This window comes from Sciurus vulgaris, assembly GCF_902686455.1.
Source record: "Sciurus vulgaris genome assembly, chromosome: 2".
NCBI lineage: Eukaryota > Metazoa > Chordata > Mammalia > Rodentia > Sciuridae > Sciurus > Sciurus vulgaris.
The window spans coordinates 196,604,194-196,892,551 of NC_136462.1; the positions used below are offsets into that span (position 1 = coordinate 196,604,194).

Consider the following 288,358-nt stretch of genomic DNA (forward strand, 5'->3'; position numbering starts at 1 on the left):
GAAAAATCTTGATTCCTAAGAGCCAAGATATCTGTTTGCTTTAATTTTCCGGTTTTTTTTGAGGTGTGTGATTGACAAATAAAAACTGCTTATATTAGATTGTACGGCCTGGTGGTTGACATACATATATACTGTGAAATGATTACTGCCAACAGGCTGATTAACACATCCGTCACCTCATAGTGATACTGTTACTGTGTGTGTGGTGAGAACACAGGAGGTCTCCTCTTAGCAAATTTCAGGTCTGTATGACATCACTATTAGCTACAGTCACCATGCAGTGTGATAGGCCCCACGGCTTGTGCTTCAATTTTAATCCTATGTGTGCATATGATTAATCATGTTTGTGTATATGTGTGTCAGGATAACAATACCATTATTACCATTCCCATATATGATTAATCATGTAAATATATAGGTGTGTGCAAAAAGCAATAGCAATATTATTATTGAAAGAATTTTGCTTTTATAATGTGTCTCGGTCAAGATATACAGTCAAATCACTGTGTTTTAAAATCACTTCAATTTCTTTCTGTGTGGGTAAGCCACCAATCAATACCCATTAGGTTGATTTGTTTTATTGAACTTTCATTTTACAGATTGCTTGCTTTTTTTTTTTTTTTTTTTTTTCAGAATTTGTTCAATTAAGAGCATGAAAAGAGAGCCTACAGAATGGGAGAAAATTGTGGCCAGCTATTCCCCTGACAGGAGATTAATATACAGAATATATAAAGAACTGAAAAGTTTAACACCAAATAAATAAACAAATAAACCAGTTAGTTAAAAGGCAAAAGAACTAAACAGATATTTCTCAAAAGAAGAAAAACTCAAATGGCCAACGAATATATGAAAAAGTATTCAACATCTTTAGCAATCAGGAAAATGGAAATCAAAACTACACTAAGAGTTCATCTCACTGCAGTCAGAATGGCAAAGATCAAGACTGCAAATAATAATAAATGCTGACAAGGATGGGGGGAAACGTACACTCGTACCTTGTTGGTTGGACTGCAAATTAGTAAAAGCTTATGAAAGCAGTATGGACATTCCTCAAAATACGAGGAATGTTCTCATCACATGACCCAGTTATCCCACTCCTCAGCCTTTATACTATAGTGACAGAGTCACACCAATGTTTATAGCAGCACAATTCACAGTAGCCAAGTTATGGAACCAACCCAGATGCCTTTTAAGTGATGGGTAGATAAAGAAAATGCAGTATATATACACAATGGAGTTTTAGTAGACCATAAAGAAGAATGAAATCATGGCATTTTCCAGTTAATGGATGGAAATGGAGAACATCATGCTAAGGAAAATAAACTAAACTCAGAAAATTAAGGGTTGATTGTTTTCTCTCAGCTGCAGAAGCTAGAGAAAAATAAGGGAAAAAAGGCAGGGAGACAGGATATCATGAAGATGTAGTGAAGGTCAGTGGAGTGGAAGAAGGAGATGCAGAGGGAGGAGGGACAGGACAGGAAAGAATGGGGGAGGGGAGCACGGAAGGGGGCCCAGGAGTAAATCAAACTGCATGTATGTATAATTTGTTAAAATGAACCCAACTATTATACATATCTATAATGTACAGTAATAAAATAAAAACAAAATTTGTTTTATTACTGTGAGACCGTGATCCAATATTCAGGGAAGTTCCTGCTCTTGACCTATTTCCTCCTCTGCCTGATGGGTAGGCTTTTATTTTTGATGCTCTGCTTTGTCTTCCCACTGATTATTTCTGAAATTATAAAATTAGCATAAAGGTATTCCCCTTTGTTTAAGAGTTGCACAGAACTTCCTGAGTACCTGCCATGGCTTATTAAATCCATTGTCCTCCATGGTGCTGGGTGCTTCCTGTGAAATCCCAATGGGATTTCCAGTCTTCTGCTATTTCAAATAGGGCTGAAATTAGTAGTCTTATACATAAGTCTTTTTAAAATTTTGGCCAGTGTCTTTAGGATAGTGAGCGGGATCAGAGGGTACATGCATAGGTATCTGTGTTCTACATTGCTAAATTTCACATGGCATTGTGACTTCCAACTAGCCAGGTATAGACATACTTCTCTCCTGGCAGCCATGCCCAGAGATTATTTTTGCTAACTATGTGAGCAATAGTATCTACTTTACCACAAGATGTCAGGTCTTCAGTGGGATTCTAGACTATGCTAACTGGTTCAAAATCAAACCAACTAGCAACAAAGACACATCATGCTTCTCTGGAGGGACGCTGACCATCAGATGCAGTTTCCAAAACCTAATCCTCCATCTCACACTGGAACATGCTCTGGTGTCAGACTGAGGAAAATACTAAGTCAGCTCAGAGGTGTCTTAGATTTTATACTCTGTTAGCGGCACAGAGCAAGAACAATGCCCCTTGGTTTCCACCTTGCAGCTAGTTCTGCTCCATACATTCTTGGATTCCAGGGTTGCGGATGAAAAGCAATCCAGACCAACCAGGTATGTCCTAGTAAAAGTACCAGAATGCTCTGTTTTAAAGAAGGTCCATTAGAGGGGAGCCTCCACAGGGAGAGGGAGACCGTTACACATCTGCTATTTACTTCCTGCATCTTTTTTACCAGTCGAAGTTGAACACCTTATCCAATGTTTAAAGTTTATTTGCTTTTTTCCTGTGAGCCATCTCTTTATCTCCTTCACTTATTTTTCTCATAAGATTGTTGAACCTTTTCTTTTGAAGTCTCCTTATGTCCTAAGGGTATTAATCCATTGTTCTAATTTGCATATATTTTTTCCTGTTTTGTTATTTATATTTTTACTTTTCTTGGTCATACAAGTGTTCATATTTAAGTTGTCAAATTTATTGGTCTTTTCCTTTTTGCATCTGAATTTTGAGGTATAATTAGGAAAACTCTGCATATTCAGCTTATAGAGAGATTCTTCAATGTTTTCTTCTAATATTTGTATTGTTTTGCTTTTGGACCATTTGGGAGCATCACTGTGTACAGTACAAGGATTATATGTAATTTCATTTTTTGCATGTAGCAATGCAGTTATTTCAAATCGCTTATTAAAATTTCTGTCTTTACCCAATGGAGTTAAATTTTGCTGAACTTTTTGCACACACATTTGCCTATACATTTGGATCTGTTTTTGGATCTCTCTTCTAGTCCATTTTTCTTTATTGCCACATATCTCACACCATTTTACTTTATGGGCTTTACATATGTTTTAATATCTAGTTTCTCTCCATTTCATTCTCCTTTTTCAGGATTTTCCTAACTACTTTTGCTGTTTTCTGTCTTTCAAATGAAATTCATGATAAACTTGTCCAGCTCTAGAAAGTACAAATGCTTTTACATATTTACTGGGATGAAGTTTAATTTTTAGATCAGTATGGAGAATGGGCATTTTTACAATGCTGTCTTTCCGCCACGGTGGGCCTTTGCTTTGTTCAAGTGGATTGTCACGTCCCTTGGGAGTACCTTACAGTTTTCTTCACAGCTCCTAAACATGTCTTATTAAGTTTATGCCTAGATATTTTATTCATTCATTCGTTTTTATTTTCCTTCTCTGCCACTGAGTCTTCCACAGTTTATCACCCTCTGTGCTGTGTATTTAAGAGTCATTGGTTTTCATATGCTGATTTTACACCTGCTACTTTATTAGGTGACCTAACTATTTGTAGAAATGTTTCACTGCTTTGTTTTCCAGGCATAGAAAATTGGCCTAGTTTTGCCTCTTTCAAAAGAAATTCTTATGCCTTAATTGTTCTCTTATTGTGCCAGTTTCTTAAACTGTAAGATTAAAACAGTGATTTTATCTATTCCATGATTTTGTTTTGTGTATTAAATGATATAAAATATGTGAGGTGCTCAGGGTACCTGAACACAGCCATCCAGATCTATATGAACACAGTTATTTGAAGATATGCTGTGTGCGCGTGTCTATATGGCTTCCTGTGTTGAATAAAATAAATATTCTAGGACTAAGGAATTCTTTCTAATATCAACATTTGCACAGCTTCAATTTAGAATTATGTGTGCATACAAAATCCCTCTCTGGACTGGGGAAGTAGCTCAGAGGCAGCGGACTTGCCTGGCACGTACAAGGCCCTAGATCCCAGGATACCATACCCAGCACCAAGAAAAAGAAAAATCACTTTTTTTTTAAAACTTCAGTCTTCTGTCATCTTCACAATTTTTGCCATATGTGTGTATCATACCATTTCTATTCTTATTTATTTAAAACTTGGCTTGGAATGGAAAATCATCTTATTTTTCTTTAAGTATGCAGTACACACTTGAATGTATTATATAGTAAAATGCATTTGATATGTCACTAGATTCAATATAGAAACGTTTTTCAGATAGATATTAAAAATATTGACTATTAAATTTTACAATTTTTTTCACCTCCGGTCAGGTGTGACAGCGGCCTCTGGTCCCCCTACAGGTTCTCCTACTCTGCAGGTGCGGGAGTTCAGGGCCAGGTGGGGAAGCACAGGGACACAAAACAAAGTCATTTTATATCCAGAGTTTTGCATTTGGGGAACATCGGCGGATTTACACTCAGGCAGGAACCAACCTTTCGTAGTCAGAAGCAGGCAGGCGTATTTGTAAAAATCTTGGAAACACTACCAAGACAGGCCTTTGTCGTACTCATTGCTCTGTAGATATTTGTGGAATGAATGAATTAGACCCACTATCTGTTCTTTTCACTTGCTTCATGCCCAACTTTGTGGGTGAAATGGAATTGTGGTAGCAGGTGCCACATTCTGGTCTATGGCTAGTGGGATCCCATGGTCCTTGGAGGCAATGGCAGAGCTGTGGAAACTGGGTCACTTCTAGAAAATTGGCAAAGAAAAAGAGAAAGGCGGTGAGCAGGACAATGGCACCCATGTATTCCAGGAGGCAGCTGGAGCTGAGCGTAGATGGTGCCTGCAGAGTGACCCCTGCAGAGGTCGCAGGGCCGAGGAAAGTGCTTTGTCCTGAGTGTCGCCCATCCTCTGTGGGGTGCTAGCTAATCTTTTAACTTGTGCTGTGGTTTACTTGTTGAGTGTGAAGGGGTGAGGCTTCTGACAACTCCAAGAGACTTTCTACTTGGATCCTAGAGCTCACCTCACACGCGTGATGAAGTTGGAGCGAGGCCCATGAACCGCTTCCTGGTACGTTGAGTGTGAAGTGTCTGCCCTCATTCACGTAGCACGTGGAAAATGGACGGTGCATCTGTCTCCGAAAGCAGTATGGAAGAAATTGGATATTTGAGTCCTTTTTATCAGTTCATTTAATGTAACAGGATCAAATTCAACTTATTGAAAATCAACTGCTGAAGCAAAAGGTGGACACAGGGCAATGAACTTGGAGGGTGGGTTCCACAGGACTTTCTATGCACATCCGTATCATTGATGGGAAGGTTCTGGGGATGGCTTTTACAAAGAGAGAAAATATGTCTGTGGCGATGCTAATCTTTACTGGCTGCGTAACTTTACATGATCATTTTAAAATCTGAGTCTAAGTTCCTCATCGAGGAAGTGGAATTATTACCTTACTAGATATTTTTTAGTCAAATGAAAACATTTGTGAAATGGAAAGGAGTAAATCTATCCATGACTCTTAAAGAGAAAGAAAGAAAGAAAAAGAAAGAAAGAAAAGAAAGAAAGAAAAGAAAGAAAGAAAAAAGAAAAGAAAGAAAAAAAAAAAGAAAGAAAGAAAGAAAGAAAGAAAGAAAGAAAGAAAGAAAGAAAGAAAGAAAGAAAGAAAGAAAGAAAGAAAGAAAGAAAGGAAGGGAGAATTCCATTGGTCACCTGTGCTCTGAAGAGTTTGTTCCTGGGGACGTTTACTTTTTCGCTGGGCCATGACCTCCTTCACGTTTCTCTCTCACACTTTTGGAAATTTCTCATACGTCAATTTGAGTCATGAGGTCTTACATCTTTGCAAAGTGTAGTGCTGATGCCATTACAATATAATCAGAAATTTAGAAACGTGGGTTATGATCCAGTGAGGGCATATTTCGCTTTAGATAGATCTGCAGCTTACATGACCAACAATAACTCCATCCCAAATGCTAAACATTGTGTATGATCAGAAAGTCCCCCTTTTATAATTGATGACACAATCATTGTAACTGGTGTCTAATGGGGTTACTTTGGGTATTCTTTCAATTGGGAATGTGTAGGCAGCCAGTTTATGTCTTTCAAAATAAGATTCACAAGAAACTGTGCCTTTAAGAAAAGAAGGTCAATTCCTAAAGCACGCTTCTCTTATGTTCTACTTTGTTAAATGACATAGTTTGTAAGTTTTCAAAGAGCCATCTGCATTCTATAATTAGAGTCGTATATTTTTCTTCCAAACATTTGACAAATTAAGGATCCCAAGGTCTCAAACATAGCAGTTCACAGCATTTGCATAAGGCTAGAAGCCTCTGTGTGTATCAATTGAAGATGAGGAGCTAGGCTGCCAGTAGGAAAAGGCAAGATTAAAAGAAAAAAGAAAAGAAAGAACTCGTCTCAGGGCTCCGTGCACCTTGATGTCCCGCCCCAGCCATTTGCTGGCTTGGAGAACCCTCTGGACTCTGCGGGGCCTGCCTCCTACCTGAAGGGGAAGGTGAGAAGGGTCTAGCAGGGGGAGCTGTTCCTTCAGCTCAGCAGAAGTTTCCTGAGCACCTCTCATGGGTCGATTTTTCTTCCAGTGTGGGTGTGACAGGGAAAAGGAGGAGTCCCTGCCTTTAGGAAGTATACCATCCATTCTGCAAGAAATAGAAACAGAGGGGATTAAGTGATCCCACAGAGGGAGAGGGGCTGTGTGTGACATAAACATGGGAGAGAGACGAAAGTAAGGTGGTGGTCATTTCTTCATTGGATGACCCAGCAGAGATCAGCTGGCACTTCAGGTGGACAGAGCCTGGAGGCACTGGGGTTCTCCACGGGACAAGATTCACAGTGTCTGCTGTCACGGATGCACGCCATCTCACGCTGCATGAGGTGGGCTTGATGACAAGGAAGAATAAAGTGGGACAGAAAAGAGAAGAGGTGGGGGTGGAGAAGGCTCTGTGATAGGATGAGGCGTGAGCCTAGGCTGGCAGGAGGTGACGAGTGAGCCGTGGGACGCGTGTCTCAGGCGGTGGAGACGAGGACCCAGGAGCCGGAGGTGGACGGACCACGCGGGAGAACAGCAGGGTGAGAATGAGCGGGCTCCTCAGCTGGCGGTGAGGCGCTCAGCCTCCGCTCTGTGCCGAAAGGGCCGTTGGGGTGTTCCAGAGTGACTTGATTCAACTTCTGTACTGAAAAAAGGTCATTCTGGCTACTGTGTGCGCTCTACAGAGGTGTGCGAGGGCAGTGGGCAAGGTGGCCAGGAGACCAAAGACACCTGGGGACATGAGCCAGCAGGCTCGGGGAGGCCCCATGGCCATAGGCTGGACTAGCAGCAGCCGCTTCTCACAAAGCTGCCAGTCCTTCCCCACAGATGGACCACTCCATCCCTCACAACACTGTCCCCAGCCACCAACTAGACCAGCACCTGTCCTCTCCATGTGCTCTGCTTCACACCAGTTTCCAGGGGGAGGGGTTCGCAGGCTAAGTTTGCTTTGTCTCCTTCTGCGACTACCATTCTGTTCTACATCAAATTTTTTTCACTACTGTGATCCAAAGACCTGACAAAAACAAAGGTGGGAAAGTTTATTGGGCTCATGGTTTCAGAGGTTCAGTCTGTAAACGGCCAACTCCATAGCTCTGTACCTGAATCATGACAGAAGGGTGTGGCGGAGGAAAGCAGCTCAGGACATGGCAATCAGGACGAAGTGAGAGAGCTCTGCTCACCAGGGACAAAATACAGCCCAAGGACATGCCCCCAGCCTTACCCTACTTGCCAAGACTTACCACCCAGTGAATCCCTATCAGCGGGTTAGACCACCAATGGGTTAAGGACCTCAAAACCCAGTCTTTTCACCTCTGAAGCCTCTTGCATTGTCTCACACAGGAGCTTTGGGGAACACCTCACATCTAAACCTAGCACTATCCAGGGAATTTGCGTATGTGCAGGAAAGCGTTTGCTACCGGTATCATTAGATGCTCTGTTTCCAGGGAGAGTGAGAGTCACTGTTCCTCGAGGTAAGGCTTACCTGGACCCGTGGGCCAGGTCTGCTTTCATCATTCCTTTGACGTGGTGAGGTTCTGGGAAACAGAGAGGGACACTTCAGGACATGGCGTGCCACGGTCCCCTCCTTTTCCAAGGATGACACATAGGGTGAGGTGACTGGGCAGAGCACATGCTGTGACTCCCAACAGAAAGGGCCTTCCACATTGGGATGTGGTTCAGTGGTCAGGGAGAGGCAGTGGGAAACTACAGGGACACTGAGTTACCCTGCTGGCCCATGGAAACTGACCCGAAGGGACAGAAAAAGCAGATGTTAAGGAGGTGCTCTGAGAAAATGGGTGGGGGAAGGAACTCCTGGTTGCCAAGTAATTGGTTTCCAAGGCACAAGGTTTTGGCGGGGGGGGGGGGGGGGGGGAGGGTTTGGAGAAGGAAGTGGAGAAACAGAGCAGTATGTGCACAGCAAGGGATTATGGGTGGGTGGCCAGTCAAGGGACTTACTTCTGTTTTAGTCAGCTTTTTTTCTTATTGTGACCAAAAGATCTGACAAGAAGAATTAGAGGAGGAAAAGTTTATTTGGAGCTCACAGTTTCAGTGGTTTCAGTTTCCAGATGACAGACTCCCTTCTTGGGTGCTTCAGGTGAGGCTGAACCTCACGGCAGAAGAATATGGTAGAGGGAAGCAGTTGGGGACACGACAATCAGAAAGCAGAGCTCTGCTCAACAAGAATGAAATATATACCCCAGAGGCACACGCCCTAGGACTCACCTCCTCCAGCCACCCCTATCGGCCAACAGTGACCACCCGGTAAATACATTCAAGTGGATTAATGCACAGACTAGATTGGAGCTTTCACAACCCAATCACGTCACTCTAAACCTTCTTGCATTGTCTCACACATGAGCTTTTGGAGGACACCTCACATCTAAACCATAATAGCTTCCTTTCTCGGTGGTGACCATGCAGAGCCAGGATAAACAGCTCACAGTCATAAATCAAGAGTCGAGTTCCCAAAGCAGTCACAGCAGGTTTTCATGTGACCCTAACAGAGAATCTGTGGCATCAACCTCTTAGCAAATGCTAATGAGAAACTATTCATTTAAAATTTTTCCTTCTATACAGAAATCCTTCAATGTGACCATCTGGCTTTAAGAAGTTTATCATCTGAAGTAATTAAGGTTGTGTGCAAAGCTTTAACTTCAGATATGTATAATGCAGCATCATTAATAACAACATCATTTTTTAGAGTCAAAGAGTTTAGCCACTGGTTTAGTCAGCTTTTTCGCTGCTGTGACTAAAAGCCCTGACAAGAACAATTTTAGAGGAGGAAAATTTTATTTGGGGGCTCATGGTTTCAAAGGTCTCAGTCCATAGATAGCAGTTTCCATTCCTTGGGGCTTGAGGTGAGGCTGAACATCATGGAGAAAGAGTGTGGTGGAGGAAAGCAGCTCACATGATGAGCAGAAAGGAGAGAGAGGGAGACTCCACTTACCAGATACAAAATATATGCTCCAAAGGGACACCCCCAGTGACCCACCTCCTCCAGTCACACCCTACCCACCTTCAGTTACCACATAGTTAATCCCACCAGGGGACTAATTCACTGATCAGGTTAAGACTCTCATAATCCAATCGTTTCACCTATAAACCTTGCATTGCATGAGTTTTGGGGGAGCTCACATCCAAACCATAATCGCCACATAAATGGTACAGTATAGTACATTCACACAATAGAACGATATGTATAAATACATAACCCCTTTTGTACAATGATATTTAATAATATGGAAAATATTCATGATGCATTATTAACTGAGCAAAACATGTGAAAAACAAGTTTCATATCATCCATTTACATATTCTAGTCTTCTTATCTCATATCTGAGATCTCTTTTTCTGAAGCCTCTGATTTAAGAGAAAGTCAAAGTCATTATAATATTAAAAGCATTGGTTAATTAACTACTTTAAAAGTTATCCTGGCTCAGCACAAGTGACTGTCGGGACTGTGTTCCAGTTGATGCAGAATTGATTCTTGGATGCTGTAAATATCAGAAGATGACCACGAAGGGAACAGCCATAAAGAAGAATAAACTTATGGCATTTGCTGGTAAATGGATGAAGTTGGAAAATATCATGCTAAGTGAAATAGGCCAAGCCCAAAAAACCAAAGGCTGAATGTTTTCTCTGATAAGTGCAGGGCAATATATAGTGAGGGGTGGGGTGGCGGGGAGAAGAGAAGAATGCAGGAACTTTGGATGGTATAGAGGAAAATGGGGTGGGCGGGGGTGGGGGACAGAAAGAGAATAGAATGAAACAGACAGTATTACCCTATGTATATGTATGATTATATGAGTGGTGTGAATCTACATTGTGTACAACCATAGAAATGAAAAGTTGTACCCCATTTGTGAACAAGGATCAAAATGCAGTCTGTAAAAATAAAAAAAAAAGATTTTAATAAAAAAAACCGAAAATAGAATACAAACAAACAAAATACTGACTAGACTTCACATTGGAGTTACTTCAATAAATTAAATTTTAATTAAAAAAAAGAATTGGCAATGTTGCACAATTTTGAGCTTCAAACTAAATAAATGAAAAATAAACCCATATGTCTAACCTACAGATTTCTCCTGGCTTCTCTTACTCTTTACAATATGATATACTTACTGAAATAAATCATAGAAATTTTTTCTGTGATTGGTGCTAATATGTTTTCATGGCAAAAATATTTTCCTTATTCTTATAATCAACTAATTAATAAGATTGTGTTAATAGTCATGAACTATCTGCCAAGAACTGCAATAAAATTCATGAGAAATGCAATGATACTTTCAGAATCTTATGAACCATAAGACATTATAATCCAGTCTTATAAACCGTAAGACGCTCTAATACAGTAGTTTCGTTGTATTACTCTGTTAGCATCCAGGGCCTGAATATTGCAGAAAAGTTATAAAGATCTAACTGCATTTTCTCTGAGATATCAAAGTAGCATATTATCTGCTCTTAGTACTAAGAACCAGGTCTTAAATATGCTTTTTCCAGGGCATGATATTTTTAAAAGTCCTTCTTCCACCAAAAAAGAAAAAGCTATTTTCAAATGGAAAGAAGTACATTTTAGATGATTGTTCTGAAACTAGTCATTTTCAATGGACTATATTACTATACATAGTGAATGTCATTTTGAACCAAAAAAATGTCTGTTAACAGTACATATTTTCTTTTAAAAATGTTCTTATCCACAAGTCAACAGCATAAGTTTATTTTTCTATATGCTTTATGGGCATTTCTGAACCTAATACAGTTCTCTTTAATTCTTATGATTGTCTTAGCTTCCACCAAGGACCTGAGGTCTTGGGGACATAGAAACCAAAGGAAATGTATGTGATTAAAATAACTCCATCTCAAGGAAATTCTGCTAAATTCTTAGGGGTTGTCTTTAAAGCTGAAATACGTCTCTGAATACTGTTTGTAGTTTGAACATTGCCAAAAAGTTATTATATTGTTCACAAACCACAGGATTTCCACAAACATTGATTTGGAAAAGATCTGGTGGTTATTTTGTATCACAGTCTTGCTTCAGGAGGTTAATGACTATATGCCTTTGCTTCTTTAATGTCCTGATGATACAAGTGTAGCATTCATTCATTTGTTCATTCAGTGATATAGCTAGATTTCAGGCACTCTTCTTAGTTACAAAATTATAGCAATTTTAAAAACAGAGCTCATATTCCTAATGAAAGTAGAAAAGCAAAAATAAAAAATTCCTACATAAACAAAGAAATAAATTAGGGTAATCACACACACACACACACACACACACACACACACACAGGAATAAAAGAGTAGACTGATTGGTAGGGACAAATGTTGACAGAGTGATACCAAAAATCCTTCCACGGGAGCAGATCTGAATACAGATCTGGCTTATGAACAGTAGTGAGCCATGTGAAGATCCACAGAGACAGCATTCCACCTAGTAGTAGTAGCAGGTGCAAATGCCCTGCAATAGGAATGAGCTTGAACTGTTCAAAAAACACAGTGAAACATGGAGAGATTTATGGATTGAGCTAGACAGGTGCATAGGTGTGAGGACTGGTAGAGTCTTATAGCCTACAAGAAGGTGGAGTTACGTGGTTCTATCCTAGAGCGGGGATTATGGGCAGGAAGACATGATCTGATTCCTAAAATGTTACTTTGATCACTGTGTTGAAAGTTATGTTGATTTTGTAACCTGCTACTTTGCTACTTTGCCAAATTTATTTGTTAGCACTAGGAATCTTTTGCTGGAGGTTTTTTTTTTTTTTTTTTTTTTTTGGTATAGAATCATATCATCTGCAAACAGAGTAAAAATTTGATTTCTTCTTTTCCTGTGTTTATCACTTTTATTTCCTCTCTTGCTTAATTGCTTTGGCTAGAATTTCTAGCACTATTTTAAATAGAAGTGGAAAGAGTGAAAATTCTTATCTTCTCCCAGATTTTAAGGGAAGTGCCTTCTGTTATTTCCCATTTACTGTGAGGTTGGCTTTGGGTTTATTATACATAGCCTTTACAATGTTGAGCTAAATTCCTTTTAACCCCAGTTTCTTCAGTGATTTTATTATGAATGGGTGCTGGATTTTATTGAAAGACTTCTCTGTATCTATTGAGATTATTAAGTGATTTTGTCCTCAATTTTGTTTATGTGATGGATTGCATTTACTGATTTGCATATATTAAACCATTCTTGCCTTTCTGGAATAAAATCAACATGGATGTATACAATCTTAATATGTTGTTGGATATGATTTGCTGATATTAAGTATTTTTTAATCTAAGTTCATGAGGGATATTAGTCGGTAGTTTTCTTTCTTTGATGTGTCCTTATCTACTTTTGGTATGTGTATGATACTGGCTTGATGGAATGAATTTGGAAGTGTTCAATCTCTTTCTATTTCATGGAATAATTTGAGGAGTATTGGCATTTGTTCTTCTATAAAGGTTGGTAGAATTTAGCTGAGAATCCATCTGATCCTGAAATTTTCTTTGTTGGAAGGCTTTTTATTACTGCTTCTATCTCATTACAAGTTATAGGTCTGTTTATGTTTTATTTATTCTTTTGATTCAGTTTTGGTTGATCGTATTTTTCTAGAAATATATCCATTTTTCTGGGTGTTTCAATTTATTGCAGTATAAGTTTTCTAAATAGTCCCAAAGGAGATCTGCTTGATTTCTGAGATATCTGTGGTGATTTTTCCTTTTTCATCCCTAATTTTACTAATTTCTATTTTCTGTGTTTTCTTTTGGTTAGATTGGCTAAGGGCTTATCCATCTTCTTTATGCAAGGAACTAACTCTTCTTTCATCAATTCTTTTTTATTTTCAAGTTCATTGATTTCAACTCTTGTCAACTTCCTTCTAGTGATTTTGCAATTGGTTTGTTCTTTTTCAAGGGCCTTGAGATACATCATTATGTTCTTTACTTGGTGTTATGATTTGGACATGAGGTGTTCCCCAAAAGCTCATGTGTGAGACAATGAAAGAAGGTTTGGAGGCGGAAGGATTGGGTTATGATAGCCATAACCTAATCAGTGAATGATCTCTGATGGGTTTAATAGGTAACTTGAAGCAGGTGGGTGTGGCTGGAGGAAATGGTTCATTGGGGGTGTGGCTTTGGGGTATTTATTTTTATCCGGAGAGTGGAGACTCTCTCTGTTTTCTGATAATCATATGAACTGCTTCCCTTCACTGCACTCTTCCACCATGATAATCTGCCTCACCTCAAGGACTGAGGAATGGAACCTGCTGTATATATACTAAGACCTCTGAATCTGTGAGTCCCCCAATAAACATCCTCCTCTATAATTGTTCTGGTTTGGTCTGTTAGGCACAGCAGGGAAAAAGCTGACTAAAACACTTGGGATATTTCTGATTTTCTTATGTAGGCACTCATAGCTGTAAACTTTCCTCTCAGAACCACCTTCATATTTTCCCAGATTCTGGCATGTTGTATCATTTTTCTCATTTAAGTCTAAGAACTTTGAAATTTCTTCCTTAACTTCTTTCACCCATTCATCATTCAAAAAAGTATTGTTGAACCTCTATATTTATATAGTTTCCCTAGGGTTTTGTCATGTTGATTTCTAATTTATTCCATTATGATATTATAAGATGCAAGGAATTTTATCAATTTTATTTGTATTTGCTAAGAATTGCTTTGTAATCCAAAATATGGTCTATTTTGGAGGAGGGTCAATGAGCCATTGAGAAGAAAGTGCTATTGGATGAAATATTCAATAGATGTCTGATAGGTCCATTTGGTTTATAATATTTTTCAGGTTGAAAGAGTCTTTTCTGAGTTTATGTCTGAATGACCTACCTATTGTGAGAGAGGTTGTTGAACTCACCCAGTATTATTGTACTAGAGTCTGTCTGAGGCTTTACTTTGAGTAGTGTCTCTTTTATGTAATTAGCTGTACTAACATTTGGGGCATAAATATTTATTACCATTACATCTTCTTGTTGAATTGTTCCCTTTACCAATATGAAGTGACCTTCTTTGTCTCTTCTGATTAATCTTGGTATGAAATCTGCTTTTTCAGATTTGAGAGTAGCTACTTCTGCTTGTTTTCATGCTCCTTTTGCATGGCCTATCAATTTCCATCCTTTCACTTTCAGCCTGTGGCTGTCCTTGCTTGTAAGGTGCATTTCTTGAAAACAACATGTAGTTGGGTCTTGTTTTTTTAATGAATTCTGCCAGCATATTTCTTTTAAGTGGAGAGTTGACAACATTTACATTCAATGTTCCTATAGAGATGTTTATTAATTCCTGCCATCTTGGTTTAGTTATCATAGTTAATTTGGTACTGTTTTTCATTTGTTCAGCTACTCTTAAAATATGATTTTTTTTCTCTTGTGAGGTTTTGTGTGCAATATTTCTTTAAGAAAGTTCTATAGTGCCAGTGTAGAAGACATGATTTTTGCTTTTTTTTTAGTTTGTGCTTCTCTTGTAAGCTTTTTATTTCATATTTGATTTTGAATGATAGGTTTGTTGGATATAGCAGTCTTGGTTGACAGTTATTTGCTTTCAAGACTTGGAAGTTATTTGCTGTCAAGATTTGGAACACATGGTTCCAAGCCATTGTGGCTTATAGAGTTCGTGCTAAGACAAAATTCTGATTGGTTTGCCTGAAATGTGACAGGATGCTTTTCTCTTGAGGCTTTTAAAATTCTATCCTTGTTCTGTATGGTGAGATATTTTATTTATACTGTGTTGTGGAGAACTTATTTTATGATTTTGTCTATTTTAAGTTATAAGTGCCTCCTGTATCTCGATGTCCATCTCAGTTTGAAGGTTTGGAAATTTTTCTGTTATGATTTTCCTGAAGAATTTATTCATTTCATTAGCCTGCACCTTACAGCCCTCCTTAATTCCAATGATTCTTAAATTTGGTCTCTTCATGTTCTCACAGAGTTCTTGGATATTCAATCAAGGTTACTTTTTTTTTTTTTTTTCCATTTTCCTTTAATGCTGTGTGAATGTTTAAAGCTTACCACTTTGTCTTCCAGCCCCGAGATTCTGCCTTCAGAATGGTCTACTCTATTAGAAAGACTTTCAAGTGAGCATTTTATTTGATTTATTGTGTCTTTCATTTCCAAGGTTTCTGTTTCTGTTTTTACTTTTTTTTGGGGGGGGGGGAGTGGTTACAGGTATTGAACTTGGAGGCACTTGACCACTGAGTCACATCCCCAGCCTTATTTTGTATTTTATTTAGAGACAGAGTCTCACTGAGTTGTTTAGCATCTTGCTTTTACTGAAGCTGGCTTCGAACTCCTGATCCTCCTGCCTCAGACTTCTGAGCCACTGGGCTCTGTTTGGCTTTTCAAAAAATATTTCTCTCTCTTTATTTAATTTCTTATTCTCATTCTGCACTGACTTTTGTAATGCAGTTAGTTATTTTTCTGTGTTCTCTTGGAATTCATTGATCATTTTTATGATTTTTTAAAATTAATTATCTGATATCTCATCCACTTTAGTGTTTTTGATATCATTTGCTGTTAAATTATGACCTTTAGGACATATTGTGTTAGCCTGCTTTTTCATATTTCTTGTCTTAATATATTGAGGTTTTATGCATCTGTTGGAAAGGATTGCTCTTTCACTCTTATGTGTGGGCCTCTTTAAGGCAGTCTTCACTTGTCAGAGTATACTAGAGATTGATTTAGATTGAGATCCCACCATAGATGTGCTGTCCAAAGACTCTGTGTTATTTTTCTCTGTTTTTGCTATAGCAAAAGGTGTCCATAGGCAGGACTCAGGATTCTGCCCCTAGCCATTTCTACCTGGGCCTGGTCATTAATTTGGATTTTTGTCTCATATTTTTTGTATTAAATTGTGACTAAATATTGAGTGTCATTCATTTGTGTGTAGAGCAAGGTGAACTATCTTTTGGTTGAGTTGAGGTTAACAGCAGAGTTTCTACCCTTTGAACTTATAGTGTACCTGTAGGTTCCCAACATCTCACAGAATATGGGGAAAATAGCAGGAACCAATACAAACAATACACACCATTAAACACAATATCTGGCTCCTACTATAACATCTACATGTTAATTGCCACAAAAACCCCCAGAAGTGGTGGGTTCAGCAATTGCCAACAGGAAAACAAACAAACAAACAAACAAACAAACAAAAAAACCAAAAACAAAAACAAAAACAAAAAACAATAAATAAGCACAAACTAGACCTGGCATTAAAGCAAACAACAGGTGTAAACTGTGTCATCCACAGTAATAATTACAACAGCATTAATGGTAGAAGCAGTTGTTACATAAATCACTTAGTGCTACAAGATAGTAAGAATATAGTTAATTAAGAGAAAAATGTGGACTAGGGAGATAGTTCAGTTTGTAGAGTGCCTGCCTGTGAAGCAGAAGGCCCTCGGTTCAATCCCCAGCAGCACAAAAAAAAAAAAAAAAAAAAAAAAAGGGAATAATAGAGAAGAGTTTGCATTTCAAAAAGTGAACAGAGAGAATGCAGAAGAAATATAGCATGTGATGGTTGTAAGGAAGGAGGGGAAAATAGAAGTAACAAAGTAAAGGGAGAGAGAGAGAAAAAAAATAGTATTTTGCTGTTAGTAGGAGAAGAAAAGAGAGAAACAGATCAATGAAAACAATGCAACACAAAACCAAAATGTACTAACTAAAAACTCTAACCCTCAAGAAACAAGGCAAGGAAAATTAACTGCATTTTTCAAAGAATGCTAAAAATGAGGGGAGGAAAGAAATATGCATATGTTCATGAACCAATCAGCGCAACAAAAACTCACACAGAAACAAAAAGCAAAAAGAAAGAATGAAAGAAAGAAGAGTCTTAATGGAAAATAAAGAACTTGTCCAGATTGAGGTTGTAAAAAGGGTCAATGAGAATAGATGCTCCCTCTCTGTGGCCCACTGTCTTCCTGTTTCTTCCTGAGCTCTATACTGAGGGCTGGGGTCGCTAACCACTTGCTCTTTTGGTGTTGCTCAGAGCTGCCAGTTGGACTGTTCTAAGACTGAAGCTGGTTCAAATAATTCTCAGCTTCTCTTCTCACCAGGGTGAGGTAGGATGCAGTGGGAAGTACTGTCAGTTGAAGTTCTGTCCACACAGACCAGATGGGTACACTCCCAGGATGCAGCTGCAGAGTTCTATGAGTGGAGATCCAGTGGCCAGGCTTGGTCTAATCAAGCCTCAGGGGCGTTACTGGGTGGTGTCTGCTCTGGGGAGATTACATCAACACTCCTAGATCCTGGCAGTTGCCAATCTATGTCATGGGTCTGAATCTCCGGAGCCTCCCAAGAATTCTACCCATGGAGCAGGGCAGCCAGTCCTCCACGCACCCTGCTGCCTGGGAACACAGTTTTCCCAGGTTTAGTCCCGACAGTATTCACACCCACCTGTTCAGATTCCTGATCCGCTTCAGCTTGTCATGTGAGCCTTCAGGCTCAAAGGAGAAGTGAGTTGGGCCCCCTTCCCTGTTCTAACATGAATCCCTCTGGGTAGGACATTCTCTGCTCGTTTCACTCTTGTTCTGCTAGGTACACGGTAGGCCACACGGTAGGCACTTGCCGGACTGTAGAGCCACGTTTGCTCCGATCTCCCCACTTCCCCAGCAGCAGCTGCAGTGTGGCCACCTCAGGATAGCTCCTGCCGGGCCTCTTCATGGCCAGGTGGAAAATGGGGCCCTTTTCAAGCACCCGTGCACAGTGCAGCTTCTGGATCAGCTAAGGGCGGCAGTTTTTCCTGTACTGAATCTGTCGTGTTTCTCTCTCTACATTCTCTCTCCCTCTGCTGAGCCATTGCCGCCAGTGCTGCTGTTACAACCGGCTTGGTTCCAAGGTAGCCTTTCTTCTTTGTTTAATGTATCCAGATTTCGGAGTCTCTAAGATACTCTGATTGTCCGATATTGAGTTTTAGTGAAATCCCTCTTTCACTCACACACAGAGAAACAGTATTCTGCTATTTGAATCCCAAGCCACAGAGCAAGTCGGAAGGCAATCTTCCTCTGCCCACCATCTTGAATCTCTGATCTCTGTCATGGTCTTCTTGCTGTCCCCTCACTTGGTGGAAGGAGTAAGGGATTCTCTGGGACCTCTTTTATAGGGGTGCTAATCCCTATATGTGAGACTGACCCTTGTGACCTCATCACCTCCCAAAGCCCCACCTCCTACTGTCATTAAGTTGGTGATTAGGCTTCATTGTAAGAATATATGAACCAACCTTCATACCACACCACTTTGAGGAGGGAACAAGGATGTTTGCTTTTGCATTGGGCCACCTATCCCCAGTCCCTCTCTGGCATTTAGATGAGGGCACTATACAAGAAGGGTCAACCGGGTGACCAGAATCACTAAGCAAGTGGTGATTTTGGAGGTCATCACCCAGGAGTGAGAGTGAAGGAGCCTGTCTTTGACACAAGGCTGATTTGGCAATGGAAACCAAGTCTGCCAATTCATTTGGCAAAAAGCTACTCTTCAGTGAGCTTCGAATGAAGAGCCCTGTAGAGGACAAAAGGGGATGATTTTGCAATCAGACTCAAACTTCGCCTGTCCTGAGTCACTGAGCAGATCAGGAAGCTGAGCTTGCCTCTGCTGCCAAGGGGCCACAGCAGAAGTTCGTGGATGGAGAGAAAGCCGTTTGTGGGTCTGTACCTGTCACAAAAATCCCAGCAGGCACAGCGCTGGCTGCCATTCTCTGTGGGCAACAGCCCAGCCTGTCTGGCTGCGGCTTTAGTCAGCGTTATTTCCCTCCTTTTAACAATATTCACCATATTGACAGTGATTTGCGGGTTTTAAAGTTCTGCATATGTTCCTACTGAAATGATCATTTCGTGCTTCTCTGAGACCTTGCTGGAGAAACCACCTGAGCTAAGCAAAAGATAAATAATAAGCGAGAGGAAATTTATACGTTAATCAGAAAACGCCTTTGGTAATTTCCCCAGGCGTTTGCATATAAAATGTTGCCCCAATTGAAATGACAACAGCAACATTAAGGAATTTATTGTTATACATCAGAGTCATAATCATAGGATATTTTTCATGGAGAGTTACTTTACACGATTAGGTCTGTAACTATATTTTTTTAAAGGCTTAAAAAAATTTTTTTTAACTTGCCCAACATAGCACATTTATCACACAAAGAGTCTATTATTGTAATTTATTGGAGATTCTAAGTGTACCTGTAACTATGAATGTGTTTTTATAGGGATAGCAGTGTGTGGGGGGGAGAGTGTGCATATAGGAAATCTTACAGGGACATTAAGGATACATGCATTTGGGCCAGTGGCTTAAATTTCTCTGAGCCTCAGTTTCCTCATCTATTGGCTGAGTTGATAATAGTAAAAATGATAGTAATAATAATAGCAGCAATAATAGCGGCAATTCTTGCTTACAGTTACCAAAAACACTGCTCCAAGTGCTTCTCATATTTCTGCCCATTTGTCATTTTTGACTTTCCTGGTATAATTATTTTGATTTGATGTTTTGATATATACGTACTTTGTGAAGTGATTACCACACTTGAACTAAGTCACACGTCTCTTACTTCTTTCTCTTTTCTTTCTTCCTTCTTTTTTTCTTCCTCCCACCCCACACTGCCTTTGGGGGGGAGCACTGACAAATCTACCCTTTCTGCAAACTTCAAGGATACAATCTGGTTTTGTTAACTGTGGTCACCATGCTATCTATACCTTAGATCCCCAGAACTTAGCTTTGTGCCCCTGGACTCTCTCCCATTCCCTCTGGCCCCTCCCCGACCCTCTTGGCCGCCACCAATCTACTCTCTGCTTCTAGGCATTTGACTTTGGAAAATTCCACATGTAAGTGAGATCGTGGGTCTTTGTCTTTCTGCGCCTGGTTTATTTCACTTAGCATAATGTCCTCTGGGTTCATTCATGTTTTGCAAATGGTAGGATTTCTTTCTTTTTAAAATTCACTCATTTAATACTATAGATAGTAACAATTATAGAGGCATGTGAGCATAAGATGTGCCTAACACAGGACTTCATACATTGGAGATATTTAAACACACATGTTAGCCAAACTAATTTTTACTGAATGAATGATTAAGGCAAGCAAGTCGAAATGGATAGACCACTCACACACCTAGATCCAACCCAAGAGCTCCAAGTCCTGTTGGTTATTTAATTTTAGAAGTGATGCCAAACCCCTTTGGGCAAAGAATTTTTAAAACATGTCTCACCCTGCCAGAACTTATAGAAGACTTTAATAGCAAAAGATCTCTGGTCTGGATTCTTTTAAACCAGACCCCAAAAGACTTCCAGCTCTAAATGTACAGCTGGCTATTTCTAGCTAGGACCTCAAGAGTTTAATTAAGTATTTGCACAACAGATTTGTTTAAAGAACACTTTGGGAGGAGAGTTACAGCACCTGCTGTGATCCCAGATCGGCTCTTCACCCAGTTGGCGTTTTCCCGATCTGTGTCTGGCACACGGGACACTGAGCAGCCCTGTTTGAGGATGCACAGCCAGCCCTGCCCACAGGAAAGGGTCATGTGGGCTTCCCATTAGCCTGGTTTCAGCTGAGCCCTTCCCTGTGGACTTTTTAATAATGGGCACAGAAGCTGGCTGCTGCCGTTCATTCATTCTTTCTTTCATTCATTCATTTCTCTATTCCCCAAGATCACACAGACACCTTTGAAGAAAGTCAATCAGATCCCATTTCTTAAATGTTGAAAGCTTCAGCATGTGGTCATGTGGCCTGCAGGATCCCTACGCCCTGGGCTCTGCTCTTTCTCTCTTTTTTTTTTTTTGCTCTCTCTCTCTCTCTCTCTTTCTCTCTCAACCGGACCTGATTTACTTCCTCTCACTGAAACACTCAAACTCGCAGAGCCCTCAGACCTCTACCTCCCCCAGCATGCTCTTCTCTACCTTTTTCTGTAAATTATCAGGTATTAAATATTTTAGGTTTTGTGGTCTATAACACCTGACTCCACACATCAGCACAGGTAAAAAGACTATATAATAGATAATGCAAGACTGGAGCCAGCTTAACTCTACTGGGTCTTAACTCAGATCAACTTTGCAACTCCTCGACTCTGTCCCTGTGGCTCAAAAACAGCCACAGACTTTACATCAACAGCAGGCATGGTTCTGTTCCCAAAAAACTTTGTGTACAAAAGAAAGCAACAGGCTAGAAGGAACCCACTATCATTTGCCATCCCCCCCCCCCCCCCCCCATGGAGGGTAAGCAATGTGCCTGCAATTTAAAAGCTAAGCGGCAGCTAGAACTTGCCTGCCAATTGTCCTGTTCCCTGAATCCTAGATTTTCAACACTATACTTCAGTTCTGCCTCTCCTCCTGCAGCCCAGCCAGTAGGTAATGGCACTACAGTTTTTAATAATTGCAATAAATCATTTTTGAGTGCTTTTTACATATCACCATCTAAGGGATCTGCCTGTTGCCTATCTTCATCATCATTATCATTTGTATTCAGTGGTTAAGTCTTAACCTCGTGGATAGAGGATGATGCCATTCAGGGTCTGAAACAAAACTGAGTTCATTGTTTGCTAAGCATGGAGACCTGTCCAGCCAAAGCTCGGCAGAGAGAAAGCAGATCTCTCCAGGGCTTGGGAACATGATGTATTGAAGAACTGGCAGGTTTCCAGAAGCAGAGTTGAGCCATCCCAGCTCTGAGGCTGCCATGGTGCTCTCAGAAGAGTGGGTCTGGGCAAGTGTCATGGACAGTCAGGGATGAAATATGACTGGGTACTGTGTTTTGTATCTATAATCCCAATAACTCAGGAGGCTGAGACAGGAGGATCACAAGTTCAAGGCCAGACTCAGCAACTTACTGAGGCCCTAAACGATTTAGTGAGATCCTTCTCAAAATAAAAAATAAAAATGGCTGAGAATGTGTGGCTCAGTGGTAAAGCACACCTGGGTTCAATCCCCTTTACAAAAAAAAAAAAAAAAAAATTATTTCTGGAGATTACCTGGTGGAGGTTACTGAAGTTGTCCAGGTTCTTTGGGGAGGTGAGCGCTACATCAAGGATGTGAAAACTGAAGTCCAGCTCCAAGCTCCATTTTCCTGGCTTGACCCTCTCCTGCCTCTCTGTCACAGGCTGTAACTGATGAATATCCCAAGCTGATCAGTTACCAGCATTTAAGTCAATCCCTAGTTTGCATCTGTACATTTTATCCACTTTAGCTCATCATTTGTTCTCATCTCTGTTCCCTCTTTCAGGTAACAAATGACCACTTAGAAAAGAGCATCCACAAGGCGGAACTCCTGATGTGAAATGCAGTGCCATTTAAGGTAACTGTTCCTAATATTTTAGCTTCTAACCAAAAAGTCAAGCTTGCTTTTGCTGAAAGGTTAATAAGCAGAAATCTTGACTTCACAGTACATCAGGACAGATAAATGATGATATGAAAGATAATGCAAAATTACAGCCTGAATTAACCCTACTGGCTTTGTTCTCCACTCTGTAATCAACCTTACAAAAGATTAAATGGGAAATTAAAGGAAAAGATAAGCTTTTGTCTCTGCAAATTTATATTCCATGTTCTACAATTTTTAGGACTGAACCGTCATGACCAACATTTATGGCCTAATGAAGGGGATTATAACCACAGAGTTATAATTGTCCCTTTCTCATCTACAGACTGACTCAGAGGACTGGAGGCTTGGACTCAGGTCTATTTTTCCTAATTACAAGGTATACAATCCTGGGAAATGGGTTGAAACTACCTGCTTTATTAGTTTTCTAAGGCTGCCATAATGACATATAGTCACACACTGTATAGCAACAGGACAGCCCTGAAAGACGGTGAGGGTGGTTGGGTGGTTGGCAGTACCACCTGGATTTGGGCAAGTGCACTCTGTGAGGTTCACACGGGACAAACGCCTGCAGATACATTTCTCAGAGTGCGTCCCAGTCATTCAGAGACGCACAACTCTACTACAAACCAAATGGTAAAAAGAAATATAAACTTATTTTCTCGCAGTCCCAGAGGCCAGAAATCTAAGCTCAGGGTGTCAATCAAGTCACATTCCTACGGAAGCCCTCAGGGGAGCACCCTTCCTGATCTCTTCTAGCTTCTGGTGTTTGCCAGTGAGCCTCAGTGCTCCTTGGCCCACGGGTGAGTCACCCCAGTCTCTGCCTCTCTGTGTGTCTCTGCCCTGTCTCTTTCCTTTTTAATACAGCCACTGTTCATGTTGAACTGAAGATGCTCCTCAGCTCCTGTGGTCTCACCTTAACTAGTTACATCTTCAGTGACGTTGTCTCACTTCTGGAGACTCTGGGGGTTAGGATGCTGACATGTCTTTGGGGCACAATTCAATCAATAGCCCAAGAATTCCATATTCTCATTTGTTTAGGCTGATAAAATCACCCTCTTTATAGGAGGCTGGGGAGGATAATGAAAGGCAAATCCTTTGAGGAAAAAGTACGGTATAATTACTAAACCGATCACTCTAGGTTCATCCCAAAGACGAGACACACTCATAGGAGAGCCTTTGCAATGCCTCACCCTTAGTTACAGATCGCACATTCTTCCCTTCTATGGGAGCTGAGCTCCCTAACATGCATTTTTTGCTAGAATATTAAATAATTCCAAACCAAGTGAGATACACAAAAACAGATGATACTTTCTGACTCAGATGTGATGCTGCAGCAAGTTCTAGAAATGACTGCCTTTACTTATACACTACATACTTACGGGAAGACCAGCTTCTCCCCAGAGCTACAACTCCAGGTTTCCTGTTTGTTCTGGAAGAAAGGAAGGTTTGGTCAACACAGGTCATATTTGACTTTTTTTAATTGAACTTCTAGGAAAGAATGTCAATTCAGACAGAATCTTAGGGAAATGTAGAAAGTACCTCAGGCCCCCCAAGGAGTAAAATTTGCATGAATCTGAACAACAGCTCTCATAATCTTGTATTGGCTTTGTTGTTCAAATCCAAAGCACACTAAATGTCAGCAGGGACACTGGGGATAGACACTGGGGATGCAAAGACAGATAAGAGATGGTCGGTGCCTCCAGGAGCCCACAGCTGAGTGGAGAAAGCAAGGGAAGAAAAACCAGGGTGTGTTCAGTTCCACTGCATAAGTATTTCCACAGTACTGGGGCTGCAGCTCATGCCCCTGGAAGAAACTATGGACAGTTTCCTTGAGGTAGAAAGAAAAGCAAGGTGCCAGGTGCACCTGTAAAGCCAGTAGGTCTGGAGGCTGAGGCAGGAGGATTGCAAGTTCAACGTCAGTCTCAGCAACTCAGTGAGGGCCTAAGCAATTGAGCAAGACCTTACCTCAAAATAAAAAAGTAAGAAGGGCTGGGAATGTGGCTGAGTGGCTAAGTACCCTCATTTCAATCACAGGTACCAAAAAGAAAGAAAAAAAGAAAAGGCAAATAAAGTGACCGTGCAAAGCCCAGAAGATGGATTCCATATTATTTCTCCGTGACTGTGACCGCGGTGTCATTTGGAAGGTGTGTAAGGCAGAGAGGTAGGCTGTGCTAAGGAATTCTACAATTATCATTGATAATTCTATAATTATCATTCTACAATTATTGTAGAATGATAATATTTGTCATTTTTTAGTTTTAAATTAATCTGAGCTTGCCATATAGAATTTTAAAGTACAGAAAAATATAAATATGAAAACTGAAATCAATTTAATCTCAGAGATAAAATTGAACACCCAGAGAGCAAGTCTTTGGTTTAATGGATAGTCTTCAGCCTTCTTCATAATTAAATATTTTTATAATGTATTTATTTTAACATTTTTGCTTATTAAAATGTCGATAGCTTGCCGGGTGCAGTGGCACACACCTGTAATCCCAGTGGCTGGGGAGGGTGAGGCAGGAGGATTGCAGGTTCAAAGCCAGCCTCAGCAACATAGCAAGGCCTAAGCAACTTGGTGAGACCCTGTCTTAAAATAAAATAATAAAAGGTCTGGGATATGGCTCAGTGGTTATGCCCCCCTGGACTCAATCCCTGGTACCCCAAAAAATAAATAAAAATAAATAAAATGTTAATGGCTCAATCTTCTGAGAAATTTTTTCCTCTATTTTACAACTTAACATTATACAGTAAACCGTGTCTCAGAGAAATTGTTTAAAGGCTTTTTGACATACTTACATTTTAAAAAGATGATTAAGTTTGGCAGCAAGGAGAGGTTCCAGAATCCTGGAAAACATCAAGGTAGCTTGTGCCAAATTTTGGTCAACTGCCTCCACAGGTATCTGTAGTATTGATTTGGTCTCAACGTATCTTAACTTGTCATGTGACTCACAGAAATAAAATACAGAGTTCCTTTTTTATGAAGGGGAATTTTAAGCAATAAATGAGAAAGAAAATGTCTTGAGAAGATGAGGAGAAATAGCACTTGAAGCAATGCATCTTTTCTAAAAATAAACACCCCCTCCTTTAAACTTACAGTCTGTGCATGCAGAGTATGTGACTCTTGGGGCCTCAGAAAGCTATAAACTGCATCATTACAGGACACTGAAGCTTTGTGGACGATATTACAGCCATCTCAAACAGTCTGTCTGAAGAACAAATCTTAGACCAAAATAGCATCTTATTACACATCGGAATTTTTATTTATCCTTGAAATTCAAGATAATAATACTAATAATGCCACTAGAATAGATCAAAATACGCCTGATGAGCATGAAGTAAAATAATTATGCATAAGAATGTGGGCTTGTTCAATGTCTCTCAGGCACTGTCTAACTTTAAGGTGGTTCAATTTTTTTTTTTTAACTGTAAAAGTCAATAGTTTGCTGCATTTTTAAAAATATTTAATAAAATTTATAAATTCCAGTAAACCAGAGAGTTCAAAAACAATAAGGTAAACAGAATGATTTTTTTTTCTTTGTCTTAGAGGCTGGCTGGTATATTTTTCAGTTCACCATATGACCAAAAACTAATAACATGTATCTCTGATGACATTTCATATCTTCAAGGATAAAGAAAAACAATTAAATGTCGAGAGGGGAAAACCAAATGATAGATAAGGAGACAGTAAGCAGGCTAACTCCAATCTTCCCTTGAGGAAACAGGTGCTTATACAGCTCTGACCATCGTTGGAAGATAATTTTCAGTAAGAGATAAAATTCTGACTCCAAGGTAGATAGCAAAATGAAGATATGCTAAATATTTTATTAAATATTATCATTTAGTAAATGATATGGAGATGGATTGCAAAGAAGGCAATTTAAACCTCTGTAGAGTAAGACACCCTTTGTGTGTCTATCTGTTACCTACAATTTGCTGAATTGCAACACAGCTCACAGTCAAAGAACGAAGGCAGATTCTGACAACCAAGAAGGAAGTGTGAGAGACAGTGTGGAACTCACCCACTGAAGCAAAGCTTTTTATACCGTGCCCCCCCACCCCGTACCTCATGGTGCTAGTCTCCTGCAATATTCAACTCCAGAATTAAACAGAAATGAGGACTATAGATTTAGGAGGAAAGAAAAAAAGAAAGATCCTACAGCAAATATCTGGGCTCAAACATGTCACTATTACTCTTCAAGGATGATGGATAGATAATTTCCCACTGCACAAAGTTCTGTGAACTCAGGGACTTCTGCTGTTTGGGTCACTATTGGAGATAGATCCTGGTTCTGCATGGAGCTTTTACAATGATCAGAGCCCTCTTTAAAAAAGAAAAGGCATTCAAAATAAAGAATATAGAATTAAGTACAGAGCAAATGTTTTGTTAAGAATGAGGAAATAGGGGCTGAGGTTGTGACTCTGTGGTAGAGCACTTGCCTCACACATAGGAGGCACTGGGTTAGATTCTCAGCACAGCATATAAAGAAAGGAATAAGATAAAAGTTCATCAACAACTTAAAAAATATTTTTAAAAAAGGAATGAGGAAATAAGTCTAAAATCATAAAAGTCATGAATTTTGAAATTGGTCCTCACGATTCCCACTGAAAGAGGGATGAGATGTGTGGTGCATCTATTGTCACTTATGCTATGTTACCAAGAAGATTGGTGCTGATAGTCAATGTTGGGCACAGGGGTGCTGTGCTTGTTTTTGGTGTTGGGGTTGGCTGTAGCTAGTGTCCAGCTCTGCACACTCCAGCCTTGCTTCCCTTCCACAGCCCACATATGCGCAGGGTCAGGATCACGTCTCTTTTGAAACCAGTTCTGTCCTCTCATCTTTGGGTCATGGTGCCAGGAAAGTCACCCCAGGAGGCACTGAGAACCTCTCAGGGAGCAACTCCTACACCACAATGGTGAGCAAAATCTTCAGTGGACATGTCAGCAATCATGATCCATAAGTATATCCCACAAAAACCAAATCCACGTGTCCTGCATTCATGTTTCCCTCAGCCAGTCCCAGGAATTCTCCATCACCACCTAGAAAAGCAAAAAAGAAACAAACAGGTAGTTGGAGGGAAGGGAGGCAATCACCTTAACTAACTGTGGTTAAAATGTACAGAGACACAAACGTGTCCACGTAACCATATTGCTAGTAACCCACCTTTTTTCTCACTATGTCCCAAGCTTCTTGCCCCTTGCATAGACAGTGGAAGGCACTTAATAAGTCTGTTTAATAGTTAAATAACTGCTTCATGGAGCAGGATGAAAGGAGGGTTCATTTATGTGAGGTTTCATGGTGTCCTCAAGAATGGATAGATAGGACATAAGAAAAAAATTATTCAGGAAGCTTTAAAATGATCGTTTAGTAATAATTCATGCTAATTTATTACCAATGAACCAAATAATAAGTCAATAAATTAAATAATAATAAATAATGAATTCAATGATTAATTGATTAAACTACATGGTGATTTTTAATTTATTAAGTTAATAAATTATCACTTGACTTACTAAAGTTACAAATGTAAAACTAACTTTTAAAGTGTAGTTCACAAATTTATCATTCTATTTGAAAATCCAGAAAATATTAGCAATCACTTTTAAGGATGTTTGACAAATATTTGGTTCCTTTTATAATACTTCAAACATTTTCAACAGTTTTTATAAGTTTAATGTATTTACTAGAGTATCCCAAAGGCGTGAATTAGTAAAAGCAGGCTTCCTGAATATTTACCAAGTCTTTTCATTTACTAGTATTTAAACTTGTAACAGTATGAGAATTTTTCATTTTCTTAAAATGTTTCAAGTGCCTAAAATATGCATGAATTTATCACTCATAAAGAAATATTAATACTATGATTTTGTTATTCAACATTTTTCCATTTCATCTTAAAGTATCAGAGATGTGTTTCCACAGAAGGACTGCAGCTCCCTTTCCAGTTAACTGGTGTGTCCATGATCAGAGGTTTGGTCCAGAACGCTGCTGGGCTTTTACTGGTTACCCTGCTGGGACGGAGGGAACAGGTTTCCTTGTCACGTGGCCACAACTCCAGGATGTGGTCCACTGGCCTATTTCCCCAAATTCCAGTTACACCCATTCACTAATGCTTGGGTCTTCTCTCAGACTCCACACTCCTCATCCAGGTTGCTTACTTGGTTTGACTTTGCTTTCCCTCGAAACCCAGGATATAGGTCCTGGCTAACGTGGGGAAGTTCAGAGTTGTCTTCAGGTTCAGGAACTGAGTCTACTGAAAGAAAATGCCAAAGGAGAGCTCATCAAAGAAAAGCCAGGACATGCCGATCGACTCACCTAAGCACAGGAGCCATCGCGATGTGACAGAAGGAAGAGTCACTGATGCCCTCTTCATGGGAGAGGACAGTGAGGGCTGTATGCTGCTGGCGCTTCTAGAGGAGTCACAGATAATTTTTAGAGGACAAGGATGGACCAGAAGAACTTGGAACAGTTTCTCTGGGCTTTACGTGTCGTATTTGACTTCGGTGTCTTCCTCTATGATGCCTGTGATCTTCCTTGGTTAGTGAAATGTCAGCAGGAAGACTGAAGACGTTTGTGCTCCTCTTGGGGCATTTGGTGTTTAGGCACATAAGGGCTCTGGGAGGCCCCTTCCTGTGCCTGGAAGACCGGAGGAAGGAGTTCACAGGGACCTGCAGGCAGCTGCTGAACTTCAGATTCCAAGAGCCACTCTCCGGGGGTCATTTCCCCAGACCCATCAGTCACTCGGATTTGTGATTCTGATGGGATTTTAAAGACAAATATCATTTCTGCCTAAGGACAAAGGTTGTCAGTTTGATGAGCCCATTTTTAAGATATTCTCGAATTCATAGCACTGGTAGAGAGCTTTAGAGTGATGTCCAGTTGAACTGTGAGATCTCACGTGGCCTTCGTCTGATTTGAATTTAAGCTTATGAGGTCATTCTACTGGTAAGAAAATGTGGGCACATTTCCTGAGGATAAAATCAAAGACACTCTCTGGCTATTCACAAGAATGCATCAAGGGATTCCAGAGAAGGAAAATCATAGCATAAAAAAAATCTGTGATCAAGAGAGACATAATTTAATAGTAGAACTTAGTTATAATCGATTATAGGGTACATGGGTTAAAAAAATAATTTTTGAATGAGAAAGTACAAGAAAAAATGAACAATAAATCTATAGATCAAAAATCTTAGACTATATGAATCATTACAGAGGTAGAATGGGGGTTGATATAAAGGATGCTCTTTTCCATGGTGGATGTTTATATTCTTATAAACCCTAATGCAAATGTCAAAAATAACTAATGAGAAAGCAAGTGTGATGTAAAATCATTATCATCTTCATCATTGTGATTCCATATCTTATATAAGCAAAACCCAGAAAAGAGGTAGGCTCAAGGGGAGATAGAAACTGCTTAATTTTTCATCTTCAACAAAGAATTAGACTAAGGTTTTTTGACATAAGCATGAAAAATAAATTTAAATATATTCATAAAATTATAAAATCAGCTGTCTGGGGTGTAAAATTAAGAATAATATGGGTGAAGAAATAAAGCCTTTTCCTTGACATTTATGTTCAGTCACCAGTCTATGAATTAAACTAACGAGGCAGAAAAACAGAAGGGAAAAGTCCAATATTTGTGTGTGTAAGGCACACACCTGCAGGCACACTCTGTGGTAAATAACTTAAAGGGGGGCTAGAATTTCAGACTCCTACACCATCCTAATAGGTGAAGGAAAGGGAAGAAAGGCCATTAAGGGGAAACAAATAACTTTTTGGAAAGATAAGTGGGTTTTCAGGAGAACAATTGGGAGGGAGGACAATCTGTGACACTGGTTGTCTACACAGGTCCCAGAAGAACATCCATGTTCTTTTGGACTGTGAAACTTCCCCAGAGAAATCATCTCCCTCATTCAGTTTCTCCCTCAAGGAAACAGATCTACTATAAAGAAGAATTCAGGGTAGCCTTGTTTCTCAGAAGGCTGGGTTGATTGCTTCATTTTCCCTGAATCTGTTCAATCTCAAATGTGTTTAGCTGAAAATAATCATCATGCCGACTCAGGTTCTGAGTGGGTCTCCATGAGAGAGTTGCCAGCTGACTCCTGAAGAGATCACCAAGTAGCCTGTAGGTCAAACAAAACCGGTTTGCTATGTGTGCAGTAAGTAGGGACAGAGTCACAGTAACATCCCCAATGGGAAAGTCACACATGGGCCACACCTACAGTGACAGTACTAGGTCTGTGGTCTGGTATAAGGGGGGTCAATGCAAACACCTGACTGGGATTTGGCAGTTAGTATGATAAGAGTTGAGAATTGATGGACGGGGAGAGATGAAACATTTGAGGTTCATCTTCAAAGAATAAACAACAATTTGGTGAATGCACTTGAAGAAACTGGCATTTCATAGAGAGAAAGAAAGACCACTGTTCCTGATTCTGAAGAGAACACCACTGCTCAGCTAAAGAGATTTCCAGGAAGTTCCTGAAACAAACACAGAAGTTATTTGTAACTTCATTTTGAAGCAAAAACTTGCTGCCCAGAAGTATAATGTATATCATAAAGTTATGTTAATATGATTAAGTGATGTGAATGGAGATAGTATTAGTTGTCCATACTGTTTTTTTTAAACATAAGCATTATTAACAGTTAGAAAGAAAACATAGTTTTTATATGAAAAAGGAGAAAGATGATAAGCAAAAATGAGCTTAAAATCAGAAAACAGAAATTAGAGTAGGAGGAAGACCAAATATACCAATGAATGTTAAAAACGAAAATGGATTAAACTATGTAGTGAAAGAATACACATAACAATATTCTAATGGAAGGCAAACATACTTTAAAATGACACCTGAAGACTAAAAATAAAGGATGGGGCATGATATGTCAGATTATCACCACAACATTAAGAGGGGAAGCTATATTAATATTAAAAATTCAAATTCAAACCCCAAATTATTAATATTGTAAAAGAAGTTCTTGTTAGTTTTATGATATACCAATCAGTGAAAAAAATAGCAATGTATCATTATGCACAAAATAAAAGGGTTTTAAAATATATAAATCGAAAAGTGTTGGGGAGAGCAGATATGAGAAGAAGAGGAATTAAGGATGATTTGGGGGTAAGGGGACCAAGAGATGCCAGTTATCGAGTGAATGAGTGGGGGTGAGGTATGGATATGGGCCATGTAGGTGTTAGGGCTCAGAACAAAATAACCCAGAATATGACACTTTGGCATGCTGAAAGGCATTGGCATCCTGAAGGACTCTAAAGAAGGCCTCTCTGACCTTCTCTTGCCTGGGATTTCCCCCACGAAGGGCCTAGACACCAGAACCTCTCCTCAAAGCCAATTCTAACACCTTGAAAGGTCACTCTCTCCTTTCTGTCCCTCCCTTGAAGACCCTCATTCCAGAGTGTCCTGCTTATTCCCAGGAGGATTCAGAAAGGATTCAGCTACACGGACAGGCCAAACTACGGCGCAGACGGGCTTGCTGGGTCCCCCCAGTCTATGACCGTTAGGTAATGTCCATTATGTGTTTCATCGCCGTATGGCTGCCCATGCTTCATCAAACTAAGCATGAGAACAGTTTGCACTGGGTCTTTGGGTCTGTACCCGTGCCGCGAGGAGCTTCGATGACATTAGCTGGTCATGCTTTTCTCCTGCTAAGCAGACTTTTATTATGGCCCTGTGAGCAACGGCAACACACCTTTCTGCTGCCATGCAGGTTTGCAGAGAGAAGGAAAAGGTAGTTTGAGGACGGGTTGCAGCAGTGTCAGGAAAGGCCTTCCAGATCAAATGTGGGACAGCAGTCAAAAGGGGTGCCATTCTGAACCTCAGTAAGGGTCGTGTGGTCCAAGAAGAGGAAGTAGGTGCGAGAATTCAGGGTTCCTGACAAATCCTGACAGAAAGCATTTCTAGATCTCACAGAAAGAGGAGAAAGAGCAGTGTCTCCCTCACCCATGGCAGGCTTCATGGCTGACACCCAAGAGCAAATGACAAATGAACAGAAGCACAAATTCATGCAGTTTTATGTGGCTTAGGAGCCTTTAGAAGTGATGATCCAAAGAAACAGGAAAGGGTGTATTTTTAAAGGTTCTGATCGAGAGTGAACAGTTACAGAAATAAAACAGGGCAAAAGCGGGTAGGAGCTCATGGGGATAACTGGGGGAAGTCAGCAAGGCCTCTCTGTTCAGGTTCTTCTTGGCCTCTCTGTGTAACATAGGGGAGAGAAAACTTGCCCTCCACCCTCTGAGCGTTCTGTAATCAAGTCCATGAAATAAACTGACAGTGGGTGAAGTAAGAGGAGAAAAACTATTGTAGTTACATACATATGAGTGGAAACCCTGTAACATAGGAGGCTCGAAGAAGGGCCAGATGGTTGAAGCTTATGTATCATCCTGAGATAGAGAAAGGAATAGGGGCCTGGGGCTCCTGGGTGGTGGTGACAAGGACATAAGTCACTCTAGAGCAGGGGAGTGAATGCATGGTGAACCGAGGCTGGGCTGCTGTGCAGGAGAAAGTCTCTCAGTTCAGAGACCTTGTTCCATGGGGGCCTCTTCCCCATAATACTTCCCTAACATCACTTTCCTTTAGAGACATACGTTGCTTTTACAAAAGGGCAGCTGTTCAGAGGTCCTCCTGTGTCTGCAGTTTCTCCAAATATTCAGCTCAACATATGCCAAAGAAATGTATTCTGGTGGCACATTCTCGGTTCCTCCAGTCATATTTAGGGGTCATGTGTCCTGACCTTCTCTGGACAAAGTTCTAAGTGAGATGATGATATGGACATGATCTTGGTTCCACTATCTATTCAGCATCTCAGGACCTGTGGCCCGGTGTGTAGTTCTTTAGTTTTCTCCCTCCCTCCCTCCCTCCCTCCCTCCCTCCCTCCCTCCCTCCCTCCCTCCCTCCTTCCTTCAGCTGTAATCTGCATTGTCCTAAGCAATGAGACTCAGGTGGACCTGTCAGAAATGTCCCTTCCCTATTCATGCTTGGTCTAAAGGGGACAGAAAACAAATAGGAGAAGGTTAGCACATCACTAATCAAGCCCATTTCAGTTTGTAGTAAGTGTTCTGAAAAATATGAAGCACCATTCCATGAGACTAACTTGTTGGAAAAGGAAAAGGAGGATGAGAGCAGCACCAAGTAAGCTCTTCAAAATGGAGTTGGGGCGTGAAGGAAGCAAGACTCAGGCACATCTCAAGCTGCTGCTGGGTCTGAGAGCTTTGGTCTCCTCCACCCTGACTGTAGACATCTAGAATGACCAGATCATTGCACTTTTCCCAGAAACTCAAGATGCCTTAAAGGAGGTTAGGCGCTCTTGTTTTATGGACATTTTTGCTTAATACATGCGTTCTTTTCTAGATTCTGTGATCTCTTAGCCCTTGCATTCTGTTTTGGTGTCAACAGGAATTTCTCTTTAAACAATTCTAATTGCTTTGTAATAATTTAAGAGCCTTTCCTGCATATAAGCTCCTGCTTTCCCTGCCTCTTTCAGAAGACCAACTTAGAGCTACCTGAACCCGCGTCTCCTAAATTGCAATTTCTAAGACCCAAAATAAAATTCTCCTTTTACATTTTCTGAATTTGAAGTGGTCAGCAGAGAGTGTCCTAATTGGGACTCAGAGGTCAGGGGCGGCTTCTCACAGGAAGTGACACAAGCTGAGATCTAATGACATGGATCAGTTGTGGGAGGCTCTGTGAAAGAGGAGAGGCTGGGGTGGGGGTGCGTGGGTGTGTTTCAGAAATGGAAAGAAGGCTTTGGTGATGGGGTAATGGTGAATGAAAGGCTGTGACATCGGGGAAAGGATCCCAGGTCTATCTGTCCTCACAGGCCATAGGAGGCAGGGGATTTTTTTTCTGTGCATCAGTGAAACATGCCTTGTTGAGGCTACTTCAAAAGGAAGATCGAATGTTATCTTCCAGTAAGCTAACATACTAATGTGATGCTCTGAATATCTTTGCTTCTATCATTCAGAGTTACACGTTTACAGTTATTTAAATAGACTGATGTAAGAGGTAAAGTGTGAAGCTTGCCGAGGGAATTAAAGAAATATTTAAACTATATTAAGTTTAGTTTAGATTCTCTCCACAGAGATTCTGCAAAACAGACTTTTTTATTGCTCTAGTTCCTTAGAAAGTCTTCTGAGTATTCGATTTCATTTTTTAAAAAGCCCAGGAGCACCTATAAGCTTTAAGAATTCTGATAATGAATATCAATGATTGTCAGTGGTTTTAGATAGTTTTTAGAAAGGTGTTATTGAAGTGATGATCTTATTGCATTTTCAGGCATAACAATTTATGGTCTACTGCTTGTAACAGGGACAAAATGGAGACAATTTAAATGTCCATCAATGAGGAAAGATGCAATAGAATGTGTTATTGTCATATGAGAGACTATGACATAAATTAGATATGTGCGGACAACCTGTCCAGTTCCACCAAATGAGGAGAGGGAAATGGAAGTTTGTAGTAAAATAGGTCTAGAAGCATGTTTTTAAATGCATGAAGAATGAATCATATATATTTTTATTTGTTTATTGCATTGGAAAGTAGACATGAAGTCATTGTTATGGTTTCTGCTTGGGAAACCGAAATATTCTAGGGAAGAATAAAGGGAGTTTTCAACTTTATTGGAAACTTTCTTCTGTTAAAAATGATCTCATAGGCTTGGGGCGTAACTCAGTGGTAGAGTACTTGCCTAACATGGGTGAGATCTGGGTTCCACCCCCGGTACAGAAAAAAATCTGAAATAAATATGAAAGAAAATTAAAATGTGTTATTTATAAGTTTTTCTTAATCTGGGTGCTTTTTATAGCTTTCACTATACTAGCTTAAATTTTTTGCATTTTCCAAGCTTTATGAGTGAGGACAGCATCATCCAGCAACCATTGGGTCATGCCTGGTAAAGGATTCTCCAGGTCAAAACATGGTCTGTGTTCATGAAGAGACCGTCGTTTAGGGATCTCTGAGAAACACATAAAAGTTTGCTCTGTGTCCTCAAAGATACAAAAATTAAAATCTGAATGAAGTGTGTTTTACCGCTATAAGAAGGGCTGACACTTTAAGAGTTGGGCCCATGCAGAGGTCTTTAAGGCTCTGGGGACACACCCTTGAGGGAATTGGGGGACCCCAACCTCACCTCCCTCTCTGGTTGTGGGATGAGTAGCTAGTTCCACCACTCCGTCTGCCATTATGCATTACTTCACCAAAGGTCAAAGCAATGAGGTCAACTTATCATGGACTGGAGGTGCCAAAACTGAGCCAAAGCAAGCCTTTTCTCTTTATCAGTTACTTATCTCAGGTATTTGTTACAATGACAAAAAGCTGATTAACCCAGAAACACCACACAACAATAAAAAGGAATCTGATATTGAAATAATGGATGACTTTCAAAAGCATGTTTTTTTTTAAATTGTTGGTAGACCTTTTATTTTATTCATTTATTTATATGTGGTGCTGAGAATTGAACCCAGTGCCTCACACACGCCAGGCAAGTGCTCTACCACTGAGCCACAACCCCAGCCCCAAAAGCATGCTTTTTTTAAAAAAAAAAAAAGTCAAAAAAAGGAATAACTTGTTGATTTAATTTAGATTGATTTCAGTACTACAAAGTTTCAAAATATACATCAATCCATAGCTGTAGTAATTAAAATAGTGATTGTTCTCAGGACAAGAGGGCAGGATGAACCTCTCTGGCCAACAGAAATGCTCTATAGAAGGGCTGAGGTTTTGGCTACATGGGTAGATGTATGTTGAAACTTGTCCGTGGCATATGCAACTTCTTTGTATATTATTGTATATAAATTTTGTTTAAAAATTTTTGTCAGAAACAAGGAGAAGAATCTTGTGGCAAGAAGAAAAATCTTAATGTGGAGTATTATCTTGCCTTTTTACTCCAAAATTTCATCTCTTGAATTTATTCTAAGATAAAAATAGTCTCCAGAACAAAGTCACTGACTGACCAAGTACTTCCTGAACGCCATATGTGCCAGGCACCCAGGGTTTAGCGACATCGTAGTGAGGCAAAAACACAACGAAAACCAATAAACAGACAAATAATCATGGAGTGGAGTACAAAGAGGAAGAAAGCCACTCAGCAGGAAGTTACTAACTCAGCATAGATGGCACCTGTCTTGAGGGAGTGTCATGAGAGAAGACCTGGGGACACCACAGTGTTGAGCTGAAATGTTGATCCCCTCACATCAGTTTCTATGAAAAAAGGCCCCTGGACTATGGTGGGAAAGGCAAATCAGGGCTGTGACGTAAGTACAGAAGAGTTTTGCACACATAGGGAGAAGCATTTACAAATGCTCTGGCACTGCTGTGGGTCTTCTGAGAAGCAGAGGCTAAGACAAGGGTAAACATCTGAGGGACCTATTGGGAAAAACACCTGCGAAGTGAAGGAATGTATTAGGGTTCTCCAGGAAAAAAAAAAAGAGAACAAATAGGATATTTATACTTGCTCAAATTTATATTTATTGTGAAGAATTGGCCGCATGATTACAGAGACCAACAAGCACCAAACCATCCAGTTGTCAAGCTGGGAACTCAGGAGAACTGTTGGTGTAGCTCCAGCAGAAGTTCCCCCTAACTTTGTCCTCCTGTACTATGCAGCTTTCAACTCAAGGGATAAAGTCCATCCATATTAGGAAGGTCAAGCTGCTTTAGTCACACTGTGGATCCAAATGTTATCTCAGAGGTTGTACCTCAGTGGCAACTGGTATAGCATGTGCAGGGTCCTGAGTTCAACCCCAGTAAAACACACACACACACACATACACACACACACACAGATGCACAGACACACATGCCTCTGTTCAAACGCTATCCGGAAACACCCTCACAGACACATCTAGAATAGTGTTTAACCAAATGTCTAAGCACCTCAAGGCCTACTGAAGTTGGCATTTGAAAGTAACCATCCCAGGAAGCAGGTAGGAATAGACTGGGATCAGCCTCAGATCTGATTTCTGGGAAGAGGCAGAGAGGAAAAAGGATGGACTGGGTAAGGAGAGCCTCAGACCTCAGCAGAAGCTGAGAACCCTTCAGCTGGAGGGGATCCCTATCAAAGTTGCCCCGTAGAACAGTCCTGAGTCTGGCAGAAACGGAAGCCTTAGCAATCCTGCCTCGCCATCTTTGGCAGGAGGCGGCCTAAGGGAAGTGTGAGGGGTGTGAACAGCACCAGTAAAGATGAGGCAGATGGAGGCTGTCACCAAAGATTGTCCTGAAGGCAGCCGAGTCGTCACCACAGGCTCCCCGAGGTGCAGGGACTGGTGACTGAGGGAAGGCCAGTGGGGCTGGAGTTAGGAAGCCCAAAGCTGAGAGGAGGAAGATGCCCTCCAACAGCCAGGGAGAAGCCTGTGCTCCGAGCAGGGAGTCCAGGTCCAAGGCTCTGGGTTTAAACAGCATGGGGAGGTGTTAGACGCCGTGTTGGAAAGATGGCTGGGAGCTGCAAGGAGAATAGCCTGGGCGCCTTGGATTAGTAAGGAGGGCTTTATTTGTCCAGGGGAGGGATGTGGTGTTGGTCAGGGGTAAAGCAAATGAAAACGCAGGGAAGCGCAAGTGTCTAAGGAGTTTTTGAACAGCAGTTGGTGACATTTACTTGTGGCAATGGAAGGAGAGGCAGGTACGGAGGATGGTTCCTAGGTTATCTGGGTCTAACAAATGGACAGATGTGGTGGCGGTCCCTGATTTGGAAGAGACTGGCACTGTCAGCAGGCCCTCCGAAACCCTTCCCAGTATTCCTTTTCTCTTTATAGAGGCCAAGCACAGATGGTCATGCCCTGACCCTCCTTTCCTAGGAGGCTGTGAAAGGAGGGACAGGCCTTGGACCAGTGTGAGACATATTTATTTCCAGCTAAAGGAGAGAGGTGGACACTGAAATAACAAGATCGATATTTATTGCTCATAAGCCATCAAAGGAAATAAAAAGAAATCATAAAAAATATTAAAGTAATAAAAAAGGCAAGAAAAGGGATAGAGGGGAAGAATAGCTAGAATAAAGGGGAAAAATGGCAAGAGGGACAGACTTAAAGCTGTCAAGAGTGACATTAAATTACAATGTCTAAGCATCTCAACTAAATGGAAGAATTGTCAGATAGTATGACGAGTATGCACTGCCTATAAAAAGTCAAAAATCCACTTTCAATAAAAGGACACAAATAGATTAAAATAAAGATGTATGAAGGCTAACCTTCATAAAGATGTATGAAAGTTGAAAAAAAACTGAGGTGACTATATTAATGTTCATCAAAGTAGATTCTGGAGATTCGGGGCAGGGATAGAAATAAAGGGGCTAGTTCATCAAGAGAACCTACAATCCTAAGTGCAATGTACCTAATGAGAACATTTCAAAATATGTGAAACAAAAAGAGCTGAGAGCATACAGATGATTATAGCCAGCAACTTCATTCCTCTTTCAATATTTGACAGAGAAAGAAGACAGAAAACCACTAACCATGTGGTCAAATATATGGACCATACTCTCTGGGCCATAAAACAACTCTCAATAAACATAAAGGGACTCAAATATACATCTTATCTTCTTTGACAATGATGGGGTTAAATGAGAAGGAAAATCCTGAAACCAAATAACGTATTTTAAGTCACTCAAGGGTCAAAGAAGAAATCAAAATAGAAAATATTTTGAACTTAAAATGTGAACATATGACATATTAAAATTTGCTGTCTACCCATAAAGCAGCAATTGTAGAAAAATTCATAGCGCTACACATCAATATCAGAGAAGAAGAAATGGAGGCAATCAGATCAGCTTCCATGCTAAGAAGCTACAAAAGACACAGAGAGTAAACAGAAGAAAGGAAATGAAGAGGAGTGGAAATTAATAAAATAGAAAAGAAAAACAACTGGATAAATCAATGAAATGAAAAACTGGGGTTGTTTTTTTGAGGGGGGAAATAAATAAAATTGGTAAACCTCTTGCCAGTTTGCTTCAGAAAAGAGACAACCAAATTTTCAGTATCAGGAATTATAGAGCTGAAGTTTCTACAGTCATCAAAAAGATAATAAGAAAACATTAGGAATCAATTTAATAAATTGAACAACTTTGATGAAATGAACAAATTCCTTGTAAAACACAAACTACCGTGTGATCCAGTCATTGTACAGGTAGGTATTCGTCTGTGGGAGGAGAAAGCATGAATCTGACCAAGGGTTAGAATCTGAATGCTCATAGCAGTTTAATCTGTAATAACCAAACTGTAAGCAACCCTCAAGTTCATCAGTGGGTAGGAGGATGAACAAGTTAAGGTACAGACACACACGGATTACCAACTCTGCAATGAAAAATAAATGAATTACTGATACATTCCATGACCTAGATGTATCTCGAAATAATTGTGCTGATTGAAAAAAGTCAAACCAAACAGAATATATATGTAGGATTCTATTTATAGACAAACCAAGAAACTGCATAGGTAATTTATAATGATAGAAAGCACATCTGTGGTTGCTTGGGGCCTAGAAGTTAGTGAGTTGGTTGAAGGATTAAGAGGAGGATGGAATTTTTGGAGAGGGACGGGTCTGTTCACTAACTTTCTATGGTGATGATTTCAAAGCTATACTTAGGTCAAAACTTAGACAAAGTTACCCTTTATGTATGTGCAGATCATTGAATTCTATTATATCTCAATAAAGCTATTTTTTTAAAAGTGTCACTGCTCATTAACATGAAAAGTTCAGTTGGTAGTTTTCTGTTCCTTAGTGCATAAATGGGGGTGCATGTTAAAATTCATAAATTGCACCCTTGAAAGTGTTGGCTCTTATTCTGGTGTCTGAGATTCATGATATTTCAGCTAAAAATCTACCAGTGGTCTGATGGGAAATATTAGAAGGAGATAATGGCAGGCAGCCTGAATTTGCTTCTAGACATGTTAAGGTTAGGCTGCATGGCCTCGGTGGCTTCCTACCTGTTCAGTGCAGGGTCCTGGGTTCTCGATCCATCCCACACACAGCAGCCTTCTCCCTTCCGGCCAGACCTCCACTGTACTGCAGATGGCCCGCATTTTGCAGTCCCTTGAAGACAAGGTATTTTCAAAGTGAACTTGGAAAGCTGCTTCTGGGGTGCTGCACCCTGATACCTGTGCAAGGGATTCATTCTCCTGCTGCCCCTGATTCCATCTCAGTCTTTGGACAGGTCATGGAAGAGGTGGGTTTCAGGGGCCTTGGCTGTGGAAGGTGGAGAACGTCACCAGGTTTGGGGAACCCTAAGGCTTAACTAACCTGGCGGACCGCTTTGAACGTGGGCACATTTTATCCAAGGACCTCAAGAGACTGCACCAGGAGGGCTGGTCCCATTTATCTTGGTTTTCCAGAAGAGGTTACAAGGCAGGGAGAAATTTTACAGCTTGCTCCAAGTCACTGGTGAGCCTGGAACTGCCCCTGTAGTCTCTGTGATGCTGACTTCTAAACGCACAGCAACGCCACTTGCTGTGTTTTGAGAAAGGGCTTGTCGGGATGCCTTTGTGACCCAGTGAGTTTCCCATCTTTCCTGGTGTTGGCCTAGATTTCCTTGAGTTAGCTTTGCAGTGACCCACAGGGAAGAGGGCTCTTCTCACTAGAAAGAAACTCGGGGAGAGTCTGGGGTATCACAATCGAGTTCACTAGAGGCCTGTGTGTGCTTTTGTGTCCTTAGATTTATATAAAACTTAAGATGCGAGATTCACCCATGCAGAAAGAAGCAGTCATTCTGACTTTTTTAAAGTGGCCTTGGTATTTATTTAAAAAAAAAAAAAAAATCACACAGGATAAAAAGAAAATCTCCACTACTCTTGACAACAAATCATTAGCATTGCTAATATTTTAGTGAAGATACAACCTGTTCTCTACACTAGAGGCACATTATTTTAAAAAGGGACTGTCCTAGACAATCAATAACATACTGGTAAAGATGTATAAGAAACTCCTATTCTCTCTGACCTCATCTACCACCACCCTGTTTCTGGTCTCCCGATTCCACAAGCCAGCCTTCCTTGTGACCTCCCACTGGGGGCCAACCCCAAGAAGACAGAAAGTCTACTCTCTGCCTAGCTGCTCTCTCTGCTCCCCTTTCTAGCGTGTCTGGCTCGAGTTGGAGCTCAGAGAGCATTTACTGGTATCTTTTCATGTGTTTTAACGGTTGTGATTTGGATTCTTAACAGAATGGCAAAGGTGACTTCCTGTTGACTTTGCCTTAGCAAAAGCCTCAAGGGCCTGGGGTGGAAATATTTAGCGAACATTCTAAAGCACGGTGCTAGACCATCTCTGCAAAATTGCCCGAACAACAACAAAAAAGTTTACCAACATTTCGTCTCCCACAATACAACCTGGTGGTTCAAGAGATCAAAGAAGGAATATTTCTTGGCCAAGAGCTGGTGGTCTGCACCTGAAGGGTGGCCAGGGGAGCTCAGCTTTGCCTTTCAGCAAGGGATTAGTTTTTAAGCAGACTGAAGGACAGTGCCTAAAGGTGAGACCCAGGGGGGGCTAGGTGCCCAGCTGTGGCAGAGCTCAGGACTGCAGCTGCCCTGGGAACAAGCTGTCATGGGGGCTTTTTCTCTGGCCAGTTCTACACACAGGGAAACAGCAGGCTGTCAGAGTGGATGGCCCGGAGAAGATGCCTGGAAGGGCGATGGAACCCAACATAGTCCGGGGACTCTGGGGTCCTGGGGTTGGCAGGGGAAAGCATAGTCAGACTGCAAGGGAACCTATGAGAGAGGAGTAGCAAAGTTTCACACACTTGCTGCCTTAGGGCATCAGCCCTAAGGCAAAACAGGAGTACAGAAGACTTCCTGTGGGTTCTCCAGGAGCAAGGCTGTGGTGCAGGGCTCCTAACTGGATGGATGCGTCTTGGGATGCACTCAGAGATCGCGAATGGCTGAGGACGAAGGTGAGCACTTGTCAGAGGCTCTGCTTTCCATAGCCATTCCCGCTCTGCTCAGAGCGGTTCTTCCAGCTGCCCTGAACCCACAATCTCATGAGCAGTTTTGTTTCTCTTTTTCTAAAGGTTTTTGGGTCATCTCAGAAGTTGATTTTTAAATGATCACCCATTTCTTTTCCAGCTTCCTTTAATTCATTTTTAAAACATTCATCAGACAGGACAATATTTAAAACATATAAATCAGAGGCCCCTTCATGCTTTCCTCCTTCTCAATATGACACAATTTCCTTGCTGTGGCCCTCAAGGTCAGAGGCTGGGCTATTCCTTTCTACCTCTAGATCTCTGTTTCGCCTGCTCCCTCCTCTCTGGGCGTGGACCTACTGCCCTGCCCCAGCTCCTTGGCCTTGCCTGCGCCCTTCCCTGCGTCCCGCCTCACACAACACTGTTTGCAGCTGGACCGCACTTCCCTGACATTTCCTTCTCATGTATCCTATCGCAGCTTAAAGGTCATCTCCTTGGAAAAAGTTTCCCTGCCCCCTCCTCTATTATCTCCTGCCAAAAATTAGACTTAAAATACTCAGCATAAGCATGAAGAATAAGTCATCCTTGCTGGGCACAGTGGCGCACGCCTGTAATCCCAGTGGCTTAGGAGGCTGAGACTGGAGGATCGCAAGTTCAAAGCCAGGCTCAGCAACTTGGTGAAGCCCTAAGTAACTCAGTAAGAACTTGCCTCTAAGGAAAATATTTTAAAAAGGGTTGGACTGTGGCTTAGTGAAAAAAAAAAAAAAAAAAAAAAAAAGAATAAATTTTCCTTATTGCTGCTCTCTGTACAGCACACCTCTGATTGCCTGTCCATCACCGCCTGTAGCTATTCAAGTTGTTTATTTACTTCTTTATTTTTGTTGCTTCCACTGGGATATAAGCTCTATGGGAACCGCAACCTTATTTATCTGTGTGTGTGTGTGTGTGTATAAGTATATTGTGTGCAATCCCTGCCCATAGCATGTACTCAATAAATTCACGCTGAGTGTAGGACAGGAGAAACTGGGTCAGGGAAGCACACCTGATCCAGGTTTCCCTTGGTGTCACGCTCCAGTCCTTCTCCTTTATTTGGATGAGGGCTGGAGGAGGCAAGTCCCTGCATGGAGTGACACCCCCTCTTTGGTGACAGTCAAACTGTTTTCATGAGTGCAGCCGCAACTCGCTAGAGGAAAGGTTGCATATGGTTCTGTGACCCTCCTGCTGGCAGCAGCAGGCGGTGGGGCCAACGCTGAAGTTATTTTTGGTAAGGAACTGGACAAGTGCTGTGCCAGCCTCAGCCTAAGTGCTTTGTGGCACTTGGTGAAAATACAGACTCCTTTGGCAAAGTGTGAGAGACTGAGAGCCTGTCACCTGCTCCAGGAAAGCGCAGAAGCCTCTGGACTTCTGGGTATAATTTTTTGCCCAGAGCTGCTCAATGCTATTTATAATAGTAATAACAAGAATAATAAGAGTGGGTCGAGGGGAATAAAGAGGGCAGGGCAGGAGTGGTTTACACGTTTGGACTAGACTTCTGCTCTGAAGGTGGTGGGCAGAGTGAGCCTTGCACTGGCTTCTGGCTCGCAGCGCTACGCCGAGAGGGTTCTGACTTGGTATAGGATACCATTTTGTGTCAGATCAACAAGATGTCCACACAGAAGAGCATGGCTCTCTGTATTTTCTTTTGAACACACATTCATTTCTGTTTAATATTTTCATAACAGGGTGGTATCAGGGCCAGCACTCGCATGAGGTAAGTGAAGAACCCAGAATGTGAGATTTCAGGTACTGTGCACTCTCAAGGTCCCATGCGTGGAAGCTCAGCTCACCCACCCACCCGTTTGCAACTCATTTTGTTCTTGTCATTCTAGAACCCTGCCAAATGGAGGCAACACTCTCCAGTCTCCCTTGGATGGAGATGTGGCCATGTGGTAAAATAGTGGTCCGTGGGATATGAGAGAAAGACATGTTTGCAACATCTAAATCACATTCATTGGGAGGTTATTTTCCCTGCCCGCTCTCTTGCCCCTTCTTGGGACATTATTAGCTGGAGGGTGGAAATCACATCCTAAGAAGCAGGCTGACCTATAAGCCTGGTCCCTGGACCTTATGGAGCAAGCGTCCTCCCTGTCCGGCCTGGACTGTTACATGAGAAACTAGTCAACTCTTAGTGCAACTGAAGGCACTGTATTTGGGGTCTAGTTGTTATGCCAGCTTTGTGTCTACTTCAACAACATAAGATGTTCCTGGGCTTCTAATGGTGTCACCAGGGCTTGGTTTGCTTCTCTTTAGTTCTTCATTCTGTTTCTTCTGTGAGCTCCTGCTCCTGGATAAGTCCTCCCCTACCGTCTCGTGATGGAGCCAGTAGCTCCTGGGCTGCTCCCACCCCAGCTGCATTCTAACCAATGGAGGGAGTCTGTGTCCCAGGACTCAGCTACAGTAACCCAATTAACTGTCAGTCGTTAACCTGAGCCATGCCACATGTCCATGTCTGAACCAACCACCAAGTGTCATAAGGAAGGCAATGCTCAAAATCAAAATGGCTACCATTATTAGATGGAGGGAATCCAGATGCTGAGGATGCAAACAGAAATGCAGTCATTGGATGAACGCAGGGGTTGAAATGGCAATATTTTTGTGTTAGACTTATCTCTAGTGAAACTGAATTTTGTGTGCCTATATGTCTGTGTGCAGTTGTGCAAGTGTGCATGATACAACTCAACTCGATGAGCACTCCTATATGGTGCATCTCTGTGATCCTTTTCCTTTGTATCACCGTGGCATGTAGCATAATTTGAAGAAATCTAAGGCACTGTCCTGTGACTGGCATATGACAGTCTATATTTTTCATGTATTATCAGTTTGATTTTACCAAACAAATGCATATGCTGGACTCAATCTTGAAATTAAAAAATGTTGTTTCCTCATATCTAGTTTCTTACTAGTTTGATTCTAATTTCTTCATTTCTAGTTTAATTATTTATGGATGGTTATTATACTCAACATCAACTATCAAGGGATGGATTCCTTGACCTGTTTTTCTCAGTTATTTTTTCCATTATTGTGAGCTATTCAGTTCAAGCTCCTTATGTCTTAATTTCTTCATCCTTTGTTTCTATGATACTGTAGATTTGGTCTACGGATGATGTGATTGACATATTCCTTCCACGAACACCTCTATCTCATGGCTACCATGGATAGTATTTTTTTTTTTTTTTTTTAAGTTCTAACCCTTCAAAAACAGCTCTTCAAGTGACTTCACCATTTTCTCTTCTTTTGGTGAGAGATTTAAAGAATCATTTTTCCATAGAAGGGCAAGTGAAGACAGAGCAGATGGTTTGCTATTCTGTGAAAACGAAGTTCTCCCTGTCAGATTATTTGCCTTTTGATTGTCCCAGTTTAGCCTCAGTTCTCCTGTGATGCATTGGGCAAGTCTCTTCTTTGACACTCACCAAACCAGGTGTCTAAAAGCCTGCATTTCTGATGAGAAGGGGAAGCTCCTATAATCTTGGTGTTGAAAGCATTTTATGTCATCAGTCCAAATAATCCACTAGAGGGATGGATCATTTTCTCAGTAGCTTTGACCACAGGTCACTCAGCCTTGGTTTGGTCACCTCCACTGAACAAAAATGGTCTAACTGTCAAGATCTCCTTTGCCTCTGGGCGCAGCACAAATGAGAAAGGTCTTCCCTGGAGACCAAATAGTAGTAACTCCCTCCCCCAGGACACCTGCTCTTCAAGAGGCACAGGACAGTGTGTGGGAGCAGAGCTGGGGGCCACACCACTCCTGGCTCTGAGTGCCCAGTGTGGGACGCAGGAGAAGTCCCAGGGCCTACACTGCTGAGCATCAGTTTGTGTGAAACATGGATGCTAGCCTCGAATTCATTCTTCCCTTGACAAATTGAGCACAATATCCAGCAGACTGGTGTTCAGTAAATGTTGGCGGAGATCAACACATGTCCCCAGGAATGTATCTCAGCCTGGAGCTGGTGAGCAGAAAATCTCATTTGTTTTACAGGTATATTTACAGTATGGCTAATGTTAGGAGGGTGCGCTCTGCTGATGGAGATCACATGGGCCTGGCATTTAGATCAGGGAGTGCCTACCTCAAAGGATGCCGGGCAGTTTAAGTTCAAATGAGTTAATCCTTGCAAAGGGCTTGGAACAGTGCCTGGAACCGACGTGGCCATTTGATGACCACTAAAAATCTACTGAGCACCTACTCTAGGGCCAGGCTTTGGGGACAGTAATGAGGCCCAAGTCTTGGTCCCTGGAAAACTTACAGTCCTGCGAGAAAGGCAGGATCAAAGGAGACAAACGTGACAAATCATACCACGAAAGCCTGGATCTTAGACGTCAAGGAAACCGCAGGATGCTCTCCATTTAAGCCATGACGAACAGCCAAGGTCAAGGCGAACCAGGGCTACCCTGCCTCCCCCGACAAATGCACCCAGTGTCAGCTCTTCTGGGGAAGGGAGAGGGGGGGATGGCGGCGTCTGGAAAAGGGTGAAATTTCCTCTTAAAATAAGTCACCCTAGCAACAGGAGGGGGCGCGTCGCCTGGGCAGGCAGTGGGCAAGGTGCGAGGGCCGCTGGGGCGCGCTCGGGCGGGGCGGGGCGGGGCGGGGCGGGGCGGGGGAGGGGGCGAGCGCGCGCCTGAGCTTCCGCTCGCGGGTGGCCGCGGCCGGCGCCGGGACCCGCAGGGCTCCTGCTCTTCGCCCCCCTCCCCCTCGCTCACCTCTCCATCCTCTTCCTCCTCCTCCTCCTCCTCCTCCTCGGCCGCGAGAGGCCGCTGGATCCCTCGGCAGCGCGCTCCTCCCCCTGGCCGGCCGGGGTGGAGTCAGCTGACGCCGGCGCTCCAGCCTCGCCTCCCCGCGCCGCGCTCCCCAAAGTGGCTGCGAGCCGGCCGCCCACTTTCAGGGTTGGGGGACTCGGAAAGTGATGCGCGCCTCCTGACGCCTGGCCGAGCCGCAGCCGAGCAGCTTCGCCTCTGCAACTTTCTGCCCCCGCTCTTCCTCTTGCCCCTGCCCGAAGCCCTCCCGGAGCCCCTTGGGGTGCGCGCTCTGGGCCACGGGGGTCACCGGCTGGCTGTCTGGGATGGCTTCCAATTTTAACGACATCGTGAAGCAAGGGTACGTGAGGATCCGGAGCAGGCGCCTAGGGGTAAGTATCGACCCTCTGCTGCTCTGCTCGCCGGTTCGATTGTCTCTGTCCTTCGCCCGCATCCCCGAGGTGGCCGGAGCCGGCCGGTGGGTCGCGCTGGGGCTTCCGCAGCCGGCGTCCACATCTGCCCGGGCTGCCGCGGGGAGGCCGGCGTCTAGGTATGCGGTGGTCTATCTTTATCCCGCGGGTGACTGGGCTTTCTGCTGGTGGCCACGGTGGCCACTGGAGCCCATCTGCTCGACATAAATATTTCTCCGTAGCCATGGGAGTTAGAGGCGAGAAGCCGGCGGGGTGCCCAGCCCGCCGGATGCCCCCGGTGCCCCTCGTCCCACTCGCCGCCAACTTCACTTTTTCCGGGGACGATGTGAGCGAGGGCAGTGACCCTCTGACCCCGGGGGGCGGCTTCTGCCAAGCAGAAGGTCTTCTTGGACCCGGCGCTGGACAGTGACTCACCCAGGTGTCGGCGGGCGGAGTGGGCTGGCCTCTGAACGGGGCCAGCTCGGGGTAGATACCCAGATCCGAGTTCTGCCTGGTCCTGACCTGGGCGGCGGATTTCCGTTGCGGGAATGCCGTGGAGACCCAGCGGAACGTGATACCTGGCATTGAGCAAGCGCTTCCTAGCACGAGCCGACAGGAAGAATGAATGAGGCCGAGGGCACCTGGGGACAGATGTTGACACAGGATGGCTCCTTTCCTGAACTCCCTCTCTGCTCATTTGGGGAGACTTCAGAAGTCTGCCTCTCTTTGGGCTTGAGTGATAGTGAAGAAATTCTCGAGGGAGGAAAGGATACTGGATTTTTTTTTTTTTTTTTTTTTTTTTAGATATCAAACTACCTCATTTCTCTTTACTTTGTGTCTGGTATTGTGGCTGTTTTGGTGGATGGTTTGCACTTGGGTGAGCCTGTGGCCAGGCAGTGGGGGATGAAGAGGAAAGTTCAATAAAGGCTAAAATACCAAATGTCCTGATGAAATGGCCTGGCCCTACTCAGGGTGATAAGTTGAATCGCTCACTCTACAAACATGTCATTTGGCGTCTTTCTTTTATTCAGTCTTTGGACTTTTTTTTTTTTTTTAATGTACCAGATGATTTTACTGAAAATCAAAAAGAAATTTCACAGTAGTAAGCTGAGCTAGGGAAGAATGCCTGGTTGGGGAAAAACATCCCTATTTATCAGAAAACCTTACCAATTTGTTTGGCCTTTTTCTTTCTCTCCCCTCCTCCCCCCACTGGTTACCTTGTTTTAGCAATTACACCCTGTGTTTTTGTGAATGCCTAAATATATAATTAGGGAGAAATGTAACAGAACTACCCAATCTCTATGAGCTTTGCCAAAGTTTCTGTTCTGCAACTACTCTTATCAGCAAGAGCAAGTGCTGGGGTATCTAAAGGAGTGAGTCCCATGTAAAGGGCAAGAAGAAACAGGAACTTCATATGTTTCATAAATCTATGGACCAGCCAAGTGTTACAATTTTAAAGGGAGCAATAATAAAAAACATCATTCTAATTTTACATTACTCCATCCTGTCAACTGAGGGAATTGGTGATAGACACTCATTCTGCTAGGGAGCATTCCAACAGAAATAGGACATGCATTATTAATGCACAAAGTGTGAATTATTCATAAGGATCAGAGTTTATGCCAAGTTGTGACACATGGTGACTTATTTGAAAAACTGGTTACCATCCCTTTTGAGTTAGTGGCAATTGAGGTTATTTTTTCTGTCCTATTATAACTGACAAATACAGTCCTATGTGTGCCAACATTTATGGACAGATATTTGAAGCAGAAGGGAAGGTAATATAGTTTAGTCTGCATTTGTTTCATATTTTAGAGCATTTTGAATACCAGTGAGCAGTGCACTCTACCAAGATTTTTTTCATTTTATCTGTGTTGATACTCAAAAAGATATGAGGATATTCACTGAATTATAGTTATTGCTCATGGAGAGAAAAGGTCAAAAATATGATTCAAATAAATCTGATCCGATCTCATTTGTTAACATTGATTTTAGTAATAGTTCATTTTTAAAAGTGTTCTTTTGATACACTTCACAGAGAAAGTGGATTTCATAGTTGCCAGAAGATGGTGCAAACTAAAGTTTTGTTGGAGGCTGCCAGTAATGGTGAAGGATGCTGTGGGGAAATGTCAAGGGACCCTCTGTTCAAAGTCAGGGATATAAGTGGTGCTAACCTAGGCTGCTTATAGCCCAGAAGAGCTTGCAGAATGTACATTCTGGGCCCTGGAATGAGTCTAGAGAGAGGGTGTTAGGCCTGGCCCAGAGTGGCATGCAAAAGTGCTTGTGGCTGGGGGCAGTGTGGGACCTGATGCATGCATGACCTTGCACTTCATAACCCTCCTTGGAGCTAACATGACAGAGGCTTTACTAATGGAATCCAGACAAGCGTCTGTGGATTATAACCATGTTTGAGAGGGCTTATAATTAAACAAGAAAACAGCATTTCATGGTAAGCAGCTGTTGTATCAAGGAATGTTCCCTCAGGTTTGGAAAATGAGGAGATTGGAACGAGATCTGCTTGTAGTACTCTTGGCCCTGTGACCCTTGACTTTCCAGTTTTCTAGTTTATACGGTTTACACTCTTTACTGATGTTCTTGGGAGCATTCAATAAGATAATATCTCTGAACCCCAATGACTGCTTAGAGCTTGATTCTGATTGTATTATTGTCTTTTCAAAGAGTTACGGTTGGTGAAGGTTATAGGGATTATTGATTTCCTTATTTATCTGTGTAGAAGGGTCCAAAGGCATAATTTCTTATTATTTAAATTTATTTTAACTGATGTATGAGAACATAAAAATTGTACATATTTATGGAGTATCATGTGGTGTTTGGTACATGTATACATTGTGTAATACTTAAATCAGGGTAAACATGTGTAGCTCCTCAGACATTTATCACTTCCTAATGGTAAAAAAAATTAAAAAAAAAAGGCATACATGTTTATGCAGTTCTATTCTAGAATTTTTCATTGGATGAAGCTTTTACAAAAGACACGCACATGCACACATATATGATGCATTTATGTAATCAAGTGGTTTTTCAGTGGAACAATAAATATTCGAAGAACACCTTCATTTAAGTATGTCAAAGATAAATGCGCACCTTTCACTGAGATCCTAAACTTTGTAAGTGATAAACAAATTATGCACGTATAAACTTACTGTTTTCTCTAAACACCAGAAAGCTTAATGAAATTCAGCTCATTTAATTTGAAAGTCTCAATGTGTGCACATCTGAATTCCCCAGCTTCTTCTGCATTGGTTTGTGGGGGTCTCACGTGGTGCCCTGGGCACAGCATTTGTTCAGGGATGTCGATGCTAATGTCCGGGGAGTGGAGTGGGGAGGGGAAGCCGATGTCTATAATTATCTGACTAATTCTCGGAAGACACTGAACATTTCTTCTTAGATGAGTGGTCAAACAGGCGGTTTACACACCATCCTGCAGAGGGCTTAGGTGGGTGGGTGGTATTCATGGTCTTCACTTGGTATCTTTCCTTGCAGTGGAGAAAAATTTCCAGTCAATAATTGTGCTGGCTTATCCATAATGCAAGTCTCAGAACTTAAACATGGACCTGTTTTCTTCATTTCTAGTCACTCCCTCGGCTACTTGCCTTTCTTTGCTCTTGCCTACCATAAACTTCTCATCTTGGACTACTTGAATTCTACTCAGTCAAATTCTCCTTTCTACCCTCTGCTTTCACTTGGACATCCAACAGAGGTCTCAAACTTCATGCAGGCAAACATGGTTCTTTCGTCCATACCTTCTGCTGGGGTGGGCTCCAGCTCAGTCATTAGCGGTCTCAGCATTATGGCCACCCAAGTAGAAGCCAGTCATCCATTCATCCATCTAGCGAGCCAGCCCAGAAGCCTTGCTGTCTTGCTGTGTCACTGCAACCAGTCGCTGAAGAAAGCTGGCGGGCTGTCTCTGAAGTGTGTCTAGAATACAGCTCCCACCATCCTCTGCTGCTACCCTGGGCCAAACCCCTGTCCTCTCTCCATATAATGTGGCAGTAACTGCCAGTCTCCCTGCCTGCACCCTCACTCCCTCCAGTCTGTCCCCAACACAGCAAAGTGCTGCTTGGAAACTAAGGCAGATCATGTCACTGAGCTGCTGAGACCCTAAAGGCCAGGATGACTCATCACTTTGTCTCTGTCTGCGCCCTGTGCTTGGAACGCCTCCTCTCCTCCAATGCCACCTTCTCAGCGAGGCCTCCCAGACCACCTTATTTTGATATCCCCTTCTCTGATATCCCTAGGTTTACCACTGCCTCACGTGTTAGTTTGTGTATTTTACGTGTTTATTACCTGTGTATCCCTTAGAGCATAGAATCTCCCCAAGGGCTGGGATTTCTCTTTCCTTTAATCCTAGCAGTGTTTCCAGGGCCTGGCAGAGTGGGCCCTTGACCAAGCTCCGTTGAGTGAACTGGTGGATGGAGGACCTGCCACTGTGCAGTGTTGAGCCGCAGAGGCTCTGACAGAAGACTGCTTCCAAACCCTAGCTCAGTGACTGGGGGTATGGCTTCTAGTGAGCTTTTAGATGTGCGTAAAGCCTCAGTCTTCTGAAAACAGGAGACTCTTAATACCCACCTAATGCATGCTTGTTGTAAAGGGCTTAACACAATGCTTGACACAATAAAAACCCAATTAGTGTTTATTACTGCTCTCCCTCCTGCTACCAGTGCTGTTCGAGACAGTGCTACTTAGATGATTTTATTAGTAGTAGCTTCTATGGCAGGAGCTCCTATTCTCAAAGAAATTGCTGCTTAGCAAGGGAAACAAACTTAATAACCATGAAATAATTAATGTACAAACATAACTCTTGCTTGCCACTGAAGCTGAGTATAGGTGTGTTGGCCTTTGTAAGAATTTTTTTTTTGAGTATGTGTGGTGCTGGGGATTGAACCCAGGGATGCTCTACCACTAAGCCACATTCCCAGCCCCTTTTAATTTTTTATTTTGAGACAGTGTCTAAGTTGCTGAGGCTGACCTGGAACTCGGGATCCTCCTGCCTCAGCCTCCTGAATGCTGGGATTACAGGTATGTGCCCCAGGGCCTGGGAGGCCTTTTTGGTCTTCAGGTAAGTCGCGATGTGCCTCGTAAGGAGGTGCCCGTCTCAATGAAGCTTTGGTTTGAGTGAACTCAGCAGCTTAGGAGGTGTTGCTCTTAATTTGGAGTCTTCCGTGTGGATGGATTGGTGGTCAGTTGATGGCCAACTGTCTAGGAAGAAAGATGTTCTGATCCCTCCTTTTCCCTGTTTCCCCTGACCTAATGTGCTGGACAGGAAGTTTTCAGATTTTCACGTTTGGGGATCAGTGTGTGTTTTGTGACACCATGACAAAGTCCTAACAATATGAACATTGCAGCTGCAGAAGAGAGTCATCTTGTGCCCTCGTCATGTTGTTTTGTTTTGGTGTGCACACACATACAGATACACACACCGCTAGTAAGACACACGGAGTGCTGCTGATCTTCCTCCGGGACAAGAGGCTTTGGGCACACTGTTCCAGTCCAGACACGAATGGCCAGATAGGGTGTGCAGGCCCAAGCTCCTCAGTGTCCCCTCATTTGGATGGGTTTCCCTGCTGTGGGATATACACCGTCAAAAAGGCCTCTCCGCCATGTCTTAGGCATCTTTGCTTGGATGGCCACGTGGGCGATGGGAGTCATCATGCATAGATTCAGCCTTCCTCATCTTCACCAACTCTGATTTAAGCAATGAATGGCCAATTGTGTGGCTTTGTGTGTTGACATAAGCCCAATTATGGATAGGATAATATCCCCACGTCTGCCAGGGTACTTTTAAGATCATGTTCGCTAGAACAGTAGAAATAGTTCTATTTCAGGCAGCTTTGTAGTTTTCAGGAGGAATTATTTATCTTTGGTAGTTGAAGAATTTAGTTTTTATTTGGGATTAGTTGCTGTCTTTTTTTTTTTTTTATCATTCATCAAATATTTATTGAGATCCTACGAGTGTGCAGACCTTGAATGAGACAGACACGGTTGCTGCCCTCAGGAAGCTGGCAGCCTCATATTGGGCTTGTGGTTTTTCACCAGAGGTTAATACGTGCACAGTACGCCAGGGTGGGCCGGAATCTGAGTAATGGGACCAGTACTGAAGAGAAGAGGTATCAGCAGGTTCCTCCCTGAACCATTTTTGAAGAATAAGGAAGGACCCATTTGACTTTCTCTTGCTCTAGGAATTTGGTGCTAGTCAGGTGGAAAGGAAACCTTTGGAGATTTTAGCTCAGGAAGAGCTTATGGTGCCTTCCTCCTGCAACCCCCATTCCTGTGAAATTCAAAATAAAGTTGTGAGTTTCAAAATGCCACAAGATATATGTGAATGCTGGAGTTAAAATAGCTCCTTCCCAGACTGCAGACAGCTTGCATCTTGGATAAGGACTTGGAAGCTGATCTTGGTGGAGCAGTCGGGGGCTGTCCCTGTCTTACTAGTTTTTTGAGCCTCCGCAAGTGTCCCACATCCCAGAGGACATAAAGGCTCCCATGTGTATTGTGCTCTAGAGTGGAGTAGAGCCAGGCTCCAGGGCAAGGACCTGTGTGATTTCCCTGGGGCAGTAAGTGCATCCTGGCCTGCATCAGATTCCCACAGAGGTCTGGAATCCTGTCCAGGTCCTCCCTGGCTCCCTTCAGGAGCTAAGAATCCCTGTCTTATTATAAAAAATTGAACTTTTTCTTTTTAGAGAATTACAGGTTCAAATGCATTGTAACAGTCCCTGAGAGATAGCCAGGACCTTTACCTGGCTGCCCTAGGGATGACTTGGTTCAACTTTGTAATACAGCGTCAAGACCAGGACACTGATGTTGGTCAAAACACAGAACGCTTCCCTCACCCCAGGATCCTTCCTTAGCCCCCCTGCTGCTCCCCTGTCCTGCATAATCCCAAACGCCTGACAGCCACTAGTCTGTTTTCCAGTTTAATAATTTTGTCATTTCGAGAATGTTACGTAAATGGAACCAGACATTATGTAACCATTTGGGATTGCTTTTTCTCTCACAGTAGTTCTCTGGAAAGCCAATCAGATTGTGGATTTCAGAGTTTGCTCTTTACTGCCGAGCAGTGTTCCCTGGTGTGACTGTGATGTGGTTGGTCCAGCCAGTCACCTGTTGAAGAACGCCTGGCTGTTGTGAAGAAGGCTGATTTAAACATTGGTGCAGTTTCTGTGAGAATGTTTTCCTCCTAGATGAGTGCCCAGGAGTTCCCTTGCTAGGCTGCGTGGCAGTTGCAGGTTTTGTTGTTTTAGGACACTGTTGAACCCTTGTGCCATTTGCATTTTGTTTGCATCCTGGTCACCAGTTTTGGGTGCTGCGGAGTGTGTGGTGATACCTCACGGTGGCGTTACTTTGCATCTCCCTGCTGGGTGGTCAGGTTGAGCATCTTCTTGTGTTCTCCCTTGCCGTCTGTACGTATGGTTCCATAAGGTGTCAGAGGTTGTCTTTCAACTATTGAGTTTTGAGAGTTTTTATATATTCTAGACACTTATCTCTTTTCTGATTATGATTTGCAAATGACTTTCTCTATCAGGAGCTTTCCCTTTCTATTTTCTTAGCATGGTCTTTCATGGACCAAAAGTTTAAAAAAAATTTTTTTTTCAATACTGAGTATTGAGCTCAAGGACTCATGCATGCTAAACAAGTAGTCTACCCCTGATTTATATCTCCAACCCAGAAGTTTTGAATTTTGAGGAAGCCCAGTTTATTAATTTTTTTTCCTTTTGTGGATCATACTTTTGGTGCTCTTTGTCTGCTCAAGATTCCAAAGATTTTTTTTTTTTTCCTAAAAATTTTATAGTCTTTTCTTTTACCTTCAAGCCCATCATTCATGTGAGCTCATGTACAAGGTGTATTTTAAGTCGAGGTTCATTTTTGGCCTGCGGGTGATGGGTTGTTCCAGAATCATCATTGAGAAGGTTGGCTTTTCTCTTGAGTGGGTTTGTGCATGTCCCCTCCTGAGGCCTCTGTTCTGTTCCCCTGTCGTGTACCCCTGCCTGTGCATAGCAATGTATCCTGTGTCTGTCTGCAGACACAGACAAATCAAGGTAAACTAATTCCTCCCAGTTTCTTCTGTTTTCAAAATTATTTAGCTATTGTCATTCATTCCTTTGCCTTCAGTGGAAATTTCAGAATAATATTGTCTGTAACTACTAGAAATCTTGCTAGGAGTACTGTCTCATTTTTTTTTTTTTTTTTAGCATATTTATAACTGAATGAATGCATTAGATTTTCCATGGTGGAAACAGCATAAGTTTGGGACTCACACTACTTTGAACCTCAACTTGGCCACACACTCATTGGCTCTGTAGAAAATTGCTTACTTTATCCTGATCTTCAATTTCCTCAGATATAAAAATGAGGATAATTACATACATTTTGCAAAAAATAAGTGTGTCTAGTTCTTCATCTTATGCCTGACTCATAGTAAAAACTCAATAAATGGTCATAATATTGATTTTATTTTTACTGGCAAAACATTGAGGCGTATCTGTTGTGTGTTATCTGTAAGAGCCATGAACCAGTGTAAATAATCCACTCATATCCCACCAGAAAAGCTGTCTTTCCTAATGACCTGTACCATCCCTTCTTCCTATTGCTGTTGACTTCAGTGATACATTATTTTTTAACACTGGATTTATTTAGGAACCCAGTGTTATAAAATAACGTAGTGTTTCAAATAATGAAACACCATCTTTGAAAATCAAGGGTTGAATATATTAGCCAAAATAGCAGACCTTTGGTAAAATACTGGCCACAATGTTTATACTTATTAACCCTAGCAGTGTTGTTCAGATGTGAGAATTTCAGGTCTGGACAGAGAGAGTTTTAGGGCAATAACACAACACTGAATCATAAAATGAGAGAGTTATTATTCACTGCAGCTCCAAGAGTTCATGGCTAGTGAGCCTTTTAAGAGAATAACCATCCTTAGGTACAAAGTTGTCAGATTAACAATATTTTATTACATTCATTAACTTTTTATTATGCTAAATTTTACATTTACCTTCAAGCGATTCTGTTAGTGTTTAAGATAAGAATTTATTGCTTTCTTTTAAAATAAGCTTATTTATTTTAAAAGGTGAGGTGATTTAGAAGATAATTGACTTATAGTGCAGGTGTAACCAAGCAGGGGCAAAAATCAAGGTGTGTGGCTTTGGCAGATACAGTGCAAATCCAGTTGGTGGCCTAGGCATGAATGAAGTTTGGGAAGCTCAGCACTGTTGTATTTAACCTTTTTAAAATCAGATTTTCCAAAAATTTCTTCACTTGAAGCTGCCATAGGGCTTTATTTTACACAAAATATCTTAAAAACTGGCCTCTAAGGGAAAAAAAAGTCCCATTTGTCCACCCCTCACAGAAGTTCCCTGTGTCACAGCAGGTGTGTCACCCTAGGCCTGTGCACACTTAGCTGGAGAATGCCCAAGCCCCTTGGCTGTCCCGTTCAGCTGTACCATGCTTGCGACAGTGGCTAGTGGAAAGAGAAACTCGAATGTCTTATGAATGGACTGACTCAAATTAAAACACTAGCACCGAGTTCCAAGCTTTACTTAATCACAGGTTCATTGTTTAGCTGAGGAATTAGACTCTTCACGGGTGTTTTATCATCTTAACATCATGTTTATTAATAAAAATAAATTATTTATTTCAGAACCTACAGGAACGCCTACCTCTCTGACTCCCCTGGTAGGCTGACTCTCATGGGAACAGTTTCTTGGTTTCTAGAATTCCTTGTCCCAGGATGCAGATGTTCTGGAGAATTGGCAAAAGAACCACTTTTTGAGTCTAGGTTGGTTTCCGTCAGCTGTGTCCCCAGGTCCCGAGGTTATCTAGAAACTAAAGTAGTCTTCATCATCCTTGATTCGGATGGGTGGGTATCTAAAAGGTTGAGGTTTGGCTCAAATCACAAAATGTGGTGAGGAGTGCGAGACATTCCTGAGGAGTTTGTCCTTTGGAAGACTTGGTGGGCTTGATCTTTCTCCTCTTTCTCACTGACTCTCATATCCAGATCCTGGCTTCAGACCAACCTGCTCTGACCCCCACACTGTGCCATGTGCCCCCCGTCCCTTTTTAGTCTATGCATAGGATTTAAATTAATGTTCTTATTTTTGTGCCACATGTATTGGTTAATTTCTTCCACTAGGATACAATCTGTGAGACCAGTTTACTGTTATGTCTCCAGATCTTAGCCCAGAGAAAATGCTCAAAGTTGATTGATTGAATGAATGAAAAGTTTTACTTCAGGTTAGAATAATAGAATGGAATGTTCAGATGCAAGAAGCAAATACGAAACTGGCTTTATCCTTCCTAATTGTGTTGTAGATTCTCCTCTGAGATGTAGAATGTTTAGAATTTTTCATGGTTTCTGTTTAAGATATTATCAACAAATTCAGTATCAGAGAATCAAACAATTAATGATAAAGGTCTGGACTGACACTATTAAGATTAAATTTTATTTAACTTTTATATAGATAATGTGTGTTCTTATACAAATCTGAAGATGCAAAGATTAACCACTGGACAGTAAGTTTTCCTCTTATTTCTGTACTCAAGTACCATCTAACTGTTTTCCCCCAAATGCCAATGTGAATAGTCTCTTCCAGAATAGTCTACATATCTACAGTTTCATGAGTATGAGCACATGTGTGTGTGTGTGTGTGTGTGTGTACAATCATGTGTGTGCCACGGATTCTGCAGAATCACATTTTTCTTATTTGGCGTTATATCGTGCTTTTTGTTAATTGGTTAGGATCCAGTGTATAGCCCTATCTTATACATTATTTGCTCACTTTTTCATTCTGTTTTCTTTCTTCTTCTATCTTCTTTATTCATTCTTTCCTTCTTTTAAAACGTATTATGAAGTATGTGTGTGGAATAGGTGTTCCATTTTAAAGATCACAAAACTGAGTGACTAAGAGGTCGAGGTTTGTTTCAAGTCACAAAATGCTCTATGTGGCAGGGTCTAGATTTGAATCCACGTGGCATCTCTTTTGGGAGCATTGGGGTAATTCCATTTTGTTTTCTCTGTTACAAACAGTACTGCAGACCACCCCCTCCCCAGTGGGAGCCCACAGGTGAGCAAATCCTTAGAAATGGGACTTACCATCCAGGGGTTTTGCGTGTATGAAGATGGCTGGCTGTGGAGGTGTCCATGACTCTCATGGACAGTGCATGAGCCAGCCGTGTCCTGCCCTGGCCACTGGGTGCTTGGAGAGCTTTGCAATTCTTTCCTCTCTGCTAGCTGAGAAATGGACCCCTCTGTTATAGATTATCTGAAGATTGAGACTAAATTTTTGTCTATTTTATAATTAGAGTCTTTTCAGCTTTGCGGTCTTTTTTTTTTTTAAGAAATGATGTTTAGCCAAGTTAAAAAGTAGGTATTAAGTAAACATTTGGAAACATATAATTCATTATTACTTTATTAAAATAAAAAATACCTTCTTGGAAAAAGACTTGTGAAATCATTCATGAAGAAAATGAGATAAATTGTATGTTAATTGTGACTATGTCTATTTTTTTCTAAAAATTGAATATAAACTTTGAAATGTTGATCGGTATTTCTTGGGTGAAAAGGTTTATCCTTTCATTGGATCAGATCAATGCCTGTTGACTAATGTCACCAGCCTGCCTTTTCATTGACCTGATTGATCTTGTAAAAGGCTTCAGGTGAGCCAGGCTGGGCGGCAGGGTGGAGGGATTGTGGGAGGTGACACAAATCCCTTAATTGGTAGCTAGACACAACCTCTGACTATTGCCTTTGCTGTCCCTAGGCATCAAGGAGCACAGGCCTCGCTGAGTCTGGAGTCTCTTCCGTCCCTGAGCTCCCATATTAAATGATAAACAGACAAGAAACCCCAGCATAGAACATAGATTCGTAAATCCCAGGACGCTCCAAGGGTTTTGTGGAGTTCAGTCCTCTGACGTGTTGGTAGGCCTTCGGTAGCATGCACCGAAGGGCAGTCCAGACATGTGCAGGAGGGGAACCTGGATAGAATAAGGAGGAACTGATTTTCAGCCCTGTGATGCCTCTGGTCATCAGCTGTGACCAGAGCATGTCACTCAACTGCTCTCACCCAGCTTCCATGGCAGCTAGACGCAGGTATAAAGGCCTGACCTCTCTCCCTCTCCTGCCCCCTCCTCTGTGACTGTGGATGCCGAGTGCACAACTGAGTACATGGAATGTTCTGTGTAGCCCTAGGGTGGCTCCCCAGTGTCCCCTCGGCTTCCTGAGTTCAAGACAGCAGAGAAACCTTGGATTGCTCTCCTGAACTAATGAGTGTCAGACAAAACAAGAACTGAAAACCTTTATGTGTTTTAGATTCCAAAAGTTACCTTGTTTGAGAAAAGGGGAGAATTTAATTCCTAGAATGAGAGAGAGAGAGAGAGGCAGAGAGAGAGAGAGACAGAGAGAGAGAAGGGATGGAGAGAGTCAGAGGGGAAGGGCATATTCTATCTACAACAACAGATGACATAAACACACTCATGCACATGTTTATGTGTTTATATATGCACATCCATCTATAGACAGCTACAATATTTAACACTTATATATATAATTTTAATTAATATTTTACATCATATATACATACTAAGAAATAGAACATTCTATTGCACAAAAGGATCAATGAAGAAAAAATTTTCCTTCCCGCCACAGATTGGTTTCACTTCTCCAGGATTACCATTCTTAGCAGATTCTTGTACATCTGCAGAGATTTTTTGCACAGACATATGTAAATGCGCACGTGATTCTGTGGGCACCTATGTAATTTGTTCTACACCTTTGGGTTCACATTATGTATTCTCTGCCCCTTTTATTTTAGGTTGGAACACTTTCCAAAAATTTTAATGGATGCTCAACATTTGTTTATTGTTTATGCCATGATTTATTTAATTAGTGCACGAATAGCAGGCATTTTAAGGTAATTTTCTGTTTTTGCTGTTTAAACAATGAAGTAGGGGCATGCTCGGGCATGTGCTTATGTCTAAAGATGAATCCTAAAACGCAAGTTGCTCTTGCAAAGTTATGCGTTGACAGTGTTCATAAATGGAACCAGAGTTCCTCTAGGAGGCTGTACCAGTACAATGGGGCCAGGAGACTCATGGGTATTTGTTGTACCTGGTTCTAGCTCAGAGTGTGTTTAAGTGTGTGCACGCGCATGTGCATGTGCACATGCGCACAGCATTCCCTGGCTCAGTCCCTCACTTGCAAATCTGTGCTGCGTGTGGCAGATTGATCACTTAAAAAATTCAGCCTGATCCTGTCTGCCCCTGCTTGAACTCTCCGGGGCTTCCTCTCATTTCTGCTCAAGACACTGCCCCGTGGACCCCGCTGGCCTGGCCCACCGTGTCACACCGGTCCCCAGCATCAGCAGGAGTAGACCATCCCCTTTGATCCTCTCGTGGCTCAGCTCTTTCCTTTCTCTCCTGAACATGTCTGTCTTTCTATTCACTGGAAATTTCTTCCCCTCCTCTTTGCTTCTCTGATTCCTTCTCATCCTGAAAATCATCTGGGAGGTCATTGATGTGCTGCTGCTTTTCCTGACACCAGCCCCCGTCTACATGGTGGAGGGCATGTTACCCATAGGTGGACATGGCATTTAAGTAAACTGAAACGACTAAATAATTCTCAAGTCTTTGGTGTCCCATCCACATTGTAAGTGTAGCCGCATAAGCGGTCACCAGCGGCTACCATGTTGGACGATACCGACGTAAAATGTTTCTGCCACCATAGAGGATTCCACCGAGTGGTGCTGCCTTGTCCCTTTAAAGTGATGTTTTGTTGGTTTTAGCCTCGCTGGCTTGTGAGCCCCCTGGGGCACAGCTTGCTTTTCTCCTCCTTCTTGCTCTTTCTCCCCTTGAAGAGTGAGTGGTGAGTGAGAGCACTCCCCCGGCTCCCGGCTCCATTGTGCCTTCGGGAAGGGACCGACACTCCCTCCTCTACCCAGTCCTCTTCACCGCGCCCTTCCATGGCGATCCCACTCCTCACCTCATCGCCTCTTCCTTTAGGCTGACACGCCAGAATCCGGGGCCCGACTGGGAATCTTGACAGTGACCGGCGTGACCTGGGTGGTGGGCATCAGAGTGTGTCGCCTGGACCCCACCACCCCACCTTCAGGCTGAAGCAGCATCCCCCCCAACAGGAGTGCTGTTTGAGCCCACCCCGCCCCAAGCCCTGCAGAGCGCTGCTGGGCCCAAAGCCAAGCCCCTTTCCTGTGGCCTTGCCCACAGTCAACGACTGCTCCAGCTGGGGACAGCTCTGCCAGCACGCAGGTTCCTGGGAGGCTCTTGTTGAGAGCACCTTACCACTGACCTGCGCCCTTCACTCCTCCAACATGTGACCCCAAGAGCTCTGCTCAGTAAATGTCCTGTGTGCGAATCTCCTTCCCAGGATCTGCTTCCTGGGAAACTCAAAGCAGCAACCCCATGATGTGTAAATGAGCATCTGCAGCTTTAGCCCAACTTTCCTAAGACTCGTCCAGAATTTTTACAAGCACCTGGCTTGATTTAGTGGCCCATAGTTGCTCCCTGTTTTGATCCAGTGTTCTAAAAGCTATAGTGGTTCTTTAATTTTCATAAAATGGAAATTTGTTATTTATTTAACTTATTTAACTTAATAACTTATTTAACTTATTATATTGTTAAAACATTCTGATCTCTTCAATAGATTCATCTATTGAATGAAGATACTTTAGTACATTGAATTCGGATGGGGTAAATTATCAGTATCAACCATTATTTTATTTTTTTTCTGGAGGAAGAAGCTCCAGTAAACAGTAGGTGAGGTTTATATGCATATTATTTGAGCTCCGTTTTTGTTTTTTTGCATGAAAGGTCTGATTATAGCTCTCCGTCCTGAGAACCTGTTTATACCATCATAAAAAGGTATTCTGGCCGGCTTGTTGCAACCCAGAGGAAAGGAACGCTTTTGTCAAGGGATTTGATTCCACTTTATCCTGGACAGGGCATTTGACCATGAAATAGCCCAGTCACCAAAGAAGAGCAGGTTGATTCTTTCCTCATAGCTGGGTCCATGGGCGACTATGATTTTCTGGGGACTGTTTGTATAATCAGTGGAGACATGGAGCTTACAGAGGTGTGCGGACCAGCAGGTGTTTTGAGATTGATTAAGATTTCAGAAGGGAAGTACCTTTCCCGGGCTTCTGGGCTACTTGTTAAGGGGGAATGGACCAGTTTTACACACAGGACTGGAAGAGTTCTGTATTATTTCAGAACTTCAGAATTTCTGATAGTTACAATCATTGGGGGGGGGACGCGGTAGGGGGGTACCTGGGCAGTGTCTTTATTGACCTTTAATTTTGAAACTAAATTTTCAGAGATATTCGAGGTTGAATTTTCCAAAAATGAAAAAAACCCTTTTATTGAGGACTGATGGCTCTACTGTTCACTTTAAGAATGAGCCAACTTTCTGCTAGTTAAGGTTATGTATTCCAGGGATTTTGTAATCTTGGTTTAGGTAGTTATTAAGCATCCAGAGTTAGAATTAGCAGTTTTCCATTTCATCTTCCAAAGTTTCAGACTGAGAAAAGCATTGGTGTGTTCATTGGAGAAAAGACCATCAGAAAGTATATGTTCTTTTCAAGTTTCTCAGTATTCTTTGCTCTAACAAGGCATGCAATGAAGACTAAGTTAAATTTAAGGGATACCATGTTTAAAAATAATATCATATATTCCAGTCAGAGAAAAGAAGAAGTAGACCTTCATAGTGCAAAGAGAATTGATATTAATTGGTTTGATTGCTGTATTTTATTGATGGGGAAACGGAGGGTGAGGGAGATTTCGTGACTTCTGAAGGCTCTGGCTTCCCCGGAACTGTACTTTTAAGCTGTAGAGTCTGTAACCTTGAACTGAGAGCACAAATGGCTGTGAGAGGTTGGGGACAGATCTTTCTGTGTCACTGCTTCACTCTGCTTTTGGGCATGTTGCTTAACCTCTCCTGATCTCAGTGTCCTCAGCTAAATGGTGTCATTTATGAGATAGTTCCTATCTCATGGGGATGTCGTGGACACTAATTGGAGGAGTTAATATACAGCATTTCTTAGCCTGTAGGTTGCTTTGCAAAGCAGGTTCCAAAGCTGGAGACCCTGGTTGGCTGTTCACTTGGATTCTTGAGCCAACCACACCACCAGGAGTTTAGAAGGCCCTTAATGAACCAGTGGATGAATATCATGAACCAAAATGGGAAGGAACTGCTTCATGTACTACTTAGGATGGAATTGTTGTCAACTTAAAATGTCTTAAACAGTCTTGCATTTGAAGTTTATATAGGTACTTCACTCTTTAAACAGCTGTTTCTAAACTCTTATAATTAAGGTATCTAAAATGTCTAAGGTATTAAACATTAATTTAAGGTATTAAAATGTTGGTAAGGTTTTACTTTGTCTGTTGGCGCTGCTCTAAACAAAAATACTACAGACTGGGTAATTCATACAGGATAAAAATTCATTTCTCACAATTCTAGAGGCTGGAAGTCCAGGGTCAAGGTTGTTAACAGGCCTGGTGTCTAATGGGGGCCCAGTCTCTGCTTCCAAGATGGCGCCTTGCTGCAACCCTGGAGTGGAGGAATGCCATATCCTCACATGGCAGAAAAACAAAGAAGAGCCAAAAGTAAATAAATAAAAAAATTTAAAAAGCCTATTTGGTTTCCTCTAGAGTTCTTCTTTTTTTTCCCCAAGTACTGAGGATTGAACCCAGTGTTACTCTACTACTGAGCTGCACTCTTGGTCCTTTTCACTTGTTATTTTGAGATAATCTCACTAAGTTGCTGAAGCTGACCTTGAACTTGCAATCCTCCTGCCTCAGCCTCCTGAGTCTCTGGATTACATCCCTCTAATTCTTATAGAGCATTAACCCACCCATGAGGGCAGAACCCTCGCAGATCAGTCACTTCTTGAAGGCCACATCTGTTTACGTTGTTGTACTGGGGGAGTGTGCTTCACATGGGCTTTTGGAGGGGACACAAAGCACAGCAGGCGTCTCTTAGAAGAACTGAGTGGAAGTTGGAAGGTGTACCTGTAAGGTGAAAAGTCACTGTCGGATGAATTTGAAGTCTTTCTGAATGAATGGATAATATTTGTAGGGTGGCTTCTCCTTCCCTCTTTTGCTGTATCTTGTAGAAAACTATCGCAGTATATTGTAACTGTGTCAGAAAAAAAGAACCGTTTTGGCACTACCTGTGCGCATCTCTGTTAGTATAAGGCTGAAGAAAATGAATTCTAAGGCATGGTTTCTAAGTAGTAGTTGGGTTTTTCCCCTAAGAAGTGACAATGGTTTTAAGTAAGGTGAGTTGGGGTGGTCATTAGCTTTTTTTTTTTTTTTTTTTTTTTTTAAAATGCTTTAAAAAATCTACTTATGTATTGTATTCATTTAGCTATCTGTGTGGTTGCTTTAACAATGCACATTTATACCTTTGCAGCATGATAAAAACAATATATGGCTCCTATTGGCCAGAGATAAGGACCTGCCACTGGGAAATGAGAGTTTTTAAATGAGCCCACTTTATTTAAAATATATTGGAAATCTGTTCTCTGCGTGATAAGGGCATATATTCATATATTGTGTTGTCCTGGAAAACATCATCTAATAATGTCCCTGACCTTTTCTGGTATTTATCTGGTGACACCTTGGAGACTGACAGATCGTGCTCATCCATATGTAAATGTACCCATTTGTCACTTTCACTGTATATTTTCCTTCTCAGGAGAGGCAGCTAGGCACCTTAGCATAATTATTGTGGCTTTGTCCCAACCATTATACAACATCTTGACAACTAGAATGAAATTTATTTTCCTTTAGTGACCATTATTAATGTTGTTTTAATTAAGGGCATTGATAGCATGGGGTTTCAGCAACATCTCTCTCCATGTCATAAATTAGAAGATTGCATTGTCTCCTTAGATATTATATTAAGTTTGTCAAGGGAACAATAGCAACTTGGGTTGTCAAAAGAGAAAGATGGGGTTTGGATTCATGCCCTGTATGTTTAATATTGCCACTTTGGACGTTAAGACTCTGTGGTCAGATTGAGCAAATGGGAAAAGGAAGTTGAGTCAATTTTTCAGAGTAAATCAAGCTGATTTTCAGTTGCAATGTATCTTGATGATTTGTTCACTTCTAGATTTCTCTATCATTTTGCAAATGTTAGTGTTTGTGGTATGTAGAAGAATTGCATCAAATATTTAAGAACCAGGATCCTGGTGAACTTTGTAAATTGTATAACCAATGGCTTTTGTTTAAGGCAGTAGTAGAAAGTGGGGAAGGAGAGGATTATGTCCCTTCAAGCTTATTTTATAAAGGTTCATTTCCCAAAATTTAATATTTTTGTAAGTTTTGACTCTTAAACCAAGTAAGTGTTTTTCTGTGGAAGAATGAAGTCATCTGACTACCCCATCGTTGTGGTCTGTTATCCTGCAGATGTTGAAATATAGCAGTAATGACAGAAGTTATGAGCTCTGTGAATTAGTATTCTGAGGTTGAACTTCATCATGGGAAGCTTAGCAGTAGCTGGTGTGATTAGCAAAGGTTCTATCTCTAGGCATGTGGAGGAGAGTTAGTTACTGCTGGTGATTCCCATTTTATGGGTGAAGAAATTGAAGGTCCAGAGCAATAAGACTTGTCCAAAGTCACATGGTCCACAACATGAACCTTGAAGTTGGGCGTGGGTGTATTTAATTAACTTAGATTAACTCTTGGGGCAACGCTTAATTGTGGGTGTTACTCTCTTCGGAGAGAGGATGAGGATTCTAGCCTGCCGTTCTGAGTTTCCTGTGTTCGACATCTCTGCCTTCTCTCTTCCCTGATTCTTGAAGTTCCTGTGTTTGAGCACCTCTTAAAGCTTCAGGAAATGCAAGTGCAAAGAGGTGTGCAGTATTCCTGAGTCACAGAAATGGCCCAGAATTGAAGAGAGTTTGGATTTATGGCCATGGTGCTGGTGTCTGCTGGATCTGCTCCCTTACCTACCCTGGTAGAAATACACCCAGAAGTGCCTGGGATGTTCTGTGGGTGAGGAAGTGTGGGTGAATCAGGCATCAGCCACCGACTGCAAGGGGGCGTGTTCTGCCACCAGGCAGCTGGAACATCCCACTTGAGCCCTCGAGAGGAGCGGTTACTAAGTGTAAGGTGTGCTGCTTCGCGTGCGTTCTCTCTGGACAATTTAAAAAGACCGCTGTGTACACGAGTAGGATTAAGACACAGGCTGATTGACCGAGGTTATGCAAACAAGACCCCCTCAGTTTTTATGGCTGACCACATGACTTGCCTAGGTGGTTGGAGTGCCAGATGACAGCACACTGGTCATCTTAATGTCAGAAAACAGGACTAGCTGAAGACCTTGAATTCTTACCCTAATATTGTCTTTTGAGCTATTAACTTGAACATTATTTACCTAATTCTCTGAAAAGGAGGAGAAACTTCAAAAGTTGCTAAAGAAGAAAAGAACTAAACAATGAACTTGAAGGAACACAGGGAATCCCCTCGCTGACTTGGAAAGCTTTGCAGTGCTGCCACCGGGGTGTCCGAGAACTCTTGCAGGGTTATTTATTCCTTTAGGAAAACAGACTAAAGCTGAATTCTTTAAATAGAACCCTTAGAAGAATTTTAATAGCAGGATCCCTGCAGTTGATACGGCAAACAAAATTTGAACACTGAACACAGAGAAAACTGAAGACTACATTGGTGCTCATCACCATTTATTTCCTTTTTATTGTCATTGGGTGCATTTTCCAATATCTTCCCTGTTACAAAATGAGATAAACCTGTTGTGTGAATACGATTTATTATTTTAGTATGTATCTTTCCATTGTTTTCAGCCTGAACATCAAATTTTTCACATGGTTGCAAGTAGTACATATTTACAACATCATATCCTGTGTATGTTTTCAAATGTACAGTCAGTCCTCCAGTCCTTGGGTTTTGCATCCATGGATTCAGCTAACCTTGGATCTAAACCATTTTTAAAACTTGCATCTGTACTGAACATGTACAGATGTTTTTCTTGTCACCGTTCGCTAAACAATACCGTACAACCACTTACGTAGCATTTACATTGTATTCAGTGTTATAAGTAATCCAGAGATGATTTAAAGTACACAAGAGGATGTGAGTAGGTTCTAAGGAAATACTGCACCGTTTTATATGAGGGTCTTGAGCCCTCAGGGATTTCCCTGTCTGCGGGGGTCCTGGAACAAGTGCCTTGTGGATGCTGAGGGAGGACTGTATCGTGTTACATTGTGAATATTTTCACAAATGGCTACAAAATGTTGAAACTATAACTTTGAAGCCCCTGATGACTAGGTGCATAATTTATTTGATAATTAAAACATTTAAATTGTTTCTAATTACAAATAACATGCAGGCTGTTAAACTTTGACCATGTTTTGAATTGTTTCCTTGGAAAGGATGTGATTATGAGGCTGGAGAGTTTGAATATTTTATGACCCTTGATACATATCATAAATTAACTTCCCTATGGGCTATGACAATTTACACTACTGCCTGCAGTGTCTGAGAGGACAAAGATCAGTGTTTAAGACTAGGTCTGGCACCATGCCGAAGATGAAACTGTCGTTCTGTTTGCTTTGCAGTCAGCTGAGCTCAGGTTATAGGACTTGGCTCAGGACCCTATACTAAATAGTTTAACAGAGTCATCCCTCTGGCCCTCCTCGGTACGTTTCTGCCCTTTGCATGAAGACATTTATGGTGTTTTGTGACTTCCATGATTTTCGAGCCTCTGCAAATTCTTTAACTCATTAAGGAATTTCATTATAACCAGAGAAAATTAAACATGCATTCTTGCAAGGGTGAGCCATGATGTCTGTAGCACATTAATAACTGCTCCCAAATGATTTCAGTGAACATTTCGATTTCATTTGTTATAGAACTGGGAAGAGGACATGTGATATCAATTCCTGAATTTTGAGCACATTTAATGCCTCAGTTAATGCTGCGAATGCAACTTACCCTTTATACTTGCTAATAATGGAGGGCCCTGAATTTGGTTGTGCGGTGTATGCCCTTTATCGGTCATTCCCATTGGTAAAGCTATCTGTGTCCATTGCAGTGGTGGGAAAGCCAGTGACCAGGGTGAGTGCCCTTGTCAGTAAGTTCTGCTCACAGTGAATCTGCTCCCTGGCTATGGGTGGTATGGATGTAGCGTATCAGAAACCATGTTAACAACAGAGTCAGTTGAATAATCATTGTACTAGTCCCCTGACCATTCTAGTAGCTTAAGATAGTTAATGCATCTAAATTCATCTGTGTTTCCATGCATTGCACACATTCATTTACAAATTCAGCAACACCCTTTCATTGAGTTTCTGCAATGTGTAAGACTGGTTCTTTGCTCTGAAGTCAGAGCAAACCAGAAATGGATTAATGCCAAATATTCCTTGGATATGCTTTCATTTAATCAGTCATGTTAACGTCACTCTAACAGTTAACACCATTTAAATGCAGATTTTACAGTTACTCAGTTTCAGTTTATGTGGATTTAAATTTTAGCATTAAAAGTTACAAAAGGTGAACAGTAAAACCCCTCACCCCTCTGTCATAGCCAGTCAGTTCTCTCCAAAATAGCAGGCAGGCGCCTACACATTTTTCCTAGCTCTATTTCAGGCTTATGCCAACATGTATTCGCAGACTTACACCTTCACATTTTTACATTGTGTGGTGCGTGTACTTATATCCCATTTCCCCCATAGAAATGATACATACTGTGTATACATTATTGTTTATCTATCTTATGTCACTTAATACATTTTGAAAATCTCTCATCATGACTTAGAGATCACCCTTAATTTTTTTTTCTGGCTGCCTGGTATTAAATTATGTTACTCTATTAATTTTGAATGCTTAAGTCTTTTATCCTTTCATTGTTATAAAGAGCACTGCAGTGAATACCTTTGTGCTTGGGTTTCTTTCCTTTTGTTTTTTTTTTAACATAACTGGAATCGTATGTCTAATGTGAATAGATTTTTATGGCTATTGAAAAGCATTTTTCACATGATCAGGAAGTATTGATCTGCAGTGTGTCTGGAATACTCTGTTGTGGGTGAGTAGCTGGAGGTGCAGTTGTGTATTTATATTTGCAGGCCTCTGCCGGAGTTTCCACAAGGAATAAATGCAGTTGCTAGTTGGTGTCAGAGACAGGAGGAGGACTGGGAGATAGACTTGGGAGCAGACTGATTATTGCACACCCCTGACATCATTCTGAATCTTGAGCCATGTAAAGGTGTTCTTTTTTTTTTTTTTTTTTTTAAATCAATTTTAACTGTGGAGTTCAAAAAGTGTAATTCACCATTTTACTGCCATTTTTGATATATGGGTACAAATGGCTTAAAAATAAGGGAAGTACAGTACCATGAAGTGAAGCATGGAAAGCAAACAAGTAGATAGTCATGGGATGCATCATGGGTTGGATCTCATTCAGATTTTGATTGCTGCCTTTTATAGAGAATGGAAAAATAATGGCATGTTTCCCAAACATCGGTCATTCCCTCATGGCCTCCTGTTTCTGTCACATCTGTGGGCAGTTTTTACTGCTATCCACTCTCTCTTCTTCTATTAAAATGATTTATTTTTCTTTTTGTTTTAAATTTTATTGCAGTCTTATTAATGAAAAAAAAAATAACAAAATTTTGCATGAATAGAAGCTGAATGAGCAGAACCACTTAGTGGTATTTAAAAAGAGAGGTGGGGGTGATTTCTTTTGCGGTGCTGATGGTGTGTTTCCAGAGCGTACTAGGTGTGCTTGGTGCAGAGATGAACTGGGACCCCTGAAAACGGGGGTGTTGGAAGCATCTGATGGACAGCACCTTCGGCCAACAACCTCAACACTAGGGCGTCCTGCAGGACAGGATGCTTCCTATCATCCAGGCGCTTGGAAGGCACCTGGCCCAGCTTTCTCGGAGGCTGATGGAGGGTCTTCAGGGACTGTAGAAGCGGCAGCCCATTTACCGGCCCAGGCCAAGCCACTGAACCAACTGCCAGAGACCAGGCCTGTGACAGGAGCAGTGCACACTGCACTGGCCTCCCGGGATGTGTGCACAGGGCAGCTGCTTCGTCTGCACCTCCCAGACCCGGGACCCTTGCCAACTCCAACCTCTACAGGGAGACAGTTCTTGAAATGTAGTTTTGGCTCAACTGAGTAGACATAAAATGAATCTTCTCAAAGGGTAACTAAAGAGAAATACCATAGAAACGGAGCGTTTTAGATACATGGCTCAGTGGAGGCCCTGGGCCTGAGCCTTTCTCTGTTGAAGAAGATGGACGACCAGCAAGTTTTAGAGTTTTAAAGAAAATGATTGCTGTCAACCAATGGGACATTCTCCTTGAGCCCTCTCAAGGATGGACGTGGAAGGAACGTCCTCCTCACTGTGAGATCCTGCCTTATTCAGACGTCCAGCTTCTGCTTCTTCTAAGGGAGGGCAGGTGGTTGATGCCATGCTTGGTCTCCCCTGCATTCCACTTCTTAAGTGACAGAAGTGACAAGGTGGAGGACAATATGTTGGGCAGAGGGAAGAGAGCAGAGCCTGGCACGTGACTTTCTTCACTGTAGACACCCTTGGGGAAGACCCATCTTGGCCACACGTCAGAGGTTGGCTTCATTAAGGACGTGGTTGGTTTGAGGTAGAGAGTGAGAATCCAGTGTGGCTCCATCTTTGGTGACTTGTTGCTCTGCCAGAGGGATCTGATGAACCCTCATGACTGAGGTCTGAGGGACCTGCTTGGTAAGTGTTGAGGGAATCCAGGACTGCTTCTCCCAGGGCTGCTTCCATATGTCCTGGTGGTGTCCCTGTGTTGTCTTCTGGCTCCCCTGCACCCTTGGACTTGTGCCTGACCCTGCACCGGACTGCACAGGTTGGAACTGGCTTTGCGTTGCAGAAGCAGCTGCATTTGGGGCACATGTTAACGGCCTCTGCAGAATGGAGACATTGTGCTCCCAAATCAGCGTGTAGTGGTGAGGATTAAAGGTGGGTTGGCACGCTCTACATGGCTGAATGTGTGCCCCCTTTCTCCTCTGCTGTTTCTGCAAGTACACGTTTGTTGGGGCATAGCCACGCCCCCTCATTTACATGTGGTCTCCGGACTGCTTTTGAGTGACACACGAGGGTCCAGCAGGCTTGGCAGAGGCCTTTTGTTCCACATGGTAAGATGCTTACGGAGGCCGTTGGTTGACCCTGGCTAAATAAGTGGAAACATTCGGTTCACAGAACTTTATTGGCTACTAGGTTGAGACATTGGGTATTCAAGAGTGAAGAAACAGCCATCCCTGTCCTTGTGAAGCTGAAGTCCAAGGCGGGAGACACGCAGGAAAGTAGAAACAAGAATGTGAGCTGTTTCAGGTTATCCCGTGGTATGGAGGAGACAGGGCAGAGCAGGGGAGGAAGGTGGTGAGTGTGTGTGTGTGTGTAGGGGGTGGGTTGCAGTTTTAATTGAGGTGATCAGGGAACCCTAAGTCAAAGAGTGACATCCAGGCAATGTCCCAAGGAAGGCAGCAAAAGGAGCCATGTGGACATCTGAAGAGGACTGTTCCGGGCAGAAGGAGCTGCCGCACCACAGGACAAAGCCAGAGGTGGGGTGCTGCCCGGAAGGAGGCCTCCGTGCCTGCAGGGAGTGAGCAGTGGGGAGCCCACGGTTTGGGGTCCCTGCAAGGACACTGCATTTGCTTCCCCGAGAGGGAAGGCGCAGGAGGGCTGCGAGCTGGGTGTAGATCACCTTTACAAGCAGCACTTCTGCTGGCAGGTGGAGCAGGCGTGAGCTAAGAGCTCAGTAACGGCCTCTGCAGTGCTCCAGGCAGCTGGGACGGAGGTCACAGCTGGCCAGGTGAGAAGCACCAGGTCTTGCTATGGATGGCAAAAGGAAGTGCACCGGGAAGGAGTCAGGGTTGACTTCTGTATCCGTCCTTGGTCAGCTGGAGGTGTCCACTAATGGAAAGCTAGAAGAAATGGGGGCTCCGCAGGTTGGGGGTAAAGATTAAGAATTCAGAATTGAACTGTTTCTGGCTTGAGCCTTCCTAGGGAGACAGACCTCCCTGGTGATATTGTGTCAGATCATCACTGTAGGGCTGGGTGACTTTAGCAGAACCACCCAGACAACCTGGGTCCAAGGCATGATTTCTGTGGTCCTTGGCCCTTTGCAGCTTACTTAATCTCTCTCTATCCTCGTCCTTACCTATAAAATAAGGGCAGCGGCTTTATTTGGATGATGCCTCTAAAGATTCACTACACATTAACTCAGTATAAAAGATGCTATAAAATCACTTGTTCCTCAAATATTTGTTGAGAACTTAGAGTGTCCCAGGAACTTTTGTGGCATTGTAGATGCAGTATAAACAAGACAGATGAAGAGATCATAAAGGGGCTGGGGTGAGGAACAGATGGCAAATAAATGAAAACGGGAAGAGGAACTAGGAATTATAGAGACCATTAAAGTACTTATGTCCTCAAGCAGTGCTGTCCAAGGAAACGCAACGTGAACCCACGTGTGAGCCAGATGTGCAATTTAGAACTTTCTAGAAGGCTTGTTAAGAAGTAAAATGAAATAGGTGGAATTAACTTTAATAGCAGTTTATTTAATCCAGTATAGCTAAAATATTTTCACTGGAATGTGTAATGTTTATAAGATTATTAGTAAAGCATTTTTCATTCTTTTATCCGCGAGTATTTTATAGCTAGTGGCACTGTTCGTTTTGGTCTAGAACGCATCAGTGCCTGAGAGTTGCCACTTGGACAGCAGGGGTCTTGAGCAAGTCCAGGTCTGCTTTAGATGGAGAAGTCAGGAAAGCCAAGACCCAAGGACAAGAGGTACAAAAGCCTCAGGGGCAGCCCTTCTATGTGGGAGGCAAAGAGGGGAGGGCAAGGGCGGCTTCCTGTGTCACTGAGAAGGCAACAGCAAGGCCACTGGGGCCACAGCCTAGAGGACAAAGAGGTCAGTCATGTGACATTGGAGAGCACTGTGGGGCCAGATGTTGTAGGAAGTTTGAAGTCGTCGGTGGGGAAACATTCTGAGGGTACTGAGATCCATCTGAGGGTTTTAAGGACAGAGGTGACATGGTTAATCTTCCATGGGCTGCTGTGCAGAGAATCAAGGTGGACTGGCAAGAACGGGAACAGAAAGCCATGGAGATGCAGCCAGTCCCGCTTTGGAGGCTCAAGGTCAGTTTGGTGGGAGTGTGATAAACAGGATTCACCCAGGCCAAGCTGGGAGAAAATGGAGTTGGAAGGCGGAGTGTGTCTAAGGCCACAGTCTTCCAGCCTTTTTGATCTCACAGTTCATAGCATTAAAGCAGCTCCCACTATCTTTATTTTTTATCCATGATACACGTTTGTTATCGATCCACATAAAACAGTATTGTCTTACTTGTTTTTTTATTGCATACACACTGCTGCATGTGCGCATATAAAAGTTCTCGTAGTTTTCTTCGTTCGCTGCACTCTATTTTGGGAGGTATCTATTCAGGGTAGAGGGTATTGTCCAAGCCAAGACCTGCAGGTTCTAAGAAGCCTGCATGATGCATGGGGTGGCAGTGGCTCAGCACCTCTAGAGGGAAGAGTGTCAGCACGGAGGTGGTAGGTGGGAGAGCTGTGCAGGGCCGCATCGAGAACACCCTGTGGGAGCTGGGAGGGTTTTCTTATGTTCCTACATGTGCTGGAGGCCCGTGGGGTTTTGTTGATTTGTTCATTTATTTTTTTCCCACATTTTTTTATTGGCGCATTATAGTTGTACACAATGGTGGGATTCGTTGTTACATATTCATTCATGCACACGGTGTAACTGTATAATTTGAACAATATCGCAATTTCCTTCCTCCCTCTACTCCTTCCCATCCTCTGGTCCCTGTCCTCTACTGAGCTCTCTTTGATTTTCATGAGATTCTCCCCGATACACCCACCTGTCTTTTCCTTTTTCCTTTCTAGCTTCCACATATTAGAAAAAACATATGACCTTTGACCTTCTGAGTTTGGCTTATTTCACTTAACATAATTCTCTCAAGTTCCATCCACTTATCTGCAAATGACATAATTTGCTTTTCTTTATGGCTGAATAAAGCTCCCGGGGTTATATATGCCACATTTTCTTTATCCACTCATCCACTGATGGACACCCAGGCTCACTCCATAGTTTGGCTGTTGTGAGTCGCGGTGTGATAAACATGGGTGTCCATGTGTCACTGTACTAAGATGACTTTAATTCTTCAGGATAAACACTGAGGAGTGGCTCAGCTGGGTGGTAGGGTGACCTAGTCTTTTGGGGAGCCTCCGTGCTGATTTCTGTCACAGCTGTACTGATTTACCAACAGTGGGAGGGCTTCTTTTTCTTGACATCCTCCTAACTTTTAATCCAATGGGGGCTTAAGCCTGAGAGGGTCCCCTGCATTCTAGCAAGCACTTCACATTCATTTTCTCCTCTTTGCTGTCTTTAACTTGGGCAAAGCGAGAACGGATGAAAATTTTGAGAACGAGGTGATGACATGAACATTTATTGTGGTCCAGAATAACCTCCTTTCTCTCCTCTCCACGTTCACTAATTAAATTCTGTCAGCTGATGACTCGCGCTGGTAAAGACCAAGCTGTAATCACAGGGAGAAATTTCCTTCCAGGACAGACTGTTTGCCAGCTGGCCCTGCCCCCTGCCCCCACCTCTCCAGGAGATAGATGCCGCCTGGGGCCAGTCCGATGAAACCTATCCAGTTATACTGAGATTTCAAAGTGTCCATGGAAGCTTTCAGACAGCAGTATGGACACTTTAAAAAAATACTGAATCATAGCCAGGTGCGCTGGTGCACAACTTTGATCCCGGTGCTGGGGAGGCTGAGGCAGGAGGCCAGCCTTAGCCACTTATTGAGGCTCTAAGCAGCTAGCAAGACTCTGTTTCAAAATAAAAATAATTTAACAAAACTCAATTCATGTTTCTTTTATTTGCAATCTTTATTTGCTTACTCAGAAATTCCCTGGGAAAGATGCTGCTGTGATAAACAAAGCTATTTGCTTTTCTTTGCTCTCAGGTCTTTTCCTTTCTTCCTTGATTAGCAGGCTGGGAATGAAGGACTGTTTTTTCTGACCACAAATGATCAGTAATTAAAGATATAGGATTTGTACTAAATCCTATATTTATTTATTAAATATCATAATTTTTTTTTTTTTTTTGTGGTGCTGGGGATCGAATCCAGGGCCTTGTGCTTACAAGGCAAGCACTCTACCAACTGAGCTGTCTCCCCCGCCTTATCATAATATTTTTTAAACATTTTGCTTATAAACATTTTTGGCTTCTTATTAGATTTAAAGAGAGAATAAGCTGTTTTATGTTAAATTTCTGGTCATGGTTAAGAGAGGTATTTTATACTCAACATTACCGTAAAATACTGAATAATTGAACAAACCGATAATAACATTGAAATATTGAGGCAAGTGTCTAGGGGCTTTCAAAATGAACTTGACCCCTGGTCCCCTAGCCTGGTTGGCGTGAGCACTTTCCCCTTCCTGACCTCAGCATCCAGTCGGCCCTTCCTCCCCACTCTGCCTAAGTTCACTTACATCGCCCCAGAGCGTGTGGCCTGGGAGGCTGCCTGGCTCTGCATGCTCACTGCTCAGCCATTGGGAGCGTGCCCCATCCACAAATCCACCCCAGTTCACTTCTGGGCCCCTGGAGTGGGAAGAGCAGCCTGTTAAAATGGGAATGAGCTAGCGGGCTCAGCGCGGCTGGCTTGATCCACGCCTCTGTCCATTGTGCTTAGCGAGACTGCGTAGGGTAGCGTTTGCGTCTGAGGTCAGTGAAGCCTCCAGACATCAGCAGCAACGGCGACAACGACAGCGGTAACAGCTGCCATTTATAGAAGATTTTTGTGTGCTTGGTGCTGAGCCAAACATTAAGCAGAGATCTGCGGTGTCTGGCGTGCAGCGGGTGTCCAGTGGAAGTCTGGACATCGCTTGGCTAACGAGGACAGTTAAGTTCAAGGCAGGGAGGTCATTTACTAGCCTCACACAGTCCATGCAGCAGATCCTTCCTCTGGCCTTACCTAAAGGTGCAGCCAAGGGAAGGATTGTGGAAAAGGTGATGGATGTCTGACCTCTTAAAAAAAAGTTCCCCTAGTTTGGTGGGTTTTCTGTCCCTAGTTCCCTCGGAATTTGCAGCTACTGGGTCATTTGTGATCTACTTTTGACTGACTCCAGCCACAGGTTCATAGCTGGAGTTTTTATCAGTTATGGTGCAAAAGACAGAAAAATCCAATCCAAACTGAGAGAAAGATCAGTTTCGGCTCATAAGACTCAAAGGCCCAGGAGAGATTGAGGGGCAGGAGCAGCCTGTTGCTGGGTCAGATGGCATGGGCAGGGCCCGAGTCCCCCTTGGCTCCCTGTCCCTTCCTTCTCAGACGAGCTGTTCTTGAGGTTGCAGGATGATGACAGCTCAGAGCTCATGCAGAGGCAGAATGCCGGGTAAGGGGCGAGGCGGGGGGACAGAGACAGACTGAAAAGGAGCTTCTTCCTCTCCTCTAACAGCTGGGGAAACATTCCAAGCCTGTCTCTACTGGCCAGGATTAGACCATCCGTCCACCTGAGTGGAGCCTGTGGCTGAGACAGTGGGTTGGGGAACTGGCACAGGCCAACCAGCTTGCTCTGTTGGCCCTGGCCTGGGGTCTGCCTTACTGGTCCCCACAGGGCTGAGGTGGCTTCACAAAGGGCAGCTGGAGCCAGCAAGAGCAGATGTGTTCTAGCTGCGGCAAACAGTTGACACCCACCAGATCTCCCAGCAGATAACGAGAGGACTCGCTCTGAACTCCAGAGAAATTTCTGACGTTTCCTCTGTTCCTTCAGATCAAGTCTGTCTGAAAAATCTCAGAGAATAAGGGAAAAGCATGACTTCTCCTCCTCCAGGGAAGACAGCCACCGGCAATGCAGCCCTGTCATCATCTGACACCCCCTGTGTGTCACTAAGACCACTGTGAACATGGGGATGCAGAAACTCCAGGGAGTTGACCGGCCTGGGCCACTGCAGTGTGTAAAACTAAGAATTGTGAATTTCCACATTTTAGGGATCAATTTGGGGAGCTGACTCTGCTGTTTATAGATTATTTAGTAAAGGTACAAGTAACGGGCGGTTTAGACGTACAGGCTGGTTAGTTCTTCCCCTGGGGGACAGGGAGGATGGTAAAGTGTGTGCTTGGCGAGAGACTGAAGCATCTTTAGTAGTATTCCCTCATGTTGAAATTCTGTACTTTGCTTTACTATTTAAAAAATTTCTCCTTCCAGAGAAATCTGCTAGGGAGGATCGACTTCACTGCAGTGAGCTGTGTGGGTGGCCTCAGTGGCCCTGTGCTTTCTGTAGCTGTGTCCCGGGGAAGGTGGTCACAGGACCTCAGGTACCCGGAGCAGAAGGGAGATGGAAAGTGATACAGGAACTTGCAGGGCTGAGCAAGTTTCACCACAAATCCCTGCCATGGGCTTGTTTCCTAGGCCCTGGGGACATCTGACAGTGTCTTTTTTCTCCCTATTTATCAACAGATCCTCAGGTTGTTTGAAGTCATTGAATACCCAGATCCTCAGCTTGGCTCAGGGGCTCTTCACATCACTGTCTGATGATGACTTTCTGGAAAACCTTCTGGTAGAACCAGTTCAATGAGAGGCAGAGCTAGCTGGCAACTTGTCTTTTGCCACTTCTCTACCAGTAGCAAGTGATGCCCCTGCAGGTCAGCCAGCTGTCTTGGGACTGTGGCTAAACAGACCACTGAGATTGCTTTCTATTACACTGGAATGAACACAGTTCCCAATAAGTAAGCCGGTCTTGCTGTAGTTGATCACCTTTGATGAGTGTGCACTGCCTGCCAGCCGCGGGGCCAAGTGAATTGTTCCTTCATTCACCTAGTCCTTACACAAACAGTATTGTTAACCACACTTGTAACGGCATCTCTATTTATAAATGAGGCTTAATCATCATAAGTAACTTGCCCTTGAGTGCTAAGTGTGAACAGGAGTGTGTTCCATGGCCAAGCCGCTGTACTTCAGCGCAACGTAAATTTGCCATCTGTGGTGGTGAGCCCTTGTTACGTTCATGGTGGATAAAATGGAATGAAGTAGTCACCTAAACAAACAAGTCGGCAAACACTCTGCCTTCTAGCAAGCGTTCATATCATTCTCAAGTTCAAGAGAAATTTGGAAGTGGCATATTCCATTTAACAAAGTGAAGAGTGAAGAAGTTAGTTTAAATTCCTTTGTCCCAAAATGGAAGAACTGGGGGGCATGTACAGTCAATAACAGCCTCCAGGGTTTAGAAATCCAGTTCCTGTGGACGGAATAACCAGCACATCACGAACTTTCTGTTCCTGACTTACCTTGTGAATCTCTCCTTTTCATCTCTAATCATCGACAGACTTTGCTCTTACTTGCAGAGATTGCTCACTGCAGAGGAAGTAGAGATTGTTCACTTCAGAATATGTAGAGATGGTTCACTGCAGAGGAAGGAGAGGTTGTTCACTGCAGAGGAAGGAGAGATAGTTCACTGCAGAGGAAGGAGAGATGGTTCACTGCAGAGGAAGGAGAGATGGTTCACTGTAGAGGAAGTGCATGCTTTCGTTCCAGATAGCCTGTGTTGAAATCCCCAGTTGAATTTTCTGACCTCAGAACCTCAGTTCTACAAAATGGGAATAGCAATACTACTTAACCAGTAGGGCAGTTGTGAGCATCCTGGGAATTAACAGGTAACAGACACATAGTAGATGACACACATTCCAGGTGACTGATACACAGTAGGTGCTTGGAAGTCAACTATGATTGTGAAGATTATTCCAAAGAATCAAAAACTCAAATCTTGGCAGGTTGCCAACATAAAAACTGTGAGGAAGTCTGAGTAAGATTATGGTAAGATAGTCCTACACGGTGACTCAAGCCGGGTTCCCAGCTTTGTCTTTTTTCCAGAATTTTAAAGCAAAATTGAAAAATCAGATTATATGTGAAATTTGATTTAATTCTTGAATGCTTGGGGACAAAATAACCACACATCCATTTGCAGGCTACCAGTTTCTCCCCACTAATAATTCATTCCTTACATTTATTCATTCAACAGACTGGAGAGGCGAAATGTCACTTAAAAGTGAGTCCTAAAAGGGCTAGAGAATAAGTCTGCCAAAGGCAGGTGTAAAAGAAGCTGATCGTTGAGGTTGGAGAAGGGTGGGCCATAGGGTGACCAGGTGAGTGATTTTAGACAGTTGAGGTTGACTATTTGCCCTTTATCTTCTGGAAATTAGTACAAAAAGGGATTTATTTTTAAGGAGTAACACTTCTAATAGCTTGGAGAGGCATTTTCTGAATGCTGAGAATTATTAAATTTTAGATTGAGCAGGGGGAAAAAGACTGCAGGACCTTTATTTTGTAAAGGTATTTTTAAAATAGGCCAGATTGTCAGTGTGGGATTTGTCTGTGCAGTTTGGACGACCTTGGGATGATGTCCCCATCTGGAATTTTTTTCACCGCAGTTGCTGATTCTGAAGGGATTCAGTGGCTGCACCCAACTTTCCAGGGTGCAGCTGGGGAGCTTAACTGAGGAGTGAGTGATTTGGGATTCTGATTGCTTGAGAGGGTCTTTGGCCCCTCATCTGCCATAACCGCTGCAGTTATTGAGCACGTGACTTTGAATGCAGGGCTCCTTCTGGAGTTTTCCCCTGGAAATCGCATCTTCCGGCTTGACAGGATGCCAACTTGACTTTTTCTCCTCTTTCATTATTCTGAATAATTCTGCAAAGGCCTCATCATCCCAGTGCTGTGCTAAGTATGAGAATTGGCCTTGTTTCACTTGTCAGGAGATGTCACGAGTTTCTAGGAGTCCACGTCCCTCTTCAGACCGAAGAGGGATTCCAAGGATTCCAGAAGTGGCAGTGGCGTGCTTTTCTTGCTCACTTTGGTTCAGGTGTGCTTTAAAAATTCAAAGTTTAATGGGATCTTAAATATTCGCTTTCCTTTTGCCCAAGAACTTCAAGTTATTTTAAAATACATGGAGGGTTGGTTGCCTGGTAACCACAGCTTTGCTAGCTTTCCGAGAAAGTTTCACTCTTCTTTTTTTTTTTTTTTCTATTGCTACAGAAGGTGGTCAGGAAAGAGCAGTGGAAGATGAGCTTCATTGAGAAAATGAATGAAAAATAAGGCCTCTCTCTAGATTTTGAGGTCACATAAAAACCATGTTAGAAGGAACAGGTAATATGAGCCCCCCCACCCCCCCAGCTCTGGACTGGGAGGAGCAAATTCAAGGAAATGGGCTTTTTTTTTTTTTTGTTATTTTTATTTATGCTGAACAGTTTGAAGTGTATTGAAAAGGCTTGAATTATGGAAATGTGCTCTCTGCCTTCTTCCCTCGTTTCCTTTGTGTTTAAAAAAAACAAAAACAAAACAAAACAAAACAAAAACACAGATAATCAGGTCTCTGTGGACCTGACCTCAGGCCCTGGGTTTCGGGTTAATTACAACTGATTTTTTTCTCCCTCTTCTTAATTCTGTTACTTTTAACCCAGTAGGAAATGAAGATTGATCCAGATGCAGATCTGGTTGGCACCCAGCCGTTTTTCTGAGCCAGTCCAGGGTTGTAACTTGTCCGTCAGCTCCACGCTGGACTGTGCAGAGCTGCGTGGGGCGTGGGGAGTTGAGGAGCTCCGAGCTCAGTGCTCCGCACACCCTTTTCCACGTTGAAGACTCCTCATGCTGCTTTTCTGTCTGTCTTTAAAAAAAAAAAAATGCACTTTGACCTGTACAGAAGAAAACAGAGGAAATGGGATTTAAGTTAATGAGGCCAGGAGTGCTGCATCCATTTGGAATCCTGGACTTTATTCTTTTAAAAGCGTCTGTTAGTCGCCGTCTCTGAGCCAGGCACTTGTACCTGGGAGACTGTGATAAACGAGACAAGCAAGGTCCTTCCAGGTTGATTAAACCTCCATCTTCTAGAAGTAGAAAGGCTTTGAGCCTTGAGAGGAGTGGTTTTTAGGGAAGTTAAGAGATGCATGGTGTCCGGAGGGCTGGCTGCTTCCTAGCAGTTTTAGGTATGCGACAGGTGTGGTGGGCTCTGGGGAAACGCACAGCAGCCCTCTAACCTCTGGGGGGATGACGGCCTCTCTCCTCCTGCTAACTGTCTTTTGGGGTCTGTGGGGGACCCAGCCCTGGACGTGGCCCAACCCTCACTGTCTTTGTCCTGTGTATCCCCTCATGTTCCTTTGCCACCTCTGCTTCTCTCTGTACCGACGTTTCCAGTCCCGTCCAGTGATGTCTCCTTACCCTGATTTAGCAGCACGCTGCTGTATTTCACTATTGACTTCAGTTACACGAATAATGCCTAGCACATTCTCAACGTGGGAAGTTAAAACCGTACGAACACCAAGGTCAGTGTCCCTCGGCAGGCAGTGTCTCCTGTCTTGGTCCTTCCTGGGGACATGATTGCTCTCAGTTTGCTTAATTGGATTATGGATGATTTCCAGGCATTTACATAAATACCCGTACCCCTAGACACCATTATTTGGTGTACGTGTTATTTTATGTAGAGGGTGTTCTATGACGTGTTTTAGAAGAGTTTTTATTTCCTTACTGAGAGAGAAATCCCATGTGCCTAAACAGAGGTAAAAGAGATAATTACCGCCTCATTGTTTGTAATGGTGACAACTTCAGAAGAACATATATACCCATGAAAAAGCAAGTGGCTAAATAACAATTAGCCAAAATCAAGGTGCCCCAAGACTGCGTTCCATAGAAGGCTTCAGTGGGAAAATCATTTCCCTGCCTCTTGCAGATTCTAGACGCTGCCTTTGTTCCGGCCTGTGACCCCTTCCTTCCTCTTCCAAGAGCGTCGCTTCGACCCTTGTTTCCACGTGTCCCTGCCTGATGACAGAGGCACGTGGCGACATTGGGGGTATCCAGGTAGGCCCAGATCATCTCCGCATCTCACCTGCAGAGCACCTTTTGCCATCTGAAGTAACCTGCTCCCCTCTTCTGCAGTTAGGGTATGCAGGGACCCCTTTTCTTGTCTACCGCAGTGCATCACATTGATATTGATGACTAACTTCTCCTTTGAGATCTTGTAACTGGACACCTCCTACCAATGTCAGTTCAGATGCAAATTTTTGGAGTTGTGAGCTTGTGTTCTCTCTTGATTAGTCCATTGCAGAAACTTAATTTCCATATCAAGATGAAAATTCGTACCAAGAAAAAAATTCCTTTATTGCTTGCCAGTGAACGGTGGCATGGCGCCACCAGGGAACATGCAGTGATTTGAACTCCAGGGTGCTTTTTCCTCCTAAGGAGCTGCCACAGAGAGCTTGAACTGCTGGCACTCAGCAGGTACCATCAGGGACCACACGCATGTCCGGAGCACACATGGTGCCTTTCTGTGATGCTGCAGTGATTGGGGATTGCTGTGATGGCAGTTCATGACATAATGCAACTCTTTCTGACTCTAGATGCTTCTGACTTTTCAAGCGGGGAGGGGAGGCAGAAGGGAAGTGTGCGTAATAGTAAGATGTGGCTGCGATGTGTCATGCGCCCTCAGGCTAAAGATAGACAGCATCTGGGAATCCGGTTCCCAAAGCCTCATCTCCGTGTGTAATGCCTTGGTGGGCAGGTTATACAATTCCATCGCAGGGGAAGAGGATCTATATTTAAATATGCATGCGGAGAACCCCTTGTCAGCTACAGATGCATATTTAATTGCTGTAAGAGAAACATAAGAACCTGGATATGAGGGGCTGATTCTAGTCAACTTGGGATTCTAATTCAGTCTGAAAGGAACTGAGCAGCGCTGCTGAAGTGCTTGCCTCTTGGATGAAAGCTTGCGTGTGTGTTCTGGAGTTCTGTCGGATTTAAAGGGGCATTTACAGCAGATGGAAAGACACAGTAAGGGAAGACTTTGACCTTAAACCCTTTGCAATTACTATGACTTTATTGGGCATTTCGTTGCCCTGGGGTTGGTAGATCTGCTATTGTTCTGAGCCTCATCTTCTGTTTGTAACATCCTGTGCCAAGACCCTTATCCTCACAAAAATATGGGTTCCTTCCTCCCAGGGTGGAGAGGGGCTCCAGCTCAGATGCTTTGACCCTCGATGTGTGCTCTGCAGTGACCCAAGATCTAGCCCAGAGACAGATGTTGAAAAAATTAACGTAGCTCTGCACTCAATGGTTCAGTTACTATATAGGTATCAAAAAAAAAAAAAAAAAAAAAAAAAAAAAAATCAAGGCCTAGAAATATTGAAGTTGAATTTAGTTCTTGCCCCCAAAAAATATATGGTCTTGGGAGTAGACCCACTTCTAAACTAACAGTTAAGTCTTTAGCATCTTTGCACTTTGTCTGTAACACTGAATTTAAAATGAGTTTTTGTCAGAAGTAATTCTGTTTCTATAAACTGCCTCAGGCCCAGCCCAGAATACCTCATACCAAGTTTCTTGAAAGCTGTGCAACATGTCTCAGGATTCATGTTTTTGCTCTATAATAATCTTTCAATTTCTTTTTATTTGAGAATTTAAAAAGTGTTGCTTTGCACAAAATCCCTAAATAATTAGCAGAATTGATTTGATTCACATATAACTTCTTATTAGATGTGCATTGCTGTCCCCAAGTTTAATAGATTTAGTCCCAAACCCCTCTCGTCAGTGTTTATTGGTATTTGGTTAACTCCCTTGGGTTAACTTGGCCTCAGTTTTTCTATGAAATGGCACAGGTGTGGACCAAGTGATATTTGATGGGTGTTGTATGAAACAAGGTGTTGCTGTAACAGGTTGAAGTTCAGATGAAAATCGGGGTGCTGATGATGGAGGCCACGTGGGATAGAATAGCTCAGTCTCTTTTTTGTGCTGCCTTCTCGCAGGTTGAATTTGAACGACCTTTGAAGTGACATAGACTTGGGTTAAATGCTGGCTTTGCCCTTCAGGAGACACTGTGTGGCTTTGGGCAGTTTGTTTAATGTCTCTGAGCTTTAACTCTCCTTGACAGAGTTGATAAGGGTGGAGGGCTGCCGGAAGAAGCTGACGGTGGCAATGGTCACGGTGATACCTGCTGTGGATCGAAGGTGTCAGGAGCTGGTCTTTGGGGGCACCCAGTTGAGAGCAGAGCCCCCCTGTCTGGGATGGAGCCCCTGCAGGAGGCCTGAGAGCTCATTTGCCCTCTGCCATGCAAGGACACAGCCTGAAGGCCACCTCTGTGGGCCAGGAAATGTGCCTGCGTGGTGGACTCCAGGCCCCAGAGCTGTGAGAAGTACAGGCTGTTGGCAGGCCACCCGGGTGCACTTGGTCACTGCAGCCTGAGGAGCTAAGGTCACTCTCTCGTGGTCACTGAGCCCTTGCTTCTCCCCAGGCACCGAGCTGAGTACCCCTCACACGCCCCACCTCAGTCTGCGGCAGCTGCGGTCCCGGTCCCATTTCTTAATGAGGAAGGTGCGGTTTCGTGGAGTGGCTACCATGTGCAGGTTCCTCTGGGCAGGAGGCAAGACACCTAGGACTCCAGTGGGGCCTGGGTTTAATATGGGCTGTGTCTCAGGAACTGCTTGTCTTGTGCTCTGCTGGTTTGACCTACATTGAGTTATGTCAGCAAGGCAGGTGTCGTGCGTTAGGTCTCGCGTGTGTCTCGTAGGAACTGCTGAGAAGTACTAGACAGTTAATATTAGATCCAGTTTTTGTTTTTGTATTTCTTGGGTGAAAGGTTTATCCTTTCATTGGATCAGATCAATGCCTGTTGACTAATGTCACCAGCCTGCCTTTTCATTGACCTGATTGATCTTGTAAAAGGCTTCAGGTGAGCCAGGCTGGGCGGCAGGGTGGAGGGATTGTGGGAGGTGACACAAATCCCTTAATTGGTAGCTAGACACAACCTCTGACTATTGCCTTTGCTGTCCCTAGGCATCAAGGAGCACAGGCCTCGCTGAGTCTGGAGTCTCTTCCGTCCCTGAGCTCCCATATTAAATGATAAACAGACAAGAAACCCCAGCATAGAACATAGATTCGTAAATCCCAGGACGCTCCAAGGGTTTTGTGGAGTTCAGTCCTCTGACGTGTTGGTAGGCCTTCGGTAGCATGCACCGAAGGGCAGTCCAGACATGTGCAGGAGGGGAACCTGGATAGAATAAGGAGGAACTGATTTTCAGCCCTGTGATGCCTCTGGTCATCAGCTGTGACCAGAGCATGTCACTCAACTGCTCTCACCCAGCTTCCATGGCAGCTAGACGCAGGTATAAAGGCCTGACCTCTCTCCCTCTCCTGCCCCCCCTCTGTGACTGTGGATGCCGAGTGCACAACTGAGTACATGGAATGTTCTGTGTAGCCCTAGGGTGGCTCCCCAGTGTCCCCTCGGCTTCCTGAGTTCAAGACAGCAGAGAAACCTTGGATTGCTCTCCTGAACTAATGAGTGTCAGACAAAACAAGAACTGAAAACCTTTATGTGTTTTAGATTCCAAAAGTTACCTTGTTTGAGAAAAGGGGAGAATTTAATTCCTAGAATGAGAGAGAGAGAGAGAGGCAGAGAGAGAGAGAGACAGAGAGAGAGAGGGATGGAGAGAGTCAGAGGGGAAGGGCATATTCTATCTACAACAACAGATGACATAAACACTCATGCACATGTTTATGTGTTTATATGCACATCCATCTATAGACAGCTACAATATTTAACACTTATATATAATTTTAATTAATATTTTACATCATATATACATACTAAGAAATAGAACATTCTATTGCACAAAAGGATCAATGAAGAAAAATTTTCCTTCCCGCCACAGATTGGTTTCACTTCTCCAGGATTACCATTCTTAGCAGATTCTTGTACATCTGCAGAGATTTTTTGCACAGACATATGTAAATGCGCACGTGATTCTGTGGGCACCTATGTAATTTGTTCTACACCTTTGGGTTCACATTATGTATTCTCTGCCCCTTTTATTTTAGGTTGGAACACTTTCCAAAAATTTTAATGGATGCTCAACATTTGTTTATTTGTTTATGCCATGATTTATTTAATTAGTGCACGAATAGCAGGCATTTTAAGGTAATTTTCTGTTTTTGCTGTTTAAACAATGAAGTAGGGGCATGCTCGGGCATGTGCTTATGTCTAAAGATGAATCCTAAAACGCAAGTTGCTCTTGCAAAGTTATGCGTTGACAGTGTTCATAAATGGAACCAGAGTTCCTCTAGGAGGCTGTACCAGTACAATGGGGCCAGGAGACTCATGGGTATTGTTGTACCTGGTTCTAGCTCAGAGTGTGTTTAAGTGTGTGCACGCGCATGTGCATGTGCACATGCGCACAGCATTCCCTGGCTCAGTCCCTCACTTGCAAATCTGTGCTGCGTGTGGCAGATTGATCACTTAAAAAATTCAGCCTGATCCTGTCTGCCCCTGCTTGAACTCTCCGGGGCTTCCTCTCATTTCTGCTCAAGACACTGCCCCGTGGACCCCGCTGGCCTGGCCCACCGTGTCACACCAGTCCCCAGCATCAGCAGGAGTAGACCATCCCCTTTGATCCTCTCGTGGCTCAGCTCTTTCCTTTCTCTCCTGAACATGTCTGTCTTTCTATTCACTGGAAATTTCTTCCCCTCCTCTTTGCTTCTCTGATTCCTTCTCATCCTGAAAATCATCTGGGAGGTCATTGATGTGCTGCTGCTTTTCCTGACACCAGCCCCCGTCTACATGGTGGAGGGCATGTTACCCATAGGTGGACATGGCATTTAAGTAAACTGAAATCGACTAAATAATTCTCAAGTCTTTGGTGTCCCATCCACATTGTAAGTGTAGCCGCATAAGCGGTCACCAGCGGCTACCATGTTGGACGATACCGACGTAAAATGTTTCTGCCACCATAGAGGATTCCACCGAGTGGTGCTGCCTTGTCCCTTTAAAGTGATGTTTTGTTGGTTTTAGCCTCGCTGGCTTGTGAGCCCCCTGGGGCACAGCTTGCTTTTCTCCTCCTTCTTGCTCTTTCTCCCCTTGAAGAGTGAGTGGTGAGTGAGAGCACTCCCCCGGCTCCCGGCTCCATTGTGCCTTCGGGAAGGGACCGACACTCCCTCCTCTACCCATGTCCTCTTCACCGCGCCCTTCCATGGCGATCCCACTCCTTCACCCTCATCGCCTCTTCCTTTAGGCTGACACGCCAGAATCCGGGGCCCGACTGGGAATCTTGACAGTGACCGGCGTGACCTGGGTGGTGGGCATCAGAGTGTGTCGCCTGGACCCCACCACCCCACCTTCAGGCTGAAGCAGCATCCCCCCCAACAGGAGTGCTGTTGAGCCCACCCGCCCCAAGCCCTGCAGAGCGCTGCTGGGCCCAAAGCCAAGCCCCTTTCCTGTGGCCTTGCCCACAGTCAACGACTGCTCCAGCTGGGGACAGCTCTGCCAGCACGCAGGTTCCTGGGAGGCTCTTGTTGAGAGCACCTTACCACTGACCTGCGCCCTTCACTCCTCCAACATGTGACCCCAAGAGCTCTGCTCAGTAAATGTCCTGTGTGCGAATCTCCTTCCCAGGATCTGCTTCCTGGGAAACTCAAAGCAGCAACCCCATGATGTGTAAATGAGCATCTGCAGCTTTAGCCCAACTTTCCTAAGACTCGTCCAGAATTTTTACAAGCACCTGGCTTGATTTAGTGGCCCATAGTTGCTCCCTGTTTTGATCCAGTGTTCTAAAAGCTATAGTGGTTCTTTAATTTTCATAAAATGGAAATTTGTTATTTATTTAACTTATTTAACTTAATAACTTATTTAACTTATTATATTGTTAAAACATTCTGATCTCTTCAATAGATTCATCTATTGAATGAAGATACTTTAGTACATTGAATTCGGATGGGGTAAATTATCAGTATCAACCATTATTTTATTTTTTTTCTGGAGGAAGAAGCTCCAGTAAACAGTAGGTGAGGTTTATATGCATATTATTTGAGCTCCGTTTTTGTTTTTTTGCATGAAAGGTCTGATTATAGCTCTCCGTCCTGAGAACCTGTTTATACCATCATAAAAAGGTAATTCTGGCTGCGGCTTGTTGCAACCCAGAGGGAAGGAACTGCTTTTGTCAAGGGATTTGATTCCACTTTCATCCTGACAGGGCATTTGACCATGAAATAGCCCAGTCACCAAGAAGAGACAGGTTGATTTCTTTCCTCATAGCTGGGTCCATGGGGCGACTATGATTTCTGGGGACTGTTTGTATAATCAGTGGAGAAATGGAGTTACAGAGGTGTGCGGACCAGCAGGTGTTTTGAGATTGATTAAAGATTCAGAAGGAAGTACATTTCCCGGGCTTCTGGGCTACTTGTTAAGGGGATGGACAGTTTTACACACAGGACTGGAAGAGTTCTTTATTATTCAGAAATGAATTTCTGATGTTAAATTCATTGGGGGGGGGACGCGGTAGGGGGGACTGGCTATTTTATTGACCTTTAATTTTGAAACTAAATTTTCAGAGATATTCGAGGTTGAATTTTCCAAAAATGAAAAAACCCTTTTATGAGACTGATGGCTCTACTGTTCACTTTAAGAATGAGCCAACTTTCTGCTAGTTAAGGTTATGTATTCCAGGGATTTTGTAATCTTGGTTTTAGGTAGTTATTAAGCATCCAGAGTTAGAATTAGCAGTTTTCCATTTCATCTTCCAAAGTTTCAGACTGAGAAAAGCATTGGTGTGTTCATTGGAGAAAAGACCATCAGAAAGTATATGTTCTTTTCAAGTTTCTCAGTATTCTTTGCTCTAACAAGGCATGCAATGAACTAAGTTAAATTTAAGGGATACCATGTTTAAAAAAATATCATATATTCCAGTCAGAGAAAAGAAGAAGTAGACCTTCATAGTGCAAAGAGAATTGATATTAATTGGTTTGATTGCTGTATTTTATTGATGGGGAAACGGAGGGTGAGGGAGATTTCGTGACTTCTGAAGGCTCTGGCTTCCCCGGAACTGTACTTTTAAGCTGTAGAGTCTGTAACCTTGAACTGAGAGCACAAATGGCTGTGAGAGGTTGGGGACAGATCTTTCTGTGTCACTGCTTCACTCTGCTTTTGGGCATGTTGCTTAACCTCTCCTGATCTCAGTGTCCTCAGCTAAATGGTGTCATTTATGAGATAGTTCCTATCTCATGGGGATGTCGTGGACACTAATTGGAGGAGTTAATATACAGCATTTCTTAGCCTGTAGGTTGCTTTGCAAAGCAGGTTCCAAAGCTGGAGACCCTGGTTGGCTGTTCACTTGGATTCTTGAGCCAACCACACCACCAGGAGTTTAGAAGGCCCTTAATGAACCAGTGGATGAATATCATGAACCAAAATGGGAAGGAACTGCTTCATGTACTACTTAGGATGGAATTGTTGTCAACTTAAAATGTCTTAAACAGTCTTGCATTTGAAGTTTATATAGGTACTTCACTCTTTAAACAGCTGTTTCTAAACTCTTATAATTAAGGTATCTAAAATGTCTAAGGTATTAAACATTAATTTAAGGTATTAAAATGTTGGTAAAGGTTTTACTTTTGTCTGTTGGCGCTGCTCTAACAAAATACTACAGACTGGGTAATTCATACAGGATAAAAATTCATTTCTCACAATTCTAGAGGCTGGAAGTCCAAGGTCAAGGTGTTAACAGGCCTGGTGTCTAATGGGGGCCCAGTCTCTGCTTCCAAGATGGCGCCTTGCTGCAACCCTGGAGTGGAGGAATGCCATATCCTCACATGGCAGAAAAACAAAGAAGAGCCAAAAAGTAAATAAATAAAAAAATTTAAAAAGCCTATTTGGTTTCCTCTAGAGTTCTTCTTTTTTTTCCCCAAGTACTGAGGATTGAACCCAGTGTTACTCTACTACTGAGCTGCACTCTTGGTCCTTTTCACTTGTTATTTTGAGATAATCTCACTAAGTTGCTGAAGCTGACCTTGAACTTGCAATCCTCCTGCCTCAGCCTCCTGAGTCTCTGGATTACATCCCTCTAATTCTTATATAGAGCATTAACCCACCCATGAGGGCAGAACCCTCGCAGATCAGTCACTTCTTGAAGGCCACATCTGTTTACGTTGTTGTACTGGGGGAGTGTGCTTCAACATGGGCTTTGGAGGGGACACAAAGCACAGCAGGCGTCTCTTAGAAGAACTGAGTGGAAGTTTGGAAGGTGTACCTGTAAGGTGAAAAGTCACTGTCGGATGAATTTGAAGTCTTTCTGAATGAATGGATAATTATTTGTAGGGTGGCTTCTCCTTCCCTCTTTTGCTGTATCTTGTAGAAAACTATCGCAGTATATTGTAACTGTGTCAGAAAAAAAGAACCGTTTTGGCACTACCATGTGCGCATCTCTGTTAGTATAAGGCTGAAGAAAAATGAATTCTAAGGCATGGTTTCTAAGTAGTAGTTGGGTTTTCCCCTAAGAAGTGACAATGGTTTTAAGTAAGGTGAGTTGGGTGGTCATTAGCTTTTTTTTTTTTTTTTTTTTTTTTAAATGCTTTAAAAAATCTACTTATGTATTGTATTCATTTAGCTATCTGTGTGGTTGCTTTAACAATGCACATTTATACCTTTTGCAGCATGATAAAAACAAATATATGGCTCCTAATTGGCCAGAGATAAGGACCTGCCACTGGGAAATGAGAGTTTTTAAATGAGCCCACTTTATTTAAAATATATTGGAAATCTGTTCTCTGCGTGATAAGGGCATATATTCATATATTGTGTTGTCCTGGAAAACATCATCTAATAATGTCCCTGACCTTTTCTGGTATTTATCTGGTGACACCTTGGAGACTGACAGATCGTGCTCATCCATATGTAAATGTACCCATTTGTCACTTTCACTGTATATTTTCCTTCTCAGGAGAGGCAGCTAGGCACCTTAGCATAATTATTGTGGCTTTGTCCCAACCATTATACAACATCTTGACAACTAGAATGAAATTTATTTTCCTTTAGTGACCATTATTAATGTTGTTTTAATTAAGGGCATTGATAGCATGGGGTTTCAGCAACATCTCTCTCCATGTCATAAATTAGAAGATTGCATTGTCTCCTTAGATATTATATTAAGTTTGTCAAGGGAACAATAGCAACTTGGGTTGTCAAAAGAGAAAGATGGGGTTTGGATTCATGCCCTGTATGTTTAATATTGCCACTTTGGACGTTAAGACTCTGTGGTCAGATTGAGCAAATGGGAAAAGGAAGTTGAGTCAATTTTTCAGAGTAAATCAAGCTGATTTTCAGTTGCAATGTATCTTGATGATTTGTTCACTTCTAGATTTCTCTATCATTTTGCAAATGTTAGTGTTTGTGGTATGTAGAAGAATTGCATCAAATATTTAAGAACCAGGATCCTGGTGAACTTTGTAAATTGTATAACCAATGGCTTTTGTTTAAGGCAGTAGTAGAAAGTGGGGAAGGAGAGGATTATGTCCCTTCAAGCTTTTTTATAAAGGTTCATTTCCCAAAATTTAATATTTTTGTAAGTTTTGACTCTTAAACCAAGTAAGTGTTTTTCTGTGGAAGAATGAAGTCATCTGACTACCCCATCGTTGTGGTCTGTTATCCTGCAGATGTTGAAATATAGCAGTAATGACAGAAGTTATGAGCTCTGTGAATTAGTATTCTGAGGTTGAACTTCATCATGGGAAGCTTAGCAGTAGCTGGTGTGATTAGCAAAGGTTCTATCTCTAGGCATGTGGAGGAGAGTTAGTTACTGCTGGTGATTCCCATTTTATGGGTGAAGAAATTGAAGGTCCAGAGCAATAAGACTTGTCCAAAGTCACATGGTCCACAACATGAACCTTGAAGTTGGGCGTGGGTGTATTTAATTAACTAGATTAACTCTTGGGGCAACGCTTAATTGTGGGTGTTACTCTCTTCGGAGAGAGGATGAGGGATTCTAGCCTGCCGTTCTGAGTTCCATGTGTTCGACCTCTCTGCCTTCTCTCTTCCCTGATTCTTGAAGTTCCTGTGTTTGAGCACCTCTTAAAGCTTCAGGAAATGCAAGTGCAAAGAGGTGGCAGTATTCCTGAGTCACAGAAATCGGCCCCCAGAATTGAAGAGAGTTGGATTTATGGCCATGGTGCTGGTGTCTGTCTGGATCTGCTCCCTTACCTACCCTGGTAGAAATACACCCAGAAGTGCCTGGGATGTTCTGTGGGTGAGGAAGTGTGGGTGAATCAGGCATCAGCCACCGACTGCAAGGGGGCGGTGTTCTGCCACCAGGCAGCTGGAACATTCCCACTTGAGCCCTCGAGAGGAGCGGTTACTAAGTGTAAGGTGTGCTGCTTCGCGTGCGTTCTCTCTGGACAATTTAAAAAGACCGCTGTGTACACGAGTAGGATTAAGACACAGGCTGATTGACCGAGGTTATGCAAACAAGACCCCCCTCAGTTTTTATGGCTGACCACATGACTTGCCTAGGTGGTTGGAGTGCCAGATGACAGCACACTGGTCATCTTAATGTCAGAAAACAGGACTAGCTGAAGACCTTGAATTCTTACCCTAATATTGTCTTTTGAGCTATTAACTTGAACATTATTACCTAATTCTCTGAAAAGGAGGAGAAACTTCAAAAGTTGCTAAGAAGAAAAGAACTAAACAATGAACTTGAAGGAACACAGGGAATCCCATCGCTGACTTGGAAAGCTTTGCAAGTGCTGCCACCGGGGTGTCCGAGAACTCTTGCAGGGTTATTTATTCCTTAGGAAAACAGACTAAAGCTGAATTCTTTAAATAGAACCCTTAGAAGAATTTTAATAGCAGATCCCTGCAGTTGATACGGCAAACAAAATTTGAACACTGAACACAGAGAAAACTGAAGACTACATTGGTGCTCATCCAATTTATTTCCTTTTTATTGTCATTGGGTGCATTTCCAATATCTTCCCTGTTACAAAATGAGATAAACCGGTTGTGTGAATACGATTTATTATTTTAGTATGTATCTTTCCATTGTTTTCAGCCCTGAACATCAAATTTTTCACATGGTTGCAAGTAGTACATATTTACAACATCATATCCTGTGTATGTTTCAAATGTACAGTCAGTCCTCCAGTCCTTGGGTTTTGCATCCATGGATTCAGCTAACCTTGGATCTAAACCATTTTTTAAAAACTTGCATCTGTACTGAACATGTACAGATGTTTTTCTTGTCACCGTTCGCTAAACAATACCGTACAACCACTTACGTAGCATTTACATTGTATTCAGTGTTATAAGTAATCCAGAGATTGATTTAAAGTACACAAGAGGATGTGAGTAGGTTCTAAAGGAAATACTGCACCGTTTTATATGAGGGTCTTGAGCCCTCAGGGATTTCCCTGTCTGCGGGGGTCCTGGAACAAGTGCCTTGTGGATGCTGAGGGAGGACGTATCGTGTTACATTGTGAATATTTTCACAAATGGCTACAAAATGTTGAAACTATAACTTTGAAGCCCCTGATGACTAGGTGCATAATTTATTTGATAATTAAAACATTTAAATTGTTTCTAATTACAAATAACATGCAGGCGTTAAACTTTGACCATGTTTTGAATTGTTTCCTTGGAAAGGATGTGATTATGAGGCTGGAGAGTTTGAATATTTTATGACCCTTGATACATATCATAAATTAACTTCCCTATGGGCTATGACAATTTACACTACTGCCTGCAGTGTCTGAGAGGACAAAGATCAGTGTTTAAGACTAGGTCTGGCACCATGCCGAAGATGAAACTGTCGTTCTGTTTGCTTTGCAGTCAGCTGAGCTCAGGTTATAGGACTTGGCTCAGGACCCTATACTAAATAGTTTAACAGAGTCATCCCTCTGGCCCTCCTCGGTACGTTTCTGCCCTTTGCATGAAGACATTTATGGTGTTTTGTGACTTCCATGATTTTCGAGCCTCTGCAAATTCTTTAACTCATTAAGGAATTTCATTATAACCAGAGAAAATTAAACATGCATTCTTGCAAGGGTGAGCCATGATGTCTGTAGCACATTAATAACTGCTCCCAAATGATTTCAGTGAACATTTCGATTTCATTTGTTATAGAACTGGGAAGAGGACATGTTGATATCAATTCCTGAATTTTGAGCACATTTAATGCCTCAGTTAATGCTGCGAATGCAACTTACCCTTTATACTTGCTAATAATGGAGGGCCCTGAATTTGGTTGTGCGGTGTATGCCCTTTATCGGTCATTCCCATTGGTAAAGCTATTCTGTGTCCATTGCAGTGGTGGGAAAGCCAGTGACCAGGGTGAGTGCCCTTGTCAGTAAGTTCTGCTCACAGTGAATCTGCTCCCTGGCTATGGGTGGTATGGATGTAGCGTATCAGAAACCATGTTAACAACAGAGTCAGTTGAATAATCATTGTACTAGTCCCCTGACCATTCTAGTAGCTTAAGATAGTTAATGCATCTAAATTCATCTGTGTTTCATGCATTGCACACATTCATTTACAATTCAGCAACACCCTTTCATTGAGTTTCTGCAATGTGTAAGACTGGTTCTTTGCTCTGAAGTCAGAGCAAACCAGAAATGGATTAATGCCAAATATTCCTTGGATATGCTTTCATTTAATCAGTCATGTTAACGTCACTCTAACAGTTAACACCATTTAAATGCAGATTTTACAGTTACTCAGTTTCAGTTTATGTGGATTTAAATTTTAGCATTAAAAGTTACAAAAGGTGAACAGTAAAACCCCTCACCCCTCTGTCATAGCCAGTCAGTTCTCTCCAAAATAGCAGGCAGGCGCCTACACATTTTCCTAGCTCTATTTCAGGCTTATGCCAACATGTATTCGCAGACTTACACCTTCACATTTTTACATTGTGTGGTGCGTGTACTTATATCCCATTTCCCCCATAGAAATGATACATACTGTGTATACATTATTGTTTATCTATCTTATGTCACTAATACATTTTGAAAATCTCTCATCATGACTTAGAGATCACCCTTAATTTTTTTTCTGGCTGCCTGGTATTAAATTATGTTACTCTATTAATTTTGAATGCTTAAGTCTTTATCCTTTCATGGTTATAAAGAGCACTGCAGTGAATACCTTTGTGCTTGGGTTTCTTTCCTTTGTTTTTTTTTTAACATAACTGGAATCGTATGTCTAATGTGAATAGATTTTTATGGCTTATTGAAAAGCATTTTTCACATGATCAGGAAGTATTGGATCTGCAGTGTGTCTGGAATACTCTGTTGTGGGTGAGTAGCTGGAGGTGCAGTTGTGTATTTATATTTGCAGGCCTCTGCCGGAGTTTCCACAAGGAATAAATGCAGTTGCTAGTGGTGTCAGAGACAGGAGGAGGACTGGGAGATAGACTTGGGAGCAGACTGATTATTGCACACCCCTGACATCATTCTGAATCTTGAGCCATGTAAAGGTGTTCTTTTTTTTTTTTTTTTTTTTTAAATCAATTTTAACTGTGGAGTTCAAAAAGTGTAATTCACCATTTTACTGCCATTTTTGATATATGGGTACAAATGGCTTAAAAATAAGGGAAGTACAGTACCATGAAGTGAAGCATGGAAAGCAAACAAGTAGATAGTCATGGGATGCATCATGGGTTGGATCTCATTCAGATTTTGATTGCTGCCTTTTATAGAGAATGGAAAAATAATGGCATGTTTCCCAAACATCGGTCATTCCCTCATGGCCTCCTGTTTCTGTCACATCTGTGGGCAGTTTTTACTGCTATCCACTCTCTCTTCTTCTATTAAAATGATTTATTTTTCTTTTTGTTTTAAATTTATTGCAGTCTTATTAATGAAAAAAAAAATAACAAAATTTTGCATGAATAGAAGCTGAATGAGCAGAACCACTTAGTGGTATTTAAAAAGAGAGGTGGGGGGTGATTTCTTTTGCGGTGCTGATGGTGTGTTTCCAGAGCGTACTAGGTGTGCTTGGTGCAGAGATGAACTGGGACCCCTGAAACGGGGGTGTTGGAAGCATCTGATGGACAGCAACTTCGGCCAACAACCTCAACACTAGGGCGTCCTGCAGGACAGGATGCTTCCTATCATCCAGGCGCTTGGAAGGCACCTGGCCCAGCTTTCTCGGAGGCTGATGGAGGGTCTTCAGGGACTGTAGAAGCGGCAGCCCATTTACCGGCCCAGGCCAAGCCACTGAACCAACTGCCAGAGACCAGGCCTGTGACAGGAGCAGTGCACACTTCACTGGCTCCCGGGATGTGTGCACAGGGCAGCTGCTTCGTCTGCACCTCCAGACCCGGGACCCTTGCCAACTCCAACCTCTACAGGGAGACAGTTCTTGAAATGTAGTTTTGGCCTCAACTGAGTAGACATTAAAATGAATCTTCTCAAAGGGTAACTAAAGAGAAATACCATAGAAACGGAAGCGTTTTAGATACATGGCTCAGTGGAGGCCCTGGGCCTGAGCCTTTCTCTGTTGAAGAAGATGGACGACCAGCAAGTTTTAGAGTTTTAAAGAAAATGATTGCTGTCAACCAATGGGACATTCTCCTTGAGCCCTCTCAAGGATGGACGTGGAAGGAACGTCCTCCTCACTGTGAGATCCTGCCTTATTCAGACGTCCAGCTTCTGCTTCTTCTAAGGGAGGGCAGGTGGTTGATGCCATGCTTGGTCTCCCCTGCATTCCACTTCTTAAGTGACAGAAGTGACAAGGTGGAGGACAATATGTTGGGCAGAGGGAAGAGAGCAGAGCCTGGCACGTGACTTTCTTCACTGTAGACACCCTTGGGGAAGACCCATCTTGGCCACACGTCAGAGGTTGGCTTCATTAAGGACGTGGTTGGTTTGAGGTAGAGAGTGAGAATCCAGTGTGGCTCCATCTTTGGTGACTTGTTGCTCTGCCAGAGGGATCTGATGAACCCTCATGACTGAGGTCTGAGGGACCTGCTTGGTAAGTGTTGAGGGAATCCAGGACTGCTTCTCCCAGGGCTGCTTCCATATGTCCTGGTGGTGTCCCTGTGTTGTCTTCTGGCTCCCCTGCACCCTTGGACTTGTGCCTGACCCTGCACCGGACTGCACAGGTTGGAACTGGCTTTGCGTTGCAGAAGCAGCTGCATTTGGGGCACATGTTAACGGCCCTCTGCAGAATGGAGACATTGTGCTCCCAAATCAGCGTGTAGTGGTGAGGATTAAAGGTGGGTTGGCACGCTCTACATGGCTGAATGTGTGCCCCCTTTCTCCTCTGCTGTTTCTGCAAGTACACGTTTGTTGGGGCATAGCCACGCCCCCTCATTTACATGTGGTCTCCGGACTGCTTTTGAGTGACACACGAGGGTCCAGCAGGCTTGGCAGAGGCCTTTTGTTCCACATGGTAAGATGCTTACGGAGGCCGTTGGTTGACCCTGGCTAAATAAGTGGAAACATTCGGTTCACAGAACTTTATTGGCTACTAGGTTGAGACATTGGGTATTCAAGAGTGAAGAAACAGCCATCCCTGTCCTTGTGAAGCTGAAGTCCAAGGCGGGAGACACGCAGGAAAGTAGAAACAAGAATGTGAGCTGTTCAGGTTATCCCGTGGTATGGAGGAGACAGGGCAGAGCAGGGGAGGAAGGTGGTGAGTGTGTGTGTGTGTGTAGGGGGTGGGTTGCAGTTTTAATTGAGGTGATCAGGGAACCCTAAGTCAAAGAGTGACATCCAGGCAATGTCCCAAGGAAGGCAGCAAAAGGAGCCATGTGGACATCTGAAGAGGACTGTTCCGGGCAGAAGGAGCTGCCGCACCACAGGACAAAGCCAGAGGTGGGGTGCTGCCCGGAAGGAGGCCTCCGTGCCTGCAGGGAGTGAGCAGTGGGGAGCCCACGGTTTGGGGTCCCTGCAAGGACACTGCATTTGCTTCCCCGAGAGGGAAGGCGCAGGAGGGCTGCGAGCTGGGTGTAGATCACCTTTACAAGCAGCACTTCTGCTGGCAGGTGGAGCAGGCGTGAGCTAAGAGCTCAGTAACGGCCTCTGCAGTGCTCCAGGCAGCTGGGACGGAGGTCACAGCTGGCCAGGTGAGAAGCACCAGGTCTTGCTATGGATGGCAAAAGGAAGTGCACCGGGAAGGAGTCAGGGTTGACTTCTGTATCCGTCCTTGGTCAGCTGGAGGTGTCCACTAATGGAAAGCTAGAAGAAATGGGGGCTCCGCAGGTTTGGGGGTAAAGATTAAGAATTCAGAATTGAACTGTTTCTGGCTTGAGCCTTCCTAGGGAGACAGACCTCCCTGGTGATATTGTGTCAGATCATCACTGTAGGGCTGGGTGACTTTAGCAGAACCACCCAGACAACCTGGGTCCAAGGCATGATTCTGTGGTCCTTGGCCCTTTGCAGCTTACTTAATCTCTCTCTATCCTCGTCCTTACCTATAAAATAAGGGCAGCGGCTTTATTTGGATGATGCCTCTAAAGATTCACTACACATTAACTCAGTATAAAAGATGCTATAAATCACTTGTTCCTCAAATATTTGTTGAGAACTTAGAGTGTCCCAGGAACTTTTGTGGCATTGTAGATGCAGTATAAACAAGACAGATGAAGAGATCATAAAGGGGCTGGGGTGAGGAACAGATGGCAAATAAATGAAAACGGGAAGAGGAACTAGGAATTATAGAGACCATTAAAGTACTTATGTCCTCAAGCAGTGCTGTCCAAGGAAACGCAACGTGAACCCACGTGTGAGCCAGATGTGCAATTTAGAACTTTCTAGAAGGCTTGTTAAGAAGTAAAATGAAATAGGTGGAATTAACTTTAATAGCAGTTTATTTAATCCAGTATAGCTAAAATATTTTCACTGGAATGTGTAATGTTTATAAGATTATTAGTAAAGCATTTTTCATTCTTTTATCCGCGAGTATTTTATAGCTAGTGGCACTGTTCGTTTTGGTCTAGACGCATCAGTGCCTGAGAGTTGCCACTTGGACAGCAGGGGTCTTGAGCAAGTCCAGGTCTGCTTTAGATGGAGAAGTCAGGAAAGCCAAGACCCAAGGACAAGAGGTACAAAAGCCTCAGGGGCAGCCCTTCTATGTGGGAGGCAAAGAGGGGAGGGCAAGGGCGGGCTTCCTGTGTCACTGAGAAGGCAACAGCAAGGCCACTGGGGCCACAGCCTAGAGGACAAAGAGGTCAGTCATGTGACATTGGAGAGCACTGTGGGGCCAGATGTTGTAGGAAGTTTGAAGTCGTCGGTGGGGAAACATTCTGAGGGTACTGAGATCCATCTGAGGGTTTTAAGGACAGAGGTGACATGGTTAATCTTCCATGGGCTGCTGTGCAGAGAATCAAGGTGGACTGGCAAGAACGGGAACAGAAAGCCATTGGAGATGCAGCCAGTCCCGCTTTGGAGGCTCAAGGTCAGTTTGGTGGGAGTGTGATAAACAGGATTCACCCAGGCCAAGCTGGGAGAAAATGGAGTTGGAAGGCGGAGTGTGTCTAAGGCCACAGTCTTCCAGCCTTTTTGATCTCACAGTTCATAGCATTAAAGCAGCTCCCACTATCTTTATTTTTTATCCATGATACACGTTTGTTATCGATCCACATAAAACAGTATTGTCTTACTTGTTTTTTTATTGCATACACACTGCTGCATGTGCGCATATAAAAGTTCTCGTAGTTTTCTTCGTTTCGCTGCACTCTATTTTGGAGGTATCTATTCAGGGTAGAGGGTATTGTCCAAGCCAAGACCTGCAGGTTCTAAGAAGCCTGCATGATGCATGGGGTGGCAGTGGCTCAGCACCTCTAGAGGGAAGAGTGTCAGCACGGAGGTGGTAGGTGGGAGAGCTGTGCAGGGCCGCATCGAGAACACCCTGTGGGAGCTGGGAGGGTTTTCTTATGTTCCTACATGTGCTGGAGGCCCGTGGGGTTTTGTTGATTTGTTCATTTATTTTTTCCCACATTTTTTTATTGGCGCATTATAGTTGTACACAATGGTGGGATTCGTTGTTACATATTCATTCATGCACACGGTGTAACTGTATAATTTGAACAATATCGCAATTTCCTTCCTCCCTCTACTCCTTCCCATCCTCTGGTCCCTGTCCTCTACTGAGCTCTCTTTGATTTTCATGAGATTCTCCCCGATACACCCACCTGTCTTTTCCTTTTTCCTTTCTAGCTTCCACATATTAGAAAAAACATATGACCTTTGACCTTCTGAGTTTGGCTTATTTCACTTAACATAATTCTCTCAAGTTCCATCCACTTATCTGCAAATGACATAATTTGCTTTTTCTTTATGGCTGAATAAAGCTCCCGGGGTTATATATGCCACATTTTCTTTATCCACTCATCCACTGATGGACACCCAGGCTCACTCCATAGTTTGGCTGTTGTGAGTCGCGGTGTGATAAACATGGGTGTCCATGTGTCACTGTACTAAGATGACTTTAATTCTTCAGGATAAACACTGAGGAGTGGCTCAGCTGGGTGGTAGGGTGACCTAGTCTTTTGGGGAGCCTCCGTGCTGATTTCTGTCACAGCTGTACTGATTTACCAACAGTGGGAGGGCTTCTTGACATCCTCCTAACTTTTAATCCAATGGGGGCTTAAGCCTGAGAGGGTCCCCTGCATTCTAGCAAGCACTTCACATTCATTTTCTCCTCTTTGCTGTCTTTAACTTGGGCAAAGCGAGAACGGATGAAAATTTTGAGAACGAGGTGATGACATGAACATTTATTGTGGTCCAGAATAACCTCCTTTCTCTCCTCTCCACGTTCACTAATTAAATTCTGTCAGCTGATGACTCGCGCTGGTAAAGACCAAGCTGTAATCACAGGGAGAAATTTCCTTCCAGGACAGACTGTTTGCCAGCTGGCCCTGCCCCCCTGCCCCCACCTCTCCAGGAGATAGATGCCGCCTGGGGCCAGTCCGATGAAACCTATCCAGTTATACTGAGATTTCAAAGTGTCCATGGAAGCTTTCAGACAGCAGTATGGACACTTTAAAAAAATACTGAATCATAGCCAGGTGCGCTGGTGCACAACTTTGATCCCGGTGCTGGGGAGGCTGAGGCAGGAGGCCAGCCTTAGCCACTTATTGAGGCTCTAAGCAGCTAGCAAGACTCTGTTTCAAAATAAAAATAATTTAACAAAACTCAATTCATGTTTCTTTTATTTGCAATCTTTATTTGCTTACTCAGAAATTCCCTGGGAAAGATGCTGCTGTGATAAACAAAGCTATTTGCTTTTCTTTGCTCTCAGGTCTTTTCCTTTCTTCCTTGATTAGCAGGCTGGGAATGAAGGACTGTTTTTTCTGACCACAAATGATCAGTAATTAAAGATATAGGATTTGTACTAAATCCTATATTTATTTATTAAATATCATAATTTTTTTTTTTTTTTTTGTGGTGCTGGGGATCGAATCCAGGGCCTTGTGCTTACAAGGCAAGCACTCTACCAACTGAGCTGTCTCCCCCCGCCTTATCATAATATTTTTAAACATTTTGCTTATAAACATTTTTGGCTTCTTATTAGATTTAAAGAGAGAATAAGCTGTTTTATGTTAAATTTCTGGTCATGGTTAAGAGAGGTATTTTATACTCAACATTACCGTAAAATACTGAATAATTGAACAAACCGATAATAACATTGAAATATTGAGGCAAGTGTCTAGGGGCTTTCAAAATGAACTTGACCCCTGGTCCCCTAGCCTGGTTGGCGTGAGCACTTTCCCCTTCCTGACCTCAGCATCCAGTCGGCCCTTCCTCCCCACTCTGCCTAAGTTCACTTACATCGCCCCAGAGTGTGTGGCCTGGGAGGCTGCCTGGCTCTGCATGCTCACTGCTCAGCCATTGGGAGCGTGCCCCATCCACAAATCCACCCCAGTTCACTTCTGGGCCCCTGGAGTGGGAAGAGCAGCCTGTTAAAATGGGAATGAGCTAGCGGGCTCAGCGCGGCTGGCTTGATCCACGCCTCTGTCCATTGTGCTTAGCGAGACTGCGTAGGGTAGCGTTTGCGTCTGAGGTCAGTGAAGCCTCCAGACATCAGCAGCAACGGCGACAATGACAGTGGTAACAGCTGCCATTTATAGAAGATTTATGTGTGCTTGGTGCTGAGCCAAACATTAAGCAGAGATCTGCGGTGTCTGGCGTGCAGCGGGTGCCCAGTGGAAGTCTGGACATCGCTTGGCTAACGAGGACAGTTAAGTTCAAGGCAGGGAGGTCATTTACTAGCCTCACACAGTCCATGCAGCAGATCCTTCCTCTGGCCTTACCTAAAGGTGCAGCCAAGGGAAGGATTGTGGAAAAGGTGATGGATGTCTGACCTCTTAAAAAAAAGTTCCCCTAGTTTGGTGGGTTTTCTGTCCCTAGTTCCCTCGGAATTTGCAGCTACTGGGTCATTTGTGATCTACTTTTGACTGACTCCAGCCACAGGTTCATAGCTGGAGTTTTTATCAGTTATGGTGCAAAAGACAGAAAAATCCAATCCAAACTGAGAGAAAGATCAGTTTCGGCTCATAAGACTCAAGGCCCAGGAGAGATTGAGGGGCAGGAGCAGCCTGTTGCTGGGTCAGATGGCATGGGCAGGGCCCGAGTCCCCCTTGGCTCCCTGTCCCTTCCTTCTCAGACGAGCTGTTCTTGAGGTTGCAGGATGATGACAGCTCAGAGCTCATGCAGAGGCAGAATGCCGGGTAAGGGGCGAGGCGGGGGGACAGAGACAGACTGAAAAGGAGCTTCTTCCTCTCCTCTAACAGCTGGGGAAACATTCCAAGCCTGTCTCTACTGGCCAGGATTAGACCATCCGTCCACCTGAGTGGAGCCTGTGGCTGAGACAGTGGGTTGGGGAACTGGCACAGGCCAACCAGCTTGCTCTGTTGGCCCTGGCCTGGGGTCTGCCTTACTGGTCCCCACAGGGCTGAGGTGGCTTCACAAAGGGCAGCTGGAGCCCAGCAAGAGCAGATGTGTTCTAGCTGCGGCAAACAGTTGACACCCACCAGATCTCCCAGCAGATAACGAGAGGACTCGCTCTGAACTCCAGAGAAATTTCTGACGTTTCCTCTGTTCCTTCAGATCAAGTCTGTCTGAAAAATCTCAGAGAATAAGGGAAAAGCATGACTTCTCCTCCTCCAGGGAAGACAGCCACCGGCAATGCAGCCCTGTCATCATCTGACACCCCCTGTGTGTCACTAAGACCACTGTGAACATGGGGATGCAGAAACTCCAGGGAGTTGACCGGCCTGGGCCACTGCAGTGTGTAAAACTAAGAATTGTGAATTTCCACATTTTAGGGATCAATTTGGGGAGCTGACTCTGCTGTTTATAGATTATTTAGTAAAGGTACAAGTAACGGGCGGTTTAGACGTACAGGCTGGTTAGTTCTTCCCCTGGGGGACAGGGAGGATGGTAAAGTGTGTGCTTGGCGAGAGACTGAAGCATCTTTAGTAGTATTCCCTCATGTTGAAATTCTGTACTTTGCTTTACTATTTAAAAAATTTCTCCTTCCAGAGAAATCTGCTAGGGAGGATCGACTTCACTGCAGTGAGCTGTGTGGGTGGCCTCAGTGGCCCTGTGCTTTCTGTAGCTGTGTCCCGGGGAAGGTGGTCACAGGACCTCAGGTACCCGGAGCAGAAGGGAGATGGAAAGTGATACAGGAACTTGCAGGGCTGAGCAAGTTTCACCACAAATCCCTGCCATGGGCTTGTTTCCTAGGCCCTGGGGACATCTGACAGTGTCTTTTTTCTCCCTATTTATCAACAGATCCTCAGGTTGTTTGAAGTCATTGAATACCCAGATCCTCAGCTTGGCTCAGGGGCTCTTCACATCACTGTCTGATGATGACTTTCTGGAAAACCTTCTGGTAGAACCATTCAATGAGAGGCAGAGCTAGCTGGCAACTTGTCTTTTGCCACTTCTCTACCAGTAGCAAGTGATGCCCCTGCAGGTCAGCCAGCTGTCTTGGGACTGTGGGCTAAACAGACCACTGAGATTGCTTTTCTATTACACTGGAATGAACACAGTTCCCAATAAGTAAGCCGGTCTTGCTGTAGTTGATCAACCTTTGATGAGTGTGCACTGCCTGCCAGCCGCGGGGCCAAGTGAATGTGTTCCTTCATTCACCTAGTCCTTACACAACAGTATTGTTAACCACACTTGTAACGGCATCTCTATTTTATAAATGAGGCTTAATCATCATAAGTAACTTGCCCTTGAGTGCTAAGTGTGAACAGGAGTGTGTTCCATGGCCAAGCCGCTGTACTTCAGCGCAACGTAAATTTGCCATCTGTGGTGGTGAGCCCTTGTTACGTTCATGGTGGATAAAATGGAATGAAGTAGTCACCTAAACAAACAAGTCGGCAAACACTCTGCCTTCTAGCAAGCGTTCATATCATTCTCAAGTTCAAGAGAAATTTGGAAGTGGCATATTCCATTTAACAAAGTGAAGAGTGAAGAAGTTAGTTAAATTCCTTTGTCCCAAAATGGAAGACTGGGGGGCATGTACAGTCAATAACAGCCTCCAGGGTTTAGAAATCCAGTTCCTGTGGACGGAATAACCAGCACATCACGAACTTTCTGTTCCTGACTTACCTTGTGAATCTCTCCTTTTCATCTCTAATCATCGACAGACTTTGCTCTTACTTGCAGAGATTGCTCACTGCAGAGGAAGTAGAGATTGTTCACTTCAGAATATGTAGAGATGGTTCACTGCAGAGGAAGGAGAGGTTGTTCACTGCAGAGGAAGGAGAGATAGTTCACTGCAGAGGAAGGAGAGATGGTTCACTGCAGAGGAAGGAGAGATGGTTCACTGTAGAGGAAGTGCATGCTTTCGTTCCAGATAGCCTGTGTTGAAATCCCCAGTTGAATTTTCTGACCTCAGAACCTCAGTTCTACAAAATGGGAATAGCAATACTACTTAACCAGTAGGGCAGTTGTGAGCATCCTGGGAATTAACAGGTAACAGACACATAGTAGATGACACACATTCCAGGTGACTGATACACAGTAGGTGCTTGGAAGTCAACTATGATTGTGAAGATTATTCCAAAGAATCAAAAACTCAAATCTTGGCAGGTTGCCAACATAAAAACTGTGAGGAAGTCTGAGTAAGATTATGGTAAGATAGTCCTACACGGTGACTCAAGCCGGGTTCCCAGCTTTGTCTTTTTTCCAGAATTTTAAAGCAAAATTGAAAAATCAGATTATATGTGAAATTTGATTTAATTCTTGAATGCTTGGGGACAAAATAACCACACATCCATTTGCAGGCTACCAGTTTCTCCCCACTAATAATTCATTCCTTACATTTATTCATTCAACAGACTGGAGAGGCGAAATGTCACTTAAAAGTGAGTCCTAAAAGGGCTAGAGAATAAGTCTGCCAAAGGCAGGTGTAAAAGAAGCTGATCGTTGAGGTTGGAGAAGGGTGGGCCATAGGGTGACCAGGTGAGTGATTTTAGACAGTTGAGGTTGACTATTTGCCCTTTATCTTCTGGAAATTAGTACAAAAAGGGATTTATTTTTAAGGAGTAACACTTCTAATAGCTTGGAGAGGCATTTTCTGAATGCTGAGAATTATTAAATTTTAGATTGAGCAGGGGGAAAAAGACTGCAGACCTTTATTTTGTAAAGGTATTTTTAAAATAGGCCAGATTGTCAGTGTGGGATTTGTCTGTGCAGTTTGGACGACCTTGGGATGATGTCCCCCATCTGGAATTTTTTTCACCGCAGTTGCTGATTCTGAAGGGATTCAGTGGCTGCACCCAACTTTCCAGGGTGCAGCTGGGGAGCTTAACTGAGGAGTGAGTGATTTGGGATTCTGATTGCTTGAGAGGGTCTTTGGCCCCTCATCTGCCATAACCGCTGCAGTTATTGAGCACGTGACTTTGAATGCAGGGCTCCTTCTGGAGTTTCCCCTGGGAAATCGCATCTTCCGGCTTGACAGATGCCAACTTGACTTTTTCTCCTCTTTCATTATTCTGAATAATTCTGCAAAGGCCTCATCATCCCAGTGCTGTGCTAAGTATGAGAATTGGCCTTTTTCACTTGTCAGGAGATGTCACGAGTTTCTAGGAGTCCACGTCCCTCTTCAGACCGAAGAGGGATTCCAAGGATTCCAGAAGTGGCAGTGGCGTGCTTTTCTTGCTCACTTTGGTTCAGGTGTGCTTTAAAAATTCAAAGTTTAATGGGATCTTAAATATTCGCTTTCCTTTTGCCCAAGAACTTCAAGTTATTTTAAAATACATGGAGGGTTGGTTGCCTGGTAACCACAGCTTTGCTAGCTTTCCGAGAAAGTTTCACTCTTCTTTTTTTTTTTTTTCTATTGCTACAGAAGGTGGTCAGGAAAGAGCAGTGGAAGATGAGCTTCATTGAGAAATGAATGAAAAATAAGGCCTCTCTCTAGATTTTGAGGTCACATAAAAACCATGTTAGAAGGAACAGGTAATATGAGCCCCCCCACCCCCCCAGCTCTGGACTGGGAGGAGCAAATTCAAGGAAATGGGCTTTTTTTTTTTTTTTGTTATTTTTATTTATGCTGAACAGTTTGAAGTGTATTGAAAAGGCTTGAATTATGGAAATGTGCTCTCTGCCTTCTTCCCTCGTTTCCTTTGTGTTTAAAAAAAACAAAAACAAAACAAAACAAAACAAAAACACAGATAATCAGGTCTCTGTGGACCTGACCTCAGGCCCTGGGTTTCGGGTTAATTACAACTGATTTTTTTCTCCCTCTTCTTAATTCTGTTACTTTTAACCCAGTAGGAAATGAAGATTGATCCAGATGCAGATCTGGTTGGCACTCCAGCCGTTTTTCTGAGCCAGTCCAGGGTTGTAACTTGTCCGTCAGCTCCACGCTGGACTGTGCAGAGCTGCGTGGGGCGTGGGGAGTTGAGGAGCTCCGAGCTCAGTGCTCCGCACACCCTTTTCCACGTTGAAGACTCCTCATGCTGCTTTTCTGTCTGTCTTTAAAAAAAAAAAAATGCACTTTGACCTGTACAGAAGAAAACAGAGGAAATGGGATTTAAGTTAATGAGGCCAGGAGTGCTGCATCCATTTGGAATCCTGGACTTTATTCTTTTAAAAGCGTCTGTTAGTCGCCGTCTCTGAGCCAGGCACTTGTACCTGGGAGACTGTGATAAACGAGACAAGCAAGGTCCTTCCAGGTTGATTAAACCTCCATCTTCTAGAAGTAGAAAGGCTTTGAGCCTTGAGAGGAGTGGTTTTTAGGGAAGTTAAGATGATGCATGGTGTCCGGAGGGCTGGCTGCTTCCTAGCAGTTTTAGGTATGCGACAGGTGTGGTGGGCTCTGGGGAAACGCACAGCAGCCCTCTAACCTCTGGGGGGATGACGGCCTCTCTCCTCCTGCTAACTGTCTTTTGGGGTCTGTGCTGGGGACCCAGCCCTGGACGTGGCCCAACCCTCACTGTCTTTGTCCTGTGTATCCCCTCATGTTCCTTTGCCACCTCTGCTTCTCTCTGTACCGACGTTTCCAGTCCCGTCCAGTGATGTCTCCTTACCCTGATTTAGCAGCACGTGCTGCTGTATTTCACTATTGACTTCAGTTACACGAATAATGCCTAGCACATTCTCAACGTGGGAAGTTAAAACCGTACGAACACCAAGGTCAGTGTCCCTCGGCAGGCAGTGTCTCCTGTCTTGGTCCTTCCTGGGGACACGATTGCTCTCAGTTTGCTTAATTGGATTATGGATGATTTCCAGGCATTTACATAAATACCCGTACCCCTGGACACCATTATTTGGTGTACGTGTTATTTTATGTAGAGGGTGTTCTATGACGTGTTTTAGAAGAGTTTTTATTTCCTTACTGAGAGAGAAATCCCATGTGCCTAAACAGAGGTAAAAGAGATAATTACCGCCTCATTGTTTGTAATGGTGACAACTTCAGAAGAACATATATACCCATGAAAAAGCAAGTGGCTAAATAACAATTAGCCAAAATCAAGGTGCCCCAAGACTGCGTTCCATAGAAGGCTTCAGTGGGAAAATCATTTCCCTGCCTCTTGCAGATTCTAGACGCTGCCTTTGTTCCGGCCTGTGACCCCTTCCTTCCTCTTCCAAGAGCGTCGCTTCGACCCTTGTTTCCACGTGTCCCTGCCTGATGACAGAGGCACGTGGCGACATTGGGGGTATCCAGGTAGGCCCAGATCATCTCCGCATCTCACCTGCAGAGCACCTTTTGCCATCTGAAGTAACCTGCTCCCCTCTTCTGCAGTTAGGGTATGCAGGGACCCCTTTTCTTGTCTACCGCAGTGCATCACATTGATATTGATGACTAACTTCTCCTTTGAGATCTTGTAACTGGACACCTCCTACCAATGTCAGTTCAGATGCAAATTTTTGGAGTTGTGAGCTTGTGTTCTCTCTTGATTAGTCCATTGCAGAAACTTAATTTCCATATCAAGATGAAAATTCGTACCAAGAAAAAAAATTCCTTTATTGCTTGCCAGTGAACGGTGGCATGGCGCCACCAGGGAACATGCAGTGATTTGAACTCCAGGGTGCTTTTTCCTCCTAAGGAGCTGCCACAGAGAGCTTGAACTGCTGGCACTCAGCAGGTACCATCAGGGACCACACGCATGTCCGGAGCACACATGGGTGCCTTTCTGTGATGCTGCAGTGATTGGGGATTGCTGTGATGGCAGTTCATGACATAATGCAACTCTTTCTGACTCTAGATGCTTCTGACTTTTCAAGCGGGGAGGGGAGGCAGAAGGGAAGTGTGCGTAATAGTAAGATGTGGCTGCGATGTGTCATGCGCCCTCAGGCTAAAGATAGACAGCATCTGGGAATCCGGTTCCCAAAGCCTCATCTCCGTGTGTAATGCCTTGGTGGGCAGGTTATACAATTCCATCGCAGGGGAAGAGGATCTATATTTAAATATGCATGCGGAGAACCCCTTGTCAGCTACAGATGCATATTTAATTGCTGTAAGAGAAACATAAGAACCTGGATATGATCCGGGGCTGATTCTAGTCAACTTGGGATTCTAATTCAGTCTGAAAGGAACTGAGCAGCGCTGCTGAAGTGCTTGCCTCTTGGATGAAAGCTTGCGTGTGTGTTCTGGAGTTCTGTCGGATTTAAAGGGGCATTTACAGCAGATGGAAAGACACAGTAAGGGAAGACTTTGACCTTAAACCCTTTGCAATTACTATGACTTTATTGGGCATTTCGTTGCCCTGGGGTGTTGGTAGATCTGCTATTGTTTCTGAGCCTCATCTTCTGTTTGTAACATCCTGTGCCAAGACCCTTATCCTCACAAAAATATGGGTTCCTTCCTCCCAGGGTGGAGAGGGGCTCCAGCTCAGATGCTTTGACCCTCGATGTGTGCTCTGCAGTGACCCAAGATCTAGCCCAGAGACAGATGTTGAAAAAATTAACGTAGCTCTGCACTCAATGGTTCAGTTACTATATAGGTATCAAAAAAAAAAAAAAAAAAAAAAAAAAAATCAAGGCCTAGAAATATTGAAGTTGAATTTAGTTCTTGCCCCCAAAAAATATATGGTCTTGGGAGTAGACCCACTTCTAAACTAACAGTTAAGTCTTTAGCATCTTTGCACTTTGTCTGTAACACTGAATTTAAAATGAGTTTTTGTCAGAAGTAATTCTGTTTCTATAAACTGCCTCCAGGCCCAGAATACCTCATATTACCAAGTTTCTTGAAAGCTGTGCAACATGTCTCAGGATTCATGTTTTTGCTCTATAATAATCTTTCAATTTCTTTTTATTTGAGAATTTAAAAAGTGTTGCTTTGCACAAAATCCCTAAATAATTAGCAGAATTGATTTGATTCACATATAACTTCTTATTAGATGTGCATTGCTGTCCCCAAGTTTAATAGATTTAGTCCCAAACCCCTCTCGTCAGTGTTTATTGGTATTTGGTTAACTCCCTTGGGTTAACTTGGCCTCAGTTTCTTTACCTGAATAATGGCACAGGTGTGGACCAAGTGATATTTGATGGGTGTTGTATGAAACAAGGTGTTGCTGTAACAGGTTGAAGTTCAGATGAAAATCGGGGTGCTGATGATGGAGGCCACGTGGGATAGAATAGCTCAGTCTCTTTTTTGTGCTGCCTTCTCGCAGGTTGAATTTGAACGACCTTTGAAGTGACATAGACTTGGGTTAAATGCTGGCTTTGCCCTTCAGGAGACACTGTGTGGCTTTGGGCAGTTTGTTTAATGTCTCTGAGCTTTAATTCTCCTTGACAGAGTTGATAAGGGTGGAGGGCTGCCGGAAGAAGCTGACGGTGGCAATGGTCACGGTGACACCTGCTGTGGATCGAAGGTGTCAGGAGCTGGTCTTTGGGGGCACCCAGTTGAGAGCAGAGCCCCCCTGCCTGGGATGGAGCCCCTGCAGGAGGCCTGAGAGCTCATTTGCCCTCTGCCATGCAAGGACACAGCCTGAAGGCCACCTCTGTGGGCCAGGAAATGTGCCTGCGTGGTGGACTCCAGGCCCCAGAGCTGTGAGAAGTACAGGCTGTTGGCAGGCCACCCGGGTGCACTTGGTCACTGCAGCCTGAGGAGCTAAGGTCACTCTCTCGTGGTCACTGAGCCCTTGCTTCTCCCCAGGCACCGAGCTGAGTACCCCTCACACGCCCCACCTCAGTCTGCGGCAGCTGCGGTCCCGGTCCCATTTCTTAATGAGGAAGGTGCGGTTTCGTGGAGTGGCTACCATGTGCAGGTTCCTCTGGGCAGGAGGCAAGACACCTAGGACTCCAGTGGGGCCTGGGTTTAATATGGGCTGTGTCTCAGGAACTGCTTGTCTTGTGCTCTGCTGGTTTGACCTACATTGAGTTATGTCAGCAAGGCAGGTGTCGTGCGTTAGGTCTCGCGTGTGTCTCATAGGAACTGCTGAGAAGTACTAGACAGTTAATATTAGATCCAGTTTTTGTTTTTATTTGTAAATTACAATCTTTATTGATCGTTTCTATTTTTGCCTTTAAAATTAAAACCATCCAGAAGTTATGGAATGAATTCTCCTTTATAGGGATGCAGAATTTAACCCGGCCCATTGAAGATGAGGGAATGGTTTAAGATTTCTTTAATATCTACAGAAAGGCAGACATACATTCTCCACGCAGGTCAAGATTTCAACTTGTGTGTGACTTGCAGTTATTTTTTCAAATAATTAGCCCTTACTTTAAATACTATTATGAAGTGCGGCATGATCCTCTTGCAATTCAGTGGAGAAAGAGGAATGAGCTGCTTAAACCTGATGCTCTATCAGTTCATTTGAAAATGAATCATGCGTTCAATAACCCTATTTGTGAATTTGTCTCTATGCTATGAAATAACCAGTTTGCCTTATTTTATCTTTGAAATGGTATTGGTTTGGACTTCAAGGGGATGATGCATTAGAACATTATTTTTTTTTTTTTTTTTTTTTTTTTTTTTTTGCGGTGCTGGGGATTGAACTCAGGGCCTTGTGCTTGTGAGGCAAGCACTTTACCAACTGAGCTATCTCCCCAGCCCCAGGGGATGATGCATTAGAAATTGCAGATTAGCTGGGTGCCGTGGTGCAGGCCTGTAATCCTAGTAATTTGGGAGGTTGAGGCATAAGGATCGAAAGTTCAAGGCCAGCCTCAGCAATTTTAGTGAGGCCCTGTCTCAAACCAAGAAAACAGACAAACAAGCAAAAAAAAAAAAAAATTATTGTTTGTGGCAGATTATCTGACTCCAAATCCTCAGTTCGTACTCCCAGGAGAGAATTTTGTTGTTCAGGCATTTTGGTCTGTGACAGTCAGGTGTAGTCTACCTTCTGTGGTGCACAGACGCGGCCTCCGTGCCCTGGTCCTGAGGCACCCCGCCACATTTGAGCTCTTGCTGCAGGGCTCATACCAGTGAGATCCGACCAAAGACCTCTCAGTCCAACTCCAGCCCCATCCAGGTGCTGGTCCGTCCTTCTCAGGGTGCGGCAGCTCCGCCCTCTGGTTGGTTGCTTAGACCGTCAGCCTCCTCCTCTTTGCCTCCTCTGGTTCCCTCTGTTGTGTCCTGTCAGCCTCCCCCAGCAAGTTCCATCAGCTGCATGTTCACAGCATCTGGCTTTAGTGCTGAGCCCTCTCGCTGTCACACTGGCAGTCTCGGCTCCACAGATCGTCACCTGGACTCTACGGCCCTCCTGTCTCATGCTCTTGCTGTTCCACCCTGTCCATTTTCAGTCAAGATGATCTTGAGACCCTGAGTTAGATCACATCACTCTTCCCAAAATGCTGTACGTCTTGTGTCTGACTCAGAATGAAACACAGACTCTGTCCCTGCCCTCCGAGGGTCACGTGATCACGCCTGGGCTCCTTCAGTTCTTGCCTCCTGCACCCTCCCCTCCCCTCTGTGGTCTGCTTTGCTTTTTCTTGAAGATGGCAGACAAGCTAGCCTCAGGGCTTTGTGCTCCTGCTGTCCCTGGAATGTGTTTCCCTGCACAGGGCTCAAACCTCTGCTTGAATCAGCCCCACAGAGACCTTCTCTGAGTGACCTCTGCAGAAACTCCCCATTATCCTTTCCTCATTACCTGGCTTCACTTATCAGCAGTTGCGGTCTTTTTTATGACACCGAATGCGTGGTATCTTTTACATGTGAAATCTCCACACCAGCAGTGTCTCCAGACATTTAATTAGTTCTGAATCTGATTTCTGAATCCCACGGGTGCTCTCACAGATTCATGGCTCTGCCCTATGAGACTGTCCCTGCTTCAGACACCAATGATAAATGGGGTGCCCAGGCCACTCACATTTCTACCTGACTACAGATTTGGGGGTCACTATGACTCCCATCCCAGGTTGAGCAAAACAACTCTCAGGACTTAGAGAAACATCACTGCATTTACTAGATGATCATAAAAGATCCAGCTCAGGAGCAGCCGCGTGGCATAGATGTGCAGGGGAAGGTATGAGTGATTCCAGAAACTTCCATGTCCGCGGTGGGTGCTGTCCCCTGAACCTCGGGTGGTCACCAGCCCCAAAGCATCTCAGACCCTGTGGCTTAAAGACTTGGAGGTCTCATTACACAGGGGAGACTATGAGATCCTTGCCATAGAGCTAACTCTCCTCTCCCTTCCCAGGAAACCCAGAGTTCCAACCCGAGTCCTTGATTCCTCTGACCGCCAAGTGCCAGGTCTGGTTGAAAGGGACTCATTATGAATGATAAAGACACTCTTCAACTCCCATCCCTCAGGACGTGGCAGGGGTCTTAAGAGCTCTGTGCCAGGAAGCAGGGACAGAGGTGGACTATGTGCTTCTTCTTGGGGCATCACATCGGGCCGCCTGTCTCAGGGCACACTTTGCGATTGTCTCCTGTACCTGCTGGAGTGCAGCCTGAAGCGGGTGACCTCAGCCAGTTGTCCTGCTCTTCATCGGCACCCAGAGCAGTGCCCGCTCTGCCACTGTCACTGGCTCCTCACCGAAGGAACCACTTAACTGGCTAACTCGGCAGCAGTTCATTCCCTAGTCATAGAGGAAGACCCTGGTGGAGGCAGACGCCAGCGAGCACGTCCGCACAGGAGGCAGAGAAAGGAAGAGCCACGTTGTTTCCCGGAACACCTTACAGTTTAGCTTTGGTCCTTAAGGAGACTTTGTGTGTGTGTGTGTGTGTGTGTGTGTATGAGGGGTGTGTGTGGGGGTTGTGTGTATATGTGTGTGGTTTATGTGTGTGTGGTGTGTGTGTGTATAGTATGTATGGTGAGTGGTGTGTGGTATGTGTTGGGTGTGTGTGGGGTGTGTGTGTGTGTGTGGTGTATGGTGTGTGTGTGTGTGTGTGTGTGTGTGTGTGCGCGCGCGCGTGGTGCTGGGGTTGAATCCAGGGCCTCCTGCATGTTAGGCAGACACTCTCCCTCTGAGTCACATTCCCGGTTCAGCACTTTGTCTTACTTCTCTCCATAGAAAGTTCCTTGAGCACAGTTTGCCTTTGTCCTGAAACTAGACTTGCCTTAAGCAAGGCCAAAGGGGTTTTCCATTTGCTGGAAGCCAAAGAACCTGGTGGATGCAGACCTTTTAAGCCTGCAGGAGTGAGGGAGGCCAGCCTGGCACAGAATAGGTGCTCAGTAAGTGTTGCATGAATGAATGACTGCCGCAAAGAGAGAAGGGCATGTTCTATGAACTCAGGGCCCCCACACGTTTGGCGCTGGCCATGTGCTGCTGCAATTGGAAACCCATTAGGCACTTGAAAGGAGCTACCAACCCGCCTCCTTCAGTGCACGTAACTTCAAAACGCCAATAGAAATATGATCATGAGTAATTAATCGTGTTTAAGGGAAGCATTAGGAACCCCATTCCTCCTGGCCCCTGATTTGAGCCCTTGGGGTGTTGTCTTGCTGATGGGTGCCAGGACTGAGGGGGCGAGATGGGGTTAGCGGTAGTGTGCCCCACTCAGCTCTCATGGCACCTCCCATGTCGAACGCAGCCTGAGAGGTGGTCTGATCCATTCTGACGCGGTGAAGGGCCCCGGGGAGAGGAAAGGTGGGGATGGGGGAGGGGTGGCCTGTGCCAAGGCAGGAAGGGCTGTCGGTGGAGGGCAGGTGCTGCTGGAGTCAGGCTGGCCCACTGGCCAACATGAGCAAGACAGGTGTCCTCATTAGAGTGCGGTGGAAATGAGCAGGACTTGCCCTTGGAAGCCGCCTAGGACCCCCTGACTCTGTCTTCCTCGTGTGGTCTGATAGTAGGCAAAGCTATGTCCTGTGACTAACTTGAAGCCGCCATTGGGTACTGTCAGGATCCCTGTGAGGAGACCGTGTCGGCTCTGAGGACGTTGCTTGCACGTTCTTCATTATTCAGTGGACACCGAGACAAAGAGGAGTTAGGCGACTGTTTGCAGGTCAGCCAGTTGAAGGACAGGCATATCAAGAGCCGTCTCTCCGACTCTGACTCTTGAGCCGTGTGCTCACACGTCATTTCCTGGAGCTGTGGCATTTCCCTCTGCCATCTGATTTTTGCCCTTCTTAATGTAATTTGCAGTAAGGCAGCCCATGTGCCCTTGGGATCGTAGCTGGCACTGAGCTGTCCTCCTCTTACTAGAAGCCAGACCTGGGATGGAGGAAGATGGTTGAGTTCTTGCCACTCTTCATTGTTTTTAATCTGTGGTCCCTGGCTGTGATTTGTTTCCAGCCTTCTGGAGAACATTAACCGAGGGTGTTCCTGAGTGGGTACTGGTCATTGTCCCATGGAGAACAGGCAAGAGTGCCTGCTCCTCCGCGTGTTGGTGCTCTGAGCACACCCTGGGTTATTTATAGTGCTGTAATTATGAGCGTCCTTGCTCAGAACGGAAACCTTTTCCCCAGGGCCGGGAGACAAGCGAACAGACTGTTGAGTTCTGGCAAGAGAAGGTAGAATCCTGCTCTCTTAATTGGTTGGAAATCTTTATAATTAGTCATCTGATTGACGGTGGGGTACAGAGGAATATTACTGGGACAAATGGAAGTTTACCGAGTGGGATAGGAGTTCTCTGGATTAGAGCTTTAAAATCTTATATCACTTTCAAATTTGCACCCTTTGAACGGATTTATGTAGGAAATAAATCCTGTCGGAAAAAAACATCTACTGAAATGCCCCCAAAGAGAAGGTAATACACTGTGCTTTGTTTTTTCTTTTTCTTGTTTTTTTCTATTTCTTCATGACTAATCAATAATTGTGAGACACCTAAGGCTGACAGAGGACAGACAGACAGAGCATGAGATTACAGGCAAAAATCTACAAAATGGGCCCCCTGTGCTGAAGCTCACCTGCTTTTTCTCTTAAAAAGCAATTTACTGCAGCCCTGCCTGGCTTAAGGGGCCGGGATACGTTCCATTCCTCAGCAACGTACCTGTCATCTGTAGAGAGATGTAGGCCCAAAATGCCAACAAGAACACTGAGTTACCTGAAGGGGTACTTTTGTGACCCCAGTATAGACCAGACCTCAGAACTCAGGGAGATAAAGATGACTCCCCTTACCATAAATCCTCTAAGAACAGGTTCCAATTAGAACGGTCAACATGGGCCAAAGTGACCCAGAGTTTTCATGGCCGTGGGGACCTGGAAGTCTGATGTCATCCTGCTGTCAGTCCCAAGCCTAGAGGTGGACCTGGGTGGGACTTGCTGGAAACTTCCCTGGGACCCCCAGTAAAGCTGGAGGGCAGGAAAAGCAGACCGTTCCTCTTCTCTCTGGGTGGACCCCCTCTCTTCCTTGAGAGTGTCTCCCCTTCTTTTCTTTTCCATCCCGTCTCATAAACTCTTGCCTGTGATGCTGAGTGACATGTTTGAAGTCGTTCTGACTTGATATGAAAAAGCTGGAGTTTGAAGGGGGGGGCCTTCGTGCTGCCTCAGTTTCCTGGAGGGCCCCAACCCTGTCGCTTGGCTCCAGGTGAGAGAGAAGATGGAAAGTTCTGGATGCAGATCTGGCCTTGAGCTGTGTGAGCCTGCTGACTAGCCTCTTGGAGGGTTCCTTAAGTGTGAAGGGAAGCACTATTGTCCACTAGAAAGTAACCATGCAAACATTATGCAGCCTGTCCTTATAATTTAATAATATCTATACATTTTAAAGGGTTATTTAGGTTATCTTTTTGTCTTTGCTGGAATTATAGAGGGGTTTGTTAGAAGTTGTGTTTCTACTTGTTAGACCTTCTAATGCTTCCCATTTGCTGATTCAATTTGTCTTGAAGATTGGCTTGTGGATTTGGGGCTAAACATTAAGAAATCGACAACTTTAATACTTGTGTGCATTTTTTGTTTTTGTTGTTGTTTTTTCCTCATGCCCCTTCCCAGTTCCAGTCTGCACGTTGGTTTCCTTCTTGTGGTGACGGCCACTTTCCCTCACCAAGCTTTCCTCAGTTCAGCTGTCTCTCCTGCTAAGGGCAGACTCTCCGCTGATCTCCATCCAGCAAGTCTGTGTGAAACAAAAAGGGACTTTCTCTACCCATTTCCTGCATGCCTCCTGTGGAGGTTTGATGAGGTCAGATTTCAGAATCCACACCTCACAGTCTTCTCCCTCTGCTCCTGATGTTGTATAAAGACAGGCTGTTGAGCGGAAAAAAGCTTTAGTCTGAGGGGCCTCTTTTCTCTGCATTGTGAAGGGTGAGGCCCCAAAGCTGACAGCGACAGCTTGGCGCCAGGATCCACTGTGGTTCTAACTAGTGAATATTCAGGGAAGAAATCTATTTGTTCCCTTTGATCCAGAGGTGGCTGCCCAGGATGCTGGCTGCAGAGTGAAAGGAAACCTGGAGGCTGAGGAGTGGAGGATCATTAGCAATCAGGATTGTCTCCTGGGATTCAAACTTTCTGTGGACTCTGGTTTTCATTGTGAACCAAATGAGCACTTGGCAGAAACCAAGAATGCGTGGTTTAAAGAAACAAAAAACAAAAAAACAACTTGAGAACACAAAAAAGATGTCCAATTGCTGTAAGTCCCCTGGAGCCAGGTAATTAAATCAAACTGTGGCTTTTCAGAACTACCTGGAGGACACCATCTTCCCATAATAGATATCTCTTGGTACACATGGTTGTCCCCGAACACTCAGGAAAACAGTAGGCCGTCTGGTACCCGAAAAGCAGCCTTTTCTTATTCTTCTTTCTCTCTCTTTCTCTCTCTCTTTGTCTTTCATTTTCTTTTCTCCTCTGTCCTGAACACCTGTGTGAAAGACCAGTGTAATTTCTGACTCAAAGCTAGAGGTGCTTTAAGATCGAATGTTTACCACCAACAGGTCATGTAGGTGAAATGATGATATCTTATTTGTCCTGGACAATGTTTATTAAGGTACAGTTTGCCTGGTTCATTGTCTCCCTGAGAAGTGGTTTCATATAGCAGAGGTTTCTACAGGGGTTGGTTAGAGATGCTGAAATAAGTGTGCTTTCAGCAGCAAGAGCAAGCTGCCGAACGCCTCGTTACTATGTCTCTCTAAAATGCACAGCTTGAGCAGCTTACCTGAATATATGGATTTGGTCTTTGAGTGACAGAGGCCTGCTTCACCCACAGATTGCACTTCTCATTCCACTAGCGAACTTCAGGATCTTTGGTTCAAAATTTGCCTTCTCCCTGGGAATGGTCCTTTTAACATTTTTTTAAAATTTAATTAAAATTCTTTTTTTGGACACGATTAATAACCATATTGCGATTTGACCAGTGAAGATTTAGTTCAAGTGCACATCCCTGTGCTTAGAATCCCACGGAGCTCCCTTATACCCGACTCCTTGGTTGAACCCGGGACACAGCCCTCAGTGTGCCTCCTGGCTCACATGCCTTGGTCTTCACAGCATCCGCAGCCAAACTCTGTCCAGGAGCAGCCTCTGTGGCCACGTGTTCTTGATGGCATATGCTCCAGGACCCTCTACAGGCTGCTGATCCCAGAGGACTTTTTGTTAGTTTCTCAAAATGGAAGCTGGGAATCAAAGTTGCTTCTCTAAGAACAGGAGAGCTCAGAGCCAGGGAAGGTGGCTGGGCACAAATGGATTTTTGTTGCTTTATTTTTCCTAACATTTTTTTTAAAAAGAATTTATCAAACTGGTAAAAGAATACAGGGAAACAACTGATGTCCCTCTGTAGGTTTTCAGATATGTAAAAGGCAGTGCCCCTCCACAGGAGCGAGCTTCGCGTGCACGAAGCATCAACAAGAGCCCTGTGTGTTTAAGTGGGAGGGTGCTGATTTGCTTGCAAGTGGACAGAGTAAAGAAATGTGTGGAACGTAATTCTTGATGTGATCGTCTTTAATTTTTTTAAATATGCACCTTTATATATAAATAGAAAGGTGGACTTATTTATCTATTTGAATTAGGTTTGGCCACACATACCACAATGCTTGGAATAATAGTGGCTTCCATAAAGTGTGTTTAGTTTTTTTCATAGAAGAGAAATCAGTGTTGGCTTGATAATTCCATGGCCAACAGGAAACCAAGCTTCTTCTCTGTGTTTGCTCCATCTTTCTAGTACATGGCTTCCCCGCCTAAAGGTTCCTCATGGCTCAGGGTAGCTGCTGGAGCTCCATGCATCATGTATGTAAGGGCCAGAAAAAGGAGGAAAAGCAAAAAGGCCAACAAAGATGATCTCCTATTCAAGAAACCTTCCTGAAAGTCCAGACAAAACTCCTTTTCTCTCCTTGCCCAGTGTTTGGCCACCTGGCTTCCTCTGGGAACCTAGAAGGTTGTCTCTCAGGTGCACCTGGCCCAGGGTTTTGTTGCTGTCGAGCAAGAGGAGAACAGCTCTTGGGAAATGACTTTTTGGAAATGGAACAAGTGGCAACCTCTGGACACTAGAACAGAGATGAAGCACCCAAAACTTTCCGCCTTCTTTACACACTCTATATTGTTGGCTTTTTAAATGGGCATTTTTAAATCAACTAGCAAAAAAGCTAGGAAGTGCATTTCAACAGAAGAAATAGAAATGTCAAAATGGAGAGGTGTGGTTACCCATCAGCTCAAACGAACAGCATAGTAGAAATGCGGGTTTTCTGCCTTGCTTGGACCTCCTCTTGAACACCAGAGGGTCTGCACTGGGGTGGATTGCTTCTCCATGACCATGTGTTGATCCTGAATGGGGTCAGACAACAGGGTATTTAACCCTGTGGATTTCATGCTCTGTTTTTTTGCCATTATTAAAACTTTTTGCAGACAGACATACAATTTTAATGACAAGAGCTGGTTACTTGCTGCCCTTTAGTTTGCTGGTGACTAGCAAGGCCTTTGGGTGTTAAAGAGGATAGACATAATTATAATAATAAGACTAAAATATAATGAATGTTTTATGGAGCTAGTGCAGGTCAGGGGATGAGAATATGGGTTCTTCCATCAGAATGGCTTTTTAATTGTGGGTTGAATATTCCAGATCACCACTTCTCACCTCTGAGATGGTAACGTCAGTAGCTCCTTTCTCTGCCGTGGAGTCGTACTAAGAATTAAAGAAGAGAAGGCTGATCAGGCGACCTGTGCTCAGTAAATGCTCAACACATGTGGACTAGGGTGGTTTTATTTCTAGGTCCCGTGTGCCAGGCGTTCTGCGATCAGTTTGAGCTTTGCTCTCCATGGGTGATTACAGGTAGCTTTTTAAAGTGTCACTGAGACGAGGTTGGCGTGCCACAGCATTCGCCCTTGGGAAGTGTGCAGTTGTTCGGCACGTTCGCCCTGGGCGACAGAGGGCTGTCGCCAAAACTCTTCCGTCACTCCAGAGAGAAGTCCCCTCCCCGTGACAGTGGTCACTCCATGTGCCCCCTTCCCTGGTCCCTGCAGATGACTAATCTGCCTGCTGCTTCTGTTGATGGGCTGCTCCTGGACAGTTAACCTAGACAGCACCGTAGCAGGTGTGGCTGTTGGCGCCAGGCTCCTCCCGCTTGGCTCGATGGTGCCCAGGCTCACCCCTGCTGTGGCCGCGCCAGCTCTTCGTTCCTTTATGGGGTAGAACCTCAGCAGTGGGCCGCTCACCCAGGCCTGCACACGTGGCTGGTGCCCTTTCCTGCACACGTGGCCCGTGTCTGCTTGTGCCTGCTCTGGGGAACACGGCCAGGGATATCACAGTGAGTTCTCCTATGGACGCACGTCCAGGCGTTCACCTTGCTTTCCTGCTTGGCCACTTTCTTGGAGGAGGCCAGTCCACAGTGACAGATGCAGAGCTGCTCCCGTCTTCTCTGCACCTCTGTGGTCTTCCACGTTGACCACCTTCTCTTTCCGTGCTGCCCAGATGGCAGATGTCCCAGTGGCTGTGGTTACTACGAATGTGCTGGGGAGGACATGCTGGTCCTTCAGTGTTTCCCACAAACGGGAGGGTAGGGGATACTGTGTTTCTATAGTTGGAATTGATGAGCTAAAACATATGGATCTTTTGGGAAAAGTCTCACCCAGTTGACCCCGTGGAGGTCATCACACGACACTCCTATCTGCTGTGAAGATCCGTGAGGCAACATTTCATCTGGACTTAATGTTTAAGACTAGCTGCAACTTTCCTCCATAATTGGTTTAGTTTTATCTTATGGAGAATGTGACTCATCAAGTTTGCCTTGTGTTACTTGTTTAGATTCAAGTTTGTGGCCCACCATTAATAAATGCATGAAATGACAGCATGGGTTTCTATGTTGGTATCTTTCTGCTGTTTCCTGTCACATGATATTGGAAAGGCGTGACGTTGAAGCTTAGCATTCACATTCCGAGGAGTCTTGAATGAGCTTCAGTTCTGTTGCAGGACTTCAGAGCTCCAGGAAATTAGAACTGTAGTAGACCCTGGCCACCGGCCAGGGAAGCTTTGAAATTCTGGATGAGAATCCCATCAATAGGATACCGAAGGATAAATTGATGATAAAGAAGAAAGAAATCACCAGCTTGGCTCCGCTTCATAGTAAACCAGGAGACACACCTCAGGCCCCTATGGTATTCAACAGCTTCCCACACGATTTGTTTTTGCTACTACGTGAGGATGACAGACTTGAGCCTGGTGCCTTCACGTATTGCTGCTGAGACAAAGTCTCCAGGAGGTTGGGTTCCAATTAGTTTCTAGAGGAAAGGCTCCCAGTTTCTTTCTCTCTTTTCCAAAAGCAAAGGCAGTTCCCGTCAAGCTTTGTAGGTGTAAGTTTCTGAGAGAGCACGAAGAATATAAATGCTGCCAACTCCATTGATAATGTTATTTTTTTCTGTAAGTTGCATTCAGTTATTTCCACATTCCACTTGGCAACTGTTTTACTGTGCATTCACCATGATCCGATTACTGTATTAGAGTAGTGCATACAGCAGGCTCCGACCGAACTTTAAGTCTAAAGAGATTGCTGCATAGTTACCATTAGAGTATAGCTTGTTTGTGACGAGGGGGGTCAAGGTGCTCTGGCTGCAGATATGAGGGGCCTCTCACAGAACTTTACGCAGGGAAGATTTATTGAGTATGTACAACATGGCCAGCACAGTGCTAGATAATGCAGTGAAGAATCTAGACAAAATAATCTCCATTCCTAAAGTTTTAATCTAGTAAGAGTGTTCATCATTTATTAAATACTCAGCATATGCCAGACATTGTTCTAGGCTGCTGTAAGTATAGCATGATAAGCATGCTGAGTTAGGTTACTATTACAATTATCCCAGGAAAGATAGAGAGGTTAAGTAACCTGCCCAAAGTCACACAGCATGTGTGTTTTGGAATCAGCATTTGAGACTGGGCACTTGGGGCCCTGAGACTGTTCCTGTTTTGCATTGCTTATGCTCCTCTGTATCTCTGCCTGCATATTGACAAAGGAGTGACAGGAAGATGGCTTTGGGGGAGGTTTGCTAGAGGAAGTAACAGAGTACATGAAAGACAGGGCCAGGTAGCAGGATGTGGAATGGGAGTGTTGCCCCACACGGTGGCTTTGCACTCAGGCACAAGGAAGATGGTGTGCGTGTATGGTGTGGGGGAGGGGGACTTCCAGAAGGAAAGGAGCCAGGTGGCCTGGGAGGTCGTAGCTGCTCTGGTTCTGTGAGTCGCACGCAGACTCCAGACCGTGTGCAGGATCTGCTGCCGCGTTGCTTCTTTCCTGCTGGCTGGTCCTCACCAGGTTGCTTTGCCCTTTTATCCATGTCTGGCTGGTTGGCAATGACACTTCCAGCCAGGCTTGGCTTTGGGCCGGACGCCAGGAGACTGTGGGACCTGGGGCTGGAGTGGCGTTTCCTCAGGCTTTGTCCAAACCTCCTGGCCCAGAACTAATGGTTGCCACCAGAGTTTGAAAAGCCTTTGAAGTTCTGAATCTTCTCTCCTGGGACAGCGGCCACGTCTGGGCTTGCACACCACGCTGGTCTCTGCGCTGCTGACCTTGAAGCCCCTCTGCTTCATCCCACGGGCTCAGTCGTCTTGAGGTTTGTTTCCAACCGGACAAATACTTGGTTTCACTGCGGTTTAGAACACTTCCTCTGGGCAGTTCTCACCAGGCAGACCAAGGACCCGTCCATTATTCCTTCTCAATCTGGGATGAAAGCTTTAATTGTGAGAAGAGTCTCCTTTGTCTAACATCTTGACCTCAGAACTGTTGATATTTTTGTTTTTTTGTTTTTTGTTTTTTCCTTTATAGTGAGTGTTGTTTTGTGCATTTTAGGATAGGTGGCAACCTCCCTGTCCTTTACCCACCAGGTGACTGTAGGTTACAGTCTTCCCGATTGTAACCACTAAATGTCTCTGGATATTGTCGAGTGACCCTGGAGGGCAGCATTATCCCTAGGGGAAAACTAATGATCTGACCAAGCAGTAAAAGTGCTCATCATCTGCAGTTCTCTGTCCTTCAGATTTATAGTAGTCCCCCATATATGAAGTTTCCATGCTCATGGTTCCAGTCTGAAACAATTGAATGAAATTACAGAAACAAGTAATTCATGAGTTTCCAATTCTGCACTGTTCTGAGCAGTGTGATGGACTCTTGGGTTAGTCCACTCCATCCTGCCCAGGACACGAGTCATCCCTTTGTCCAGTGTATCCACACTGTATACATTACCCACCTGGTAGTCACTTAGTAGCCGTCCTAGTTATGGAATCACCTGTCATGGTATCACAGTGCTGGTGTTCAAATAACCTTTATTTTACTTAATAATGGCCCAAAGTAAGAGTGGTCATGCTGGCAAGTCAGATACGCCAGAGAGAAGCTGCCAAGGGCTTCATTGGGCATCGTTGTATGTCATCACAAGAGAGGGAGCACACATCCGAACAACTTCTGCTACAGTATGTTGTTATGATTGGTCTGTTTTGTTATTGGTTATTGTTGTTAATCTCTTGGTGTGCCTGATTTATAAATTGAACTTTGTCGTAGGAGTGCACGTGTTAAAAAAAAACAATGCATGGGGTTCCGTACTGTCTGTCTTTTCAAGCCTCCACCGGGGGTCTTGAAATGCTTCCTTCACACGTAAGGAGGGACTAATGGAGATCGTTTTATGAACCAGATGACATGTAGCTAAAGACCCTTGCATAGCATTTCAGTGATTTGGGAGGTAGACATTTTTCTAAACTATTATAATTAATATTAACAGTGATAGGAAAATAATAAAACTTGCAATTAGGAGACAAATACATAAAGAACAAAATAATAGCTAACTTTTATCAATCACTGAATATTGGGTGCATTCACATAGACCTGTGTGGTAGTATCTACTCTCACCAGCACTTAGCAGATGCTCAAATGGGTGAGTTACTTGCTCAAAGGTAGACGCTAGTATGTTTTTGTTTTTGCTTTGCTTTCATCCCAGATTAGTGCTTGAGCTGCACCTCTCATTAAATCTGTGATGCAGCAAACTACATCCCCAGTCCTTCTGTTTTTTATTTTGAGACAGTCTTGTTAAGTTGCTTGTTTTGATTATTGATTAATATCTTAATACTTGGTTGACTCCGTGAGATAAATTATTGCTTATTCTAAACAAAGGTCAGCATTAAAAGAAGAAACTTATATTTTTTGATTGCTATTATAATTTTAGAGGAAATACGCCCCTCCCCCAAGTGCTCATGACCATGACAAGCCAGCTCCCGTGGACGACAGCCACACTGCCCTTTGCTTATCACGTTGTTTTCAGCTGTTCTGCTGATGACTTAGTAAAGTATCACTTTATTGTCAGGAATCAGTTCAGTCCCTAAAGAGTGAATTCAAGAAGAAAGTGGCCAGGATTGGGAATATGGACATTGCTCAGTGGGTGAGTGCTTGCCTTGGGTGTGAGGCCTTGGGTTCAATCCCTGGACTGGATGGTAAGGGAGAAAAAAGGCCACACTGGCCGAGTGCCTGTCAACTAGGGCAGGGGGGCCATGTGTCAGGAGGAGGGGGGCAGGGTAGGATCATAAAGAGTTCATGTGTGGCAGCATTTAATCTCTCTCACCCTTAAAAAACAAAAGGAAGCCACCTTGCAGACACTCTCCGCTTCACATCTCTTTGCAGCAAGAAGAGATTCTGAAAACACGTTTCCTTCCTGGGAATTATCCAGGAAAACCTGCAGCTGCTTCCTTCACGACCACCTGGGTTTCCTTCTCTTGAATTCTTGGCTCAAATTTTTTTACAGCATGACTTTTATCCTCACCCTTCTCCTCTTTTCTGGCAACATCTGTTCCTTGTGGGTTTTGTCTCTCTTTTTTTTAACAGTGCTTTCTCAAGCGTGGAATTCATTTCTCTCTCTTTCTTGGAGAGTGACATTCTAATTTTCTGTGCCGAGCCCTCGCACTGAGTGGTTTTTCCCCCGCGTTGCGCCCGTCACGTGGAGGTGCAGATTCTGAGCCCCCTGAAATGCTGCCTCCTGAGTCAGCGCAGCCGCTCAGCTGCAGAACAGGCATTTTTAATGAAAACTCCCTAATTTGAGATTTTAATATTTTGCGACAGCAGATAGCTATTTCTCAATTCTGCCAGAACCTGTTTCTAATTATAGGAATATGCTTGTTTTTGTCTATATGGAAATTTCTTCATCTTGAGGTTCTGTGGTTTTAGAATGAAACCTACTGATGTATGAAAACTCCAATGTGACAGATGGCCACCAGCCTTTCTCCACGGTATGAAAAAATAGCATTGTAGTGGAATCAACTTTAAGGAAAAATGTGTTCTATAATCGTTCAAAGAAATCTTTCTTTTAAAACAATGCCTCTCAATCTGATTGTTTGTACTCTACATATCCTGGACTTCTCTCTCTCTCTCTCTTTTTCTCTCTCTCCTAAAAAGATGTTAAGGCTGGTTTGGAAATGTCAAGTTCACTGTAGGCTTTTTTTTTTTTATATTGAAAAGTGCTATTTATGAAATAATGGGAATTGTATGAGTTTGTAGTATGACTTTTCCCTGTTCATTCATTTCCTCGTTTGTTTATTCTGACATTCAAAACAAAAGAATTGAGAACTTGGTGCTCTTTAGGCCTTGCGGTTAAAATGCTTTCATATTCTAAGGAGGAAGGAAGAAAGCAGATGAATCAGCTGGCACAGTGGCAGACCCTGACTTGAATCAGTGTTTGGGGGCCCATGTGCTTTAGATGTGGTTGGAGGGACAGTTTCTGGAGAAGGGGCATCACGGTCAGCAGTGAGTGCACCCATGGCCTCTGTTACCTCCACAGTGTTTGCTCTGGGAATTCATTGTCCCCATTCACCCTAACTCTGGGCCCACCCATGTGGGATGAACTGCAACTGGACACGAGCAAAGCTTGTAAAAGCATTTTCAAACTTCCAGTTCTAGGAAGAGAGAGGAGCTCCTCCTCCTTGCACTGTGACTGTAAACCTGGGACGTTGTACACAAGTCAGACTCAAGTCATCTCTGAAAATAGACAAAGGAGACATGCTGGCTCGCTGTGGCCTCATATATGTCACACATGGAGCTGAAGACACCAGCAACCAAGAAATGTCAACAGGCAGGAACAGGAGAAGTGGAAGTCCAACAAATGTTCTCTCTCTGGCCAAAGGATCAAGAAGTGTGTCCACTTAACGAGGTACAAAACGTTAAGGCATTGACTTCTCTGTTGCAGCTGAATGCTACAGGAGAGACCACAACTGCACCCTCTCCAGGAAGGCCAAGCAGCCAGGAGTCTCCACCCTGTGAGAGGGCAATGAGCGTCCCAGCACACCACCAAGGGAGCACACGTGAAGGCCAAGCAGAGAGCTGGGACTTTCATGCTTGCCAGTTAGCTACAGGCCCTCCCGACGGTGGTGTTGGTAGAGCAAGGAAGCCTGGATTTCCTAGCCACCACTGGTATGGAAGTGCTCTGCCTCCCCCAACTGGGGAGGTGTCTAGGGGAACAATGATATCAGCATCACCCAGAGTAACGACACTCCAGATGTGCAATCAGTGGAGACTATGGCAGACAGAGCTGCTTCCCCTACTCAACAATAATGAGCTCCCACAAATGTCACAGATTCTGTGGGGGAGCCCAGTTTTCCATCAGCAGTGATGAAGAGACCCACTCTCCTACCTCTTCCCTGCTGTGGCTGTTAGAGGAATCTAGTTAACACCCACCTAATTAAGGTCCAGGATCTTAAAACATAATGCCCCAAATGCCTAGCTTTCAATAAAAAATCGCTCATTATGCTAAGAATTGGGAAGATCTCAACAGAAACCAACATTTGAGCTAACACGGATGGTAGATTTAAATGATGATGATGTTAAGGGAGCTATGCTAAAAATACCCCAATGAACAGTCACAAACATGCCTAAGACACATGGGCAAAAATCAAGACTCTCAAGTAAAGCAATAGAAAACTTCCTCAAAGAAATGAGATGCAAAGAAGGACCAAGTAAGAAATTTAGAAATAAAAAATTCAGTAACAAAATAAAAGGTATAATGGATAGGCTCAACAGAGAGTAGTGTACAGAGTAAAGGTAGAACAATAGAAATTACCCAATTGAAACAAAAGAGAGGAAATAGACTGCAAAAACATGACACTTTTAGGAACCTGTGGAACAATAACTAGAGATTTACCATTCCTTCATATCCTCAGGCTCCAGAAGAAAAGGAACAGGCTGAGCAAAAACTCAAAGAAATAATGGCTGAAAGGAATTGACAGAGGAAATTCACCCTTCAAGTGCTAAAAGAGCCACTAATCCAGAATCTCATGTTTAGTGAAAATATCCTTCAGAAATGAAGAGGAAAGCAAGACATTGCCAGGTGAAGGAAAATGAGAATTTGCTACTAGCAGATCTCACTTGAAAGAGTAACTGATGAAAGATTTCTAAACAGAAAAGAAAGGATACAAGAGAGAACCCAGGGAGGTAAGAAAGAACTCAGTAAGCAAAAACACAGGTAAATACAGATTTTCTTTCCCCTAAAGTGTTCTAAATTGTCTTCAGAGGTTGAAGCAAAAATTATAACACCATCCGATGTGATTTCAGGCATAGAGAGGAAGTATTTGAGACAATTACAGACAGATGAGTGTAATTACATTAAGGGTGGTAAGATTTATCCCAGAGAAATGATGACTTATTTTTATACAGAAATTTGGATGTGAGGTCCACAACTGGAAATGACCCAGATGTCCTCCAGTGAAGGAGTGGAGGGCAAACTGATCCATCAGTGCCATGGAATACTTGCACCTGGGTCAATCTGCAGAGACTCATGCTGAGGGAAAAATACCAACCCAAAGGAAACATCCTGCAGGCATGCATTTCCACACATTCTTGAAATGCCTAAATTCTGTAAAAGGAAAAGAGACTAGGTTGCCAAGGAGTGAGGACAGCATTGTGCAGGACATGCTTGTGAGGATAAAGGGCAGGTGAGGTGATGGACATGTTCTGTGTCTTGACTGTACCAATGTCTGACCAACTTCTGTGTCCTGGTTGTGGCCTACTGGAGTTTTGCAAGAGATTAGTAAGAAATCTTTAGGAGAGATTTGTAAGAAATACAGGATCTACCTGTAATATTTTGTACATCTCTAGGTGAGTCTACCATTATCTGCAATTAACAAGCTTAATTAAAAAATAAAAATGACACTACTTGCCCCTCTGGGCCTCTGCTCTCTACTAGCCAGCTAGAAACCCAGAGATGCACTGTGCAGCCCTGAGTCATCCAAGGCAGCCTCAAAACAACCTGTTAGATGACTGTACACGTGTGAATGACCCCAGCTGTGATCAGTGAAGCCAAGTCAGATCAACACAGTTGCTCATCAGCCATTACATCCATGAGAAGTGATAAATGGTGGTTGTTTTAAGCTAAGTTTTGGGACCATTTGTTTTATATGATTTCTCATAAATATATTTGTATATACATATAAAATGATATGTTATTTGTTATTCCTGTCTCCTCTTTCTTCCTGTGCTGATGATGGCACCCAGGGCCTTGTGCATGCTAGGCAAGGGCTCTACCTCTGAGCTACATCCACAGCCTGACCATTTATTTTTCAACCCCACTGAATACTCATTGGTTACGTATTGCCTCTGTGTTCCAAGAAGGACATCCATATCTGTCCCCAGATGCCAGGCACTGTGGTGTATTCTGGGGTGTTTGGCTATCTGTCTCTGCATGGTAGAAAGTGAACTTTTTGGACTCTGTATACTGCTATTTCCCCCATGCTTGGAATAGTGCCTAGCACATAGTAGATGGTATATATTTGCAGAATTAATGAACAAATGAAGGAAAAACATCTATGTTCTCCTTGTTTGCATACATGTGATCACCTACTTGGATAGTATGAGCTGCGAAGCACTATGGAGCACTTACTGCATACCAGGAAATAGGCTAAGTTCTTTAAAGGTCTTAATTTTTCCAGTTTTCAAGACATCCCTATAGAGAAGATAATAAAAACTAAAAATCTGGTATATAAAGGCCTAGCCTATAATGTAGACATAACTGCCTGTTCATTATGTTTAATTAGATGTTAGTAGGCATGACCCAATCAATATATTCTTCAATGAATTCCATAACTCCTACTTATTTGACTTTTTCCAGGCTTTCTTAGCTACCTGCTGGAGCTAAAACTCTTGACTCTTATTCTCACCTTTATATCCAGTCCCATCAGTAAATCTTGTTGATTGTATTTTCAGAATATGTCCAGATTCTGAGCACTGCTCACCTGGCCCCTTCCATCCTAGTGAGTCCCCTCCGCCAGGTGGTGCATTGCACAGTTCTCCTAAGCAGCTGCTCTGCTTCTGCTGTCCCTGCCCCACAGTGCACCTGACCACACTTGGATCTCCCATTCAGGACTCTTCAGCTCATTTCCTGTCTCACTCAGAGAAAAAGCCAAGGTCTTCCCAGGGAGACCCATGAGGCCTGCCCATCCCCACCCTCCCGCTCCCTGCCAGCCTGTCCCTCACCTGCTCACCTCCCCCTTCCTTCAGCATGCCAGGTGTCACGAGTGCTGTGTCATTAACATTGACAAAACACCTTTTCATCGCTCCACAGTGTCAGGAGGTATGGAGTAACAGTGATCACAGGCAATACTCCTTTCAGCAGTGGCAGTTCGCCGAATACTTGTGGGTCACCTGTAGTCAAGCTGGGCAAACACACAAGTTCTTTTATTCCAGTCTTAATTTCTAATATCTAAACAGTCAAGTCATAGCCGTCTCTGATATATAAACAGGTCCCAAAAAGGGCCAAAGGGGCCCCAGGGTTACAGGATGCTGAGCCCAGAGCACAGGCAGAGAGGGACGGGAGTGCAGAGAGTGAGTGTAGGTGGTCAGGTGACCCAGTTCCACAGGGTTGTCACAGCAGAGGGTCCTGAGGATGACAGTTTCAGTTGCAGACCGTCAGCTTGGAGCAGGCCACCCGTGCTCCTCACGGGCAGGTGAAACCGCAGTTGGCTGATAGGGAAGGGACATCAGAGGTTGGTTGCTGTGGTCATTTTCCTGGACAAGGTCTGTGATGAGTGACCAGGTGACCCAGTGAAGTGCCTCCATGTTCAATACCCAGGGGGTTTTGAGGTCTCCAGTGAGGATCTCATCTGGTGAAGTTGATAAGTGCTTGTGCCTGGTATGCCTGATATGGATTGGGATGTCCATGTCCAGGTACTCCTTGATTTAGTTTGATAAATTGGCACAAATAAGTTATCTATCAATTCGTATCATATGGTGGTATTGGGCAGATGGTGGCTGTTTATGTGTAGGATCAAGGTATGAAGTCATTCTACCTTGGCACTTATACGCAAAATGGAGTAGCTCATGGAAAGCTACTGCTCTGTGCAACGAAGTAACTCAGGGCAGACATATCCGGGGAACTGCTGTTCTCTACATCAAAGAGCAATTCAGAGCAGGGAATGGCCTGCTCTGCACACCAGACGTGGTCAGTCTCAGCTGCTTTCTCTGCCTCAAGCCCCATGTCCATCTGTTTAGTCCCTCGAGTCTTTCAGCCTGTGGTTCAGCCATCACCTGCAGGGATGTCCCCTTTCAGGTCTCATGTCCACCACTAGTGATTCCTATCCACTTTCTTTGACTTACTCTCCTTCATGGTGTCTGTTCTGCATATGGTATTATCTGTGCGGTATAGAATGCACATGCATGTACACATACATGTGCTGTGTGCACACATGTGCTTGTGACATAAGTGTCTTATTGATCATAAGTCCATCGGAGGATCGGATTTGTTCTGTTTAGTTTGCAACCAAATCCCTTATACCAGAACAGGGCCTGGCACCTGGCAGGAACCCAGTGAGTATTTGTTGGATAATAAGTGACCCATATCAGCTCCAATTCGGTTTTTGAATGGAATACTCACAAAGTAGTTTAGATCCTCCAGTGGCTGCTTGGCTTGTTTCTCTACAAGGCTCATTTAAAAATGGAAGCCAGACAAAGCACACAAGTGCTTGTGGCTTCTCTCTGCAGCTCTGCTCCTCACTCCTCTTTTCCCATGCTGTCCACCTGGAGAGTGAGGCCACTAGGGAGACAGGAGGAAGCCGAGACACAACATGCCCTTGGACAGCAGGCGTTCTCCATCTGGAAACACTGCACTGAGAGGGTGGGCTTCCTCTGTGTAGGGAGACACTGCATGGCAGAGATACAGTTCATGGCAGATACTGCATGGCAGATACAGTTCATGGCAGATACAATTCATGGCAGATACTGCATGGCAGATACAGTTCATGGCAGATACAGTTCATGGCAGATACTGCATGGCAGATACTGCATGGCAGATACAGTTCATGGCAGATACAATTCATGGCATATACTGCATGGCAGATATAGTTCATGGCAGATACAGTTCACAGCAGATACTACATGGCAGATACAGTTCATGGCAGATACAGTTCATGGCAGATAACTGCATGGCATATACTGCATGGCAGATATAGTTCATGGCAGATACAGTTCACGGCAGATGCTGCATGGCAGATACAGTTCATGGCAGATACTGCATGGCAGATACCACATGGCAGATACAGTTCATGGCAGATACAGTTCATGGCAGATACTGCATGGCAGACACTGCATGGCAGATACAGTTCATGGCAGATACAGTTCACGGCAGATACTGCATGGCAGATACAGTTCATGGCAGATGCTGCATGGCAGATACAGTTCATGGCAGATGCTGCATGGCAGATGCTGCATGGCAGATACAGTTCATGGCAGATACAGTTCATGACAGATACCACATGGCAGATACAGTTCATGGCAGATACAGTTCATGGCAGATACTGCATGGCAGATACAGTTCATGGCAGATGCTGCATGGCAGATACAGTTCATGGCAGATGCTGCATGGCAGATGCTGCATGGCAGATACAGTTCATGGCAGATACAGTTCATGACAGATACCACATGGCAGATACAGTTCATGGCAGATACAGTTCATGGCAGATACTGCATGGCAGATACAGTTCATGACAGATACAGTTCATGACAGATACAGTTCATGGCAGATACTGCATGGCAGATACAGTTCATGACAGATACAGTTCATGACAGATACAGTTCATGGTAGATACTGCATGGCAGATACAGTTCACGGCAGATACAGTTCATGGCAGATACAGTTCATGGCAGATGCTGCATGGCAGATACTGTTCATAGCAAATACTGATTTTTCCAGATACAGAGTTTTTCCAAAATAACATTATTATCATTATTTTGCAATACTGGGGATCTGACCCAGGGCTGGTACATTGCTGTTTTGATTAGACAAAAAACTGTATATTTACTATGCATGTTTACATATAGACTTCTAAATGAAGAATATATGGTGAAGAAAGTCACAGGGCCTGGAGTGTCTTGTTGAGGCACGGGGTTTTGCCCTAAAAGCAGTTGGCAGCACACAAGAGCACCGACATGGTCAGTAGTGTCACAAAGATCCACCCAGACACTTGTAGAAAATGGATCGAGAACCTCCTGAAATACAGAAGGTGGTGGTTTTGTTAGGGCGTCAGTTCCCTGCAGAGAAGTACTGGTATTCCAGGTTTGGCTGGAGGGAAGATTCACGGGCCTTGGCGACCTATGGATTGTGTTAAGAGATGGTTTTCACAGCAGGTGAAATCATGACTCCAACACAGATGTAGAATGAACACATTCAAGATCCTAAGTAGCGCTGGGGAGATAGCTCAGTTGATAGAGTGCTTGCCTTGCAAGCACAAGGCCCTGGGTTCAATCCCCAGCACCACACACAAAAAAAAAAAAAAAAAAAAAAAAAAAAAAAAATTAAGTGAGGGAACAAAGCAGAATAGTATAACCAGCTCACAGGGTAACTTAATTAAGTGAGGGAACAAAGCAGAATAGTATAACCAGCTCACAGGGTAACCTAAAGGACTAAAGGACTCACACTTGTATATAGTCAGATAGTGAATGAGAGTCTGAAAGGAGGCGGATCTAGCTTCATGGACTGTGGGGGTGAAGAAGTCAATCAAGCCTGTCTGAATGGGACATAATTTGCATCTTTATGGATGGGAATTATTTTGTATTGCTATCAGTTGTCTTCCATTTATGGAGTGTAGAATAAATAGCTCTAGCAGAATCAAAAGCAGGGAGGGATTACGCCAGAGAATCCATAACTTTCCATGGAAGCACAGATTTTCCTCTAGAATTCTGTGTGTGTTGTGTGTGTGTGTGAGAGGGGAAGAGAGAGAGAGAGAGAGAGAGAGAGAGAGAGAGAGAGAGAGAGAGAAGAATCAAAAAGAGCCCATAATCTTGCACAAACACTATTTACTGGTTGAGAGAGAGGGAGAGAGAGAGAGAGAGAGTGTGTGTGTGTGTGTGGGTGTGGGTGTGTGTGAGAGAGAGAGAGAGAGAAGAATCAAAAAGAGCCCATAATCTTGCACAAACACTATTTATTGGTTGAGAGAGAGAGAGAGAGAGAGAGAATAAAAAAGAGCCCATAATCTTGCACAAACACTATTTATTGGTTGAGAGAGAGAGAGAGAGAGAGAGAATAAAAAAGAGCCCATAATCTTGCACAAACACTATTTACTGGTTGAGAGTGTGTGTGTGTGTTTGGGTGTGGATGTGGGGGTGTGGGGGTGTATGTTTATAATGGAGGAGAAACAGATTAAAAGCAGGAGTAATGCCCTTTTTTATATATATGACAATAATTTGGTAATAGGATTTTTTATAGTATGAATATTATTTTGCATCATCATTTTTTAATGATGGCCATTTCCGGTTTACAGATATGCCATAATTAATTAAAGGCGTCCGTCCTCTGGAACATTTAGAGCTTTTCCAGTTGTTATTCCACAGAGCCCTCTTCCCACAGGTTCCCATATTTCCTTAATTATTTCCTTGGGGAGGATTTCCAGGAAGTAGTATTTGTGGGTGGAAGTGTGGGCATAGTTCTGTCTCTGCAAATGTCGTGCTCAGTAAAGGGTCACCCTAGCTAAGTTGATCGCCTGTGGATACTTTTTGATCCTCCGTATACATATTTTATTTTGTGATTAATTATCCCAGTTTGGCTAGTATTTTTCTTTGCAGTGAATTTAAAATGTACCTTGCTATTCATGGGGCATTCTTCTCCAAATGAGCGTTTCTTCTCTTACAGATGAAAGGTACATAAGGTGATAGGCATGAGTGTGTTGTTCACTCATTAAGAGATTTTTCTTTTTTCCTTCATAAAGTACATGATTCTGACCCGACTCACTATTTTGGAAAGCAGGTTTGGCAGCAGCCTACAAGTTAAGGCTCACGATGCCAACTCACTCCCTCTTGTTCTCTGCTAGTACCAGCCTCTAGAATCCTGCCACAGACCATCCTTCAGAGGCCTGGAATATTTTCACCAGCCTGGTCTCCTGTGTTGTAGAAGCAGAACTTTCCGGTCAGTTGCAGAGAGAGAGGGGAGGGAATTAGTGCTGGGCTCACTCCCATTTCCTGGCTCTCCTTGGCCAAGACCTGCCTTGACTTGAGGATGGCATCAAACAGCAACATCCTCTGGGGCTGTCAGGGAGTCCTTGGACTGTGGCATTTCACGGCCCCAAAGGGACAGAGGAACCTGGCCCTGGATGGTAGCATGAGCCAGAGGCGGGGGCCAGGGGCTCATGGGGCAGGACTGGACAGCCCCAGGTGGTGGGCTGCACGGCCAGCAGGGAGTCAGTCCATCAGCCTGGACAATAGTTTGCTGCCTTGTGACTAAGGGAGCCCACCAGGCTGAGAGAGAGGCACAAGAAGCTGAGAAAAGCAGAGAAATCGCGTGAGATTCTTCTCATGTAGCTAGTAATACTCAGCATGCTTGCGTTTTACACTTCTGACCGGGATATTGAAGATGCTTCTTACAAACTCCCAGGAGACGTTGGAGTCCTGGTTTAGGGCCCTAAGACCCCAATTTCAGAATCTCCCTCAAAAGCGATTACTGTAGGTGAACACTTGGTGCCAGTGAACTTAAAATCACAAATGCAAATGCCACACTGAAATAGATTAGCTATAAAGTAGTCGTCCAGATGAAAGAGCATATGGCCACAACGAGATGTCTCTCTTTAGATTACGATAAGCATGAAAATAAACTTCTCACAGATGGCTCGGCCCTTAGTCTGAGTTTGTGCATCCCTGGGATTTTAACTTTTCTGGAAAAATCCTGGAGAAATGGTTAAGAGCTTGTTTTCCAGAATTAAGCAAACCAAAGTGGGACTCCTGGCTTGTCTGAGTGAGCTTGTGAACCCTTAGTAAGATGCTTAACCTTAATAACACTATAACTTTCTCATCTGTAAAATAGGGACAGGACCAACACCTGCCTCATAGGGTTACTGGGAGGATGAATTGAACACACACACACAGGGCTCAGCATTCTGAAACACAGAGAAATAATTCAGCTGGTGCCACCCATTGGTACTAACATCCTCCATGAAAGCCTATTTGATTTGCTTTGGAGAATGGATGAACATGGAGCTGGGGTATAAGAAAGATGCTAGTTGAGCATTCTGCACCTGAGGATACATTTCTAGAGCTTGGGGAGGATGTTTGGAGGTGAGAAAGTTCATGGGAAGACAGAAAGGAATGCTGGAGAATTGGAAAGCAGTCATACCTACCTTTCCCCCCGGTGTGCACTTTGACTTCATAGCATGAGCTGTGTCCCAAGACTAGGTCTGGGACGCTCTTCCAAGGCCTCCACATTAATTGCACAACAGTGATTCCTCAGTGGTCCACATGGATATGCAAAATTTGGTGACAGGGCTTGGGAAAGGATCAGGTCAACGCTTAAACACAATTTTATTAAAGCAAAATTTTGACTTGTGGAGAGACGTGGAATATATGGGGTTCTCACATGAGGCATGTTTGCCCCTCGTACCCCCAGGATGTATTCATCAAGCAGATTTTTATGTTTGTCACAGGTGACCAGAGCTAGAAGAGCTGAGACATTCTTCCGTAGACCAGTGATTAGAAACCACAACCTACTGCCTAATTTTGTAAATGAAGTTTTATTGGAAGATAGCTGCACTCATTCATTTACATATGTCCTGTGGCTACTTTCACGCTGTATGCCAGGAGTTGAATTGTTTGCAACAAAGACCTCAGTGCTTTGAAGACAAAATTATTTATCACCTGGCCCTTTACAAAAAGAGTGTGCTGACGCTTGCAGGAGACCCTAATGAAGACCAAAGGTCAGTCTTCACCCAGACTGACCTCTTCTTTCCTGCTCACATGGATACAGTACACTGTTTCCTTTTAGCAAGAATTTTGTGACTCAAATTTGCTTTCTGCTTTGTAACTGTGCATCCTGCAGAAGTGTAATTGGACCGTTTGTGCCATTGCGATGGACTGCGAATAAAATTAGGAACGCTAGGCATATTCTTCATTGTTTCATCTGCTCCTTGGCAGTAGAAATGTTGGTGAACCTGCCAGAATATTCTTTGATAGAAAAAAGAAACCAACGATAATGTCAGAGATTTTAACCCAGAACTAAGCAATTATTAAAGGATATTGAGGTTTTCTTTCTTTTCTTGTTTTAAATCATTCTGGGGACTAAAGCATGGTTGCTTTAATCAAGCAGGTTTTTATGTTGATCAAGGGTCACCAGAGATAGGGTCTGGCTAAGCTGCTGAGGCTACCCTCCTACTTGCAATGTTCCTGCCTCAGCCTCCTGACTCACTGGGATTATGGGCATGTGTCACCAAGCCCAGCAAGAATATCAACCTTTAAAGGCAGGAACAAAAATGGAAGCAAAGCAAATTATATATGGATTAGTGACAATTTAAGGCTGAAAATTAAATATAATAAATCCACCATCTCCTAGAGCAAAATGCACACTGAATGAGATTTTCATGTTACTCCTGACTCTGCTGCATGTCCACACAGGTTGTTGGAACTGAACGGCATGCTTCTCTGTGTGAGCTTTGGCAGTGACTTGTGTTGATTGACTTGTCCTAATCAGGGACTTTGAAAATATTCATAAAACCTCATATTTCCCAGGTGTGTAGCCTCAGATCAGCATGCATGCATCTATAGTAGTGGCTCTAATTTTGCACCCACAGAAGGAGATATTTGGCAACATCTAGAGACAGTTTTGGTTGTTTAATGGGGTAGGGGATGATGTTACTATGGCATTTACAGAGATGCTGCTACATCCCTAGCATAGCACAGGACAGCCCTCTGTTGTGAAAAATTTCTCTGGTCCCAAATGTCAATATTGAGATATCCCAACAGTACAGTCTTTCTGCCATTGAATTCTCCATTGTTATATTATGACCAGTAAAACTACTCTTTATAAGGTTGGTAAAAGGTTCTTACAAGTGAAAACATCTGTTAGTTTAAAAGCTCATTTGAAAAATGTTAATTAAATAATGCTATGAATGTTGGATTTGTTATATTAAATAGGAAGAAGAAAGTTAAATGAATCCATTTAAAAATCTGTCTTAAGCTATTAAATGGGATGGGGATATTTTCAGATTGTCATCCTTTGAAAGAAAGTCTGTTCATCCATCTAGTCTGTGCATGTTTTCATGTTTGGGGAATCCTGTTGCCTCTAAAGCAATACTGAGCTGTTTAGGATTTGGCTGGTAAGCGACCGTCCCAGGGTTTGTAGGTCGGAGTGCAGCAGCAGTTGGAAAAGTGACTTTAGCACAACAGACCGAGTTTGCCTTCAGTGCTCGTCTCTCAAACTCAAGATGACATCTCACGCTGTTCTATTTCAAACACTGCCGTGTGCCCCTTGTTGGAAACCCTGGTCCCAGAGGGCCTCAACTTGAAACACTTGCTGGAGAATTCTTTGTCACCAGTCCCAAGAGAGAGGCATGGCATTGTCTGAAAGCACTTTATGAATATTTTTGGCATTGGCTTACAATTGAAAATAAAACTCTCAGGGAATATGTTGAAGACAAATTTGTCTGGCCTTACCCCTGGAGCTCCTGAATCGTCAGTTCTCGGCTCACCCTAGAAATCTGCAGAGGTATCAGTTACCTTGAGGGATGCTGGGCCATGCGCAGAGTTACTGGTGTCCAGTGGCTGACAGGACAAAGGAGGACTCTTAATGGCACGTGCCACTCTCGGCCCCTCTGTGGTCTCCTTTGCTGCCGTGTGCTGTGCGTTACAGTTTGAGAACCTGAGCTGCCCTTTCATGAACCAATCTTGAGTTTCCCTGATCCTCATCCTGCTGATAAATGGACATGTTTTGATTCATTCCATGGTGACTTTCCAGCCAGGCTGTATGTGAATGGATGTGATGGTATTTTTATTGTTATTTAACTATAACATTGCACTTTTGTCCCTACTGCTTAATAAAACAAAAGAAAAACCAAACGTGCGAAGCAGAAGTCCCCCAAACTTCAAGCAGATTAATGGAAGGTAGACATGCTGAAATTGAGGAACCTTCAGCTCGCATTCAAGCAGCCTTTGGAAAGAAGCCAGGCCAATCCTGATTCCACTGAGAAGAAAATGAACATTTTTTTTTAAAAAGTCAGAAATGTTCTCATTAAAAATTTGGCTTGAATATTGAGGCATAATTAGGAAATTTAAAATAACTTTCTTAGAGGAAAAAAAATTTATAGTAGGCACACTTTTTGCATACCTTTCGAGTGTTGGATTTCTGTGCTTATTATCAGGGGCAGGTTCAGAAGAAAGAGGCCAATCATGGACTGACAGTGAGAAGGCCATTTCCCACACCCCATATTTGAACAAGCAAGGTGACAGTCAATCCTGCTGTAATTACATCCTCTGGTGGGGCACCGTGTCCAGAGAACTGTTGACTCGTATTCCTGAGTAAGGGGGATGTTGGTAAGACTCTGCCAACCCTGGCCCTGGGCACGCACACGTTCAAGGCTGGGACTCTACCCCAAGAGGGCTTTCTGCTTGAACTCTTACCAATAGCCCTGGTGACTTGCCTTCCTCAAGTCACCTGGTCTGGTGGTTAATTAGACTGTGGTCTGATGGCCAAACAAACAGGACAGGAGAAGAGATGTGGAGGACAGTCAATAGATTCAGCTAAAGTACACCCAAATATCTCTGCATCTTTCCACTATGAAAATTTCACTGGACATTTTACTTTGAGATAATGGTAGATCCCATTTAGTTATAAGAAGTAGTATACAACGATCTTATACCCTTCCCCAGTTTCTCTGGTAGTAAAGTCTTCCATAAATAACAGTACAATGTCATAAACAGGACTGATGTTGATACAGTCAAGATCCCTAAGTTCCTCGCCTTGAGGGTCCCACAGGTTGACCCTTCAGAGCCATACCCATCCCTGGCCTTCAACAACCGTTGATCTGTCTCCCACATCTATACTTTTGTCATTTCAAGAATGATGGCTAGGCCTTGGAGTAGCCTAGGCAGGCCTTGGGCTCCACCCCAGCATTGCAGAAACTGTAATCTACTGGGTTTCCTTTTTGTTTTCCCCTCTCAGTGCAGGTCTCTGGAGATCCACTCAAGTTGTTGCATGCACCAGTTGCTCATTCTTTTTATTGGGAAGCAGTATTCCAACGTGTGGCTGTACCACAGTTTGGTTAACCATCCGCCCATTGAAGTGCACCTGGGCTGTAGAAATCTAGGTTTCGTTATGAACAAGGCTGCCGTGGACATTCATAGGCTGATATTGTGGAGGGCTATAAGTTGGCATCTCTGTGGAATCAGTTCCTGAGTGCAGCTGCTGGTCATCTGTTGCTCATGTAGTTCATTTTAAGAAAATGCCACTTGTTCTTCAGAGAAGCAGCACCATTTTATGTTCCCACCAGCAATGTACGGGAGACCCATTTCTCCACGTCTTCTCAGTATTTCCATGGTGGTTATTATTTCAGCTGATCTGACAGGTGTATAGTGATACCTCGTGTTAGTTTTAATTTACGCTTCGCCACTGGTGGTGACGTTGGACACCTTGCATGTGCTTTGGGAATCTCTGTATATCTATATCCTCTTTGACGAAATGCCTTTTCATGCCTTTCGTCCATTTGGATTCGTCCTGTTTTAATTTTTTTTTTTTTAATGTTGAGATTTGAGAGTTTATTTATTTATTCCAAATATCAGTCCTTGGTCACATCTGGCTTGCACATTTTTTCTCCCAGTCTCTAGTTTTGTCTTTTCTTCCTTCTAACAGGGTCTTTCATTTCCAAGTCTTCAATTTTGAGGAGGTCGATTTTAGCACATCTTCTTTTTGTGGATGGATCTGACATCAAGTCTAAGTACTCTTGTTCCACCCTAAAATTTCTGTACTTTTATATTATATTTAAGTCCGTTTTCAGTTACTTGTTGCACAAGGGATGTAGTAGTGTCCAGTCAAGGTGAGTTTGTCTGGCCTCTGCTTCTCCCATGGGCATTCAGAGCCTCTGGCACCATTTGGTGAAAGGTTATTCTTCCTCCACTGAGCTGCTTTTCCACCTTTGTCTATGTTGTGGTGTCCCTGGATGGATTCAGTTGTTATGCAGGATGAAAGCTAATAGAATTGATGTTAATTACACTCTTACCTCTGGGTGTTTGAGAAATAACAGAATTCTCTTTGATTTAATGACGGCATTAACTTTTATTAAGCCAAACAAAAACTAACAAACAAAACCCCAAACCTATTCTCATGACCCAGAGAAAACATTGTTAACGTTGTGATATGTTTTGTCTTTTTTCATACACTTGAGTATAGTGGAGATTATGGCAAAAACAAAGTTTTAGATTCTGCTTTCCCCATGGCATTTATGAACTCTCTCATGTCATTAGAAATTCCTTCTGGAACTTGTTTCAGGTGAGCTGCATATGTTATTCTGTTGCTGGATAACGAGTATTGTACATGTGGTATAATTTGCTGAATACACATTACGTATATTCTTTGCATTATTATGATTTGTATGATGACTGGTTATGTTATCTTATAGATGTATAAAATATCATTTATATTATGTATTGTATATCATAATATATACTGCATATTTACTATATTTATTTGTATCATATTTACTGTATGTAATAACTATCTGTTACCCTATGGATGAATAATTTACATTCCATTGCATATTACAGAAGTAATTTGATTTGTGACTCCTTTTTGTTGAAGAGTGAGTAATTTCTATTTCTCATCACTATAACCAACCAGTAACATTTTAGTTTCTGTTTAGTGGTATCAGACCCATTGCTAAGCCTCTGTATTCAGAACCAAACTTCAGAGAAGAGTGGATTCACTTTCTTTTTACCACACCAAAGAAGATAATGGGACAGAGGGTAAAATGGAACATATTAAGCATTGCAGACAAATAGTAGCAAACCTGAACTCCTCTCACCCCCAGTGAGACTTGTAAAAAGTATTTTGAATTGACTTGATTCTGGTTTGAAAGACCAAATGGTTGACAGAGATTTTCTTATGTTTCTTTTTAGAGGTTCTTAATACATGCAATTCTTTTATGGGTGGAAATGACAAAACCACACATGTGGTGCTTTGAAGGTAACCCAGGAATCAAAGATAACCATGACTGAAAGTTCTCACCAACCTGCACTGGAATGTGGACTTTCTCATTTGTGCACTAAATATTGGGCCTTTGCCTTAGGATAAATCCCTTTTCATATTTATTTATTTATTTAGTACTGAGGATTGAACCTAGGATGCTCATCCACTGAGCCACATCCTCAGCCCTTTTTGAAAATTTTGAGACAAGGTTTTCCAGGTTGCCCACCTTGGCCCTGAACTTGGGATTCTTCTGCCTCAGCCTCTGGAGTTGTTGGTATTACAGTTGTGTGAAGCACCCCTGGTCTAAATCTCTGTTGATTTAAGGTCTTTGTCAAATCGACTTTAAAAATCTGAGCCACCAGCCTCAGTTTATAGCCCTCCAGCATTGACCTTTCTTCTGGGATAAATTTCCTAAGTAGGAAGTTAAAGCCATTGACCTTGGCTTTTCTGGGTTAAATTTCCTAAGTAGGAATCTGGTTGGTGTTGATTTACCAATTGTTTGCTAACCCAGAAACTTGCCTTCAAATAATGATTTTCTTTTGCTTCCAGTAACTGAATATTAGAGTTTTCCATTGTGGAAACAGTTTGTTTTTAAATATTCATTTTCCCAAAACAACATCAAATTTCTGGTTTGAATATTTTACAGGTGAAAACATGAAAAAAAAAAAAAAAAAGTGCAAATGACAATAGCAACTGAGTCAGTGGAGATGCCCAGCTCAGTCTTTGTCTTTCTTTCCAGATTTATCAGCGATGCTGGTTGGTATTCAAGAAAGCTTCAAGCAAGGGTCCAAAAAGGCTGGAGAAGTTTTCTGACGAACGTGCTGCATATTTTAGGTGTTATCATAAGGTAAGGCTTGTCACGGCGGCTTTAGAGAAGTCTGTTTGCAAGGAGGTGACTTGAATTTATTGAGTCTGAAAACTCATCTGAATTATGTAACAAAGATCCTAATGATGCTTCTTCCATGTACAAACTATCCCTGTCATAACATTTATTTGCTAATTGTTTAAAATAATTGATTAATGTAAAGTGGCTCTTGTGGTCTCCCACTCTCTGCTGTTGTTGTTTTCTTTCTATGACTGTGTTGCTGTGTGAATTTTCTGCTTGAATAGTAGACCCTTCCCCCAAGAGCAGACCCCTCGAGGGACTGGGTCTCCTTGGGTCTAACACAGTTCCTGCTGTGGAAGAGACACGTGCTCCCTTGAAGAGGGTGGGGAAGGAATGAAGACAGATGATGGGGAAGAGGACCAGGTTCACCCATTAGTTTATGTCTCCAAGTCGGATGACTAAATTTAATTCAGATTTGTAGTTTTCTTAGTGAAACTTTGTCACTAAAAGTAGTAACTAAAACATATCATTGAGGAACAGACCATTAAGGCAAATATGAGATTTACTTACTGTTCAGATTCACAAATTTGGCAAGTCTTCCCTGCTATGTGGCAGTATTTCTCGGGTCCTTGTTAACACATGGCCTCTGTATTTTCTCCTTCATGGAAATGTGTGATAGTGCCTGGTTAACACTCCCCTGGGTACTGGTTATTCTCGTATTGAGAAAATATTGCTCTTATCTATGGAGGACCTGAGCTTATTTTATGATAGAATGTTTTAATTTTGAAGACTCTTTTGTCCTCATTTGGTGAGAATTCACTGGGGTGGGCCCTCTTTGCCATTTAAAATTTTATGTGAAGCCAGTAAATCTATTAGCTAAGACCCTTGGCTGGGTGGGGAAGTGAACAGGCTTCTCTTTTGCTCAAGTTCTTTAGAAGTAATTATTTCATAGCATCTTATAAAAGGCATGTGTTGACACCTCTGTTGATGTAATGTGAAAAGCAGTAGCTGTATCTCCCCCCACGCCATGCTGGAGTTGGAACCCAGGGCCTCTTGTGCTTTATCATTGAGCTACACCCCCCACCCTGTATTGCTTCTCAAAGTAGAGAAATAAAGAGTTTGCTATGCTTTATGAGCACATCTGCACATTCATTAGAAAAGAAGGACGTAAACTACGAGTTCAGATTTCCTCTACCATTTATCTTCCATGCACAGGAGATGTTCACTCAGGGAGGAGTCGTTGAACTGCATACCTGTTACTGAGGAGTAGTGATCCACGAAGCCAGTGAACCCTTGCAGGCAGTCTTGAGCCAAGCTGTCCATTTCTGTCACCCTGTAGATCACTGGTATCTAGTCATGTGGAGCCAGATGTGTTATATACCAGTTATCTCCCAGGTACCCAGTGTCCTATCTAATGACAAGATGGAAGGATGCTGAAGGAATGACTGCTGCAGGTTTGCTTGAGAGGCGTACCTTCAGATGGAACTCCAAGTGCCCAAGGGGGTATTTGTTCATCTTTGGGAAAAGATGAAGCTTAGGTAGTGAGAAGTTCTAGTTAGGCTTCAGCCCTTCTCTTGAAAACCTTGACTAGTATATAACTTGACAATTCAGCATCATGCCCTTATCTGGTTGTAGTGTGTGGTCGCTGGTGCCCCTAAATCCTTCCTGATTCTGAGAGCACTCCAAACACATCTAGAAATAGCCCATTTTCCCAGTCCCCTATTCAGTACTTTTCTGAATATAGAAAACCAGCTAGACAGACTGTGTTCTGCCGACAGACCTAGGCATACCTAAGAGAAGTGAGGACAGCCTCACTTATGGAATCCTCAAATCTAGGCCATCAGTACATGGTGCTGGCTCTGTGTTCAGAACCTGTGGAGACTGAACACTCCAACAACCCCTGCCTTTGCCACTGGGGCCAAGCCACTGAGCTGCTCATTCCTGGCCTGTTGGCTTCTACATCCCTTCAGGACACTGCCCACCTGAAATCCCTGAGCCAGGGCCCTGCAATGGCCTGCAGGATCACATGACTTGGCTCTCTGTTGCCTGTTGAACCTCATCCCTCACTTTCTCCAATCCCATTTAACTGCTCTGGGTACCCTGGGATGCTTGCTTTCTGTAGAAGATGCGAGGCACACTCTTGCCATTGCTGTTCTGTCTTCTGGAATTCTTCCCCTGCCCTCCTGCCCACCTAGCCCACTCCCTTAATTGCTTCAGGGCATTCCTCAGATTCCTCTGAGTGAGGCCATTCCTTGACCACCTTATCTAAAGTAGAATCCAGCTGCACACACATCCCTTCCAGTCTCTGCTTTACTTTCTTCTTGGCACTTATTGTTGTAGATACACTTAGTATTTCCTGTCCAGTACTAAAAGAGAAGGTCCACAACGGAGATTTTCTTGTGTGTGTTGGGGGAGAAATGGGCATCAGTATTAATTACTAGTACCTAACACATAGTAGACACTTTAAAAAGTACTGGCTAAGGTGAAACATTGAATACTATCAGTAGAGGAAATGGAATACATATAGAGGTTGGCATGCCTGTATTTAGTTTACCAGAGGAAATCTGTGCTCGAGGCATCTGAAAATAGGAAAAGGAATTTTGCTTTGCAGGAAATGGGATGCATAGTAAACCAGGGGTAGAAAAAGCCTGACCTGGGAAGTCCTGGGTAGACAGGTTCAAAGGAAAAACCAAAGTGGATTGAAAAAGTCTCCCTCGAACGTGAAAGGAGGGAGGAGGGGTGAAGGCAAACTCTTTCAGATTTCTACCTGCTGACTTTGGAATTTAATATGCAGATCTTTGGAGGACTTGGTAAGCCACAGTCTCTTTCATCTGTCATGATCATTAACCAAAGTTCAAAGCATTAGGAACAAGAGGAATTATCTACATTAAGCCTCCGAGCCCTTGATGAGTTGCTGCAGCCGATTCATCCTCCTGAGCTCTTTCGGATCTGATGCATTTAGTATTAATCTCTTGAGGGCATATAAAGAGCTGGGGTAATTCTGCGATATGCATTTTTTATCTAAATACTGTGTAATTTATGAATCTTGATCATAAAATACCAAGGTTATAAATAGGACGCTGTGACCAGACTTCAGAGTGTGTTCTAATATAAACAAAGCAATTTCCAAAAGAATTGAGGAAATGTACATTATGCTTTCGATCCATACAGAGGTGGTAGGGCCTGTGGGACACATCCTTCCTGTGGGAAATCTTTAATCTTTGTGAAAGCACGTTTCATTGTTCAAGATATTATTTTTTTATATGCCAGTTTTGCGTATCTGAGTCTTCTAAAAAGTTTTAACGTAAGAAATTGTGGTTTTTAGAACTCCGTGTATTTTGTATTGAGAAGGTAGCTGAGGGTGCGCCCATGTAAAATTGGGAAATAAATATGTGAATGATGCACACACAGAACAATTCACTTTTCATTTCTTTAACTCCTGCAGGAAGCACCCCTCAAGTCCCTTGAGCTGTCACAGATGGCTCTGAATTTGATTAACTGTAATTGCAACAACGTTACAACTCCAGCAACTGTAAAAATAGCTCCTGACCTTCTTGTTAAAGCTAACTCCCTGTTTTCATTGAGCAAACAAGTTGCCCACGCCAGCCAGGGGGATTGGGAGTTTCCTTGCATAGTTTCACTTTTTTGGGATGAGTAACAATTGGGACAGAATCTTAAGTGGAAGGGAGACCATCTGCTTTCCAAGCCGAGGCAAATGGCGTGGCAGGAGTTGTGACAGCCCAGGGTTTGGGCAACCAGGGTGCTGGTCCCTGTGCATCTCTGTCAAATTTCTTCTCTGTGTGAAGGTGACCCCCAGGGCACCTCTCATATCTGCTTCTCTGCTGTCACACAGTGCTGAGCCTTAATGACCCAGTGCATGGTGGACAAGACAATTCCAAGTCCCATTCTATCGTATTTTCCCAAATGTGTGCCAGAGTGTGGCAAAGAAGAGCGCAGTGATTAGCAAACTTTTTTGGTCAGAGACATTTGGGAACTGCAACGTTTACACCCCCAACTTCGAGATCCCTAATCCACGGCAGCTATCACAGTCCCTTCTATGACTGTTTGGGCTGTGGATCTACATATATATACATCCATCTTTTTAATCATGTGCTCCATGGAACAGACGACATGCGTACCAGGGAGAGCGGCCTGGAACATGCCGCTCTTGTGCATGAGCTCTTTTATTAACTCTTAGCTTGGCCCTTCGCTTGAACAGCGAGCAACTGGGGGTGACTGTTCCTACTTCATCCAAATCTCTGGGCTAGCAGCGTGTGAAGTGGTAAACATCGTGAGTGTCTTTGAAAAAGGAAACACGCTCTCGCTGCAGGGAGTACTTGCCGTGGTTATTTTTGCTATTTTGCCAGGCCCTTTGGCTTGTCTGTCATTCTGTCCTTCCTTAGTCTCGATCACTCACATACCTCCCGAGGTCAATTCCAGATCTGCCTCCGTCTGGGCTTCTGAAGAAGTGGAATTCCAGATTCTTCACTGTGAGATAAGGTCCTGAACATCATTTCTCTGGAATTTCTACCAACTTCTCTTGTGTGTGTCTCTGTGTGTGCGCACGCACGTGTGCATGCACATCCGATCCGTGTCTGTATCAAGGACTCATTCCTTTTTACTTTGTTTTCCTGCCTCTAAAACATTTCCCTTCTGACGTGGCTGGCTGCAATATGTCTTCTTAAAATATATCACGGTGTTTTCTTTCAATGTTCAAATACCCACTGTGGAGCCATTACTTGCTTGTACAAGAAATGACTCAGCAGGTCATGTTCTGGAAGTTTCCTTTACTTATGCAAGAGGATGTGACTTCACACCTTCATAAATTAAATTATAGCTTTACATAAATGATTTTCCCAAATGGCAAATGCTCCCGTGGTCCCCTTTCTAAGACACAGGTAGAGTGTAGAGGAGGTTAGCTATGATACCAAAAAAAACCCTCCATTTTTTTTTTTTTTTTTTTTTTTTTTTGGTACTGGGGATTGAACCCAGGGCCTTGTGCTTGCAAGGCAAACATTCTACCAACTGAGCTATCTCCCCAGCCCGCAAAAACCCTCCATTTTTATGACTTAAGTACTTTTACTAGTCAGGGAGGTACAAGTATGTACCCAAGTGCCAAAGCCTCCTGAAACATGTTCAAAACTGAGTTAACTCTACGTGCTAACAGCCTGGTTTCTTGCAGGTTCTCATTGCATAGCAATTCTATCATCCAGGGTAGGAGCTAAGGAGTGGCCTGTGCTTCACTCTCTTCTGGTCCCTTCCCAGATCCCCTCCAGGTTTGCATGCACTCTTCTCCTGCCATGGATACCCTTCCTGCCATCATGTGGCAAGTTGATCAATCCCTCAAAATCTCCATTTTGTCTTCACCTCCCCTGGAATCCTCCTTGACCCCACCAGAGCTGGTTCATCTGCCAGGACCATTTTGCATAAATGTCCCGGTCACACTGGAAGAAAAGACTCAGTTCATAGTGATGGCAGATTCTCCCTGGCCAGTTCTGGTGCCTTCATTAGACCATTCCTCCTGTGTATCTGACTTTTAACTGGATTCCAGACTACTCAAAGTAAAGGCCCCTGTGCTGCAAGGTGTGTTCTATGTGACTAAGTCCTAGCCTAGGAGAGTAAGCCGGGAAGACACCAGTTCTTGTTCACCTCTTTCTCTTCCCTGCTGGTTGGAAAATGGCGGTGGCTGTCTTGATGGGTGACACTGGAAAGTCCAGGGCTTGAGGATGGCACAGAACTGTGTCATGTCACGGGCAAAGAACCCCAGAGCTGGGTGTTTGGGCTGGTGCAAGAATAGGAAGGTTGTGGAAATCACATGCTGGTTCTCTCCCATCTGACCTTGGGTGTGGTTTTGTCTTCTGGAGGACACTGTTAAGAGTGGATATGGCCCTATTGTGTTTGTGTAGATGTTTACACTCAAAAAGTCTCTACGAAAATGCACAAGTCTAAAAAAAGTCAAACAGGACTGAGGAGCTTATAAGAAAAGGTGTGTTCACTTTGTCCCTCCCCTCCTGTTGTGGGTTGGATGGTCACTCCCCAACTGGAACACCCAAATCTCAACTCCCAGTACCTCTGGATGTGACTGTCGTCAAGAGGCTCATTGCAGATGTTTTCAAGTTAAAACTGCTTCTTACGAATAGGGTGGGCTCTGATCCAGTTGCTGGTGCCCTTCTAAGAAGAGCCATGGACACAAGGAGACTGTCACTGGACAGGCAGAGATGGGACCTTGTGTGTATGAGCCCAGGGTACCAAGTATCACTGGCAGCCACCAGAAGGCAGAAGAGAGAGGCATGGAACAGTCTCCTCAGAACCTCCCCGAGGAACCAGCCCTGCCAACACCTTGATTCTGGACTCTGGTACACACAACCATGACAGAATAAACTGCTGTTGTTCAAGACACCCAGTGTCATAGTTGGATGTGGCAAGGCCCCCTCTGGTTCTCAGTGCCTCAGTGTGCAGAGGAGGGCCCTGCAGGAAGGTGACTGGGTCGCAAGGGCTCTGACCTCATTGGTGGGTTAATCCACTAAGTCACAGTTTGATGACATTATTGGACGTCACTGGAGGTGTGGCCGGGAAGGCCATATCTCACCCCCATTCCTTCCTGGCTGCTCTGAGGCGAGCAACTTTGCTCTGCCTTGCTTTCTCCATGATGTTCCGCCTCACCACAGGCCCAGAAACAATGGAGCCAGTCAGCCCACCGTGGACAGAAACCTCTGAAACTGAGTCTGAATAATTCTTTCCTCCTTTAAGGTGTTTTCCTCAGGTATTTTGTTACAGTGACAACAATCTCTCCATTCATGGTTTCTATGAATACACCTCCCCTGGTTCCAACCATAGTCTTGAGTTCACTTCTTGGGTTCAGTTTCCTGATGGTGGTTTCTTCTGTAACTCTGCATCATTTGTTTGTATTCCCTTTCTTATTTTATCAATGTCCAATATTATCAGTAGGTTTCCCACTTGAGGAAGTTAGTGATTTGGCTCAGTTATACAATCTCTCACCAACTCTTGCCCCTTCCCTTCAGATGTGGCGATTACATTATTCCCAGTAGTCCACAGATCACACTTGTGGTATTCAATGACATATTTAAGCCTCTGTGGGGCTTTTCCCATGAATGTGAAAACATGTCTCTGGACATGGGCAGCCTGCATCGAAGGTTTTGTTGACTTGATCATTTACTTTTCTCTCCTCCGACCCTTAGACTCTTCTTTACTTCTACATCATCCAACACCAAGCTGATGTTGTCTTAGGAATCGTTGGACCTCTCCTGTCACACATTCCTTTGTATCAAGAGAAACAGGAAATGGTGTCTTTTTAGTGAGAACTTCTAATATTTATGTGTAACTTTTGAATACAACATGAACCAAATTGCATATGTTTTGAATTGTATTGGCCTATACGCTGCTTTTTTCCTGCTCTGATTTTGCCTCTGGAATTAATAAGCACCTGTCTCTCATCCATTTCTCTTTACTCAGAGTGGACAGTCAGCTATAGAGTCCCAAGGTCCTGCACTCTGTGCTCAGTTCTGTGACCGCAGCATCTTTGTCAGTGAATGGAACACGACACACTTCCGTTAGCTACTTAAATTTGTGGTGGGAGGAAAACACACTGTCATTCTAGATCAGAAGGATGATTCTAAGTGGTCTCAGGTTGGATATTTAGATTCCTGTGCCTTAAATTCCTGATCTATAAAATGGGAACAGTGACAATAGGGACCTATCTCACAAGGTTAACATGAATATCTAAAAAAGGTAAAATAAGCACTTATATCAGGCTTCACACATTTTTAATCCCTTAATAATAAATTAGTGATATTATGTGTTTTAGAACACACCGTGCTTTTGGATAGCAGCATTAAGCTAGCGATTTTACTTTGGTCATCATATAATTAGATAAGCTGGTTCGGTTCCACTCCCATCCTGTGAGACTGGAACTGTGGTTGTGACCATTCAGCAGGTGAAGAAGCTTGAACGAGCGCAGGTGAGTAACATGACCATTCACACAAATGTGAAGTGACAAAATCAGAGTTAATCCTAGGCATTCTGGCCCCACTGCCCACGTACCTAACTAACCCCTATGTGTTCGGCCTGCTTGGGGAAGAGCCTTTATTGCATATGGTACCTTATACAGCTGACCCAGTGTTCAGTCCATTCATAGGGGAAGTGTTCCGATGGAAGCAGGCAGGGCATGTGGATGGTCAGGAGTGATCCAGTGTGTTCATTCATGTCTTACCTTCCTGACTTTCCCAGAGGCACCTGGAGATCTAGGCAATGCATTAAATGTTTGCATGCAGTTGGAAGAAATGAGATCATGTGTTTTCCCCAGTGATAATATCTTGCAAACCTATAGGACACAGATAGGTGAGCGACATTGATATAGTTCACTGATCTTATTCGGATTTTCCTCAATTTGCTTGCACTCATGTTCTCTGTATATTTAGTTGTATGCAAGTTTATCAGCTGCAGGTACCTGTATCCACTACCATAGTGAAATACAGAATGATTCCCTCCACCAGCCCTACCACCTTAGCAAGTATTAGTGTAGTTTCTATTTCTGTATTTTTTTTTTCCTTTTAAGAATATTATATAAATGGAATGTATGGTATATAGTCTTTGGGGCTTGGCTGTCTTACTCAATATAAATCTCTTAAGGTGCATCCGTGTTGTATGCATCCATTTTCTGTTCCTTTTCGTTGCTAAGTGATACTCTGCAGAATGGATTGCCCGGTTTGCTTAACATTCACCCATTGAAGGACATCTATGTTGTTTCTAGTTTTAGGATATTGCAAGTAAAGCTGCTGTGAACATTCATGTATGTGTTGTTCTATGAACATATATTACCCTTTCCTGGGATGCATTCCCAATGGTGCAATTGGTGGATCAGATGATACCTCCATGTATAGTTTTATAAACAACTGCCAAACTGTGTCTGAGAGTGGCTCTACCATTTTGTACTCCCATGAGCAATGCATGAGAGACAGGTTTCTCTTCTGTTTTTATTTATAATATGATAGTGAGATCTCATTGTGGTTTTAATTTGCATGCCCTAATGATTCATGCATTGAACATTTTTCTTTATATCTTTTATGAAATGTCTCTTCATGTATTTTACCAGTTTCAAACTAGATTTATTTTTACTGCTATGTTTTTATGTGTGTGTTTGTATATGTATTTATGAATATATTTTACATTTATATGTTTTTCTTAGATCCTAGGTCTTTGACAGGTATGTGGGTGCAAATATTTTTTTCCAATATATGACTTGTTTTTGTTCCCTTATTTTCTTCACAGGATCTTTTATAGAAAGAAAGTTTATTTATTTATTTATTTATTTTTGTACCAGAAATTGAACCCAAGAGCACTTAACCACTGAGTCACGTCTCCAGCCCTTTTTACTTATTTTTTTTTGTCTTGAAATAGGGTCTTAATAGATTGCTTACAGCCTCGCTAAGTTGCTGAGGCTGACTTTGAACCTGAAATCCCTCTGCTTCAGCCTCCCAAGCCGCTGTGATTACAAGCATGCACTATCATACCCGGTCAGGCCAGAGAGTTTAAATTTGGATAATATCTTTTTTATAACTTTTATGAGTCATGCTTTTGGGGTTAAGAACTCTTTGTTTAACTTTACATCCTGACAATTTTCTCCTTATCTTTTCTAAAAATTGGATAAATTTAAAATTTGAGTCTATGATGGATTTTGAGTTTCACTTTGGTGTAAGGTGTGAGATTAAGTTGAGTTTCATTCTTATTTGCTGCGGTTGACAAATTATTTTGGCTCAACTTGTTGAAAAAATATTCTTTCCTCATGGAATTACTTATTCGCCTATGTCAAAAATCCTTCTGGCATATTTGTGCAAATCTATTTGTGAATTCTCTTTCCTTTTCTTTTGGTCTGTGCATCTGTCCCCCTTCCACTATCAGACTCTCTTGATTACTGTAGCTCTATTGTAGTCCTTGATGCCTGGTAGAACAATTCAAGCCACTCATATTCTTCTCAAAGGTTGTTTGAGTTATCCTAGTACCTGTGCCTTCTCATAAAATGCTTAAATAAGCTTGTTGATGTCTGCAAAAAAGCCTTGTTGAGAATTTGGAAAGAATTTTATTAAATTTTTAGATCAAAATTTCGGAAATGAATGTTTTTCTGTTGAGTCCATCCATGAACACGGTATGTTTTCTATTGATTTGAGAATTCTGTGATTTATGTCATCAGCATCTTGTAATGGTCATACCTTATTCATTATACGCTTTGCTAAGTTTACAACTGATTATTTAATTTGGATTAAAGTCCTTTTGTATAAAGTACTTAACTTACATAAAACTGTTGTTTGGTTTATAATCTGATAAAACAATCATCTAGTTTAAATGATTTTTTTTTTTCCTTCTCCATAATCACCAGGAAAAGGAAATCATAAGTGATTACTTGGCCTTGCATTTTGGAAAGATTTTCAGATTTTTGAGGATTTTTGGAAGTTTAATCTGTTTAGTCTATCACTAATCTATTAGTTTGTTGAATGAGTTATAGTCTTAAGAAATATAGTTTGCTTATAATTTAAAAAAAAGACAAAAGCAAACTTTATCCATGAAGTTCTTTTGATGCTTTTCTCTTACAAGGATTTTTAGTAACCTGTATCGCTAGGAGTCAGACTATCTGGTTTTATGTGTCAGTATGTATGTGTTTGCATAAACACTTGACTGTAATCCAAGTACGCACAATAAAAACCCAATAAATGATGCCAAAAAGGGAATGGGTGGGTTTTCTCATTTTGGTGAAATAGTAATCAAATCATTTTAGGGTCTATGGAAAATTGCAGACTGGTATTTGCCAAGAGAGTCACTGCACATAAAGTTGTGTTGAAAAGATAGAAATCAGCTTTGATCATTACAAATTTTCTTTGCATATTTCTTCCTCTCTTTTCATAATTTTTTCTTAAATTATAAAAGCCACACATATTTTTGTAACAAATTTAAACATTTCTGAAATGTGAATAATAAAATGAAAAACAACTCTGATGTTGGGGCCTGTCCTTGTCTTCACCAATAAAACACTAATAGGTTAATACATACTTTTCAGACGTTTTTCTCTTCTACACAATTGGAAACATTATACATACATAGATTATGTATTTAAAGGAAAAATTATGTAATTTATTACATATTATATCTGAGGAGACCATCAATTCAGGTTTACCCAGGATACTTTTGGTGAGCTTGTGTCTCATACATAATTTTTAGTGGAAATTTCTTTGACTTTCAGAGTACTCTGGTTTATGAGAGAATTTATATGGCCACACTAATTATACTAGCCTCTGTTACCCCTCGTTTGGCCTCTAATTCTAAGTCAATAGTTAACTGCTACACTTCACTGATGTAACAGCTCCGGAGTACTCTTTACTGTTAGTCCGCCACACAGAAATTGCTAACAGAAATTGTTACAGTGAAAACTTGCGCATCTGTCTTTATGCTAAAAATATGCTAATGCTTTTGGATGAAAGTCTTAGAAGGGTGATTACCAGGTGATATCCTGCACCTTTAAATTTTTTTTTGTAACTGCTGCCAGATTGTTTCTAGAAAAATTATTCAGAACCACACGCCCACAGTTTGTGACAGTACCCTTCGTGCCAGATTTCATTCTTTAAATTTCAGATGTAAACTCTCAGTGTATGTACTTTCCCCCTAAGACAGACACAAAGAGCAATTGGATTATTTCAGTTATTTCACATGTACAAATAAAGATCTCCTCTCGGAGAGACTGTCCAGGTTTATAACTCAGACAGGCACTAGTCCAGTCTATTTTAAGTGACCAAAGGCATGTAGGTATTTTTGGAAAGAATGGAGCCATCTAACACAGGGGTTGGGATGTGACTGTCTAGACTGGATCTTTCCTAAGAAATCTTTTAGAAATGCTTGCCTAAACTGCTGTGTTCAAGGGTCCTGAGGGGAGACTTGTGAACGAATGTCCTGCACTCACAACTTTGGTTAGAACCGAGCAGGTCTGGCCTTGCCTGTCTATTATCACTGGCTCTGGCTCTTTAAGCCAATCTTGCTTTTATAGGAAAGATGACATGAAAGAGTTCAAACTTTTGAGACATGTTATCTGAAGTCATGGAATGTTTTAGTAGAAATGTTTATTAGGGTAGAGTGAAATTTTACACATAATCATTGTGCAATAATAACGATCATCATTTAGTTGGTTCTTTATTAATACTCTAGAAAACATTGAGGACCTGGATGGCTTTCTTGCGATTTTTATTTTCAAAGGACCTACCAGAGTTAAAGGGGCTCATACCTTTTCATTTTCAGTGGGATAATGGCTTTAATTTTTTTAAAGAATAAAGTAATTTGAAGCTTCTGCAGAGCTTAGCAATTTGCATATACAAAGTGAATTGCTCACTTAATTCATTCAGTCCCACAAGGGAAACAATAATTAGAATTCAGCCCACAAAGGCAAGGCGGAAAATCGCCTTTAGGTAGCAGTCCCATTTCCACTTGGTAAACATAAATAAATCATCATCTGTAAATTACCATCTGCAAAAGAAGGGGGAAGATTGGAAATCAAATTCTTGCTTTCCTAAATGGCTTTTGACTTCGTAGAACACCAGAAACATACTAAATATTTCCACATAAGGCCGACTCATTACATAATTCTGACAGGAATATTCCAATTCCTCAAGGGAATGCGCTTTTGAAAATCTGATTGTACTAATCTTCGGTTGAAACACTAGAAGAAATTTCTACAGTTTCTCCATCTAGTTACAAAATAATCCATTTGGAAAATTGAATTGCGTAATTTGCAATTGTTTTCTGAGTCGTTAATGCGAAACTCTATTGGTAGCACATTAAACTTCTAGTCCACTTTGTTAGTTGGTGGCTGTTAAACATTTATTTCAATGAATACTGTCACTTATGATGAATCAGACATCTGGAGTATGGCTTTAAACAGACAAATTAATTTGCAGCCTAGTTTTCGGGATCCCTAATTGGAAGGCATACTTAAAGATTTAACAGGAATATAGGAGAGTGTTGGGTATTTCTTGTTTCTGGTGGGCTCCTGGTACTTTGTGTATTTGATATTAAGAAAACCAGAGGTCAGAAACTGTATAGTACTTAAGCAGCTCTGACATCTCTCCCTGTCTTTTCCTTCCTCCTCATTCCGTCCCAACTGAGTCTTGGTCACTTACTGTCCTGTTGTGTGCTAGGCCCTACAGATCTCATTTCTCACCCTCAGATCCTGCTCCTGTCCACACCAAGGTCACAGGCATCTGCATGGCCAAGCCAGCTGCAAGTGCCCAGACTCCAGCAGATGTCATTTTCAAAGATTGTGAACAGCACCTTCGGTCATCGTATGCTGCACATCCATGTCCCCTATCCACCAGATGCTTATAGCTTCCACTCTTTTTTTTTTTTTTTTTTTTTTTTTTTTTTTTTTTTGTGGTGCTGGGGATTGAACCCAGGGCCTTGTGCTTGTGAGGCAGGCACTGCTTCCACTCATTTTTGACAATCAAAAATATCTTTGGGTATTGCCACATGTCAGGGTCGGGTGGCAAAACTTTCTCTAGATTGAGAACCACTGGTCTGCAGCATAACCTTTGGAATGCACGGATGTGCTGTTCCGTTTCCTGCTTAAGCCCTTAATTTATGCTTTTCAGATTTCGCGATTCCTGTTGCTTGCCTGCTTGTAGCACGCGGGGCCCTTTAGGATCTAGCCCTGGCCCAGCTGCCCCAGCCTGATGCCTCTCCCGTTTCCTGGGACACTCTGCTCACCACCGTCCTTCCCTGTGTTTGTGTCTTACCTGACCATAGTTGCATGGTTGTGCACCTGTGGTTTATTTTGCCCGCATGCTCTTCTTTGTTTTCAGATCTCATTACCCTTTGCTCATTTTTCAGGACCCACAGTAGATTTCATAAGACAGAATCTAAGCATGACAGCAGCTTTAATCCTTTTCTCTCTATTCGTGTAGTGGCGTTTGGTGATTTAGAACTGAGCAAACTGCTTGTCTGTGTTTAATTTCATCTCTGCTGTTGGCCACCTGTGTGGACAGGTTAACCTCTTTGGGCCTCAACATTCTTATATGTACAATGGGAAGATAATTAGTGCCAGCTACTTGGAAGATTGTGAATAAATTAAATGACACGATCGACATGAGATGCTGGAAACGCAGTTAAGAAAAATGCAAGCGTCTGTTGCTTTGCTGAGGTTGCAATGCTGTCAGTCTCCTGGGTAAGGTTCGTGTGGCCCCCAGGCAAGGCAGACAGCCACTTTTGTAGATCTGGGAGCCCTCGGGGTGTATAGGTTAGGTCCCTGACTCTTTCCCTTTCTGTGCCTGTGTAGACGTTCTCTGGAGTCTGCCTGCAGTGGTGGAGAATAGTCCAACCCTGGGCATGTTAACGCTGTCACTGTGCCTCAGTCTGCTGGCTTTTGCAGAGGACACCATGACAGCGTCCACCCTGGGAGGCAGAGATTCCACATAACGAGCACTTTTGGAGGGTCTGCCTTGTGTGGGCCCAGCATTGGCTCTGGAAGTACAGGGGTAAACCAAGAGGGAGCCCGGCCGTCCTCTAGCAAGGAGGAGACGGGAGTGAGGACGTCTGCACCTGGGATGCACAGTGTTCCTGCAGCCGGTAAATGCCAAGGAGGAAGCAGCGCAGGGAAGGGGTGGTGGTATGGGAGGGAAGGGGACAGTCGTGATTTCAGAAAGAGTCATCCGGAGTGGTGACACAGAGAGGACAGCCTGTCAGTCGCTGAGGGGTCGGGGACAACGGCATGTGGAGAGGAAGCGTTTCCAGGTGAAGGAAGAGCAAGCTCCGAGTCCCTGAGCAGGGAGCAGCATGCGTGTTCGGTGGGACAGAAAAGACTCCATAAATGACACGGTTTTCAGGGGTTTGAAAGATAAGGCGCAGTTGGGTTTTTAAGAAGGCAAAGCGAATCGTGTGTGGGCTTCATTTCCGTAGTGTTGTGTCGCTTCAGTGTAATGACCTCCAGCAAGGTCGCCTGAATGCTGAGGCTAAGTTTGCAGAGAGGTGTGTGGAAGCTCTCTCAAAGTCCAAGGAACTGTCCCCTGGAAAAGCAGGACATCAGCGTGCAGCTTTTTCCTCCCAGCTCCGGAAAGAGGGCCATTTCTCTTGGAGGAACTCAGTGCGTGGGAGGGAAACGCGGTTGGGAGATAGCTTGGGACGAGTGAATCAGAGTTTTTTCCGATTGAATTTCAGGCAGTGCCATCCAACACGCTCACATGCTGGAGCCAGAAAGCATGCCACCAACAAGGCAGCCTTCTGTCCCTTTCTGCATTGCTCCAGGAAAGGCGAACCCGGCGCCTTCACCATCTGCCCAGAGTCTCTGTGAAGCAAGGATGCTGTGGAGCCGGGGGGAACTTGAAGGCCCTGCTAATGATGGAGGGCAAGTGCCACCAAGCAGCTTGAGAAGCCGGGTGTCACCTGCATCGCTTCTCAGCAGGTTCTAGAAGCGTCACCTAAGTGGACCCCCTAATCCACCTGTACTTCCTGTACTTGGTTTTCTTCCCTCTCTGCCTAAGCATTGGCAGACCGTGGAGCTAGAAAGACAGCTGGCTGGCTGTCTTCGCTGAGGTGCCAGAGACTGATGGTGAGGCTGAGGCCCAGTGGCACGGATCCCTTCCCAAGCAGGCTACCTGAGGATACAGCAGAGCGCACCTGTTTGCAAATCTAAGTTGAAAATGGAAGATGAGGATGTGCAGCACATAAGGACCGTGTGGTGGGCACCTTCTGTGGAGTAGAACGTGCCCACCTGATTACACGCGGTACTTATGGCTTTTGAAATAAAAAGAATGAGTAGCAATAATGGTTCTTGGAACAATTAGGATCTGTATTTCCAAATTAATTTAATAAAAAGCAGTGTGTGGTGGGGACAGGGAAAGCACATTCAACCAATATTTATGGTGAATCTGTTGATCCTCGTATGTGCGCTTAGCTTGAGGGATGGTTAAAAAGGACAGAGCTTGATGTGGAGAGGGCCTAAGAGAATGTGCTAGAACACGGTGGGTGGGCAGGATGTCCACATGATGTGGGAGCATCTCCCAGCTCCAATTACAAATAGGAAAATGGCTGTTTTGCTTGAGAGAGAAAATGCAGTTAGACATGGAAAATTCTATGAGAAAACTGATGCTATCTTTTCTAAATGCATTTATCATTTACACAATATTGAGGTCTCTTCTAAGTTAAAAATAGAGGGAGCAATGCAGTGAATGAGTCTTCGTTGCATCCTGGACTGCAGTGATGCACAGGTGGGCACAGAAGCAGCTCTGAAACATTTTGGGGACTTTAAGGAACTTTATATATTGAATATAAATTAGGTAGGACAAGGAATTCTTGTTCGTTTTCTTAGTTGTGAAGATAACCCTGGAAGGATGTGAGTGAACTGTGTTATCTGTGATCATTCAAATGTGGATGTCCATACCTCGCTGTCAGATAGTGCAGCCGAAGCCAAGTGTGTGTGCATGCACGTGTACACAGACCCTCATTTATTGGTGAAAAGATGGATAAGCAGATAAAGTCAAGGTGGTAGAAAATGCTAACGATATTGGTTTTAGGTGGAGCACATATTGCCGTTTGTCATACTAAATTTCAGCCTTTCAATTTGAAATCTTCAAAAGAAAAATTTTGGCAAGAAAATCACAAACACAGAATCACTACAGAAAAGAACAACAGGCAGAATACAAAGAAAACATTTTTTTTTTAAAATAATGAAGCATTGAGTGAATTAGAATAAAATTGAACTGAGATAGTTCCCCAAATGTCAGTCATAATATTTAATTTAAATTGGGTTAATGCCTATATCAAAACATAAATCAAGTATAAATATAATAATACAACTCTATGTTTCATAAGAAGCAGTTATAGGTCTCTATAAAAGATGCATTTGAAATGAAAACAAATTTAAAAATAAAGTTGGTATTCACACAATGAAAAACTATGCAAATCTCAAAACTCCTTCCACATTCAATAGCGAGGGTGAACTCACAAATGTGATATTGAAGAAAGAATCCAGAAACCAAGTAATACATATGGTATGATTCCATTTATATAAAGTTTTTTACAGACAGAAATTAACCAGTGCTGATAGAGAATAGGGGTGTGTGTGTGTGTGTGTGTGTGTGTGTGTGTGTGTGTGTGTGACTGACCAGGACAAGAGGACAAGTAGTATTGACTGAAATTTCATGTACATTGATCTGGATGGTGGCCACACAGGTGTGTGTGCAGGTCAGGATGTGGGGGACTGTGGTCTTGAGGTTTCTGTTCCTCATGTGCCTGCTTACAGGGCCAGGTGTGCACACTCCTGGGCTGGGTGTGTCAGGCAGTGTTTCCCTTGAGTGGCGGCCTGGGCTTTAAGCCAGTGATGCCACATGTACCCACATCACAGCCAGTGGTTTGAAGAACTGGGTTTTCTTCAACATGTTAAGATTTGAGTCGGAAATACGAGTTTAGTTCACACTGACTTCTTTTGAATTAACAAATACTTTATTCTTCCTTAAAAATTAAGGTTCGCATTCCTGGTTTTCCTCTTAAATGATTACTTTTAAAGATGTAGCTAATCATTTTTTAGAAATACCTTTCAGCATATTGTCTCACACATGGTTTGCATCTTCAGTTTGAATCATTATTTAATTTACCCACCTAGTCATTTATTCATTCATTATTCTAGGACTTTTAAGGTCTGCATGCTACTCAGTATGGTATTAGGGAATATGTAGCCATTTAGAAGCCAGCCCCATCTCTACGTTTTGTCTGTGAAATAATAATTTACTTCTTTGATTCCCATTCCTCTGTATAACTTACTTAGTAATAGTGCCAAGAATGTTACATCATCTAGAGAATTTAATATCACATTGTGATCTTCCAGTGCTCTGTGGCCGGTTGAAGTGAGGGGCTTTGTTCAGAGAAATGGGTTTATGATTTACTTCTGGGAAGATGAACAGGGTGGAATTTATTGCTTCATTTAATTAAACTAGTCTACTACTGTATAATGGGACACTGTAAGATTTCCTTTGGGAAAAAAATTTAAACCTAAGTAATTTAACCATTGAAATAAAACTGCTAACCCGTGTTCTGGTAGAGTTCCTGATTCTTATGTATTTGAGTAGGAAATCTGGCTTCTATCACACAAAAAGCACCATTGTTGCCCAGTAGGATTTGAGGGAAAACAGAAAGGAAACCACACAGAGTGTGTACTAGCCAACGTCTACTCTGGTGGGGATTCCAGTCTTGGTGGTAAAGAGCAGAGCATCTTTATCTCTTCCCTAGTTGCATGAGGAGTCTGGATTAGCTGTGGGTGTACCTAGTGCAGATGGATTAGTTTGGCTCAGTTGAGATTCACTTGCCTGTTCAGAGATCCAGGAAGAAGGAGGAGGGTGGTGTTTTTATGGTGGAGTTGACTTTCAGGGAGGGAGGGATTGCCTGATTACACGCACTTTTAAGAGGCTTCTTGAATGTGGCTCATCCATATTCACTTGACCAAAGCAAGATGTGTGGCCAAGTTCGAGGTCATCTGGAAAGAGTGGTAAGGTCTGGAAGGGAATGAATCCCTGAGAATAGATAACTAAGTCTGTGACAGGAAATGAAGGTTGCTAAGAGCTGCAGGATTTGCCTGTGGTTTGATTTAAATACCTTCAAATCCTAGAGAGAGAAGCATTTTGCCAAATTATATCTTCACCTGTCTTTTCTAAACTCCATGCTCAGGAGCACACTTCATGTACGAGGAATTTTTCGTTACAATCAGTATCACCTCTACTCTTACTTTATTGTCTTTCTGTTGAGACATTTATCTTTGCCAACTGAATTTTCAAGGAGCCACTATCACCTGCAAACTCCGTTAGTCCCTGACACTTAGTGTAAGAAACAACCCCAAGATATCAGAGATCAGATTAGATATGAAGCTAAGCTGAACTTTTGAAGAGAGACAGTAATTTCTGAGAAAAATTAACTACTTTAATGGTCCTAGTATTGACTTTTTCAGTAAGTCATAGAGACATTTCTGGTCTTGTTTGATAGCTACAGAATTTAGTTCTATTCAGGAGGAAAATGTCTGGATTTAATGATCTTAAATATATTCTGGAAAAAGAAAAGAAAGTTGAAGGGCTCACTTGATTAAATTGAAAGACCAACTGGAGAGATGGCAGTCCAGAAAATAAACAGAAGTTTTTAACATTTTCTAATTTGGTCTATTCATGTCTTTGCATGGAGGTTCCATGAAGTGTAGGTAAAAATGTTCAGACTCAGTTTATGTGCCTTTGTAAAGCACCAGGTTTGCCTTCGTTCTTTCCTGTTGCCAGAACCTTCTGAGAATAATGGAACTGGATCTCAGGTGGCACCTGTCTTTCCAACAGTTCTCTGTCCTTTATGTCATAATTCTCAGAGGTACTTCAGGTTTTGGCTACAAAGCTGTATTGTCTTTCTCACTTGGGAAATACTGTTGGGAAGTGGCCAGAAAAGGCTCACAGAAGACAAATGGCCCTCTTTAGATCGGGTACCTTTGAGACATCAAGTGAGAACCGAATCCGGGCTTCCCCGTGTCTGTTGGGGTCTGTTCTCACGCCTCTGCCAAGCGAGTGAGAACGTCTCTGAGTGGTTTTGTGATCCTTATTGGTCATCCCCTGGCTGTTGACTCAGTAAGAACCTAAATGAAAAGGAAGTCTATTTCACAAGAGCATAATCAATTAATCATAATACATTCATGATATTTTCCATAATTTTTGGTTATCGGCCACCCGTTCATTAACTTTTTGTTATAATCAGTATCACCTCTACTCTTACTTAATATTTTGTTTACATCAACCCATTTTTTGTTTAAATAATTCCACTATGAGAAATTATTGCTATTAATAGAAAACCAGCATCATTTATAATGAACAGAAATTAATACTGAAAAAGAAATGCAATAAAAATAAAAATAAAAGCAATGATTTTTAAATTTTGGTTTTTTTCCTGCCTTCTAGTAGTCTTTTTTGTGTGTGTATGTGATAAAAAAGCAATAGCCACAACACACCAAAACAACAACACATGCAATCTACTCTCTCAACAATTTTTTAAGCACTTTTTAAAGTGCGGTATTGGTAGTTGTGTGCACATAATTCTACACGGATCTCCAGAAAGAACTTCATGCTCATGAGCAGAGACTCCCCAGCTGCTGCCCACAGCCTGTGGCAGCCACCTGACTTTTACCGCTTTGGCGAGTTTGACTCATTAGCTACTTCCCTTCAGATGAGTTGTGGAGTACCTGCCCCCTGTGATGAGCTCCTGTCACACAGTGTAATGTAATCAAGGTTCACACACGCTGTAGATATGACGTCATTTCCTCCTTTTAAAGGTGGAACATTTCTCTTATTTCTAGAGATGTTGAACATTTTTTCATATATCTGTTGATTGCTTGTACATTTCTTCTGTGAAGTGTCTGTTCATTTCCTTAGCCCATTTGTTGATGGGATTATTTGTATTCTTGGTGTAGAGTTTTTTGAGTTCTTTTTATATTCTGAAAATTTGCGCTCTATCTGAAGTATGAGTGGCAAAGATTTTCTCCCCCTCTGTAGGCTCTCTCTTCACATTACTGATAGTTTCCTTTGCTGAGAGAAAGCTCCTTAGTTTGAATCTATCCCAGTTGTTGATTCTTGCTTTTATTTCTTGTGCTATGGGAGTCCTGTTAAGGAAGTCTGATCCTAAAACTACCCTAAGATTCCATCTCACCCCAATTAGAATGGCAATTATCAAGAACACAAGCAACCATAGGTGTTGGCGAGGATGTGGGGAAAAAGGTACACTCATACATTGCTGGTGGAGTTGCAAATTAGTGCAGCCACTCTGGAAAGCAGTATGGAGATTCCTCAGAAAGCTTGGAATGGACCTACCATTTGACCCAGCTATCCCACTCCTCGGCCTATACCCAAAGGACTTAAAATCAGCATACTACAGAGATACAGCCACATCAATGTTCATAGCTGCTCAATTCACAATAGCCAGACTGTGGAACCAACCTAGATGTCCTTCAGTTGATGAATGGATAAAGAAACTGTGGCATATATATACAATGGAATATTACTCAGTCATAAAGAATAATAAAATTATGGCATTTGCAGGCAAATGGATGAAATTGGAGAATATCATGCTAAGTGAGATAAGCCAATCTCAAAAAACCAATGGACGAATGATCTCGTTGATAAGTGGATGATGACACATAATGGGGGGAGGGAGGGGTTAGGGTTAGGGTTAGGGTTAGATTTAGGGTTAGGGTTAAGGAGGGTGGCAAGAATAGAGGAAGGAAGGACTGTATAGAGGGAAAAGAGAGGTGGGAGGGATGGGGGGGAAGGGAAAAAATAACAGAATGAATCAAGCAACATTACCCTATGTAAATTTATGATTACACAAATGGTATGCCTGTACTCCATGTACAAACAGAGAAACAACATGTATCCCATGTGTTTACAATAAAAAATAAATAAAAAATAAAAGGTGGAACAATGTTCTTTTGTATGTATGTTACATTTTCTTTCTCCCTCCTCTTGGCCATTGTGAGTAATGCTGCCGTGAACACAGAAGTGTGAACATCTCTTCAAAATCCTGTGTTCTGTTCTTCTGGATGAGCTCCAAGCTCCAAGGTGGAATTGCCAAGCCACCTGGAGTCCTGCTTTATGTTTCTGGAGGAACCTCCATGTTCTTACCCATAGTTGCTGTGCCATTTCACATTCTTGCAGTTGAACCTAACAGGCTCCAATTTCTCTGCCTCTTCACCAAGATTTTCTGTCTTTTCTTTTTGTTCGATAATAGTCATCCTAATAAATGGGATGTCTCATTGTGGTTTTGGTTTGCATTTTTGTGATAACTAATAATGCTGACAGTTATTACTGGTGGCTATGTATGACTTCTTTGGAGAAATGTCTCTTCCAAACCTTTACCCATTTTTAAATTGTTCTCTCTTTTTTATTTTGGTGTTTATTTAGTTGCAAGAGTTTTGTTTTTAATATATCTTAGATATTAACCCCTTTTCAGATACGTGGTTTGTGAATATTTTCTGCTATATTCCAAGTGTTGAGAGTGGGCAATTTCACATAGTTCCCTAGAGAAAAAGTAACAATCCATTGTTTTCTTAGAGAAAAATATTCCAGTTTCTCACCCCTTGGTATGCTGTTAAATGTGGGACTTTATACATGAACTTCATTATGTTGAAGTAATTTCTTTCAATTTCTAATTTGTCAACCATCTTTATCATGAAGGGTATTAGCTTTTGTCAGTTTTCCAGTCGCCTGTGAGATGATTCTGTAATTTTTATTTTTCATTATGTTCGTGTGGTCTAGCCTGTCAGTCAAGCTTTACATATCACACCATCCTTGCATTCCAGGAATAAGTTCCACTTGGTCATGATGTGTGATCTTTCCAGTGTGCTGTTAAAGTCAGTTTGCTAGTTGAAAAATGTGCATGTATATTCCTCAGTGCTATTGGCCTAAATTTTCCTTTTTTTTTTTTTTGCGATATCTTTGTTTTTGACTTCAGCATTTGCTGGTTTCATGAAATTAGTATGAATTGTTTGCTCCTGTGTTCTTCAATTGAAAAAAAAAAAGAGTTTGAGAAGTATTTGTGTAAATTATTTAAATGTTCAGTAGAATTCACCTGTGAAGTCATTTGGGCCTGGATGTTTCTTGTTTGGAAAATTTTTGACTAATGATTGAATTTCTTTGCCAATTATAGATCTGTTCAGATTTTTATTTCTTCATAATGAGTCTTGTTAAGTTCATTTGTTTCTATAACACTATGTATTTCTTCTAGGCTCTCTAATTTGTTGGCCCTCATGTTTTCTCTCATAATCCTATTATTTCTGTGAGATTGTTGTCTTGTCTCCTTTTATTTCTGTTTTATTTATTCTAGAATTTTGTCCTTAGTCTAGCTAAGAATTTGTCAATTTTATTGATATTAAAAACTCCTAGTTTTATTTATTAGTCCTCTTGCTTTTTTTACCCTCTATTTTATTTAGTTCTATTCTGTTCTTTACTGTTTCCTTCCTTATGCTGATTTTGGGTTAGTTTATTCTTTCTCTGACTCTTTGAGGTGCCAAGTTAGGTTGTTAGGTTGAGATTTTATTTTAAGAGGCATTCATTGCTGTGATCTTACCGCTTGGTACCATCTTTGCTGTAACCTAGAAGTTTGGTTATGTTGTATTTTCATTTCCATTTGTCTCAAGATATCTTCTAATTTCCCCTTTGATTTTGACCTATTGAATGTTCAAGAGTGTGCCAATTTCCACATATTTGTTACTTTGCCAGTTTTCCTTCTGTTGATTTCTAATTTCATTCCATTGTGTTTGGAAAGGCTATTTGGTACAATCTCAATCTGCTTAAATTTGTTAAGGCTTTGCTGGGGACCTTACTTGTGTCTTATCTCACAGAATATTCTTTGTGTACTTGAGAAGAACGTATATTCTGCTGCCGTTGAGTGGATTCTTCTGTTCATGGCTGTTAGGGCCAGTGGCCTTCAGTGTTGTACAAGTATTAATTAATTAATATTCTGTCCAGATGTTCTACCTGTTACTGGAAGTGGGTACCGAATATCTCCTACATCTCTGTGTTGTCTACTGTTTCCTCAGGATTTCTTCATATATTTTGTTGCTCTGTGGTAAGGCGCTTATATATTTATAATTACTGTATCTTTCTCGAATTGACATCCCTATACAGTGTCCTTTTTTGTCCCTTGTGACACTTTCTGAGTTAAGGTCTACCTTATCTGATATAATTGTGACCACCCTTACTTCCTTTTGATGCTCATTGGCATGGAATATCACTTTTTATTTTTTTACCTTCAGCCTGTATGTATCCCTAAATCTAAAGTGAATCTTGTTGACATATATTTGGACCCTGTCTGATAAACCGCTCAGGCACTATATGTCTGTTGACTAGGACGTTCATTCCATTCACATTTAAGGTAATTGCTGATATGGAAGACTTTTGTCGTGGCTGGATCTGGAATGTCCCCAGGGCTCATGTGCCGAAGACTTGGACCCCACTGCAGCAGTGTTCAGAGGTGGGGCTCTGGGAGGGCTTTGGATCCTGAGAGCTCTGACGCCATCAGTGGGTCAATCCTTGAATGAGCTCATAGCTGAAAGGCTGTTGGGATGTGGTGGAAACTATGGGGTGGGGTCTAATTGAAGTGGTCCTTAGGGGCTTGCTCTTGGGGACCTTGTCTTGTCCCTGGCCCCTTCCCCTCTGTCTTTATTGGCTGCCACGAGGTTAGCGACTTTGTTCTGCCACACACCTCCACCATGGTATGTTAGCTTCTCTCCAGGCCTAAAAGCCAGCTGACCATGGACTGGAACCCCTGAAACCATGAGTCTAAGTAAATCTTTCCTCCTTTTATTTGATTTTCTCAGGTGTTTTTCATAGTGATGGAAAGCCGATTAACGTAGCTTTATTGTTGCTTTTATTTTTGTCTTTGCAGTATTGGGGGTTGAACCCAGGTGCTGATGCATGCTAGGCAAGTGTTCTACCACTGAGCCACATCCCAAGCGCCCCCCCCCCCCACTTTACAATAAGCATATTTTGAGGGAGGATCTTGCTGTTTCCTGGTCTGCCTCAAACTTGGAATTCTCCTGCCTCAGCCTCCTGAGTAGATTATTGCCATTTTCTAAATTGGTTTCTGCTTGTTTTGCTCATTCCTCTCCTGCTGCCTTCTTTTTTGATTTGCTAATGTTTTTGTAATGTCATGCTTTGATTCCTTTCTCAAAGGAATCTCTTCTGTATGTGTGCATGTGGTTACCATGGGGTTTACGTAAAATGTTTTATAGTTACAGTAATCTCTTTTAAGCTAATGTTACCTTTGACCACACACAAAACCTGTACTTTCTGACCATTTTTTGTAATACTGATGTAACCAAGGACATATTTTATTTTGTGTATACATTAATGTATTTTTATGACTGTAGTTTATACTTTCATCTTTTCACTTTATACCAGGATAAAAGTCACTGATGCACCACTGTGATAGTATTGGTGTGTGTATACATACATGTGCACATCTTTATGAGCAGACCTTGGACTTTCATATGCTCTTATGTTGCCGTCTGGTGTTCTTTAATTTAAACTTCAATGTAATGCTTAGTTTGAATTGTTGACTTGATTGGATTAAGAGATGCTGATGATTAAGAGGCTCTGGGTATGTCCATGAGGGCGTGTCTAGACATGATTGGCATGTGGGATAGCCAACTGAAGAGGAACCCCTCCCTAAGCATGGGAGGCACCACCCAATAGGGTGGAATAAAAGCTGGAAGAACAAGGAATCAGATGCAGACGCAAGCTTGGTTGTTCTTGAACAGGTTCTTGATTGCTGCTTCTATCATCTGAGGATATCAGACTCTTGTTTCTTCACTCTTCCAAAGCAGACTCTGTCAGTGATTCCCCAGGTAGTTTCCAGAAGCCTTGGTCTTGGAGGAGGGTAGCACTGTTGATCTTTCTTGTTCTGGGACTTCTGCCTCTTGGACTGTGCAGCTGCTGGTTCTTCCAACTCTCCGGCTGCAGACAGCCATTATGCACTATCCAGCTTCTGGTCATGTAAGCCAATCTAATAAATCCCTTTATAATCATACATCCTGTGGATTCTGTTCCTCTAGAGAACCCTGACGAATATGTTCAAGGACTCCCTTTATCATTTATTGCCAGGCAGATCTTGTGGTGTTGAACTCTTTAGCTTTTATATGAGAAAGTCTTTATTCCTCCTTCACACTTTTTAACTTTTTTTCTTTTGTGGTACTGGTGATTGAATCCAGGGCCTCACACATGCTAGGCAAGCTCTCTACCACTGAGCTATGTCCATAGCTTTTTCCTTCATTTATGAGGACAGTTTTCTAGATATAGTATTCCTGGTTGACAGGTTTTTTTTTTTTTTTAAACACTTGGAATTTATCATCCTTTCTTTCGACCTCCAGGTTTCTGTGGCAGTGTTATGGGAGTCCAATTTTATTTTATCTTGCTGCAGCCCAAACTCTCCATGTTTAACTTTAGACCATTTGATTATAACATGCACTGTGTGGATTTCTTTGAATTCTTCCTAGTTGATGTCCACTGGGCTTCCTGTAGGTGGATGTCCATTTCCATTTCCTCCCCCACGTTGGGAACGTCTCAGTCATTGTTTTTCAAATCAGCCTTCAGCCCATCTCCTCTCTGGAACTTCTGTATGTGTGCTATAATTTTCTCCTTTTGGTATCCCCTAAGCGCATTAGGCTTTCTTCATTATTTTTCATTCCTGTTTTTCCTCCTCTAATTGGGTAATTTTTAATGATCTGTTGTTGAATTTGTTAAATTCCTTTTCTGCTTGATCAACTCTGGCTGGTGAGCTTAACTAGTGAATTTTCAAATAAGGCGTTACCTTCTTCAGCTGTAAAATTTGTAGGTAGTCCTTTTTGTCTTTGTTGATAGTCTCACTTTATGCATGCATTGTTTCCTTGAGGTCATTTGCACATTTATGATACTTATTTTGAATTCCTTATTAGGTAATTTATAAATTTCTGTTTCTTTAAGACTGAGTTTTTGGAGATATATTTTGGTTCTTTGATTGGTGCATGTTTCCTTGTTTTTTTGTTTTTTTTTTTTTTTTCTGTGTGTGTGTACCTTGTAACTTTGTGTTGAGATCACATTTGAGAAAATAATAACCATTTCTTCAAATCTTTATGAACAGGTTTTATATAAGAATAGCCCTTCAGTCATCCTGGCTAGAGATTCTGGGAATTATTAAACATTTTCTGTGGTTGTGTATTCTTTGGGTCTGTGCAAATAAAATTTTCATTTACAGCATTTACTGAATACTTTTATCAGGAGTCTTTTATCTCCTTTCTTCTGTCTGTCTGGTGTCCTGCAAATTCTCTGAAGCTACTACAAGCTCACCACTCTTTTGTTTTCAGTGTCCCCAGACTTATAGGGTGTACTGTGCACATTCAGGGATCTGAGTTGGCATGACAGAAAGCAGTCACTCTAGTTTCCCTTATAAAAGTTTGAACATTAAATATATGTTTCAGTTTTCTTTTTTTTCTCCAGGGGGGAGTTGTTACCTGACCACCTTGTATTGAGCCGGGAGGAGGGAATATGATGTGTGAGTTCCATAAATTTTGCTACCGGCTTCAATGTGTATAGCTTCTGTACTCTCCATGAAGTACAGGAGAGTCTTAGGTTATTTCCAGATTTCTCACAGTGAGAACTGGCCTTTGTTTTGTTGAACAAAGGAGGGTCTGGGCTTCTTAATCTTCCATCTTGCTCACGATAGCCCTGCCAGCAGTCCAGAATACCTATTGTATCTTTGTTAAAGGTAGTTTTGTAAGAACTAGAGAATTATCCCTTGATAGAACCAGAATTCAGTGGATTGGAAAACTGCATAATTACTTTACCCTGTGAAGTTATTCCAAGTTGATGACTTTGGGATTAACTGGCGTAGTGGCAAAGAGAAATTTGGAATCAAAGGACCTAGGTGGTGCGCTGTATCATACACACACACACACACACACACACACACACACACACACACACTTCTTATGTGTCTTTGGGTCACTTTGTGTTTCTATACTTAGGCTCCATATCTAGTGGTAGTAATTACACCTGAGTTGTAATGAAAAGTAAGTCAGGAAATGTATATACATAAATGCCTTAATAATTTGAAAATATTAACCAGGTTCAAGGTGGCATTATGTTAGGCAAGATTCTCAGGAAAAAATTATGGTTTCAGTGAAGGAGAGATTGGATGGAAAATAAAAGATTGATTAAAGAACCGTATTTCTAACTTAGATTATTAGGATTAGTCATGGTGCTTGGAGACAGGAGAATGATGGGAATTTGGGAAAGGAGGCAGAACTTTCAGTGAATCTGTTGGGTAGATGTGATCTGCATTTGATCACAATCCTCAAAAATTGAGGCTGATTAACTTGGAAAGAGAGGGAACTTGCTCAAATGCTATGAAGGAGCTCCAGGGTCAGGCCTGGAATGGCTTTTCCTCCTCTGAGGATTCACCTAGTGGTAGCTAATTGTCTCTTTATGCTTTCCACTGCTGGAGTGGATCGGACTACTGCTCTCCCCCATGGAAACTCCAGGGAAAGAGTCTGATTCTCTGGGAAGAGGAACATGATTGACAGCTGCATCAGCAGTACACCCAGTGTGACAGCAGGAAATCAGGATGCTGTGCCTCAAAGGAGCAGACACAGGGGGAGGCAGCCATAATGGACACTCCAGTATGGATGCTCTAGGAAAACTAGGAGCTGTGCTTCTGGGCCAGGAGGGCTACCTCGGAATCAGTCACCTGGACGTACACATCATAATGAAACTTCAGCTTTGTTTGTATATAGGGATTTATATGTTAATTTAAAAGAACCCTACTGTTGTTTAAAGCCTATCTGGCTAAGTCTGCAGAACATACCTTACCTTAGTTGTATCAAATTAAAGTTTTTAATATAATATACAGTGTCGAAAGTCCACATCCAAGACAGACATAATTGCATGGAATCAGCAGGGCGTGTATGTTTGCTCCCATTTCTTTAATAAGTTTAGATATGCATGAGTACACTCTGATGTATTCTCGTGTCTGTGTTGTGCTGAAGACTTAAGCACATGGGTAGACTTTATACTGTTTATCTCTTTGTATTATTGCATTTTCCCACCACACGCAAGTATTGTAGTTTTTACTAAAAAAAAAAAAAAAAATGGCAGAGAAGAAAGTAACCAACTGGGACTTGATGGAACCGGAGGGAAAATGAAAAAGGCTTAGAGATGCTGATCTCCTTCGTCTGTCTGCTTTGCACAGCCTTATGGTGATGGGCAGATGCGGTGACTGCAGGGATGGCTCACGCTGGAATGCAGACGTCAAAGGCGGGGTCCACCGCTAAAACCTGCGAGCTGAGTCCTTGCCAACCGTGTAGCTCGGCTTCAGGACCATTGCAGCGAGGGAGCCTGTGTGTGGAATGGTCCCCGTGCTGCACTCCCTCAGGCCCTGGAGCCTCTGCTAAAGGGCTTGCTTGTCAGAGAGAGCTTTCTAGTAAAATGCCCCCCAGCCAGACTGAATCCTTCATGCAGATTTATTGTCCTCAGAGCACTTCCTTGTTCCCTACCCAGGACAACTTGTTTACTGACCAGTAAGTGCTAGGAGTGTGCGTCTTCCACACCCTGACCCCACGCTTGGTCTTCCACCCTCCGACTGGACAGAGTAAAGGCTAAAAACAAGTAAATACATAGTAATAAAGAGAAATCGGACACTTGCTGGACGGGGGGTGCAAGGAAGGTGCCGGGAGTGGGACCGTAGATCCAGGCACTCGGTGGAGGAATCTCCTCTGTGACCTTGCACACGAGTTCACGCCCTTTGGATCCACTGCTGTGACAGACAGCGGCAGTACTGTGACAGGCAGCGTTCCTGTGGGGTCAGGTGCGCCTGCTCCTCCTGCGTGTGCTGTAACTCCAGAGGCTTTGGGAGGACGCGGAAGAGGTCAGATGGAAGGCGTTCCCGCCCCTCGTCCTGAGTGCGGTCCTCGCTGAGGCCATGTCGAGGTCCACACGGTCACTTCTCAGGGTTAGGTGCCTGGGCGCAGCCTGAGTGGCCCCCATTTCAACATACCTTTTTTTTTGCGGTGCTGGGAATCGAACCCAGGGCCCTGTGCTTGCAAGACAAGCACTTTACCAACTGAGCTATCTCCCCAGCCCCTGTGGCCCCCATTTCAATAACATGGTATTGAAGGAGAATCTGAGACTTCGCTGAAACCCACGCTGGCTTCGAAAGTGATTCTTTTGGGTCAAATGATCGCCTCCTAAAAGGAGTATTGAGATGCACGCCCTGCCGTGGTTTCCTCATGTGCAGCCTGAAGAGAGGCGGAGGTAAGTGGGTTTTACAAGTTTTATGTGGTTTACGAAGATTTCTGCACATACTGGCCGTTAGCGACCGCGCCAGCATGTATGTCGAAGAAGCTTCTGTTTTAATTATGTAGATCCAGCTCTGCAGATGTAAGGTTTGTGAGTGTGTGAGAATGAGTGTGGGTGTATATGAGTGTGAGTAGGAGTTTGTGAGAGTGTGTAGGCATGTGTGAGTGTGTGTGAGCATATGTGTGTTTATGCGAGTGTGTGTACATGAGTGGGAGTGAACATGTGTTGTGAGTGTGTGTATATGAGTGTGTATGTGAGTTGTGAGTGTGTGTGTGAGTATGCGCATGTATGAGCATGTGTGAGTGTATTTGAGTGTGTGGGTGTGTGGGTGTGAGTTTGTGAGTATGTATGTGGGTGTGTATGAGCATGTGTGAGCATGATTGTGAGTGTGTATGAGTATGTGTGTGTGTGTGTGGGTTTGTGAGAGTATGTATACGAGTTCAGGCGGGTCTATATGAATGTGTGTGTATGTGTGTGAGCCAGGCGTGTGCATGCACAAGCCTGCCGAGGGTTGCTTTGGGACCCCTCAGGACCCTGCCTGCTCTGTGAGCCCTCGCTAGCCTCCCTGAGCAGGGCTATCGCAGTTCTTATTATCTAAACCCGTTTTCAGAATGGGCCATTGTGACTGACTCATGCAGTCCCCCTACACTTCCTGACTGGTTAGGTGACTTATGTCTTCCTCTTTGCCCTTAATGGATCTGTAATGAAGTGACATATTTCAAAGTCATGCCTGCATCTTGGGCTGCAGTGTGACTACTCTTAAATGATGTCGCAGTAGAGGGTTAAGCCTGGCACACATGCTACCTGTGTCTGCCGAGAGGAACCACCTTGAAAAGAAAGAGGCCTTAAATGGGGGACGACTTCCAAGGGACCCTCTGTTGAAAGTGTCACCGTTATTTATTTATTTATTTATTTTGGAGTGCTGTGGATGGAACCCAGGGCATCGTACATACTGGGCAAGTGCTTGCTGAGCTGCAGCCCAGCTGGTTTTATCTTATTTTGGAGACAGGTTTTGCTAAGTTGCCAGGCTGGCCACGAACTTGTAGTCCCCCTCAGCCTCCCAGGTCGCTGGGGCTACAGTTGTGGCTGCCCACCGTGGCTGGATTGGTCTGGAAATTTTCAGAGTTAGTCATGCATGTTTCAGATGGGCTGAGAACACTGGCTTTGGGGTCAGTTTGCTTTGTTCACATCTTTGTGGTGACACTTTTTAAGCTGTGACTTTAACCTTTCTCAGCCTCAGGGTCCTCATCTGAAAAATGCTGATAATGAGAGTGTCCATCTCTATGACTTTCACCAAGGTCAGATGATTCATCCTGGATGTAGCATGTGGTAGGGTCTCAATAAATGATGGCTGTCTGTAAGGTTGCTTTTCATTGATGCTGTCCATCAGAAGTCATTGCTGGGTGATTCAAGTCTAGCTGGGAGCCGGCGGTGAATAAAGAGATGAATTGCAAGTACTGTAATCACATAGATCCACAATGCAGCGTGTGGGGGGTGCAGAAAGGTGCTAATCAACTCACCCAGAGCTCGGGAGATGTTTCCCAGAAGGGGTGGGCCTGGAAAGCAAAGTGAAATTTGGAGAAGAGAGGCCAGAAGGTAAACATTTACCTTGTGGAAGCTCCATGTGAGTTAGTTTATGGGTGGGTTAGATCTTTTGTTCATAGAGTTCTTGTGTATTTATTGAGTTTCCACTATGTGGCAGATGCCATGTTAGACTCAAAAAACACAGTGGTAGGCAAAGTAAATAAACAATTTCCCTTCCTTGTGGAACTTTCCCTCTTGAGGCAAGGCAGGCACTGAACCAGTAAGTTAGGTGGGCTGTGGAGGGAGGGTACAAGGGAAGGCCCAGTGTGTCACTGGATGGTAACCTGAGACCAATCGGATGGATGTTGGGGTGGGATTTCCAGCATGGCCTCTGTGGGAAATGAGATTTCACTAAGACCTGTGGTGAGTGGGAGTGACCTGGGGAGAGGAGGGAAGGCTCTGTGCTTGGGGGATCATGTAGTTTTCTGGGGACGGAAAAGTCCAGCTCTCTGGGACATGGGTAGCATAGAGCATGCTGGTGAGATGCACAGGGAGACCACAGAGGGTCTTGAGGTCCCCTGGATCAAAGCACTGGGACTTTGTCCCTAGGGCAGTCGGAAGTCTTTGAACATTATGCATAAAAATATCAAACTCAGACTTAGGTTTTGAAAGATCATCTGCTACTTGCAAAGTGCATTACTGGGGTTCAAAATGGAATTTCAGGTGGAAACCAATAAGTACAGGTGGAAATCAGTAAGTATGACAATAGACCGTAGTTTGCACTGGGGTGTTGGCACCGACATGGACAAAGACGTCAACTGCTGCATCTGACAGCTCTGAGGGTGTTGATGCGGGGGCAGGAGCTGTGCTGAGTCTCTGTCACCTGCGTGGCAAGGTCTGAGATGTGCTGTGTATTACTCCGAGCTGAGAAGTTTGCAGTTAGACTCTAGAAAGGGCTAGTGGAAGGTAAGATGCAGGGAACGAAGTGATCAGATCCGTGGGTGGAGGGTGTTTACTTCTCGAGCCAGGCATTTATTGAATTTAAAGTAATAGATTGGAGAAGTGATTCAGCACCATTGCAGGCTAAGATGGATGGGCGGCAGATTCTTTTGTACAACAGCACAAAAGAGATATATTAAGGGGAGGTTAAACTTGTCACTGTGAAAGGCTTATTTATCTTGTAAATACTTATCCTGGAGCTATCTAAAACTTCTTTCTGGCAGGACCCAAATAGGTCACCCCTCCAATGCAGGAGAGAAAGTGGACAGGGCTGTCACTGCCTTTCCACTGGGGACCACACCCTCCATGAGAGGGACGGGGTAGGAAAGTGCTGCGGGAGGGGCAGGGGATTGTGGGAGAGGGAAAGACATAGAATGTCTGATGGGGGCAGGCTTCCTGCTGACAGGAACACGGTGGGACTCTGCATGTTCTTATGCTCCAAGAGAGAGGCCTGGAAACCACAGAGAAGCTCGGAGTAAGGCAGAGAGAGGGAAAACATTTGGGAAACCAATTTTGTGATGGAGTCTGTGCTGGTATGTGTGACTTGATCCTTTGAGCTCCTGACGCTCCATCTGTGACTGCCAGTGAGACGATTTAGACCCTTCCCCTCCTCCAGGGTCCAAGTGTTTAGGCTCTGTACACAGGGAGAGCTCGGACGAGGTGATGGCTTCAGAGGCTTCTGCCTTTGGTTTCGAAAGCTTGTCAACAGGGATGGACTTGAGAACTGTTGAGAAGGTAGAGAGACTTTTGGACAATTAAAAAGAAAAATAGAAAACTGTCTGCCTCTGTGAAGCTTGAAGCCTGTGCCACTCTGTGGAAAGAATCGTTCAAGGTACCACTGATTCCCTTGCTGGGCTCTCAGCTTCAGGTCCCCGGGCACTGTTCTGTGCAGGGTGTTGCGCATGTCCCTGGTGCCCCGAGGTTGTAGCCTGGAGGTGCTCGCCAGGGGCTGTGACCGTCCTTCCCCTTGTTCACTGTGCAGGTGACAGAGCTCAACAACGTGAAGAATGTAGCTCGATTGCCAAAGAGCACCAAGAAGCACGCCATCGGGATTTATTTCAATGACGAGACCTCCAAGACGTTTGCCTGTGAATCAGGTTTGTCTGGGACAGGGGGCTGTGGAAGGGTTTGACCTTCGAGTGGGTGCGGCGTGCACGCGTGACCTTGTGGCCATTCCCACAGATCTTGAGGCTGACGAGTGGTGCAGAGTCCTCCAGATGGAGTGTGTGGGGACACGGATCAATGACATCAGCCTGGGGGAGCCCGACCTCCTGGCCACCGGGGTGGAGAGAGAACAGAGCGGTATGTACAGCGCAGTCTCGCCTTCCTGCTAAGCCCTCGTGCCCCATGTAGTAAAAAGTAAGCCATCTTCATTAGGGGAAATTCATAAAGCAATAAATAAAAATAAGCTTTTCCCTAATGCACAACCTGTGTTGACAATATGGTATATATATTTTTCTGTAACATGTAAACTTGGTGCATAATCTGAAAAAGCATAGCTAGAAATTTTGAGGGAGCTACTGTGTGCCAGCTTGGTGGAACAAACTTTCAGTATTAGATTATTTAATTTTCCCAGCAGCCCTTGGGCGTGCATGTTATTACTTCTCCCATTTTACTGATGAGGAAACTGAAACTTCAGAGAGCAAAAAGTCTTGTTTCAGCTCTAGTGGCTCCTTAGTGCTTGATTTCAGACTAGACGATTAGACCGTATTTTACCATGTGCAGACTTTAAACTGTAATGAGTTGTTGTCTGGCCTCCTCACTTAAATTGTTATTGAAAGCTTTCCAATGCTTTTAATAGAATTTAAACTTCACAAATGTTTCATCAAGTTTAAACCCACTTAAAAAAAATCTGTGACTTTTTTTTAAAAACAAATGCATGAGCCAAACTCTGAGCTCAACTCATGACCTAGAAATAAATCATTTACCATGATAATGACCCAAATATTAATGAACATTTTAGCAAAAATCAATGTTGGTTTATCGAAAAAGCTTGGGATAATTACTTCACCTCCAAGTCTGGGCCCCAGGGTTCTGCTTGGTGACCGACTTGGGCCAAGAGGATTTATCATGATGAACGGGCTCTGGGTCACCTGGATTAGTGGTGAAATGCAGAGGAGCTGTCCTGACCTCTCCACAGGCATCTCTGCATTTGCTACTAAAGCATGCTCCTCCTCTCCAGTGGAGTTGCGTGTTCATGACACATTCAAAGTCTGCAATTGTGTTCAACATACGTATCTATCGCAGTCCATCTCCACCAGTGTTACTGACCAGGACCCCGGCTGAGGGTGATTCCAAGGAACCTCTTTGGAGATTGGGACATTGAGCCACAGAGAGGCTGGATTATAGGCAGGGTCATCCCCTGAACCCCCAGACTACTCCTCCTGTGGTTAACTAAGTTGGGGTAACAGCCGCACGGATGAATGTCTGGGAACCCAACAAAGAGAGGAAAACAGGACAGGTTTGATTATTATTGTTTGCTAGAGTGCTCAGATCAGCACTTATTTTTCACAAATTTGTATTTGTGAAACAATATCCTTCTGGTGTTACAAACTGAAATAAAGACTCAGCTCTGCCCTGGAGTTGCCTGTCCCCTGCCAGTTCTTTGTGAGTTTCCTCTCAGTCAAGTGGAAGTAAGAATACCCCTGGTGTGTAATTACTAGGTATCATTATGAAACTCAACTTTGACCTTTAAAATATGTTGCAGTCCTAATTTGTACAGTCAAGTAATTGTGATTAAAATGGCCACTCCCTGCACTATTATTGTTTTCTTGAGTGAGTTAGAATTATAGAACTTCTAAGCAAATAAATTGGTGATCATCTCCCTTTTTACTTAATGAGATGGTCTTTCTTACTTGGTCCAAAACTGTCAAGGGAGCAATTTTCTCAATTAGATTCTATTTTTAAAATAATAGCTACTGGAAATCAGCAAATACTCAATGATTGAGAGTTCGGAATGATTTAGAAAATTTAAATGGATACATTTCATGAACATGGTCTTGACCTATTTACTAAATTCAACAAAAATCTATGAAAATTCTATTGATCATCGTATTATGAAACAATTACTTTATAATACCCCAACATAAAGTTGTTATTCTTTTGTCAGATATGGGCTGTTTACCATAATGATGGCTAGGCAGAGATGTGTTTGCTACAGCTTAACAATATGTGTTCATATTTTACTTAAAGATTCCAGTTCTATAACTTCTTGTGTTCATGAATTTTCTAGAGATACAACGAAAATTCTATGTGAATGTATCCATGGGGGAAAATTTCATTGCAGTAATCAACCATGCAGTTATTTAGAGGGATCTTGGTTACATTTATAACCATCATCTGAACAAGCAAATGAATATTTTCTTTCCAGTAGTTGGTTAAAGAAAGTCTTTTGTTTAAAAGTAGTTCAAATGTGTCCAGTGGTGTTTTCCCAAATGCTTTTTCAGTTAAGTGCATTAAAAAACAATTTGGGATATGACTTTATTCACTTAGTTATAGAAGTTATAAGTTGATCAATATAACTTTTGGTATCGGTAAACCGTAAGATAATTATTTAGCACCTGCATCTTTTATGAACACAAAAGCGTGGGCGTAATTAATGTGTGCTTGGCAGGAAAAAAAAGTAGCTTTTCATGGTTTCATTGCTTTAGCCTTTTATTGGCATACATACTTTTTATTATGCAAATTTAAAAAGTCTAAAAATGGTTTTTGTTCATGTAAATAGTGTTTAGTGTATGTTGACAGCCAGACCGTATCATTATGATGTTATTTGATAGGGTCTGCATTTAAAAATCATTTCCTGGGACAGCATGTTTGTGAGAAACATTGGTTTCCCCTAATACTCAATCAAATCTTAAAATATGAGCTTGAATTACTTTTGAATGCTTCTCTGTTCCTACAGCGTCTTTGATGTTTCATTCCTGGGGATTTTAGACTAACCTTTTGTTTTTCTCCCAGAGAGATTCAATGTGTATTTGATGCCATCTCCTAACTTAGATGTACATGGCGAATGTGCCTTGCAGATTACATCTGAGTACATCTGTCTTTGGGACGTCCAGAATCCCAGAGTCAAACTCATCTCTTGGCCGCTAAGTGCCCTGCGGCGGTATGGACGTGACACCACGTGGTTCACTTTTGAGGCAGGGAGGTGAGTTCCAGAGCGTGGAATGCCCCTCTTCTCAGCTCCTGTTTCTGTCTTCCAGGCTCCTATGATGGAGGCTCACCTGTACAAGGCATCCTGAAGTTCGCCTGGGGAGACCCCCAGAGCCCTGGTTCTCTAAGGCCAGGGGTGGTGCAGAATGTCCATGTATTCAGTGTGACCATTTTCCTGGGGAGGAGATTAATGTTTTGCATCTGTGATATGAATTTTCATTATGCAGTTTGGCTCTGTACCACACCCTGAAGTTGAACTGGGTAAAAAGCGCTAACCATGTGCCATTCACTGGGCTGAACTAAAACAGAGGCAAGGTTTTGGGAAGCTTCCATGTTGGTTTTCAGGGAATACTTCCTCATTTCATCTCAGAGTAGATCATAAGCCTGAGGGGCCACTGACATTTTTCAAGTTGCAGTTTATTGAGTGCTATTTTGCTGACAGTATAATGAATGACACGAACACTGGAAGAGGTTGATTCCCAAGCTTGTTCATTTTCATCCCCAATAAGTACTGTTCCTTTCAGGAGGGTACTGTGGGAGAGAAGATCGTGCCCACAGTGGTTGTGCTGACCCCACCTATGGGGAGATCCCTCTGGTCAGCCACTCACCTGCTTTGTCCCTGGGTCTTCCTCCTTCAGAATTTAACTCTGTTTTGAAACACATCAGTCAACATTTTATATTTTAACATTTCTAATGATGAAGCCTTAAGAATTGCAAATCCTTCTGCATGTGGCCTGAAATTGCATTCAGATTGAAAACAAGCCAACTTACAACATGGAAAAAAAAAAAATGTAAAATTGGACAGCTCTTCCTATAGGAAAATGATAGTCAACGTGAGGAGAGTAAAAACAGAACTTTAAACTCCAGCTCACGCCCAGATCCTGCGAGGAGAGGGCAGTAATGTTCCCTTCAAATGAATCTATTTATTTAAAATAAGGCCCAATTATGCAACGTATACTTTTCAGAACAATTTGTTGTTCTCACAATTATCCTAGAAAGTTTTTAAATTCTTCCTTCTCATAAAGTTGTTCTCTGGCCTCTTTCATTGTGAAGACCTAGAAATGAATCTCCCAGACAACAAACATCCTCACGTATTCCCTTGTATATATATGAAAACATCATGGTGAACCCCATCATCATGTGGAGCCACAAGAATGGGGTTCTGACTACAATAAGATATAGTCCCTGCTTGTATAATTATATCAAAATGGATTCTACTATCATGTATAACTGAAAAGAACTAATAAACAAAAAGGGAAATGTACTAACAAGCTATGAAAAGATACAAAGGGAACTTTTTTTCCATAGAAAAGAATTAACATACTGTGTTACTCCAACTCTCCGACATTTTTGGAAAAGGCCAAACGAGACAGTGAAAAGGTCAGCGGCTGCTGGAGGTTTGGGGCATGAAGGATGAGGAGGTAATGACAGGGACCTGGAGAACAGTGGCACTGCTCTGCTTGGTGCTGTGCTGTGGGTACAACTGCTAAAAACAGCAGAATGCACGACACCAGAGAGAACCCTAATGTCAACTGCAGACCTTGGGTGAGGATTGGTGGGTGTTTGATCATCAATTGTAACAAATCCACTCCTCTGGGCTGGGAGGATATTGAAAATAGAGGAACTGTTGGAGGGTAACCACCTGTACTCTCCACTCAATTTAATACATTTAATAAAGTGTATTAAGACAGGGAAAAAAGCTACAAAAGCCATTCACCTCCATTCTTAATAAAGACACTAAAAAATGGAAAAAAAAAAATCTAAATGTGCCCAGTGATGTTCTTCTTTTATCAGAATTGCTTATTGATTATCCTGGAGGGGAAAATCCTTTTTAGTAATTTAAGAATTGGTTTGATCACATTGGTATATTCTACCCTTTGGGAGCCAGGAATTATTATTATAGATTATTAGGTATTACTGTTATTATTGTAACCAGTAAAATCTAGATATTTTATAATAAATATAGACTTTTCTATTACCTCTGAATTGCCCATTCTTATTTCTTATAGACAGATAATAGAGTTCTCCATCTATCAGGACTTATGGGGTGATAATGAGAGGCATTTATTCAAATATGACTATTTTCCAATTGTTTTTTAATGCATTATTTATAAGAAATAGCAATAGAATATATGAAAACTAAAATGTAAGTAAACCTCTATAGTAGATCAAGACTCTTTGAAACTTTAAAAAATGATCTCATTAATTTTGAGATTTTGGGGACATAAGTTTCCAGGTATAAAAATCAATACTACTTATGTCATGCAGAAGTTTGATTGATATTGAAATCTAGTAGGACTGCTGAAGATCTAACAGATTATTTAAAAGACTGACATTTCTCCTGAGTGCTATAGAAAACCATAGAGGTCTGTAGGCAGGTGGATTTGGGTGTGTGCAGATGTGTTAATGCCGTGAGTGTGTGTGTGTGTGTGTGTGTGTGTGTGTGTGTGTGTGTGCATGTGATGGAATTGTGTTCATAACTTGGGTAGGTCACTCTGACCATGATGTGGTCAATAGGGTAGAGGGATGGGTGTGGACATTGGGAGAAATTCCTTGGCTTACAGAGTGCACAGTCTGGGTATTATAGCTGACTTCAGGCTTGGCTTGCTTCTGTGTCCATGATGCCCACAGGTTTCATTTGAGAATCCTCAAGTGGACAATAGAATCAAGGGATGGGTGTGGATGTGGGGAGATGCAGAAGTAGCTCAGGCAAAAGGAGTGGTGCACGAGAAGAGTAGATCTCTCGGGGACATAAATTCCAGAATTATTTCAGTGGTCTTTGACCAAAAGCTATAAAGTACTGAGACTTAGAATATGAAAGTGCCTCATCCCATGAGTTCGATGACCCTTTAGTGGTCTGTCCTCCTGGGAATTCCATCTAAGAATGCCAGCAATTAGATGGTTATAATGCCTATAATCTCCAGTGTCGTGGGAACGCAGAGTGTTCGTTGATTTTGAAGAACCTTCTCATTGGCAGTCACGCGTTGTGAGGCTGCTGCAAGCTTGGCATTGAATGGAGGGGAGGTGTGGGGACGTGGTTCTTAGGATCTGACTCCGTTTTCGGGCAGTGTGTGTAGTGTGAGGAGCGCTACTGCAGGAGTCAGAGAGACCTAGGTCTGGGTCCTAACCTGTTTTAAACTAGTGACGGACTCTGGGCAAAGCGTGTAAGTTTATCTGAGCTAGACCCTCCCTGCAGGGTCGTGACCTGCGAGGGTTCTAGGCCTCCCCTAAGTGCCTTTGACATCCCATTTGGATCACTGTTGGAGCAGGACTTGGCTCTGCAGGACACAGGCAACCCAACATAATATGACCACTTTGTGTTTTGTCTGAAACTCAAATAAAGATGAATTTTTATAGTTTCCATCAAGGGGCCAGGATAATAGGATCATCTGTGTTCTCTCAAGTGTGAAGGTTTCTCTCTGCCTTGCTTTTGTTAGTGAAGATAATTTTTTCCTTGGCTATTTTTGGATGTGTGCAAAACAAGGCAGTTTCATATTACCTAATATACTGTTCTTCCTCTCATTTCAAGAAATGAGCAGGAGCTGAGTTTCTGCAGGCGGTTTTCATATACCCAACATGCATTTGCAAAACTTAAAGACTGTCCTCCTGTAGAACACAGGGATTCTTCTTCCTAAAGACCTTGGGCAAAGTTTTATTCACATCCAGCTTATTCCTGCTCGGTGGCTCCAGTGCCCTTGAGCTCAGCTGACAGTGGGGTGCTCATAATGAGATGGACTTGGAGGACATGAAATGAAATTACAGTCCTGCCACACAGGGCTGTGGGAACATTGCCACCTATAAAATGGGGACAGTGTCTTCCTTATCATGAGATTACTATGAAGATTAAATAAAGGCACATATGACAGACAACTGGAATGATGCCGGAGAAGTAGCAGGCACTTGAATCAGCCCAAACCGACCCAGAAAAGAAATTCATTGCCTTATATTACTCAGTCCAGGGGTCGAGATGGCTTCAGGCTTGGCTTGATTCAGTGACCAGATGGTGGTCCATGACTTTCATTTGAGAGTCCTCTTTCTTCTAGGCTCCAAATGGTGACCTCCAGAAGCCTTGGAATCTTTCCACACCATCAGCCAGTGGAAGAGAGATGAATTACCATCATGCATTGACCATTACATTCGCCCTTCCCTTTAGGCTTTGTACTGACAACTTCACACAAAGCTCCCAGGACACAAGTAGAATGGGGGTTCCTCCCAAGGCACACGTGGCGTGCCATTGCCAGCAGAAAGGGAATGGATGTGAGGTCTTTAAAAACTAACAAAATGCATCCAATGTGGTATTTCAGAATTGCTCAAAGCAAAGAGGGTCTAGAGGCCTTCCATCTGCAGTTAGCGGTATCACTCGTAATAGGGCTGGACCTCCACAGCACTGCTGCTCAGCCAGGCGCGGTTTTGCTCCCAGGAGACATTCGATAACGTCGGAGATGTTTATGGTCATAAACTGTGCAAAGGCACTGTTGGCATCTAGGGTGTGGAGGGGGCAGAGGTGTTGGTAAACATCGCACGCTGCTGCACAAAGGAGCTTCCCACAACTGTGGATTATGGGGTGCATTTATGCAGGGTTGAAAACCTAGCAGGTGTCTCAGTGACAATGATCCACCCCTTGCTATGCGAGATCACTGTGAAGCTTTGTATACGTGCCACCCTGGTAAAGCCACTCACTCCATCACAGAGGCTGGAAAATATTTTCATTCTCTTAGAGGGAAACAGGTAAAGGCCCGAAGTCCCAAGGTCCAGGGCTAGTGTTTTGATCAGCTATTTTGCTGCTGTGGCTAAAAGATTTGACCAGCGCAATTATAAAAGAGGGAGGAAAGGTTTATTTGAGGGTTCACGATTTCAGAAGTCTTAGTCCATAGAGAGCTGACTGCATTTCTTGAGGCTTGAGGTGAGACAGGACAGCTTGGCAATTGAGTGTGGCAGAGGGAAGCAGCTGGCCTCATCAGGAAGCAGAGAATCTCCTCTCAACAGGTACAAATATATATACGCCAGGGTCATGCCCCCAATGAACCATTCCCTCCAGACACACCCCACCTGCCTCCAGTTACCACTCAGTTAATCCCATCAGGGATCAATTCACTGATTAGATTAAGGCTCTCTCAACCCAATCGCTTCTTTGAACCTTCTTACATTGTCTCACACGTGAGCCTTTGGGGGACCCCTCACCTCCAAACCATAACAGCTAATGAGTGGTGGGTTCAGGATTCACACTCAGATCTTCAACTTCCAAACTCCATAGGTCTCTGAGAGGGTGTTCCTGCTGCTGGAGGTCAGCCTAGTTCTTAATGACCTTCTGCAGAGCGAGAGATAAGTGTACTCACACAGCTAAACTCGCCGAGACCATTTTGGATGCCCTCAGGTACTAGTGGGTAAACCTTCTTAGTTGGATTTTAATTTGGGGTCTTCCTGTGTTTCTTCTTGTTTGGAGTGAAGGTGTGGTCAGCCGGCATTGTCCACCTCTCCCGCGCAGCTGTGTGAGGATCGCAGGCCACAAGCGTCCCCCACCTGTCTTCCCTCCCCCTCTCCCCCCCAGATAAGTAGTGTGACTACGTTGCCTTGAGGAAACTTGAAGTTGAAATATAAAATTTGTAATAAAGTGCAAAACTGCACAATTAATTGCCCTTGGAGACAAAGAACAGTTCATTTATTTGGGGGACCAAGAGACATACACTTTGTTCGTTCGAGGTGTTTCTAAACTTTGGATTGTTTCATTGCACTTCAAAGCTCCGGAACCTGGCTTCAACAGGTCAGACTGTCAGGGCCTCCGACTTTGCATAGGAAGATCCAGTTGGCATAAAGTTCTAACCGCAGCTACGTCCCCCTGGAACCATTCTGGAAATGTTATTGTTTAAAGAGAGGTGGCAGGTGTCCGGTGAGATTCGCTGTAAGTGTTCCAGCTGGGTGCTGAGTTAGCACGTTTCAATGTCAGACTGCCTTTCCTCCTGACCGATTTAAATGAATGTCCTAGGTTTTGCACCTGCAGGAGTGAGAAAAAGCTCAGGTGACATTTGGCAGAACGTACTAAATAATTCCCGTGCATGAGTGCGTTTCTTTGCCAGCTGGAGAGAGTCTTTCTTGTGCCTCCGACATCATTTTAAGAGAAACTTTCAGTGTCGTCTCTGAGCAGTAGAGGAGGGAACTTTCCCTCTTCAGAGCACACAGGCCTCCGCTCTGAATATTTAGAAGGTATGCTTTACTTTTATAATGAAAATCCTTTTATAGATAAATGCTAGGGAGGAATGAGTGACATTGTTTATATGCAATTTACATATACTTATCCTTGTGAAATACGGTGAGAATCCCAATGGCATGAACAAATGCCTTTCTTAAATGGAGTGTACCAGATTTGTGAAAAAGCTGCAATTTGTGGAGTGGAGGCACTTGAGCAGCCTTGGAAAATAAATCATGCCGTTTCTCGTGCCGCTTGCCCTGAAAATCGTAAGCTGGCGAGATGACTTTTCACTGGACAAGAAAATGGTTTCCTCCTCTGATTGATGAGTTTATGGGTAAAATAAAAATCATATGACATCCTTTATTTTCCCTTTGCTTAACCATTTCTTTTTTAAAATTTTATTTGTTCTCATTTGATGTACACGACAGTAGCATGCATTTATACATTTTGATAGATCATACACAAATGGAGTGTAGTCTCATTTTTCTGATTACACATATTGCAGGATCACATGTTTCATGCAGTCATACATGTACATGAGTTAATAATGTCTGTTTCACTCTCCTATCGTTCCTTCCCCCATCTTTTGGATATTTTGTTTGTCTACTTGATTCTCAGCTACTTAGTCATCTCTAGTTTCTGGATGTTTCAGAGACGGTATCTGCATTCTTTCCAAAGAATTGAGATCACGTGTACAGTACAGTGCCCTCAGGTTTTCCTGCTGTGTCGAGCAGAGGAGATCAATGTAAATACTGGGTCTCACATACTTGCTTGGGAGATGTGAAATTCTCTTCTTCGCAAGAAAACAAATACAATGATGTCATTTATATGGCCATTTGTTCCTCATTAGCATTGATCTGAAAGAAGATTTTAATTATAAAGGTAATGCATACTTACTATAAATATTCCAGGAACGGGGGTATGTATGAAATTAAAAAGGAGTGTTCCCTTTTCTTGCAAAGCACCACCTCTTGAATGACCACACTAAGGGGTGTTTCGTTATTGCACTGTGCTAGGTGAGGGGGTTTGAAGACAAATAGGACCAAGTTGGCTTTGTTGGGAGCTTGACTAGGTCCTGCCTGCTTCTGAGCTTGTGATTTTAGCACGTGGAATTCCTAAAAGGATGTCTTTATTCTGAACTTTAAGGCAAAATCAGCACTCACCAGTGCCCGCGTCCAACAAAACATAGGTGACGTCCACAGGTGCACACCATCATTTTATATGTGCTGGTACCTCAGAATTCTAGAAAGGACTAGTCTGCATAACGCCCTCCTTCACCCTGCATTTGCCCAGTGCACGCTGTGTGCCAGGTGTGGTCCTGAGCACTGCAGAGGTAGCAGTGGGCTCAGTGGTGAAACTTACTCGACAGCACAGGAGGGATATTGACGACGTCCAACACAAAGAAGTGTGAAGTAGGTCTTAGCCCGAGTCCCACAGTGAAAAGTGTACTTTGGAGGGATAGAGGGGCTGCAGAAGGGGTGCAGTCCTAACGAGGTAAGCAGGGCTGGCTTTGCTGAGTCAACTATATCTGAGTCACGACCTGAAAGAGCTAAGATGGTGTGAGCCATGTGGGGATCTGGGGGGAGAGCATTCCTCCATAAAGAAGGATGGGCAAGGTGCAGTATTGGAGGAAGAGCCAGGAGGCTGAAGTGGCTGAGTGGAAGGAGGGAGGGGGAAGCAGCCCGTGGTTAAGGTGGAGGCCCAGCAGAAGGTGGTTGGGAGGAATTTGGCTTCTAGTCATAGTGAGGCAGAGAGCCAGGCGGAACAGTCCTGCCCAGGACTGCTCTCACTTCCGACGCCCCCTGTCAGCTTAGGGGTGCCCAAGCCAAGCCAGATGTTAACTGCTCAGTCGTCTTCCCCAGGTGCACGTCCATTCCCATACTTCTGAGTCACCCTGTGGTTCTGCAACGCGGCCACCGCCTGTCCTTGAAGACACACGTGCTGTGCCTCCCCCTCAGTGTCCCTGAGAACCCTTCCCCATGAGCTTGGACAGTTCTGGGGTTCAGTGACAACAGCAGCAAATCCTGATTAAATGCGTGCTTGATTCCAGATTGTTTCCTAAACACAAACACAACCCCCCGTCAAACCCCGTGGGCTTTGGGTGATCTTATCCCCTCCTTTCCACGTAGGAGGTCACTGAGACCTCCAGAGGCTGTGGGGCATGCGCCAGGTCACCATCCTGCCTGCGAGGGAGCTGGGGTTGAGGCTGCTGCCTTCCCCCAGGACGGGGCTCCAGGTACCACGTTCCCGAAGGACAGGGCGATTTTAGGTCACAGAGGCACGGCACTAAGTGTGGCCTCACGGTGATAAAGCCATTTCCTTTCAGTTTGTTGCTCCTTTTGATTAGATTACGGAGAAATACTGGGCCTGGTGCCGGAGGGTCTTGCCCATGTCTCCAGCACTTTCCAACGTACCTGTTGCCAAGGGAGCAGGCTCCAGCCCGGGCCTTCAGTTCAGCAGGAGGACCTCGGTAGAGGTCAGGCCTGTTTTGTTTTTCCCCGCATTTTCTTTGATACCTGCTTTCAGCTTCTGTTGATGGCAGATTACATTAGTGCATGATATCGAATCAGTTAGGCACATGTGTTTGAGGGGAAAAGCCCACTGATATGGCAGGGGTCACAGGTGATGTGAGCACTGGACAGCCCTCTCCGGAGCCACGTGAATGCTGGATGTTCACAGGAGCTGTCCCGTGCTTACAGGCCTGGGTGGCACCGGGCGATGATAGAGCATCCCACAGCAGGGCCAGGGACACCACCCAGGAGCAGGGCCTGGGTGGCCCTGACCTCCAGCCAGCATGCGCTGCCTGGACTCAAGCTGAGGTCAGCTGGGCAGAGACCAGTGGTGGGACTGGAGACAGGCTGCTAGACAACTGCCCAGAGTCCCCTGGCCCCAGGGCGCGGCAGTGTGGCAGGCCTGCGCCCAGCAGCGGCTTCCCTGGAGGTCTTACCTGACCTCTTGCCCTTGAAGTGTAACTCAGTTTCTCTCTTGTCCTTTTGTTTTTGGTTGATTTCAGTGATTTTCAAGCCAGGGCATTTTGTGTCCCAGGGGACATTTGGCTGGAGACCCCTTTGGTTGTCACAGTTGGGGTTGCTCGTGTCTGGTGAGTAGGGAGAACACTGTGGCTTAATCAGAAAAACTCGCTGTCTACACAGAGCTCAGATTCCCCCCGGGAATGACAGACTCCCTGGAAGATGTCATCGTCCTCTCTACAAAGCCTGTTTAATAGTTGTAGTAAAGCCAGGTGAGAGCCACAGTCATCTTGTTTTACAGGTGGCATTGCACTTTGGAAAGCTGAAGCACCCAGAAGTCTGGGCAAGTCCTGCCGGGCAATCCCCAGCTTAAGCGCTCCCTCTTACGCAGCGCTTTGGCATATATTTGGTGTGGATAAATTCATGAATTTCCCAGTGTTTTCTGAGCAATTGATTTCTTCTGGATTCTTGGCTCATTGAATAATTCATGTTCGGAGTGACAGGTGTATCATTTAGGGAAAATGATTGTTGAGAAATTCAAAGCTACCGCCCCATCTCTATGGCCACAGTATTCCAATAGAGGAATCCAGTTCTTCCCAGAAGAGATAAGAAAGGCCATACTTGAATTCCTTATTTTTGCCTCACTGGTTTCTGTGAGTATAGGGCCCTGGGAAAGTATTAGTGTATTGGGGACATTCTTAGAAAAGCACCCATAGAACAAAAGAGAAAAAAGGAATCTGGACCATAAAAAACCAAAGTGCAGGTTTGCTGTTCTACCCTGGGCGAAGCCATTAGAAAGTTGCCTGTTGTTTTCCGCAGAGACGTTGTTGTTGAATGAGGTTATGTAAGACCATTAGCCTGTCTGCCATGTTCTTCTTTGTACTTCCTCTCTCGCCCATTTTATTACCCCCTCTTTTCTTCTTACTGCCCCATTATTCTGAAGAAGGCCTCTGGTGACATTAATGCATTGTTAGGGAGGTGAGGGGAATGAGGGGGAGGCCAGGGGAGGCTGGGGAGAGCCTGTAGGCAGTGCTCCTGGCCTGCCTCTTCCCGGTCACGTTTGTCCTGCTGAAGGACACACATCTTGAGCAGAGGGACAGAGGTCCCAGCAGTTCTGACCAAAGGCCTCATTTTTCTTCAAAGCTCTTCAATACATTTTGTCTTTTTAATGTGCTCTGGGGGACTTGGGGCAGATCTGATTGCTGAAACCATTTTGGTCCCTCACAGCTTAAAAACAAGGAACAGGTTGTTGACATTTGAAATTCAGGGACCTCACAAAACCATCAAGAAGCTGTGTCTCTGCTGCACTCCTGTTGCCTCAGGTAGACCCTGGCTGGCGCGGTCTGTGACTTTGATCTGAAACAAGGCCCATCGCCACTCTGCTGTGGAGGGTCAGAGCAACTTGACCCATTCACTTTCTCTGCCTAGGGGAGTTTGGGGCCCTGACTCCCAGTTCTTCCTCTAAGTGATAAGCTCTGTGTGTGTGTGTGTGTGTGTGTGTGTGTGTGTGTGTGTGTGTGTGTGTTCGTTCAGGACCCTCAGGGATGGGTGGGAGTGGTCTATGGAAGTCTGGTGTTTTGATTTCATTTGTTTTTGATAACAGTATTTGAGAAATTTAAATGTCACTGAAGAAAAGGGATGGGCTTATTGCATTTATCAAAAATTGACATTGGATGAAATTTAATTTTCAAAGAGTAGATCTTGCCTATTAGTGGGTCATAATACAGATAAAGCATTCTTCCATCAGTATTAAAAAATAAGAAAACAGCATGTTATATAAATTGATGACAGATTGATCCATAAATAGAAAGAAGTATTGGGTCATAAACTAAACTGTTTTGTTTGTTTGTTTGTTTGTTTTTTTAACTGTGAGTTGCAGTTAAAGAAAAAAAATATTAAAAACTAGATTTTAATAGTTTTCCAGACTTTAAAAACACAGCTGCAGAATTTGGATTTGCAAAGATTGATTTGCAAATTGATTATTCTGCAGGTGTTTCTGAGTGACAGGTGGCTTTCTGGAAGGGAAGTGGTCATTTAGATGAGTAAATAAACAGTGCCCTCTGTCCTAGGAGAAACAAGACTGCTTCCTCCTTGTAAAGAATGCATTAAGGTGACTTCCTTCTCTTAAAGAATGAGGATTTTCGTATTTGATGGAAAAAAGATCTATGAAATCCATAGGCCTTGCAGAATCAAGTGCCAGGTGGTGGAGTCAAGTTTGCATGTAGGTCTGCTCGCAGGTGAAGTGGCAGTAGGGCTTGCAGGATTGTAGGATGTTTCGGGAAGGAAATGGAGCTTGACAGAAAAATGCTTTGAATGTTAGTCTTAGTTCTTTTTCTTGGTACTGGGGACTGATCCCAGGGGGTCTCCACCTCTGAGCCACATCCCCAGCCCTTTTATTTTTTTGTTTTGAGACATGGCCTCACTAAGTTACCAAGGATGACATTGAACTTGTGATCCTTCTGCTTCAGCCTCCAGAGTCACTGGGGTTACAGGCATGCACTGCTGCGCCTGGATAGTTTGGATAATTTTAGTTCCTCTTTGTATTAAAATGACATGATAATTAAAGTCACAGGATCAACTTCATGAACTAGTTCTTTATATTAGCTTATTGGAAGTGCTTCTTTTGCCTCTTTTTCTTCTTGCACAGCCCGTCTTCATGAAATTCAATGAGGCAGATTTTGAATATTGACTGAAGCTTTGCCATGCGTGCAGAAAGCTGCCATATGCCCGCGTGGTACCAGGCCAACTGTGAAAAATCAGAGAGAGGAATCTTCCGTGTTTTATTGCATTAACTGCATATGCTGGAGTAGATAAAAAAAAATTAATCATGGTTTGAGTTGGAAATTTGCTTAGTTTCCACGTTGCATTAAACACTTTTTCAGATGTGAGCAAAACTTGGGCACTAAATCCAGTGTTTCAGCAAGAGGTTCTCAAGTGGGAGCAGGGACTTTCGAAAAACCAGGTCCTTGGAAACAATAAACCCCACCTCCTTGTTTACTGTTGCCATACCTACGCATCAAAATCACAGCTCTTGTAAATGTTCCCACATATCATTTTTCCCCATTTAAAAAATATTCACAATAATTAAATATGTTTTAGCATATGTATACAATACATGTTTAACTTTAAAGCACTTGTTTGGTCTTATATGTAGTGATCTCCTCCTATTAATGAAATTATTTCTGGTTTTAGCAGCCTGGGGTGGAGGTGACCTTCCTCTTAACACTTGACATCAATTATCAAGCCAGGCAGCTTCCCTTGAAGAATTTCTCCTTGTGTTCCACATATTAATTCAGCACAATCATGCTCATTAAACATAAATTAGCAGCATTCGATCCATCACATTGAGCGGAAGCTGGAGTGAAATTTGATCTAGGATTTTAGAAATGAGAGAATCAGTGAAGCCACCATCTGGGAGGAGAGTTAGGACGGAATTGAAGAGCACTGTGAAATTCTCCTTTCACCCCTGAGCCGAGCAGCTTCGGGTCTGCTAAGAATTTGTTGGAGGAACACACAAGCACAGGCTCCTGCTGGGGAGTAGCAAGGGGAAGTGAGGGATGATCCTGGGACTCAAGAAGCACCTCCTTTTTAGTCCTCTCCTCTGCTGACTGAGACAATCACTGAGCACGTGCTAGCTCCCAGTGCTGGGTTCCCTGCCCATGTTTATAGTAATTAATTGGACACTTGGAACATTTTGATTCTAGTTAACTTCGTTTAGCAAACGTGAACAGGAATCCTGGTATGGTAAAAGTAAATGAGCGTGAGGTTTTAGACCTGGAGCTTCAGGAGCAGGATTTCAGAGCTTCCTGTTTTTGTCTTCACAGGATGTGTGAGACTGGTGAAGGGCTGTTTATCTTTCAAACACGCGATGGAGAGGCCATCTATCAGAAAGTCCACTCTGCTGCTCTGGCCATAGCGGAGCAGCATGAGCGCCTGCTACAGAGTGTGAAAAATTCCATGGTACGTGCGGAATTTCTTCCTTATGATCCAGTGTGTGTGCCACTGCAGAATGCAATCTGGGAATTTTTGTGCCGAACAATATGGGTAGCATTCTTCGAGCAGATGGTTTACTTCTATATCAGAAGTGTACAGCATGGATTAAATGCCATCCTTGGAACACCCCAGCTGATAAAACCCTAACCATACATCCCTGATCATTCGCTTATGACTGTATGATGAAATTGTTGCACCTGTGCATCTACATTAAAGTCAATTTGGATGTATCGACAACTATGGAGATGCAACAGTGTGGGTATGTATTCATAGCTGTATTAGAAGTTGTAGTTGCCAGTGCCATCTGAGGCTGGGGAGGAAACAAATGAGAGAGGAGGGCTGAGGGAAACTGGAGGGAATGTCAAGAAGCTATTGATACGAGATGGAAGGTTCTGGAGAGGTGGAGACCTTGATTTTTCAAGGGAAGCCAAGGATTTGAATCTGGATATAATACCATCCTGTTGGTAACTTTGGGAAATGAATTACAATTAAAATAGCAGCATTTGGTGTGCCAAAGAGACCCTCACACGCTATACACAGCCGCGCGTCTGTCACTGTAAAGATGCTAGGAACATACAGGTGCTCCTGAGTCCACCAGCAGGACACAGACACCCACCCTTTCCATTGCACAGTCCTGTGGATGGCACCGAGAACTGCGTCATTAGTCTCTTCCTTTGGAGAAACCACACAATGTATGTACACAACTAAATATTTAAAAGAAAAAAAAATCTCACATCTGTAATTGTAAACATCTACATAAAGTTCATACCTGGAAGAAAATAAAACTGAAAGCAGCAGATTTAGCATGGTAAGACTAGGGTAGTTTGGATATCTATGGCTAGATTGGATTTAAGGAGGGGCAAAGCAAGCCAGTATTGTGACCTGTCCCGGACCACTCCTGAAGGACCTGTGTACACAGCACATGGGTTTTACAGCAGGGGGGACCAAAACTTTCTAGAAAGGGTCAGATAATAGATATTTCAGTCTTTGTTGATTAATATGGTAGTGGTTACAGCTACTTACCTGCCATTGTAGAACCAAGCAGCTAAAGAAAATCTAATACAAAGGAATGGCCAGGTTCCAAGAAAAAACTTTACTCATGGACCCTGAAATTCAAATTGCATATAAATTTCTCATATGAAATATTCTTGATTTTTCTTTTTCCCCCTCAACCATTTGAAAATATTTTTCAAAAACCCATTTTTTCTTTATGGGTCAAACAAAATCAGGCGGCAGGACAGTGTACTGTTGGAAGGGCATGAGCACAGACAGGAAGCCAGCGTGACTTGAGCCTTCAGGAGAAGCAGGAGCTAGGCCCGTGCAGTAAGTGTGATGTCAGAGGTGGCGACACGGAGGGAGTGTCCAGCCTGGCTGGAACATGGGGTGCCTAGGTATGTGGTTGGACTTTATTCCAAGATTGCTGAGGGTGTTTCTGGATGAGATAATGTTAAGTTGGTAAACCGAAGAAAGCAAATTGCCCTCCATGATGTGGGTGAGCCTCATCCAGCTGGTAAAAGACCTGACTAGAACAAAAGGCAGCCTGAGAAAGAGCTGGCTCTCTGCCTGATGGTCTCAAGCTGGGACGTCGGGTCTCTGCCCTGGAATCCATAGAACTTCTCCATCCACTCTCCTGGTTCTCAGGCCTTCAGACTGCAGATCTTGGGACTTCAGTTTCATGATTATGTGAGCCAGTTCCTTAAAGTCAATCAGTCATTCTTCCAATCTGTCTCTTTTTCTCTCTCCTCTCTTCCTGTTGATCTGCTTTTGGAAAACCCCAACTAATCTGACCGATACAGGAGTAGATACAGATGATGCAGAAATAGAGGTCAGTGCCCTATCACTGTGTTTAGGATCACTACCCGTGGAGACAGACCTAGTTCCAAGGCTAACTCTGAAACATTCTGGTCTGTGGAGGAAAGAAGCAAAGTTCTTGATTTCTCCAAACTCCAGTCTTCTGCTTTGTACAATGGGGAAGGTAATAATGTTTACCTTTAAATCTCCTTGTGAGGTTTAGGTGAGAGATGCTTGTTACACATAAGCTTTTGTTCTTGTTGCTATTGATAGCTGAGTATTGCCATTAATAGCTGAGTATGTTGGTGGGTTCAGATTGGTCCAAGCAATGGCTGACGGAAAGGATGGTAGCAGTGATATGCCCCATCACTGTGTCCATTTTCATTGCTACGGTTCTCCATGTATGTGTGTCTTAGTAAGATAAAATAAAGAAAGGGTAGGAAATGATATAATCTGACTGTGTTTAGAGAATCAGAAACTACTATAAGAAACTACAGGAAACAGTCATATTTACTAAGGAATCTATTCATCATTGAAAAATTGCAGGCAAAAATTCAAAACAGCCAAAACAAAAAAACAAACTGCCCACATTCCTGCCACACAGGAATATGCCCATTGCTAGCTTTGGAGTATGTAGCTTCCAGTATTTTAACTGTGTGGACTTAAAAAATAGACTTGTACTCAATACATTGCTGAAGACTAGCTTTTTGAAAACATACAGTATCTCTCTATTTCTATCTCATTAAACACATGCAACATCTATTTCATGGTTATGTAATATTGCACCACGGGGACATTCCATAGATTTTAAAACTGGGCTTAGTGCTCAAGCTCTGTGCATCAGTGATTATTTGTTTAGGATAAATTCTTAAAAATTAATTGTTGAATCGAAGACTGAATATTTTAAGAATTTGATTTTATGAACTTCCACAAAGACTTTCTTTTAGAACAAATGAACTCTTTGTACTTAATTCCCCAAATACTTAGCAGTTATGGATATTGCAAGATAGATAGATAGATTAGTGGGTGGATGGATGGATGGATGGATGGATGGATGAATGGTTGGGTAATAGGGAGAAAGAGATGGAGAGAGGGAGAGAGAGAAAAATAGAGCTACAAAACTCAAGTCACTTAAAAGTCAGAGGGAAATAATCACTGCATTTGACTTGTGTGGCTATCCTGTTAGATGCTTTTAAGCTCCTAAAGAAATTTTTCTAAAATTACCTCATTTGTGAAGCCATAATTAGCATAAATTGTTTTGTGCTTGAAAGGCAGGTTCTGCACGCACATGTTTTTCCATTTACAACCTCCTCATTATTTCCACTAAAAATTAATCGAGAATATGAGTCATTCATTCAGATCATCCCATTGCAAATGTAACTAGAAAAAAAATGTCATTCACTCTTAATTTGCTGTAAGCTTAATAAGTTCTGTAAAATGGATGCGATTTTAAAGCAACAACATCCTGTTTTACATGAAATGGGTAAAGGTCCAAAATGGGATGTGACTTTCAGCAAGTTGAACTAAGGATTGTGAAAAGCTGAAAGTCAGTGGACTCGAATCTCTGTGATCAGGGGAGAAAAGAGACGCTGTGATAAAATGGAATAAATGAAGGTGACGCTGCTGGCCCACCCTCCCTTGGGTTGCTCAGAGTTTTCTGGAACCGAGAGCGGACCCACACAGGTGTGGCTGGGCTCGGCTAGCAGTGGCCTTGCCGTCCTTCTGGCTTGCTTCTCTGAGGAAACTGAGGCCATAACTGGAGGAGGTCGGGAAGCTCACCTGGAGCCTCAGCTGCATTACCTGGAAGCCCTAACCTGCTGTTCTCTGCCCAGGCTGCATCTGCAGATGGAATGCCACACCTGGGACTCATGCTGGTCCCTGAGGGAAGTGACTGAGTCATTTTTGTGACACTCAATCCCAAAGCTCATAAAGACCAGGCTGTGGGTTGGGTGCCAGCAGCAGCTGTGTTTGGCTGAATAAGGGCTCCCCAAAGATGCCCAGGCTCCGATCCTGGAAGTGGCGAAAGTTACCTGACGTGGCAGCAGGGACTGTGCTTGTTCCAACACAGGTTGTAGGCCCACAGCAGAAGAGAGCATTCTGTTCACCATCCTCAACATGGAAGGACTCTCCATCGGCCCACGTGCCACGAGGAGACGGTCGTGGGGTGGGAAAGAGGCCGCCCGCCCTGCAGAACTCCAGATTGTGGGCGCCTGGAGCTCGGTCTGGGTTTTTCTGGCTGCTGAGCCCCCAGCTCTCCCTTGAGGGGCTGCAGGGCACTTAGGACCCCACCCAGCAGTCTTAGCATTTTCAGATTGCCTGAATGTCAGAGCGACTTCCAGAAACATCAACCAGCTTATCTAAAAAAGAAAGACAAAAGCAGCAACTGTTATTGTTTCAACTCTCATTTCTTCTGGAAAGTTTGTTGATAGTAGTGAGCTTGTGGACTATGATCCCTCCCTACATTCCCACATCCCACATTTAACGTGCGTCTGTCATTCTGCAGAGGGTGTTAGACGAAGGTGGGGGTGGGACAGACAGTTGAACAAGACGCGAGGCTCTGCCTCCCCAGCCACCTCCACCTCCCTGGAGAAGCTGCAGAGAGGAGCATGGCTCGGGTCCTCCCCGGAGAAGCTGCTATTTTTGCCACCTTTGAGATGGGTGTCTGTGACGAAGTCTAATTTTGGAACAAGGAGTGGCAGTGTGTGGGATGTTCCTCATGCCACCACCAGGCGTGTCATCTTTAGAATTTCCTTCAAGGAGTGAGCTGCAGAGTGAAGAGTCCTGCAGCTCAGCAGGTCTTTTGGGGACTGGCAGGGTGGGGTCCCCTGAGGGGGGCTCAGGCCCCCAGGTGACTTCTCCCTGCACCCAGGATCCCTGGTTATGCTCAGCCTCCAGGACCCAATCAGCTGTTCTTTCTTACCCCTTTTTGTTCGTTGAATGGATGGATATACTTCCAAATTGGATTTCATAAACAAAATTCACCAGTGAATTTATAGAATTCAAGTGATCTTCTTCTATAATTCTTGAAACCACATCAGTTCATTTTCAACTAGTTTTAAAAGCAGCATGCTACACATTTTTAAATATAGAGGGCATCAGATAAATCACAGAATCTATTTCGTCACTGTCCAGACACTGGAATGACCCTTGCCTCCTGGGCTTAAAGGTGTACACACTTGGCTCAGGGTCTTTCCCTCCCATCCCACTTGCCCCACAAAAGTCAGATTTACCTTTCTACTGTGGACTGTGGTTCATTGGGTTAACATTAGCAAACTGCTTAAAACAATAATCAGCATTGTTTCCATAATTGAATTAAAAGCCTTTTTATGTCTTGGCATATTAATTATTCAAAACACTTTTGTGGGATACCTGTCCACCATCTGCAAAGTAATGTATTAGGCCTTATCTAGGAGAACATGCAATAAACCCTAAAAAAAAAAAATCTTTTGCATCTTTTTTTTTGGGGGGGGGAGTCATCAAAATTTTATTTCCTTTTCAATGACCATGAATGAAATTAATTCTTAATTCAAACAAGTAGTTAATTGAATTTTAACTCCCTGTTAAACACTATGCAAAATGGTGCATGGTTTACAAATGGGGAGCCAAACCTTCCATTGCCTTTCGTCCATGAACTTTCAGTTCTTTTTTTTGTTTTGTTTTGTTTCTTGGTTTTATTTATTTATTCTTATTTGTTCTTATTAGTTCCACGTGACAGCAGAATGCGTTCGGATTCATTGTACCGGAGTGGAGCACAGCGGTTCACTTCCTGGCTGTGCATGAGGTGGGGTCACCGTCCCTGCCATCACACAAGCACCTGGGGTAATTGTGTCCCTTCATTCCACCATCCTTCCCACTCCTTTGCATCTTGAAAGGAGTATAACGTTTAGACAAGAAGTTCAAATTTGTCTCTCTCACAACATGTAGGAACCGAGTTCTGTGGGTTCAACTTGCTATGATCTCTTGGGGGTAGTTTCTTCTTTGTGTGTGTGAGTGGGACTGGCAGTGGAGCCAGGCGCCTCTTGCAAGCTGAGCCAGTGCACCAAGGCGCATCTCCGGCCCAATTTGTGATTTACCAAAACTAAATGCACACATGGTTTTGCTCAGTTTAACAGTACTTCTAGGAATTTACTCCAGAGATGTCGTTGCGGAAGGGAATCGACGTGTGCACATGTCTGCATTGTTACAGTCCTCTTTTCAGCTAGTTGCTGATCGCTTTCTCTCCACCGGGCAGCCCCTGAGGGGCTGCAGGATGGACTCTGACGCGGGCGGAGTTCCCGTTCCCAGGGAGTCGATTCTTAGTAGCAGAAATGACTAGAAAGGGGAGTCTTCCCAAAGGCAGCTGATGACTGCTCATGACATCACAGGAACGACAGGAGGCAGGCAGCAAGAAATGCGCAGCAGCGGCTGCATGGATGGTCGCAGGGCAGTGCCGGCGGAGGTCCGCACCCTAAGGAGTGTGGAGACCTGCGCTGCTGTGAGCACGTGGCTTTTCTTCCGGGAGATGCGAACGTGCGCGTTACCCTTGGCCAACTGGGGAACCAGAGGGTTCGAGAATCCAGGAGGGACTTTTGAGTTGCTTGAGGTTTTTCCTCTTCCATCAACTTTTTCAAAACCACGCCTACATAGCTGTATTTACAGAAACAGAAACAGTAGTTGAATTTCTGGCTGAGACAAATGGAACTGATGCATGATGAGGGGGAGAAGGTTCTCGGAGGTGAGTGGCAAACATGTGATACAAGATAATGAGGTTTTCTTTTGTTGTTATTGTTGGAACCCAAGCATGTTCTACTACTGAGCTACATTCCTAGCCCCTAGCCCTTTTCTTTCTTTATTTTTTCATGATCACAGACTTCATTATGAGCATTTGAAACAGGATGAAATATAATGTAGAATATAAGAGGCCTTCACAATCACTGGAATAAAAACAAAGATTAAGGATGCCGCTGCTAGTCTCACAGAAATCCCAGTAAGATTCCTGTTTTTTTTTTTTTTTTTCCTTTTGGAGATAGGGTGTTGATAAGTCGTCCAGCTGGCCTCCAACTTGTAATCCTCTTGCTGTTTCTGGAGTGACTGGTATTACAGGCATGCGCCATCACATTGAAACTGAATTTTTAAAAATACCTGGTCAGGCACAAACGATTGCTAGAGAAATCATCAGTGCCATACAGAAGTCTCTGTCAGGGTAAAGAGCATTTTCTTGGAGAAGGTTTTGTTGGAGCTGAGAGGGTGGTTATTGTTTTCTTGGTACTAGGGATTGAATACAAGGCACTTTACCACTGTGCTATATCCTTGGCCCTTTTTATTTTTTTATTTTGAAACAGGTCTCTCTAAATTACTGAGGCTGGCCTCAAACTTGTGATTCTCCTGCCTCAGCCTCCTGAGTCACTGGGATTACAGGCACACACCACTGTGCCCAGCTCAGTACTTTGCCCAGCACTTTTGCCTGATAATCAAATGCTACCTTACCTTCTACACTTCCTTCCAGAGCCGTGAGCTCCTGTTACTATGCCATGGTTATTGTTTAGCTCATGGCTATTCCTCTCTAGGAAAAGGAAACCAATCAGATGTTACCAACAGGTTGTAGCATTTTATAAAATCTAATATTAGTGGTCAAGATGGTGGCTGGACAGGGAGGCAGTGTGTAGGAGGCTGATGGTGGCAGGGATCATACCATCATCTCATTTTGAGATGTTTCTGGAGAGAGGAGGCTCCAGGTGAATGGTAAGTATGTAACAGTATGGTTTTTCATATTGTTAATCGAAGCCAAGAAGATAAAGATGGGCACAGTGTTGGGGATGTAGAGATGAATGGAATCAGCTCAGTGCAGTTTCTAATCTGTTTCCAGAAGTCAGTAAGTAAATTATTGCCTGACATTCCCTGTAAAGAGTCACCTGGTAAATATTTCAGACTTTGTGCTATATACTTTGATGTTGCTTCCCTACTTTCTCCTCTCTTATTTTTTACCTTAAACATTTAACAGCCTTGCTCAGTTCTGGGCTATGCAAAATCAGTTCTTTAGGATTTGACCTGAGTCTATAGCTCCCTGACCCTGGCTCTAAATCTTGGTTCTCAGGCATTAGATACAAAGGTACTCATGCAAATATACTTCTCCCTTACAAGCCCTCTAAATTCTCTTTTACCCCTTAAGGGTTAACTGAGGGCAAACATGATCTTCCCGGTTCCTACCAGTTGAATCAGAAGCCAACATGCAGTTTTAAGCAGAATCAGTCATTTTTAAAGACAACATAGACATTATTCAAAAGAGGTTCCAGCTCGTGGTTGCTCTAGCAGTCAGGTGCTTTGTCTTGCATGACTCTTCTTGTCTTAGCGTTGAAGTGTTAGCCTTGACCAGAATTTGACAATCAGAATTGGACAACAAGATTGCAGCATGGAGAGGGATGCAGAGGCAGAGCCAGGGTAGTGTCACTAACCACGAAGGTCACATCATTCTGGGAAGATCCAGTTGATGGCTTCTGCAGAACCGGAAATGGGGAACTAAATAAGTTTGTGTCCAAGAATTTATGGGCATGTCCAAGCATGAAATATGAGGCCTCTTTCAGAGAGAAGTGAAATAGTATCTCTTGGCCCACATTCAGACAGAAAGGAACATTGGTCAGCGTCTCAAATGTCCACGCCAGGAACAGGAGTTAGATTTTCAGAGCTCATGAGAGTGTTGTGAGCGCTGAGTGCAGCCACTTTTTGGTTGGTCTATGAGGTCTTGGTTCAGATGGTATTTTTAAAAAATTAAATTTGTGATCAGCAATTATTATGGGAGGTTGTGAAATACAGATTTCTTTCTTTTTAAATGAGAATATCTGGTTAACTGAGCCTGCCTGCTCTAATATGTAATAATCAGCTGTCATTTTTGCAATGGTGAATGCCCTTCAGTTTTTCATAATTCTCACGCTGTCTTGTCTTGGGAAGACGAGAAAGATTTCTGCATGACCCACATAGACATTCACATTAGCAACTGCTGGTGTAGGGAAGTGACATGTACCTTTTCATCCTTTGTATTTTTGCCAAGACATTTATTTTCTTGATACTGCTTTTTATTGAAGATTATAGCCACTGCTTTGGTAGCAAAGGCTGGCTCTTACTGGGGAAAGTGTCAAGATAGATGTGCATTTGAGAGTTTATGATGGAAAAGGCAAGGGTGTGTGTGTGTGTGTGTGTGTGTGTGGTTGTGTGTGTGTGTTGGTGTGTGTGTATTATTGACTGAATTCAGTAGAATAGTCTTCTATGAAAGAGTAAAGCAGGCTTTTGTAGTTTTTAATCAATGATGCAAAAATGAGTGGTGAGCTTTTAAAGGCTCTGTTAGGTCTGATCAGTATGATGATCATGGAATTTTTCTTTTTTTCTAAGCTGGGACACTTTTGAGAGCAGAAGTGTACTCTATTAGGAGTAACATTAGCTAGGTAATTTGTAGGTTCAAAATAAAAATGTAGGGCCCTTGTTTAAAAACTATTATGATTTTCAAGATGGCAGCTGCAGGGTATCAGATCAAGCACGGAGCCCTTCTAAGTATGGGGCGCTGTGCCTGTGGATGCTTTGTATGCTGATTAAGCCAGTTCTGATTAAAAGAGATGCCTAAGTAATGAATGGAAACAGATTGCTACCAGGCAAACTGGAATGTGTAGTCACCCTGAATCATTGCTTCTCAGTGAGTAGCAGTTTTGTTTCCCAGAGGACATTTTGGAATATTTGGAGTCATTTTTGGTTATCATCACTGGTAGTCCTACTGTCATCTAGTGGGTAGAGGCCTGGAGTACTACTAACATCCTACAATGCACAGGACAAAGAACAACTTGGCCCTCAATGACAGTAGAGCCAAAGTTGAGAAACCAGGTTCTAAAGATATGTGAGTTCTGCTCGAAGAGGGGCTCAGAATTCGATGGATCACGGTCTGGAATTGAGTGCTGCTTCTGAACTCTGACTCGCCTCTTTTTGCCTTATTTACTTGAGGTGACACGTAGGTGGTAGTAACAGTGTCTCTGCCTTACCATGCCGTGTGGTCCACATGAGCTAGTCCACATGAGGCACTGGAGGAGAGCTAGAGAGGTTCAGCAGGTGTGAGCAGTTCCTCCCATGGCTGGTGTGAGATGGAGCAGGAGGTGGAGTTGCACATGGAAGCAGTGGGGTGAAGCAGGCAACCCAGGTAATGTGATGGTGCTGTTAGCGCATTATCAAAGAGTGGAGCAAGCGCCACTGCGTCAGACCACGAGAGGCCTTCTGGGTAGGGCCCAGCACTCAACGGGGTCTTCATAAAGCTGCACAGGTACTTACCCTTGCTCTGAAAGCAGAGTGCAATGAAGCAGCAAGGAAAAGACAGCACAGCCACATGGGCAGGTGCCTCTGCCTACCAGCCCACCAGGCCACCACACCACTCAAGGCAGGAAATGAATCCTCCCTCCATTCTGGCACATCTTGTCACAAAAATCCCTGCTTCTGTTGAGTGTAGGCTTGGTGTTTAAAGGGCCAGTCTGACCAGGTGGGATTCTGCCTTAGGAATTAATTTTAAAAGTGAGAAAGTAGCTGCCCCATTAGGCTGCAGGCCTCTGGGGAAGGGAGGATGCGCCGTCTGTCCGTAATAAGCTCTAGATGTGGGCATAAAGGTTTGTTGAATGGACAAAATGAAGATCAAATAAATTCTGCTATAAGCATAGATTTTTTTTTTTTTTTTTTTTAAAGGCAGAATTCCAAGTTCATTTCCCTCCTGGTGCCCAAATGAGGCTCAGATTCCAAGCAAGCCAGCTTTAAAAGGTCACGGACAGCTCAGTCCCCATGGAGAGCTTTTCCCAAGTATAGGAGTGAGAGGATTTCCCTAAGCAGGAGGCATGAGAAATCACCAGAAGCAAAGGGAGCAATGATTCTGTTTTATGCATGTGGGTAAGGATTCAGATGGCTCTGAATAAATTGATGCAAATCACTTTCATTCCCACAAAAATAACCATGGGAGAGCATCTGGTGCTCGGCAAAATGCTGTACTTGGAAATTTGGCCCCAAATGGTTGATTTTTACAAACAGTCTGCTTGTTAAAACTGAGCACCACAGAGGATCCATTGTTACAGCCAAAGTTCTGTTCACCAAGTCCTGTCTTCTTCGCATTTACTTTCTTCCTTAGCAAGAAAGTGGTCTTTCTCTCTTACCCACTTTTTTCTCTTCTCTTCTCCTCTCTTTTCTTCTTTCTCTTTCCTTTTCTTTGAATGACTAGGAAATAAGCCCCTGCTTGCTCTCTTTCCCTGACAGTTCAGTACTATTTGTGATAGCTCCATAACATTTTGATGATAGGAATACACATTCCGTTGCCTCTAAATGTCAGAACAAGGGAAAAGAATTGGAGAAAATAAAGACGGCTCATTGGGTGGCTGTCAGAGCTGGACCAGGGCTCTGCAGCCTGTAGGGTAAGGGTGGGGTTTTGCTGGACAGTCGGGGAGATTGTGTTTGGCAGGTAGTTAATTTCCACTTTAAAGAAGATCCCTGAGACAGTGGGGTTTCAAGGGTCTGGTCAAAGTTCTGATACTCTATTCATAAGATGGTAGGATGTCCACACATGTCTTTGCAGCCTAGACTTTTGGCCATTTGCCATTTTGCTAAGCTTTGGAGATGAAATCCAGGTGGCTATCATTATTATGAACCAGAGACATGAATGAGCCCACGTTTTAGGGTGTTTACGACATCCTTAGCTCTTCCTGTGAGAAGTAACTAGTAGTGTAGCTCTGAGTCAGGGCCAGCCCCTGAGGCCAGAATAGGCATCCCTTCAGCTTGGTGTCCTTGAACACGTGCCTTTCTTGTCCTTAGCATTTGTTCCCCCTCTGCAAAGTGGGAACTGTTAGCATGCACCTTGCGAGAGAAGACACTCGCTTGGCTCGGCACTGGTACATACCAACTGCAGAAGCAACCTGAGCAGGGCTCGGGACTGACCGGTACTGGGAGAGGATGGGATGGAGAGGAGGAGGACAGAATGGCTGACGGTGGTGGGTTCTGTTCACTTAGCAATCTATTCATTCATTTGGTCAATTCATCCGTGAACGACTCACTCACTCTTTTTTAAGTGCCTCCTGCATGCCTGGGATCCTGGAATGGGATGTGAGAAGCCTCCTCTGGCCGTAGGAAGGAGACCTGTGCTCAGGGCAGGGTCTTCCCTAGGGGCATCGCTGCAGGTGGACGGCGACATGACCAAAGCTGGGCTTTGGATGGACTCTCCAGCCATACCCTGTCAAACCCCAGAGGAGCTGTGCTTTATTCATTTCTAGGTTTCCAGGCCCTGCGCTCTAAGCGTATGAAGGGATCGGATGAGGGAATGAATGAAGTGCAGAATTCGGCAGGAGGAGGGAACGAAGGGTGGGGCTGATGGGTGGGGAGCAGGTGATCCGGAAACCACAGTAGGAGGCTGAGCCCACCCTAAGGCCGATTAGAGTCGGGACTCTGGAGCAGCTCCATCTGGCTCAGTGCTGAGGGGCTGTGTGCTTTGTTTCCTTTGATTTTCCCAACTCTTTGGAGATAGGGTCTGATTTTTAAATCCTATCAAGTTTAACTTTTACATTAACTCCTGTGTGTGAAATTTAACCACAAAATTACGATCATGTAGATGGCGATTGGTGCTTTGCTTTTCTCATTGTTTTATGAGTCTCTTTCCCCTCCCTTCTCTTCAGCTGCAGCTCCTAAACTTTGTTAAGAAATGTGTGTCTTTCTGTCCTCCCGAACAGTCCTATTCTGCACAGATACCTGGATCTAGCTACAGGTGTAGACACACGTAGGTAGATGCCTGCAGGGGATGTGGGTGTGTTGGGGGCCCTCGTTTATTTTATAAAGTTGCAACCATGTTGCTCATTTGAAAACTGTCTGCTGGTTTTCTAATTTAACAGTCAGACTACCTAGTGGAAATAGGTACAGGTTGTGCAGTCAACATTGATCCTGGTGCTGACAAACTGTGGCCCAGAGTCAACATCTGGCCTGTGCCTGTTTCTTGTAAGTAAAGTTTTATTGGAACACAGCTCTGCTCCCGGTAATCTGTGTACTGTGGCTGTTTCCACCCTGAAACTGTGGAGTTGAGTAGTTGCCATTGGGACGGTGTGGCCTGAAACAGGAAAGTTTGTCAACCTCTCTTTTATCCGTTCTTCTTAATGGCTCTATGATTGTAAGGAATCTGGCTTCCCCCACCACCTGTCAATTTGCATTCTCCCCGCCTCTCCAGTTATAGGAATTTCCGGCTTACATGCCACAATCTTCCTGCCTCCCACTTTACGTTCTAATATGTCATTGGTCCATCAGTCAGTCTGTAAGAATTCTCCTCTGTGATTGGTTCCTCTCAGCCCGCGAAATTCCTATGTCTGAGACAAACCTTGCGCCATGTTATCTCTTTCTTTCTTCCCTTTCCCCTGTGCAGACGTGAATTGTCTGCATAAAATAAAAGTTCCTTGTGTGAGACCTGTATCTGTGGAGCGTTTCTGGGAGCTAGCGACGAACCATAACTGCGCTTTAACGCCTAACAATGATATTTCAGGGTCTTGATGTAGCAGAATCTGTTGAACCTATCTCTAGGCGTATCAGATTTATCTTGCCACTAATAAACAATACCACAGTAAACACCTTAGATACATGTTCTTGTACACTGGCAATGGTGATTGAGTGTCTAAACTATAGTTAAGGGAATTTTCTAACCCCAGGAGTAGGATTGTTGAATTGAAGGACGTGAATACCTTTAAAAATATTATTTTTAAATTTTTTTATTGGTGCGTTATAATTATACCTAGTAGTGGGATTAATTGTGCCCTGTTCATGTCTGCACAGAACACAGTTTGATCAGTGTGCTCCCCCATTCCCTTCCTTTCCCCTTCTCTCTCTCCGCCCCTCATCCACTCGCCCTACTCTGCTGATCTCCCTGATATTACCATTTAAATTACTGCATTATTATTGTATGTGTTCAACATCTAAACAGCAGTTGCTATACTGCCTTTCAAAATACTAGAGCATTTACATTTTATGAGTCCTTTTGATAGAGGAGGCAGAGGTTCATGATTTTGTAAGTGGAGTTCTGTACTCAGCCCTGGGGCGGCAGGGGAAGGTACAGGTGCCCAGGGCCTCCAGCATTGTTGTGCTGAGGCGTCACCTGCTAGGCTGGTTAAATCAGGTTCCTGGGCTCCTAGTCCGACCTCCCACCCCTGCCCACCATGGTCTAGCAGACTTGGGATAGGACATTGGAATTTGCATTTCTAGTAATTCCTTAGGCGATTCTGAAGTCCCTGGTCAAGGGAACACACTTTGAGAACTGTGCCCTAAAGTGAGTCCCAGGACCCTGGTCCTTGGTCCCTGGGGGCTGGGAGAAGATGTATGCTTTCAAGAAGAGGAACGGTCTCAAGAAGAGGCAAGGAACAGAAAGGGAGCTAGAGAATGACTCGGCCTTCTTTCTGCCTTTATGCAGACAAGAATCCACAGTAAGGCAGTCTTCCTGTTCAGGGGACACGTGCTGAGAGTGGAATGTGAACCTTGGGCCTCACGTCCCACTTGTCTAATCGTAGTGACGCTGACCAGCCTTTTCAGGTGAATGGAAGTTGTGTTCACCATGTTTCTTGTGTTTAGGAAGCAAGAACAAGTTGTAAGTTGCTGATTCCTCATTGCAGAAACTCCATCCTTCTCAGAAGTGATTGTTCCTTTGGCACTGAGGGATCACCTCACGGGGAGTGAGGAGAGTGTGCGGACGGCCTGCAGGTCTCTGTGCACTTTAAGAGTGACTCACCTCTCCTCATGGACCACGCTGTTGCCCGTGATGATTGCAGAATGTGTTCAATATCATCTGCATCTCTGTTCCAGAGGAATTGGTTACTGCCACTCAGCAGAGTGATTAGCATTTTAAGCAGTTTTTATTGACTAAATGAACCTGCTTCATCAAGCAGAAAGAGCCCCAAAGAAAGCAGCCCATGTGTTCATCTCCATAACTGACGCCCAGCACCAAACGTAGCACCTGCATCAGTGAGACCTTCCCGGGGCTCTGGGTAGACCTTAGGGACACAGACCGTCCAGCTTGGTAAACAGATTGCACGCTACACAAATTCATGCTTGATTTTTAAAGTCTTTTTAAGAAAACTCAGTGTGTAAGACTATTGTTCTTTTTCAGGGAGACATTTGGTCTGGCTTTTGTAGAAATAAACCTAACACTTTAAGATTTAGCTCAAAACTCATATTTACTATTCATGAGATATTTGGAATACTTGCTTTCAAGTTAGACTTGAAATCATGTTGGGTTTCCTTGAGAACTTGATTTTAGTCTCCTTTTAACGCCTGGTTTTCATTTTCTAGTGTCATGTGGAGGAGACCAAAGCAGGGGTTGGAGTGGAAGTGGGGGCAGTAGCCCCACAGTGTCTGGAGTAGAAAGAGGCTTCTTCTTGGCAAGCCTGATCCTGGGGTGGTGGTCTCCTTAACTTTCCCTTCTTCAAGAGCCTTATTTGTGGTCACGGAGTTCCCGAGTTAGTGACTGGGATGGTGCGTAACTGAGCACGGTCGTCACTTATTTTGAGGTATGTTAATTTCAGTTTGCACATGGTCTAAGATCAAAGAGCGCTCAGAAAGGTGTATGATACATCTCCCGCGCTCAGGCAGCCCAGATCCCACGTCCTCAGGACCAGCACTTGGCTGAACTCTTTGGTATCCTTCCAAAAATAAGATAACATAATAAATATAAGACATATCTCTTCATTAAAAGTTAATTCAGTCTACCAATATGAGTTCAGTGGTGCCCCCTCACCTTTGGGGGATGCCTTCCAAGACCCCAGCGGGTGCCTGAACCCATGGTCCGTGATGACTAACCCCGTACACACTGTTTTTCTTATTCATTCATAGCTAACGTCAAGTTCAGTTTATAAATTAGGCAGAGCAAGAGAGTAAAAACGAATACTAAAATAGAAGAATTATAATGACATATTGATTAAGAATTATTTGCAATGTATGGATTGTTTATTTCTGAGATCTTCCATTTTGTATTGTGGGCTATGGATGACTGACAACCCAGAAAGCGAAATCGTGGTCAGGAGACTGCCCTACTACACCTGCTCGTGTCTAGGAGACAGGAGGACCACAAAGAGCAAGGAAGAGTTCTGTCCTCCAAGGAGTCCACACATTGTTTTGGGGGAGATGGACAATCAGCAATCAATAGTCAATAATCAACATATAAATATCCATCCAGAGTTGATGAGTGCTGTGAAGAGGTTAGCAGTGTAGGCAAGAGAAAATGATCAGATTTGTCACCTGGTAAAGTAGTACTTAGGCAGAGAGCTGAGGAAAGGGAACAGGGAGCCTTTAAACTGTTTGAGTCTGTTGGTTTAGGCAGAGGGGAGTGAGTGCAAAGGCCCTGAGGCAGCTTCATGCTTCATTAACATGCCAGGAAGCTGGTGATCTTGGAGCAGAAGGTGAGAAGAACATAGGAGATAACCAACAGCCAGGTCCTGTCTGGCCTTGAAGCTGTGGTGAGGGTTTTGAGTTTTTTCACAAGGCCTGTTGGGAAGTCACTGGAGGACTTTGAGAAGGGCTGAGATAATGCCAACACGGAAAGGATCATTCTGGAAGCAGTTTGGAGAAGACACAGAGTGAGTAGAGCAAGGGTACCAGCAGGAAGATGAGTACCTGCACAGGCAGGTGAGTGTGGCCACTGTGTGGACCAGGACAGGGTGATGAGGAGGAGAAGTGGTGGAGAGCAGACCAGCAGAACTCACTCACTGGTGAGAGGTCTTAGAGACAGACAGAGACACGCCTTTTCTTTCTCCAGAGCAGCAGGTAGAGTGGAGGAAACACCTGCCATCAGGGGAGGGGGCTGGAGGAGGGCGTGGAGCCTGAGAATCGCAGACCAGGTTCGTGGAAAGTGTCTGCTGCCCAGCCAGGTGGAGCGGAAGGGGCGCCCCTTGGGCACATCTGAGGTTCAGGGCTGAGACTGGGGGTGCCGATCGCATTTGGGAGTTGTGGGCAGATGGCATGTGAACCTATCCCAGTGACAAGCTCTCCCATGAGCCTGGGACATGATTGCTGCCCCTTGCTTGCTTTTAAAATCATCCTCTTGTTTTAGTCAGTTTTTTTTTTTTTTTTTTTTTTTTTTTTTTTTGCTTCTGTGATCAAAAGATCTGACAAGAACAGTTAAAGGAGGAAAAGTTTATTTGGGGGCTCCTGGTTACAGAGGGCTCAGTCCTTGGGGCCAGAGGTGAGGCTGAACATCAAGGTAGAAGAGGATGTTGGAGGAAAGCAGCTCAGAACAGGGAAAGAGAGGAAGAGAGAGGGAGAGCGAGCGCTTTGCTCACCAAGGACAAAATATACACCCAAAGGCACGCCCCCAGTGACCCACTTCCTCCAGCCACACTTGACTTGCCCAGTTGCCACCCAGTTAATCCATTCAAGTGGATCCATGCCCTGATTGGCTCAAGGCTGTCAATCACTTGACCCCTAAGCCTTCTCACATGGTCTCACACACGAGATTTTGGGGGACACCTCACATGGCATTTCTAAACGACTTACCCTTTTTCTTTTTAATAACTACAGATAAGTTTGTTGCCCAATCACGTGAAGGTAAGACTTCTTTGTTCAAGAACAAAAAAATGAAATTGCCAACTTATCTACTTTTTTGATAGAGCAACATTTAAAAGTAATTTTTGAGTCAATGGAAAAATCCCTTTGATATGCAAAGTGAAATTAAAATTTAAAACTCATTTAAAAACTGGTGGTTGGAACAGTTGTCGATGGAGTAAGGTCCCTGAATGAAAATCGTGGTCAGCAGAAAAAAAATGCTATGAAGGAGATTGGGTGAGAATTTAAATCCGCTGTCTCCTATGGTAAATAACAAGTGGTTAGGAAATGGAGCAAAGAAAGGGTGGGGCAGCTCAAGGACAGATTGAGGTGGGGACCTTGAAATGACCTTGTGAGATGGTGGTGTTTAGCAGTGGTGGGATGTGTTCATACCATAGTAAAAAGGGCCTTGTCACCATGCCCTCGGGTATCACACATGTACATTTTTAAAAGACACAGAAAATATGCTAACATATTAAAGGTGCTTTTGCTTATTTTTGTGTGTGGGGGGCAATGGGTACAGGACTGATTTAAAATCTTCCTTAGATACTTTTTTCTATTACCTGAACATAAAAAAAATTAGAATAGTAAGAAAAAACATAAGTTATTACAAGTCTAAATAAATCGATCATAAATGTCACAAAAATGTGAACCCTCTGCTCTTTCTGGTGACAAGGAAAATATGTCCCTATTCAAAGCCTGAGCTGTCTTTGAGGGAACAGATTCACTGCAGGGCCCCCAGGCCCGAGGGCTCCTGGTCTCCCTCTGTCCCTCCTCTTTGTGCCTGTCTGGGGCTCAGCTTGAGTTTGCTCACTGATGGCCCAGGTGGTTAAATATAGTCTCAATATTTACTTACTTGAGCTCATGTGTAGCTTTCTTGTTGTCATTGCTGAAAACTTTCTAAAGTTTCTGCCCTCAAGCCAGAAACACAGTCTGGTATCAAACATTTAGGCTTTAAAATAAATGTGAACGTTCCTATTATAACCTTGTTCAGAAACTCTTGCTCAAGAAAGTGTCACTCTATGGGGCTAATTATAAGTATTGCTCACCTTTATAGAAGCCCACAGTGAATCAGGTGTGGTCTAGGAATTAGCTGCCAGTCGCAGCTCTTTTTCTCTGGCTTTACTGACGGGATATTCAGGACTGAGGGGGCTTGCCTAGCCAGCCTAGCTCAAGCCGTTTTCACTGGCAGATTCTGGGCATTCACATGAATTGTCAGGTTTGCAAGGTTGGCCTCTCACCTCGGTGGGAAACCTCCAAGGGTAGTCCCTCAGTAGTGAGGATCAGAGCTCCCTGGGGATTCATGAGAGATCCGAATTCTTGGGTTCCCTCTGCAGAAACTCCAGGGGTGAAGCCAGGAATCTGCATGTTAACAATCCTTCCTGGAGATACGTCCGCTGGCTAAAGGGAGCAGAGAGCACAGGAGGACTGTGTTCAAACACCATCTTCACAGAACAGATCAGCAGAACCTTGATGAAGACACTGCAGAAGACGCAGGCTGGAAAGTGCCAGCCAGCTTGGCGGCCAAGGGAACGGCTGAGCTTGGAGTTAGAAGGACAGAAAGATATCGAGACGCAGGTCCCATCCGGAATTCTTTCCTGGGCTGGGTTATCCCTTCTGGCTCAGCTTTGCCCACAGTTGTGTTTAAAATAGCCATAAACATTTGTGGCTCTAAATACATTCTTAAATTGAGAAAATGATCAGGATTGGAGGAGCTTTGGACGTTTCTGAGATCGAGAAGATATCCAGGAGTGGACATGGCTTTGGACACACAGCTGAATCTCACTGTCACAATGGTGTCCCTGTGCAGTCTGTTCAGGGTCCAGGTTGAGAGGATGGAAGATTCCAGTATGGTTTGTATGTAGCATGCCATTATTGTCGGAGGCCCCACTTGAGTTACTTTCAGGAGCAGCCCGGGAGGTTGTGGGTCTGAGCCCGGTGGAATTGGGTCTTGAAGACCTGATATGCTGAATGGGCCCGGACAGTGTCACAAACATAGCGTGTGGTACTTGTGATGGACTGGACGCCTCGAACAGTCACGGACTGCCCTGCCGTCCGGATCGCCCAACACGGAGCTCGGTGCCAGGGCAGCTGGGTGGCAGAGGGACGGTGTGGGGCTGTGCTGTGGCCAGGACGGGCTGCGGCTCTGCACTCCTGAAAGAGGTGCCAGCACCCAGGCAGTGAGAGCCAAACCGCATGAAGAAGACACTGCCGCTGCGGGGACAGTGCCACGGGGGTCTGGTCACTGGAATGTTCTCTCCCGGGAAGTCGATGTGATGTTCTCATGATGAGGACAGGCCCTGGGCGTCCGCCCTCACCACGAGTGTCCACGATGATCCTAACACCATACTTCAGCCATCGTCACTCAGGTCTTCACGTAAATGTCACTTCCCCTGACTGGAGGTCTTCACCCGCCAGCTCACCACGTTGTGCTTTTAGAACAGCATGCGCCACACGTCCTCTCTGCTTTTGTGTCTTGGGTGACAGCTTTGCTGAGATGTAAACGTGCCACATGTACCTGGCCGTGCACACTCTTAGACTGCAGGTTTCATGGTTTTAACATGTTTGGGTTTGCGACGCCATCGCCACCACCTGTTCCAGGAGTTTTCATCATCCCGTAAGAAACCCCATCGTCTTTGCTCTTGGCTCCTAGACTGAGGCCACCCCCAGTCTGCTTTCTCTCCCTAGGGATTTGCCTGTTCCAGACGAATCTTGCAAGTGGAATAATTCAATACATGGTCTTTGTGACACGCTTCTTTCACCTGGTGCAATGATTTTAGGTTCACGCGGGTAGTGCATGTCAAATTCCAATAATCTTCCTAAATTTGTTTTCAGTGTTATTGTCTGCCTCTGAGTTTTATAAGGAAAGGGACCTTCGGCACCAAAGAACTCACATGGAACTGCATTTAAAATGCGACAGGGGTCTCCTGGTCCACGGCTCTCCTCTCTCCCCCAGCAGCATGGTGCTTTTTATGCATCCAAAACCCAGCTGGGTGGGGTGCAGTGATGTACACCTGTAATCCCAGGAGGCTGAGGCAGGAGGATCACGAGTTCAAAGCCAGCCTCAACAAAAGTGAGGCACTAAGCAACTCAGTGAGACCCTGTCTCTGAATAAAATACAACAGGGCTGGGGATGTGGCTCAGTGGTTAAGTGCCCCTGAGTTCAATCACCCATACAAAAAAAAAAAAAAAAAAAACCAGTTGGTAGCACAGGTTGGTTGATTGGCAGCACCAGGATTCAGTCTGGGTTAAGAAGAGACCGGCATGCATCCTGCTGTGTGGGGGAAAGCTCACTCTTGGAGGACAAGGGGGTACTTGCTTGACTTCACAAAGCCTGTGTCTTCTCCTGGTGGGGTCTTGAGCTCATGCTGCCGGTGGGATAGCTGAATGTGTAGAACTGAACTCTCTTGCTACTGGGCCGTCCTAAACAATCACGCTTACACAGCAGCAGATCTTTCCCCAAGCGCTTCAGCTCACGCTTGAATGACAAAGCGAGGTGGAGCCTCGTTACTGTGTCTTCCACAGCCAGTCCCTGCCACGCTGACTTCACCTGGACCCCAAGTTTCAGCATGGATTCAGCGTTGGGCTAAGAAGACGAGTCATTCCTTGGGTTGATTAGAATTGACTTCTGAGAACTGTTCCTGCTACTTGTTGGGCAGAGGCTGGGTTCATTTCTGCATTGGTTCACTCGTCCCTTGCGCATTCATTTAGCCCCTGGAGGCCCGGGTAAGTGCTGAGGTCCCGAGACAAAGCTGTGACCCTGCTCTTCCTGGGGTGGGCCAGTTGTGCGGCTGTTGCAGAGTGGAGAATTGATGGAGTTAGCACAGGCTATGAGATATTTGCTGGGAGCACCCGGTCCCCTTAAGGGAGGAGAAGGAGAGGTCTGAGGGAACTCTCTGGGGACATGATTAGGAGTCCTGGTGGGAGGTGAGAGGTGGCGGCCCTCTCAGGCTTGGGGACAGAAGAGCCCCTGGGAGGGTGGGGCAGCTGAATGAGTGGAGCAGGCCAGGCGAGGCGGCGGACTGGAGGGGCTGCCAGATCACAGCGCCCCCTCTGAGAAGCTGGGCTGTTCTGCAGGGGACACTGGGTTTCTTGGCTAATTAACTCAAGAGACTGGCCTGTTTGGGCCCCAGCTTCTTCCAACTCCAGTGTTTCGTGAAATTGTTCAGTCGACCTGCGGAGGAAAGAAAACAGATGATTTATGGTTTTGTCTTTTATCCTTTAAATACAGTTTGAGGGCTCGTGTTTGCCAGAATACGCGGGGCAGGGGCGCGGTCAGTTACAGGGTACCGTTTGTTCCTGAGCTGCACCATTTCTGTGCGCCGTGGAGCTTAGAGTCTCTGATAAGCTGGGGAGAGAGTCACTGTGATGCAGAAGGTGTGCGAGGCTGGAAGGGGCTTTTTCCTGAGCAGCTGTGCAACTGTCACCTTCATCTGGACAGGAAAACGCCCTTCAGAAGCTGCTTCACAGGCTGGGCCTGTCCAGCTGCAGTTTCAGAAGAGAAGGGACTAGCTGAGCACGCTCGGTGGCCCTGCACCATTGGGCCACGTGCCCACCTTCCCAGAGGAGGCCTCCCTCCGCCCCCACCACCTGGGCCTCCTTAAACCTGCACTTCCCACAAGCCTCACCCGCAGCCTCCCTGGGCTCTCTGAGCTGTCCTCCAGAGGAACAGTGACTCTGTGAATGGGCTCACATTTCAAGTGACCTTCCCGCAGCCTGACTTGCCCCACAATTTTGTGAATGAGAGATGTTTCTGGAATGTCGTTGTCACGTAATGGCAGGAATCCCCACATTTTATAATTCTATGGTTCAGGGTAATTTTTATATTTTAATGTGAAAGTATTATGCCTATGTTAAAAAAAAAAAAAAAACATAGCTATTTGGAAGTGTGTGCTTTGTTTTTTAAAGGAGGAAGACTACTTTCCAGATACTCCAGATTGCCCTGTGTTGATGCTTCCACAGATAGTTTGAGTGACGTGAGCATTCAGGAACACGGGGAAACTTCCCTGCTAGACTGTCGCCAAGTGACATCCTGCGCCTTCTCATGCTTAGGGAATTAGTCAGACATTTTTGCAGTGTGGAATGGGAAGGCTTTTCTTGTCATTTTTCTCTGGGGACAATTAGGATGCTCCTTTCATAGAATTAGATATTCCTTGGAAAGGTCGAGGGGGAGACAGCCAGGCTTTGCACTGTTCTCTGTAAGTCACGGCCTTGGTCCCATTTCATTTGCGCTTCTAAAAATACAGTCTGATCATGCAGGGCCCCCTCAGTGGTTTTACAGTAAGTAAGTAGTGAATAATTTGAAGTGACTGCTATTCCCCAAGTGTTAGCCTTATATTAAGAATTTTATTATATTAAATATAATCTTTTTATGTTTAGAAAATCAAATAATCAGTATCTCTAAATTCAGTTTCTCCTCCCTGTATTTCTGGCAATCTATGTAAATGAGATGGAACGTCACCAGATGTCACTGATAACTGTTGGTTCTTTTTTCTTTTCTTTTTTGGAGATGTTTACATGTTCAGAAGGAGCCACTGAACTTCTCTCCTGGCTTAGAACTTAGCTTTTGTGCCTTTTGATTTAAGAGTGCATATTTAGGAAAAGCATCCCGTGACACCGAGTGCTTTGCAGTTCCACTTAGAGACACGATTCTGTAATTGATATTAAGATGGGACCAGGAGTATCGTCCTTCAAACCTAAGTGCAACAGGTAGAAATGAAGTGGACTTTTGAGTGATGGTTGTCATCTTATTCAAGTTGAGTTTCCTTGAGCTGGTTCTGGTCCCCAGGGCATGAGCCCCGGGTCATCTTGGCTTTACGGGGTGGACATGCAGATGTTGTGCCTCACACTCCGAGGCCAAAAATAGGTAGAGGGGGAATCTTAAGTGGCACCGATTGCTGTTGAACGGCAGCAGCATCTCCTTTTCTTTCTCCTGTGCCTGTCTGTGCTCAGCAAAGTGAAGCGGGTGCCATTGCACCCTACTCTCCTGCATCCCACTGGGTAGGTGTCTAGTGCCACCCCCCGTCATAAGAGCAACTGCAAAGGCATGGACCAGGGTGGGGTCTGCGCTGACTCTGCTTCCTTCACGGTGCCTTGTATGTCTCCTCCTTGGTGTAAATTCCACACCTCCAGGTAAAACAGGTGCCAGCCAGCCAGTGTGTACCGGCTGATCACCAGGTCTTGACTGAGGCACACTTAAGTTACCTCTTGTTGCCACAGATTGAAAACCACGCCCCAGTGAACACCCTGCACAAACCTGCATATTTGAGTGAAAAAAAAAAAAAAAAGAATTAAAGACTGTGTGGATCCAGGAAATCTAACTTTGTGAATAACCACTTTGTGTGCAATGGCATGATGAGACTGTGTCATGGCTTGTCTAGGACCGGGGCTCAGGGGAGAGGGGCTGGAGGCTGCTTCCCATCCCCTGCCCATTCTTTTTGCATGCCTGTCCCTATGACTTTCCCCCTTTTCTACCCATCCCACTAGGCTATCTGCCCTGGGTGGTCACCTCTCCTGGTGCGGAGAGACCACTGGCTACTCCTGGAGATCCCAGGGCTGGTGCCACCCTCTCTTTCTTCCCTCAGTGTCTGAAGAGTGACCAGCTGAGACAAGGAACCTGGTCAAGCAGACAGGGTTTTTTCTGATACTAGAGGTTGAGCAGCCAAGTCAAACCAAATTAAACTGAAAGGGAGTGAGGGGGTCACGTAATGAGAGGTCTGGGATGGCCTCTGGTTCCTGCAGGATCTGGGTCTCCCTGAGCCGGCCAGGACCTCCTGCTCCTGTGCTCGGCCGTCTTCTGAGTGGCTTTCATTCTCTCTCACTTTCTCCCATCATTGTTCCGAGACAGGCTCCAGCCCCTAAGCAAAAGCCTCTAAGCAAAAGCCCATTCAGCAAGTATTTCTGGCTCACCCACCATGGGCCAGGAAATGTCCTCGATCCTCAGGAGGAACAGTGGACAAAATGGACATAAGCCATTAGCTCCCTCTGCTGGGTGTCTTCTCCATAAATGTTCTCATACGTGCCTCAGGGGACTGCGTCTTGCTGGCCTGACAGGGTCACTGGCTCAGCCCTGGAACTGTGGTGAGCTCAGCCCACCAGGACCCCAGGCACTGAGCTGAATTGGAGGGAAGTTCCTCAGGAACAGCCCTGTGGCCAGCAGAGTGAAGGGCGGACGCCTCTGGGCAGGCAAGGACAGTAGCTGTCCACCACTGCCAGTGACCCACGGCCCTCCCGAGGCCTGGCGCCTTCCGCCTCAGCACGGCTGACGCACCACTCTCGGCTCTGCCCACAGCTCCAGATGAAGATGAGCGAGCGGGCGTCCTCCCTGAGCACCATGGTGCCCCTGCCTCGCAGCGCCTACTGGCAGCACATCACACGGCAGCGCAGCACCGGCCAGCTCTACCGCCTGCAGGGTAAGTGTGGGCCCTGTTAGGGGCCAGGCCTGGCAGCGCGTGGGCCCAGCCCAGCTCACCCTGGGGCAGCCACACTGGGAGACCCCCCGATGTCCCCCCCCCGTCAAGGCCTGGACACACAAATGGGCACTTCATCTTTCCAGAAACCTGGCCCTCAGTAGCTGCATCAGGCTCTGGGGCCCTGAGCCTCAGAGATTCCAGATCTCAAGTTGTGGATGTGGCTGAGCAGCCCGCCCGAACCCATCCCTACAGAGCCTGGGCAAGGCAGGCAAGGCTTGGAGAAGTAAGGCAGAAGACTAAGGAGAGGCAGCATTAGCATTGCTCTGGAACCTCCTAGAAATGCAAACAATCGGAGCTCTGAGGCTGGACCCAGCCAGCGCTGCTTGCTCCGGGTGATTCCCGAGTGTTGGACCCTTGACGAGATCAGGGAGGGAGCCATAGCTGTATGACTGAAGCAAATCCTAATGCGCTGCCTTCCAGAAAAGTGGCCTCTGGAATTGGGTACAGACCCCGTGTGTTGGGGGAAAACAAAACAGTGAAATATTCTGTTTAAGCCTTTTCTTATTCTTTTAAACTTTTTATATTTTATAGTAAAAAGAACATCTCATGCATATCTAATGTATGAGCAAACCAACCAATGTGGGGGTCCTTGCTGAAGAACTTGGCACTAACGGGGTGCAAGATCCCAAACTTAAAAAGCACGCACAGGGCCACACCCTGTCTACATGCAGAAGTTCACCGCAGAGGAGAAGGCAGGAATGAGGCTATGTTCCTGGTCAGCTGTGCTCGCTCTGCCCGGGTCACCCCAGCCCTTCCTGTGGGTCATCTCTCCCCTGGACAGCTTTTCCTTTCCACGCCCCAGTTAACTCTTGCCCATCTCCGGTCTCGCCGGTGGTGCCCCCTCTACTTCGCTATCTCTCCTGTGCACGCCTCTGATGAGGGGCATCCTGAGATGCAGGCAGTGTCCTCTTCAGAGTCTGACTCGCACAGAGACATCCAGGGCGGCAGAAGGGCGAGTCTGGTTTTATCCTTGCCACCTTATCCCCCTGCCTTGCAGGGACTAGCCGCCCTCCCCAGCATTTGCTGGAAGATGCTATAAGGTGAAGGACGCAAAGAGGAATCTGCATTTCTGTCTTTATGACGCCACACTCCAGTCACCAGCAGAGGGCGTGCGTGTACAGGTGCTGCAGAAGTTGATCCTGAGTAGCTCAGCGCTGAATTGACATGTAAATGACAAATAGGCTTGGCCTCCAGGACCTATCTGCAGGGGGGGATTGGGTCAAATTATGACAATTTCAGAGGTTTTGCAAGATTCAATTTACATCATCATAATTTTGTCATATGCTTGCCACTGAGACTATTACTTAATTTTATTCCGTCTCTTCTATTTAAACATATTTACTTATGTTTAAAAAGTGTACTTTACTGCCTTTTTACTGTTAGAACCACTGGTTATGCTTTTCTAATAGTGAGGTAAATAATAATTATTGCTGTTCACAGTCTACCTAAAATTATCCTGTTGGTTAAAGGGTGGTCAGTCATTTACACAACAAGTACTGAGAAAGTTAGTGTATTTTTGTATCCATACCACCTCCCTTCCCTTTTCTCTCCTTTCCCCTTAAGACATGAAATTGGGAAACTTTAATGACATGGTGGCCCTGTGTATGTCAGGATGAAGACATATTTTTCTTGTTTTGCTGATGTTTATGGGTTGCAATTCCTCTGCCCAAGTCACCTACCTTTTGGGGTTCCATGCTGATGTTTCTTGGTAGCTGGAGGCCAATATTTAGAAATCATACAGACCCTTATATATCAAACCCTTATATAGCAGACCCTTATCTATCAAACTGGTTTCAGAAAAAGAAAATGCTAATTTCCTCCCCAAATTTTATCCTAGAGTGCCACCTGCTGATCTGTTTTGGAATTATTTATCACTCTGGGGGAGAGGTTTCAACCAGCACCACATACATGAAGACATATTTAATTTACTTTCCTTGTTTCTTCCACTCCACTTTACAATTTTCAGATAAAAATTCTCCTGTATGGTAGACAGATACAAAAATAAATATTTGAAGGATATTCAGCATAAAAATGGGAAGACATTTACGAGAGAGAAGTCTTTGGTCAATTTTTGTTCAATGTCCCATCCACAGGATTCTTTTAGAAATGTATTAGGTAGCTGGGGTTGTGGCTCAGTGGTAGAGAGCTTGCCAAGCATGTGTGAGGTACTGGGCTTGATTCTCAGCACATATAAAAGTAAATAAATAAACAACTTAAAGGGAAAAAAATGCATTAGGTAAAACAGGAAGAGTAGGGTTTTCCAAATGTGCTCTGTTCAGGGCTGGCCCTGGAAGGTAACCCTCTCCCACTTCCCAAAGAAGAGTACTGTGGTCAAATTCGGGGGGAAATGCTACATGTTAAATTCTCCCCTTGGAAGTTCAGAACACAAACAGGTGTTTTCAAGCCTCCGAGATAACCTGCAAGAATCTATTTGATGTTGTTTAAACCGAAACTCTACAAATTTATTTGAACACAAAGCTTCTTTTCATTTTTTTTTAAATGTAAACACAAGTTAATATACCTCCTGTGAAGTACTGAAATCCCAGGGAGGCAAGCCACAGTCAGTGAGTGTATCTTAAAAAGCTGCTCTTTCTGAGGACCCACTGTGAACAGGGCTTGGCATAGGCACCTAACACCAGTGGTCTTATTTAGATCTCAAAATAGCTTCCTGAGAGAGTAATTTATTCTCACTACTAAGAACCTGAGAATTTGAAGGGCCAGCAATATGGCCAGGTTCACCTGTCTAGCAGGGAGTTTAGGTTTAAGGTTTTGGCCTCTGTTCGTCAGACCATCCACACAGCCGTTTGCAGGGTTTACTGGCATCTCCCTTATGCTGTGTACCGTGCTAGATTGCACATGTCCACAGGGCTGCTGAACCTTCTAGTCATTGAAGAGCCACAGGCAACCTAAGCCAACATTTAATTTCCAATCGGATATGTGGAATAGTGGCAAAGAAAAAATTTATAAATTTAAAAATTTCTTTATAGAGTAAAAGTGTTTATAGAAAGTGAGTCCCAGTTGTTGGTTTGGGAGAGACAATGACAAGCAGGCTTTAGATGGGTAGGCTTTGAAAGCCCAGCCCTTATGCCAAGACCTTAAGTCTAGAAGAGACAGTCAAGGAAAGGCCTTCTTCACGGAGAGATCACAAGTGCAAAGGCCCTGGGGACGTTCAGAGAGCAAAGGGGAAGCAGTGCAGCTGGTGGTACAGGCCGTGAGGGGACAGCGGGGGTGATGGCTGCTCGTGCTGAGCGCGGAAGCTCAGGAGGCTCCTGGGCAGGGTGGTGTCAGCTCCACTCCTAAGGTAAGGGACCCACAGAGAACGAGAGGAAGGGGGAGAGCAGCCTGCGGCCACCGCACACAGGCAGGGAGGATACAGCTCTATCGCAGGATCCTTCCCACATCCTCTCTACCTTCTCCAACTTTCCACCTAGCAATCTTCCCCTAGGCCACAGTCACTCCAGTGTAACTTCGAACCCTTCCTCCGCAGTTGTCTTAGGAGTCAGCATCACCCGTTTCAAAACTAAACCACGAAGAAATTGGCACCCCTGCCACTTATCAGACGGGAAATCCAAGAGTGTGGCACCACGTGTGTGTCTCTCCACCAGCGTCTTCCACGTGGCCCTATTTGGTTGTCCAGAGTTGGCAAGGCAGCACGGTCCTCTCCATTCCGTAAATGAAGAGATGCAAGTACTGGCTCAAGTTCATGAGGCTTGTGGATGGAAGGATTGGCCTTGGAACACTGGTGTTCCTAGTCCAGGGCAATTTTTCACGGCACGGTCTTACTCGTGGGAGAAAATCCTGCATGGATTCAAAGTCATGCACCCTGAGATCACAGTGTCTCCGAAGGATTGGTTCCAGCCCACTTACATATTTATTTTGAGGATGATAGACTCTTGGAGCAAGTGGCTGCTTTGCAAAAGTCAGTGCTGTTTGTGAATATGAATTCTAACACTCTCATGCAACTTGTACATACAGCAGTCAAGAGAGAAGCAGGAGGGTAGGACCTGATCACGGGAAGGGACAACAGTAAGTCAGGTCTCGGAGGCATGTGCTGAGTCCAGGCAAGAGAGAGAGAGAGAGAGTGGGATGGGGCAGTAGGGGGAGGCAGGTTCCTGGTGCAGTTGGGAAGGGAACAGGTCTCCTCTGGGAAGGCAGTCTGCAGCCTCCTCTAGTCGGTTCTGCTCTGTCAGGCAGAATGTAGGGCCAGTAGTGCCTTCCAGGTTTCCAAGAGAACCTGGAAACTGGCACCTTCATGGGGCTTTGTCGTCATTTAAATATTGGCAGTACTTTCACTTGTGGGAGTCTGGGTCTGTAGAGGCCAGAGAATGTGGCCTCCAGCCAGTACCAGCTTGTGACCCCGTGTGACCTGCCACTGTGGGTGGAGGAGAGTCCTTCAGTCCATCTCCTGTCCTTAAGCTAAACACAGCTTTCACACGAAGCCAGGAAGACTGTTAGCCATCATGCTGGAAGCTGGTGTGTGTTTTCCTTGACTTGCCCCCAAGTGGATGCCACCAGTCACTCTCTCGGCTGAAGGTACAACCAAGGGCCTTGCATTTGACCCAAGATGTGGATTTGGCATTGACGCTGGCTGCTGGCTGCTCCCGCAGGACATCATCACACTGTGATAGTTCACACCTGGTTGTTGACGTCTAGTACTCTCCCCCATTAATATGGTTGTGTGTGCTGGGAAGAGAACAGAATATGTTCCAATAGAAGTGAGTTCTAGTCACGTGGGGTGCTGCGAGGTTGGTCAATGTTAATAGGCACAGTGACTGTATGGCTGGATGTGTCATTTGCTCTTGGTCAGATTTGAGATCTGAACCCGTGGTTTCCTTGGGGTCTCCTTTTGTTTTGCTGTTGTGGTCAGAGTCACTGTGGAGGACTTTAAAGCTCATGGAGCCCCTTTGATCCTCAGTAGTACTATCTAGAGAATAAAGCCCATATTTCTCCTCATTCTGCAGAAGTGGAAAGTGAGTCAGAAGGCATGTCTGTCTGAGCCTACCTCATGAGTCTGGTGGGAAGGTCAGAGGGGCACCCAGACAGGTCTGACCACAGTCAGGGCTCTTTCTGATAACATAAAATAACAGTGTCCGGCTTGAGGGCCACAGGCGGCCATAAACCCGCTTGCTTGGTTCAGTGCTTAAACAATCCTGTTTTAAAGGTGTAGATGGGCAGATGAGCTTCCTTGACCCAACCCTGTCTCACTGTGCCCCGTGCTTGCTTGCTCCTGGCATTTGGTTACCAGGCTTCATGGCAGATTTGGGTCTCCATCCATCTGGTTCTGAAAGTGCTATCTAGCATTGTGAATTCCTCTGGTTCTGTCAACCCCCGGCCAGCAGGTGGCAGGAGAGCCTCTTGGTTTAGAACATGAAGGGCTCCTATCTGCAGGGATTCAGCAAACCAGGCCTGTGGTTCCATCCAGTCCACTGTTTTCCTCAATAAAGTTTTATTGGCACATGTCTGCTCATTTACCACCTGTCAACAATAGCTGACTGGACCTTTACAGGAAAAGTTTGTCAAATGCACTGTTATGTCACACAGTGGCTAATTTTTCTTGATTTTCTAGGCTTTGCTTGGCTTGAGACCTATACTAGAAATCAAAAAGGGATAAATAGATTTTAAGAGATCTTCCTTTACATTTATAAGAAGATATAAGCAAAAGTTTAAGCAAAATATCCTTAATTTTTCTTGGGTTTCCAAAGAATTTCCGTGCAAGTTTCCATAGTCTTGTGTTTCTTTTACCCCCGCTGAACACCCTGGGTATAGAGGTTGCTGTAGATGAAAAATTAAACAGGAAGTTAACTTCCGATGGACTGAACATAACCCGAGGCATAGTCTACATGCAAATGATATGCTAATCATGCAGTCCTGTGACTTATTTGCATATCACAAGCAGCCTTAGAAAGAATCCCATGTCATGAGTGTGTTACTTATTTCTGTAGGAAATAGAAATATGTTAGTAACTAATTTGTTCCTGGGCTTTCCTGAAATATAACTGTTGCTTTTCCTTTCTTTTTGGAGAAGATGTTTCCAGCCCTCTGAAGCTTCACCGGACAGAGACTTTTCCCGCCTACCGGTCTGAGCACTGACGGTAGCTGCCGAGAATTGTCGCACTGGCGACGTGTGAGCCACAGATCCAGGCGGGAGGCCACAGAATGGCGGCAAGGGCAGCCACAAGGAAGGAAAGAAGCTGGGCGTCCTGGCTCATTGAGTGGTCACGGGAAACTCTGCAATACAATATATATTTTTTCTTTTTCCTTTTCTTTTCCTTTATAAAAAAGTCTTAGCCTGAGTGAAACATGCTCTATAGATACCGACTCTCCCCTCCTTCACAGCTGGACGGAACGAAGTCAATGCCACAAAGTGACTTTCTATTGTAGACACCGTGTCCCTTGCACTTCTCTGCCTCTGTCCTTTGTGGGTTTGTGTGATTTTCCTTCAGTTTCAATTGTATGGCAGTCAGTATTGACAATAAAATGACTCTTAATTATTTGGTATTTGTTTACACCCTATGCCTCGGTCACTGACACTGTGGTAAACTACTGGAACCATACTGGATGTATTGCCCATTAGTCAAATCTTATGCTCAGAGCTAAACTTCCGAGAACCCCTTTATTATTGTTTACAAGGTTACAGCTTCTCTCCTCTCATCCCCCTTTTTAAAGCCTTTATTTTGTTGCAGTACCTTCATAAAACATTTTAAAATAAAAGATCATTCTTCATCCCTATGGTCTTTGGATCCTGGCAACACAATTTTCTCTGTATCCTCAGCATGTCTGAAGGGTGTGTGAAAGAAAACTTGCCTTATGGACTATGAGCATGCTCCTGCATTGTGCTTGACATAAATTCAACCATTTGTGCCTTTGTCTACTTACCCATTAAGCTGGTCTGTGCTGAGCATCTGCTAGCACTCTGCAGGAGTCCAGGGGTGCAGAGATGCAAAGACCAGGTCCTAGGCCAAGGACCTTGATCCCAGAGGAGTACAGCAGGGAGGTAAAGTTGCAATTACAATGTATAGTGATATCTGCTCAATGGGCCCCCAGTGGCAGTGACTTCTAGAGAGAAGGTCACTCTGCTCTCCAGAGTTGCCAGATGGAATTGAGTCTGTGAGCACCTGAGGTTGGATTCCTTGGAAGCTGCATGAGCCAGCCTGGGTGCTGTGCATCTCATTGCTGCTCTATTCCAGGAGTATTGCCAGCTAAAATACAGGGTGCCCAAGTACAGGCAGATTTTGCAGAAATAGTGCATATGGCTTTATAGTGTAAGTATGTCCCCACTATTACATGGGACAGGATTGTGTTTTTTAAATTTACTTGCATGACCTGTGTTTTTCTTTCCCAAGCCTGGTAACCCTAACCCTCAGCCTGAGGACTGTGCCTTGCCATGTAGTTTGTGATTGATGAGTAAATGTGGGATGAATGGCTAGAGGAATAAGCTCATACCCTTGGGGTAGAGGTCATTCTTTATTGGAGGCAGAGTCACATTGGTTGAATACTTTCTCCATGCCAGGCACTGGGCTAGGCCCTTCCACAAGTATTATTTTCACTGGAAGATAATTTCCTATAGTTTCAGGGTAGTTTTCTTTTGATAAGCCCCAAGAAGGAGTCATAAAAAGGTTCGCTGCGATTTCTGCTCCTTCTAAAAGGTGCATTATATCCTGAAATGGAGTCAGTGATATTGGTTAGATCCCAGTAGATTTGGCACTGATAAATTCCAGGTTTCCTGAGCTCAGTCTCTAGGATCTAAGGTAGCTGGGATTCCAAGGACACTGATGGCCAGGATGTTGTTCTCAGGAGTTGAGAAATATTGGGGAAAGGAGGGTTGGATTCGGTTAACTGTAATTAATGGATTAGGGCTGTCTGAATGGTGCCTTGGCAGGGGCCTCACAAAACGCATTTGGGATCTCCTCTGGGATGCCTGTAGCTTCCTTTCACATCATTTCCATGGATCCTTCTCCTCCCAAGTGAATTCATTTTCATCTCTTAAAATTGTTTGCCACTTGCAGTTGATAATTCCCTCACCATTCATTTCTCTATGTCTATTGCTTCTTTTCTTTTCCTTCTAAGACTGTCTCATAGGACATTCTCCCTGATTCTCAGGGCCTTGGCAGCCAACAGGGAGATTAAGTTGAAGCAGATAAAGGAAATGGAATTAAAGAAATAATTATAATTTTAATGAAGTCAAAATTGCCGAAGCAAGTCTCAGGCTAATGAGTGGGTAAAGAAATGTTGCTGAATGCAGTTAACTGCAAGGGAGAACCTCTTTCCAAGATACTTAGGAAAAAACACATGGACAGGAGAGAAGAGTTCTGTTAAGTTGTTCAATTTTTTAAATTTATTGACATGCACAATTCTGAGTGTTTCAGTTGTATGTTCTTATTTAATTCCTGCAATGGCTCTGTGAAGTAAGTATAATTGTTATCTGCCTGTGGAGTGTGAGGCTCACTTTTGAGCCCAGGATTTGGATTCCTGAGCCCCCTCTAGAACCCCCTAAGAGAGGCTGCCTCAGGGAAGAGCAGACTTTCCACAGAGGGTCCTAGTGTCAATGTGTTAGCCTTTGTGCCCTCTGTGGTCTCAGTTGCCCTCAAGGCAAAGGCAGCCGCACACTTCATAGACAGGCAGGCGTGGTTGTTTTGATAAAGCTTTATTCACACACACAATGTTCACACACACAATGGCAGGCTGGATCACGGTGTCGCCTGCTGCATCTGCCCTGGATGGAAAGAACCCTTAATATCATTTTTTGTAAGTTGTAGATCTTCAAGCAGAAACAGGAGAAGTTAAACACTTTAATATCTGTTCTTACATCAGGGAAGTAGTGATTTGAAGTGGTTTTGATTTCTGTTTTTCTGAATCTCTGACACAAGTGGTGAGTGTACCAGTGTCAGAGTGACCGCTTTCCTTAGCCGCAGTGAACTTGAACATAATTAAAGCCAGATTCCAAGGCACTCACGCCTGTACTGCCAGGAACCTGGAGTCTGCAGGTTAAACTACAGGATCCTTTGTGAACAGTGTCGATGTTTCAATTATGTGTGGGAAAAGCGGCCTTGGGAGTCATATCGGAAGGTGAGGTGGGAGACAGGAATGTTTCATCTTCCTTGTGCGCACGCTCAGCCCAGAGAAGACTTGTCTCCCCAGCTGAAGGCAGAAGAATGCAGCAGTTCTCTACCTGGTATCTACAGTAGGACTGCGTGTGTCTGAGATATTTCAGTACTCTTGCACACTGCCCAGGCCTGGTGTGCAGAGCTTCAGGGCTGGGCTTCATCCCTCGACTCAGAGGGCGTCCACCGATTGCTCAGGAAGCAAACAACTAAAAGGAACTTACATTTCTAGAAAGGGGCATTTTACTATTTCTTTGTGGGATACTCTACTTTTGGGGGCAAATACTATACCAACTCTTAGTCCTACATCTACGTCTCCTTTCAGATTTCCATTATGGCAGTAAACTTGATTGGTCCCTTTCATATTGAGGTTTCAAGGTTCTGTGGGTTAATATTGAACAAGGTGTGAAAGTTCACCCTTGGTCGAAATCAACACCATCTCCTTGGATCGATCTACTGTGATTGGATTTAGCTGAGGCAGAACCGCCCAATAATCATTAGCCCACTTCTGTGCTAAATAAGGTGCCATCGTCTCCGATCTGCTCCCTAAGCTAGCAGTTCTTAAATATTGGCAAAGGACACTCGATAGATGAGGTGGAGCCCGTGAAGCTACGGTCTTCTGTCAGCATCTCCAGGTAATTCCAGCATAGGCAGTAAATGGTAAAAAGTTCCATTTTAGGAACCCTTGAGGTGATGTGGAGAAGTAGGGAGTGCCCAGAGGTTAGAGAAGGCGCCTGGAGGAAATCAGCGGGGTTTTCCATGCAGGACACCTGTGGGAAGCCACAGGAAGAGCTGAGCAGGAGGCCTGGATCTGAGGCTTCCAGGGGGGACACACAGGAACACACAGGTGCAAGGTGACCCCATGTGTGGTCTGCACACAGGAAGGGGAGATGTGGCGGAGCTCCAGAAGAGGCTCCGTGTGGCTTCCCCAGGCCTCTGCGGTGGCTCGTGTGTTGCTATAACAACTACTAAGGAGAAGGGTTTGACCTTTGTTTCTCTGAGATGCTGAAGGGCAAGGGCTGCCCAACTGCTCTTTTTAATGGGAAAACCAGCCTGGAGCCGCCTGCAGGAGCAGACTGAAGGCGGCAGAGTGGGGGGTGGGAGAGAGGGGAGCTGGCCCGCCTGCTGGTGGCCAGGCCTGGAGCCGCCCCGGTCCCGCCTGCCGCCTCCCTCCAGGTCTTCCATCCTTACCTCCAGGTCTTCCTTTCCTCTGGCGCTCGCTACAGAAGGCAGATGTGGCTTGGGTGGGTTTAGAGAGATGGCAGGTGGGTATGTTTGCTTTGAGTTTTGATGTGACTTGACTGCTCTGTGTTTCTATGGCTTGTTCGCATTTGCTCCTTTACATTGGAAGCCCTGAAAGACCAAGGACCAAACAAAGGGTTTCATCCTTTGTTCCTGTTTTCAATAGTTACCCTCTGTAGGCTCAACTCCATAGAGGACACCTGAGGGACACAGGCAAGTCCTATATAGTGTCTGCAAACTCTAGCCCCAGGGTCAGAGGTGGCCTGCTCCCTGCTTCTGTAGATAAAGTTTTATTGGCACACAGTCATGTCTGTCTGGGCCAGTCGTGCCTCTGGCTGCTTTTCTGCTGCAGCAGCAGAGGTAGAACACCATGGCAGAAAGGTGTGGCAGAGGGGAGCAGCTCAGGACGTGGCAATCAGGAAGCAGAGAGCTCTGCTCCTCGGGGACAAAATTTAAACCCCAAAGGGAAGCCCCCAGTGACTTCCCCTCCAGCCCCACCCTCCGTGCCTTCTGCTACCACCCAGTTAACAGATATCAGTGCATTAATCCACTGAGGGGGTTACGATTCTCATCATCTAATCATTTCACCTTGGAAACTTCTTGCATCGTCTCACCCTTGAGCTTTTAGGAGACATCGCGTATCTAAACCCCAGCAGACTCCGTCCTCCAGAACCAGCTGACCCTCTAGGCTCTAGGCTACTGCACACATCTTTCCAGGAGTATGACCTGAGGAATCAAGGTCCTCCCAGGAACAGGATGTTCCTAGAAACATCTTATTTTCTCTCCTTCTTTCCAAAGGACACCTCTTCAGACTTCATGTTAAACACTAGGTATTGAGAGGCCCTCCCTGAGGTCCCCAAGCCAGATGAAGCTGCCAGTTAGATGCTTCAAAGTCCTCTGAACTTTAAAAGTGGAACACACTCATAACTGTTGGTAACATTTTCTGCGGCTACTGCCTTCTCTGTCTCCCAGTGCCTGTGAGCTGTGTGAGGACAGGTACCATCTATTTAATTTAGCTTTGTCTCTCCAGCACCAAACAAACCACCCAGTTAACCTTGTAGTGCTCGATTAATACTCATTTCATAAGTAAATGGAAAGTGAGAGCAATGAGCGCACCATTCAGTCATGGCATAAGGGAATGGAGATTCTGCCTCAGATGAGGGGTAGAGTAAGTGCTAGGTGTCAGCAGCCCTGAAAGGCCAACTCACCTGCCTTTCTGAAACTCCTACCATGTGCTGTGGGTAACATCTGACATCATCCCTGGTAGGTGGCTGCCTTTCCCACCCCTGAGTTTTTGCTGTAGAATCTGAAGTACTGAGACTTGAAGTAACTCGACTGCAGGGTTTGGGAGGCTGTATGTATATCCAGGACAGTCTGACCAAACACATTCTTCTACACGTTTGGGTCCCAAACTGTGTGTCAAGGTACCCCAGGGTGTCACATTGAGCTTGCACAAGTGCTGTGGAATATGCAAACATTTTACAGGAACCTGTGATACTCCACATCTGTAGGACCTTCAGGAACCACTAGCTTAGGGCGGTTCAGCCTCAACATGAGAGCACACCATGATGTCACTTTTTGGTGAAGCTGAGTTTGGGGCAATTACTTTGATGAAAAGCAAATACGGTAGGAAATGAGGATGGTGGTGTCCAATCTGATCCTCAGGTTCTAGGGGTTGAAACAGACGGAATTTGGAGGGTCCCTCTGAAATTCAGAACAACTTCCTCATGCTGAGATCGGAAGATGGAGGCCTGCCCCCAAGGCTGGAGGAAGCTGGGAATGGAAGGTGCTCCCCTCTCCCGCCGGGTGCACAGGCGAACGAAGCCTGCACAGCCACAGCTCAGCGGTGACTTTGGTCCCCTTTGCTGCCTCTTCTCCTCTAAAAGCTGTGCTCACCTTCAGAGATTTTGAGGATGGAACTTCTTAAAACAATAAGTTTCTTCTATCTTCCTTCACAGCTGGTTTTGAGTAAAACCTGTTTCCCTACCAATCTGACTCTGAGCAACAAGCACAGTAGCCTCGCCCCTGCTTCCAGTTTTGGTGAGCAACTATCCTGCCCGTGAACAAAGGGCCCAAGCCAGCAGCGCTGTGTGAGGAGGAGGCAACTAAGGTGCTTGTGACTAATCAAACCTGCAGGGACTGGTCAGGCAAAGTTCCCACAGTTACCTGGAGATAGTTAAAAACCAGGAGACTTGTCCCTTTCCTTCCTATTATAGCCTTGACTTCTTAAAACTGGCTGTTCCAGTAAGGCTGATGTGAAATGGTATCAGCCCCAACAGACACCTAAATCCCATTAGCAAATAACTGAGGTTACTTAAGAGTGAAAAATAATTATTTTCTTTGATATAGGCATATTTTTAATGGCTATCAATTTGTTAAGACATCAATACTCACTAAATTGTTTGGACCTACCAACTAACTAATTGGAACCTGTAGCTATTTCCTTTGACCTAAAAATTCTGTGAGTGGGATTTCTGTGACCCTAAATGCACAGTGAGCAGAGAATGTGGGGGAACTCCTGCTCCGCATTAGTCCTGCTTTGCAACTGTCCTTAGCTGTAGGCTCTGTGGCTTCAGCTCCCAGCCCTGTGTTTCATGCACACAGCATGGCTGGCTTCAGGAGTGTGCATCCTGAAGAGCTGCACAGCACTTCATGTTTAAAAGGCTCAGGTTCTTTATCTAAAGCTCTGCTGTACCTTGATATTCTTGCTTCATTTTTGAACTTGCTTTAAAATCTGGTGGGCCAACGGAGTGGTGTGTGAGCCGAAGATGTCCCCACAAAGTGATTATTTGCTCACTGTTCCTGGCAGCCTTATTGGCACGTAGCACTCATGCTGCCCCCTGAGCATAAAGCCAGATACGTTCAGTGAGATGCAAAGCGAGTACAAGGTAAGCGTGTCACACCTTCCCCTGAGTAAGAGGGCCCGGATGGCTCCATGAGGCTGGCCCCCTGGCCGAGAAGTTGCTTTAAATGTGAAAAGAGCACAGCGATGCTCTCAGAATCGTGCACAAGTGTGAAGCCTGCTGCATGCGGCATGCTACCTCACTCAGAGGGAAGGCGAGGCAGAGCCTCGGCAGCTCCTCTGGCCCTCAGGCCTTGATCCTCAGCTGGCTGTCAGGGGAATGGGCACCAATCATGAAGTGAAATACACACAGTTGGGACTGATTGTCTCCTGCAGCATTTCTGCTGTTTGGGGTAAAACAAAATACAGGTGCACGTGTGAGCCATAAAGTGTGGGTGGGGTAATTTTGCATTTTAATTTTGCATCTATTGGCATTTTAAATGGATGGTGTACAACATAAAGGCAAATGGTAAATTCTCATGTGTAAGTTAAGATTTTACTTTATCTTTATTTTCGATGGTTGAATAGCACATGGAAAACAAAATACCAAGTGTTGGAAATACTGGGTGCTTGAAGGAGTCACACCTGCGCCCGGGAGCAGCTGGGCAGGGCAAGCTGTTCTTCTGCAGAAGGGCGGCTGTATTTGGTGGGCAGTCCACCTGTCTTTATCCTTAATGCCTCACTGTCCCCTGCCCTGATAGGAGGAGCGTGGGGTTACAATCCGCCCAATTGGCTCATTTTTAAATTGGGGTAGGCAAAGGATAGGGCTATCATTAAAATGGCAACAGTTGGCTTTTACATCCCAATCAAAGGGAAATGCTGTGTTCTGAAAATGGACCACCACGCTTTGTATTTCTCACACCAGGTTGAGAGAGAAAGGGAGGAAGAGAGGAAAGTACCTTGTACTTTACTTCTTTTAATGACACCCTTGTCCTGCATTTGGAACAAGGAACCCCATCTTCCTTTGACCTGCCCTGGGTGTCACAATTATGTAGCCTGTCCTGTGCAGATTGGTTCCCAAAGGAGAGAGCAGGCCGCCTGGGACAAAGGACTGAGTTGACCTGACTCTCTGTCTTTTGTGCTTCCCCACGTGGCTCCCACCCAGGACCCATGCGGCCTTTTAAGATTTTCATCCAGTCATTTAATGATTGACCCGGGTTGAGGACAGAAGCCACAGTTCATATGTTAAGTAGATGCCGGGAGCCAGTCACAGTGAGTGAGCTGAGCTCAATGCTGAGTTCTTTCCTCATCACTGAATTCCTTTTAGAGTCTCACCTTCGGAACAAAGAGAAAAAGACAAGCATTTGGTTATCAAAGGGAGCCAGCCCCCAAATTTACTTTCCTTTAGCTGTCATGCAAATTTCCAGCCAGAGGCCTAGCAGGATGGCTTTGAAGATAAGGATCACAGAGCCTTGAGGGAGGCTTCAATAGGGCGTCTGATGATCCTGTGATTTACGTGGAGAAGGAAGAAAAGAGCCGAGAACAATAGCAAGAACTCTGCTCTGAAGGCATGAAAGCTGGTGTCTAATTCTGCTGCTCTCTTGCCTGGAGGAAATGTCAGTTGAGAAAGAGTGGGTCAGACAGGGCTTGTCCAGGATTTCCCCAAGTGCACCCCAGGAGATACCATTTGAGGTTCCTGGAGTTAGGTGGCGGGGGAATTTGTCCTTTCTGGTAAATGTTGAGTCAAACCGATTTCCCGAGGTGGACTTCTTGGTGCCTCACTTTTGGGCACCGACAATGAAGGAAGCAGGCATAGGCTGCAACCTGACCTCAGAGAGTCTACCGTCAGCTCAGGTAGGTGAGGGCACTGTCCTCGCCCTCTAGCACAGCCAGTGGTTAATGGTTTGCATTGTGAGTTGCACCAAATTTCCAGACACTTCCTGATGATAATCCTTAGTGATCAGGCTCAGAAACTGACAGGCCCCAAGTAGGAAGCTCGATGTCGTTTTAGGAGTTCCGACCCCGGTGTGGGGAGTGCTTGCTTGGGGCAGATGGGGATGACTCCAGCAGTAACCTCAGCTGAGGCTCTAGCAGTGGAGGAGGACGCCACAGCTAATCATGGAGAGCAGGCCAGGCATCTGAAGCCTTGCTGGGGAGGGTTGGAGACCTGTGGAACCTGGGAAATCTAGAACCTGCCCTGCAGAGGGAGATTCACCCAAAGGCACACAGGAATGTGGGTCCAAGAGTTGCTAAATCTTTGGGGGTTTTGTTTCTATGTTCTGGATTAATTAAAAGCTGGAACTCTAAATGTGTGAAATGTCTCAATTTTTAAGAAATGGGAAATAATTTTTAAAAAATCTTGTACTGCTGAATACCAAGAAGGTGTAACCATAGAAAAGTTCATGGGTCCAAATCAGCAGGAGGCCTTGCATTCAAACCCCCACATTGAATTGAGTTGCTGGGGCTGGGAGTGCAACCTAGGAGGAGAGCTCTTGCCTAGCACGCTGAGGGCCTGGGTTTCATCCCTAGGTACTGCATAAAAAAAAAAGAAAAAAAAATGAAAAATGAGTAAACAAATGTGAGTTTCTGTGTGATTATTAATTGTGTATCAGCCATCGATGATATTGTCATTTTATAGTTTGAGAAAGGTAGAGCGGCAAAAATGTGATGTGGTAGGTGCATGATTCCCAGGGTAAGAGCAGGAGATTTTTGTTCCATCGGTTTTGCTTTTTGAAATATTTTTTCTTCTTTTCTTCCCTGAGTCACTCAATGATGTTAAAGCTCTGGCCACTTAATTCATCTCCCTTATTTGACAGCGTGGGAATTTTCTCATAGACCTGACAGCCCAGTAAATACCTTCCTCCAGATGTTATTAACTGGCAGGTGTGAGAAACTTGACCACATCTTCCTGAAAGGATTGAAAGTTCTGTGACCTTGGCATTTGCATGAAGCTCCTTTAAATTGGTTCTTTTTTCTTATCAACTTTCATATAGAACCAAACAGATGTAGTATTACTTTTGTGCTGTACTCTTATTTGATATGTAACATCTAACATTTGTCAGAACGGGTAAGATATCTTCAGGTGGCGGCAGCAGATTGGATCAGACATTTCAGTAATACAAAGAGTTGTTGAAGCCAAGTGACTGAGAGAGAACTTAAATGCAAACAGAAAACGCAGATTCTCCTTGGTAAGAGAGCCACGCGCTGAGGGTTTAGACTGTGGCCATGGTTAGAATCGTCTAGAACTGGGTTTGAAGCTTATCTCTGCAATTTACTAGCCGCATAAACTCAAACAAGTAACTTTGTTCATGCCCAGTTTCCTCGTCTCTAAATTCACTGAAGCAATTCCTTACTTGGTATGGTTGAGCTGGCTAGGTGAGCCAGTAACTCCAGCAGGTATCTCTCACATAGAACAGCCTTCAGGAATGCTGATCAGTTTTAGAGCAGTGGTTCATAAAAAGGAGAAAAATATCTTTTCCTGGTCTGTCCTGAGGTTCATGGCCGAGTCTCCTGTCACAAAAGACAGATTAACAAGAGAAAAGCATACTCATTTATTTGTATGTGATGTGAGAAACTTAAGAAATGAAGACCCCAAAGAAACAGGTGCATCTGTGCATTTTTAGGGACAGCAGTGCATGAGAGTGCTCTGAGGGCAAGGGCCTGACCTCATGGTAATGAGCAGGACTTGGCAAGGTGTGTCTGCTCACATTCTTCTTGGTGTCCTTGTGTAACGTCTGGATAGGGTAGCACATGTGTCGCGTGAGGGTCCTCAGGGGAGGAGGGAGAGGGTCAGAGAGTGACGTTCTCATTTCTGCTGCTTTCTCAAATGCCAAGATGCCGCGTGTGGGGTCCTGTGCTCTGAGCTCCATCCGTTATCAATTTTGAGGGCTGACCATAAAGGCACATGGTTCTTGGCTTCTTAGATGGTTAATCAGAATCAGAATATTTCTATAATATGCAATTCGAATGTTAGGAAATTCCAAATCAAGTAGAATAAAATGATGGCATTTACTAACCCCATTGTAATTTTCTTTTAAACAATTAGCTTCAGAGTTTTATTAACATAATATCGCTCTCTTCTGAAGAGCAGTTTGATGAGTTTTGACAAATGTACAGTCACATTGCCACCACCACAGTTGAGGTCCCAGGATTTAGAGCATTCTGTTGCCTCAAAAGTTCCCTCTGACTCTTGGCAATCAACTCCCACCCTTTGGCTCTGAGGAACCATTTACCTGCTTTCCTATCGTATAGCTTTGTCTTTTTTCCAATTCCATATAATTGGGATCATAAGATATGCAGTGTTTATAAGCTGTGGGTGGAAGAAATTCAGTGTTGCAACCTGGAGTTTTTTAATGAAATAAAACAGAAAATATCAGAGTGAATCACATGTATTCATAGTATATGTTGTGAAATTTTTGTTTTAGGTGTATGTGTAAGTCTCAGTGTGTGTTCTGAACCACAAGCTACATTTCTTATGTGTCACAAATTTTAAAACAAATATAAAAAATGACCTTAATAAAAGCTGGGCACGGTGATGCATGCCTATAATCCCAGTGATGCAGGAGGCTAAGGCAGGAGGATCACAAGTTCAAAGCCAGCCTCAACAATTTAGAGAGCCCTAAGCAAGTCAGTAAGACCCTGTCTCTAAATAAAATATAAAAAAGGGCTGGGGATGTGGCTCAGTGGTTAAGCACGCCTGGGTTCAATCCCTGGTAAAATATAAATAAATAAAAATGACTCTAATAATCCTCCTGGGAGGTTAACTCCAGGACCATCCTTGATGTGTGACTGGACAGCAGGTCCATGAGGCTGGAGAAGGGGCAGAATAGTAATAAAAATACACTGCAACATACCCCACTGCAGGCTGTTCCTAGATTATCCAAGTACTAACACGTGAGCACGAGGTGCTAAAGTGCCCACCTGAGGCAGGATGCTGCCCGTCAGGACAGGTGCAAACCGGGTGTTCTCTGCTCACAGACTGTATGTGAGCATCTGAAATCGGGTGGCTTCGTGTCTGGCCCAGGATGGAGCCTCTGCTTTCCACCTGTTCCTTCATGACCCTTGATGTGTCCTCGGCCACCCTGAGGCTCAGGCTCCTGCGCTGTGAACTGGTGGTCTTGGTTCCTAATTCTCAGAACTTCGTGGGCACTCAGGTAAGGCAGGGTTCACCCCCTCGGGCAGTGTATGCTCTGGCCAGATTATTCTCTATGGTGGGGGCTATCCTGTGGCCTTAACTCACTAGCTGCCGATAGCACCCTTCTCTGGCCTTGTGAAACTGTCGCCAGTCATTGCCAAATGTCCCCGGAGGGGGACAAATTGCCCCAGTTGAGAACCACGAAAATAAGGCATAGACAAACTATCTCTGGCCACAAATCCCTTCTTCCACTCGCTTTATATACTGAAATTTCTCATGCATATCAGGTATGCAGCAGGTTGGGGGCCGGGTCTACTGCCAAGCAACAGAAGGACCTCAGCTCATGGAGCCCAGACAGAAAGGTGGCTTGCATCTTGGGAAGTTTTTTTGTTTTTTGTTTTGGTTGTTTTGAGTAGGACTGCCGTGCTTTGGGACCCTACTGGGCTTCCTCTTAATGCACATCCTTGGCAAGTTTTTAAACAGCCTGTACCTCTTTTCTAATTTGGATATTGAGAACAGCAGTCATCCCTTCCCCGTAGAGTTCTCGCGAGGTCTGAACAGTGTAGTTTACATCAAGTGTGGACGACAGCACCTGGTCCAGTTAGCCCTCGGTAAGGGTGAGTTTTGTTTAACAACAGTGACATGTTCAACAGGCTCTGAGCCAATGCTGCGTAAGCACGGTCCCCACTGTGACCAGCTCCTCCAGCTCAGCCCCGGGCTTTCTTGGTTTAGCACTTAGAGCCCCACACCTCGGGAGACCTCTCGGTCCTGAGAGCTGCTCACCCTGCTCATCCTCCGGCAGAGCTGCGAGTATTCTGCTGAGTCATTTGGTCCGCAAATGCTGGCGGTGCACTTTTATTACTGAGAATTGTGCTCAGGTGGGAGGGTTCAATGAGCCTCCACGTCCAGCAGGAGACGCACCACGAGCCGTGTTTTGGATGACCAGGCCAGGAGCACCCAGGGCACACTCCGCCAGCGTGGCATCTGCAGCAAGGCTTCCACGGAGAAAGCACCCAAGGTCAAGCTGGAGCCCAGGCAAAGCAGGTGTGACGGGCACGCCAGTTGTTAGTAACCTAAAAAAGAGAGTTCCAGGGTCTTGTACTAGGATGTAAGTGATTTATTAACACAGCCCTCAGGAGTGAGTGCTGCAGATGTGAGCCAGTGGGCAACCAGCTTTGCCTGAGCTTCTCAGCTTGCCCAGGAGCTGACCCAGGGCAGAGTGACTTGGATTGGCTCATGATCTCAGACCTGAGCACCCTCCCGGTTTTCTGCTAGGCTAAAACTTTCCTGAAGAATTAGTTATGCATTGGTACTAGAGAGGCATTTTGATTTACGAGATGGCGGTTGTTGAAGCTGTCAGTGTTGATTGCCTATGAGAGATGTCCATTTCCTCCTTAGTAGCAACCCCAATTTTGTTGGGGGAAGCAATGATTCTAAATAAAATTTCTTTTCCAGAATCTCTGGGGTTTTGTGGGACACAGTTATGGCCAATGAAATATAGACAAGAATTCCCTGCAGAAGGCTTCCCAATAAATCAAAGCCTCAGACTCTCTCATCCTTGGCACTTTCCTGGAATGCAAAAGATGCCAGGAGGTGTGGGGGCCATCTTGCTTTCACGAGGAGCAAAGACACTGGACGAGGATGCCAGAGAGGAAGTTAGAAGGAGCTCGGCTGGGTCCTTTGTGACTCTTCATCAATAGCTGGGCCAGTCGCCAAATGCCCTTCTGTGGACTTCTATAAACATTTATCTTTGCTTAAGCCCTTTTAGATTTTCTCTGGTACATGCAACCAAACACAATTTTAACTGAGCAGGGGCAGGGTGGGGGTGTTGATCTCAATGGTGCTTGGTACATGTTGTGAGCATCAAAACCTTGCTGACATGGACGTACTATGACCGTCTGTGTGTGTGTGTGTGGTGCTTCTGCTTGATGGAGTTTTCACGAGATCGGTCAGGGATCCCTTCTGCACAAGGCACAGCCGCTGCGGTGCCAGGGACCCCCAATCCTCTAAGGGGTTCATGAAAATGCTTTACTCTTTTTGAAAATCAAAAGTAAAGCTCCAACTTAAGTTTGTCTTCATTCTAACTTAGGCATATAACTTTTAATACCCCATCTTGGAGGAAGGGGCTCACGAAGTCAAAATTATTACAACGCATGAGCATCTTTATGTCGCCCAGATCACCTCCTCCTTCTCCTCTCAAAAGGAGCTGGTCTCATTTCTTCTCTTCCTTTCCCACAGTCGTCTTCTTGTGGACACACACTCGCGTTTAGCAGAGGCAGTGGGGAAACTGGACAGGCTTTGGCATCTAACAGAACTGGGTTTGAGCCCCAACATGACTTCAGACTGTTAGGTTGGAATTTGGGCAAGTGTAGGAGGGAGAGCCGAGCAACTGAGACGAAGGTTAGCACGCCAAACGGTGATCAATCAAACGGACAAGAAAACTCCACTGACCCTTAATTCCACCTGTTGACCCTTAACTCTACCTGTTGACCCTTAATTCCACTGACCCTTAACTCCACCTGTTGACCCTTAATTCCACTGACCCTTAACTCCACTTGTTGAACCTTAACTCCACTGACCTTTAACTCCACCTGTTGACCCTTAACTCCCTTAACTCCACCTGTCACTCAGCAAGACCCCCGCCTATTCCGGCCTATAAAGATCCTGGGCATCCAGGGCCACATTTCTCTGGCTCCCTACCTGACCTGTACCCCGGGGGGGCTGGAAATTTCGCCTGAGAGCCAAATTCCAATAAAGCTTGCTTCGGCCACTTTCTGCCCGATTTTATTTGGCTGCTAACTGTGCCCGAGCTTACACAGACAACTTTCTGAATGTCTCCAGGTGTCCATTTTTAGGTAATTGATTGATGGATTGAACAAAAACGTGAATATCCACTGTGCGTCAGGTACTTCGTGTTCAGGGGGAAGGTTCTTATGAGGATCATAGGAATTGATACTTGTGCTGCCTGGTGGCTGGCACGTGGGGGCACTGGATGGGTTGTTTGCCATCAACCCTGACTTGGCTCCAGGTCTGCCGTCCCTTCTCTCAGCCCCTGTGCAACACGGGGTTCCTGAAAGCAGCATTCTGGCAGAGAACAGGCCCTCATCTGCTGCGAAAGAGCCACTCTGCCCAGAAGGGAACCAGGGCCAGATCATCTTCCCGCCATCTTGCTGTGCTGTCCCGGCCTCCCTCTTCTGATGATTTTGTTCTGTACGGCTGTACAAAATTCTGTCAAGCACACCAAGCAGAGAGAGTGTAGTTTCAGCTAATTCAAAGGCCCATTTAGCCCAACCTTCATTGGAAGAAGCTGTCAGAATTTCAGACTTGGTTTATTCTTTAGTTGTGGGGGATTTTTTTTCCTTCCTGATTATAGTTCCCTTACCAATCCTATGAAAAAAACTATTGGTTATTAGAAAAATGTGGATTTCCCCATTATAATAATATACTGTGCCACATCAGAGTGCACTGAGGATTTTGTAGTGTGTTATAAAAGTGCCAAATATAATTTGTATGTAAATATTCTATGGAAAGTGTTGCTTTCATTTTTTTTTTCCTATCGCCTGCAGAAAACCACACCACATGCATTTGACACAAACACAGTGCCAGATCCCGCTGAGATAAGAAAACATCCTCACACAAAGTTGCCCGTAGGGGAGATGAAATGTCCCTTGGATCAACTTATTCAGATTCGGTGTAAGAAAAATCAGTGGGTCTTTTCTCCAGTAGGCAGAGACTTAGGATTTTGTTCCCTCTGCTATCAAGCATCCAGTTTAGACCCATTTGCCCCTGCCTGGTTTGGGAATTCCGAAGAGGCACTGGAGAGAGCTGGGCCAGTGTGCTCCACCCAGGCAGGAATCACTGTATTGAAGCCGCCTTGTTGACATGGAGCAGGTTAACTCAATGAGCACTAACTCTCCCCCACCCCTTGTTGCTGGGATCCATCCCCAAGTATCCTTCTGGTCCTAGACACCCCTCCCTTCCTTACCTGACTTGTGAGCAGATGCTGATGGTGTGCCTAGTAGGGAACAGGGCGCTTTCTTTAAGAAATGGTAGTTTGAGGCCCGACATAGTGGCACACACCTGTAATCCCAGCTACTTGGAGGCTGAGGCAGGAGGAGCCCATGCTCAAGGCTACTCTGGGCAACTCAGTTGGACACTGTGTTCAAGTAAAATGAAAAGGGCTGGGAATGTAACTTGATGGTAGAGCACCCTGAGTTCAATCCCCAGTACTAAAAGAAGGAAAAAAAAAAAAAAAAAAAAAGAAAGGTAGTTTGAAGCTCTAAACGACACATTCAACCCACTACCCAACGACGTACGCACATAATTTGGCCCCCATCCCTCAAACGTGCTCTTAGGGTGGGCCATGTTCCACATTTTCTCAACCTACTCTTTTGCTTCAAGCTCAGCTTTCCCAGGAGAGCAGGAGGTCAGGATTCACTGAGTGTTCACATCCTCTCTAAAAGGCCAGGAGCACACTGGAGCCTGCTCTCCTTCCTGTGTTGGCTCCCTCCTCAAGGGTGGTGAGCAGCGGGAGAAGTGCCTGCCTCGCTTAGGCTCCAGGGCACAGGAAGAACCGTGTCCTGAAGTGTTTTTATTTCCCAAGCCTGTGAGTGAGCCCGAGATCTGGGCTGCAGAGTTCAGTGTGCAGATGCCCAGAGCAGGGGACCTTTCCCTGACTGCTGGGCCACAGATGGAGAAGCAGCAGGGGACACCCTGAGCACTTTGGAGACTTGGAGGAGGATAGCTGTGGGAAAGGACAATGCTGAGAAAAATGGAGGGCCAGGAGGGAAAGTAGTAGAACCAGTTTGGTGGATCTGGCAGTTCTTCCCAGGGCGAGAGTGTCCAGGCGGTTGAGCCCTGGGGTCTGGGGTCTGGGATCTGAGGGATCCTGTGCTGCTGGGTGGTGTGCTGGGGCCCATCCACTGCTCCTTACACAAAATGGCAGATCTTTGATGTATTTACCAGTCTCTTCTAAGCACCCAGGAGAGTAGCTGGCACACTGTGTGAGGCCAGTAAACAGTTAAACAAGAAAGATTGAGAGCAGGCACGTAAGTAATACCACTTGGTATTACTAATCAAGGCTTAGAGATGTGCAAATATGTGTGCACATAGTGTTTCAGTGAATAGCGAGTTAAGTGTAGGTACACACGACTCTGTGTGTACCATAGACAACTTGAACGTTAAGTGTTCACATATGGGTTGAGATTCAGGATACATTTTAAATTATTTTTTTAAATATCAGTTAATATTTTCTGATTTATGCAGGAAATATGTAATGCTTTTATGATCATGCATGATCTGTAAAGTGACAGGTTTTGGGTGTGCTTATCCTGACTTTGACTTTATCAAGCAGTATGGTTGAAATGGAGGGTGTTGTTGGCTGTCTTCAGGCGCTAAGTGCTTTTTTGTGGAAGGTCTCCATGAGGAAGTAGGGTTGGTCAATTCTGCAGGGCTAAGTGACCTGCAGTTTAGGGTCATTTGAGGCAAGGAGGAGACACTGGGCTTTCAGGCAGCTAGGATCATGATCCAGCAGCGCCCCCAATGTAGGATCCCTGTGAAGCCAGATTAAAGAGTTACTAGCTTGCTTCTGTCTCCCTGTTGGCTCACACAATTCAACTTCTCTGAAATTATTAAACTATTTTTTTGTGTTGTTTATATAATTTTTTGGTGTGTGCTTTCTTGTTTTAAAAGTTCAAACAAATGCATTGTTAAAAGGACAGAAATGTACAAGTAAAGAAGAAAATGAAACAGGCTATATTGTACCTAGTTGAGATAAGCACTTTTAACAGTTTAGTATTTCCCCATTTATTTACAAAATGACAATTGCAACATATGCATAATTGCTTTTTTCACTCAAAATGATATAAAAATTTTTAGATCATTAAAAAATCCTTAACACATGCTTTTTATTGTTTCATTATGTTTCAGTATGTGGATTTACATGAATTAATCATTGTTTTAGACTTGAAAATTTACGTGATTTCCCCAAAGTTTCTTCAACTATAAATAATATTGCAATGAGAATCCATGAATATGCATTGCTAGCTTTCCATCCTCTAAGTGGGATCTCTGTGTCAAGAGCACGTTTACCCTGGTCATTTTCAAAACTAGTAGAACAAATTCATGTTCTTTCAACTGATTTTCACTATGCCTATTTGTTTCTTTGCTCTGAATAATTATTACCATTGACAAAAATATTTTTTTCTTGCTGAACAAGTGAATCATGGCAAACCTGCTTGTAGATGCTAGAAAGCAGCAGAAAGTTCCATGCCTTCCTGCTTTATGCTACCTGGAGAGGGAGTAATTCCCTGTGTCCTGGGAGTTGTCTTGCAGAGGTAAGGAACATTTGTGGGCTAAGGGATAAGAGCTCTTTTCTTCTTCTTTAGGGACATATTTGACTCTGAGTCAAATTTCTACCTCTACTCCAGTGGTTGGGTACCTGGTGAAAGTGGAGTGCCCGCTGTTACCAGGTCAGGGCAATATTACCACCGAGTCAAAGCCAGCTTGGGCCTGGGAGCAGCCCCAGGTGAGCCCTAATTGTGAGATGGGAAGCCAAAACTGTGGGGTCCCCTGCATGTAATGACTCCCTTCTCTGAATGTGTCCTTTTCCGGAAACTGTACTCCCTCTGCTGTCCTCCTGGCTTGCTCTGAATTCCCAGAAGGACCTTGTGTGGCCGATGGTGGTCATATGAACGTAAATATTCAGTTGCACCTAAGAAGTTGACCTCATTAGTGTTTCAGTCTCAGAATCATCAAGAACTGGACCCCAAATCTGTGTCACATCTGTCAAGTCAGCGGAAGTCGGCTCCTCATTGTGGAACAGAGAGGCTAATGCTTCACATCCTTTAAATGGTGGAAAGAGGTAATAGTCACAAAACCAAGTCAGACCCCAATAAACAGTGATAGGGGGGCTCATGGCTGTTTTATGAAAATTGACATGAAGACGACTGGTTAACCTGCTCTTCCACAAGGGCTATGCAGTCCCTCAGGACTCTGCCCTTACAAGAGCCCTGAGACTGGTCGAATGCTTTGCCTTGGCTGGCCTGGAATTCTTATGGCCATGAACAGGAGTCTCTGCACCTTGACCTTTGCACTGGACACCACCAATTATGGAGGTGGTTTTGATTCTAGTATAAGATGTGCCTAACAAGTTGAGCGTGTTCCCTAGACCAGCCCAGATAGGCACTGATTCCGGAGCTCTTTCAAAAGCAGAGGAAGAGGAGAAAGGAGAGGAACCATTGGAGGAGGAAGCGTGGGCGACAGATCAATGCTCACAAGACATCTCTTTCATTCGTCACCATGATTCAGTGACTCAGTGGGAGAAGTAACATTCAGATCAATTTCATTGACATGAAACCCGATGGGGAGAGTTTAAGCTCTCCCAAGTTCCTGGGCTGGTCGCCACCACCTTCAAATGCACTCAGCCTGGGGAGTCCCGGGAAGACTCTAAGTGTCCATGGGCTTCTGCCGGGGCCTAGGGGTCCTCCCCACCTGAACCCGGTGCAGGGAGGTCCTCCCATGCAGAGCTCATTCTATGGACTGGAGAATCCATTAATCAAAAGGAACACTCTCCATGTTTGGCTGTAGGGGCTTATAAATAAAGAACCCTGCGCTCCATAGAATGGCATGTTGGGCTCAGTTTTGTTTCTTGCAGGCTCTGAGTGGCGCATAATAATGCAACTGCTTGCTCAGGGCTTGGGCTCCCTGTGATGCTTTCATCCTCATTAGCTTTCAGGAGGCTGATCAGCAGCACTGAGCGCTGGCAATGTGTTTTCCCAGCTCTGCTTTTGCAGCCCCATGTGGTGTCTTGGCAGGTCTGAGTTTTGGCTTATGGATAAGCGATTGTTCTCATCTCTGGGAACAGAGAGTCATTCTTAGGAGTCCGAGTCCTGGCTGCCAAGCTGGGTTCTCCCGGGCATGCCCCATGCCCTGCATACACTTCTGAAATTCTTGGAGGGAATCTTCCAGGTCATTGGACCTTAATTCTCCTGCTTTCCAACTTCACCAGGCCAAGTCTAACTCATTCTTTGTGCTTCACTCAAAGGTTACTTCATTGATTCCCAAGGCTGACTCTGGTCCCTCGCCATGACTCCCTGTTCTCGTGTGGGGAACCCAATCTCTGTTTTGACTCTTCACTGTCAGTTGTTTCTATTAGACTTGGACCTTCCTAAGGGCATTGTTCATCCTGATGTTCGTTTTAAACAATATCTGAGAATAGTTAGCAAATGTCTTTTGAATCTTCTCTTTGGAAAAATTCAGGCCTGTAAATTAAGTTTTAAGATAATCTACAAGATCAAAGAACCCCTGGGGTTAGTCAGGCAGACGTCCACAGATCTCAGTACACAAAACCTTCTCTTGGTGTTTCAACATATCAAATACCCATATCTCCACTGTGAAACTTTTCCAAGGGTAATTCAGACAGCATTTGGACATCTCTAGTGATGGTGAGCTCGATCTCTCTGGGACTGTCCTGATGAGGCAACTTAAGGCTTTGGAATGTGGGTGTATGATGGATGGATGGATGGATGAATGGATGGATGAATGGATGGATTCACTAACTGAATGGATTTTGCTGGGAACTATCTCAGTACTGGGCCCTTTTCTAGGGAAACGAGGATGAAAACATCAAGCCTCTACTCTGAAAGATAGTCTAGGGCAGAAAGCTGACAACAAAAGTGCATTTCATATAATGTCAGGTGTGATTACTGCTGCAGAGGAACTAAATTGGTGTAGGCAGAGTCTGCCAAGGTGGGAATGAAAGACGATTTTAAATAGACTGGTCAAAAAAGACCTTCCTGAGACTGGAACAAAATGAGGGAGGGGCCGTGAGAACGTCTCAAGAGAAAGGTTCTCACTTAGAATGAACGACTACAGCAAAGGCCCTGGGGCAGGGGTGTCAGGAGGTTGTGGAGGAGTGGACGCTCTGGCCCCAGCTGCCGTGAGGCCCAAAGGGCACTAGGAGGACTGAATTTTTTCCAGGTTTGATGGGAAGCCACTGTAGGGCTTTGGAAGGTGGTCTGATTTAAAAGGCTGTCCCTTCTGTGGAGAGGAATCTCTAGGGAAGAGCAATGGTGGGCTGGAATTCAGTGGGGAGGCGGATCTGGTCTTCCTTGGGGAGTTACTGGGCGCTTGGACCCCTTTGCCTTCTGCTCAGCCCAGCATCCCTGCTCTGTTCCCTCCAGAGAGAGCAAGCCATTCCCCAAGAGGGGTGGAGCTGCCGCTGGCCCAGAGACGCCACTTTCTGTCGGCAGGTCCAAGGAGTAAGCCTGATGCTGCGGTGGGGGGGGTTTCACACCCTCTACTCGTGGCCAGATGGTGACCTATGTCCAGAAACTCAAGCAGATCAGAGAGAAACATTTCTAAAATTCCTCTCAATTAATTGAAGTTCCTTTCTGGGTCCCTAGTCTGTTGGATTGGTGGACACATCTGTCTCAGTTATTAGGGCTCCTACCTTGTCTGGATTGTGCAAAGGTCCTGGGGTCCTTTTCTGGAGCACTAAGAAGAGGCTAACATCTGCAGGTCTCATTGTCCCCTGAGGTCCAGCAGTTTGGTTGATTTTGTGGGATACCAAGGACATCGGAAATTTCTACAAGGCTCAAAGCGTCATTTTGAGGCAGATGACAGGGTAGTGGCACTCATTACGAAGAGGGTACAGTTCTAAGTCAAAGGAGTTTAACCTCATTCATTCTAAGAGTGTAGCTTAAATTAGTTAAATTTGTTGTAAAAAGTTAATTTCTCATTCTAAAAAGTACTATGAAATGTTGTTCAATTCCATTCGATCAACATTCCATTTGCATCCTTTTTTGAAAGGCAGCATATAAATCAGTAATGCTTTATTAAAGAACGAGCCCCAGGGGCCAAGGTTGTGGCTCAGTGGTGGAGCGCTTGCCTAGCACGTGTGAGGCGCTGGGTTCCATCCTCAGAGCCACATAAACATAAAATAAAGGGATTGTATCTATCTACAACTAAACAACAACAACGACAAAATTTAAAAACAAAAGCAGCAACAACAAACCACAGGCTCTCTAGGGCACAGTGAGATGACGGAGGCCTGGGTCTGTGCCGCCACCCACGCCACTGCACATACCTTCCTGCAGAAGGCGGTAGTGAGCAGAGCTGGCATTCAGGGTCCCTGGGCTGAATTCAGGGTCCCTAGGACAGTGGGCAGGGGCTGTCACTCTGCATTGCTGGAATCGCACCAAACCTGGACCGTTGGGGTGACCTCACTCTCCTTGTGCGTTACATGGAAATGCCGCCCCCTCTTCCTTGCCATCTCCTATGGTGAATCAGTGACAGAAGGGTTCACGGACGCGTCACTCAGAGTGTGTTTGAAGCCCTACCAGACACCACCTTTCCTGTCCTCAGGGGGCGTACACTCCTGTGAAACACACAACAAGCACATAAAGAAAAACGCCAGATGGCCATCAGAGAAAACTGAGGCAGACAGAGGGGGCTGCGGGGAAGGGTGTCGTGTGCTGGGTGGGAGGGGGGTGTGAAACCCTCAGGAACGGTGCAGGCAGGGGGGAGCCAGGCGGGCGCAAGGGGGCCGCAGGCTTGGAGTCTGATAGCTCCTCCGTCTTCAGAACTATTTATTTCATGTATCTAAGAGCAAATAAAGTGACACGGTTGTGGCAGAGTCTCTGCAGACCCTTCCACTTGCTTTAGCATTTTCTCTCATTTGGGCAAAGATGGTGGTGGGTGCTGGCACGGCCATCCAGACCCTGGGGCAGGTTGTTTATCAGGGTGACAAAAGTTGGGAGGAGCTGGCGTCCCCACATGGCAGAACCTTCTGTTCAGCTCTCTTCCAGGAGAGAGAAGCAGCAGGTGTCAGCTCCCTGAGGCCAGTTCTCTCTGGACCGCCGCTCGGCATTCACCTGCCATCCTTCAAGATCCTTCTTTTAGTTCCACCAACCCATATTGTGGGACTCTGGGGCCGGGGAGGGGACAGGAGTCCCCTCCCCTGAAGTCCAGTGCTTCCAGTCTAGTAGGGAAGACAGTATTTAGAGTTTAGAGTTACTTGATTCTAATGCGGGTTCGATTTGTTCAAGCAGACGGTGCTCTGAGCACACATGACAGGCGGGATGGCGGATGTCAGAGGAGCACCAGGGGAGTGATGGTTAATCCGAGATGTCAACCTGATTGGATTAAGACACGCCTAAGATTAGGAGGCTTCAGATGCGCCAACGAGGGTACTTCTGGGAATGATTGGCAAACCGAGAGGAGACCCGCCCTGAGTGTGGGCACATAGTCCAATATGTTGGGGGCCTGAATTTGGAAGAACAAGGGAACAGCAGCAGAGGCAGGCGCAATTCATCTAGAGCGGATACTTGTATTGCTGCTGCAATCACCGGAGGACGTCGGATTCCAGCTCCTTCATGCTTCCAAAGCAGACTCTGACCGCTGACTCCACAGGGAAATTCCAGGCCTCAAGTCCTGGACTGAGGCTGCTTCATCGGTTCTTGTTCTGAGGCTGCAGCTTCTTGGATGAGCCACTACTGCTCCTGCAACTCCCCAGCCTGCAGATGGCCCTTGGGTGACTACCCAGCTCTGGTTGTGTAAGTCACTCTGATAAATGTCCTTTTCCGCAGTCAGACCTACATATAGGATATATATATCTCCAGTTGATTCTGTTCCTCTTGAGAACCCTGACCAATACAGTAGGGATTCCGCTGCAAGAATTGGTGGCCAGTTTTCTTTTTATGTGAGTAAAGTTTTGTTGGCGAACGGCCTGGGCCTATTCGTTCCTGCGTTCTCTAGAGCTGTGTTTGTGCTGTGATATTGGGCTGAGTATTTTGACCGTCACGTACGGCCTACAATGCTGAAGCTATTTCAGCCTGTGTTTAATAGGCAAAGGGCTTAAGGAAGAGCATTTTGGAAGGATGATTGGAACTTCTTACAAGAAACCAGGAATACCAAACTCAAAGGCTCACAGAGACCCAACGGGTATCACAAAGAAATAAAGTAGAATGTATGCTTCCATGCATGGGTAGGAGCCCACAGAAATCGGCTTCCTGCCAGTGGCTTTTTCAATGCATGCACTACTTGGGCTATTACTTATATCCCCACTTTTAATGGAGACATAGATATAAAAATATTTCTCAGATATAAGAAAAACGCAGAGCCAGTAAAATGACAAATAGCAACTGAAATCCAAACCTGTATTAATGGGACCCTGGGATATGGTGGGACTGTGGAAAAACAGGCACATGCCTGTTTGAGATTTTTTTTTTTTTTTAAAGAAATTGTGGAAATCCCAAGTTTTGTGGGAAGACTCCCATTTTTGAAACAAAGGCTTGTGTTTTGCTTAGATGATGTACATGCCTAGATCTGTCTCCAGATCCAGCTGGACAGTCTCTGTGGGCTCATGTGAAACCTGGGTACTGAGATTTAAGAAATGGTCTCAAAGCTCTTCTCTTGGTAAGGAGAGAGTTCAAGTGACCCTGGGTCAGCATGGACTGCTGGATAAAGTTGTGTATCCTGTAGCATGTGCAGTGTGCTAGGGCAGGAAGAGAGAAATCAAGGACATGGGCTGCCCTCAGCAGTCCTTTGAGGAGGTGGACTGTGCAGTAAGCATTAAATCACGGGGAGTCTGAGTAAGGTGCCCCAAGGACAGCAGGTGCTCCTGGAAGACAATATCTGGGATGTAGAACAAAGGGTTTGTGGAGATTTGGTCTCCTGGGAACAAATCACGTATAAGGGACTCTAAAAGGTCAGCGAGTAATTTGAAATCTGAGCTCCTTCTATTATCTACAGTTCAGTGTCTGTCTGCAGCTGACCTCTGGGGTCAGGTTTGGATTTAAATTCTGAGTTGTTTCAGAAATTGCAGTAAAGACATTTCCCACCAGGTGGCGATGTTCTCATTTGGAAAAAAGGAGAGAGGCCCAAATGCATGAGCGACTAGAAGGGTGTTGGCTGGGTCCTCTGATCCCTGCCTAAGCTGGGGTCTATAGCTAACAAAGTTTAAGAAAAGAAAAAAGAAAAAAGAAAGAAAAACTCACTTTTGCTTTTTTATTTATGTGATGGTACTTTCTACAGTTCCTGCCATGCCAAGCCCAGGATCTTTATTTCTACTGCGGTTGCTGTGCTAACTGCATACCCGGGGACCCTGCTTTGCTCTAGGCATCTTCTCTAGAAGCAGAGCTGCAAAACAGAAGGGGCAGAACAGCAGCAGGTGTAAGTGGTCAGAGAACCACATCCAGGCTGAGAAAAAGAAAAGAGGCTGCATCTTCCTTCCTTCCTGTTTCCCAGAATAAATGGATTTAGATGGTTCAGCTACGGAAAGTCCTGCTGGAGAGAAGGGGAACACAGGGCCATTTTTTAAAGATGGTTTTTTAGTTCGTCCATCCGGAGAAGCTCAGTCCAAGTGCTCCCACCCAGATGTGGCCGGCATGAGCTTCACCAGATGACAGAGTCAGCAAAGGGGCCACCTGGAGCTGAGGAGGACCTGGAGGCTGAAGGCCAAGCAGCGGGCAGCCCAGGCGGGGTCCTTACGCTCGTTCATTCTGGTGGCCTTTTGTAGGGGGCTCCTGTGCAGATGTCCTCGACTCCAAAATGACAGTGTAGAATTCAGATGGTCCCTTAGGAGGCCGCTGCCGGCCCTCGTGGCAAGGAAGAGTCCGGTGGCCCAAGCTTCTTTTGGAAGATCGCTTCCCCTTTCCCCCTCGGGCCCAGGCGCTGGGGGGCTCTTTGCAGAGAGCTCCTAAGCTCCTCCTCTGCGCCCACTGCTTTTCTCTCCCTGAAGGTGACAGAACTGTGCTCCCGGAGCTTTGTCATCCTCCCTGGCACGCCGAAGGAGCTGGGACAGGGAGCCACAGGGAGGAGAGTAAATTCAGGGACCCAGGAGAGGCTCCCGGAAGGGAGGTGTGATGCTGCTCCTGGGGAAGGAAGGAGTCCCCTCTGCCTCCGTTAGTCCTTCCCTGGCTGGCCCCGTTGGCTGCTGCATCCTCACCTGGAATGTGCAGGTGACAAGAGTGACAGGAACCAGTTCCTGCGCAGGGGCTGGGGTCATGGTGGGAAAGTCCTCAGCAGGCGTCGCCACGCCTCCTTTGCTGGGAGTGGGGCTAATGGGGCACCTCGCTGGTTCTCCTAGGTTTGCTCACCTCCGGCTTTATTCTCCTGCTCTGGTGCCGGGGTTACTGCCCTCTTCCCTCCAACCCCAATTCTGTGTCAGTCTTCCCCTCTCTCTTCTTTGTCCACTTCTGTTTCTTGCACTTGTGTGTTTGGAATCTGCATTTCATCCCCAGGGAAAGAAAGGCTTTGTGGCTCTTTCTTGGGGCATTTCTTGTCCCTCTGTATCGAACCCTTGCTGACTGGAGCATCTCCCTCTCTCTCTCTCTCTCCCTCTCCCCCTCTCCCCCGCTCCCCCTCTCCCCCTCTCCCCCTCTCCTCCTCCCACTCCCCCTCCCCTCCTCTTCTCCCTCCTTCCCTCCTGGCTGTTTGACAGAAAGGTGATGCTGGGCACTGACGAACTGCAACCTGCTGGATCCACCACCATGGGAAGCAGACTCAAGCCTGTTCCTTTCTCACATGGCAGTGACTCTTGGCGGGACTGGACTCTGGCTGGGTGGGGTGGGTGCAAACATGGGAACAGAGCAAGAGTCACAGACCAGGAAACCAGCCTTAGCATCTGGCCTGAGGGAAGTTGACTGTGCACCCTACCTATTGTTCCTATCCCAAGAGATCCTGCCGGGAACCCACAGGTAGGCCCAGTTGGCTCGGGCACCCTCCCCTCCGACACGCTCTTCCTGGGAGCACCAACCATTGCCAAGTGGCATCGCTCAGCAGTGGGCCTTGTCCACAGAGGTTGCTGCAACCTAGATGTTGGTTACTAGCCATCTCTTGGGCGTCTATTTAATGTGGACAGTGACTTCCTGGTGATGCTGGACTCCAGTGAAAGTATTTCTATAGGAGTCAGGGACATTCTAGGAACTTCTCTTTGAAATCTTCCAATTAGGGGAGGAAGTCGAGATTTCTCCACTCAGGTTCACTTGGATTCAGACATTACATACATCGAATTTGCATAGCAGGGCAGTTTTCTGATTTCCTCTTAATGCGATTTGAATCAGCAATGTACAGGATATCCATCAATCAGAGAGTCTGTTGGGATACAAAACAAAACAAAATAAAACAACCCCCCCCCCCCAAAGCATTTGGCTAAATATGGGAAGAAGAAACAAGGCGATCTGTAGGTTGGCTTCCTGGGCAGCGTCTAAGTTAGTCACAAGGCCCCTTGCGATCCTACCTGGCTGCTGCTCCTTCCCATTCTGCCCTGTAGCACTGGGCTGTTCCTAAAGGTTTAAATGACAAAATCCCTTGGTGGCCCTGACTGGCTCTCCTCCTCAGTGCAGTCTGTGCTCGGGCCCCTCCTCTGTCAGGTCCTCCACCCCACACGCATGCTCACTCTCACCCTTAGGCCCCACCTGTGGCTTCCACTTAATGACACCCCGCCCCCCCCTACCAAATGCACTCAGTTCCAACAGCCCTTTCTCAGAGCTGCCCCTTCTGGCCAGAGTCTGGTCCGCGTGGCCTGCTTCAAGCTTTTTCAGCACCATGGACGACCCCTTCAATTGAAGTCAAATGAGTAATTGGGAACTTGTTGCTGAAGTTCTGTTTCCTCCAAACAGCTTCACTGAGGTATAATCCATACGTTATAAAACTCAGTAATTTGTAGTAAACTTATGGAGTCATGAAATCATCACCAGAGTCCATATGTAGAACATTTCCTTTACCCCTAAAAGGTCCCTCAGATCCATCCGTGGTCCATGCCTCTTTGCATCTCCCCCAGACAGCCAGTAGTCTGCTCCTGCCTCTCTGGATGTGCCTATTCAGGGCACCTCACTTGGACAGAATCACACCAGAGACGACCTCTGCACCTGGCTTCTTTCCAGTGCCTGGTACGGTGCTTTCCAGGTGCGTCCACGCAGAAGCACGGATCTGTAGATCGTTAGCCTCGCAGAGGCTGGGGACTGGAATGTTCACCCAATTCACAAATGTTGACAGTGTACCATACCCACACTGTGCCACATGCCGAGCATACACCATGCATAAGCAAAACCCGTCCTTGCCATGAGTTATGCATTCTTTCCTGGAAAAAACCAAATAGAAAATCTGTAAAGCAACCGCAGGTTGTGTTGAGTGTTACAAGAACAAGAAGGAACGAGAAGAGTGGAGGATGATAGTTGAGGGTTCGCTTAGCTGGGGAGGTCGTGCCTGCAGGGGGCTCGACAGCTATTGATTTAAATGAATGTGACTTAAGTGGGCGATGATGTAAGATGTAGCAAAAGGTACCAATAGGGATCCAAAGTCGTCGCGTTTGGTTTCACTCACTAGTGTTACTGTCCTTTGTGGCTTTTGGTGCTGGGGCCCTGGGGAGCAAAGACACACATAGGGCCTGGCAGGATGAGTGTGTCCCAGAGACAATGTGACTGCTCAGCTCCAGGCAGAAGTGGAGATGCCGACAGTCAGGTGGCTGGGCAGCAGCCTGTAGGGTCTGCAAATGACCCAGGGGATTCTCGGCTCAGCTCAACGAGCCACTCCGTGGCTTTGGAAAAATCACTCAACTGGCAACAACACTGATGATGACATAAGACGTATGAGTGGTTTCTGTCTATTCTTACTTTGTATTCCACATAGGTGATCCAGTTGGTCTTCCTGCTAACCAAACATCATGGCGGTTGTATGTATTAAGTGAAAATCACAGCAGCAGCAATGATAATTACAAAACCGAGTTGTTATCGCAATAACATGAATATCATTACTGCTGCACGCTGATCTCGGGGCTTTACTGATGTGGGTCACTTAATTTCACAGCTCCTGGGGAGGGAAGTACAAATAGATCTGCTGGATCAAGCTCCAAGGAGGGACGCGCGCTCTGCTGCTGCTTCAGGGTGATTCCCAGACGGCGTTCAATGAATGCCTCTTCGTTCCATTTGCATCAAGGGCTCCCTGCTGGACAGAGGAGGAAACCGAGCCATGCCGAGGTGCCCGGTCATGCAGCCATGGTCACGCAGGTGGCCAACTCGGGTGCGAGCCCAGTGAGTCTGAGCACTTCATCTTCCATCTGTTGTGCTTCTTGGATTCCTGCTTTCCTCCTCTGCAGCATGCAACCTTTGCTCTAAATCTCTACATTCAGAGCTACACCACAGCGCCGTGTCTGTGAATTATTTGTCTCCCTTTGGATGGTGAACCAGGGAGTGATAAATCGAGGGATGAAGGACTTTCAGATGTAGGCCAAGGAAAGTTGCGTGCGAGAAAGTGTCCAGGACTGTCTCTTAGAGTCCTTTCCAGCACATAAGCGGGGGGTTAGGAAAAGACCATTGGCTCTTCCACCTCCACAACCTGGAAACTGGAGTAGCATGTGCGTTGGTCACCTGGCCTGTGACACACTCAGCCCGTGTGGGGTGAGGACAGAGGCCATAGAGCCCAGGCAAACCTTGTGAAGTGTCCCCAGGGTTCGTTCGTTACCTTGTTGTTCCTGTGAGCATAATTTAGAAATGCTAATCTTAAAAGGCATACAAATAAGACTCGTTCATCACGATACGACGTGAAGCCCTCCCAACAGCGGCCACTCCAGATCCAAGGAGTGTGTCTGCCAGCAGTGGTGCAGGCCCCACCTGTGGAGAGTGAGATCCCCTCTGGTTCTGGGGCGAATGTTTATAGCCTGGGCAACCCTGAACTGCCTTCCAACAGTTGGCAACCGACAAACTCGAAACACAAAGCTAAATGGCCTCATTGGAAGCCCAGTGTTAAGAGGCATCTTAAAATTGTCCTCAATTCAGTAACAGGACTGCCGTTGATGGCAGCCACCGCTCGGGCTCAGGTGACGTTTGATGACATTACCCTGTTGTGTTGTCTCTATAGCAACTCCTACCTGAAGAGATCTTATTTATTTATTTGTTCATTCAATTTTCTGGGTCCTCCTCCAGAAAAATCGACTAGAGTCACCTTCAGTGCCTGAAACTGTGGTATCGTGGACACTCAGTGACGATCCATTGGCGTAAGGAATGAGAGACGGGAGAATTGTGTACTTTATATCACGTCTCCTTCACCCTTCACTGGCCCTATACAATCCCAGCTAGGTGGCATCTCAACAGATGGCATCTTAGGAATCAGAACCAATATTTCTCCATGTTTAATATAAACAGATACATTTTTTTTTCTTAACAGGAATAGTACAAATGTTTTCTAAATCATTAAAACTTAGTTCATTATTATGAATTTTTTTTCTAAGTCAATATTGTCCATTTATCTATATCTCAATCTACATATAATCCATAATATGAATAAACCTGAAATTATTCATTCTACTACTGATAGAACTTCATATTATTTTGACTTTTTCCATGAAAAATAATGCTGCTGTAGATATCCTTGACCGTCTAGCCTTATGTACTTCTATTTCATTTTATTAGACTAGGGTCCCCAAAGTGGGTTTATATTTTACGTTTCTGTTGTGCTTAACAAATCGCTGCAGCTGGGGCAGTTTGAAACCACCGGGGCTATTGTCTTAGCTTACTGTGGGGCCAGCGTGGCTGAGCTAGGTTCCAGCTCAGGGTGTCCGAGGCTGCAGTGGAAGTATTTCTTATTCCAAGGCTGCTCACTCACGTGGGTGACAGGGTTCATTTTCTTGTGACTTTAGAACCGAGGTCCCATTTCCTAGCTGGCTCTTGCCCCTGGCCCATCTCAGGTCACAGAGGCACCCATGGTTTGCTGCCACATGGCTGTCCCACAGGTGAATCTACAGAGATATGCTTGCTTCTTCAAGGTGAGCCGGGGTCAGACGGGGGAGTCTGAGGTAGTTTTACCTCGTCATGGGTGTGACATCCCATTTCTTTCACCATATTCTGTTGATAATGAGGTCACCCTCCCTGTCGGTACTCAAGAGGAGGACATTATGAAAGGGCAGGCTCACTGGCAGTCACCGTAGGGTATGGCCTCCACAGGGTCACTGGGCTAAATGATAGTGTAATTAAATACTACTGGATGTTGCTGACTTATGTAGCACCAAGGCTATAATTCCCCTTTCCTGCCAGCAGTGTGTGAGCTTACCTGCTCCTCAATTTCCTTGGGGACTATTTTTCTGGTTTAGAGAGATTTGCGGTTTATTTATTGGGTTTTACTTATTTGATACAGAGTCAAGTGTTTGCTTAAAAGCTCTGAGTGGATGGATTATGGCATAGAGCAGCACTCGAGAGGTCAAGAGACAGACGTGGTTTCATCTGAACTCTGCAACTTCCTGGCTCTGTGACTGTGGGGAGTTTCTCGACCTCTCTAAGACCTCAGTGTCCTAAGAAAACCTCTATACCAATCCTGTTGAGTACCTCCACTGCTTACTGGTATAATAGACGTAAATTAGCTGAGCGACTAGCGAATAGCTCTCGGTTTACTGTGATTGTTGGCCATTGCTAGCCGCAGCAACAGGAACTTCAGCGGGTTTGTAAACACGTATGCAGCAAAATCTTCACCAGCCTTATGTGTCATGGTTCTGATTGTCTCAGGCTAGAGAACTAATGACCGGCCTGTGCACAGACGGGTGCAGCTGTGCGTGTGATTGTGTTTGCTTTACGTGCAAACTACACAGAGACTGAAGTAGCATGTATTTTAATCACTGTATTGTGGTATGACTGACATATAAAATGCTATGTGTATTCAATGACTATCCGTCTCAATGACTTTGTGGATAACTGTCCACCAGGAAACCATCACCACCCTCCTGACCCAGGCATGGCCTTCACCTCCCAAAGTTTCCTCCTGCCCCTTAGTTGTTCTTTTTTTTCTTCTTTTCCTTTGGAAAGAATACTTAACATAAGGCCTATCCTCTTTGCAGATTTTAAGCATACAATACAAAATTGTGAGCTATAGTCCACCTGCTATCAAGTTAATTTCCAAGTTTATTTATCTTAAATAAATAAACATTATTTTTAATAAATAAACATTATTTTTAAGCCTGGTGCTGATATACCTTTGTATTCAGTGATATTGAAAAGCCCTTCTTTCTCTCAAAAGGTTCTGACTTGCTCAACACCCATTAAATATTGTTTTTCCATTTCCTTTTTTTAAAACTCAACTTTCTCTTTCATCCTAATAATCCCTCAGAGTACTAGAGGGGATTGGTTACTGAGTTTGTGAAGTCATCTTGTTTGCTAATCATGCAGAATAAATACCTTACACTGAGATTGAGGACAGGATTAATTGTAGTTGGGATGGACTTTAAAAATCTGACAGTTTAAGATCCACTCATTTGCATTATAGGGGCAGGTGATGAAGATAACAACAAATAAATAAATAAAATTTAAAAATAATCTATCTACCTACCTACCTACCTACCTATCCACCAGCAGATCTAAAGAGAGATTTTGAAGACCATAATGTGGATATAAATATATCTGTATTGATAAAGAACTTGGATATACGGTTTTTCAAAGTCTTGCTTCTTGATAGTTTTAAAGCCTGTTTGTGGAAAGTGTAATTATGTGAAGAAGCGGCAGTCCATGTTTAAGGACAGGTCTTAGTCTGCTTTGTGATTCAAAATACTGATTGAAGATCCTACCACAATTCAGATGGACTCAACTTTGGATCCCAGGTCTACCATGAGCTTTATGACCTTTGGCAAATGACTATGTATGTCTGAGCCGCAGGATCATAATCTACTTAGGGGAGTTGACAAATGAAATAAGTTCTTGACTCTAAGGGTTTACAGGCTCCTGCCAGGGAGATTCAGCCCAGAAACAGGTGCCTTGAAGTGTGGTGCCAGTTGTGGAAGCAGGGAAGGGCAGCCTGGTGGGAGTCCAGCAGAAGGTCCTAGAGAGGAAGGGGGCACATGCCAGAAGTTGCTTGGGAAGGTGCTTATGAGATTAAGAGAGCAGACAAAGCCTTTAGAACAGAGCATGGCATTTCTGCTTTGAGTGATCCTCCTGGATCCGGAGCCCTTTCATAACTACTAACAGATCCAGTCCTAGAGTCTCAACAAACACTTGAGTTTTGGAACTAGCAGAAGCAACATTAGAGAGATTAAGATATGGACGAGTGAAACGCAATGTTGAAGTTTAAAAGGGAGAGATTGGTCAGAGAGTGCAGGAGCAGCTGCAGCAAAGTCCTGTCCTCTGGGACCAGAGGGAAAGCACACGTGTGTGTCTATGTGCATCCACACACGTGAGTTTGCAGGTCAGCAGGGGAGGCGAGCTCTATAGCGCCACATCTCTATTTTTTTAAATAGACTTTCCTTTGCCACCAATATTTTGAGGAACTGATATGTTGTTCTCAGGGTCAACCCCTCAAGCCCTCCCTCCCTGGCTGGGCTGGGAACATTCTGCTCGCTCTTACATTTCCAGAGGTAATCTGCAACACCTATATGCAATGCAAATTTCATTTAGATCCAGTTTGGGGCGGAGCAGACCTGCTCCTTCTGCCATTTGCTTCTCAAATGGATTATTTCATTTACTTGTTTACACAGTGAAAGAAAATCAATCCAAAGTTGTTTTTTTCTTCCCCAGGACTCATGATTGTCCAATCCCGGTAGAAGAGTGCTTAAATCGTGTGATCCATTGCCTAATGTGGGACAGAGCATTTAATTATGGTTTAATTATCTCTGCAGATGTGGAATTCAGTGGTGATGTGGTTGGTTGGTGGGCAGCTGCAGCATCTGGATTTCCTGCTGTATTTTTTTGAGACTGAATTTGTTTGTAACACAGTCAGATTTGCAGATGATAGCTTCCTGGCCCTATCAACTGAGAATTTCATTGTTTTTAAATTGCAAAGCTTTTGTTATCACTACAATTGTGAACCAAACAGCCAGAATCAAAGCAAAAAGAAAGGCCAGCATGTGAGGAGGATGGAGTGGTCAGGTCCAAGCTACAGAGATTGCAACTTTCAGATCACTCGCAATCTGGTGATTCCTTGTCCATGATGTGGACTACCTTTTAATTCTGCTATATTTAATTGTAGCCTCTTTGCATTTTTACTACAGAGGTGTCTGAGATTTTTAAAATACATTGTTTTCCTTGCACAAAGAAAGAGTAAAATTGTTTTCATGAAAAGAAAACACAGAAATATAAGCATTGCACAGATGACTTTGGAATTTGTCTGCATCTGCTTAATAGGATAACAAAAACAGTTATCAGAGGGATGAGCCAAAGAATAAAATGTCGTTTTGCAGAACCTGGGCTACATTTCTATTCACAGTTTTAGCTTGGTATGCATTAAAGGCACGATGGAGTCATCAGGAGAGAATAAACTTCATGGCAAGAAAGTTTCAGCTGCTTTGTCAGCTGTCACAGGCTTTGAGGTTGCTGCAGTTGGAGTTTGAGTTTGTCACTTAAACTTCTGCTGGGAGGGTACCATAAACTGGAGGCAGGGACAAAAAGCAATGAAATCTAAATGAGTCCCTGAGATTGAGGAGAGACTTCTTAAGACCGGAGGGCCCAGGAGAATGTTTCAGCGTGCTACCACAGGACAGCTCCTGGCAAGTGGCTGCTTTCTCTAGCTGCTGCTTCTAGACTCGCTCATTATGTTCCCTGTAAGTGGCTGGGGCCCACTTGCTGAGTTAAGCCCTGGGACTGGACGCAAATGTTGGGTGCTCGGGGGGTGGTTGTTAGGCCTGGTTGCTGTGCTCTGATATGTAACAGAGTGTCCATTTCCTATTGCTTTATTTACAAAAACCCAGCTCCAATTTGATTCATACAGATACTGACTTAGGATTGCTCAAATACGAAATAAGAGGGACCCAAGGTCACAAGAGTGCACTCTGTAAGAAAGTCGAGGGCTCTTCCTCTCATCCAGGCACTGACACTAGATGTCAGGTTGGAGAGGAGGAGGAAAAGGAGGGAAGGGGGAGACGCTCTGAACTGAGCTCTGACTGAGAGGAGAGGAAGGGAACGGACCCGGGCCCCTGTCTCCCCTTCACCACGATCCTGGGGCAAGGCGGATCCTACAGCGGTGGAGGGAACAACCGGGATCAGAGAGGCAGGGGCTCACACAGCTCGCGTACAATGCACAGGAAGATGTGGCCACGACAGGTTTGTTCGTTAGCAATTCTGTTGTAAAAAAATTTCCATAAACTCACTGACGTCAAAAATTCAGATTTATGATGCTCATCTGGAAGCCAGAAGTGCCGGAATCCAGACATGGCCAGGGCTGTGTTTTCTGGTGACTCTAGGGGTACCAGTGCCCCCGACTTCTCCAGATTCTGGAGGCCACTGTGTGCCTCGCAGCCACTCCTCTAGCCTCAAAGCCAGCAGCTTGCCTCTTCCACCTCTCCCCCTCCCTCTCCCTCCCTCTCTCCCCCTCCCTCTCTCTCCCTCTCTCCCCCTCCCTCCTCTCCCTCCTCTCTCTCTCTCTCCCTCTCTCCCCCTCCCTCTCCCTCCCTCTCTCTCTCTCCCTCTCTCCCCCTCCCTCTCCCTCCCTCTCTCCCTCTCCCTCTCTCCCTCTCTCCCCCCTCCCTCTCTCCCTCTCTCTCTCTCTCTTTCTCTCCCCCTCCCTCTCTCTCTCCCCCTCCCTCTCTCTCCCCCTTCCTCTCCCCCCCCCCACTGCCCCACCTCAGATCTGCTTGTGCCTCTTTGCCTGTGGCCCTTCCGTGGACCCCCTAGATATGAAAGATCATTTCCCCATCTCAAGATCATTAACTCGAGCACAACTGCAAAGTCTCTTGCCATGCGGGTATGTCAGCTTTTCACTGTCATGACGAAAACACCTGACAAGAACAACTTAGAGGAGGAAACGCTTATTTCCTTTCACAGTTTCCATGGCTGACCAGCTTCATTGCTCTGGGCCTGAGCTGAGGCAGAGCATCATGGTGGAAGGGTGAGGGTGTGATAGGGGAAAGGTGCTCAGCCTATGGGAGATGAAAGGAGAGACAGAGAGACAGAGAGGCAGGGGAAGGGACTGCTGGGAAGACGCACCCTTCCCAGCATGCCCCTGTGACCCCACCTTGTCCAGGAATGCCCCATCTGCCTCCAGTTACCACCCAGTTAGTCCATTTGAAGGATCACCTGATGAGGTCATGTCTTTCACAACGTGATCATTTCACCTCCTGCATTAACACTGGAACTTTTGGAGGGTACCTTATATCCTAACTGTAATACCATATAAGGTTTTCTGGGGGCTGGAATTGCCACTCTGGGGAGCCAGTTTCAGCCTACCGTTCTAGGCTCTAGCAAACAATGTCAGACAGCTTTTCATCGCTGTGACTGAAACACCCAAGAAGAACAACTGAGAGGAGAAAAAGGTTATTTGGGCTCACAGTTTCAGAGGTCTCAGTCCACAGTTGATCAGCTTCGTTACTCTGTACCTGAGTGGAGACAGCACGCCATGGAGAAGGGTGTGGTAGGGGACAGCTGCTCAACTAGTGACAGAGAAAACCAACCCTATTCTTGCAGGTGTCTCCAGACCCAACAGTCCTTGGTCCTCAAATTTTTGCAAAAATTTCTATGAAAACTGTATAGTACAACTCTAAAATCAAGAATAAACTTGTCAGATTTATTTTTCTCTATTGCATGATCTGTAAATTTCACACTTGTTGTTTCAAAGCCTTTCACCTAAGCCAACCTTTAAAAATTGACTTAAATTAGGAATAGGTATCTAAGGACATTAAATACCATTGCCAGGACTACTGGGCATTTTGGTCCATGGAGATGCAGACTTTGATTATACATACTATCATGGATCCACTCTTCCCCTTTTGTTTGAAAATTCAGAAATAAATCCTCTTCCTTTTTTTGAGCTCTTCTGTTGCCCAAGAGGCCATAGCTGACCTGGTTATTTCTGTAGTCTCTTGTTGCTACAATGTTTGCCTCTCCAGCAGGCCCAGTGCTGAATCTGGAGAATGTTTTTTCTGGAAAGAACTGAGATTCTTAAGAGCGTGAGCCGTGGAGTCACACTGCGGGGCTTTAGTCTGGGCTTCAAGCTGTCCCAGCCACCTCACCGTGGACAAGTATCTGAGCTTCCCCATGCTTCATTTGATTACCTTTGATAACAATGAGACTGACGACTCCATCACAGGTTGCAATAAGGCTTGTGGGTTGAGATGGTTCTGCCGCATAAAGATGCTCAATATATGTGACCTCCAATTAGCACCAGTGACAAACCATGCCAGTGTAGCGGAGAGTCCACACAGAATTTAAATCTTTTTCAACTCTATTATTTTGTCTTCTTCAGCTCATCCTAGGAAGTGAATAACAAACAAAAATATTTCTTACTTTTGGCTCCTTGAAAACTGTCATTTAGTCATTAAAGGGATTTTTGGAAAATCCCTTTACCTCGTTTACCTTTGAGCCGCCTCTTCTCCTTGAGTCGGGTGGATTATTTCGGTCTCTGGGAGACCACGTGCCTCTCTCCTGGAGTGATTACTGTGCACCTGTCCCTCAGCCTCCCAAGGACACCCCCTTTCCTCTGCATCTCTCTTTATACGAGGGATCAGCTCCTATATACATTTTTTAAAAGTTCTAGAAGAGATGTGTCATCTTTCTTTCTACTTTAATGTGCATTTCAAACTTTGTCATCAACTAACCAAAAATTAGCTAGAACTTTTTGCGTGACTGAGGAAGACCTGAACTCAGGGATATTTAAGTGAGGATGGTGTGGTAGGCAGGTTTGTGGCCCCTGAGATGACCACCTCTAGTCTCATGCTGCAATATGTTAAGCTATGGGAGGAGAGACTTGGTAGGTAGAATAGAGATCAGCTGGCTTTCAGAGAAGGGGCCTGTCTGGAGTTACCATCGTGGGTCCAGTGTGAGAGCCCTTAAACACAGAGCCTTCTGCTTGAGGGCAGGAGGAGAAGTCAGATTGCAGGCCAGACAATGGCTGGAGGCCTGTAAGCTGTTTTGAAGACACAGGGACCATAAGCCAAGGAATGAAGGTGGCCTCCAGAAACTAGGAATCAGTCCTGGCCAACAGACAGCAAGGACTCAGGACCTCAGTCACACAAGCATGTGAACTGAATTTCACCAGCATTCTGAATGAGCCGGGAGGTGACTGTCCCCCAGAGCCACCTGGGAAGAGTCTTGGCCTCAGTGCTGCGAGGCCCTCTGCTGAGTACTCAGTGGTGTCCAGCTAGACTTCTGACCTTCCAGATGGGGTGGTGAGTGAGTGCTGCTGTAAGGCACTCTGCTTGTGATCGTTTGTACAGAACGATCCAGGTCCTGGAGGCGGATCTATTAAGCGGAACCTACCCCACAGGCCAACAGCCAGGCCTGGCTCTCACTTAAGTGTTCCTGGGTAATGGTATTTACACGCTTGCCCTGTGTCATTCCGGGGGAGTGCCTGGTTCCCGCAAGTGATTGTTCATGTACACCTTTAACTCAGAGGTGCCCCAGAAGCATGCAGGCTGAAAGATCACCAGCTCTATCTTGATAAGTCCGATCTCTTTTTCTTGTCCTTCTAATTTTCTTTTTAACAGGAACTTTTCTATTTTCACTGTTTTCTAAATAGGAGACATAGACAGGCCCATAAATATAAAAAGAGAAAATGGCAATGCTGGGGACGTAGAGTAGAGAAGGGTTGGTTGGACAGCCTCACAGAGAAGAGCACAGCAGGGTGTGGCTCTCCCCTGACCTGGTTTGAACTCACTTGCTATGACATTGGGCAGACAGAGTTATTCTTAACTCTCTTTTTCTGTAAAGGAATATCATTTTTCCCATCTCATTAAGCTAATTTGTATATTATAACTGTTATGGACTGAATTGCGTTGCCCCAAATTCATGTATAGAATGCTACCCAATCCCCCCTATTGTGACTCTATTTGGAGACAGAGTCTTTAAGAAGGTAATTAAGGTTAAAAGAGGTCACATGCATGAAGCCCTAATCCAAGAGGACTGGTGGATGTCCTTGTAAGAAGACACTAAGTGTGTGGTCAAAGAGAAGACTATGTGAGGACACAGCAAGATGCCACCGTCTGGGAGCCAGAGAGAGGCCTCACCAGAAGCCAGTCCTGCCAGCACTTTGATCTTGGACTTCCAGTCCCCAGAGCTGTCAGAAATGTACTTACTGTTGTTTGAGCTGCCCAGTCTGTGGTGTTTGGTTATAAGAGGCCCAGTTGACCATTAGAGAGCCTAAAGAATTTTTTTTTAAGTAATAAAGCTTAGTAGGTGTTCTTTGCTCATCCACAATCTAGGCATGCAGCATCACGGAAGGCTCTGTTGTTATAGGTTAGCGGAGGCTTAGGTGGAACAGCTCGGGGCTGATCAGAACGGAGGGGCACAGGACACTAAGCCCAGAGGTCACACACTCAACTGCTGTTCATTCTGTCTCCTGTGGGGCAGAGGCTGTAAACTGAAGTCCTTGCAGGAGCTGGGTGGCTAAGCTGTAAGAGTGAGGAGCTGGCCATTGACAGGACCACCATCTGAAGAGATGAAGCCACTACCTGGATCTAGCTGGTGATTGGCTCTTGGCAAATGGGAAGAAGTGTGTGCTCTCTTATTTTTCAAGAAGAGCAGAGATTCTGGATTTTCCATGTGGAATCTTGTGACATTTATGGCTACCTATTTACACATGGGACAGCCAGGGTGCCGAAAACCTATTATTATACATGTCGAACCACCATGCCTTTGGGATAGAAATGGCCTGGGGGCCAGTTTCAATCTGTGGCATACAAGTGCTCTCGTTCCAGGATCCAGGGTGGGACCAAACTTGCAATTGAGCTCATGCTATGCCCATAAGATGGTAGAACTTCAATCAACCTGGTTTCTTAAGAGATTGCCAAGGCAGAGTCCTCAGAGTCTGGCTCATGGCAGATTTCCAATAGGCAATTATTCCAGAGGTAAATGAGGAATTTTCACAGACCAGGACTCTGGGTGGACAAGACAGAGGCACCGTGGTAAGAACACAGAGTTCAGCAGCTCCCTTGGAAGCCACTAATGCCAGCTTGATGTTCTGCTTAGTAATCACATTCTTCCCAATCGGATTTCTCAACAAGCAAGTTCACTGAGGGTTTAGCCCGTCTCTGGCATATTCTCTGGATGTGAGCACCTGTGTTTGGATGTGTAGCAAGCACTGTGCCAAGGGCTAGAGACAAGGCTTGAACAGGTCCCCTTCGAGGTCTCCTTCCGCAGAGCCAGTGGTGTACCAGTTCCAGTTTTCAAATGGCAACGCGTTTACACCTAGATTCAGTTTGTGACGAGTGAGCTGCTTGAGGCTTCATGGCTATTGTAGAAGAGTCCCCACCTTAACTCTGCAGTTTTGGAGGTGCTATGTATTTTAGACCAGGACCCTGAACTGAGTGGAGGTGAAGTGGTTTCTCTGGATGCTCCTATAATGAGTGAGTGCCATTTTCCATGACTAATTGACACAAGTGATTTTTTTCCTTTTATATTCTCAAAAGAGCACTGCATGGGAGGAATTTATCCCCTGCCCTTTTAAGGAAAGTAATAAAAAAATTCATTTTCAACATCTTGCTTTTAAGTTACTTGCCTGGTAAATGGCTTTGTTAATAAAGGCCCCGTAGGTACAAGAGCGGGGACATCGTGTTAGTTTTCACCACTGAGACAAATATCTGAGGAAAAAATATCACAGGAGGAAAGATTTATTTTGGCTCACAATTTCAGAGGTTTTCAGTCCATGTTTGGTTCTACTGCTTTGGGCCTGAGGTGAGGCAGAACATCCAGGCAGAAGGGTGTGGTGGAGAAAAGCTGTTTACCTCATGGCACCCAGGAAGCAGAGAAAGAGGAAGAGACCAGGGACAAGAGATAGTCCCCACACTCCAAGGAACCACTCCTTCAACCAGGCCCCATGCTCTATAATTTCACTGCCTCCCAATATGGCCACCAAATTTCTAACCCACTGGTGTAAGGTCAGAGCCCTCTTCAAAACCCCACGTCTAAGCAGCGCAGTATTGGAACGCAGCCTTCAACACGTGGGCCTCTGGGGGCCTTCCAGGTCAAGCCACAACAACGTGCAAACTGGCTGGAGAAAATAAAAGGAATTCCTCGGTTTTTCAAATTGAAGAGCTTGTGAGTACACACAGGGGCCTTGTTATCAGATCCGTCTTTCTGTGTTTCTCGGGTCTTCTGGTTAGGCCCAATTCAGCATGCACCACAAGCTCCAATAGCCCTCTCAGTCTCTGTATATCTGGAAAAGAAAACACAGCTTAACAATAGTTCCATGGAAAGTCTTGGGGTTCCGTCTTGGTGCAGTGAAGTGCCACCTCCTGAATTAATGGGTGAGGTCGGAGAGGTGCAATACAGGTGGGGCAGATCATATTTTCCAAAAATGGTCTAAAAATAATCAGGTCTTCAATATTCTTCTGGAACACTGCCAAGCCCCAGTGCAAGGCAGAGTCTATGCCTCTGCTCTGTGGGGTCAGGTGGATTTTTCTGATTGTCCCAAAGCAGAAAATTCAGTGGAAGTGATGCTACACGACTCTGAAGGTTAGGTCATGGCAAACCAGACTGCTTTCTCTTGGGTCTGTCCCTTAAGGCACCCTCCTTGGGAGTCCCCACAGTGTTGTGAGGAAACCCATGTCACATGGACAGGTGACACTCTCGTAGGTGTCCTGGGCAGTAAACTTAGTTCAGGTCTCAGCTGAGAGTGAGCTTCAACACTCAGATCTGTGAGATCCTGAGAGCCACTGAGCTTTGGGGTAGGTCGCTTTGCAGTCATAATAACCAGAAGATCGACCAGAACTGAGTTGTGTTACCGTCCACGGAACTGGTGTTGGGAAGGGTAAGGGCTGTTGGAGGGAAGGAAAGTGAATGAGGGACGGTTAATAGAACACAGAAACTGGGTGCTTTAGCCAGAAGAAGGGTGTTGAGGGTTAGCAGACACAAACAACAGATGCCCTTTATGGTAGTAAAGGAAGCTTCAAATAACATCTCTAAAATTCATGCTTTTTTAATTTCTTGATGATTTTCTTCCTTTACCCTAAGCTGCCCACAGTCAAGTTGGGACAGAGTATAAAGATATAAATTACAATATCACACGAAGGTGATTATCCTTTCCACTAGAGCAGATAATTGAAGACTGCTGCTTGGATAGTGGTTCTGTTTCCACAGCTCAGACAGGATGGTGCCAGTCAGCGGGACTCACGTGACCCTTGAGCTATCATGCCATACCCTGTGGCTATGTGGGGACTCTTTCCCAGTCACATTGTATATTTCCGGTGCTTACTCATGGCCGTTTTCATATCCATAAGGCAACTGGATCCTGAATGCAAATGGCAAATGTTAATTGAATTACTTTGAACTTATTTTCTGAATTGTTTTACATTTTCATGTTGTATTTCTTCCCTGGTATTTGTCTCCGGGCATCAATGGGAGAACAAGCACATGTTGTGAACATGAATTTTACTGGAGCTTGGGGAAGAAGTGGCTGCCAGAGCGTGGTGATAAGGCATTAGTACTTGGTGATGAGCCCCAAATGGCCATGTGCTTCAGAAGTGCCTTCTGATAGCTGCACAATCACAGAATAATTTACAAATATGATCAATCATTCAATATTCCAATTACTGATGGCGAGACACATGAACACATTTTAGGGAAATTAAAATTCTTCCTTGGGTTCTGACTGGTTATCTTGCCAGTGTTCAGTGAGAAAATACATCTGGGGGATATTTTCACATATGAGCTGGAATAATTCATTTCCCGTTTCTACCCATTCCATGAAAGTTTGCTGATTCATTGTCCCCATTTCCAACCAAGTTATCTTTGAACAAAACCAGCAATGTTCTGTCCCCTGCTCCTAAAGACAGGCCAACAAGTCCCTGGTGCTCTCTGCAAATCTCTTGGGAGGCTACCCAGCCTTTGTGCCTCAGCTCCACACACCACTGACCTTGTCTCTGGAGGCCTCAGGTTTTTTAGCTGCTCACTGCGCCTGGGCTGTGTTGGGTAGGTCTGCTTCTCCCTGCTGAGTCCTCCTTCAGAGTGCTTCCTCGCGGCCTCCTACTTCCTCCTGTTCAGCTTCCTGGATACTCCGGAAGAGCATAGCTCTTCTTCCTCTGTTCCAAAAGCACAGTATCTGTATATGTATGTCCAGATAATATTTATAGATATATTTATTTACTTGTATTTTAATTATCTTGTCCATGTCCAAAGCCCCAATTAAACTGGGAATTTCTTGGCCAATTAGGGTCTAAATCTCACTTTGAGCTCAATTGATAATGATGTTTAATTATACTTTCAACCTGGTTCATTCCAAAATGTTAAGTTTAAACACAAAATTACAGTTTCTGACTGTCAAATATTATTGGCTATCTGCAATTTCATATGTTCAACTAATAGAAAAGATTTTGCTTTGTGTGCTTTTTAGTGAGCACATTACATATCCACTTATGGTGAGTGTGTTTGAGAGAGAGAACAAGCCAGCTCTGCCACTCCTTCTTTTTTGAACGCTGAGTGAGACAGATAGTTTACTCCTCAGATGACCTGCAGGTGACTCTTCCTTTTAGGAATGGCTTGGGAAACTGCATCATTTCTCCTCATATTTCTTCTTTCTTCTTCACCAGAAAAGATGTTTGTGATCTGGGCAAAGCCTCAGATAAGAAAGCTTTTGCTCCTGTTTTTACACTGAGAGATAAAAGTTCAATTTTTGAGCGCATTGCAATTTGATTTGTAAAATTTCCATCCACCAATGTAGGAAGTCCTGAGCAGGCATTTTTCCTGTATTTTTCATCTCTTGAGAACTTTAGTGAGATGGACATGTAATTCAGAAACTTGGCAACTTTCAATAAATAATGCTGGTGCCTTCTCAGAAGGAAAGGGCTGGATTTCAGTTTTGAATGAGAGGTTCTTGCTTCTCAGACTGAGATTAAGCCAGGGGCATTTACGGATTCTGCTTGGGCTTTTAATCTCCTACTCAATCAGCATCTAAGGTCACTAAGGGGGCTGGTGGACAATGTCCCCTGTGTGTGAAGTTGGATAGAGGGCTCAGCTTCTATCCTTGTTCTTGCCTTTACAAAATCAATCATATTTAAAAATAAAAATGGAAATGGTGAAATCCATTTAAAAATATTTGTAGATCATACTGACATTAAAAGAAGGCGATCAAAGTAATTTGAAGCTTAATCGTTGATTTCCTGGTCATGTGGGAAGCTCTGGAGGTGACATGATGCCCAGACAGGTAGATTTGGGGCATATTTGCCAGCGGTGAGTAGAAGAAGGAAGAAGAACATACCTAAGGCCAAATTAAAAAAAAAGGTGAAGACTTACAGGAACATTTTTTAGGAAGTAAACGTCAAGATGCATTAAAACTTGTGGAAATGTAGAAATGGAAGGTGCTTTAGAGGGACAGTCAGGGAGGAGATGAACAGCCACGGAGCAGCAAGGAGCTGGGGGCAAGGTAAGAAATTCAACTATGGCACCTCTGGCCAATCCTCATTTTGTCCCAGTCTTTACCCAGAAATCTCATCTTCGATCTGGAAGTGTCAAGCAAACATCATTAACGGAGAATTAGGGACACGGCCGCAGCGTGAGAACAGTCAAGTGTGACACACTTTTACTGCAGAGGCAAACTTTTTTCTGTGAGCATTTCTGGCTCCGATAGCCTCCTGGTCTCCATTACCACTCCTCGCTTTGCTGGGCAGTACAAAAGCGGACAGACGTGGACAACTTATAGAGGCAAGAGTGTGGCTCTGTCCAGTAACAACTCAGGACCCTGAGATTCAGATCACAAGCATTGCTTTCAGGTTGCGCCATGCAATTTCACTTCTTGTTTTTTGTTTTTTTCAGCCACTTATTAATCCTAGAACACATCTTTGGATCTTTATACAATAAGCGATGGCCCAAAGGTGGCCTGGGGGCCATAGTCTGCTGACAGTGAAACAAGGGCTCGTGTGCTAAGTCAGTTTTAATGCTGGGGAATCAAGTGCTATAGATGCAGTACAGCAGCGCTCTGAAAACCTCGGAGAGGCGAGGAAGGAACCGTCGCTCGGCACAGATGGTGTTGGCTGAGGGAAGGATCAAATTTGGAGACAGACTTGCCTGCTCATTTTCTAAAAGGTAGTAAATTGTTACTTCTGGGAACCATAGACCAGAATGCTTGAGATCAATCCCTGGAATATATTGGAGCACATTATTAAACAACAGGCACACTGAGAATTTATCACTCTCAAGTGTGAGTTAACAAAAATAAACGTCAAACTTTAAAAAAAAATGGCCCATCACATTATTGAAACAGATGAATGGCATACAGATAGACTGTGGAAATTGAAGGAAAACAGTTGACAATTTTTTTTCAATATATAGTACTGAAAAAAAAGGAAAAAAATTGGCTAAACAATGCACAATTATATAGATTTATTTATTTTTTAAGCCATGGCCAAAGTATTTTAATTGATATGCTCATATCAGATTGATTCAAATAAATCCTATTATCTTAAGATGGCAAATATTGAACTAGATGCCTAAATACTTCTTGAACAACCCGGATCACCTTTTCACTGGTTGTCCACTTGAGCACTGAAGTCATGTTCCTTGGTTTCTCAAATGACCCAGATTAGTGAGGGCTTCTAAAGAAAGTACACGAAAAATACCTCATTATGAGTTTATGGACCCAAATGATAATTCAAATGATAATTCAAAACAGGCATGAAGGCAACAGTTTCATTATATTAAAACAAATCCATTTATTGACAAGTATGAATGATAAAGTATTAGCAGAGCTGATTTTGTCTTCTCTTTGGGCTGTGAGTGTGTGTGTGTTTTCTTTTTCCATAAAATGACTAGATATTTGGTTGATTGCAAACTCTCTATTGGCCAATGGCTTTGTGTTTTGTGTTCTGTAAGTCCTTTTCTCTTTCCTGTTTCCTGTATTGTAATTTAGGAAACTACAGTGCAAAGCTCTTCTGTGGCTTAGGGATAGGGATCTTCCTCATTAGGATGATGACTTGGAAGCATTCTTGGTCACCATTTTGCCTAGTGAGAACATGTCTTTGAACAGCTTGGTTCGGTCAAATTTTCATAAATTGCTGGGCTGTTCATAATGGGCCATCTGCAGTTCTAAGTGTTCAGCCGATTTCCTCCAACTGTACCTTAAATTGACCAAAACATCAGTGTAGGAGGCAATAGGCCTTGACAGCAGAAGCCACACTGATGATTATCAGGGTGATAAGAAAGCTAGGCTCACAGGATGGAATTTGTAGTAATTCATTTTGTACCACTGTGAAAATTACTTCATCTCTGCAAACATGGGGCACTGGTTTCAGTATCTCCAACAGAAATGCGTTTGTGATTAGGGGTGGGGTGGAGGTGTCCCCTCCCCTGCCTTCCTGGCTCTCACCTTTCCTGCTGAGTCAGAACAACCTCAGAATCCTTCTTAACACGATGACTTGGAGTCAGATACATCTGTGTTTTAGTCAGCTTTTTCCGCTGCTGTGAACAAAAGACCGGACAAGAACAATTAGAGGAGGAAAAGTTTATTCGAAGGTTCCGATTTCAGTGGTCTCAGTCTATAGATGGCTGACTCTATTCCTCAGGGCCCAAGGTGAGGCAGAACATCATGGTAGAAGAGTGTGGTGGAGGAAAGCAGCTCAGGACATCATACCAGGAAGGCGAGAGAGAGAGGGAGAGAGAGAGAGAGAGAGAGACTAGTCTCACCACAGACAAAATATAAGACCTCAGGGCCCACCCCCAGGGACACAGCTCCTCCAGCCACACTGTGCCTGCCCACAGTTATAACCTAGTTAATGCCTGTCAGGGACTGATGAACTGGTTAGGGTAAGTATCTCGCAACCCAATCACTTCACCTCCCAGCCCTCTTGCCTGGTCTCTCACATGAGCTTTTGGGGGACACCTCATATCTCATCCATAACAATCTGGCACAGATATAAAGTATGGTTGTCTTAAAATACTCTGGAAGGTGGTCCGTAGAGTGCTTTCCCATCCTGAGTATGTGGAGGGCTTCCGAAATGGGATTTCACTACTTTATCACTTGTGTTTTGTTCCCTGACATACCATTCCCCCAGGTCGGTCTTTCGTCAGATTCTACAAACTAAATCCTTAGGGTAGGCCAATGTCTCAATGTTGTTATTCTTTTAAAAATATTTCTGAACTTGCTGGGATGTTTTGGGAGTTTTTCAAAAAACCAATCTCTCCTGATCTTCTGTCAGCCATTCTAAAACCTGAAGGCTTGTATCTAGGCAGTTGTCATAATCAGCATACATGAAAATCTGTAAAGCAGGATTCTTCTTCCCAGAATATGGGCCAATATTTATACATATATATATGGAATGAAGATAATTATCTTATCTTGGAATGATTAATCAGATCATTAGTCCCACTTGAAAGTCAAACTGCCCTCTGTCCAGTATTCAATATCTCTGCAACTCAATTCATTAACTTCAGCCCCACAGTTGGTCGACCTGCCAACAGCACTTCACAGCCTCCTGACGGCCTTCCTGGCCCGGTCAATCCTCCTCTCAGCGTGTGCATCCTCCTCCCAGTTCCTCCTCGCAGGCTCCTCCCTGCTCCTCTTCTTCTCCCTGTGTTCTTATGTCTCCTAAGCTCCACCGCCACCTAAGCACATATCACTCTAGTACATTCACGGAAGCAAAGACACGTGGTGGCTGTCTGCACAGAGTTATGTAGGTATAGATGTGTGTAATACACGAGAGGCATCAAGGAATATTTTGGAATCATGCAGCAACTTGGAGGTTAGGTGCTCGGTCCTGCCCCAAGGAGGTTTTACTCTGCAGGCACTGGACCCCTGGTGGTCCCTCCTTCCTCCTTGGCAGCTCTCTTTCCCTTGCACACACAGGATCTCTCTTGCACAGGAGGCATCTCTGTGTCTGTGTGTGCCCATGAAATCGCCCTGGAGGCCAGACCCATGCCATTCTCAGATTTAATCAGCTGGAAGCTCTGCCAGGAAAAATGTCATTAGCAACAATGACAATGAAGCCAGTGCTGTACTTCCAAGGAGGAGGAGCCCAGGTGAAGGGAAGACCCCGCAACACCCGGTGATCCAGTGTGGGCGAACTATTACAAGCGCTTCCCCACAAAGGAGGAAAAGGAAATGTCTGGTGGTGGTGTTCATGGGAGTAAAAGCATTCCTCTGATTCTTTGGGTTTGCCTGATGCAGGTTCTGGTCTCTGTGCTTCCTCCTCCGATCCATCTGCTTCAAACCCAGTGAGGTTTCAGTGGAGGGCCTACATCGCCTCACACGCCCAGGTCTCCTTCTGCCAATCAGACAAGCCATACTTTATATTTACCAACTGCCTGGAATTTCTTTGTTGGAAAGAAGTTATTCACTGGGAGAAGTCTGGGTGATGCCGAAAGTCATCTTTAACAATTTAAGCACGCAGTGGGAAGATTTACAGTGTATTTTCTTTTTGACTCCTCCAGCTGCCTGCAGCAAACATTCATCTTCTGCTTCCTTTAATAGGATCTGACTTGTGACATCATGTTCTGAAAGGCTGCAGTTTAATGGGTGTGTTTTCTCTCTAACACACATACATTATGCAGAGGCTCGAGGATTTCATTTATTTTATTTCTTTAAGGCTGTAGAAGCCAGCTGCCTTGGAGTCTCCTTTCCTTACGCCTCTGGCTACACCAGGGCAGCGTTCCGACCAGGTTGAGACACGTTGTAACGAGCATTCTGCATGATATACATCCAGGACTTGGCTTCCACAAGAGTGGCTTGTCCTGGCCATCTAGTGCAACACGGAGATGCTGATGACATTTGTCTTCATTAAGTTTCCAAAGCCACAGCCCAGGAATCTGTACACAATTTGCATATTCCTTTATGGGGAAGGTATCTTGATTCTGAGGTTTCTGAAATGGTGGCTTTGCATGCTTGGTCCAAATGTTGACCAGTGGAAATGACCTGATGCTGCTCTATGGAGAGAGGATCATAAATTATTAGCTACTGTTCAGGGAGAATTGCAGAAGCACTGAGCACATGAGGGGACCAAGGAGAACTGTTTGAAAAAAGTACAAATTCACTTTAGAAAACATATGGACGAGGCTGAGGTCCTTGCTGGTTTTGAGCTGTGTGTGGATTCAAGACACACAGGAGGTCAAGATCACATTCCTTCTCTGCAACGCTCACTGCTTCCTCAGTTGGACGGATTGGTGGTTAGTGTCCACGTGGTGTACCATGCCCCCTGCCACCCCAGGCCCAGCTCTTCCCCAGTGATGGCAAACTGACTGCAGTGTACCCTTCAGAGTCAGCCCCCACTCCACTCCTCCTTCAGGATTCCTGGGATCCACTCTAGTTGGACTAGCTTCTGAACCTCTTCCTGTGGCCTGGAGAACATGGAGCTGAAGCCAGGCTGGATCTCCCCTCCATCCAAGGGTACCCAAAGGGAGAAAGAACAGAACCCAAACAAGAATCCCTATTCTTGCCAAAAATGATGTGTAATGCTACCGTTAGTGACTCAATTGTGTCCCTGCACACCCCCACCTTGAAACCCTAACCGGTGGTGTCTTAGAATTGGCTAAACTTGAGACAGGGCTTTAAGGAGGTGATTAGGTTAACATGAAGCCCTTAGGCTGGAGCCTCTTCCAATCTGACTGGTGTCTTTATAACAAGGATAAATTTGGACACAAAAAGAGACGTCAGAGATGAGTGTGCAGGAGGGTACAGCAGCAGGTCTCAGGAAAAGTCAAGTCCACCGACACCTCCATCTTGAACATGTAGCCTCTGGACCATGATAAAATGTATTTCTGTTAAATAAAGCCAACCAGACTATGGTATTTTGTAACGATGGTATTTTGCAACAAAGCAGAGTCTCTACTAGTGTTTAGTTGAGCTCCTCCTGCTCATTCTGTGGGAAATGTCTTTAAGCATGTGCACATGGTTCCTTCCATTTTGATTTCTAGTAAGACCAGTTGCTAAAAATAGCATTTAATTACCCAACTTTTGTGTTGAAGTAGCATATTTTTGTTTATATTTGTGAAGAGATTAAAACAAAACCATCATGTTTCGGTTCAGTGTTTCTTTGATGGGAGCGAATCACGTGAGTTAGAGTTTCGGAAACACATTTTGGCTAGAAAGAGCAGGTGAATACAATCACCCATCTTAGATGTATTATAACCTGAAAATTAGATTCACTAATTTAAATTTAACTCAATAGCCAGATCTCAAAATGTAATTCACAATGTGGTTGGGGGAAAAAATCAGGAATTTTGTCTTCCTCTTCATTTTCTTATTTTCAAGGTAAAACTTGTCTCTAAAACTTAACATCACAGGATTTATGTGGTTGGTCAAGATCTTTTTATTGATTTCTTTTGCTTCAGTGCACTGTTCCTAGTGCCGTGGAGAGAAACAGGGAGGAACGTAGTTTTTAAGCTCAGCACACCTAGGGTCTAGAGAGTCAGGCTAACACAGAAAACACTGGAAGGTGGTAAAAATGATACTACAACTCTTGAAAGACCTTTAACCTGCAGAGTCGTGGCAGATTTAGAGTCTAGATAATGGAAGAAAGCACATGTCAGAAGCCATTTATTAGACTGGCAAGTTATGAACGTGGGTCGTAAAATATTATTTGGGTTTTAAGAATCATATTTCCCATTATACTTTGTTTTATAGCTTATATAATAAATTAATTAGGCAACTGGAGTGGCAGTGCATACCTGTAATCACAGTTTCTTGGGCGGCTGAAGCAAGTTCAAGGCCAGCCTGAGCAAATTAGCTGTCTCAAAAAAAAAACACAAAATTTAAGACTGAGGGTGGAGCTCAGTGGCAGAGTGCCCTGGGTTCAAGCTACAGTACTGTAAAGACAAAGAAAGAGAATCAAGCAAATTACCATAAAAAAGGAAAAAAGGTTTATGAAAGAAAGTTCCAACCCCCTTCTCATTTTCGCAGCTGTACTCTGAGATTTTTCTACTGTTCTACCACTACACAAATATTATATTTGGTATACACATTGAACACATTAATATTTGTCAGACACAATATGGATGCATGTTTGTGTATTCTATATACAAACCTCCCATTTCTCCACAATTGGGAAATTATTAGTGGGAAAATACTTTATTGCTATTTTCTTTTTTAAACATCCAGACCCTGTGGTTTGGGTACTATTTTTCTCTATGGAACGAATAAAGATGCAAGAGATTTGGGTGGAGCCTTGTTTTGCTAAAGGCTCAGACGGAAGGAGATGGCAGGTTTGAAAGAGGGGCCATGCTCCAGAGACAGCCTAGGAACTTCACATCGCAGTGGTTGGCCACACCCTGTTAGTCTATGGTCCCCAAATCCCTTTATTCACAAATTGCCATGATCTCACACTTCTGTGGTTATTCTGCTGTATTTGTCTCAAGTCGTGATGGATGCTGTTATGTGAAGACTTGACTGAATCCTGGGGTGCCCAGATGAAACCTCATCTGTGGGTGTGTCGGGGAGGGTGTTTCTGTGTAGAATTAGCATCTGAACTGGCAAACTCGCTAGAGTGCACTGCCCCTCACAGGTAGGCGTTTTCCAATCCGTTGAGCCTACTGAGGGCCTACACCAGACAAAAGGGGAAGGGCCCCATTACTTGTGCTGGGACATTCCATCTCACTTTCTCTTACCCTTGGACTGGATTCCCACCATGAGCTCCTCTGGTTCTCAGGCTTTTGGACTCAGACTGTGTGCTTTCCTAGCTAACCAGCTACCCAGCTGGAAGAGGGCAGACGGAGGCATTTCCCAGCCTCTACCATCCAGTGAGCTATCGTATCTCTCTCCGCTCTCTAAGCATTTAAGCCGCTGCTATCCGGGGCTCTTTCAGGATCTCACTTGATATCCCAAACAGTGCAGTACTCGTGATCTCTCTAAGCATCCTGACTTTCGTAAGAGTTTGTTGTTCTCTTTAATTTCTCCTCAAGGATACTATCAACTTGAAGGTTTCTATACCTACCCAACGAACACCCAAAAGACTGGTTCTCAAAGTCACAAAACAAATGGCTGAAAGCCAGCTTTACTAATTCCTTGTAGGTAGAGTCTGTCCACTTGTGAAGAGACAAAGTAAATGCATGACAGAATGCGATCTTTGGATGAGAATTAGAAAATGGGACACTGATCAGATTCTATTCCCCAGGTCTTGGATTCAGGGAAATACTCTATTTTGGTTGTTATTGTGTCTGTTGTTGTATTAGAATGAAGAAAACACTTTTAGCCAGTGCAATAAAAAAATATACCATTTAATAAAAACAAATAATGCATAGTGTTCTCAATACCTCTTTCAAGACACACAGAACTATCCTGTTCCTCTCATTCTGTTAGCTCCTTTGGTTGCTAATGCTTGCTTTTATGGCTTGTCTATCCCCTCCCCCACTCCAAAAGAAATTTGTCAGAAACATGCAATTTATTCCTGGTGTTCGTGGACACTGCTATTGTGCTCTATTAAAAGTAGACTATCTTTACAGCATGTGTCAGTCATGGGAAATAAACTTCAGGGCTCTCTCAATGTGTACTCCAGCTTAATAAATTTTCGGCAACAGATGTAGCTGCCAGTCCTTCCTTCTGCCACTTTCCCCCAGTCCAATAAAGAGGTACAGATGGTTCCTTTTACCCTGGTTTCTCGAACCTTGGCATGAAGGCTCTGACTTTGCTGATCTTTCTCTGGAAACTTCCACTGATGCAAAGGACCACGACAAGCTAAGAGTCAAATGAGTCCACAGATCTGGCCATTTGGAATCCGGGAGCTTTAACCAGTTGAAGACAATCTGCTCCTCTTGGCATTCTGTGTGGAGTGACCGTCCAGCTCCATTTTCTCTTCTGCTTTTGATTTCTTACACCTCGGTCTGTGGGAGCCCAGGGCTGGGGGGAAAGGTCATGTGAATCTCAGTGCCGCCTTAGGAGGAGTCTGAGCTACTCTCAGAAACGCAAAGCCAGCCATAGTCGATAGTTTTCCAGTTCAACTCAGAGAAATGGAAGTAGCCTGTTTCTGGCATTAATAAAAAAGTTTAAGTGATTGAAACTAAAAGGTCTTAAACCACCATAGCCTACAGAACACAGGCATTTATTACTTCTGCATAATACATGTCCTTGGAGGATTAACATAAAGTGACTCATACTATTCATTCGTGTCATGAGGGATGTCTATGACAGGCATTCTTTAATGATGTGTAGAGGTCTTCAGGATGAACTGGGACAAGCCTGGGAAACCGGTGCACAGTGTCAAATGACAACATTGGACACCCTTCTAAATGCCTCCCCTCAAATCATTGCACTTAATGAAATAGACCCTGATAATTCCCTTGCTATCCAGGGAAACTGAGGCATAAAGAGCTCAAGAACTTCCTGAGTTCATGTAAACTGGGCAAGGGGCCAAGGCAAGAGAGAAGGCTGTTTTTAGCTGACACAATACAAATATGCCATTTAAAAATCCATAATGCATGGTGTTAGCAATACCTCTTTCAAGACACAAAAAACATCTTTTCAGTCATTTGAGTGACTTGTGTAGAGGTGGAATACTTGTTTGCAGGAGGCTGTGGTAGAGTCTTGACAGAGAACCCGTGGCTGAGAAGGCTGTTCTGTGCTGGGCCAGATTCTTTTTCTTAGAAGATTTGGTATGACAGAGAGGCGTATCAAATAAAAGTGGAGTTGAAAATTGGAAGCACACAACAAGAAGTCAGGGGAATTGTGATTTGAGAACAGAGTGTCAAAAATCAATAGTCAGTTGAAGATGATCCAGTTACCCAGGAGGACCCAGTAATAAAGTAGGGAGAATGCTCTATGGTCACTCAAGGAGTCTGCATGAACTCAAGCAGGCAATGGTCATAGTGTCCTTCATCTCTGTTTATGGAACTGCCTTTCTTCCTTCCCTCAGAGTGTCTGCCCCACCTGAGGCAGACTTGAGCACTGTGCTCTCTGGAATCTGAAGAATCTTACAGGCACAGCGAGCTACTCAGAGGGGCCTTGACGTACAGCCTTTGGCTGTTTTGCCAAAGCTGGAATTTGAATTTTGCTGACTGTGGTCTGGAGAGCAGAAGAAAGTGAACAAGTCCAGCTGCTCAGGAAGCATCTGGATCTTCATAGAGCTTTGCTGGTCTCTATTTATCATCCCACATGAAGAAAGTCTAAAAGTTTTTCTTTCTGGAATTTGACCAATCAGGGTTCACACTGAAGGTCAGCTCAGATGTACCAGTTGTTTTTTTGCCTCATGGGGGAATGTCGTATGCCAACTGGAATTTGTGGCAGTCTCGGTGTTCATCTCCCAGCCACCACAGTGTTCTCACGATAGGTTGTAAATAGAACGTATGTATTTTTTGTGGATCCCTAAAGCTCTTCAAAGTTGTTGGAAGAGTACAGTGAAAACTTGCTACATCCCATTTAAAGAATTTGAATATGCGAGTGTGAAATCTCCTATGCAGACGAGTACACTCAGGTGTGTTTTAGACACAACAGAACCCCTTGCAGAACACGGGGATGTTAGCTTCCCCTGGAGGATTCTTTGGTTGACGCATTGGAGCCAAGAGCTGCTTGCAGATGCTGCTTTCAGTGCTTCTTAGTTGTGTGGTTTGGCAAATCGCTTACGTTCTTGGTGACGCACTTCTTCATGTGTGGAATGGCACATAGTAGCACCTGTCCCCTGCAGCTTTGTAAGAAGGGAGTACACTCCAGTAAGTGAAGCATTTAGAATGGTATTGGGCACATGGGACACACAAAATTAATGTTGGTTCATATTTGTTATTGCTATTGCTGCTGTTGTGTGGAGCTCAGAGTTAACCTTCTCCTGGCATTTCATGACTCTATTTGAGCTTCTTGTGAATGCATCGTTGATTTGAGGTGTTGGAGCTCTGCCCTAGTCTTTAAAAAAGTTAAAAATCTATAACTGAAGCTATGCATATCCAGTTGCATGAGTTGTTCTATTACATAAATGTGCCCTAATTCAGGACAAATGTGCACTGATCATTAGTAACTATGCAGGAGCAGGAAGTTACAGAAATGCATAGCATCATATTAGAAAGCTACCACCTTGGGGGTGTTTATTATTTTTCATCTGACTGTAAATCAGAGGAAATCTGATTTTAAAGTTGATTATATATGATAGAAAAATACATTGTGTATTTTATATATGAAAATCTTTTATAAATTTCTACATATATTTTGTATATACAAACATAGGAATAAATGAACATCTATGGAATATAATTTTAATATAAATATATATAGTGCATTTAAATATGTATATTTTATGCATATGTATTATATGAAATATATACATTTATATATTTTGTATACAAAATATGTTTAAAATAGAGAAGATACAAATATGAATATTAGTTATCCAGAGAACAATCTATTATCCACACAAATAATAGATATCAGCTTTTTAAATTTGGCTTAACTTTTTAGAGAAATAAGACACTAAAGGTGCAGTTGCTCCTTCTCCACACTCCCTAGCTGTCATGACGTCCTTGCCTTTAGTAACGCTAGCTTGAGGCTGCTACATGTCTTAGACAGACTTTGTTTTAATATTTTAATACAAATGTATGTTCCATAAGCCAATTATGATACTTTTGTTGTTGTAAATCAATATAATATTTTCCTAAATGTACCTTTATGCATCTTCTATTCATTCAACTTTTTTTGAGATGTATTCATGCAAAAAAACAAGTGCTATCGCATTTAATTAATTATTGTGCACTAATATGATCCTAAGAACATGTCACCATCAATCCATCATCCTTAGCTCATTGATGTTTCTATAGGTTGCTTAAAATCTCTCCTTTTGGCAGGAAATGGTGAGTGCTTGTGGTCATGTAACTTGATGTGAGTGTGAACACTTCTTCAGGGAAGGCATGTGAGGAAGGAGTGATGTGGTTATCTTCTTTTGACTCACTTCAAGATTTATTTTGAAACATCAAGTATTCAGTAGAGAGTCTTAATTTCTCAATTTTGAAACAAATATAATTACTACCTAACTCTCACATTTTTTTAATGAGTCAGTTGAGGGAAAACTCTTTAGAGTTTGCAAAGAAAACGGGAAAACTGTTTGCATTTGGATTTGTGTAACTGTGTGACCTGGAATTCACTCAAAAGCAAGCAAGAGACAGCAGAGAATTGGGTGACGGTGGTCCTGAGTGTGAAGATCGTGAGGAGGACCTCTGTTACTACCTGGGCTTCCCAGAGCCATCGTGTTGCATGGGGAGCACCTACCTCTTTAGCTTTAAGTGTATCTTGTTAGATTTTATTTTAAGAATACATGATTACTTTTGAAAAATGTACAAAGGAGGATGAGGGAGACTCTTGGAGTCTCTTCCACTGAATTTTAATCTATAAAGAAAATCACTGCTAATAGTTTGATATGTGGAATCTTCAAAGCACTTATAAACGCGTGTGTGTACGTACGTGTCAGGCCTGTGTAAGAAAGAACATTTTTTATCCATTCATCTGTTGAAGGGCATCTAGGTTGGTTCCACAATCTAGCTATTGTGAATTGAGCTGCTGTCAACATTGATGTGGCTGCATTACTGTAGTATGCTGATTTTAATCCCTTTGGGATAACTGGGTCAAAAGGTGGGTCCATTCCAAGTTTTCTGAAGCATCTCCACCCTGCTTTCCAGAGTGGCTGCACCAATTTATAACCTAGATGCCCTTCAACAGATGAATGGATAAAGAAACTGTGGTATATATAATTCAGTCATGAAGAAGAAAATATTAAGGCATTTGCAGATAAATGGATGGAATTGGATAATATCATGCTAAGTGAAATAAGCCAATCCCAAAAAAACCCAAAGGCTGAATGTTTTCCCTGATAAGTGGATGATGATGTATAATGGAGGTGGAGGGGTGGAGAGTGAAAGAAGAATGGAGGAACTTTAGATTATGTAGAGGGAAATGAGAGGGAGGAGGGATTGGGGGTATACAAAATGGTGGAATGAGATAGACATCATTACCCTATGTACATGTTTGATTACATGAATGGTGTGAATCTGCATCGTGCACAACCATACAAATGAAAAAATGTACCCCATTTTTGTACAATGAATCAAAATGCAGTCTGTAAAAATTAAAAAATAATAAGAAGGAACATTTTAACATACATACCCTTCTGTGATTTAATAACTTTAATCTTGGTTTTACTTTGAATTTATTTGTAAAAAATGTATATAACTAAAGCAAATAATTATATTTATTAACAAAGTATTGTATGACTATTTTGATTGTATCATTGATAAAATTGTTAGGTGAGACTGAGAAACAAAGCTCTTCCCCAGTCTCAGTTAGTTCCAGCTGCTGTAACAAAATACCTTAGACTGGACAACGTACAAATAATTTATCTCCCACAGTTTTGGGTTAGGGAGTCTAGGATCAAGGTGCCAGCAAGTTGGATGTCTGGGAAAAGCTTCCTCCTTTGTAAATGGAGACTTGCTGCATCCTCTTAGGGCCGAAGGGGTGAGCATCTCCCTCTCACTTCTTTTACAGCATCACTAATTCCAAACCTGAGGGTTCTACCCTCACGACACTCCTCCTTAAGTCTCCACCTTCTAGTTTATAAAAGTGGTGCTTAAGTTTCAACAAGTGAATTTGGATGGGGGCACAAACATTCAGATCATAGCTCCGAGCATCAAGTTTTCTTGATTAGTCCTAGGATGCAAGTGAAGGTGTGGCACAGGGCAAGCAGCAGGAGGAGACTGTTAACTTAGCTCCCCAGTGCCTTTCTTGCTGTTGGGGGCATGATCCAAGATATTTAGTATGTGGGGGTCTAAGAACTGTCTGCGAGAAAGGGACTTACTGGACATCTCCATTCTGTAAGCCGATATTTGTGTAGCTTACCCCAGTCTTTTCCAGGGAACTGTGTCCCATAGGTCCCCAGACCCCGAATTTGTTTGACAAAAAACACTAGGCAGACCCAGGACATCCTACTGAAACCATTCCTAGATAAGGATGCTCTCATTAGTGAAAGCCATCAGTGAGTTTTCCACTTGTCTCTCAGCATATGGTTGGAGAGGTTTGATCAAGCCCTTTATGGACTGATTTTTTCCTGAGGTATCTACAAAAAGAGGGAGCAAGCCCCGAGGACCTGCTGCTTCAAGGTTTTCTCTACCATGTGCCAGGAAGGATTCACTGGGATGACAGACGACCATGAAACCAGGAGTAGCCCGTGGCTAAAGTCACTCTAGAAATCTTGTCCTATTAGGTTCAGTAGCAGCAATTCTAGAACTAATGGTGATCATCTTTGTTACTTTAATTTTGTTCATGTCTGACATAAAATTTCTCTTCACCTTTAGATTTCTAGGAGAGATTTAGTCCTATCTTCAGATGCCATAAATCATAAAGCTTAACACCAGCCCTCAACTGTGACCTTCCAAGAATCTTTTCTCCAAGTAACAGGTGGGACTCACTATGTTTAATTACATGAAGCACCAAACTTTATACTATTTTTTCAAAGGTGCACTGTAGCAAAGATGATAAGACTGTCTAGTCTGATTCCTGGATGCAACTCTGTCTTTTATTTTTCTGGGTAAACATAAACTGTTTCTGAATGAAAATAAAACGTAGCTGCTTCTTATTTGTATCTTGTATCTAAATGGCAATGGAAGTGAGGGATGTGGTAGGTTAGTGCAAGTTTGCTTATTTGTTCTTAAAATGAGACTGTTCCGATGGATTTCTACTCTACTCTTGGTTTGGTTCATTGGTTCTAGTTGTCTGAAGGCTCCTGTGATTAAAATGTAGGCAGATGGGTGCTGATTGGCAGGAACTATTTCAGAGAGATGGAAGTAATCTGTATGTTACTTGTAACAGTGGATGCACAGGTTTAACTGTGCATCTTCAATGCTGCTAAACCTGAGAAATGGATTTTGCTTTAAAACAATACGGGAAGAAAGAACAAACAATTGATTGGAAAGAGATATGGCAAACATGTTTCAGAATACATGTCTGAAATAATGACTACTGGGTTGGCATAGAAAATACCATCTGATGAGCCAAGCATTTCATGTTTCATTAGGGAACATGGCGATTAAAACAGCAAAATGTCATTGTAACTGACACATGACCTCATGCCTGGTTTTCCAAAAAAACTCAGAACTGACTGAAATGCTAGCCACAGGACATGAAAGAACCACATTTGGAAATGCAGGAGAGCTGTTTTATAGCATGTGGCTTAAACATCTCAACAGCTGGAGGTTGTAGTCCTGAAATGATGTGTCTTCTCTGTTCTGGAAGTTCTTCCTAAGGTCAGTTTGGTAGATGTCAAGGCCAATGTGAGTCAAGTGTTGATACTCCCCTTTTTCTGCAGCAAACATCCCCGGGTACAAATCTCCCACTTTGGTGGTCAGGAAATTTGCCTCCTGGGACACCTGCTTGTGAGGTGGGCTGTAGCCCATCAATTTACATAATGACAAGAAGCATTTTCAGAAGAGGACAGAAAAAGCAAGTCCATGTACTTGCACATCAATCCTTTAGAGCTCTTGATCCTGTGAGGTTCCTATTGCTAGGAAACTAGGATTCCAGGGGGCAGGAAACAGGGTTTGTAGGAAAAGAAAGAGATTTGGTCTTAAATGCTTAGCTTGAGAGAAAATGCATGCCTGTATCTGTAAATAAATCCTAAACAAAGCAAATAATTGGGTACAAATTGAACAGCAGGAGAGGGGCAATTTTTATTACCTGAACTCACCAGCTATACTGGGAAGCAGGGGATGTCATAGGAAGGTGACGATGACTTGCATAGTGTGGGCGCTTCCTCTGTGCTAGGGACTTCTCCAGGACCTCTGGAAGCACCAGCTCATTGCATCTTTACAACCTCATGACAGGGGTGCTGCCCTGTGCTCATTTTACAGCCAAAGACCAAGGCTCTGGGCAAGCCTAGTGACTTCCTGCAGAATCGCAGGCACAATAGGCAGCATCCCCAGCATCTCATCTGCTGTGTGACAGACCCACACTCTGACCCCTAGATAGTCACATCACCTCCAGTTTATTAACTCATTAAATGGTAAGTAAGTAAATATTCAGTCAGTGACTGAGAGAACTGTGCAAGACTGCTAACACAAGTTTATATTTTTTAGCTGGGGACACCATATTTCTCTCCTGAGAGGTCCCTTGGTGACCTGTGAGGGACACCTAACTACATCTGTGTAGAATTCCATAGAACTTTGAGCTGTAAGACTTTTGGGACTTATTTGGATCCCTGATTTCAAGTTTTTGACTAATTGAATCTTGACTCTATGGATTTTCTGTTTTTAACATGATCTGCAAGACTCCACACCATCTCAGGGTCCTAATCAGTGACTCTAAAGTCACCTTAAAGACTCTGCTCAGCAAACAGTGAAGGCGAAAAATGAGCATTTCTCTACTTCATGAAATAAGGGTCCACAGGACATTTGGTTTATCGAAGTTACAAAGTAAATTACAGGGTGCCTGATTCTTAAAAATATATTATCCTGAATTATTATCACAGGAATACTAACATTTTGTTTGTGGTTAGAATTTACTGAAATATTAGCTTTGTGGCTATTTTTGTTAACAAAATTTTAATTTTTGTTTTTGTTAATACTTGATTCCAAGTATCGGAGACTTAGTGGAACTCGAGGTTTCAGAAAAAAAAGCGTGTGTGCGTGTGTGTGTGTATGCATGCATGTGTGCACATGTGTGTGTGCAACTATTTGGAAGGATCAGGAGGTCTTAAGAACTAAAGGGCAGGAAAAAGTCACAGGTTTGAGGGAATGGAACTGGAAACTAGGAATTTAATGGCTCAAATAATTTCCTTTATTTCTTTAGAGTTGAATGGGATAGCATTTCCATTTGTCTTTGCAGATGTGATTGATTTTTTGCTGTCTTTGAAGCTGGGCCTTTTCTGTTTCTCCATGCACATAGCAGACAAGGGCCACCTGGAATATAAATTACTACAGCCATTATGGAAACAGTATGGAAGGTCCTCAAGACATTAAGGTCGAACTGCCATATGATCCAGCAATGTCATTTCTGGCTCCATACCCACAGGATATGAAATCTCTGTGTGGAAGAGATAACTGCACTCTCATGTTAATTGCAGCATTATTCACAAAAGCCAAGATGTGGCGTTAATCTAAGTGTCCATCAATGGATGTGTATTAGCTTCTTGTCACGGTGACAAATACCTGAGAAGAACAACTTAGAGAAAGGAAGATTTGTTTTGTCTCATAGTTTCAAAGGCTTCAATCCATGGGCTGGTAGTTCTATTGATTTGGGCTTGAGGGGAGACAGAACATCATGGCAGAAGGCCATGGTGGAGGAAAGCTGCTGAGCTCATGACAGTCAGAAAGCACAGAGAAAGAGGAAGGAAGGAACCAGGCCAAGAAATATCCTCCTAGGATCCTTCCCTGGGTCCTACTTCCTCCACACATGCCCTACCAGCTACAGTCCTGTCCACCTCCCAGTAATCTATTCAACCCTCATGATCCAATCTTCTTTCCAACAGCTGACACTGCTGCACTGGAATCCAAGCCTTCAACATGGAACTTTTGGGGGACATTCCAGATTCAAACCATAATAGGATGGAGGGACATATATATACTGTTCAGTCTTAAAAAAGGACATCCTGCCATTTGGAACAACATGGGGTGAATCTGGAGGACATGATCTTGTGTAAAATAAAACAGGCTGGAAAGACAGGGATCCATAAGATTGGCAGGTGTGAAATTTTAAAAAGTGAGTTCAGAGAAACAGAATGGAATGGTAGAGCCTGGGACGGGGGACTGGGGAGATGTTGGTCAAGGGTATGTTTTCATTTAGGAGGAATAAGTTCAACAGATCGGTTGTACATCATGGATTATTATAGTTAATAAAAGTACATTGTGTACTTGAAAATTACCAAGAAAGTTGATTTTAAGTGTCCTCCCACAAAAACAAGTTCTCATCACAAAATGAGGAAATAAGCCTGTTACCAAGCTTGATTTAACCATTCACAGTGTATACATATGTCAAAAATCATGTTGTATACCATATATATGTATATACATACACATATGTAAACATGCACACATATGATTTCAACTTGTTGGTTATAAAAACAAAAATTAATATAAGAAATTTGAACAAAATAGGGGCAAAAAATGGGCTTGACTTCAACTGACTCAAATCCCTTTCCAAAGTCAGAGCCCAAGTGAGTCTCAAACCTAATTCCTAAAGCGCCCGTGTGGAGGTGGGGCATGGGGCGATGGGAGGTGGGGCATGGGGTGATGGGAGGTGGGGCATGGGGCGATGGGAGGTGGGGCATGGGGGGATGGGAGGTGGGGCATGGGGGGATGGGAGGTGGTGACACATACCTGAGGACACAGCAGCTTCTTGGCCACTTTTCTACTCCTTGCTTTGTACGTGTTTCTTTTAATGACATGTAAATATCCTTCCAAGGCTTCCTTCTATATGATTCCTAACATCCTATTGAAAAATAATGCCGTTTAGAATTTCCATCTGAATTAGAACGGTGGGTTTAATGTGTGGCATGTAGACATGGGGATTAAAGGTGTGGGCCTTCATCTGACTTCTTGGCTTGCCCCACAATGCAGAAGGTTACTAGCGTGAAACCTGAAAGTTACTTATCCAGTCCATTCCTCCTTATACCATCCCATAAAATAAAAATACCAGTGGCCGCCCCGTGGGAGTTTTTGGGGAAACACTCTTTGGATACATGGATGCTCTAGCTCAGAGCTTGTCCTGGGGGTTCTCATAGAGTTGTTTGTTTAGAGCTTTTGCAAATTATGAGATTTTATCAGTATGAGATTAAATATGCTTAGGGATTTTCATGTGTTAATTAACTGAAATAAAAATGAGAGAATTAAAGGGAATATATGTGGCTTTTGCGGGGTGAAAAAGCAGGGACTGTGGAGTGCCTGCATCTGGCAGGGATGGCAGCCTGGTTTGTCTATGCAGAACAGAGTGCAGGCAGCTTAACCTGGGCCACCCTGGCCCTGTTTGCCTCGGTCATGGGATCTGCCTCCCACAACCCTTCACTCTGAAATGATCATGGGGAAAGCCCTGTGCAAAGTGAGTGAGCAGCAGTTCCACAGAGTGATGGCTATTCTGGGGAACCCTGCCTTGGAGCAAGGTTGGGAAGAGTCGGAGAGAAGATTGGGTGGAAGAGAGAAGCTGTCGATGGGGAATGGGTTTACTTGTGAATGTAAGGATTTGTTTGGGCATGTGGCTTCATCTGTTCCAGCTGAGGACCTTACCATTTGGGATTATCTTGGTATGGAGGGTGGTGAGCTTTTTAAATTGACTCAAGTCCCTTGCACTGGGATCTCTTCTACTTTATTCCCTGTCTGTTCCCAGCTGTACCCCCAGAGGGTCAATCCTTGTCAGCAAGAAAGTGCAACTGCAGTTACTATAAGAGATGAATCATTTTAGGTAAAAATGAAGCATGTTGGATAATTTAGACACAAAGGGGTGGCCAAAAGCTTTGCTCTCTCGAGTAGTTTTGCAGTATGATGAAACAGTATTGCTGATCCCGGGTTTTAAGTGTCAGCTCCATCAGCCTCCATCAAGAGCAGAGCACCTGACATTTTGGGAGGAGAGTAAAGGAAGTATTTGAAAATGGGTGCTGTCCTGAACATGGGCACTCCATCTCTGCTTCTCGTGGGTTTGACTTTTCCAATTTTTCAAGAGACTTATTGAGGGAGATTTTTTAAAATTCTGATTTCTGATTCATCCTACAAGTCAGATATATTCAATGGTATGCTCCTTATCCTATTTTTTTCAACACTGAACATTGGTTCTCATGATATTGAGACCTTGAGTTCAAAAATTCACTGAAAAAAAATAATGCAAAGTTTCATTTTTAGCCAAGTTCTTTCCCTTTTTTAACTAATAGCAGAAGTAAAATTGGAATTATTTCTGAGAAATCAAAAATGAACAGTCATTTGCAGATGTCCACTGAGAATTTAATTCCAATATCCCATTTTACTATTATTTCTTAATCTGATAAAAACAAATACACAAGCACCTTAAAAACTGTTTTGCTCACTTGGTTCTAATGATGTTGAGGAGATGAACTTTGATAACAGAATATGTTCACTTTGCGCTTGGTAAAGCTTTGCTGAAAAGGCACTAAGCAACTGTTTGGCTTCTTGAATTATTCAATATTATTATTCTTTATTACATGGCTAAGCTGTTCTGGCGGTATTTACTAAAAGGCAGTTTTTATGAAAGATATCATCAAAGATGCTCTTGGAGAAAACAGGCAGTATAACTCTTCTATCTCCCATCCCTAACACCTAGCCTGTCGCTTCGCACACAGTAGGTTCTCAGTAAATACACGTAGTGTTGACTTTAATGGAATTGATCTTAGATCTCCTAATACACAGAGACGGGAGCATTACATTTAGACATGTAGCTATACTGAAAACCAAGCGGAGTCACGGTTTGGTCAGGAAAGGCATGTGCTGTTTAACTGTTTGGCAACAGGTTGGCAGGATTGGTGACAATGTTTGGAACCAGCTAAGGCTTCCTCTGTTTGCACTGGGCAAGTTTTCCAAAGGACAATGATTTCTCACTGAGCACAAATGAGAGAAATCAGGTTCAACATTCAAACATGTCAACATTTCCTTTCAAACATTGCCTCCTTTGCCAC

The 288,358-nt window shown here is 44.0% G+C and overlaps 1 protein-coding gene and 2 long non-coding RNA genes across 3 annotated transcripts; 1 reads left to right on the top strand and 2 right to left on the bottom strand.

Annotated features, from left to right (window-relative positions):
* Positions 1-26,118: 26,118 nt before the first annotated feature.
* LOC306654235 lies at positions 26,119-47,571 on the bottom strand. Its single transcript, XR_013761913.1, has 4 exons — positions 47,488-47,571; positions 40,787-40,892; positions 29,173-31,338; positions 26,119-27,899 (listed from the first exon to the last, which is right to left on the bottom strand). It is a non-coding gene; the product is annotated as an uncharacterized lncRNA (long non-coding RNA).
* Positions 47,572-47,634: 63 nt separating this feature from the next.
* On the top strand, positions 47,635-224,210 carry DOK5 (docking protein 5). The gene is made up of 8 exons (XM_079127571.1): positions 47,635-47,912; positions 143,112-143,219; positions 176,589-176,703; positions 176,789-176,908; positions 179,564-179,753; positions 192,739-192,874; positions 217,533-217,653; positions 223,738-224,210. Exons 1-8 carry the CDS (start codon positions 47,847-47,849, stop codon positions 223,800-223,802), a joined length of 921 nt encoding a protein of 306 aa, XP_078983697.1. The 5' UTR covers positions 47,635-47,846; the 3' UTR covers positions 223,803-224,210.
* Positions 224,211-237,767: 13,557 nt separating this feature from the next.
* On the bottom strand, positions 237,768-238,647 carry LOC306655268. Its single transcript, XR_013762248.1, has 2 exons — positions 238,527-238,647; positions 237,768-238,434 (listed from the first exon to the last, which is right to left on the bottom strand). It is a non-coding gene; the product is annotated as an uncharacterized lncRNA (long non-coding RNA).
* Between the last annotated feature and the right edge of the window lie 49,711 nt (positions 238,648-288,358).

What these genes read in the sequence shown, in the direction of transcription:
- DOK5 (XM_079127571.1), top strand. Translation starts at nt 47,847, where the DNA reads ATGGCTTCCAATTTTAACGACATCGTGAAGCAAGGGTACGTGAGGATC. An exon ending in GACGTTTGCCTGTGAATCAG is followed by an intron (nt 176,704 to 176,788) that starts GTTTGTCTGGGA and finishes CCATTCCCACAG; the next exon opens with ATCTTGAGGCTGACGAGTGG. An exon ending in TTCACTTTTGAGGCAGGGAG is followed by an intron (nt 179,754 to 192,738) that starts GTGAGTTCCAGA and finishes TTGTCTTCACAG; the next exon opens with GATGTGTGAGACTGGTGAAG.